At 43.9% G+C, this 249,694-nt stretch overlaps 11 protein-coding genes and 1 long non-coding RNA gene across 24 annotated transcripts; 4 read left to right on the plus strand and 8 right to left on the minus strand.

The window, feature by feature from the left end:
* Positions 1-7,784: 7,784 nt before the first annotated feature.
* On the plus strand, positions 7,785-11,589 carry pex11a (peroxisomal biogenesis factor 11 alpha). Its single transcript, XM_028958557.1, has 3 exons — positions 7,785-8,090; positions 8,319-8,434; positions 9,675-11,589. Exons 1-3 carry the CDS (start codon positions 8,035-8,037, stop codon positions 10,241-10,243), a joined length of 741 nt encoding a protein of 246 aa, XP_028814390.1. The 5' UTR covers positions 7,785-8,034; the 3' UTR covers positions 10,244-11,589.
* LOC114767055 (RNA polymerase II elongation factor ELL) lies at positions 11,478-39,101 on the minus strand. The gene is made up of 12 exons (XM_028958555.1): positions 38,951-39,101; positions 36,762-36,809; positions 23,774-23,901; positions 22,501-22,664; positions 19,219-19,460; positions 18,065-18,189; positions 16,843-16,948; positions 16,093-16,552; positions 14,520-14,583; positions 14,046-14,217; positions 13,588-13,632; positions 11,478-13,324 (listed from the first exon to the last, which is right to left on the minus strand). Exons 1-12 carry the CDS (start codon positions 39,086-39,088, stop codon positions 13,214-13,216), a joined length of 1,803 nt encoding a protein of 600 aa, XP_028814388.1. The 5' UTR covers positions 39,089-39,101; the 3' UTR covers positions 11,478-13,213.
* Positions 38,861-75,769, plus strand: fkbp16 (FKBP prolyl isomerase 16). Its single transcript, XM_028958556.1, has 9 exons — positions 38,861-38,962; positions 43,764-44,675; positions 44,871-45,040; positions 45,946-46,034; positions 69,726-69,943; positions 72,208-72,386; positions 72,470-72,547; positions 74,976-75,113; positions 75,206-75,769. The coding sequence occupies exons 2-9, from the start codon at positions 44,102-44,104 to the stop codon at positions 75,290-75,292; spliced, it is 1,533 nt and encodes a 510-aa protein (XP_028814389.1). The 5' UTR covers positions 38,861-38,962; positions 43,764-44,101; the 3' UTR covers positions 75,293-75,769.
* A 211-nt stretch (positions 75,770-75,980) lies between these two features.
* Positions 75,981-78,351, plus strand: serf2a (small EDRK-rich factor 2a). Its single transcript, XM_028958558.1, has 3 exons — positions 75,981-76,128; positions 77,470-77,578; positions 77,946-78,351. Exons 1-3 carry the CDS (start codon positions 76,122-76,124, stop codon positions 78,010-78,012), a joined length of 183 nt encoding a protein of 60 aa, XP_028814391.1. The 5' UTR covers positions 75,981-76,121; the 3' UTR covers positions 78,013-78,351.
* Positions 78,352-78,447: 96 nt separating this feature from the next.
* Positions 78,448-85,045, minus strand: rasef2 (RAS and EF-hand domain containing 2). 4 transcript variants are annotated; one of them, XM_028958553.1, is made up of 17 exons: positions 84,537-85,045; positions 84,225-84,377; positions 82,845-82,935; positions 82,318-82,413; positions 81,888-81,965; positions 81,695-81,810; positions 81,498-81,566; positions 81,301-81,382; positions 81,151-81,221; positions 80,850-81,060; positions 80,248-80,349; positions 80,005-80,149; positions 79,860-79,941; positions 79,656-79,770; positions 79,123-79,236; positions 78,934-79,010; positions 78,448-78,852 (listed from the first exon to the last, which is right to left on the minus strand). In XM_028958553.1, exons 1-17 carry the CDS (start codon positions 84,842-84,844, stop codon positions 78,750-78,752), a joined length of 2,013 nt encoding a protein of 670 aa, XP_028814386.1. In that variant the 5' UTR covers positions 84,845-85,045; the 3' UTR covers positions 78,448-78,749. The 4 variants fall into 4 exon arrangements, with proteins under 4 accessions (XP_028814386.1, XP_028814385.1, XP_028814387.1 ...); XM_028958552.1 differs by having other exon boundaries at positions 79,860-80,149; positions 82,318-82,407; XM_028958554.1 differs by having other exon boundaries at positions 79,860-80,149; positions 80,850-80,994.
* Positions 85,046-86,162: 1,117 nt separating this feature from the next.
* LOC114766686 (uncharacterized) lies at positions 86,163-99,151 on the plus strand. Its single transcript, XR_003742845.1, has 3 exons — positions 86,163-86,217; positions 86,585-86,747; positions 98,444-99,151. It is a non-coding gene; the product is annotated as an uncharacterized LOC114766686 (long non-coding RNA).
* Positions 87,590-96,871, minus strand: LOC114766685 (semaphorin-4B-like). 2 transcript variants are annotated; one of them, XM_028957770.1, is made up of 5 exons: positions 96,545-96,871; positions 95,862-95,977; positions 92,540-92,697; positions 92,288-92,379; positions 87,590-90,393 (listed from the first exon to the last, which is right to left on the minus strand). In XM_028957770.1, exons 1-5 carry the CDS (start codon positions 96,705-96,707, stop codon positions 89,624-89,626), a joined length of 1,299 nt encoding a protein of 432 aa, XP_028813603.1. In that variant the 5' UTR covers positions 96,708-96,871; the 3' UTR covers positions 87,590-89,623. The 2 variants fall into 2 exon arrangements, with proteins under 2 accessions (XP_028813603.1, XP_028813605.1); XM_028957772.1 differs by lacking the exons at positions 95,862-95,977; positions 96,545-96,871 and adding an exon at positions 95,317-95,461.
* Positions 99,152-101,280: 2,129 nt separating the features above from the next.
* On the minus strand, positions 101,281-108,774 carry LOC114767220 (semaphorin-4B-like). The gene is made up of 6 exons (XM_028958805.1): positions 108,718-108,774; positions 108,392-108,602; positions 107,709-107,824; positions 104,390-104,550; positions 104,142-104,233; positions 101,281-102,255 (listed from the first exon to the last, which is right to left on the minus strand). Exons 1-6 carry the CDS (start codon positions 108,772-108,774, stop codon positions 101,486-101,488), a joined length of 1,407 nt encoding a protein of 468 aa, XP_028814638.1. The 3' UTR covers positions 101,281-101,485.
* A 2,515-nt stretch (positions 108,775-111,289) lies between these two features.
* LOC114766682 (semaphorin-4B-like) lies at positions 111,290-124,942 on the minus strand. 2 transcript variants are annotated; one of them, XM_028957766.1, is made up of 6 exons: positions 124,622-124,942; positions 120,252-120,462; positions 119,569-119,684; positions 116,244-116,401; positions 115,992-116,083; positions 111,290-114,104 (listed from the first exon to the last, which is right to left on the minus strand). In XM_028957766.1, the coding sequence occupies exons 2-6, from the start codon at positions 120,412-120,414 to the stop codon at positions 113,335-113,337; spliced, it is 1,299 nt and encodes a 432-aa protein (XP_028813599.1). In that variant the 5' UTR covers positions 120,415-120,462; positions 124,622-124,942; the 3' UTR covers positions 111,290-113,334. The 2 variants fall into 2 exon arrangements, with proteins under 2 accessions (XP_028813599.1, XP_028813600.1); XM_028957767.1 differs by lacking the exons at positions 119,569-119,684; positions 120,252-120,462; positions 124,622-124,942 and adding an exon at positions 119,023-119,249.
* A 17-nt stretch (positions 124,943-124,959) lies between these two features.
* On the minus strand, positions 124,960-136,605 carry LOC114766684 (semaphorin-4B-like). Of its 2 annotated transcripts, XM_028957768.1 has the most exons (6): positions 136,478-136,605; positions 132,109-132,319; positions 131,426-131,541; positions 128,104-128,261; positions 127,852-127,943; positions 124,960-125,958 (listed from the first exon to the last, which is right to left on the minus strand). In XM_028957768.1, exons 2-6 carry the CDS (start codon positions 132,269-132,271, stop codon positions 125,189-125,191), a joined length of 1,299 nt encoding a protein of 432 aa, XP_028813601.1. In that variant the 5' UTR covers positions 132,272-132,319; positions 136,478-136,605; the 3' UTR covers positions 124,960-125,188. The 2 variants fall into 2 exon arrangements, with proteins under 2 accessions (XP_028813601.1, XP_028813602.1); XM_028957769.1 differs by lacking the exons at positions 131,426-131,541; positions 132,109-132,319; positions 136,478-136,605 and adding an exon at positions 130,880-131,109.
* On the minus strand, positions 134,967-144,275 carry LOC114766681 (semaphorin-4B-like). Of its 2 annotated transcripts, XM_028957764.1 has the most exons (5): positions 143,955-144,275; positions 143,272-143,387; positions 139,955-140,112; positions 139,703-139,794; positions 134,967-137,815 (listed from the first exon to the last, which is right to left on the minus strand). In XM_028957764.1, the coding sequence occupies exons 1-5, from the start codon at positions 144,115-144,117 to the stop codon at positions 137,046-137,048; spliced, it is 1,299 nt and encodes a 432-aa protein (XP_028813597.1). In that variant the 5' UTR covers positions 144,118-144,275; the 3' UTR covers positions 134,967-137,045. The 2 variants fall into 2 exon arrangements, with proteins under 2 accessions (XP_028813597.1, XP_028813598.1); XM_028957765.1 differs by lacking the exons at positions 143,272-143,387; positions 143,955-144,275 and adding an exon at positions 142,730-142,956.
* A 2,534-nt stretch (positions 144,276-146,809) lies between these two features.
* LOC114766680 (semaphorin-4B-like) lies at positions 146,810-234,858 on the minus strand. 6 transcript variants are annotated; one of them, XR_003742844.1, is made up of 16 exons: positions 192,886-193,103; positions 175,738-176,183; positions 163,262-163,416; positions 162,925-162,987; positions 162,065-162,163; positions 160,561-160,672; positions 160,353-160,469; positions 159,678-159,835; positions 154,954-155,135; positions 154,305-154,455; positions 153,259-153,469; positions 152,564-152,679; positions 151,889-152,046; positions 151,637-151,728; positions 148,825-149,671; positions 146,810-148,712 (listed from the first exon to the last, which is right to left on the minus strand). XR_003742844.1 is itself a non-coding variant. In XM_028957762.1 (16 exons), exons 3-16 carry the CDS (start codon positions 175,862-175,864, stop codon positions 148,902-148,904), a joined length of 2,511 nt encoding a protein of 836 aa, XP_028813595.1. In that variant the 5' UTR covers positions 175,865-176,183; positions 204,131-204,259; positions 204,389-204,403; the 3' UTR covers positions 146,810-148,901. The 6 variants fall into 6 exon arrangements, 4 of the variants coding, with proteins under 4 accessions (XP_028813595.1, XP_028813594.1, XP_028813596.1 ...); XR_003742843.1 differs by having other exon boundaries at positions 148,813-149,671; XM_028957762.1 differs by lacking the exon at positions 192,886-193,103 and adding exons at positions 204,131-204,259; positions 204,389-204,403 and having other exon boundaries at positions 146,810-149,671.
* Between the last annotated feature and the right edge of the window lie 14,836 nt (positions 234,859-249,694).

A 249,694-nucleotide genomic window follows, 5' to 3' on the forward strand; every position in this document is an offset into this window, starting at 1 on the left:
TTTAATTCTGGTCAATGGTGTCTCTCAAGAGCAACAGTATACAGTAACAGTGTACGATATAAACTAAATTTCTTATAAACAGAAAACACAAAGATTACAAAAATAATTCCATAAAAATCTATAATAACTTATTCATGATTATGGTAGTCACAGGAAATTCGGAGTTGCCAATTAACCTAGTGTGCATACCTTTGGAAGGCAGGACTAAACCGGAGAACCCTGGAAGAGCTTGCAAACGTGCAAGGTCAGAGCCGGGATTCGAACTCACAGCCTTGGAGTTTTGAGGCCATATTGCTAACTGCTGCACCACCGTGCGGCAACATAAACATTTTTGAGGTTGTGAAAAGACTCTCTTCCTGGAAACTGCTGTTCCGGATGGCATAGATGGGTGTGGAGGCTGCAGGAGGATGGAACGGCTGGAGAGCAGAGGTCAGGAGAACCTTCCTAGCTGCCAAAATAGAAACACATCTACATTGGAAGTGTTTTTTCTTCTAATGCTTACTGAAAGGCATGACTGTTGTTTTTTGCAGCCCTATGTGAACAGAAAGAAAACATCTTCACTGAACAAATCGCTGACAAATGGACCCTTATCACCACCTCACACTCTCCCCCTTTCAGTAAATTGGTCTCCCTGGGCCTTGCTGCATGCCTTATCTTGTTTTTTGACCCATATGGCAACGTAATTATATTTTTTAATAATGAAAAGTCTTCTCTGCCAAATCCTGTTATATTTTTATGTTGAATTCTACATTGGTCCACCATCCATTCTCGTTATATTGCATTGCTAACGTTTGTTTGAACTTTTCAAGACTTTTCAAGAGGGACAATTATTCGTTTACCAGTCAGAATTAATATGTGTTGGAAATAGTGTTGTTTTTTAAAATATCTTTGTCAATGAACGTTTTTGAGGTTTTGACTGGGTTAAATAGAAATGCATTACTAAAAAATAAACTAAAATACAATTTACATTGACTAAAACTGGACTAAGATTTTCATGGATAATTCTGACTTAAACTAGACTAAACTGCTCAGACTTTTAGTCGACTGAAACGTGACTGGACTAAAATGAGTCTGAACGTGACTAAGACTGAAATGACAGCTGGATGCAAAGACTAGACTAAAATTAAACCAAAAACCAAAAACAACTACACCAAAATGAATTAGAAGGTGCATATAACTAGCAAGCAGTTTATTTTTCAGGTTCTTGCCAGGACTACTGTCAAGTCACTTGTTAGTGAAGCTATTTATAAAAATGCAATGCTCCCATTATGCATTGACATTTAACATTTACATTTACAGCATTTATCAGACGCCCTTATCCAGAGTGACTTACAATCAGTAGTTACAGGGACAGTCTCCCTGGAGCAACTTAGGGTGTGTTATCGACCTGGCTACTACATCCCACTATGTACAAGCATGTGGGGGCAACGATCTGTGATTGCTTCGATTGCTTGTTCAGGTCTTCGGGTCTGGGTTCAGCAACATTACCTCCACATACTGAGTGATATCACTGGGATTTCTTTGGGTTATAATTGTGAAACCACAGCTCATGAAGCACAATACATTTTTTCATATCTTATAAAATAATGATAAAATCATATAAATTAAGCAACCCTCCCTGTGAACTGCTTGCTGCATGAACCTGTGACTTTGTGGTGTTCTGGTTCATAGGCAAGTGTTTTACTAAGCTACTACCACCCCATCCATCTGTACCTGTAGGCAGATCCATCTCAATTACCAAGGAATAGAAGCTGCAGTTTCAATCAGTCCGGTGGTGGACCCTGGTGGCAGAGGACCACTAAAAGTTAAAGTGATTGTCACTTGTGATACACAGCAGCACAGCACATGGTGCACACAGTGAAATTTGTCCTCTGCATTTAACTATCACCCTTAGTGAGCAGTGGGCAACCATGACAGGTGCCCGGGGAGCAGTGTGTGGGGACGGTGCTTTGCTGGTCAAGTGTGGGGGGTGTGAACTGTAGGGCCTGTCAAAGCCCATTGAGACATACTGTATGTGATTTTGGGCTATATAAGAAATAAATGTTGTTGTTGTTGTTGCTGGCTCTGTGCTGAGGGATGGTTGTGGGAATTTTGAGACTTGCAGGTCCGCAGGTTTCTGCTTTCTATTTACAAGGGTTGATTGATTGGCAACCAAAAAATGATTGTCACTTTCATGGAATCAGGAAGTAATGCTGGCATTTTGCTGCTGTAAAGAGCATGCATTAGGTTCAAAATCATTACCAGCTGATCCGCTAATCCAGAGGAATAGTGCCATCTTCACCAGATCAGCCTGAACTCATTATCAGACACTGTTTGGTATAAACACATGGGTTTTTGAAGCAGCCAACATGTGGTGATGGAGGCCTGTGTTAAAAGGAGCAAAATTAACAGCTTTTCAAATCCTTTAACTTGTTTTGTCAGGATGGAAGGTGCCTGATGAAATATCTCGTTTTTCACATGAATACACAAAGCCATTTGTGATGCAAAATATATTTCAACTTCCCATGTGCCTTGAGAAAGGTGGACTTCGTTAATACTGTGGCATGCAGACACCTTTTTAACAATGGCCTGTAAACACAGGAACTTGACTCGATGTCCCTTATTCTTGTTCTCCCGCAAATACCAACGCTTCTTCCATGTGCATCGCTTTCTCTCTCTCTCTTTCTCTCTCTCCCTCTCTCTGGAACATGAAATTCAGCCGAAGGTGAAATAGGATCAATTAAAAATTAATTTGCTGCCTTATCCCCTTGAGGCAAGGTCTTTAAAAAAAAAAGTGGTGTTCTGGTTTAGCCATCTCTCTATCTTTTTTAGTTCTCTCTCTCAAAACCAAACAGGGCTGTGGGATTCCTTTTATAGTGCCTGTGGGGACACGGTCAAAAAAGCACTTAACATAATTATGAAACAACACCTCTGGCAGTAATTCACATCAGTAACTACAGATCCTTGTTCCATTGCTGTGCTCTATTATTTTCTACAGGCAGTATGAAATAGCTGTTACTTTTAAACATCTATATAATTTGTGTTATGATTGAGACTCTTTAAAATTAGAGAAGGACCCTGGCTCACTAAGTTCTGCTGAAATGTTATTTTAAATTCAAATTTGGTGGAACACAAGACTGATGGCAAGTTGGATTAAAATTGTATCTGCTGCTTTGCATACAGGATTAGTGTGCTGCTTCATCAGATGCATCAACAAGTGAGAAATCTCTGCTGTGTCTTTTTAACCAACATTAAGTATGCGCATCCTATTAACAGGATCAAGGCAGAGGCAAGAGACTAAGAAATAATCATTATTGTCTGTTAAAAATACATATCATCAGCAACATGAGCATAATGAGTTACTGATCATAATTAAAATTAATCCTAAATGTCTTGTCTTAAAAGCATGTTTCTTGAAATTGGCCTTGAATTGCAGCAGAACTGTGACAACATTTCACAGCATGTCATTCATTCCCACACCTTCCTGGAGCGACTTACTGCTTCAATATTTCGAGATTTTGTAGGTTATCCAACAAATTGACAGTAAGACTTGCCTTTGTGTTAATCCAGAGATTTGAGTCTGCATTTATCTCCAAAAGCATTATCAACTGGCAGAAACCTGTCTTACTCACATTCATGGCTCCCTGAGTGAGATTGCCTAAGGGAACGCAGCAATAATGAAATCCAACCAGAAAACACTTTAATGCATTTCTCAAGATTAAAAGTTTTGTCACATTCTCTGCCTTTGTTCTCTCATTTACTCCTTTATCCTGTTACAGTCACGCCCACCTGAAGTTACTGAAATTAAGAAAATGTATTATAAAAAAAATTGAGACATTAAGATTGTTTATATTTCAATATTTCTTGTGTTTGGCATGAAGGAAATATAAGATTGCATTATTATTTGTATAATTTGTAAAAATGAATTAGTAAAGAAATGTATTGCATAATTCTACATAATGTGGTTGGTAGAAATATTTAGCAATACATTTTAGAAATATGTTTTTCCTAATATGCTCAAATACCATGAATTATTTGAAATAGGAGTAACCTGCATGGGGCTGATGGTGGGGGGCAGTGCTGTTTGTGGTAGCTGTAAGCCAATCCACATTTACAAATCCAATTGTTTCTGTCTCCCAAAAACTACATAAAGATTGTTTCTTCTATGTTTTCTCTATTTATTTATGTCAATCCTGTGGGTGTTTTTAACTTGCACTTGCAGACAAAGCCCATGCCTACCGCAACCCAGTAATGCAAGCCATTTAGATTTTTTACTCGTTTTATTAATAATACATTAAGAATGTTGTGTAAGTGCTTCCTAAAGCCCCTTTGTTATCTAACAAATGACTGAATCCAACCCTGGGTTAAAAAGTGGGAAAAATCACAGGAAACATCGACCCCGCATATTACAAGTGTCAACCAAGCTACGCGACACAGAGGGGTGAGTCCCAGCAGGGCATGTCACATATCTCCTGTCACATAAATATAAGCAGGTTTAGAGCAGATGCAAGATGAAAATCAGGAGATAAATTTTTTTTTTTTCATGTTAAATGTAACGTACCACCCTCTTGCTCTGAAGCCTTGATACATTATCAATACTAATGTTTTAAAACATGAAGACACTAGGCACAGAGCAAACCGACACTGCTGACAACCGACACGGACCTTCAGCAACAACATCTAATCACTTCATCCACAAATATGTGGCAATTTTTCTGAAATTCCTGATACAATGGGAGGTCAGGGTGACCTTGACCTTCGAGTCAATGTCTGTGAATGTTTGTACCCAAGAAAGAATTTATTGATATTTGTATTTATATTTTGTTCGTGCATGTGGAAACAAATTGTCCACATTATTTTTCCAGCTAGTTAGTCTCCTGTGGCTTGTATGTCTGTCTCACGACAGGAAAAGCTATGTGAATCTGACAATGCATATGAAAGACATAGTATTCTAAATTGTCTAAAAACACCACTGCATACAAACAAACTTTGTATAAAGAACTGAATATCCGTTTATAATAATGAACAAATTGAAGGCTTATTCTTGTGTATTCCCTTGATTTTGCATTATGCATTTCACCAATGAACCATATAGCTGTGCATAAAAAAACAGTAAGTCAAGAGAAGAGGGTGAGGTTTTTGTCAGTTTTCAGTGATGATGCCTGCTCAAGGATCTATTCAATCCCATAAATTCAGGACAATCTATGTTTTTCTATTCAATTGAATTATGATAAATTGCTTGAAATCACACGCCTCAGCTGATGTTAGCAAAAAAAAGAACGATTGAAGAAGTAGGATGGACTGGGATGAATGGAGCAGTAAATATAGTTTTTTTTTCACCTGTTGGCCTCAGCATTGGGGCACAAAATCTAATACTGCCCCCTACTGACGTCAGACTGCAATGACAAAATTAATGTGTCACATTTGTCTGCATAATAATGAATTGTCATAGAACAATGCATTATCATAGAACATTGCAACCATCCACAAGTCCCATTAAGCATCAAAAAACACTATAGTCCTATATTTGGAAAATCAAAATACAATGATCACTTCATTTATTTAAAACTGCAAGCAGTAATGATCGGGCCCTCGCCCAGTTACACACGGCAAGATGATGATGACCATAAGGACTTTACTGAAAAATACATGAATACAAATTACCTGTTCTGTCTCTCTGCCTCTAAGCCCTTTTAAGTGTGGTGTTTATTCCCACCCTCTCCTCACAGACTCCAGCACAGACAGAACCCCTCGACTCCATTGCTTATGCTGTCACTCAGTGAGGGAGACAACCCTGACTCAGTAACATGTGTATCTAACTCCGCTCCACCATTAAAATATGCAAGATAAAATAATAAAACTTGGAAGCTGTTCACCGCATCAAAACTTCTGTACTAAGACTTCATTAGTGTTCACAACACTTCGCTGCTGTGACACAATGCCTCCTCCTTGTGATGATTCGTCTGCGACCAAGCACAGGGCAGCAGAATTACGTATCTTCTACGTCCACTTCCATTGTTGTACAAATGAGATATGCATGCACGTTATTTTATTAAATACATTTATCATTTAAACATACAGTAGCCATCTATTTATTTAGTATAGGTAGAGACTATCATTGTTGGACAGAAGTAAGAACAACGGACGACTCTAATTATGGCCCAACTGCGAGTCTGGAGCTCATGGTCCAGTGACTGTGCTAGTATCTGGTGATTTATTCATTCGTGCAGGCGTGCAGAATGCAGATGTTTGCTCTAAGCAACATGGTCTACAGCACATGTGGTGTCAGATAGGACATGATGTTTATTCATACTGAAATATTCTGCATCAGCTTTCAAACACTGATGTAAGCCTATGGTGCAAAAAGCACAGTTCACAGTAGCTGAAACACCGAGTTTGCACATAACGTTGGACTTCTTTATCATCACACGAGCTGTGGATACATCAGCATATTATAAATTGTGCAACATCATTTATAAAAACTAACCATGGTTTCTCTTACCTAACACCGCCCGACTACACAAGTGGTAAGTGATAAGCCTAGGCAATATTTTGAGGGAATGCCCACTGAACTGAGGGATGTAACTATGTTAAGTAAGGTTGAGATGAGCAGAGTGCGATTTGCACACAGGACCACGACTGCTTCATCTCTATTAAGGAAGCTCACTGCACTTTTTTGACTTTCTGACTTTTTTGTTTTCAGACAAAATTAAGTTTGTGCTTAGAATTTTCCACAACAATAAGCTAAATACTTTTCTGATACAATATTTTCTTTCATAAGTCTGAGCAATTAATAACAACAGCACTAATAATAAAATGATACATCTTCGATTGGGGACCCGCGGTCCATTTGACCCCCTGGCAATGACCAGGGCAGGGGCAGTGTGGTGCTGTTGGTGGGTGTTTTAGTGGAATATCACTCTTACTTGTCTTAAAAACAAAATACTTGAATATATATATATATTATGCAGTGTGCTTAAATTTAATTTTTAACTTGTAAAAGTTGGCAGTACATCACACTTGGGCAGTGGTGGCCTAGTGTTTAAGAAAGCAGACTTGTAACTTGAGGGTCACGGGCCCCGAATCCCGAGCCGCCAAGGTGCCACCGAGGTCCCCTTGGTCAACGTACCGTCCCCACAACACACTGCTCCCCGGGCGCCTTTCAAGACTGCCCACTGATTACTAAGTGATTGGTTAAATGCAGAGAACACATTTGGTGCTGTGTATGACAAATGACAAAAATACACTTGAAATTCACTTGAAATTAGAGATATGGGACTCCATTTTATTCACATTGGTATTACTACAGGAGACAAAAATAAAAACACGTAGTTGATATTCTAATTAACATGTCATTCCCACAAGTGGGAAATTGCGTGACTAATAAAGGTTTATCCTATCCTATTTAGCACATAAGTGCCACGTCTGAGGACATTATGCAGTGATTCATTCGTGACTACACATGAACTCTGACCTCCTTCCCAGAGTATTATTTTCCGTTCAATAAAATTTTCATCACAAGTCATTACCATTAAGATATGAGTGATTTTAATTGTTGTAATGTATTGATTTAAGAAGCGATCACAGTTCGGGAAGTGTCCATCAGTTTTACTCATCCGTACACCGTCTCACCACTCGCTGAAAAAAAAGCACAAAACCGTGAACAACTCATTATTCTGGCGCACTGTTAATAACTGAGAAGTTCGCTTATCGTAAACACACAAAAACGAGTAACAGTTAAAGAGAGTCGGTGTGTCGACTCGTGACTCGGATCACATGTGAACAGGATTGTATGAATCGTTCGTGGTTGAAAGTGTGCCGGCCCTGCGAGTTCCACGCAGCCTCCTGCGTGGGGAGGAGGAGGAGGTGGAACCCACATGGCCGACTCGCGTTCGGCGACTGGGCTCGCCACGTCGGGCGCAAAGCGGCTCTGAGGACGCCAGGCGACACTTCCCCGCTCGTTTCAGCTTGTGAGAATCGAGCGAGTGGAGCTGAAGGGTTTTTTTTTGTTGTTCTTGTTGGAACCTGGTGACTTGGTAACGCCTGTAGCGAAATATGGAGTCTTTCGTCAAGTTCACCAACCAGAGCCAGGGACGAGATCGGATTTTCAGGTGCGTTCGTCGTGTCAGAAACAAACTGTTCTCGACCACAGAGCCCATTTGTGCTTTTAAAATCATATAATCTCGTTCAAACACACATTCCTCCTGGTGCACCACGGGAGTAAAGCGAGGCTTTCAATCGGCGATTCCGTGAAAGTTGTATCGTTTGTAAAAGTAATTTAATGTTTGCCGACTCCAGACGGGAGGTCGTATAGTTTGCTTTTGTGTTGATCGTTTCAGGGCGACCCAGTACGCCTGCGCACTGGCTCGGTACCTGTTGAGGAACGAGTCCTCGCGGAAGGCGCTCCTGTCCAAGCTGCAACGCCTGGAGTCGAACATGAGCTCGGGGCGCAAATGTGAGTTCACCGGGCCGATATGCAGAATCTGGGTTCCCATTTCAACATTTCAGGCCGCGCCGCACAACACGCAGTCATGCGAGCTTCCATTTATAATAATGGGAACGCGATAATCCATGAACGGCTCACCCCTGAATCCCCGGGGTCCTAGAGTCCTACCCGCTCCAGTCCACAGGCTGTCATGTACACATATGGCCATTTGGGGGCGACATGCAAATCCACCATGTTGGTAGAGATGCAAATGAATAAAGGCGCAGATGTTATGAAGTTGATTTTTTTTACAATTCAAATCTTTGATCACTGTCTTTTACATAAGTACGGCGAAGTACTGCAAAACCCATAATATGCAAATGTTAAAAGTTTTATTAGAGCTGGAACACTACACATGTAAATAATATTGATGAATCAGTAAAATGTGACGGGGAACATTAATGGGTATGAATGGATTTTGTCCAGGGTAACAGTGGGCTGTGGGAAAACTAAATTTTGCTAGTCTCAATCCAGGGGATGACAGGTCTTTCCACAAAAACCTGAAACCTACAAGCTTTTATGCATTGTTAAATGGGACACTTTAGTAAAAGAGTCCAAGAACAGGATTGGGAACCCTTGGTTTAGTCTACAGATAATTACAGAATCTCCAGTCTTTTGCTGCACTTTTTTTAAGGTTTGGTATCGGATATTTGCAATCGGAACGCAAAATATGAAACATTTTTACTTTTATAATTGTTATCCTGCAGTTTTCCTGTTATTTCACTGGGCCTATATATTAATTTGCTGAGGCAGCTGTGTTCTGGAAACATATCATCCTTTGGATTAATCTTGGCTCATGAAAGGAGTAATGCGTTTTTTGAAGGACCAGACTTGGAACAGTTTGTCATGCAGGGCCTTAAGTGCAATTGATGGGGAAAGGAGTTCACTTTAGACAAAAACCCAGGACAGTTCATAACATGACCAGTGACATGGATTCCTTGGCGCATGCTGGAAAATGAAGTCCTGTTTGTTGTTTTACATTTACATTTACGGCATTTGGCAGACGCCCTTATCCAGAGCGACTTACAACGTGCTTTCAAGTTACCATCGATGAAGAGATAAATTCTGGTTCACTAGGACCCCCAACTATGAATACAATCTTTTTATTCACTCTGTTGTAGATTCTGTACACAAGTTCGACAATAAGAAAGTTACAAGTTAATCTAACTTGATGCTGCACTGATGCGATTTATGATTTTTTTTCTTTCAGTGTTCAGACTGGGCAACACCGTGAACTCCATTGATGCTGCAAAGCGGTCTATTCAGCTCTCGGAGCCTGCCTTGTGCCTTTGCCTTAGCGTAGCCCACGCCAGTCGTTCCCTCTACTTCATCTGTGACAACGTGCTGTGGGCCAAGAGTATAGGGCTCATCCGCAATATTGACAAGGAGTGGTGGAACCTGAATGCCACCCGCCTCTACTTCTTGTCCCTGGTTATGAATTTGATTAGAGATGTTTATAGCATCTCCCAGATTATGATGAAAATGTCCAGAGACAGGGGCTATCGGCAGAAGGCCATTCAGCACCTCAACGAGAGTCCAGACGTGGCATGTGCGGTCGTCCCCGAGCTTGATGCCTTTGTTTATCTTTTGTTGGAGAGCCTGAAAAGTGACCCATCTGTTGCCTTGGATACAGTCAAGAATCTTTGTGACCTCTTCATTCCTCTGGACAGGCTCGGAATATACCAGACGAATGCAGGAGTTACTGGCCTTTGTGGGCTCGTGTCGTCTCTTTTGGGGATCCTGTCAGTCATGAAACCCAGTTTGAAAATTAAACCGTAAGAAGATTGCAGCAATAATAATTCTTACTCTAGCTCTCTTTTTGTAGTGCACTTTTGTAGAGTCCACACACTTCCTGGCTCTATGGCTAACTTTTCAAATTTAATTCATCTTTAAGAACAAAGGGAACAAATTATGCGATGCATATATCCTTTCTATGGTGAAAAGTTGGACATGAAATATTTTTGGTCCAAAAAATTAAAAGCCCAAACCAAGACTTTGCCTTAATCATCCAATTCAGTACTGAGTTTACTGTCTGAACCTGGATTGTTCAACTTTGCTCTATTTACCTTTGTTTTCCCTTCGTGGTTCTTTACTATACTGTGTTTACAGAGATAAAAGCTCCATAAAACCGTGAGCAGGTTGCCTCACTTCCCCATACTGAATCGCAGCAGGTGATAACTGCAAATTCAGACTGGGCATTTGTTCCATGGGATTCTTAAATGTAGATTACTCGATTTTTCTCTCTACCTCATCCTGCTGTATTGTAGATAAAGAAAGATCTGATATGTGTTTATATTGCAGTGTGGGCACTGATACGTCTCCATTCATCTATGAGGGCCTCTGTTTGCCTCACTTCTCAATGTGAAGCAGGGAAGTTGTGTTTTTTTTTTTTTTTTTTTTTTGTTCATTCCTTTGCATAAATTATGAGGACAGTTGGGAGGTCTATGCACATTAACACAATGTATAAATAGGATTTAATAGTTCCCTACAGATTATGTAATATATATGTTCAAATAAAAGATGGTCTACTGTATAATGTTTCATTTTTCTTAATTGCATGGCATAATAATAATAATTTTTTTAAAAAGTGTCTATGGACACTGTGAAACTCATCATTTTATTAGGCCAGTTGCTTAATGTGCCTTTGACCCACAGCTCTGGCTTTACCCAATTCTTATGTAGAGGGAAAGTCCACTGGACCTAATAAACGAGTAAAACGTCTACGATGTAACTGTACCAATGTCACAAAGCACAACACTGCCACACAGAGGAATATTTTATCAGCACAACCATTTAAAGCCCTACGAAGCTTCATCACCCACACGCAGGCTTTTTGATTTTTATCACATTAGAGACAAATTTAAAATAAACATATCCCAAAAGAATGCAAATTTTGAGTTGAGTACTTGAGACTGTTTCAGTGGCAGACATTAAATAAAAAAAAATGAAGTGCTTAAGACAGTTTGAGTTTATTTGTATGATAGAGATCCTGACAAATGCCATAGTTCAGAGGTGAAAGGTAATGCAGTCCAGTTTATTTAAGGCATCTACACCAAAACATGAAGTACCCCCATGGAGGAATGAAACATCAAAAACAGTCACAATTAAAAAAAAAAAATTAAATGAGCTATCCTATTTTGGCAAATCTATCGTGTGTACGTTTGTGGGATTTTTTTTTCCTTGCTTGGAACCACATTATGACTTGAGGGTAAGTAACACTGAGAGAAATACTTATCAATTCAGTAAGTGTCCAAAGGAGCAATGTCAATGCGCAAGAATGACACAAAATACTTTTTTCTTTCTTTTTTTTTTTAAATGCACACACGGCTATGAGCATAGCTAGCTGATGCAATGTCAGGGCAGTGGAAACGATGCAGGGTGGGTCAGGCAGATAGTGAAAGGCCACCTGCCCTCTTGTGTGGGTTAACCACGGGGTCATGGCAAGTTAATTATCCCATCACCGTTCGTTATACAGCAGCGTCGGCGCGAGAGGCTGAGTAAATGTCATCCTTTGCTAAACCGCTTGATACATTGCTCCTCCTCAGTGCGAGGCATGTACATTCTCCAACGCATGAGACACTGGAAGGATCAAAGGCCTCGCATTTTTCACTGTTAGGTAGCCTCCCGAAGGTTCAGTGTGGAATAATAAAATAACACATTTGCTCTACAACCAAACGACAAGTTGGGAGGGAGGGGGGCAACAATGGCTCAACTAAACAGGTGGAGTAACATATCCAGAAAATATAGATAAGAAACATGAACATACAAATAAAATCTGCTTCCAGAACATGATTGTTTCTGCTGTTTAGTGTCCTATAATAATAAAACAACAATAATAATAATAATAATAATAATAATAATACAACTGCTATTATCAGAATTATTATCATAAGGACACCTTTGTGCAGTAGTGTTTGGAGAGATGGCCTCCGGACACAGTGGTGATGGTACGAGTACCGCTACTGTAACCACAAGTGTTATAGGTACAAGAGTCAGTAAAAACCATTGTCCTTTACACTTCTACAAACGTCCTTTAAATATGTGGAGGACAGGAACGGGCCCAGGTCCTCCCATCCACCTTCACTTCGATCTGATCAACGCAGGAAACGGTTCTCCGACCGTATACTATCCGGCTAGGGCGTGGACACATTGGAATCATTATCTATACGTTGTCTCTACATCCTGAACAGTTCTGTACCCAGAGTATAGAATATATTTCAGATTTTCCCTTATTTTATCCAGTGATTTAAACCCATCTTATATACGCTGTGATTTTACATTATGTAATTTTACAAATGTACATTCAGTTATATAGCAAAATAGACTGTGCTTATTATTAAAAAGCTGACAGCAGACTGGGTCTCGAAGATTCTTTGTTCGTTCCATTTACATGATTGTACCATCAAAAACAGTGATTCCTCTCTTTAGCCTTTGCCAAAAACGGGTGGCAGAGGTCAAATACGCATTTCATTCAGACAATTGGACTTGTGCCTCACAATGTATGCTACACCATAAAATCCCAGCCAATGCAACACTTTCTCTTACACAGCTAATGCTAAAAGGTCCTTAGCATGAGCTGGAGGCCTGGGTCAAACTTTCTCCACTTTCCTCTACACACAACAGTTTGCAATTGCAATTCGGTTTGCTTGATGCTCCACAATGCCTTGACTCGCGTTCTCTGGGCCTTGGCGTTTCCTTAAGGGTGTCCTTTTGGTCCATACCACCACACGTTGAGGGAGGGAGCCATTACTATGAGGGGGTCTGGGTTCGGTCATAGTCCAGGATGATGTTTTTGATGTGTGAAAGTTTCTGATGAAGATATTCACAGCGTTTCTTCTCTTCCCGATAGCCAGGGAACTTCTGCAGAGGAGGACAGACCAAACTTTGGCTCAGATTTGGTGCATTTGACATTCAACGGTGTACTCAGGCATGTGGGAAAGACACGACAAACAAAAGATTCCGTGTATACTATGAATTGTTGTATTTGTGATTGAATGGTTACTTTCTACTCATAATGGATTAAAATCTATTTTTCAATTGTTTGAAATTGTTCCTTTTACGATGACACTGCAGTTTAAAGAACGTAGATGTTTCAAAGCATTTGAAATAAAAAAAATGCTTACCTTCTTATACTTCCTATATTTCTCGAGTATTTGGTCTTCCATTACCTGAAATGATGAAAATATTTCATTATTGAATTAGGATCTCAGGGTGGTAGTAGCCTAGTGGGTAACACACTCGCCTATGAACCAGAAGACCCAGGTTCAAACCGCACTTACTACCATTGTGTCCCTGAGCAAGACACTTAACCCTGAGTGTCTCCAGGGGGACTGTCCCTGTAACTACTGATTGTAAGTCGCTCTGGATAAGGCCGTCTGATAAATGCTGTATATGTAAATGGATCAATTTTGCTGTGCTATGTTAAAACTACTCAGAAAACAAGATAACAATTAAAATAAAATAGAAAACATATTTGATTACAGGTTCCAGGTTCAGATGTCCCTGGAGCATGAACCCAGGGTAAAGTGTGTGTGGTTTCAAGAACACAGTGCTATCAGTGGAGAACTGTATTTCTGCATACCTTATACTCTTGCGTGCCTGGGGAGAGGGTCTTTATCTTGGAGCCCAGCTGGACGAACATCTGTGTGACTTTACCGATGCGGTCGTGCAGGTCCCTGTACTCATCGTACTCTGCACAGAAGTCCTCTTTATACTGCTGCCGCTGTTCCGAGCCTGTGATAGTGTTGTATTTTCTAAAGGAAGACACGCAGAGGTGGTTGAAAAATAGAAAAAGAACTGCTTTCTTCGCCCCACCCAACAGGTGGCACCGTTGACTTATTGATTTCTAACTCATTGTACTGCTTTAAAAAAAAAAAAACACTGTCGGTGACATTTTTTTCTTCTTCTGATGTGCCAACACTCTGACACAGAGGTTTAAAAATGCAAACACATTAAACTGTACGCTGGTCATCACTCAACAAATTCAGGTTACGTACAGGAGCAAAGGTAGTGAAAATGTGGGGAACAAAGGAAGGTGTGATTTGTTTGAACTCACAATAAATAGTCAGGCAGTTCCGCAGGAGAGGTGTGTGAGGCAGGTGTGCCGCCCCCCTCGTGGTCTACAGATCAACAAACACAGAAAAGAAGGAGGGGGTTAATGCGCCAATGCAAACGTGATAAAGCTCCCATCATACCCTGGCTGATGGAGCCATTTATCAGGGACACTGATAAGAGGCCTGGCCGGAGGAAGGCAGTGACGACAGAGGACGGCAGATTGGGAGGTGCAGGTGCGGGACCAGGGTTCACACAGCTGTTGCTCTGTCAATCATCTACCAAGCCGCCCAGGGACGGGCGAGTCAACCCGCAGGCTGGCACACTTACAAAGCTGTGCTCTTACGGCTGCGTTCAAATGGCCGACAGATTCCGGGAGCATAAAGCCCTGCAGACAGCCCCTCAAAACGTATAAAACCCATCAAGTACAGGTAGTCAATTATTCAACTGCACTTCACCTCATTATCAGCTAGAAGTAAATATATTAAGCTGTTTATCTGTTGACATCTGATATCCTTCCTGAAGCGACCCTCCCCAATTTACACGGGCTTGGGAAAAGCACTGAGAAACATCCCCAGTCATCAACTATAATATTGATCAATTCCAATGTGCATCTTTGTGGTTGTAACAATGGGTTCTTTAAAAAAAAAGAACTTTGTGGGAGATGTCACTGGACCAATTGCGCACGGACACGTTCCCACACAGAATAATCCACATAATTCTGTATGAACCTTTTTTATCATCATGGGCATCTTTTTGAGATCTTCAAATCACATGCCCAACTGTGAGCTGAAATTTTAAACAAAGATGGCAATAGTGGGCTATAGAAATAGAAACATTTTTGGCTGGTATGCAGCATAGTTATAAATATGCCATTGAGCCAAGAAGCATTTTAAAAGAAAGTTATTTCCAGGAGAATTTTGTTTTATGAATTATAACAAATGTCAATAAATGATGAAACCATGACAACACTGACAGCTGGAAATGATTCTATGCAGTGTCTGTCTCTCTCTCTCGGCAGATTTGTTCTTATCTGATTGGTTGTTGCCAACAGTTCAAATTTGGCAACAATTAACAAATTTGGAGCCCCAGGCAAGATTGTAGCTGGTGCCCCCTTGCCTCGCACTAAATTCCACTGCTAGTTAGTGTTACATCATGTAATATTTTTGACCAATAAAAACGATAGTATATTTTTTATTACAAAATAAATAAATACTAAAATGTCTCTTCATTTTCATTGACGAGACATTATTTTCTCGTCTCACCCCCGTGGCCCCATAGGAGTGTTACGTGTCATTATTATAATTACTACTATTTAATATGATTTACTAGGTGGGCTAGTTCTTTTAATATTAAGACACATAAATAGTTTTAAGAATAGTGGCGTTTCTTGGCGCCCCCTGGATGGATGCCTATCTTGCCTATGCCACAGGCCGACCCTGCATTGCCCTGATGGGCTTGTCTGTTGGCACAGAGCCTGGCACCTAAAAATTTGCTCCAGTATCATCACCTTGAAGGACGTGTGTGAATTAAGTTGTTATTTCTTCATCGGGAATTGGCACTGATAAGATACCCACCATTCAGATTCTCTTGGTTATGCTTGAGGTCAGGACTGGTCTCGACCCACTCCGGTTTTAAACGTTCCCGCTCCTTGTCTTTGTGCTTCTTGGACTTCTTTTTTTTGTGCTGCCCGTTTGCCAGCACCCGGTCAGCGTCTACAGGGGGCTCAGTTCGTGGGGGTTTGGGGCTTGGCGCTGGCAGTCGCTCCGACTCCGCCTGCACTGACTTCGGCACGCAGCCAGAGTCGCTGAGTTTGTGCGTTGGGTAGAGGCTATTTTGGCTGTCCTGAATGCTATTGTTGGTCCTTTCAAACTCCGTTTTGGTCCGTAAACTGCCACTTCCTGGGACTGTGGCGCCACGGCCAGTGGAGGAGCCCAGATGACCGTTGGAGGGCGACTGTAATGGCAGACTCTGGTCTAATAACTTTTGCTTCTTGGGAGTCTGACTTTCCGAATGGTCGGTAGGCACAGGGCGTTTCTGGGATGTGGGTAAAAGAAAGCAGGAAGAAAAAAAAAATAAAATCAGAAACAACATGGCTGACAGGGGATTCGCAGTGGCCTAATTGGCTCCTGCATAAAGCAGCGACTGAACTAAGTCCAGCTAGTCCATAAATTATAAACATCCGGTGCTGCGCCAAGCCATCTCGCCACATCAGCCTCACATCCCAACACACTTAATCAATAAGATTCGTTCGTTACGGTGCAAACGCACTAAATGTCACCATGCCTGGTAAAGCAGCCGATCGTTTTGGACAAGTGTGCATTTACCACAGAGGCATTCTTGACAGGGCTGAGCTGCGACGGAGAGTCCCCGGTGGTTTTGTGGAATGAATGGTTCGGCTTCAACTGGCTCGGCCCGAGCGGCTGGAGTTTTCTGCAACATCAGAAGGTAAGGTTTAAAATTCCGACTCTTTATACACTTGCCAAGTGGCTTCTCAAGTGTAAAACCCTGCGGATAGCCAATAAGGCGCGAGAGGGGTGGAGTAAATGTTTACAGGAAACAGAGAAATTAAACAGGAAGAAACATTTGGGTCCTGCCAACATTGGGATCAAGGTCCACGATTCGGCAAGGAATGCGCAACGTGATAACCGGCTCCCGGACTCAGCTGTTTCACCGGCTCAGAAGGGAACCAAAATAAATACAGGCTCTCCACACAGTCACAGCCTGTGCGCCTGTGCACAGAAACCGGGTGGAAAAAAAGGTGGGGGGTGGGTGTTATGCTTGCTACTCTGCGCCCCGGTCGGTTCCTCGTGTGTTTCCGGGTAAGGATAACATCTGCGGGAGCAGACACTGGCCTGAGCGGCGTCCAGCGCCGAAAACAATGGTGCCAGATGCATTCCTTCTCTCTGGCAATCTGCTTCCTACAGCTCCTTCCTTACATCCACCTCTCTTTTCTCTGAGCTAGAACCCCCACCCCCCAATCTACATTTCTTTTTTTTTTTTTTTTGTTTTATACACTACTGCAAAGGGTCATTTGCAAGGGCCACAAGTAGAACACAAACGCCACTGTACGACTGAACCGAAATTCAACAGACAAAAGTGAAGAAGATTAATAAGCCGGGTTGGGGGCCATCTACGAGGATGTGGCAGGCTTCCCAAAATACATTGGTTCTTGCTGCCAAAGGCTCCCGTTTGCAAAAATTTGCATTGGCCACATCCTGCGCGCCCATTGTTGAGAGCTGCCGGTAATTGTAGTTGTAGCCAGTGGCCCTTTGAATTATTCCATTAGGCACCACCCAGCAACACAGTGCCCTCCGCTTTGATGTGCCAATTAACAAATTCCAGCTCTGAAATTTTTTTTTTTTGGTGCCATTCTTTGAGACATCATGACTATTAGGGACACGTCCCGCTGTGTGAATGGCAGCTTCTTATCAGGGGAAATGATCAGCCCTCGTTCTACCAGGACCTAATAACTGAACCCTAAAAACTGAGAGCAGCTACATGCATCTACAGAGGCTGTAGTGTGTGAAACGGGACTGTTTTACCAACCTTGCCAGTTGCCTGCTGATGAGCTGCTTCTCCTCCTCCATGTAGCCTGGCCAGTCTCTCTGGACGTGCCGGTAGAATTCATCCTTCAGGGTGTAACTGTGATCTTTGGGGTTCAATTTAGCCACCTGGGGTCAAATAAACGACGGGAGGATTTTTGTAAAAAGCTTCACTTTGCTGCTGGTGCAACTTATTGCCTGGTACCAGAATATTAAATAAATATTTAAAAAAGTGCTTAGAGAAGTAAATTGCTGCAACAAGCGCCAACTACAATAAAAACAAGATCTTATCATTTTGCATAGATTACAGTCCACTATATGCACATGTTCCCCACCTCTATGAAAACAGATATTCAGCTTATATGACAATTAAAAACCAGCCATAATTACAGCTGGCAGTTCCACCACATCTCCCCCAAATACACGTGAAACGGGAAACAGCCAACAGAGGGTCCTTTTAGCAGCGCAGCGTAGGGCTTTTAAGAAGCACATTAGTTCTGAACTCATAGCAGACAAACATGTCGAATATTTTACTGTTGTGCTGCCTGCAGCTATTCCAGGGCTTGGGAGGTGTGTGTGTCAGTGGGGGGGGTTCTCTCTCCAAAACAGTTGTGGCTCTGTGTGCGTGTGTGTGTGTTTTCTTGAGTGCAGCTGCAGTGTAGTCGGGTCCAGTGATCTGAGCTGGTGATGGTTTGTGTATGGTGCTGTTCAGCACCAGCTTCTGTGACATTGCCCTCTTTGTGTGGACCTCGCTGGGGTAATCTGTGTAATCGGTCTTACATGTGTCTGTGTGGATGTTTGGATGTGTGAGAATGATATGGTGAATGAAAGGAGCACTCCTTCCTCAAGGTTAAAAACTTAGTATGGGAATCAGTAGCTAGATTACTTGTTTTAAATAATAAATGCATTGCTTACTGTAGATTGAAAGGGGTTTGTACTGATAATCTACTGTCAAGGAAGGAACATATAATAATATTCCAAAATATCTTGCTATAAATGAATTTCAATTGAAAATGTTTGCAAGGAGTCATCTATCTTGCACCATACATAATACATGTCAGCATACAGGAAATGTACACAAAAGCATACATACTATGCATTACAGTGCATGTAGGAGCAACACAAAGCATTTGTGAGTGTGTGTGTGTGTGTATATACCTCCTCCAGCACTGTGCTCAGATCAGTCTTGTCTTTGGGACTGGCTCGATCCCGTTCTAGCCAAAGCAGAAGTTCGGGTCTGCGGTATGGCTTGAGGGCCAGCAAGTGTATGAGCCGGTCCCTCAGGGGCCGGTGGGCTACGGGGCTGGGCACACTGCTCCTCTTGTTGCTGGGGGAATGCTTGTTAGAGGCATCCGTGGCTGAGGGCAACACTGGTTTCCTCTTGATCTTCACACATTTGCCTAAGCGACATAAAAAAAAAATATATATGTAAGTGTGTGTGTGTGTGTATATATATATAAACACATTTTACACACATACTACACACAGTCACACATACACACACCACTCATTTGTTGATATAACCAGATGCAGCATGTTTAAATGAAGGTTAGGGTTCGCTGAGGCAAAGACCACAGCAGTTAGTATGAATTTTGTGGCATAGACGGACAAAAGGGACGTCAGGGATTATGTCCATCCTACCTACTGGACCTCCTCTGGACTCAAAATAAATGGACGCTTCTTCAAATAACATGGCGCCTCGCTGCTGCGCAAATCCCTGATCTGTCATTATGCAAAACAAAAGGCCTGAGGGGGGGGCAGTGTTTAAACCAGACGCGCAGGACGTGACGGATGTTGCACCTTTGCCTTGACGGACGAAGTCTGGCACGTGTTCAGCATCTGCAAACTCTGCTCACCGGTACGGCACCTCGCGCGGCCCCAGGAAATCTCCTCTAAAACAAACACGCTGGCCCGGGACTCTGATGACCTCCCACACCGACGCACACGCCCCAGGGCAGGCGTGCGGGGCCAAGACCCGGGCCCTTCTCTCGGGCAAACCAAGCCGGCTCAAACACGGGCTCCTGTCCACCGGCCGGTTGGCTAATATACCTGGAGCCAGGCCAGCGGGACACACAAGCACAGCTAATGGATATCGCCCGGCCCGGCCGTAATCGCATTAGACGTTTAAGCTCGGCTCTGAAGGTTGCCACAGGACGAAGCAACGCGAGCATCCCCTGCCCCATTTAACCGCGGATTTACATAAGGTGGGCATTTTTAGCTCCCTGTACTATTTTCACTCCGCACGTACAGGATATGAGGTGCGGTTATTTTTTAAGCTGTAAATAAATAAAGACTAAACAATATAAAGACTAAACACAAAACCACCACACTGTTAAAAATGCTGCAAACATGTTTTTTTCCCCTTAAAATATATATATATATATTTGCTTGGAGGGTTATAATTTGGCTAGTTTGTTCAAGTTTGTGGCATTACATCAATAAAGTTAGATGGGCAACCAGGCCATATCTACAGAAATGTTTAACTTTGGTTCACGCTTTAGATTTTATACAGCTCTGAATATATGAAACTGACCTGACAGCTTTGCAAGTTGACTATAATCAGGGCTCTTTGGAGGCCTTGTGTAAAAAGAAGGTTTGGTCCCAACCTTGCCAGTTTGTTTGTTTTTTTTGACACCACCAAGTGTCACTGTTGAAGAAATGAATGGATCAGTATGTATTTATGCCTTTTTTGCAATAATTTATACATTAAAGTACCTCAAGAAGATAACTGGATAAGTTCCCTTCTCCATTTCTCTGTGTAGATGGTTCCTTATTCAGTAGACGAATTCTCCAGTGGCTGCTGCGCTCGCTGCCTTAATCTTTTTCCAATTAAAATATATAATGTGTGCCTTACTGCAGAATAATGGCTAGTGTAAGTACATAATCAACTGTTCACGGGGGGGCCTTTCAGCCTGGGGTCCTGTGAAATTGCCTGCTTTGCCTACCTGGTTACCGCAACCCTGACTATAATATTGAAGCTATTATTATACATTGCAGGTCACAAGCTGGAGGTGGAAATATGTGCGGTCTGGTATTAAAAAAAGACGTATCAAATATAGTTCAATCAAACATCCTTACTGTTTTTCATGCTATAAATGATGCTGAGGAATGTCAAGAATCTGGCAGGAAGGAGTGTGTCACACACACACACATCCTGTGCACAACGTGTGCTTAGGTGCGTCTGCCCATGTTGACAGCTCCTTTCATTTTTACGGGCCGCCCTACAACTAGACCGATTCTTCAGGTCCCACCTGTGTCCCTTAACAACGCAGTAAAATGATAAAAGTGAACAACTTTCTATTCTGAAAGGTTCGCTTTTATACCTGCCATTCAAAAGTTCTTCCCCCAAAGCTATGATTCCAGCGGGCTATTTAGGGGCCACTCCAGCGCAAGTGTGCCATTACAGTGCCGCAGAAATACAGTCTGTCACCGCAAGGAGCTCCTCCACTCAGCACCACATTACAAGTGCAGCCTGAGACCTTTTCATTTCGCCCCTCTGCAAACTAAATACGCCAGGAGCCACGCGGGGGGGTTGCAGTTTTGCAGCATTTTTACGGCGAGACCAAATGGCGCCTGTTTTTTTTTTTTTTTTAGTCTTCCCTTTATAATTACACCACTCACTTGTTTTCTTTTGCTGATACCGGTGTTTTCGTGTAGAATTGGAAGTGACGGAAACATAATCTAATTCAAAGGTCTGATGGCGCGTTTCTGCAGAAGCAACGTTAGCGCGCACACACCTCCCGGTAGGACACCGTGCATCTGTCACTTCAGACGGGGGGGGGGTAAAAGTCTTTCCGAGATGTGGGGCCGTGGCTCGGCGTGCCCCCTACCTTCAGCCACTTAGGGGGAATTATGGACTTTGCTTCAGAAGACCCCCATGTATAATTCAGCGCGTCTGCAGATGAAAACTAATTGATTCCCGGCCACGGTAATTAAAATCTCCGGCTGAACTTCATCCAGCCGGCGTGAGACTTGTTAGGGCATACTTCCCACTCGCCGTAATGAAGAGCGGCTCCGGCCTCGACACCCTGCATCTCCCTGCTCTCCCTGGTCAGTGCATTATGCAGAAAGAAAGATTAGAAAGCGCGAAGTGACATCTTGGCGAAGTGACATAATCAGAATGAAATTAATAATCAACGTAAGGCGAACCGTTACTGCAACTGGCAGTAATTACTAATGGCACAACATCTTTCACGAGCCATCAGGATGGCTTCAGTGTCGCTGGATGAATGGGCACGGAAGGAGGGATTCTGGAGGTGCTTTTTAAGATCATAATCTATCTGCATGTTTGGTTTTTACCTGATGAATTTAAGAAAAATTTCACATTTGAAGTCGGGCTCGGCAGACTCTAAAGGCACGAATGTCTTGAAAAAGCCATACATAGTGCATGCCCTTGAATTCCTAAGGAAGTAACACAACTCTTCTCCTGAAGACACTTACTCGGGTGTGTAGAGCCTGGCTTGATCTCGATGGCCGACCTGCTCCAGATGTCCTTCTCCACCTGAGACATGCGCTCCCGTGTCATCTGATAGGAGTCGTCCGTGGCGCACACCGTGATCTTGTCCTGAATGCTGCCCTGGCTCTGCAGGTGCTCCCGGCCATCGCTGGGGGACACAGTGGACAGGTTTAGAATCCACATGTACAGTAAAACAAGCAAAACCTTTTTAATAACAGTGCATGCTGATGCATTGCATTATATATAAATTCAGTGGAACTGCAGTAAAAGTGGACATTTTTTAAAACACACAAAATCTTTGAAATGAGTATAGAAATGAAATATAAAATGAAAACGGTTCACTCAAGACATGTATCTAATTTTAAGATCTTTTTTGGGGAGCAAAAAAAAAAAAAATATATCCCACTCTATAAACGGAACACTGTTTTATTGCTTCAGGGAAACCACAGGCACCACAGATACAGCACTATCCTCTTGTTAGCTTTTTTGTTTTTTCCCCTACTGCCCCGATATATATATCCGTGGCACAGCACTTTGCTCAGAATCAACAATGCAACCAAAGGTGACTAATTTAAGACCAAACGCCACGGACTGGTTTTGTTACACTGGTGTGCGTTTCCTCATCCTGTGTGAAGCTCCTTATTGTGAGGGACAAGCTGATTATTGTGAGTCCTCGGCACTGAGCAGACAGCAGATCCGTGCCGCTCTGACCAAGTAACAGCCCCTTCATCGTGGGGAACCACTGCGAAAGCTGTGACATCACTCAGGGACACAGAAACACCCACTCCAGTTCAGGTACATGACCTTATGGCTCTAGGCAGGCCTACGTGTCTCCTATTTGTTTTTAACTGGCCTCTGCAAGTTTTCCACAACCCATTCAGTGGGTAGATATGGTTTTGGTTATGGACTGCGTGACGCATGAGACTTCTGAACATTGCTGGGTCTTTAGTTTTTGTTTTTTTTATTTAGCCCCGCCATTAAGGCTGACTTGATGCAAAAGTCATGGGTTCAAAAATGAATGCAAACAGAGCAAATCGAACTCAAATATCTTCCAATTGCTGATAATTGTGACAAAATGTACGATTTAAGATGTTCTCTTAACCCTACTATACCTTATTTATTTGCTGCATGGCAGTGTGTGTGTCACAGTGTGTGACAAGTTTGCAACATTAGAATACGATGACTTATCCCGCTAGCACACTAATCCCCACAGGCCACCGACATGCAGATTCTATAGATTCACGTGGCGGTGCTTACCCCGAGATATACTGATGAATACAGTCAAAGCTGGCCTGAGGCTTGTCCTTACTGTCACTGGACAGGTAGAAGGAGAAGACACGCAGTGCATCTGAGGACTCGTGCGAGGCCACAGGTATTTTGATGTACTGCAAAGACAATGGCACAGGTTAATTAGACATTAAATCACAGCTACACATTAATCAGTGCATTATTAATTATCAATAAGCATTTTCAGACACAAATCAATTTGCATTATGCATTAAAAGCAAAAATTATTCTCAGAGACAATTCTGCTTTTCATAGACCATGGTGTTTACAACACGGAATAAACCCTCAATAAAGTCCCCTTTCTAAATATTAACATGTTGTCATGAAAACCTAACAGGTCTTTCCTGAGTCACTTTTCCTCTTATGCCCACAGAGACAAGGGCTCTGATGTCTTACAGTAATTAGGATCCACATTTCACTCCAGCACAAAACACTAGCTGTTCAGAAATGTATGATGTTTCATCAGATTTTTCTTAAATGCTGTATTTATACATTAAATAATCTTATTACAAATTCTGTACAGTGAGAATAAGAATCCTGAGAATAGTTAATTGCAGTACCATGATTGGAAATGTATTTCACTCTAAATACAATTGACACCGCTGTCTGATGTATTGCAATTGACTCGTTAAGATAATCCCGCCCCTCACAATGCACCCACCCCCTGGCCGATCACACACAGCTCCCTGCCTGCCTTGGAAAGGCCACTAATCGAGCGCAATTCCCATCTCATGCGCCGTACCTGTGGCAGCAAGGCCAGGCACTGCAGGCCAGGACAAGTTTCCAACCCTTGCAGCGTCTCGCTAACTCGGTAACTACGGCAATTTTGGCAGCAGCCCACCACCAAAGGCAAGTATGCGGATCCTTTGACGCGATGACAGCTGAGCGCAGTTTGCAGAATTAGACGCATGCAGGGAGAGGCTCGTCACTGTTGTGAATTTGCCTGCTGGGTTCAGGCCTGTACCAGCGTCCCTCCTTTAGCCTCAGCTGCCTCTTCCCCCCGTAATTGGCTGAAGCAGGTCTGCATGTCTTAAGGTCGTCCGCTGAGACGTCAAGCGCCCTGCTACTTGCACCGTGTAAGACTGAGCCAATGAGCTCACACTGGACAAAATCCCACAGATGAGAGGTTGCAGTTATATGCAACGAGCATGAAAAGAGTAAGAAAGAGAAAAAGCCGTCAGTAAAAGATACGACTGTTCACGGCGACGTGCACCAACTTGACTGAATTTTGACGAGGATTACATAAAACTCAGAAGATGAAGGTGATCCATGCTTGTTGACTCTGGTATTCTAGAACCCAGTCAAATTAAGAAGTTCTCACGTTTTCACTGCTTGTGCACATTCTTTATTCAAGCATATCTATTCAAGCACATATATAACCTGTATGCCTGTATGTGTGCATATATCGCCAAGTTCACTGTTCCCCATGAGCCAATTTGTCACCCTACGACAGTACACAGCAGGGAAAAACGAGGGAGTTGTAATTAAACAATCGTTCTTTTGTGCACTTTTACATGTTAAAATATTCAAAAATGATACATATTTTCTCAAGGACGCCACTGCTGAATGAATGTAAGATGAACACTTGTTAAATATCTCGAGAGGGAAATGAGAAAATGGGCGTAGGGTGCCTACAGGATGCTTCTTGATCGTACAGCGACACTAACAAGAGTTTAGGACTCGGCGGTGAATCACAGAAGAAAATTCAGCCCAGTCTCATTTCTATTTATGGCATGCAGCATATAGTGGAAAACACACCTTACGTCAATCTGTAAAACAGCACGTGTCGCCGCTAGATACTCGCACCTAGTAATATAAAACACTGAAACCACCTGTTCTCCACTGTTCTGTGGAGACATGGTGAGAATGCCCGCCGTTATGCATCAGCCTGGTAGAACTTTGACGGAAGCATGTGACAGGCCTTTCATTAAGACCCTGGGGTTCCGTGTTAACAATAAAAGGTGTATAATGTGACCGTTCAAGTTGATCTGAATAGGCAAACGTGTGTTGGTACAGTGCAAAAAACAAGGCTGTAAATAAACTATGATGTGCACATGATGGAAGTGGCCCTAGAAACCTACTTTCATGTGGAATAAAAAAAAAAAAAAAAAAAGACAGTCCAACATACAAGCTCATTAAGCAACAAGTTACTCTGCATCCTCAGAAACACCGGGAACTGACCATCTTTTTTAAAAGCCCTGCGGCAACAATTCAGCCTGGAAATTGATGGACGCTTTTGCAGACGGCGTGTCCTAGATTCGGAAAGCAAGATGCATCATGGAGAAGGACTGTCTGAGTGAAGTCTGAGGCAATATGCCTTCTTCCCAGGGCAAGACAGCAATTTGGTCCTGGGAAGGCAGCATAGTGCACTTAAGATGTTATTTCAAAATGGTACAAAAAAAAAAAAAAAAAAAAATATATATATATATATATATATATGAATTCATGTGAATTCATTTTTCAGTAATTTGAACAAATTCTTATCTCATGATAATTCATGATGAGTCCCACAACAAATGGATCCACTATCTGAACAAAATATACTTTTTGTCTGAAAGCCTCATATATTCCAGGTCTGGAAGAGCTAAAGGTAGAGTTTAGGTAATTCATTTTTATACGTTTAACATTGTTAAGGTTGGTCAAGACTAAAAACTACTTCAATGTAGTTTTCAATGTAAATACAAGATTGGTCCATTTATCCTCACAAAATGCTTGATTAAATGATCAAGGCCATTTTTGGATCATTTCGCTAGTCTTAACACTCGCTCTCTCTCTCAGATGGACTATGTCCGGCATCACATGCTTTTCACGTCTCCTCCGAGTCAAACCCCACTGTTCACTTTTATCTCGCACCACTAATATTCATGTCATGGCTGCAGTGACACACGCATGGTTCATTCAGTCGAAAGCGGAAATGCGTGTAAATATATTTATTGGCATGATACAGATACAGCGTCTGCATATACAGTGACGCTGGGCTTCGTCCTATTGTTTGTGGCTAATCGAGTGGAAAGAAACATTCCCGTCCGCGATGCCCCTGGCCGCTCTGCCCCCTGCTAAACTGCCCGCCATGACGCTTTGCTCAGAGTCTCAAAGACGGGCGGCTTCGAGTCACATTTCCCCTTTAATTGCAAACACCGCGACAAGCAGAGGACAGTGGGTAGGCCTTGACACGGCCTCTTTAGTTATCTGTGGCGAGTGATTGATTCCAGGCTCGATGGCAGAGGGAGAGAAAGCGAACGAGAGCGAGCGAGACAGCGCATCGCCTCGGGCGGGACTCTAGCCGTCACAAATGCCCAGTCATGCGGCACAGGCATAAGCAGCCTCCGCGGCATCCAGCCAACGGCATAGAGCCCCCACCCCTCTCCCGACCCCGCTCCACGACCCCCCGCAGCCGGCGCGCGCCCTTCCCCTCATCGGCCGTTAGCTCCCCTAATAGTGCGCAGCACAAGGCAGAAGCCAGTCACAACACACACACACACACACACACACACACACACACACACACACACACACGTATACAGAGGCAGCCAGCTCGCCCATTCACAGTCGTCAGTGGACACCGTCCAATCGGCAGGCAACTTAGAGCCGAGTCACATGCAACAAGTCAGTTGGTCGGGCCGTGGAACTGTCACGGCACGTAGCCGCGCAATAAAGGCCGATTGATTAGTGTTTAAACTGGCCGTGGCGGCGAACAAAAAGCAGGCCCGGCCCCCAGGGGCGAGGAGACGGCCCTGGATTTACAGTCTTCGCCCACTTTCGCGCGCATCCCCCTTCCCCGTCCCCGTCCCCTCCCCAGTCAAGTGTGCTGCTGGCCCGTCACCCTTCCGCCTACAACCATACACACTTCACATTCTCATTCTAATCAATGTCACGCAGGTCACCCCGCTCTGGGGTCGCCCCCTTTTTATTCACAGCTTCCTTCTCCATCTTCATAACCATATGTCATTTAACCCATTAGTTCCCAGCTCCCCTCTCCAGGGAAAATGGCAATTTTCTAGCTGTGGAAACATGTGATGTCCCCAGGATCTGATGGGAACGAGGGATTAAGGGAGGCGTAATGGGGGAAGGATTTAAAGAGCTGTTAGAGCCCAAACTGGCACGAGAATAAGCGGATGAGAGCTCATCCTTGTATGATTGGCCAATAAAGAGGAGACAAACAGAATATGTTTTTTACATTTTATTGAGGACCACTGACAAATCGTATGAATAATAAATGTGTAACTTATGTATTTAATATACTAGTGCAAAATAAAAAAATTTTGGAAACTAAATTCAATTGTGGAAATTAATTAAATAGTAAAATTAAATCTTCATATATGGTATATTCCCTCAATTTCCATCAAGGGTGTTTTGTCTCAAATTACAAACACAAATGAACTTTTTGCACAATATAAGTGCACTTGTTCGTTCTCCTTCTCACCGGACCAGCGCGGCGAGCGGTACTACCGTAAGATCATATCAGGCTTCTCACGCTTCCAGTTAAGTGCTGCAGAAGTGCTGATTCAAAGTGACTCTGTAATCTGTACGTGTGACTCTTGTGTGCGTTGGCGCTGCAACAGATCTGATGGCCACTTTTCTTCTGCCAGAACACACCCATGGGCCACTCCAAAAGGCCTTTACAGTTCGGTCTCACCGAGAAAACGCCCAGCGAAACTGCCATTGCGTGCCCAGCGCGAGACAGGCGATGTAATGCACGTATAATGCACAATAAAGACTCTGGCCAGCGATCCGGCGCCCTGGGAGGGCCACGCTCGGGCCCCGCGACGGCCAGTGTCATCACACAGCCGAACAGCGCCGTATTGACCGTCCTCGGCACCTTGTCAGGATTAGCCCGCGGCCCGCCGGTGTGCCGAGTCGGATACAATAACCGCCTCTGTGGCCCGGGCTCCTCCACATCTGCTGCTCTCCGCTGGGTGTGTGTTTGGAGATGTCAAATACTTTCAGCCTGTTGTAAGGTGTGAACCGGACTGGAACGGAACAACTTGGCGGGGGCTTTGGCCGCTGGAGGTGGAGACAAAGGGCACGCTCAGCGGTGGTCACCAACAAACCCCCACCCGGCTCCCAAAGAGCTGTAAAAGTCTTGTTCTTTTTATTAGGTTACATAACACACCTCAGAATACTGGAGACACATGAGGTAAAAAAAAAAAAAAAAGAAAAAGATCTGTTTAGGAAGAAGCTTTTTTACTTTTTTTTTTTTTTTTTAATATAACTTTACATTTCGCAATATCCCATCTGCTCAGGAAAATAAAGAAGGTATGAAAGTGAAGACGCTGTATTATTCCAGGTGTTGCTTTTAACAAGCTGTGGGTTTAATGCATCTGGGAGAGCCTCGAACGTCAAACTACCAGCTTAATCGTATCACCTCCAATACGTGTCTAAATGAAAAAACTCATCAGTTTTATTTATACGTTTTTTGGGGGGTTTTTTGTGACGCTTTGCCTAAGCCTAACTTCAGTAACTAAACGCTAATCCACTGGCTTTTTATTTAATTACTTTATTATTCTTACTAATTATTATTTTAAATATTTCTCCTTGAACAATATCCCCAGTGGGACTAATTTGCATGTCTTCATATCTTTGTGATAAGATCAACATGCAAATTACGGTCATGCGTTACAGTTGCATGTTTGCTCAGTAACAATATCTAAAATCTATATTACACCGTAATTTACCGTAAAAAGAAATGGTGGGATGTTTTGATGCATGCTGTTTCATCCGTGCGGATAAAACGCGCATGAAACAGCGGTGAAGGCTCTTTAGTGACTCCAGCACTTTGACCGGCGGTCACCTTAAGAGCCCCCTGGCTGGTGGCCATCTCTCTGTTAGCTTAACTGCACACTGCCTTTGCCGCCTGCCCACGTCTGCGCTGTCACCGCTCCGCATTGTTCTCCCGTCACCGCGGGCTCAGTCACGGCTTCTCCGAGACGCCCGCCCTTTGTTCTGCCCACCCAGCCACATGCGATGGCACGGCTGTATTATTCATGAACGCGGTGCGGACGTGTGGCCCCGGGACGGGCCGTCCCGGCGCCCCCCGACTCGGCCTGCCCACGGAAGCCCCAGCACCTCGCCGTCTCCTCTCTGGAACGGACATTAAGCTCTTCGAGCACAAGCGACCAGGATGGGGGGTGGGTGGATGGCTCTCATGTGATCCACACAAGGAGAGAGAGAGAGAGAGAGAGAGAGAGAGAGAGAGAGAGATAGACAGGCAGAAACGAGGAGAAGATGACAAACAAAAGACAAATGTGAGCAAGTCGGGTTTTTTGTTGTCCTATAAGACCACCATGACATTTAGCCCCGGGGTCGGTGAGCGAGCGAGAGAGAGCGGGGACGTGGCTAACAAGTGGTATTTAGACGGGGAGCATTATTGCAAGGACAAATGCGGACAATAGCAGATAACTCGGGCACGGTGTGCACCAGGGACGACCCGACTCCACCGTCCCGCCGCTGTTTACCATATGATCGACGAGTCTGCACCGAGTCATAGTTCCTGAAGGCAACAAATGAGATCACATCTCTCTTTGTCTTTTAAATCACCCTTTAAACTAAGCCAGATATATGTGTGTGTGTGTGTGCGAGCGTGAGAGGGGGAGAGTGTTTCGGCTCTGTAAGTCAGTTACGTTCGTGAGGAAGGGGGTTGGAAGTCTGTTGCAGTATGGGGGGTTGGAGTGGCTGGTGCGTTGAGTTGGGGGTGGGGTATTGTCGCAGCCTCTCTCATCCCCCAAGGTGCTGCCTTGGATGCCAAGGAAAATCTGCCTCTTCCCAAGCACCTGAGGGCTAATCTGTCACACTCAGCGCACGCTGGGTGACCAACGCCAGGCTGCACCCTCTCCAACACCCGTCCCTTTGTGAGCTTTTCGTACGAGGGAGGGGAGCTTTCCGAGGTGCTCCATTCGCACAAAACCCAGAAGCCATCTTCTTCCTCCATATTTGTTACTATAGTGACGGTGTTGAGGGAATTTATGAAATATGGGGGTGCCTCATGCCTCCAGCAAACTGAACGTAGAAGCGCTTGGCTTATTTGTCCACCTTCTCGCATCCACCCCTGGACGCATGTTTGTTGCTAAATCCATAATCACTCTACATGTGAAAGCGCAGCCAAACCTGATTAACTTACACAGGTTTCCCGAGAGAGGCAAGGTCCAAAACAAGCCCCGATTAGTGACGTGGGGAACCAGAGAGCGTGTTGCGTGGACAGATAAGCCCCTCTCTGCAAACAGCGACAAAGACACGCGTAGCTGGCATGCACACGTTCACTAATGTTCACATATTCGTCACCTAGAGCGCCATTAAAATCCTCAAACCGTCGCATCGGGCCCCCTTAAAAGTGTTTAAATGGGTTTATGGTAACCGGCACGCCAGTTAGCTCCAGCTCGCATCGGTTTTTATTACAGTCAACACACACACACACACACACACACACACACACTGTCTCAGGAATTTCCCCATTTTCTTGGGCATTTACATTTTCTTTACCATTAACATTTCTTTAAATACGCACGACGACTGAAATCCAATGAGAGATATTATGGCGGAAAACCTGCAAGAAGTGCTCCCATGCATACAAATTAGCACAGCAATAATGATTATGTCACAGCATGGAATCTGAACAAATGAGGCTTGCCTGATATTGATCAAAACTACAGATGATGCCAACACTAATACGAGAAATCATACAAAACTAACCAAAAAATATCCCCAAACTTTTCATTTTGTTGAGTTATACTGTTTGCAAGAGATTTTTTTAGAGGCCGTATTTTGCAGAGCCGCTACGCAGTATGTGTCTGCAGGTATTACACTAGCCCATCTTTGCTTTTGAGGAGCACGTTTCATCCCCATTGTACAGATGCAACATTTTAGCGTGGCGCCTTGTTCAACCTGTTCTAAGCAGGTTGTTCCACGCAGCCTCAAGTGCTCCAGGCAACCTGCGGTATTCCTTACATGCTGTGACCGGCACCCTGGAAAGGAACTTAAAAGAAACTTTTCGAACAGGTTTTGCTCATAGCTACTAGATGGTTACAGCGCCATAGTTACAACCTTATGCAAATAGTTTGTGTACTGAAATATGTACAGGATAAACAAACTTGCATCGCCAATTTTCCAATTTTCTGCTCTGTGCAAGTGGCTGTGCAACAATCTAATAAGCATGTGACCTCTGAGGTGACAGACAAATCCAGTCCATGTTGCAGCGGAGGCAAGTCTTCCAGATATTACAGAAGTATTCAGTTTCGGAATTCCGTAGATGGTTCGAAAGATTTATAACATTTAAATGACAGCGGTTCAGCCGCGCCCATAGGCCTGGAGACATGCTGAGAAAGCCTGCTATCATCATGCTACACACATTTATTGACGGAGGCCATGACAATCAGGTCAGTGCTGGGCATAAACTTGCAATCTGTCCGGCCCATGACAGGATTTACACTCATCGCTTTTTTTTCGTCCTTTGTTTGCATGCTACGATGCATGATCAGTAGAATATAGTTGTATAATTTTGCGAACATGATCTGTTTATACGTACTGTATGAAACTGGTACACAGACTACACTGCAACCTCACAGCTTCCAGCTGAGAAAACTTCTGGTGAGGTGAACTCTTGACGCCGAACAAAAGCCTTTATTACACGGGCGGCCCTACGCGCACGTTTTTCCTGCGGCCCGCGGCCCTGCCGCCGAGAACCACTGGGCTTGGCCCCCGGCCGAGGGGGCGCACACGGCATTCTGCAGGGCCCAACACATCTGGATGAATAGAATGGCGTGTGCCCTTTCAAGCGCACGTGGGACAACTCCCCCCTCCTCCCCAGCAGTGCAGCTAGGGACAGGCTTTGCTCCAACTACATTCCTGTTTTTGTCATTCTAATGAGCTTTAGGAGGAAAGGAAGGCGCACACACACACACACACACACACACACACACACACACACACTCGCGGTCCACTGTGTGGTGTTACTGGAAGGCGGCGCAGGCCTGGGGTAGCCGAATGCGAGATGGGAGCCCTGGTGACACCCAAGGATTCAGCGGTGGCACGGGGTGCGACAGAACAATAATGAGGGGGAGCACAGACGGGTGGGGGGAGAGAAAGGGGGTCATTATGAGACGCCCTGAGAAATGCAGGCTCTCCCTCTACCCCACCTCCCACCGAGCATCCATCCACCCCCATCAGAAGCCATTAATACCCTCCAGAGCAACACACCCAAACACAATCCACTAAACATCAGCCGTGCCTCTAATCCACGGTATCAACTTTTAGAAAAAAGGCTCAGTGTTGAACAAAAACAACAGCAGACGACTCGACTCGACTCGACTCTGTACGACAACAACTCTGGGTGTTGTCCACTACTGGGTGACATGGTAGATCAAACCTTTTGCCTGAACTCACTGAATTGAATTTCTAGTGCAGGGTCAATAAATTCACTGAAGTGCTGTAATGTGTTAAAGGCCTTGTGTTAAAAGCAGAATATTACTAGGTAGCCTAAACGCACTTGGCATTATATTCTCAGAATCTCAGACGGTTTTGAGTAGTTACGCCAGAATGCCTTGTGATTCCAGTTGAGCTGAGAAGATCCACGGCTGTGGTGAAGTTATTTATTATATAAGGCAGGTTTGAACTGCTGGAAGAACACTTTGTATGTCTGCACAATGTGAACTGCGAACACAGTCCTTAGAATGTTGTTCTTAGGACTTCAGCCGAGACACTCAGCCCACGTTTACGTCAGTAGTGGACATACCTACTCAACTGTCTGGTTTAAACTTCCTGAAACTGATACCAAATTGATCAAACCGAATTTTTTTCAATTGAATCAATTATGCAATTAGTACTAATTGTGACAAGAAATGACATTTTATTGATAATACCGTAGAGCTATGGTTACTGAGACATTATCCCATTTATCACAATAGTCAACTGGAAGACGATATGAATGCTCTGATGACATTAATGATATGCATTGGCCATGCAAACGTTGCAGCATTTCAATTCCCTGGGCAATGCTGGCCAGCTATATTTTGCTTATACAAATGCCGTAACCCATGACTTCTTCTAGTCTGGCAAAGTGAATAACTGCCACCATGATGAAACAGCCGACAGGCTGAGCTGCTTCTGTGTAATTTTGAAATGTAAAAATGGACCCGCTTCGCTCAGAAGCTCTGTGGCTGAATGAAAGATCCATTTGCTTATTGCTGCTGAAGAGCAGATGTCTGCATGAGTGCATACTGCATAATTAGGGCTCGACGAGCCGCGTTTCCAGTAAAGAGCGCGGCTCTGCCAGCGCCGTAACATCCCGGGCACCAGGACGCGAAATTCCTGCCCGCGAGCGCCGGACTAGAACCCAACTCCTTCCGCAAAAGTGATCCAAATTCCAGGGATCCTCCAGGACCTGAAACTTTCTTCGCACCGTGATGGGAAATTTGTGCGCTGCTATCCTGAACCGTTGCATCATCTTTTTGCCTCCCTGGCAACTAGAAGGATGGCTTCACGAGGATTTACTCCCAATCTTTAATCATGGCCTCTTAGCCTGTTTTTATCCTTAATATGAAATGTTGTTTTCCTGAATCTGCCTCGGATGAGGAAAACATTTAGGAGGTCCCGTCACATCAGTCCTTTGCCATTTTGTTCCGTTTTCTCTCAGTTCCACCATTAAATGGTCCACATGGACAGGGGCTGTCTGACTAGCGAAGATACTTTATGTCACACTGCACAGATTTTCCAGGGTGAACGGTTTTCATGCTGCTCAAAGCTACACTCGGCATGACAAATAAATAATAAATACGATGCTGAAAAATGGGGGAGGAGACGGGGTCTTCTTGAACCCCTACACCCATCTAGTGCTGGAATTCCCTTCTCCCGTAGAACTGGGGAGCCTCCGATTGGGAGAACGTCGCCTGGCGTGGAATGTCGTTGGGAAAGCTGCCCAGCGCGTAACCCACTGGCGACCTTTTAAATGGCGAGCGGAAAAGCCCGCGTCCGCGGTTGGCTTTCCGGAGGAATGCTCGGCGCCCGTTCTTGCCCCGTGACGTGGATGCATCGCAGGTAAACGAGAAGTTCACCGCGACCGAGAGGCCCCATACCGTTCCCCTCGCTCAGCCGGCCCAGTAACGGCTTAATCTGGCCCCGCCTCCTGTAACGGCTCACGTATCTCATTAATGCTCAGCTCATTGTCGTCGCCGTCGGAGGAGGAGGAGCCCAACGCACATATTCACCGCCGACCTATTTGAACACGCTTCGTGCCAAACAAAGATGTTATCGCCCAATTGGACTCGGAGATCAGAACGTTCCAACTGCAAACAGTGGAGAAAGGTCTGGAACCCGGGAACGGGTCTAATTCATGACGTGGCGTAGCGTGCGCCACGCTCTCTCCGGGCAAAACACTGTCCTTGCTGGAATCTTCGCGCCAAAATGTGTTTTGACTCGGAAAGGAGCGTTTCGATGGGCTTCATCCCACATGAAGGCAAACGTAGCCACCCCCCTCCTCATCACAGGTCTTTCATGTCTGCACAGAGACAACAGGCACAGAGAAACCGGGCTCCCCGGGGTTCGCCAACCCCCCCCCCCCCACCTCCACTCCTCTCTGGAAACAAAGCCTTCCCAGTTGCCAGCCTGACCCAGTAACCTGGCTAGCAGCCTGTGGGTGTAGAGTGCCACGGAGAGAGGCTCCCAGGGCCTGTGCTCGAGTGCACAGTCCTCCGCTTGTGCGCCGGGGCAAAGTCACTTTCCTCCGCGCAATCAGCTCGTACTGGGGATTAGGCCGGCTCCTTTTGGACAGGCCCGATTGTGTGTTAAATGTACGCTAGGCTACCAAGCAGTGGCGAGGGAGGGTGCTATAGAAGAATGTGCTAATCCGTTTTAGACACAGGCATCCTTCTCCACGGCCGACTGCTCCCTCTCACTTGCGCCCGCAGAAATGGTATCAGAGAACACATCTTACCACATACAAACATTCTGTGAACAGCGGGATGCTCACTAACAAACACGTGGATAAAAAAAAAAAATGCCTGCTGGGTCGTTAGAAAACGAAGAAATCGAAAAATGTGCCATTTCTAACATGCAAATAATATTATGCATAGCAAACGGTGTGGACTTTATTTGAAAAATGACTTTATTAACTGCATTATGGTGATGGTAAGGGATAAATAAACAAGACAGGGCTCACTAGCTATTTAGCGGTAGCTAGGACAGTAGAACGTTCCCATGCATGTTGACGTATGAATTATAAGTCTGGGTATGCTGTACTTAATTCATAGAATGAACGATCTAAATCTTAAAACTCTGCGCTTCATTTAAATTTTTTACCCAGCACATCGTGGCACGCTCACAAGAGATGGGAATTCCCAAATGCTATTATTACATATTATGCTATATACATATCTTTTTTTCCTCATAGAATAATTCTAGCCATCTACAAACACGGTGGGATAAATATAATATGTAGCACAGATAGTTAGCAGACATATGCTTAGTACATATATATGACGACAAGGAGCACACAATACTTAATTCATAGAAAATATTTAGCCATATTGAAACACTGTGGACTTTGTACATTCCGTATGGCTGCTATGGAACAAATGGCAGAAAATATTAAACATATACCATGCACTAGGCTTCATTACTCTTATGCTAATTAATAAAGTTGCGTTTAAAAGGAGTGGCGTGAAATACCTGCTACCGCAAGCTCTATTAATAACAGTACGGTTTCTACGTGTTAACGCGTCTCCTGTTGCCCCAGAGAGCGATAAATACGTTCCGGAGCTGCCGAGGTTGGTCTTCAGGGTGGTGTCATTGAATGCAACTGTCGCACCGATTCAAACATACGAGCTAAAGCCTCATGAAAAATTGACACACAGAAGATGCCACCGAAATTGGGCCCGGCTCTCTGCACAGCTCAACAGTCATAACTAATTAAAGCATTTCATCTCCGGCGCTTCATGTCTGGAAGGGGTGAGCAAAAACACATTCATCTTACCCCCTGGTTCCCCTTGAAGCAAATTGAAGGCTGATTTGGTAAGGTTCCCTAGGGACAAGAAAAAAGGGGGAGAGAGAGAGAGAAAAAAAAAAAGATATGGGTTATTAGCGAATACAGCAGGCAAAATGAAAAATATTGATCCTGAAAATGAAATAAATCACTAATTCCATTACGTAGGAGATATCAAAACAAAGGCGTTGGCTGTGCTAAGCAGGCGTCTGAGAACGGGGCGAAGTGTTCCCTACATTAACCATTGTAATTACCTCGCCAGAGGGACTGTGTACTTACGTGGAACCTATGGTGAAAATCGCGGCTTCGGTTTCAGTTTTGTACGTTTCGCGGCGCGGCCGTGAGGTGAAAGCTCGGCCCCAGAGCGCCGGCCTGTTTGTGGCCCCTCGGCAGTGTCACGGCACGGCATGTGTGAGGCTACAGATCAAGGCTTTGCGGTGCTAATCTGCAACGGAATGTGTCTGATTAATAAATCCGGACTTCAGAATCCTTCTGTGAGTCAATCGAACGCTGCTGCATTTGTGTGTGTGTGTGTGTGTGTGTGTGTGACAGGCAAGAGAGAAAGAAAGACAGGGGAAGGAGAGAGTGACTGTTTGCTTAAAGGGGGATGGGCGGGGGTGAAAACTGGAATACTGTCAAGGGAAATGCCTCATCATTCACAAAAAGCCTTCAGCCTCCTAAAGCCTCATCTTTATTTCTTCTCGTTTAAAACGCCTTGCAGGTTAGAGCAGTGCGCTCATCTGCTGCTGCATCTTCTTCTTTAAGACAAAAAAAAAAAAAAAAAAAAACAACTGACTGTGAAATGATTGATACCAATAAATATTTGACGTTGACTAATGACATTTGGCATGGTTAAGCCATTTAGTCAGCTTTTAGTCTCCCCCTTTCTAATTCTGCCTCCACATGTACAGCCACGCGCAACCGACTCCAGACAAGTCGCCGAGCGGCGAGTACGCGGGTCAGGAAAGCGTGCACGTCGAACACAATACTTAATATTCCTCAAAGCCAGAAGATAAGAGTCCCTATCTTGGAGGTACAGCTTCAACAGGCCCAGCACCCGGCTGGACCCACCGGTCCGGACTCGGCCACACGCCTGCTGCAAGCGTGTCCTTCTTCCCGGGACAGGGCAGGGGACCAGAGGGGTTCTAACAAGCTCTCTATTGTCCAAAACCCATAACACTGTGAATAAAAGTGTACTCGGCTCGGTTCGGGTCCATCCTGGTTTTAGGGAATTATTATTACGATTGTTTTGCGTTTTTGTCCAGAGCAGCCCTGGCACAAAGATCGATCGAACTCCTGGAGTCCCTGCACTTGTTCCCGAGCGTTTAAAGGGCGAAAAAAAAGCAGCCAATGGGCGCCGCGGATGGCGTGGGTTGGGGCCGGAGTGCTGGTACCTTCATTTTACTTTTAATTCCCCCCCCTGTCGTGTGTATGTACACGTGTGTGTGTGTGTGTGTGTGTATATATATATATATATATATATATATATATATATATCCAACACGACGGTCTTCTGTCGCCGTGAAAGTTGCCACGGTCAAAATCCACGCGACCTCGCGCGGATCCCCGAGGTGACAGTTTTCCAAAAAAAAATCGCGGACAGGTCACGGAAATCTAGCGGCGATCGTGACCACACGACACTTTGATTCGGATTTTAATAGTTCGTCGCGGCGCAGACGCGTCGCGCACGTACCCATCACATTCCCACGATCGCTCCCCAATAAAACACGCCGATCCCGCGGAACCCCGATCAACAGGAGGGGATCCAGAACCCGGGCAGGAGCTGACAAGTAATTGGCCGGTTTTTTATTGCGATTAAAAACCATTCGTTATCGTTTGACGTCATCGGGACGGATCAATAAGACAATAAACGGCAGACATGCTTCTTCCCGGGAGGGGACGGGAAAGTAACGCGCAACTCGTCCGTGATGGTTGTAACGGGGGTGTCCTCGCGTCAAGCCCGGATTTGCGGGAGCGCAGAAGAAGGCTTTGCGTTGGCGGCGTTTATAACGCGTCGCCGGATTATTTTCACGACGTCGGGCGATAACTTTCCGAAGTCCGCCCAACTTTTCCCCGCTCGCCTCCCCACGGCGCCCCTGTCCCACTCGGGCTCCGCTCGGACGTCATTTCTCCACCGCCGCCGCCGCCGCCAGCGCGAGCGAACGGAACCGGGACGTTACCTTCAGGTTCTGGTAGGCTTCCAGCGTCCGGATGGCGGTGTCGGTCAGCTTGACGTGGTAAATGGTTCTGTTGGGGACGCTCTTGCTGATTTTCCCGCAGGAGAGTCCATACCGATGCTCCTGCCTCAGCGCTGCCATGTCTAGAACTGAGGTGAACTGGCGACATTCTCGCCGAAACGTCACAGGGGGCGGGGCGGGGCTACGGCTGGAAGCGTCGCTCACACGTCACTGACAGACGCGCGCGCGCGGGCGGGCGGGCACGCGCGTGCACGCGTACGCACGCACGCACGCACGCACGCGCGCGCGCACTTACACTTAATGAGGTTCCCAGACGAGCATTACTAGTGTTATAATACTATACTAGCAGTGCTATTATGTCAAATTACTTAGTCAAATTATTGCTTTTTAACACTACACTACTTTATAGGACCGTGGCTGGAAATGCTAAATTCGTCATAACGTCAGCTTGTGTGTTTGAATAGCCTTCTGTGTGTGTGTGTGTGTGTGTATCATTATTATAATTTATTTTCAAGTCTGCGAAAAGCATGACAAATACATGATCGCAACCACAGTAAAAGTGCTGAAAGTGACAGTGAGATGTGCAATACCCCATTACATTAGGTATGTAAAACAGAAGAAAGCCTATTAAACTGGCTGTAAATCCTTTTAAGTCACACCATAAGACTCGGAATAACAGCTGCTAGTGAGTGTCACGGTGCTACTTTAAATATTTAAATTATGTGACCCCCTGTTAACAAACCCCATGTTAGCGGTGGATAATAACACATAAACATTCATATTCTTTATCTCGCACATGACTACAGTTGCTACAGTTGTTGCTACATCTGATGAGATCCTGAGATTAATGGGCATTAAAATAAATTAGGGCCAAAAACAATGATGCAATAGAAGTAGATTAAATTGAAAATGGGTGGGGGGATCTGACCTGGAAAGATGAGATGAAACTAACAGTGATCGGAAAATATAAGAAATTTAGGTTAATTACAGAGCCATAATCCCTAACAGAAAATGTGCTTTGCCCTTCGGATTAAGGAGCTTTTTAGCCTGTAGCATAGTCTCAGATGCCATATGCCTGTCAGTCATACATACCAGATGATATAGTTAGTTCACTTTACAAAATACTTAAAATTAGGTCCATCTAAAAAAAAAACAAAAAAAAAAAAAACTAAAAAGTAAGTGTTACAGGCTTACATGAAGGCTAAAATGCCAATAGTTCCACCGATCAGAATAAAACCTAACGGAACAGACCGTGGGGTTTGTCAAAGACAAGATTATGCTGTTTTTAGAGTCCATTTGCCTACACATACAACTGTACATGAGATTAATAACATGACATAATAACAACAACATCATAAACATTTATTTCTCATACATTCCAAAATCACATACAGTATGTCTCAATGGGCTTTCACAGAACCTGCAGTTGACACCCCCCACACTTGACCATTCTGCACACAAGGAAACCCCCTACCCAACCAACCCCCCACCCCCTTGTTCCAGTTAGAATTCTTGCAGCGGCATTTTGAACTCGTTGGAGTTCACTGAGAGATGATGCCGGGCTTCCAATAAGTAGAGCACTGCAGTGGTCTATTCTTGACAATACAAATGCATGTAATACTGCATGACATATGGACACATTGACACTAGAGAGCTTGCACTATTTAGGCGTTTTTAAACATCAACTTTATTCCATCATTATATGCCAAAGGGGTTGGTGTTCAATAAGCTTTAAAAAGTGCACTTTTCTCACAACAATTCTGCATGTTAGAATGTGTATACAATAACCGGCACTGTCTGTAAATGTCCATATCATCAGTCAGATCATCAGACATGTTTTGTCCCAAGTATTTAACCACAGTATATTATTTAAGGACAACACCCGATTGAAAGAAGTCAGGAAATACCAGTTGACTGTCCTCCTTACTTCTTACAATGAAAAGGTGATTCAAACTTGGACCATAAAGGGAACAGAACCTCAGCAACTTTTGGAGGCCGGTACTGTATGGACAGAAGATCACCAAATCATCTGCATACATCAGATTTCCACCGACTACACATCCAGTTCCACAATAACTCAGCCATTTTGACAGACCGACCATTTTCACATTTAAAAAAAAGGAGATGCAGAAGCAGGACATTTCCAGAATAAAAAGGATTTTATTTAACATAAAACAAACAGGCACTTGGGCTAAAAAAGGAAACCCAAAAGAATGTTTATCAACCCTAAGGTGCATTAAGACAGAGCAAAGAAAACACAAAGGTAAGGTCTTATCCACATTAATGTTGCAGCACCTAGTGGGTGCTGCTTGCTAACATTTTAGGAGCCCTGATCAATCGTGTTTAATTGTCTTCAGCTTGGATTGATCATGGCCCCTTAATCAGGTGCAGAAGCTCCTGGGCATCACATACATTGACTGGTGAGTGTACCAAACAGAAATCTAGGACAGAATTAACCAAGGGTTCATTTCCACATGGTATTATCATTTATAAAATAACTTCTGGTGATCAAAAAAAAAATATCGAAGCATCAATAAAACCTTTAAAACAGTAAATCTGCCTATTAAACAAATCTGAAATCTTTACCATGTTTTGATTTAAAACAAATCTTTTGATTTAAAAACAAATCTTCAGTGTTTAAAATAAAATGTTCCATTATATTTAAGATCTTTCCAGAACCTGGCTAGATTAAAAGCCAATATTTAAGTGAAAGTGAAAGTAAAGTCAAGTGATTGTCATTGTGAAACACTGCAGCACAGCACACACTGCATACAATGAAATGTGTCCACTGCTTTTAACCATCACCCATAGTGAGCAGTGGGCAGCCATGACAGGTGCCCGGGGAGCACTGTGTGGGGACGGTGCTTTGGGCACTAATAAAACATCTAGAATGGAATCAGTGAAAATACCAGGGTTAAAAACCCTGCAAAACAGCATTATTGTCACTTAGGCTCTTAACCTCATCATAGACCTTTTCATTATTGTCAATATTATCAAGTACAAAAAGAGTTACTTACAAAGCTAAATAGCTCACAGTAGTTTCTATGAGCCACTTGTCCACCCAAACCTTAAAGGCACCTCCAGCCTCAACATGGAGATCTTCCACATATTTATTCCAGCCTGGTTTTACCTCTTTACAGGGACCTGCAAAGACATTTCTTTAATTTGAATTTGGACAGATGCAGGGGTACAAGCTAGTGATTTATATTAAACATATTTTACACCTTGCAGTCTAAAAGGAAATAAAAATTATATTGTCTCTCGTGATTTATAAAGTGAAAACATGTTAACATAAGAACACTCCCAACACTTATCAGTCATAATAAGAGGTTGATGTTTCGTTCACATGAATTGATTTGGGAGAATGCTGTTCCGCTCATTTCTAGTGTTTTTAGGTAAAGCCCAGAAAGCCACCACCTCTGCTGAACGCTGGTCTGCATACGCAGTTGCACTCTGCCTAAATTGCTACTGGATGATTTATAGGGTGACCAGATCAATCACAATAACTGTGCACAACCTCAAAACACGTCAGGCGGGCATTCAAACTGAATACGCCATTCCCCAACTTCACACGACCAGGGACGTTCATGCCAATTTGTCTCCATTCTGACCGGGTGAAATATATAAATGGCATCCATCATGAACTGCTGCAGCCACGACAGCCACTTTCTCTATAGACACAATTGGACACCTGTTCCATTCAAATAAAAAAAAAAAATTTCACCATTCGCAAATGCATTTTAACATTTGCCGTTAGTCTCAAATGGACGCTACTGCTAATAAACGAATCCCCGTCTGCATGTTCTAGACTAAATATAGTGTATTTGTCAATGTGAGATTCACAATGTGTGGGAGCGGGGTAGGAAGCCGCGGATTCTCAGATATGCTCAGGATTTAAAGATGTCATTCTCAGTTTTTGGCATTGTGTGTACACAACTGTGACAGTCTTGTCTGGAAGTAAACTTGTGGCAAGACCAGACCAACCAGTTGGAGCCTAAAAGGTTAATCTAACTGAGTTTAAAAAATACTACTGAAGATACCTTTAAATTACAATCCTGTGCTTTGTGTTGCAAATAGAACTTGCTCTTCATTGTAGGCACACAGCAATTTATAAGCAGGGGTGGAGCTACATGGAGGTCTGGAGGGACACCCCTGTCCCTCCCCCTGCCTTGACCTCCTCTAGTTTCTAACAATTTTCCATCAAAAGAATTATAATTACAATAAATATATTGTACATCTCTATGCATGTGAACAATTTTTCATGTGCATAATTCAGCCGCTTGCACACAAAAATCACTTTTTTTCCCTTCACACAGTAAGAGGAGGGAAGATAAGGCAAAAGCTAGATACCAATCCTATGACCACAAAGTGTACAATAGTTAAAACACAGTTCAAAAGGTTTGAAGTACTTTTACAGTAGACATTATGCCACCCCTATAAAAAAAGCAATGGAACTGGCCAACCAATCACAAAGTCCTGGCAACACTGTCGGACAGTTGCAGTTGAAAGGTTGATCTTGACTATCCAAGTTAAGAAGTGAAAACAAGGGTAAATAATGCTAACCTATGCTACGAGATGACAGCTCAAGGCCTGCGATTTCATTGGTGGATGCCGTTCATGGAAACTGCATCATGGGAGTGCGTGATGAAGTCATTAAGAAGCTTACAGACATTGTGCCAGATTAGATTTTGCTCTTCTAATCCGTCAGATTACCGCCACACAAACCCGTCGACTGAGAGGACACCACGGTGCGTCGCGGCTTCAGCGCACTGAGCATTTCTCGTTTTTTTTGCAGCTCTGGGTCGTGTGACCCCATCGCTGAAGACGGAGGGGTAGCTGGAGGGGTGTGGAGTGACGGTATGCCCTTCCGAGCAATTCAGCCATCATTTCCTGCTGTCCACATGCGGCCGTGTCTGGGACATACGCTGGTTGGCCGTGCATTTCCGGCTTAATTCAATTAGAGTCCATGAGGAAGCGCAGCTTTAGCAACACATTGCATGCTGATGCCGGTGGAGAAAGGGTTTCCCAGCAATAGTTCAACCGCGAGGAGACGTCTTTTAAAGAGACAGCTTTACTGTGCAGGGGAACTGTGGAACAGCAAGGCTGGAAGGATCTCTCACCAACAGGTTCTGCATGGTGTCTGTTGCTTCGTGTAATGAGATGGAAGTGGTATCGGGAGAACTGGAGGAAAGGGCGGAGGACTTCTCAGAGGACCACATGCTGAATGAGGCCTTTTCTGGTCCAGGGCTGGAAATAACCCCAGGGGAAGATGCTCAGCTCCTAAAACCCCAACAGCAAGATAAGGAACCCATAACAGAAGAACCAAGGGAGGAAAAGATGGACGAGAAACAGTTAAGGGTTGAAGACCAAAAGGAAGATAGCGGGGAGGAAGAAAAGGAGGGTGATGACAAAGATAATGAAAACAATACCAACAATGGTGAAGAGAGTTTGGTGAAGAAAAGAGAGGCAGATGCCGCCACACAGGAAGGAGAAGACAGTGAAGATGCGCCCTCAGAGGACGGCATACGGCTCAGGAAAGGATCCAGTTGTGCAAAGACAGTTCGGTTTCGTGTCCCTTCAGAGACTGATGTAGTGGAGGAGAAGGACATCTCCGAGGACAGCCTTTTCATGGGTTACGAGACAGAAGAATGGACCTCAATCAGTTTTGAGGAGCTGTTCATGATGGAAGACTGGTCTGACATTACAGGTAGGCTAATGATTAAGAAATGTGTCTATTAATTCATTAAAAACTTTGAATGACTGAATTTTTTTGTCACGTTTAAATTTGTAAGGAATAAAACGCGCCTTGCAGCCACGAGCACCTGCTAGACGCCTCCTTCACCCAGGGACACGTTGGTCAACAACAAGCAGATTAACCTCCCTCTCCCCATCCTGCCTGCAGATGACCGACTGCTGAGGAAGAAGGTGCTGGAGCCGGGACCTCCAGAGGCCCCCAGCCCAGCCTGGGGTCAGGAGGTCACCCTGAAAATGCAGGGCGTGCTCGAGGACAGGATGGTGGTGGAGAAAGACTGCAAGCTGGAGTTTGTCATCGGAGAAGGGGACGTTAACCAGGTGAGCCGCTGTGAGCTGCAGGCAGGGGAAGGGCGGGGCAAGCTGGGGAAGGGCAGGGCAGGTCAGGCTTTATAGTACACCTCCACCGTGCTGTCAACACACACCTGCTCATGGTAGGGTCACCCTCTCCGACTTAACTTAGTTTAATGTGCTGGAAACATGACATTTTAGGACAATAACCAGGACATTACATCATTTCGTAATATTACCTAGAAATGCCCATATTTACTAGTGTCCAGATCTAAAAAAAGTACTATTGTTTATTATGTATGACTATTTATGACAATTTTGTATGCCCACCTTCCGTTAAAAGTGCATTTTTTGAAGATTAATACACCTTTTTAAAACATAAACCTTAAATTGTCAAAAAACCTTATCACAAACACTGCAGCTGGTATGACATTTTAAAAAGTCCACAAATTAAAATACCAGCATTTCACATTGCGGCTGCACTTCATATTCAGACGCATTTGTTTTCTCTGGTTTAAAACTTTTTCTGTGTTTTCAATTATGGCCTTTTAGGCTTTGACTAGGACGAACTCAGAATATTTCTTCTTTGCCAAATACCCTGACAGTTAAAAAATTTGTTTAGATTTTTCTGCCCTGATCTGCCTTGCATGCATATTATAACATAAAAGTAAATCACGATGATTTAACACAGTATTACTTGGATATATAATGTTATTATATATTATATGTTAATAACTATAATGTTATTACTGCTTCTGAAATCCTGGGCAACATGGGGAAAACGACTGGGGAAAGTAATAAAATGACAGCTGAGTAACGTGTTACTACCCAACGGTGTTCAGGAGGCGGGTGGAGTAGTAAATTATGACACTTTGAAAACAAAGCCGTTCACTTTTGCTTCGTGGGGGTCACAGAAGGCTTTTCACCCCATTCAGGCTCTGGAAGAGTGTGCAATATCAATGAGGAAAGATGAGATTGCGTTACTGCTGGCAGACTCACAATACACCTACGGGCTTTTGGGGAGGTAAGCACTGTGACATTATTTCATTCCTGCAGCAAAATGGTGAAAAATGTGCAGCAATGTTTAATAAAGCAATAACAATACTAATAATAATTGCAATGGGGTCAGGCGATATGTGTTGCTATTCCAGAGAGGCCATAACAGGGGGCGGAGCTTGCGTACAGTGTTCTCATCACACCGGTTTTAAAAAAGTAATGTGACATGTATCTTCACACTGAGGGACAAAGTCCTTTTGTACCTGTTGATGTCAGGGCCCAGTGCCTGTACCCAGCAGTATGGGTAATGAACCATAAACAGGAACAGATGGCCTTCCCCAAACTCCATTCATGGCTGGCCAGTGGCCCCTGCCCTGTGAAGCCGAGGAGGACAGGTCTTTAATTACGCCCAATAGGGCTTTTCTTTCTGCTCGCTCACCATTCAAAGCCCTTAATTCAGATGGTCGTACCAGGGCTAATGTTTTAATATCAAATTATACCCCAATTCATCCAGTGTTACGCAGAGGCAATTGCTTGGGTGGCGAATGAAGGCTTCAGTGGTGCAAACAAGTGCTTTAGAGGTACAACTATTAATCACCAAAACAATCTGAATAAAAATTCCTTCCAGCCGATTTTATGTACCAGTAATATGCCTCTGAACCAGCATGAGGGACTGTAACATTCTACCGGGCGACGTCTTGTTGTGACTTGTAGAGCACATTGGCTCCACTAAATTCGACTTTATCAGCACGTTTCGCAGCAGCCTGGCAACTTTGGAAATCATCCATACAAACACAGTCACGCTATGTTGGGAAGAGATCAAAATATATATATATGGATATATAAATGTGTGCATAACAGGATGAAAAACAGCCTTTGTCTGGCATGTCTCAGCCGATGGCCGGGCCTGTTTTGAGTCCCGGGCGGATGTGCAGCGGTGCGCAGGGCCGGTTCCAGGGAGCTTGTTTGTTCGGTGACTGCGGAATGGGCGAGTGGTGTTTTGTTCGGGGGCCGGGGCGCAGCTGGGGAAGGTGGGAGGTTCTATCGTGCGACTCTCTCGCAGGCCCTGTTATGTGTCCCCTCCCACGGGAGCCGGCAGCGCGCAGAGGCAGGCCGGCGCGGAGCTAATGGTTGTTTTGATGCCGCTGATTAGAGTCGTGTGTGTGGCGGAGACGAATTTAGCCTTCCCCCCACGGTGGAGCCCGCCAGTGTCTCGCCGGCTGTTAAAAAAGGTGACGGCGGAGCTACTCTTCTCCCATGCTGTTACATTAGCACAGTAACATCGCAGCCTCCACAGGATGCTTTCCTCCACTTCTCCACCTCACAAAGCCCTCAATGGCCAGACTTAGCATCTCTTCACTAGCTGACTGTTTCTAAAGTCTTCATTTCACTCCTCCACTGGTCCCTGGAGACTTTCTGCTCTTCCCACATTCAACTACTAAATCGGCATTTTTGTTCATTACCCCTTTGTGTGAACTGACATATTAAACATATTATTAGAACATTTCTACAACGCCGTGTAGAGCACAGTGGGTCCATTTTAACAGTATGTTATTTCATATTTAGTATTTATTACTTTCTTCATTTCAACGTTTGAAGCATATGCATAGGCTGATTTTAATAAACAACATTTCATTATTTGAATGAGGGGTTTATCAGGGTTAAAAAAAAGTTTCATTGATTGTTGACGATGTTTTAGTGACAACTTTGGAGCAAGTTGGTCTCAGTTTGAACTTAGAGTTTCAAAGGTTTCCAGAGGGAACTTCAACCTTCTCAGAACGTAAGTACGTAAGTTCACATACTATGGCAATTTACTGAGACAGCAGGGGCCCATAGAAGACGGTTTGCCAGAAAAATAGAGTGTTTTCTTGCTTTGTGAACTGTGACAGGCCGTCAAAAAAAACGGCAAAATGACGGAAAGAAACCAAACGGGAGTCTCATTTAGTCTCTCCCCGGCGGCTAGCGGAAGCGTTGATTGAGCCCTGCCAGTCGTCTCCTCTGAGAGCACTTCACGCGGCCGCCGTCTGAGCACCGCGCAGCTGCCGCGTTGCAGCAGGCCGCGAGCGACTGCGGCGCGTGGCCGGCGGCGCGGCTCGCACGAGACATCTCCCCGACACGCAGCAGAGGGGCCTTATTAGTTGATCACATTAGGACGAGGCCCACGGGCCACCAGGAAACGTCTTTTTCTAACGACAATTTACCTGATTGAATGAGACAGTCACGCGGGCCCAGAGCTTTTCGTTCGGACGTTCGGCTCTGGCCGGAAACGAGCACCGGCAGCCCAAAAAACATTAACCAAGCGCTTCTACGCGGTCCTGTCAGGTCCAATGATGCTGGAGGCGGAGCCCCCCTGGAAGACTATTAACCTAAATAAACAAACCGCACAGCCAATCACACGAGAAAGAGCAGCGGTTGTGCATCATCATACGCGAGGTCTGGCCTTAGATACAAAAGGAAGATAGGGACACGTGTCCTGTTCGCGGAGATATGAGTCGACATTCCTCGTCCATCACACATGCAGTAGAGTGCCAGTCAGTTGCTCTGCTGCGATGACGATATGGACTTCCTGCAAAGTGTTGGCTTCTCTCCTGCAGTAAATGACTCAGGAAATTCAACAGAAAACAAGACAGGACCTAACTGTATCTCCCTCATACACACCGGCGCACACACACATACACACACTTTATCTGTGTGTGCATTCTGTAAACCACACCAAGGAGAGCAAATAATTAGTATTAAGTGAGACAAATAATATGCCTTTAGATGTGCGCTGCCATTCAAAAGTTTACAATTTATCATTAGATACCCCTCAATGATCTTAGTAGCGCTGATAAAGAAGCAAATTCCCGCTAGTACAGTGTGCAGTGTGGGACATTTCTAAATGGCTCTAAACTTTTGAACGACAGTGTACGGACATCTGCCGGCACGTGTGCAAGTTCCCGTCTTTTTGCTCATCTGATAACAGCCAGTGGAATGAACCATGGCAGCTAAACATTAAAACAAATGCGTGCCACCCATAGCACCCATATTATAGTTTGACACAAAATAAATCAGCATAAACCCGCTTTAGAATATCAGATTATGAGAAATGGGAAATTTTAAATTTGACACAGAATCGTATAGATGTCATTACGAGCAACAGCTCCTAATGAGCCATGACTCTTGCTTGTTATTGACTGTGCTCTGAATGGGGTAAAATGTGCAAGAAATGAAGCTTTGCTCCAGTATAGAACCCCACGTTAGCTGGTCCCAGTGGTCACTTCAGTCCAGTCAGCACTGGGAGGCATGAGGCAGGAGATTATTTAGGGGAAAGGGTCAAAGTTCACAGCACTTTTCCTGCTCACAGTTCTCTTATGTTCACTCAGATACACTGGAAATGTCGTTTACAGACAGGTTAGCGTCTGTGGCACCCGGTTCCTGATAGAAAGCATAATCGAAGTTCTACAGAATTCAACTTAGTACTTCTTCAGCTTTCAACTTCAAGAGAGGTTTGTTGTCAGTACAACGGTATACACGTATAGAGTGGAGACAGAAATTCTGGTCCACACAGACCCACCATTCTAAAAATAAAATGACACTAAAATTAAACTAAACTTGACATTTTGAAATACCTATAAAAACTATAAAACACTCTGTACACTAAACAGGGACGACATCAAATAAGATGCTTCAAAGTGGCTGTGCATTGTTTAATTGTGTATAAAAAATTCCTGTTCATTTCCATAAAACTTGGAGTTGGTTGTGCGGTCACCTCTCTAGGTTGTAGTTCAAAGTTCAAAAACAATCAAGTTCAGTTGTCCCTACCATTCTTCAACTTACTGACCCCCAGATGACATCACTGCTGCTTCTTATATTTATCTCCAATGACTGGTGAAGAAAAAAAAAAGTTGACCTCCGTCTGAGCTTTACCGCCGGCCCAGTCGGTTCCAGGTCCTGTTGGATCCCGTTTTTGAACATGAGGTAACCCGGTTTATTGGCTGGCCTTGCTGGAAGCCCACGTGCCAGAGCAGGATCAGCAGGGCTTACTGTCATATAAAACACAATATGCCATGCGACACGAGCTTCACGACGCCACTTGTTTTCTTTGTGGCCACCAGGCCGTAAGCTTAGAGGAATTCCAAAAATTCGGTTTTGTTTACATTCTAGCAGCATGGTTGAGGCTTTTTCATCTGCCAAAACTGCAACACACCCATTTAAAGCTGAGGGAATTTGTTTGAAGCAACACCGGCATTCAGCTAGACAGGCCTTGTGTTTGTGTGTGTGTGTGCGTGTGTGTGTGTGTGTGTGTGTGTGAGAGAGAGAGAGAAAGAGAGAGCTCTGGGAGGTTTTTCTGCTGACGGATTGGCGTGTGTAACGGAGAAGACCCTGGTGCTGCTGGCGAATTTCAGCCCCGGTGAGAACTCAGTAGATCGCAATCCTCACAAACATACTCGCATACACCCACACACACAAACCCAGAAAGGTACACACACACACACTCCGTGTGATGACTCTTTGCTCAGCTGGGTCTTGAGTCATTTTTCAGCTCTAGTGACGCTGCCCCAGCTTGAGAAACACCAGAACAAATAGGTCTGGTTTAAAGTGCTGTCACAGTGCAGCCCGAGCAAAAGGCACAGCATGGAAAACACGTCTGACAGTAGCTGGTTCATCTTACCGACACCCTGATTACATCAGCGACCCCTGGCACTAGCAGCCTAAAGTCGTGACCGACGGGTGCTGAAAAGTGAGGAGGAGTTGGAAACATCTGTGCAATCTGAAGCGTGTTGCACAGAGTTACGTTTTTCACTTCATCAGCCTGCGTCAGAGTGCACGGTGCAACACTGCATCTGAACTCCGGCAGTTGTGCCAGGGACCCTTTGAGGAAAAGCAGCCAAACACTACGCGACATTTCCAACAATCTTGAGACAATAAGGAGCGCAGTGGCGAGGATCTCCGGGAACCATGTTTGGCATCTGCTGGTGTGTGAGTGCAAACCAGCACGCTTGCCTGAGTCTTTCCATGTGCAATGGATCAAGTCTGTCACGGTGACGCAAGGAGCCCGGCGCTCGTACACATGCCAGGGTAACGTGCTGCGGCGCGAGGTGAGGCGGTCGCAGTGACTCAGTCCTGACAGGCGAACAGTAGACTGGGAGAAAACGCTTTCAATGAAGCAGGAACTTGCACAGCCCTGTCACTAGCCGTAACCGATGTCACTTCTCTCCACATCTCCGTTGATAAATCTAAAGCAGGGAAAAAGTATGCATGCAAGCATTATTAGAACATCTTACAATGAAAAACAGACAAGCACAACAATAAGAAATCATTAATATATATATTAGTGGTGGGCCATTATCGGCGTTAACGTGCTGCGTAAAAAAATATCGCCGTTAATCTATTCACAAAGTTGGGTTGGTAGCTGGGTCTGTACTACGCAAGCTATTGTGCCGGAGTTAAATGGTTACACTAGATTTATAAGTATATTTCTTCTTTCTTGTGTCTTTTGTTTTCTTATTTCCTAAAGACTTTTATTTTGTTTTTGAGACCCGGTTCAGGTCTCTTGGACACATGGCGTGAGTTGTGAGAGCTGCGTGGGGTTTGTGTGCAAAAAGTTATTTCTTTAATTTTAATTTATGTACATATTAGGAATAATTTGCATGGGTGTTATTTTGTGAATATATTTTTATGTTCTTTTAATACTGTATATTGTAGAGAGAGGTGCAGAAAGACGCGATGTGTGACGTGATGCTCTGACGCGACCTTGCTTTTTGTACAGGAATGCAGTATTGTAAATTGTGAATGCTTTATGTTAATGTTCAGTTCTCTTGGACACATGGCGTGAGTAGAGAGGTGCAGAAAGACGCGATGTGTGACGCGATGTTCTGACGCGACCTTGTTTTTTGTACAGAATACATTTTGCACAGAAAATCTCTTGGGTGTCAGCTGATCATTTGTGGTTAAAGAAACGAAAACAAAAGGTTACACAACGCAGAAGAAGAACCGCTACACTATGATGACTTTCACCTTGATATTTTAGCGCGGATGTATACCTAGCCGAATTGCACTGTAGGGGGCGAGAACGAGTCTTCGAACTGTGAAATTACCACATCAAACATGACGTGGTAACATGGATGCAGCTATTTAACTGAATAAACAGTTGGTAAGCACAAGTACATCTAATTGAACATAATTTATTTTCATCACCAATTATCATAGTAGAACAGCTTTCTCAAGCAGTTTGTGATGCATTTTGGAAACAGGAGATGAGCCCCTGGTCTAATGCGCCTCCTGGCTTGAGAAACCCGTTCTCAAAGACTTACTTTTAGTCATTATTTGGGTAGCACACATATTCTGATTGCCTTCGGCAGAATTCTAGATTCGGCAGAATTCTAGATTAATCTAGATTAATTCCAAGATTGCAGTGAGATTAATCTAGATTAAGAAAATTAATCTATACCCACCTCTAATATATATATATATATATATATCATTTTTAAAAAAATAATTTCTTATTGTTGTGCTTTTTATATTTACAGCATTTATCAGACGTCCTTATCCAGAGCGAATTACAATCAGTAATTATAGGGACAGTCCCCCCCTGGAGCAACTTAGGGTTAAGTGTCTTGCTCAGGGACACAATGGTAGTAAGTGGGATTTGAACCTGGGTCTTCTGGTTCACAGGCGAGTGTGTTACTCACTAGGCTACTACCACCACTTTATATATAGATATATAGACATACACACACACACATACATATGTATATGTGTGCGTGTGTGTGTGTGTACAAAATAATGTCAAATAAATGCATGGTAAGGATAATATCCTCACTTACTGTTTTTTATGTCAGTTGTGATGACTCTACATGGACAGCCAGATATGTTCTCATTGTGAGAAGGAGTCTTCATCAGTGGTGCTGTGCTATTATGCTGTTATGATGAACTATTAATGTCATGAGGACAAAGGACTGGCTCCACTCTGAATTGCATTTCTGGGCAGGTCTTGGTCTTGGCTTGTACTATTTGAGCTAAAATTGGTCCAAATAGGTGCCAAAATAGTATCTTTACTCCGGTTTTGGTTCCTATTTTCAATGGAGATGGAATTAAAATGTTCAGTACTTTCACAGCAATCTGAAGACTGTCTCTGTTAAAACAATTGCCGTTAATATCAGATGTAATCTTGGGTTCAAGTTGCGAGTGGTGAACAGTTCCAATTTCCAAGGTTGGGGACGTTTCTGGGAATCAATTTTGACATTCTTGTAAGACAATATCTGAAAGAGTGAACAGTGTTCATTGTTACTGTTCTTTGCATAATAATTGGCATAGCAGGTCTGCTACCTTCTCAGAAAATATTGTTAAGTAAATAAATCCCCTAGTTGTTTTTTTTTTATATTAAAATGACCAAAAGCCCTCTAGATGGCATATGTAAAATGGGCACAGGACATTTTGAAATCAGGCTATATCCCAACAACAGAAATGACCTTGTTGATGTGGCATTTAAATAGTTTTACTCAGATCTGGTCTGATGATAAAAACTCAGCAGAGAAATTCCGAAGAGCTCAGAAGTCTCGAATGCAGATACAGCAGTCAGATCTTCACCTGAGTGGAAATTGTTGTTATACGGGCAAACTTCAGAGAAGGAGGCAGGGAAATGCCTCCTTCGAAAAACAAGATCATGGCTTGATGTGTGACTCGATGTTCAAAAATGTATTAAAAATACATTTATCCAATAGGTACATTAATCTTCAGAATTGTTATTAAATGTGTTTATTTTATTGACATTAATTAATTGGAATTAAACCACCTACTGTGCATGGCACTTTGCAACTGACAAAATGTCTTTGTGGCATGTAGTGCCAAGCCATTAGCAGCATGTTCTGTTTGGGTGATTGAGCCATTATGTCCCACAGATGCTGGATTGGACTGAGATCTGGGGAATTTGGAGACTTTGAACAGGTCCTCAAATCATTCCATAAACACTTCTGCAGTGTTGCAGGGCTTATTATCCTGCCGAAAAAAGGCCGGCCGTTGCCACCGGGGAAAACTTTGAAGGTTACAAGTGGTCTGCAACAATGTTTAGGTAGGTGAAATGGGATTGGGACAGTGGTGGCATAGTGGTTAAGGAAGCGGCCCTGTAATCAGAAGGTTGCCAAATCTCGATCCGCCAAGGTGCCACTGAGGTGCCACTGAGCAAAGTACCGTCCCCTCACACTGCTCCCCGGGTGCCTGTCATGGCTGCCCACTGCTCACCAAGGGTGATGGGTTAAATGCAGAGGACACATTGGAAAGATGAAAAGGCCACAGAAAAGATAAGTGCATTGCTAAAAGCAACATGTGACCAGATGCTTTAAATAAGAATGCTCCATTGTAGACAGTTGCATGTTATCATTTCATCTGACTTCGAATATGTTGCTGCCTCATTGTAATCTTATCACTTCCATAAAGCCTGCAGTGTGCTGGGAATTGCTGCAAATCCCACTTCTGCCTTTTGCTTATGGCAGCGCCTTGGCACGGCCTTTCTCGCTTCTGTTTACCGCGTCCGTGTGCCAGGAGGTGGGCCTTGGTTCAGTAGCAGCTCCCACTGTCAGTGACACGTGAATTAGACCTCAGGAAAAAAAAATCACATTAATATTGAGTGACGTGCTATTATCACCCCTTTCACGTACAATCACTTTTTGTGTGTAATTATACACCGGTCTGTCACCGGAGCTGACAGGAAACTCACAACAGGAAGACATTTTTATTGCAGCAGCGGTGAAACAAGCCAGCTGCAACCTTTCCTTTATCACCCAGCAGAGGCTTAGGAAAAGAGTGTTTTATTGTTTAGGTCTATTATGCAAAACAGCTCCATTTCCTTGTTATGCTGGATGAATGCCAGGCATGATGTCACATGATGTACGTTGTGTTATGAAGTATGTGAGCATGTAAACATGTGCTTAGATACTAAATAAATGAATGGCCTGTCAAACAATTGAAAAGTTAAATCACAAAGAAAATTAATTGAGATCAATTATGATTAATTGTTAATACTAAAGCTTGCTATAATGCATATTTAAAACTATGACAGACAAGTGTGGAAAAAGGCTCGGATGGGGAGTGATGGAGAGACCACCTGGTCATTTTTTTATATAAAATGCGCTACAGACCGGGACAGTCAATTTTGTGGAAATAAAAATGGGTGCAGATTCCATTTGGTACTGTCCTGGATCCTTGTGAAGCAGTCAGGCAACATTTTATTTTCTAAGATGAATAACCGCCTGTGTGCTTTTAAATATTTTCATCTGGTCATGCCTGATTTCCACTCTCTGGACACATGGACAATGAAGCTGCAGTTTTGTGTGTCCATTAGAAAAAAAAAAATTAAATGTCATCTGAATTGGCCCTAAAACTTCATCATTGTCATTGTCTTGAGTGCCATCTTTATGTAGCTTTAGTCTCATCATAGGTTTAAATATGCATTATAGCAATTAATTAGGACATTGTGCGTTAATACACATACAGTAGATGTAAAAACTTCACACTGCTGTTAAAATGCCTGTTTTTAAATTATTCAGCACAATTAAATGATTCAAATCTTTTCCCAACTTTAATGTGACCTATGACATCAATCCAAGAAGACCAAATGCTGTAATTAAAATCAAAAGGTGCTTCAACAAAGTGTTCACACTTATGCAAACATCTTATTACATGCTTTCCCCCTAACAGATTAGATAGAACTGCACAGGGTATAATGTCCCGTTTAAGGTGGGAAAAGTCTTCAAATATCTTCTATCACAAAATCTAAATGTGTGTGAGTGTGTATTTGCCTTGTGAACTGCTCAGTCTTGAATCTTTTCCACCACATTGCTGCAACACTCAGTGCATGTGGAATATTCTGGCTCGGAATGAGTGTGACTGCATCCAATGCACAATCCTCACAGCTCCCAAGTGTTGGAGATTTTTGATGTGAGAGAACAGCAGGAGGGCCACGTGGCCTCGGAGCAGGTTCCTGACGTAGCCGGTCTCCCAGAGACGGCAGAATGTGAGTCAGGACCCCAGATGATCTCCCACCCGGCCTGGATCGCTGTTTGGACTTGGACGTATGCTCATTTATATGCAGCTCTTTCTTCTCCCAAACCTAATTCCCTTATCAGCTATTTGTTTCGTCTCAGAAAAAAAAACTTACACAATCCATACATTCGGCCAAGATGTCATAGATCAAGAGAAGAAGTTACAACTGAGCGTTGCACAATCCTGTACAATGAGTTTATGTCCTGATTTTGGTGTGCAGATGTGAATGCAACATGAGAAGTTTCCTTGGTCGTCCAAGCTGCTGTTTTCTTAGATGGTCCTAATATTTCCAATTACTCTCCTGTCATTTTATGACTTTTTCAGCACCACTGAGCAGACTGCAAACACATAGAATTACAAAAAAACACAGAAAGGAAGAAAGAGTATCAAGCAGCCCAGAGGCTCTCCTCTCATAATCAGACCTCAGCCAGACCCTCTTATGATAACGGAAGCGTAGTAGTTGCCAGGCAACCTGTAAACACACCCACTGGTGATGACTCCTCTGCTCTGTGTGTAATGGCGAGCAAGTGAGCAAGTGACTGGTGGAGGAGGGGGAGAGTGGGCTGAATGAGAAAGGCACACTGCTGATGGTGGGGATGATGTGGAGCTCCTCTGCTGCTGGCCTGACTCACCTGTGTCTGTGTCTGTGTGTGTGTGTGTGTGTGTATGTGTGTGTGAAAGAGAGAGTGAGAGAGAGTGGGACAGAGCTAGAATGTGCGTCACCCACCTCTGAGTGACTGTGTGCCAGTGCAACACAATCAATTAGAACTGCCGGTGTGTGTGTGTAGACAGGAACATGCATCATGGATTACACACACAGAGAACACAATATCTAAATGTACAGCATACATGTGCATTGGATATTCACACTGATTTGCATGTGCACACACACTCACACATATATATCAGATATACGGTAATTTGTTTGTAACACATCGACTATAAATGTTACCAATATTTGTATTTTTAAATCACATTTTTATTAGTGGGGAGCAAAATTACTTTGTCTTAAGCAGAATGTAAAAAAACACAAAGTATACAATATTTGAACATTTGTAAAGCATACAAGTACACAGGATAATCAAAGAATACAGGTAGAAATGAGCATGTGGCCAGCCATGTATGCGTGGACACACATACACACACACATATGCTATACAAACATATAGTAGATATAATAATATATGTTTGATTAACACAACTCAATTGATTTTAGTTCACATTTAAAACCACAAATTTTCTTTGATTGTCCTAAGCAGGATCTAAACCCACAGACCCAGACACATTAACATGTTGTGCATCCCATCCCCCAACATTCACACATCCCCCCAAACGTTCACACACACACACACACACACACACACACACACACACACACACACACACACACACACATATACACACTGTTCCCCGCACATCCAGTCATGCAGACAGGGAGTAAACCCTCAGCCATGACTCACAGTGGAGCGTCATGACTCCGTCACTGGCTTCAGCATCAGTGCAGCTGATTTCACCCAAGACCTCAAGACATCCACACCCCTCAGGACTGAAGGGATTTTACACCTGATTTACTGGTGGTAGTAGCCTAGTGGCCAACACACTCGCCTATGAACCAGAGGACCCAGGTTCAAACCCCACTTACTATCATTGTGTCCCTGAGCAAGACACTTAACCCTAAGTTGCTCCTGGGGGACTGTCCCTGTAACTACTGATTGTAAGTCGCTCTGGATAAAGGCGTCTGATAAATGTTGCAAATGTGAAGTTCAGAGACCTGCCTTTAGCTTATTCGCCTTCTGTTTGACATGGTAATAGTGTCCAATAAGTTTTTTAAAAACAAATACAAATCACCTGATGGGTGACCAAATTTGTGTTGCTCTGCTCACATATGCATTAAAACCCTACATTTACATTGTAAAATGAATAAAGCAAGTCTAAATTATGTTTAAAAACTGGTTGCAACTATCAATCAGAAGGAAGTGAAGTGAATGTCATTGTGATACACAGCAGCACAGCACACGGTGCACACAGTGAAATGTGTCTGTACAAATGAATCTGTACACAGACAGGATTAATTCCCTCTGCTGTGACATTTTCAGACCATATTTGTTTAATATTTTTTGTCTCATTACAGACATTAAAAAGAATTAGTTAGCTCTTTGGAGCTAAGCTGTCTAATTTTTGCTTATGGTTTATTTGGTTTATTTACATTAATGCAATGCTAAAATATTAGGCAAGAAAAATCACTTTTTTTACGTTGACAGTTCTTTTTTCATTGAAAGTGATTGTTTTTGTCATTGTGATATACGGCAGCACAGCACATGTTGCACACAACAAAATGTGTCCTCTGCATTTAACCATCACCCTTGATGAGCAGTGGGCAGCCATGACAGGCACCCAGGGAGCAGTGTGTGGGGACGGTGCTTTGCTCAGTGGCACCTCAGTGGCACCTTGGTGGATCGAGATTTCGAACCGGCAACCTTCTGATTACAGGGCCGCTTCCTTAACTGCTAGGCCACCACTGCCCCAGGGTAATGCTGGACCTGGAATGATCTCACAGCAACGATGATGTTTTAGGGACCATCCTATTTGTATGACATTTGTATGACGATACACACATCTGTGCAGCTTGTCATGTAAAACGTCACGTTCCCTCAACTTTTTTCTAATGATTGGCCACTTCTGTGGTCATTTCCAGCTACTTTTAACACCTTTCTTTGGTCAAATAAAGCCATGGCCATTTTCCTGAGACATGTGCCTACTGGCCTAATGGCAGGCCCGCTCTCCTCGCGGTGAGCCGAAGGAAAGAATGTGCAGGGTCACACTAATAACCGCTCTATAATTAGTGTCCCAGATGTGGAGACTTCTACCATGACAACCTCAGACACGTCTCCCTAATTAGCAGGAAAGTGCACTGCACAGGACCAGTGGCTCACAGTGAAAGGGAGAGGAGACTCTGCTTTATTTTACTGAGAAAATAGCTGTCATATTTTTGCTGTGAGTAAAAAAGGAATTTTTTCCCACATTTGCATGGTATTAAATATGTGCATATTGTGAATCTGGAATAAGGGGCCATTTAGGTGGCAAAAACTGCAGATAGATTACTAACCAACTTCTGTTCTGTTTCTAGGAAAAGCTTGCTTGCGTTATTTTAGAAAAGTGGTTCATAACCTTAGAACTATTCTGGATACAAACATTCCCAAAAAGTAGTTTCACACAACAAAGTCGTTCCATAAAGAAGTCCTAAATGGTTCTGGGATTATATTTGAAGCAGCTGTAGAACCCGTTTTATCTGAGTGTGTTTTGGAAAATATGCTGAAATTGGCCCTGATAATTGCTTTATCTTTTTTTTTAGTGTTCAGAACCACAACCACAAAGCAACACATTGTGAAAAATAGGACATTAATTTCTGATTAAAATCACTTTTCCAGTTTGACAAATGTTGCATATTAAGGACAGTTTCAAAACATGTCAGTTTTATCCACAATACACAAATATATTATAAGTTTATTGATGCCAGAATTAACAGTTACAGTTAACCCCTAGATATAGTTTTCATGGTGCAATGCTTGCATCTAGCATTCAGCTGTTCCGAAACGATGTCAGGATGCATCGTGGATGTAAATAATGTATAAGAGGCTGAATGATTTAACAGATGGAGTCAGGATGCCCAGTGTCTCTCCCAGGCCAGCAAAATGCCAGGCTGGACCTGTGGTATAACGGTTATAAATTAGCGTTTCTGTGGGAAGAGATGAGTCATGTTATCATGATGAGTCCCTGATTCACTGCATAAACTGCATAAAAGATCTTCCCTCTGTGCTCATTCTGTTCTGCAGATGGTGACCATTTCAAAATAAAATGATGATGGTGCTTAGCATATCTGTATTAATGACATAATGACATTTTATAAGTCAGTCCAAGCTGTTTTAGGAATATGAGCTGTAAAAATGCCTTTGATCTTATATAGTAAACTGCATATAGTGAATGGCTGTAGATGTAAACATGGTGACTGTCAGTGGATGGATTATAACTGCAGCACAGCTCTGACGAAGCATGCAGCTCTAAGCAGCACAAACCCTGGGGTAACTGATGTAGATAAAAAAAAAAAAAGAATCTGTACACAGACAGGATTAATTCCCTCTGCTGTGAAATTTTCAGACCATATCAGACCATATTTGTTTAATATGTTTTGTCTCATTACAGTCGTTAAAAAGAATTACTTAGCTCTTTTGAGCTAAGCTGTCTGATTTTTGCTTACGGTTTATTTTTGCTTATGGTTTATTTATTTACATTAATGCAATGCAAAAATTGCAGAAGAGAAAGATCACTTTTTTATGTTGACAGTTCTTTTTTCAAGTGATGTTTTTGTCAACCTTTTGGTTACTTCCGCTTAGTTACCGGCTAGGCCACCACTGCCTGTAACCTCAAAATCCATGTGGAGCTTGAATCCCTGTTAATGACATCACAAGTTCAGACATCTAGAAAAATGAGATGTGCTTCAACATTTGGCAACACTGTGTCCTCAGTGGCCTCACGACTCTGATTGCGAGTCCACAGGCTAATTCCGCTCGAGATAATAAAAGGAATCGGCTGCGTGTTCTGCAGCAACACAGATTGCTGCCTATCAACACCATCCGTAAACCTGTTCTTCTCTTGAGTGCCATAAACATGGTGTCTGTGTTTTGTACAGCGTGACCCCAACTCTGCTGGAACAGTATGTGACTGAGCGGACGCACAGGTACGAAGACGGCTCGCCGCACATCGCAAGTCACAAGGTTCCACTGGGGTCAAAAACGAGAAAAAATGAGTAATCCAACTTGAACCCCGCACCTCTGCGACAAAGTGTTGCGTTTCTGTTGTAATGAAAGGCTCTGTCCCTGCTGCAACTGCAGCGTGCTGCCCCGGGGCTTCGGATTGACTTCGCTTTAAAGGGGCTGAGGACGCCTGCTCCAGATTATATAGGGACGTTTGAAGTGCTGTCCCCGAGGCAACGCACATCCATCTCAGCCATGGCTGCATTTTCTGGGAAATACAAAAAAACCCAACAGTGTAGTAAACAGAGAGAGCAGCGCGTCCAGAGGGCCGTAACAATCTGTTGCTCCTTGCCTGAGTAATAAGTACTGAGTAATAATACGTCATTTTTTAAAGAAGAACAGCTGTGACTGGGCACTGAATAGCGGATTTGGGATAAGCGCCCTTGTCTGGTTATGATGGTGGTGGTGGTTGCGCCTCCCACACAGAACATGATGGAAATCAAAACATTTTTTATCTTTTGGCCGACATTTCAAAATAGAACCATGCTGTCTAGAGTCAGCCTGTCCACATTAGCATGCTTTCTGGAGGATTTCTTCAGACGATTGCCATGGCAACTACCATGAGGCACTTTCAGGGCAATCCCGGCATTTAGAGGCTCACATGAGGAAATACGAGGGTATGACGTCAAAGACTCGGTTCTTTTGGACTGACAAGGTGACCCTCGGAGTGAGTCAGCAGCCTGATCTGGCTGCCTTAACAACAGCAGAGAAAGTTTGCCATGGGGGTCAGTGCGGTTGGTGGGCCAAAGGGATCAAGTCACCAGCACAGATGTATCTGTCCCACGAGGACAGCATGGGGGGGGTTGATTTTACCCTGACTGAACACACAGCTATATCTGGAATCAGTTGCATAACAGAACAGAGCATGCTTGCTGCACTTGAGGCCAGTGGCCAATGTTTAATTAAAAGTTGAAACCAAACTGGTCTGTAATTTTAAGCGCCAATGCAGTAAAAGCACCCTTGTCTTATGTGAATGAGTGCTTTTAATCATATTAACTATGCCAGGCAGATCCTTACCTACATTCAGAAATAGCTGGAAGGCAGTCAGGAATCTGTTCTGCAGTTCTGGTATCGTGCTCAATATGGCAGACAGAACAGACATTTATCATCTCCATGTCACTGGTCAATTAGCTGTCACACATGTGGGCAGATAAATGTCACTTATGATATTATTTCTCAATTTAATATTCACTTTTATTATGTGTATTTCCAAATCCAACTGTAGCTCTGAGGAGTGGTAGTAGCCTTGTGGGTAACACACTCGCCTATAAACCAGAAGACCCAGGTTCAAATCCCACTTACTACCATTGTGTCCCTGAGCAAGACACTTAACCCTAAGTTGCTCCAGGGGGACTGTCCCTGTAACTACTGATTGTAAGTCGCTCTGGATAAGGGCGTCTGATAAATGCCACAAATGTAAATGTAGCTCTGGAGTTGTTTAAGTACCTTCTGTGTTACCCTTGGTGAACATGTGTCCTCTACTACTCCCCTAGGGATCAGTTTTAGGTCCTTTGCTTTTTCTTATATATGTACCCCTGCTTGGGTCCATACTCAGGAGGCATGACAGAGCATTTTATTACTGTGCTGATGACTGCCAGATCTATGTCCTTTTAAAGAAAAAAGACATCCTTTCTGTAGTAGCGCTACTGGAGTGTCTTAAAGACATTAAGGCCTGGCTGTCTCATAATTTCTTAAAATGCACTGGTTTTTGGCCGTTCTACCCACATTTGGATTAAGGCTTCTTGGAACAATCTGTTATGCCAATTGTTACCAAACTGGTGCTCAAGGTAGATGCTGACCTTAAATTTGACAGCCAAATCAGAGCTGTGGTTAAATCTAGCTTCTTACAGCAAATTTGGCGGAAATTAAATTCAACATAATAAACCCAAAGCAGCATTTGATTACCGTAACTCACTTTACGTAGGGTTTATGGGATTCCGATATTACTCACCTTCAGTGGGTAGAGAAATGCTGCTGCATGTCTTTTAAATGGGACACGGAAATTTGAACACATTTCACCTGTTTTGTCCATGCTCCACTGGTTACCCCTACATTTGAGGATTCATATTCAAATTGTACTCACTTTGAAGGCTCCAAATGGCCTTGCCCCTTCTTAACTCTCTGAGCTGTTACAGTTTTTTAATTAATCTAATTTTACTGTTCTGTTCAGCATATTCTACGCAGGTCTGACGCAGAGTTTATAGGGCTTTATAAATAAAGTTGGAGTTGAAATTTCAAATATAAATAGTGGCCCAACTGAGCAATTGTTTCTGTCATATTTTTAATATGTATTACACATTACTTACAGCTTTAGTCTAAAGAATTTATTGCAAAATGTGCAATTAATTTGTGTTCAAAATGTATTGATTGGCAGCTTTGATTTTTTATTGTTTAAAACATTATTTTACAATCTGCAATTCATTTATTACATTTATGGGAAGACATTCTTAAAACACAATATATATATATATATATATATATATATATATATATATATTCAGATATCAACATGATTGTGCATGATTGTCATGGCCATCTCTGCTTTTTATGTTGTTATTTGTCCGGGCCCGTGTCTTGTTTTACTCTGACCATCCTAATCGTGGTCACATATTCCCTGTTGTTTCCTGTGTTGTCCCTCTGTCCCTCTGTCCTCAGTGTTTATGTGTTTATCATTATGTGGTTCTTGTCACTGAAGCCTCTGCTATTTCAGTTATTTCAGTTCAGTGAATAAATTAAGACCCCCCTCCTGTCTGCAACATGACAATTACAGAACGCATGTCAGTATAAATATATGTAATCACAATATTTTCAAATGGAATAGATTAGTTATTAGATCAGGTTATTTTGTTAATCTCTCTAAGGCAAGAGAACCAGCGCTCAACCCATCCACCGGCTTTCAAACCTCCAGCCGAGCTTCAGTGTCTGTCCTCCCCACAGGCCCATGTGCTGCAAACCGTCAAGTGCTACTGACTCAGAGCTGGTGAGCTCCAACACGCTCTGGCTTCATTTAATACCCAAAAACAGCCATTACAGGCCCATTTCACATTAAACTGCATGTCCAAGAACACTGTGTGCTCTAGAACACGCACACACTGCCAGAGCACAGTTCTGGCTTTTAATCACTGTTTATTCTTTAGAACAATTCAACATTATGTTGATCAGACCGATCAAATTTGGATTGGGCTGCCAGAAAAAAATTACAGCATGCACACAGCCAATTAGAAACCCCGCAGACCGCAAAAAAATAAAAAATACTCCCACTCAGTTTGGAACAGCGAGAACAGAACAGAAGGTTTTGTTTTTCTTTTTTTTTTTCCAGGCGAGGTGGAGAGGAGTCCCTGCACCTCTCCGTTTTCAGCGTTCACATTTCACGGGAGAGGCGTGTCAGGAGCACCGCAGGAGCTAGCAGCTCGTCTTGCCTCTGTGAGCATATCGGGCCCAGGGGGCTCGTCTGTGGGGCTTTGACTCTGGGGGCTCCACAGTCAACCCCACTTCTCACCATCAGGCCAGCCAGTGACACATGACTGTGCAGAACACCTATTAATGTGACATGCTCCTCTGAGGTGGCGTACTTTTTGAAAGGTGCACACCAACAGAGCGGCATTTCGAGGCCGACGACAGGCCGTGAGGATCATGTGTGTGATTTGTGGAGCGTCTGGATAACGTTACATGGCTGGTGTCAGCAGGACGTTTGCGGCAGCAACGTGGATTGAAGGGGAAGCTTATTTTCAGCAATCCTCTCAGGTCAACCTGCTTCAGGTCACCATTTCAGTTAGCAAGGCCCGTCAACCGTCCACAGCGGCGCAGAAATCCCCAGAAATCCCGGCGCTTCAGTAACTTTCTCACTTACCCACTCGCTGCCATTATGCCTATCAGGTGTGAGAACGCAGGCGTGTGGGCAGGCGTGGACATGTTCGCGGCTGTGTGCGAGGAAGCGTGTCGCTCTTATCTTTACAAATGCTAGAGCCGTTCCGAGACGTGGTTGACAGGCAGTAGCCACTTGAATTGATTACGAAAAGAAAAAAAAAAAAAGACTCATCCTTTCAACAAAGCTTCTGGATTATCTCGCTCCTCTGTGGAAAATATGACGCATGGGCAGTCGGAGTACCTCGCCGACAGAGGGGTTTCATTTCTCAATGATTCACGCTTCGGCCCCAATTACGCTCTCAGTGTGGCTCTGTCTGAGCAGATTCAGGGGTGTTTCAGAAAATACAAAAGAATGGTGCTCTTCTGATGGTCCCATTGGAGCCCATCACATCATGTTCCATTTTCTTCCAGGAAAATTGTCAATGGACAATTGCTTATGGTGACGATTTCTTCCCATGGATGCTAGCCATGTTTGCCCAAAATAAAATGTACTATAGATAGTTCATGGAACATGGAATTTTGATTGGCTGAGGGGACTCTTGGAAGTGACAATCTGTCAACCTGACATGTCTCTTCAGCCATGTTGCGTTGTTGAAGGATGCTGGTGTATCACGTTAGTGATATCTATCATCACTATGACCTTATGTCACTACCTGTTTAATCTATTTTCTCCTTTTGTTGCCTTTTTTATCTGGCCTTTATTACTTCAATGAAATTGGTAGTTTCAGACTTCAGACTTTTGATACCCACTAACTTGAAGGAATCTGGGACAGTGACTAAAGACAATGGGTGCCGCCCAGTGCCTAGATAACCCCTGGAGTCAACTTCTGTATTCTCCCATCCAGAAACACAAAGACAGGAAACAATCTGCGAGGATATTTATCAAGGCAAGATGCCAAAAACACATCCATGTAAGCAACCAATGTTACGTCCCTATTCGTACGAGGCTTGTGTCACTTGCATAATAGTATTCATTGCAGATTTCCTGCTATAAAGAGATCAAAACCAGATAAAAGGCATTCAGAAGCACATAGAAGCATCAAGGTCACAGGAACAAGACTGCAGTGTTGGTAAACACCAACAGAATCGGCCCATGCGAGTACAATAGGAATTCAATGTGGACCCATCCCTGACCAAGATGAGATCACCAATGGCTTAGGAGGAAATAGGAGATCTTACCCCCTCCACGTCTTTGACAATTTACCCATGTTTCCGTCATAACTATAATGGCACCTTACATAACACTGACTTTAGACTCTTACAAAATTAGGTGAGATCGGGCTTTGGTTGGCTGCAGGGCCAGAGGGAGGTCACTATAAATCTCACCACTGAGTCTAATTACTGCTTATTAACCCTGGGTGCCCAATCCTTTTATTGGGAGAAAGTCACATTATCAAGCACACTACATTACGGCATCTAATTACACACATGTACACATATAGCACATAGTAGGAACAATATATCTGGACTTAGGGCAGGTTTTAGTCATTTGTATGCATTCAATGAAATTATGCAATTTTTTTTTGCACAGAAATCTTTTTGTAAACTAAAAAGGAGTAAAGAATGTCAGAAAGAAGAAATGGTTAAAGAGCTAATCTGCAGATTTGTGACAGGACTTCACACACAACTTCCTCTTTTCATGTTGCAGGGTTGCCATATCCAGAAGCTAACACAACAAATCAACTTGGTTTGTGATTTCATTATAGATTCATTTAAACTAATCAGGTTCCAGACTCTCTAAACCAGAAGCCATGCGTATGTGTGCATGCACACACACACACGTCCACACACACACACACAGTCTCACAGACACACTCACACAGAGTTAAATGCACGCCTTGCCTCCCATCTGTTCTCATGGCCACTTGTCCTAGATACTGGGAGGATTAAAAGGGGATGGGATCTTTAAAATAAGCTTTGACTACAGGTGCAGCATGTTCTCGTTGCTATGGTAAAAACCCGCCAGACTAGGCAGTAGCAAAAACAGCAGGATATGACATGTTAACATACTTGTTGTAATGGTATGAGAAAAAGGTTTTTGCCAGTGTCAATATGTTATCCTAGTCTTGCATTTATGGTTAGTTAATATACTTAATGCGTTTGGCAAGGGTTCTCAACCTTCACAACATGAACATGAACATCAAGGTTCACCAGAAATATAATATGTCATTGCACAAAGGAACATTCTTATAATTTGATATTTGCTTGAGAGTAAGTGGTACAAAAACATTACAAGAAACAAAAAATAAATTCATCTTTAGGCTGAGACAAGGATTTGCGATCATCTGGATTTTACAACTTTTTTTACAATAACAATCACAATAAAAAAGAGCCAACAGTGCCGGTCTCCATACATATGATGCTCTCAGTAAATGTGAGAAGAAAGTCAAAAGCATTTTCATCTTTTTTGCAATTAATAAAGAACATATCTGATCAGTCTGCTCACAAACAACACAATCCCACTAAGGATGCAAATTCCAAATGATGATGTATACCCCTAATATATTTTTTATTTCTCTTATTCACATTTATACATTTTAATAACAACAAATATAGGGTTATATAGGGTTAGTGAAAGTGAAAGTCATTGGAAAACACAGCATACGGAGACACAATGAAATGTGTCCTCTGCTTTTAACCATCACCCTTGGTGAGCAGTGGGCAGCCATGACAGGAGCCCAGGGAGCAGTGTGTGGGGACGATGCTTTGCACCTTGGTGGTTCAGGATTTGAACAGGCAACCTTCTGATTACAGGCCACCACTGTCACTTAGTGGGTTTGTTTCAAAAATGTCATTTGAAACACTTAAAAAATATATAACACATACCAGGTATTTCTTGCATGATTGAAAAGGTGCTGGGTGGTTTAGACAAGTTATTTCCAAAAATTGTTGGAATGGATGCGGTGAATCTGTGAAATTTTTACATCCATTATTTACTTACAATACTTATGATTACAGTGTAATAAGTCTAATAGCTGTGCAACATCCTGTCTCTTACAGCTTGTTCAGGTTTGGGCTGTGCTGGCATGACATCTGCTTTTATTAAGACTCTCCATTTTATGTTGGGTCAACCCTTGATAATGAAGCCGCATAAACGTATTAGCGGCCAGTTTGGAACTTGGGATCTACCGTGATCTGCCTGAACTTTGTTCTTCACTCAGGAAGGGTGACAAGTGTGAGAGTAACTCAACCCTGGCAGCTGAAAAAGCCACCCACGGTCTAGAGGGCTGCTAATGCAGTTATATACACCTACGTACGCTCTTACACTTCCTGTAGTTTCAATTATTCATGTAGTCACATGCAACAGCGTTCTCTTTTCACAGGGTACAGAACCCATGCAATGACAGGTACAGGCACCACAAGGTTCAGTTTGATACATTTTCATCACACAAAACATAATAAAGGGCGCGCTAATGCACAAATATGCCTTTTTACGTGTTTATAGAGGGAAAGAGACCCTTATCATCTGACTTCAGTGTTCTGTATCTGGAGAAAAAGGTCACTAAAATCTACTGGGGCCAAGCCATTTCCAGCTTTAAAAAACAAATAAGAAAATCTTTACATTGATTCTGCACCCACCAGGGAGCCAGTGAAGGGAGGCCGGGGTGGGCGTGATGCTCCTGTCTCTCTTCATCCCAGTTAAGACACAGTCGCATCTTTGGCAACACGTCATGCATTAAATAAAATCACATAAAAAAAAATATCCATTTACTAAAAACGCTTTACTTCCTTGTAGAATATATGTAAGCACTAGTACTCAAATAAGGGGCAGTATATGTCCCAACAGCTCGGGTGTCCATACCTCGCTTCAGTTTATGTCTCTGCAACACATTACAAGATATAGACTACTCTGACTGATTTTAATACACATTGAGTGCATCGGATAAATATGCCGGACATTTGAAATTCTCTGCATCAACTGTAGAGATCTCCACTCAGTTTGGTTGCGGTTCCAAGCGCACGCAGATCATGTTTCCCCATGTCACGTAATCCAAGCTCTGCTCATTCCCGAGCCGGGCTAGCTCATGGGTTTGAAGAAATGTGTGAGGTGCTTGAGATGTTTGCGCTAATTTGGGCCAAGGCGTCTCTCTCCGTCCGCCTCCGCTACAGTGGCTGAGCCCTGCATATTCCACTCTCTACCAGATGTGGGTGTCTGGGAGTCAAAGTTCGCACGTGTGCTGCGCCTCAGCTCTCTTTTTTTCCAGCCACAGCTGCTTGTGGCTCGGCCCCCTCGCTCTCGGTCGGGCCCGAGCGGTGACTTGGCAGCTCGGCGCTCACAGCTGTCCTGAACGTGCCTGCAGTGTTCCGCGTCACACATGGCACCTCTTCTCTGCAGGGTCCAGCTAGTTAACCACAAAACGAAGCTGTAGATGTAGATGATGCCACCACATTCATCCAGTTTCTCTCTTTTCTTGCTGAGGGCACCAGCTGACTTCAATATTAAACTTCAGCGTGCTGCAGAAACTCGGAGAACACCAACAAGGAACAGGATTATTTCAAACTTGAACTCGCACTTTTTTTTAGGGCAGCAGGTGATGTGCCCGACGTATCCCCATCTCTGTACCTGTCGCACACCCAACGGCTATTTATTGAATGGGAGCGCTTTAAGAGGCCTCTGCCAGAGCCTGGGTTAAAGACCTCTCTCGTCAGGCCCGCCCGCTGGGTTCAAAGCCACCGTTCCAACTGCAGTGTCAGCCGGTCCGACACAAAAAAGAATGAAAGAAAGAAATTGCTGAGGTTTACTGCAGACAGGGAAATAGAGAAAAGGGACATTTTGGCTGAGCAAACTGAGGCTGTCATCACTCCAGATCACCCCAATAAAGAGACCATGGATTTTAGGTAATATGGCACAAGATTAAAGCCAAGCTGTGAATTGTGTGCGCAGTGAAAGGCAAATAAGCACTTTGATGTTGTTTTTTTTTTTTTTTTTTAACTGGTTGCTCCTTCCTCAGCAGATTCAATGGGATGCAGCAACGCAGGGAAAACCGGGGAATGAACGTGGCTTTTGTATTTGGCAGGGAGCCTGATATTCCGGCCTGGGCCCCTCTGCTGTACCAGCTGCAGCTTGTAGACTTCAGAGACAAGCCCGACCCGCTGGACCTCCCCATACCGGACAGGATCCGCATTGGCAACCAGAAACGGGAGCGTGGCAACTTCTATTTCCAGAGGGAGGAGTACAGCATGGCGACCAGGTCCTACTGCATGGCGCTGGATGTGCTGACCACAAGCACGCGTGGTAATCTGGCCCCGTCATAATAATATTTTTATATAGGTTATGGTGCGATGTGCATACTGTATCAGTGAAAAGCCACCTTCATGAAATGATGATTAACACGGGATGGGAAAAAAAAGCGACCAGGAAGTGCTCAACAGGGCTGTTGGAAAACCACGCCCACTGTCTAACGTCATGTTAGACAATGTTCACTGCAACGAAGAGTTTTTTTGGTACTACATAGCATCATTCTTGTTATCAGGGTTCAGTTTTGTACATCTATATTTTTATAAACGAGTAGATGTGTTGAACCTTTTGACTGGTGTAGTGCGCTGCATTCTTCCATTTCCTAGCAATAGACATATTTCTTTAAACTGAAGGACTTGTCCATAGATGTTTATGTGAAACACAGGGTTAAGTGCGTTGCTCAACAGTATTAGTAGGAAGATTAGTAAAATGGCATGTTGTAATGGCACACTCACACACACATATGTATATATCTAGCAATTGGCTTTTTGTTTCATTAAAATGAAGGGATAAACTATATTTTAGTCAGACGGTCTTGCTGAGCTCCCTGTAAAAGCACGTTGCAAAACCACAATGCAATTTTAGGCTGCATACGGTATCAGGCTCTTTGAATCCAAACGAATTAACCATTGCCTGTAGATATAATTTCTGTACGATGGCAAGTGCTTCAAAGGTTTGACAGCACATCAAAGACAGAGAGAGTATTTCTGCAACGGTGCATAGAAAAGAGCCGTTGAGCATACAGCTGCTTTCGTCCATCCTGGTCCTAAATCCCCAGAGCTTGCTGGCATGGATTTTTTTGACTTTGTCCCTGGCTGCGAGTGAGGGCACTGAGGACATTTGCTCTGTGCTTCATGCTGTAATATTTATAGTGCAGAAGTGAATTGCTTATAAGCTCTTCCTTTAAAACAATATTATAATTTATGTTAAATATGACAATTAGGTATGATTATTGCATAAGATTCATATTTTTTCTAAATTTCTGATGCCTGTGCATGAGAAATGTGTAAAATGTGAAAAACAGCAGCTTTAAGAGAGCGGTCACTACAAAGCTGGAAAATAAGAACACGTATAATCACGTTTAACCTTTAACCTGCTGGGAGAGCAGGCCCTGCCACGGCACAACTGATTCAACTCGCCAGCCAAACAATCAAGTGGGCTAAATGGGCTAAATGGGCTAAATTAACAGCATGGGACCATAACTGTGTGGCCAACGAGGATAAGAATTAGATCACTGGTCTGCTCAGCACCAAGCAGAACAAAGACCAGCTCAGTAAGGCGAGCGCTTCCTCCCGGTCCATCTCTAATCACCACATCAGAATGCAAAGTCGTGAGCACAATATGTGACCACCCAGACTAACACCTTCATTAGATCTTACAATAATGAAACATCTTATATCGCTACAAGTTGCTTCTGCCTCTTAACCGTCTTAATTGGTGGAATGGCAGGTTGAAGTTGAGAGGGCCATTTTACAGTAATGAGACAGAAGAGTGTGGAGCGCTGGCTTGCAGTAGGTGCCAATAATGGTTCATCATGCATATGTAAAAGCGGAAACTGGACTAAATTACCCATCAATCATGCTATCAGTGTTTCTGGAAAAAAAAGAATAATTAAAATGAGCACAGCAGGACAGGCGCCAAATTCTTGTTGCGCTATATGAGATGTAGGACATGGGGAGTATTCGCTTATGTCAAATGATGATGATGATGATGAGAAACCTCATCACATACCTTTGTGATTCACAAAAATAAATACAACATGAAAGCATTGCTTGTTAGCTATCTGATATCCATTAAACCAACTGTAATTATCTTTTTTTTTTTGAAGTTTTAAATTAAAGGATCTTATATCAATGATTGACAGTATTCATTTGCCGTACTGGATGATTTAAACCGCAAGGTCCATTATTTTTCCCTTTAACATTAGCACTGCCTCATTCACACGGAATGGCCCAGTCCCAGTTTTCTAGCCTGCAACTGCGAATGACGGCCCATATACCAACTTTAGATTGAACAAGTCTCACGCATTTCTGATCAAAAGGGTTTCAACCCAGCAGCGGGAGGGGAAGGGTCCCAACTGCGGATTTTTATAACACACCAGCGTCTTCACATCACATGCCCTCAAGTTCCCGTTCCTGCTTCCTTTGTCGTGCATATGGCCAAGTCCCTCGTACCCTGAGATAAACAGGCTTAACGGGGCGGCCTGCATGACAATGGCCCAGGTGCGAGACTCTCTTTCTTTGGCGTCTGTCTCCCCGCAGACGGCAGGGGCTCTGCGGCCGAGGAGGAAGAGGAGGTGAACGATTACCGGGTGAAGTGCCTCAACAACCTGGCGGCCGCTCAGCTCAAGCTGGAGCGCTACGACGAGGCTCTTCACACCTGCCGTGACGTGCTGTTCCTCGACCCCAACAACGTCAAAGCCCTCTTCAGGACAGGCAAGGTAAGGTCCTACTGCTTAATGAAACGTCTGCAACAAAACAAAGCCTGCGGTAAACCCGTCTTACGTATGAATTTCGCTTGCAGCTCTTGTCGGACAAGGGTGAATATGAAGAGGCGATGGAAACCCTGAAGAAAGCTCTGAAGCTGGAGCCAACGACCAAGGTGAGAGGGAAGAACCATTCATCTCTCCCTTCTGGTTTCCCATGCGGCCTGAAACCTTTCCTCATCTGCTCATAGCTGCTCGGATCAACTGGCATTTGAATTCAATGTTGTCTTTAGATCTGGTCAAAAGTTCTTCTGCCTAAATAAAGGGACAAAACAAATTGATATTGTCAGGGTGCTAATAAAAAACGGCTTATTGAATACTTATTTTGGAAGCGAATATGAGAAAATGGCTGACTTTCAGTACAAAGGGATACTAGCCAACAGGACCCTGCGCTGGCGCCATTAAAACCATGGCCACCGTGTGAGTGAGCCCTGTATTTCAGCCATTTCAGCAACTTTACGTTTACAAAAAAAAAAATCTAAATAATTAAATAATAATAATAATAACCCAGGTGAGAGATGGCAGTGAGCATAGATTTGCGTTCAGGCCACACCTGCTGCCGGAGTGATGTGATGGCCGGCGTGGGTCACGGTGAGACAGACCTTGCTCCAAAACACAATCTCGAGCTGGAAACTCCCCCGTTTAAAATGGGTGTGCTTTAGGAAAACAAAGTGTCCGCTGTGCCTCTGTATTGGATTATATAGGGGGAAATAAGAGGAATATGATCTGTTTTCATGAGGGGAAAATGTGAAAACGTAGTGAAAAAAAAGTATTAATCCCAGACACTGACTTGTGTGTTGGGTAAGTGCTCAGTTGCCTGTCCCGTCACGCCCCGATGGAGCGTCTGCTGCACAGGGTCATGCCGTCAGGAGGCGTCTGCAGCAATCTGTACTACCTTCAGCCAAAACTTTCTCAAAGTGTAATGCGTTGTGTTTTGTCTATTGTTTTACGTGAACCTAAAAGGCACGGAAATGCATGTTCGGTTTGCTTTACCTGATAAAGTTGTCAGATGAAATCCGCATTAGCCAGGACTGCTTCTGATGGGCTAATTAAAATGACATTTGCAGAGACGGCACAAAAGTGAGGGCCACAGCAGACACAGAGTAAATCCTGACCCCCGGAGCCTTTAGAAATGGAGTCCTGTTGTAATTATTTGTGTTTTGAGCGAGTTCTCCTGTGGCCTCGGTTCCCCTCACACCCAGGCTGACCTGCTGCACACACACCATGCAGCAGTGGTGAGCTCGCCTTGTCTAGACAAAACTAAAATATCTTCTGTTCCTGTAATGACACCCTTGTCTCGGCGGTGAGGGGAAAAACACGCTCTCAGGAAACCCTTAAAAACCCTTAATACACAAGCACAAGCAGCAGGACCACAGGCTTCAACACAACTGAGGTTTTGGCATTAATTTGCAGCACTGTAAAATGTAATAACACTAGCAGAGGAAAGAAAAATCCAATAATTAATTGTAAAAAAAAGAGGAATTCCTTTGAATAAGATGTGTTTTCAAGCTTGACCCAGACTTGGTCGTAAAACATCATTACTCAATAAAGCCTATTTGTTTTCTATGTCACCTCCAAAGTGTATTTTTGTCCCATCGTCACCAACGCAGTCCTGTGACAATTTCCAGACGCAGAGTGCTATGATTTGGTTTCTATGTATTGTGTGGTTAGTGCTTGTCATTTCATTAGGTAAGAAATTAATGGAATGCTCCCATGAGGGTGCTTGCACTGCTTATGAAGAGCTAATTTGTTCCTCTCTTTCAGACGGGCCTATGCTCTTTAAATACAAATTCTTTAATAAATGTTGTGCTAAGTAAAACTTTCCATTTCTGGCGGCTGTCAGGCACAAATAACAAGAAGTGCAGAGAAAACCCATTGTTGCCCTGCCATAGCTGTACAGACACTGTATACCACGACTTGGTTGCACTGTCTTGCCACAGGTTTTGATTATGTGAAGCCCTCAAGCGCAGAGCCAACCACCAAGTTCCATTGAGCCGTGACCAAAAATAACCCGTGTTGCCAGATTTTGCACAAAAAAGTAGATATAGCCAAAGAAAAAATTCAGTGAAATTACTTTGTGAAACGCCCTCAGACATGTAGCTAGAGGTGAATTAATAGAATTAAAAATGTCTAGCCTCATGTAACCTTGACATCAAAAACCATTAATTATAATTGAATAATATGGCCGTATTTACACAATTTATGGGGAAAACACAATGTCTTTATTTTTACATTCTTTTGAAACAGTGTACTGACAAAATAGGCCAATGACCAAAGTTACTTTGGCCATTAGGGGGAAGTTGCTTTGGCCATTGGGGTTCGAATCCACTGAGCAAGCACCGTTCCCACACACTGCCGTCATGGCTGCCCACAGCTCACCAAGGTGATGGGTGGCTTGCTGTGCCTCACAGTGACAGTCACTCCACTTTCACACTTAAAAGACATGGCAACATGCTCGACGACCCCTGTCCAGAAGTCTATTTAGTGTTCAATGCTGCCCTCTGCTGGACGGACACAGTGATACCTGCTCTGTCTTCTTTCCAGGCTATTCATGCAGAGCTGTCAAAGCTGGTGAAAAGACAAGCGGGAGGCAACGAAACGCAGAATTGGCAAATAAAACCAGCGCAGTTGTTCGGCGACAATATTGCACCGTTTGTGACGCCCCCGAAGAAGAAGCCCTCGGTGAGTGCATGAATGCTGGTTCTGAGAATCGACTTCATCGTCTGCAAGGCAAACCAAATGATGCCACAGCACTGTTCTGTTTGTAATTTCAGGGGATTTCTTGGAAATTTCTGCTTGGCGCTCTGGTGGTTGCCTTGGGCAGTTTAGTGACATCAGTGGTCCTGACTGCGAGAAACTAACTCATCTGAACTACACTCAGACTGTCTACAAGCCCAGCAACCAAATATACAAGAGAACTGCCAAGGGGAAGAGAGAAAAGTGCACTGGACCATTGAAATGGCTGCTCTGTTTGGCTCTGATGCTAACCCACACCGACAGATGCTTAGTGGAATGTAGTTCTAGAGCACATAATATTGTGTGGCCAGATAATTTGTTGGCTGTTGGATATGGATAAAAGCATTGTAATACAATTTATAGCTCACACAACCGACACATATTACATTCAGAGATGAACAGAGGTAACACATTTTACAAAACAAGTCTAACATGTCTGATATAGAAAGCAATGGTTTGGTAATCGTTTTTTTATTAGCGACACTACACAGACACACACACACACACACACATTCTTCTAATTGATTGTTTTTGTTGTTTTCTTGTTGTGCTTTTTTTTTATTCAGAATTAAGCGTCTAATAAATATAGTACGTAATTTTAAGTAATTTGTATAACTTATTTTAACCTGCATCCATGCAATGGAATGATGTGGAAGGTCATCCCTCGTTTTGCTACACGCATTTTGTTCCTGTAAATAAAACTTTTAACTGGACTGATGTAATTTGATACTCGATTCTGTGTAATAAAAAAAATACGCAAAACGCCACACGAGAGCGTGTTACGTAAGGCGCTACGTACCGGTCCGACGCCTGGCCAATCAGGTGGAAGCACCTGACAGCGAAGTCTCGCGGTGTTTGCATTGGCGATTCGACTCCACGTCCGCCATCGGTGTGCCGTCGGGGGAATAGATAGCGGCCCTCTGGGTGAGCTTATCTGGACACCGAATCGAAGAAATGACGAGTAAGTCTCGCTGGTATGAACGCGCTCCGGTTTTCTGGGTTTAACCCCGCGGCCGAGGGGATTCCCAGCCTTTGACATGTTAGAAGCGGCCGCCTTCTGTTGTGAAGCTAACGGCTAAGTAGCTAGCGGCCGTTTGGCTGCTGACGCGTCACGGACGCGGCGCTGCGTCCCTTTTTTAAACAGGCTGGAAGGCTCGTTAATTGCGACATTTTCGCCCTTCCAAGCCGAGCTGAGCGGTCGGATTGGCGGTTGTTCGGCGGCTCGTGTTCTCCAGTCAGCGGGAGCTTGCGAGGCGGAGAGCCGGGTCGCCAGGTGTCGTTTTCTGGTAACGTGGCGCACTTGACCAAAACACGCACTACGCGCAGACTGGCGACGTCGTGGACGCTGCGTTCGGACCGGGAACAGAACGATCGTCGCTTCCGAGGATCACCACAGTTCTTCCTGCTTATTCTAAACCTTTTCAGTGACGTATGAGCCCTAATAAGAAAGCAGAAAATGGGAAGATGCCCCACCTCGACCAGAAAATGAAGTGGCTGGAGGTTCACTAAATGAGACCCATTTCTCAGTTTTAAGTGATGCCAGAAACTCCTGACATGAACCAGTCCAAATGTGGGAGTGTTAAATTGCGTATATAGTTATTGTTGTGGTAGCATTTGGATTGGCTTTTGTTGTACATGCAGTAACTGTTACTTTTCAGAGTGTAAAGAGTGTAGACACACATTTCATGCTGATCACCTTTTTACTTTGCCACAGTTGGGGCAGTGGTGGCCTTGCCAGTAAGGAAACTGACCTGTAATCGGAAGGTTGCCAGTTCGAATCCCCACACACAGCCTCCCAAGTGCCTTTCATGGTGATCAGCATGAAATTTCCACAAAAACCAACATTGTGAAACACTGCAGCACAGCTCACAGTGACAATGACTATGACATCTCTTCACTTTGAAAAACAAGTGAGGTGGTGGTCACCTAGTGGGTAAGTGGGATGATAAACTGGTGTTGAAACATTAATCTGTTTATAGGTGTTGTCATTACATTTTCAGCATTTATCAGACGCCCTTATCCAGAGCGACTTCAGTAGTCAGTAGTTACAGGGGACAGTCCCCCCTGGAGACACTCAGGGTTAAGTGTCCTGCTCAGGGACACAATGGTAGTAAGTGGGATTAGAACCTGGGTCGTCTGGTTCATAGGCGAGTGTGTTACCCACTAGGCTACTACCACCCAATAATACCCAACTATTGATGATATTTCCACGCATCAAATGTATAGATTGGGTTTGTCACCTGTTCGTGCACATCGTTTAGTCCGTCGTTTACCATTGCCAGCCTGTCTCTCTGTTCCACAGGGGGAAACCAGCGTGAACTTGCCCGCCAGAAACATGCTAAGAAGCAGAACGAGATGGGCAAAGGGAAGCGCAATGAAGATGGCCTGTCTGCTGCTGCCAGGAAACAAAGGTGCGAGAGCCGTTCACATTCCTGTGGGCCGCTGGTGACGAACCCGGTGTCTGTGTTACCAGTCCACATTCACAACAGGATACTATAGCTTGTGATTTCCTGTTTAGACTGTGCAGCTCCAAAGCAGGAGCATCCTTTACTTGAACCGACTGATTCATTTGTCATAAAAGGAGATAGAAAAGTAAAAAAAAACTGGACCCAGGTCTGTGAATAATCAGTCTCTGCACATTACACATGACTCAACTGTTCACACACTAAAGCCATAGTAGTTTGTCAGCGTAAATCTTGCCTACCCCCAGCGTTCAGTTTCTTCTACAGAATCCGTATGTCATTTCTCCTGTAACTGAATGTCGTCTTCCTTCCCCAGGGATGCAGAAATAATGCAGCAAAAACAGAAGAAAGCCAACGAGAAACAAGACACCAAGCCCAAGTAACTGACTGGAGGTGGAGTGACCCCTCACACTAAAAGCATACTCAGTAAATGTTAACCTTCGTGTAATGAGCTGAATTCTGACCTTTGTAATTCAGGTCTCAGCGTACAGAATCTCCATCTGTCCTTTTCTGTGAGGGCGGGTTTCTAACCTTTTTGCTTTGGGGAATCTTATGGTTATTGGCTCTTCACTGTGCACAGGTCTCATTTTTCTTGATCAGTATTTACAATGTAAAAAAAGCAAGAATGGCAAGACCTCTTGAGCTTGGAACTTCAGCCCTGTATTTTTATACCCCCTCTCCTGACTTTCAGTTCTTCAGTAAAATCTACCTTTAGCTCCACATTTCCTTGTTCTGCGTATTTATTAATACTGCATGCTTTGAATGGCAGTTTAACTTCCTCTTTCCTTGATTTAAGTTACACAAATACAAGAGAGGCATTGCCGTGTTAGTGGTATGGCTTTATTTAATGCAATTGATTTAAATACTACATGTAAAAATAAAGTGCAAGACTGTACATTTGATACATGTTTAAAATCTAGATACATACTCCATAAACCCTGGAGTGAAATTTGATCATTTGGGTTTTAAACACAAACAAAACTGTACAAAACTTAACCTTTCACATGGTTAAAGCCCGAATTATTCTAAAAGCTCAAAATTAAAACAATCAAAATTTAGAAAACCCTCTTGGCTAAATGACAAACTCCGCCCCTTCGTGTATAAAAACATGGAAACGCGGTCACATTCCACAGCAGTTGTTAAGTGCCTTCTTTCCACTGGATAGGCTCAACTTGACCTGCGACCCAGACTGGCGTCTCAGCTTCACGTGTTTCTTCACCTCTCTGTTTGGAGGGTGGACAACTGGTTTCAATATGCCGAGATCTGATCAGGGTCGCTTGCTCGAGAGCTTAGAGGCTTCTTACCTTGCCAGATGGAGAACGGCCTCCACGACGTTGGTCCCTTCTTTGGCGCTTGTCTCACAGAATAAGGCGTTGTAGGTCTGGAAGCCATGGGACCATTTTTAATGGATTTTATTATAAACAACTTTATAATAAACAAGTAATGCTACTGAGGCACTTCTAAACACTGAATTCTGTCATCTCCTAGCTCACCATGGCTAGCTTCTCCCCGTGGACCGGACTCACGCAGCTACCTTCTGGACGCTCCGCCCGCAGGTCCATTTTATTTCCGATCACGCAGGTGGGGATGTTCCCATCTGTTGACTCCTGTAGGGCAAAAGAATTTCAACAATCTGTACCCAGGGATGACTGTGAATCTACACAACATGGCCACTTCATCAGAAATGTACCTACTAACCCACTCGTTAATGGTCAGTTATTGACCAGAGGGTATGAGGCTATTTTCAACTCAGCAGCAACCTCAATAGCAGGGGTAACCAAACCTTCTACAGGTTTTTGGTTTAACCTTAAAGAAGTATTCAGATGTCAGCCTTGATAAGTGGAGTCATGATTATAGCTGCATCTAACACGGGCACAATGAGGAATCATGAGGAATCTCTACAGGATAGGTCTTTCTATCAGGATGAGCCTGACATCGTAAGGACATACCACACAAAGTTAATTCATTTAAGTTTGCCTGAAAAATGGGAAGGGGGTTAAATATCAGCAAAAAACACTTGCCCTACCTGAATCTGCTCCATCCACTCTCGGACGTTCAAGAAGCTGCTCTCAGAGGTGACATCGTACAGGAGCAGAACGCCGTGGGCTTTACGGAAATAAGACCTAGCAATACTTCTGAATCTGGGGAAAACAAGCAGATAACGGCAGTGTTGACTCTCCTCAAGCACTCAAGCTTCCCCACATTTTCTGCCTCCTGCAGGATGCAATACCTTTCCTGTCCAGCAGTGTCCCATATCTGCAGACTGGTTCTCTCTCCATCCACAAGCATCTTTTTTATTTGAAAATCAACCCCTAAACAGAATGAACATTCAGTCTTAGAATGAAAGAAAACATCTCTATGAACGTTGTCCTCACCCAGCGTGGTCTGAATATCTGATTTAAACTCGTTGAGACTGAGGCGCAGCAGGAAACTTGATTTCCCTGCCCCGGCATCTCCTGCCAGCACCAGCCTGTACATGGGAGAAGGCCCATCAGAGTCCAGCAGGTCGGCCTCTGCATGCTGATGGGGAGAAAATATATGTTTCATGGGGGTGATGGTTAAGACACAATCTGGTTCTGCACTTTTACCATTAATACAGCTCCCCCTGGTGGCCATACCTTGGCAGGGAACGCAGACAGGCGTCTCCTGATTGAGGAGGCAATAGAGCTCACTCTGCTGGGGGCTACAGAGACCTCCGCCTCTGACTTCACGTCTGTCGTCTGACATGGAAGAAACACAATCGGCAATCATACTACAAAACACTGAACAGGGTATTTATTTTTCTATTAGTACTTTCAATAAAACACTGGGGATGCGGGTGACCGTGTACCCCCAAGCCCAGGTAAATAGGGAGGGTTGAGTCGGCAAGGGCATTCGCTGTAAAACTCTTGGCATTTATATTGTGCAGCAAACCAGACTGGTCGTAGAAAAAAAGTGCTCTCAGTAAACCACATGGTTTACTAGGTTAAGTAACCATGACGATAGACAGGTGGATGAATGGATGTACGGAAGACTCCTGCTTATTCAGGAGGTCCTATAGTACTGATGCACAAGTGTGGTTCAGAAGAAGCAGCAAATAGTCATGAATTGTTTGAATTTCAAGTTATTTTAATGAAGACCATTAAGCAAAGACCTTTAGCATAAATTTGCATGAACGATTACAAATAATTGCTGACGCATGACAAAAAGGACGGATCACAAGCAGGTTGCAAACACCAACCTCCAGTTCAGAAGGCACATAGGAGTAGCTGTGGTGCACAGTTTCCAACGAGTCCCTGCTTTCGTCACTGTCATAGCCACTCGCCATACTCCCATCCACGTCCATGGGCAGGGCCACTCCGCTGTCAAAGTACTTATCTGCCCAGCTGGCCACATGTGAGTAATTGGAGTTGGAAGAATTAACATCCATGCCGTCCTCCTCACTGGCAAATCTTCGCAAATAAGACACATCTTGCTCCAATTACGATGTTACACTGACATTCACAGGGCTTTTCTGCGGACTGGAATAGTAAACTCCATACCTGTTATGGCTGAGGGTGCTCTGTCTGATCGGCCTCATCCGTCTTGCAGGGCTGTCGATCTTCGGCGAGAGCTAGAAACAAGATCATGTGACCATTAAAAAGGGCCACTTAAAGGTATTTTGTTTGCAAAAATGCACGTTTCTTTCTTACCCTTCTTTTGCTGGATGCCATGTCACTGGCAAGAGCAGAGCGCAGCCCATCATTACTGTCATACAACTTCTTATTCATTTCCCTTTAAAAAGAGAGCCCGGGAATGAAGTCCAATCATGACACACAAAAAAAAAAAAAAATGTATATGATAATAATATGAAGAACATATTAAAAGTACTCTTTCTTTTTGCTCTTACTGAAGGATTTCAATATGATTGGAATAAGACTGATATTCTATCACCATATTCTTCAGGTCGTCACTTTCTCTGCAAACAGAGAAGAAAAAAAGATCCAGTTCATTTTCAAAGTCAATAAACCTATTACGTGTTTATGTATTTTTATTAATGCACTAATTTCTTCAGTGATCAAGTGAAACGTAGACACTGGTACCCACTGCTCATGCTGAAGCCTCTGTTCCGTGTACGCGTTCTTTAACTTGTCCAGCTCCACCTGCAGAACCGAGATGTTGGTCTGTGCCTTCATCAGAGAGCTCCTCAGCTGATCGTTCTCCTGCAGCATGGAACGGGACATGATATTCACCAGTCTGGAGGGACCTGATTCAAACTTTATACTCATTTCACACATACCTGGATTAATTCGCGCATCTGATTTCTCAGTCTGCTGACATCTTCTTTAGGACTGCTAAGTTCGGACTCCTCTTGGTACTGAAATATTTACAACATACAAACTGTTCGTTACTGCACTGTTCAATGTGCTCTTCATGAGCATGAGTAAATCCCACTATATGAATGACTAATTTTCTTGATAATATTTTATTGCAAATATTGTGATTGATCAGAAGAAGCACACAGAATAATGATCATAACAATAAAACTTTTAAAATGCTTTATATTTAATTTTGGTATAATTTGTATGTTTGTCCACAAATTCAATAGTATGGATCTATGAAGATGGCATTTCTCATAATTTAAAAGCAAAAGAAGTCAATAGTTCATATAAAAAAAAAAAAACAATACCAAACATTTGCACATTGCAGAACACAACAGCGGTTCTTACTGTATAGAGTCGATCAACAGCAGCCTGCAGATCCGTCACCTCATTATCGTGTTTTCTCTGCAGCGCAGCCACCATTTCCTCCATTCTCTTCTGCTCCTGTAGCCATGAAACCAGAGATGAGATGGTTCCTCCCCCCTACATATTCACCGGCATTTATCAGCTTTACAGGGAAGCCTTTGTGTGGCCTGGATAGTTCCTGTGCCCCGTCTGAACTGAAGGAATGCGAAGGTCCAGGCTGAGGGACTAGTTCAGACATAAAACTATACTGTCAAAATCGCATAACAGTTATCATCCAAACTATCATATTAAGATTTTACTCTGTTAAATGTTATTCTTTTTTTAATGAACTTAAATAACCATAATTATATAAGTTAGTTTTCGTGCTTAATTAAAAACTGAAGCAGTTTTCTGTTTAAGAAAACCATGGTTAATGAAGAAATACTGTGAAATAATCCCCATTTAGTTTTCCTGAAAGAGACTATTCCAACAGCATTTAAATGCATGAAGGAAAGAAGGAAGAAGCTCACCTCCTCCCTCACCCTCTCCTCTGTGCGTCGCAGCTGTAGCTGCAGATCCTCCTCCAGCTCGGCCAGTTGGTTAGAAGTAGTCTCTTCTATCCTGCCCAGGGACGCAAGCAAACGTTCACTCAACTAGAGACCAACAGAATCAGCTCCAAATAGCTGTTCCGCCATCTCAGACAGTCAATCCATACAATGTCCCCTCCCAAGAGTCCCACGGCACCCCAAGATGGAGAAAAAAATAGTGGTCAGGTGACCCTGCTTGACCAGTCGTTATGGAAGGAGGGAGTTCCAGGTGTAGAGAGCGAAGCGTTGCGTCCTCGGAATGCTGAAGGAGTCTTTACTGTACAAGCAGCGAATTAAGAATCTCAGCTCAGATGGAAATGCGAGAACGTGTCCAGCAAATTGAAGTTTAAACTTCCTCATTCCCTCATTTCACCCTGGCCTTCTTGACCGCAGCCTCTGAAACATGAACGTACTTCATTTCTTGTTCTCGACTTCATAATAACATGCAACTTAATACCGTTTCTTCAGGCCTAGCATCTGAACATCCATCGTAAATCTATCTATTGTTACAATAACATAAAAAGTACACTTTCATAATAAAATATACTACAAATGTAATTACTAATATTTGCCAATTGGGAATATTAATATTGGGAATACTATAATTTGTTGCAGGTAAATATTTTATATATATATATATATTTTTTTTTTTTTTTTTTTTTTTTTTTTTAAATAAATAGCTGCTCTGTGTAAAATGGGATACTACACGTTCCGATATTGTCTGGTTTCATGCACGTCCCATATCTATAAAAAGTTTTTCCCATGAAGCAGGTTCATAAACAAGCTGAAAACATTAGAGTTACCCCCAGAAAAACCAATCGCCATGATCTCCATACTAATAGAGATGTAGAGGTCAAAACCAAAATAATCTTCTTAATAAACGTACACAAAAAGGTATTTAGACATGTTCTTGTTGCGAGATTAATTCTTTTGTCCGTATAACATCAAACCGATTCAAGAAATCCTGTCCAGACATTGCTCATGTGGTGAAGGACAACTGGAGCTTTTGATGAACAGAACATCTGCTCTGGTGAGGCTCATTTTCAGCTGTAGTTTTGTCACTTGTCAATTACTATTTTATTTACATTTCTGAAAGGACCATAGACTTTTCAGACTGGGGACATTCTGGGGAACTTCCTGACACGGAAAAAAAAGGTGTGTGCATGGACTTCACATGAACTCACGCATTTGTCCACCTCCTAACAGGGCGGGGCCACGGTCAATCTGATTAAAGACCGGCTTGATGTGATAAAAAAAATCAATTAAGGAGGGTGAAAACCCAAAAACATTTAGGGTTGTTCAGGGCGGTGTTCTTCTTCTCACCTCCTCAGGCTGGTCTCCAGCTGGTCACTGTCCAGCCGATGGTCCCGGCCCTCGCTGACCAAAGCCTGGACGAACTCCTCATACTGCTGCAGCAGGGCCAGGTCGGAGGAGGAGTGGATCAGCTGGTACATCTCGCCCAGAGCATCCCGCAGCCTGCGGAGAAGAGCAACACATTCCCATCAACTGCGCTCCAGGCTCATCCTGCTCACAGGGACGAATGTCCCACCACAGCTCTCTTTACAAATGCTTGGAAATCAGCTCAGATCTTAATCTCTCCATCCATCGTGCGATTTGGAGGAGGCACGAAGTCACCTGGGCAGGTAGAAGGCCACGTCCCCGTCCATCGTGTTCTCGAACTCCTGCCAGGCGTCGCGCTGCGATCCGCCCAGGGACGCCAGGTCGAGGGTCTCGGACACCTCGTGGAAGCGCGACGAGAAGTCGCTGAAGTTGATGCTGCCGTCCGCGTCCCCGTCGAACCTGCGGAACAGGGAGCCGACGTCGCCGGCGGGGACGCCGAGGTCGCGGCACACCGCGGAGAAATCCTCGAACTCGATCCGGCCCGACCTGTTCACGTCGCAGGCGGAGAAGAGCCTCCGCAGGTCCGGCGTCTCCGTGTCCATTTCTAACCCGGTGCCCTTTTTTATTTTAAACAAACCACCAAAAAACCCCAAAGAAGGTGCTCCGCTTGTCCCGCGGCGGTGAAATTGAGGTAAAGTCCCGTGGTAAATCCGTGCTACGGCCCAGTGCAGGTGTATGGAGGCGGAACAGGTGAGTCCAGGCGGCGGCGGCGGCGGCGGCGCATTCCCTCGCAGCGGCCTCCATTAATGCCACCCCGCGCCGTGATTGGCTGGTTCGGCCAGGGGGCGTGAAGGGGGCGGGGCCAGGCGCCACCGCGGCCTTCGTTATTAAGCGCCACATCGTCGCCAGTTGCACGTTCTGAAGTCGCTCTGAAACAGGAAAATAACACTCAGAACACAAGATCGCCATCGTGTTTTATTTAAACCATATACAAAAGAATTCGGTGAAAATCTGATATTGTCACGACCGAAAAGGTCTTGTTTCTCTTTAAGGTGTGGACGTCTTATCAGCAAGTGCTTGTTTTTTGTGAGCCCTTGTGTACCTTGAGTTAGCTAATGCACCACACCCAAAGTGACGGAGACCTCATGAACCGCTGGGCTTGTATGTTTCCCCACGCCCAGGTCTACTTTCCTCATGAAATGCTCGGTTCATGAACATCTAGAGCAGCTTAAAGATGGAAACAAATTCAAATAATAGTTAGCAGAAACACCAGTGTCTCACTTGCAGAGTGTAGTGTGACTCTCTGTGCAAACAGGGAACTCCACCTCTGCTTAAGTTAGGCTGATTTGTTGACAATGGATTGGGCCACCATTAACTTTTCTCTGACGTGGGAATTGATAACCATGACAATGAGGCAAACAGCAGCACTACAAAAGCCTACGTGAAACATGCAATCATATTTGGTCCTAAGGAAGGAAGTCGGTGCAGGTCCAAGCACAGAAAATCTTGCTAGATTTTCTTCATGGTAGGCTAGGGCTAAATTACATGCTAGAAAATGCTAGTGACATTGTTTAATCTATGAAAAGGTATATTGATGACATATTACTGCTTTTTTATGTGTGACAATTGTGAATTAATAAGCATATACAGTACAGGCCAAATGTTTGGACACCTTCTCATTCAATGTGTTTTCTTTATTTTCATGACCATTTACATTGGTAGATTCTCACTGAAGGCATCAAAACTAGGAATGAACATTACATTACATTTACAGCATTTATCAGACGCCCTTATCCAGAGACGCCCTTATCCTTATGTACTTAACAGAAAGTGGAGACCTGGCCTCCACAGTCACTGGACCTGAACCCAATCCAGATGGTTTGGGGTGAGCTGGACCGCGGAGTGAAAGCCAAGCGGCCAACAAGTACTAAACACCTCTGGGAACTCCTTCAAGACTGTTGGAAAAGCATTTCAGGTGACGACCTCTTGAAGCTCATCGAGAGAATGCCAAGAGTGTGCAAAGCAGTAATCAGAGCAAAGAAACTAGAATATAAAACATGTTTTCATTTTTTTTTTAAACGTCTCCACATGCATTCATTCATAGTTTTGGATCTAACACTGTATAAGGACCGCCCAAGCTGGGAGTGTGACCGCCTCTCTACTAACCACCACTAGCCACCGAAACCCAATTCTGTAATAAGTACATTCAATGACATTCTAGATGTAAATGTATCTCTATTTATAAGACATCTGGGGTGTTCCACAAAGCAGATAACTAGGTTACTAGTATTTCTGTTGGACAATTTCTGTTGAATCATGACTTCCAGCTTCATTTCACCCAGCTACCTGATGAATCCAGTTTTACAGAACAGCCCTTGGTCTCCAGACCTAAGGACTACAACCGTCTTCTTCAACTCTCGACCTTGAACCAAAAGAGTCGTTTACTGGGGAAGATCCAGCTAATACACCCCCCCTCCTCTACCCAAAGTACTGATGTTCTCTCAGGTAAGCTTCACACCTGACTCACCTGACCCAGTTTACATCTAAGGACATACACACGGAATACTAAATCAAATAAATAAAAAAAATGGCTCATAAACAAATTTATCAGATTTATTTTAGAAAATTAAAATAAAGTGCTTTTTATGTACAGTATAATAAAAACAACAGTAGTGATGTATATTACAAAAAATACAGTTCACATCAATTTTTTTTTTTTTACAATGGTAGCTCAATTTACAAATACTTTTAAAACTTTACATGACATTGTGGGTGAACCAGATGCTTGGTGCACTGTTAGAAAAAAAATGGAGAATTCTCCAACACTCACTGCTGTCCCATAAATGTATACGCCTATAGATGAGTATATCTAGATGCGAGGTTTCTGAAAAAAAAAAAAGACTATTCAATATATGCGAATATCTACTTTCATACTGCATTCTGTGATAGTGACTGAGCAGGTAAAAAAATGTTTCACTTACAATCACTGTGTGTACTTTATGGCATACTATTTAACAAAGTAACCAAAATATATTAAAATTAATGTTTAATCTTGATAATGTAATAAACGCCTTTTGTGCTTCAAATATGTATATGCGTGTATGACAGCATATGTGTGAGATACATTGCATGTGGACAATATTAATCTGTGAAAGAGCTTAAGAATTTTGTTATGCACAGTAGAATTTTTGCCAGTGGTGGACTGTTGTAAAGACAAATTTTCAATTTACAGTGGTTTGCGACAATATACTTAAAATAAAAATACAATATTAAGCCATTTGTCAGACCTGTTGTGCAGTTACTGGCCACAGTTAAAAGGTATTTTGTCCAAGGTGTTCATTCTTTTCTTTTTTTTTTAATGAGCTAGGATTACGTCTACTCAGGTTAGCCCACTATAGCATGAAATTATAGCTATTTGCACTGTCAGATCACAAATTGTTACAAGGCTACAAAAAGCATAAAGTTTAGGAGAAAATAACATTTGATTCACAAAATGTTGCTTAAAAGGCATGTTTAAAGAAAAAATGCTACAGAACTGTAAAAAAAACCCCAACTCCAGTTCCCAACTAAGGCGTTTCAACATTCTGTGCAAATACAATGCATTCTGATAAAAAAAAAAAAAACTCACCAGTCCTGACAATATACAATAAAATTATACATGTATATATATGTATGTATATATATATACACCCACACACACATTACCACCATGACACCCATAAGCAGCATGCTCTGTGTACAACTACTTTGTCTAAACAAGTCAAATAAGTCCCTATCCCTTTAGGATAGATATACAAATTTCTATCCTAAATTTAAATAAGACACAACATTTTTTCCCGTTAAAGAATGATTTTGGAATACTTTATGATGACAATTCACTACATTCCACAATACAAATGTTACACGACTGGAAAAAGCTCTGGCAATCACATTGTTCATTCTGTGGCGCATGTGATAAATGTCTTTGGAAAATGAAATATATGTGCTCTGGTCAAGATGTTTAAGGTAGCTGGTATGAAACAGTCCCCCTGTCAGATAATGGACGGAGGACACAAAAAGGCCCTGTCAGATGAGGTTTTGAAGATGTAAGCTTGAAGTAAGAAATGGGACAAACTCTTGTGCTCATGAATGGTTAGTGGTACACTGATTGTATATTTCATCCATAACGGGAAAGTCTCGTCTGACCATGGTCTTTATTTCTTACTAAAAAATGTTAGGTCCCAAAAACATAGTGTTGGACTGATTGTGCCATGTCATGAATTAACGTAACAAAATCAGCCTAAATTCAAAACACCAGACTTTTTTTTTTTTTGGCACAACATACAATAATTTTGGTTACGTAAACAAACACGGGAGCATGTTGGTCATTTCTACTGTTTGTGGCTGCTTGTCACACTCCCGTTGAACATTCAGCACCCTGCTGGCTAAACATGAAGCTCTTGATGATCTTTCTGCTCTGGAGCAGAACCTTGACACACTGCGTTGGGAACACACATGGGGGGGGCTGGGGGGGGGTGGAAATGGCTCAGCATCGCTTGCATACTCGATTGTATGTGTGTGGAGCACTAACAGACAGTAATACTGAGGAGTGAGCAGATGCCCAGGCCCACGCTGTCCCAGTGGCGCCCTCTTGCCATTTCACATTATGTGCTTTGCATAGTACACTGCCTATTACTGATAATACCACTTTACTGTGTGTATCCTGAATCGGAGTCCTCCTCACCTCGCCTGTCTTATTTTGCACCATTTTTCTATGTTACAATCTGTATTTAAATTAAATAAAGGCAACATATGTTTTCTGTTTAATACATACCAGTTCTCAGATTAAGAATATCCATTTCTTTTAAGCTCCAACCCGTGGCTGTCATAAAGTCCATTAGCCCACTGTTTAAGTACCATGGGCTAACCGTCACTGTATCGGTCACCTCCTGGCTTGGCCTGATTTCTCCCCCTCGGACCTGAGTCTTCAGGTTTCAGGGCAGACGTGAGTCCAGATGGGAGGCTGACACCTCGTGGGTATGAGCCTGGAAGGCTTCGCTCTGCTCTTGTTGGTGGATTTGTTAGGGTGGAAAGTGACACGCCTGTCGGATGTACGCACTGTTGTACGTTCTCACGGGCACCACAGCGACGCAGCTTTAAGAAAAAAGTCTGTTCGGTCTCCACCATGTGCACCACTGAGGCACATGGCAGTGACTAAAAACAGGAAATGTTCACAGATCACAAGAAAGAAAATGGAGGGGGTCCGAGAGCAAAAACAAAAAAAGAAAAACAAAGAACCTCAATGAGTTCAGACCTTCATGGTTACCTCCTGCAGATCTTTTTTTTCCCATTGCCACCACCCTTCTTCCAAGTTTACTTTCTGAGTCCATCCCAAGCAGCCGTCACACTATGGAGTCTTTAATCTCGGAGCCCAGCCGGACGCGGGGCCGTGGGCATGTGGGGGAGATCTCCACGCGGCTCTCCTTCAGGTTGAGCGGCCGCCTCTCCGACTCCGAGAAGCTCTTGCTGTTCTCCGGGGAGGAGCACTCGTGGGTGGGGGTGCTACAGATGTAGTTGTCGTTCAGCGTCTGGTAGCCCTTGTGGTCCGATACTGATGGGGGAACGGTGTTGCCATTGAGGGGCAGACTCTCCGTGGGCTTTCCTGTGATGCGCGGCTTCTTCTGCTGCATGTTGGGGCACTCGCCCTCCTTCAGCATGGACTTCATGTGGTCCCGGTTCCTGTAGACCACGAAGAGCGAGAAGACCACCAGCGAGAAGCCCAGCAGGGTGCAGACCACGATCAACTCGTTCCAGTAGGTTTTGGTCTGCAGCAGCCCAGACCGGGTTTCCCCAGGCAAGATGATGGCCTCCTCCCTCGGCACCAGTGGGGTGCGTGAGTGGCCAATCAGAGTGGTGCTCTCTTGCCGGGGTTCCGCCCTCACGCAGTAATTGGCTAGAAGCTGCTGGAAGCCGTCCTCCACTGACCAGCACTCGTAGGCCTCCTCCTTGTCCACCCGGGGCACCACCACCAGTCCGGCAGGACTGGGGTAGACAAACTGGCCGGCGCTCTTGCTGTACTTCCACAGCCTCTCGGCCAGGTTGGAACGCACTTTACAGGGAAGCACCTTAAAGCTATTGGCTGGGATAATGACCACATGGCATGAAGATGCACCTGTTGAATAAACAGATATCGACATTTTTAATAAAATGTTATTAATCCTGTTATGCAATACAAATACAATACACAATATGTACTAGGTGTGTTCGATGCAATGCAGAACGTAATCTATTGTCATAATGACTAGGGCTGGGGGGCAGCACGTCGACGCTATCAATTGCGCCAATGCCACAAATTCATTGACATAAATCCATCATTTTTACTCTATACTCGATGTTGATGGAAGATATAAGAGGACACCTATGGTACTTTCGCGAGTGGGTGGGAAATCGAACCACTAGCGTGAAAAGGCGTGTAGTACACCCATGACATGACAAATGTTTAAGCAGCTAAAAACCCAGGCAATTGTACAAAACTGGCCGATGAACCAGGATTGGTTCTCTGTGTAATATATGACTATATATAGGCACCTTCCTAAAATATTAGCAAAAAATATAGGCAAAATGGACTAAATCATCTTTTCATGCTGCTGGCCACTTGTGGTTATATCGCCGGCTCCCTCACTTGATCAGTTCAGTTGATATATGAAATCGCATTCCTTTGTGACTTAAGCAATATATGGTGACACTTTTAAGTGTTTTTGTGTTTCCCGATAAACTTGTTTTCAACTTGATTGTTAAATTCTGTTGGTTCAGGAAGGACACCATGGTGGACTGCCAGCTTCCAATGCTGCTGTCTATTTTAATAAAAGCAATAAAACACATTCTGTATTCAAGCCCCCAAGTTTTTATTGGTTATTATTGTATTCTTTCAGTTGCCCTGAGAAAGTATTCTGTGTGTTATGGAAATAATTGGGAATCAAATCAACTGAACCGATGTGGGAAAGGGGATTTTAGATTAATCGATGCAGCGTAAAAATAATCACTAGATTAATCATTTAAAAAATATTTTGCCCAGCCTTAATAATGACATTGCTTGGTGATTTTCTGGTAGTGGCAGAAAAATTCTAGTTTTTAAAATTAGCAAAGGTGATTACAGCTGTAATGGGGCCTGACCCAACCTAAGTACAGCTTTTTAAAATCCCATCTTTCTTTGCGCAAGCTACGAATGATAGACTAATGGAAAGGCAATATGTGGTGAAATGAGCAGGTTTAAAATATAATCAGAGGCCAGCCTCCATTTCACCCCCTCAGCATCCATTTTTGCATGTCTCTTGCAATAATTAAAACACATCACCTGATAACTGTAGCCAAGAATTGCAAATCAATGAAGATTTCATAAAAAAAACAAATGTTAATTAAACAAATTTACAACATGTGAAACGCTTTTACCAATCACCTACACAAATTTACAAGCAGCAAATCATAAGGAAAGGATAGGTACTGTAGACCACAACAAAAAGTGTCCCCTGCAGTTAGCCACCTTAGTGAGCAGTGGGCAGCCATGAAAGAGAGCAGCGAGTGGGAATGGAACCTTACTCAGTGGCACCTTGGTGGCTCCGGATTTGAACTGGTAACGTTACAAAAACGGGTCAAAATTTACAACTCTACCGGTAATGACTGTGGCTGCCTGATCTGAGTACAGCACCGCTTTGGGTAGAAGTAATTGTAATCTGCCAAGTAAAGTAATTCTCATATCACTGACGTACTTGAAAACATAATGTGAAGTAATGTAGAAAAGTTTATGGGATGCATCGAGATAACGAATCGAAGACACAATTATCGTAACATTATTTTTACAAAAACTGTGAAAAAAGCATTAACAGTAGATGGCGCAAATTAGAATAGAATATTACTAGGCTTGAAAAAGGAGGAAAATATTTTATTTTAGTCACTTTGTTTCAATATGGTAATTGGACATTAATCAAGATCACAATTTGGCAATCGCTACTACAAATTTAAAATACAGAAAAACCTCATCACTTGTAAAATTTCCTGTAGAAACTCACGTGAAGAAGAAGGTCTTGCCATGCGAGGGTTGATTGTAGTTTTATTGCATGAAGCTGACATATCAGCGCCATCCACATCCTGCTGCCAGTGGCTGAGAGGAAATAAAATGCAACAAAATGACTTAAAATCTCTGTGGCTGCAGAAAAGAAATCAGCTCATAAGATCACAGCTACGCCCCATTTGTTCTCCCTCCTGAATCAATGGCGTGTAGTTCACACAGTCATGTGACAGCCTGTTCTTGCAACACCCACCTCCCAGCAGGGGCCTGTCGAACATCAGCACACTGTCTTCCTGTCCAGGCGCAGTAGGGGTCTCTGGATAGGACACACTCCCCACAGCTCTGGTAGTTAGAGCAGTTTGCCATGGCGACCTCGACCAGCCCCGAGAACAAGGATACATACAGCAAACCCTGCAGCGTGTGACATAAACAACATAAGCACATGGAAAAGGATATTTTTAGATTAGATTAGATTCAACTTTATTGTCATTACACATGTACAAGTACAGGGCAACGAAATGTAGTTTAGGTCTGACCAGAAGTGCAATAAGCAGCAAGTGCAGGATACAGTTCAAATAAGTTATATATATATATATATATATATATATATATTCATAAAGTGATATGTGCTATGTGCTCATCCCATTGATGTGGATGGGATCATGCGAGCCTCTTCTCTCCCTCCTGAAGTCCACAATGAGCTCCTTGGTCTTGGTGGTGTTTAGGAGAAGGTTATTTTCTGTGCACCAGGTGGCCAGATGCTGGACCTCCTCCCTGTAGGCAGTCTCATCGTTGTTGTCGATGAGACCTATCACCGTGGTGTCATCTGCAAACTTAATAACGGAGTTTGATCCATACATAGGTCGGCAGTCATGGGTGAAGAGGGAGTAGAGGAAGGGGCTCAGCACACAGCCCTGTGACAGTAGTGGAGCGGATGTGGCCTGACCTTACATGCTGTGGTCTGCTGGTCAGAAAGTCCATAATCCAGTTGCAAAGTGAGGTGTTGATGTCCAGGGCTCTAAGTTTAGAGATTAGCTTAGAGGGGATGACAGTGTTAAATATTGAGCTGAAATCAACAAACAGCATCCGTGCATATGTGTTTTGCTTGTCCAGGTGTGTGAGTACAGAGTGCAGCGCTATGGAGACTGCATCCTCTGTGCTCCTATTGCTACGGTACGCAAACTGGTGTGGGTCCAGAGTTGGTGGGAGGAAGTCCCTCAGATGTGCCAGGACTAACCGCTTGAAGCACTTCATGATTATGGGTGTGAGTGCTACAGGGCGGTAGTCATTCAGGCATGTTGGGCTAGAATGTTTCGGCACTGGTACAATGGAGGTAGATTTGAGGCATGTTGGAACAGCTGCTTGGGCGAGGGACATGTTAAAAATGTCCGTGAATACGCCAGCGAGCTGCTCTGCACATGCTCTAAGTACGCGCCCCGGGATGCCGTCTGGTCCAGCAGCCCTGCGCGCGTTGATCCGACTCAGTGCAGTGCAAACATCTGAGGAGGTGAGTATGATGGGCGAGTGGTCGGTAGATGAGGGGATCTTGACAGCAGGTTGCTTGTTGTCTCTTTCAAAGCGAGCATAAAAATCGTTAAGCTCATTCAGAAAGAGGACATTTGTGGTTGTGGGGGCTGAGTTGCTGGGTTTATAGTCTGTAATGGCCTGAATGCCCTGCCACAAGCGTCGAGGATCAGCATTGGAGAAGTATTCCTCTAGCTTTAGTTTGTAGCAGTGCTTGGCCTTTTTGATGCCCCTCTTCAGGTTCGCCCTGGAAATGCCGTAGGCCTGTGCATCACCCGATCTGAAGGCATTGTTGCGTGCCTTCAGCAGGAGACGCACCTCCTTGTTCATCCAAGGCTTCTGATTAGGGTATGTGGTGATCTGTTTCTGAGTAGTAACCATGTCTATGGTGGTGTTAATGTAGTTCAGAACAGAGGAGGTGTAGATGTCGATGTCCGTGTGAGAGCCACAGGTGGCCTGTGAAGCAAACATACTCCAGTCTGTGTGTTGGAACCTGTCCTGGAGTGTGATGTCAGCCCCCGCTGGCCACACTTTGATGGTCCTCACTGATGGCTTCACATGGTTGATGAGGGGGGAGTACTTGGGGGTGAGAAACAAAGAAAGGTGATCTGATTGTCCGAAGTGGGGGAGGGGGGTCACAGCATAGGCTTCAGCCATGTTTGTATAAACTTGATCCAGAGTTTTGTTTCCTCTGGTGTGACAGAGAATGTTTTTATGAAATTTAGGAAATACAGTCTTCAAATTGGAATGATTAAATTCCCCCGCCACAATGTATGCAGCCTCTGGGTGATCAGTCTGTTGTTTACTGATGGCCGCATGAAGTTCGTTCATAGCAAGCTTGGCATCAGCATCAGGAGGAATGTAAGTGGCAGTTATAATGGTGGATGTGAACTCCCGCGGCAGATAGAACGGTCTGCACTTAACCATGAGAAACTCTAGGTTAGCTGAGCAGTGTTTCCCAATGATAGTAGAGTTCGTGCACCAGGCTTTGTTAACGTAGATGCACAATCCCCCACCTCTGGTCTTACCGGAGTCATCCGCCGTTCTGTCTGCCCGGAGAATGTGGTGCTCAGCTAGAGCAATAGCATTGTCCGGTATTCCGTTGTTTAGCCATGTTTCAGTGAAAATCATGACATTGCAGTTCCAGAGTTTCTTGCTGTGGTTGATTCGGATTCGAATCTCATCCATTTTGTTCACCAGTGACCGTACATTGGCGAGAAGAATGCTGGGCAAAGAGAGCCGGTGTGGTGTTATCTTTAGCTTAGCTCTTAGCCCTCCGCGCTTCCCCCGCCTTTGTTTACGGTCTCGACGGCGTCTTCGAGCACTTCCGCCCGGTCGGGTAGGGTGCGCCGCCTCGGGTGTTCTGCCGATCTCAGGGATGCGTTCAAGATTGCTGATAAAACTGTTAAAATTACGAGAACCAACATCCAAAAGCTCTTGTCGGGTGTACGATGTTGAGGCACTACTGTTCTGCACGAACAGCCCCGACATGAGCAAGAAAATTACCGCAAAACTGCAGAAACTGGAGAGACGCTGAGCCTCGCGATGTTTACGCGCCGCCATCTTGGTCATCTTCTTTTAACCAAGCCAACTAAAAGACAGAGCTATTATGGGACGTAGATAATGGTAATATCCTTATAAAAATCCACGGCCCATGAGGCATGCTATGTGACAGAACAAACAGTATAAACAGTGCCGGAATGAACTCGTGTCGTGTCACTGGCTGTTTACTTCCCATCTGTTTGGTGCTCCCAGGAGAGGAAGCGGGAATGTAATTATCTCAGAGAAAGTTCCCCTGCAGGCCCCTCTTTCATGGCTGATGCTGCTACTCAGCGTTATCTCATTATTACTCCTGAAGTCAGGAGTGTGCTCGCTAACACTTCATCATGGTCAAGCGAATACCCATATAATAATCATTATTGTCTAATAATGTTAACCAGCTATTGTTAATAAATGTTCAGTTGCTTTAAAGGTGTTAATTAAAATGGTTACAAATGTAAAGTGTCCAACGATGCAGTAAAAGTTGCGGTACGGCCGTGGCGCCGCTCTACCTTGTCTGTGTCTAGTTCGATGTGCTGCACAGGCTGGGATTCAGGGAACAGCACCAGCTCTTCAATGATGTGCATCTTGCCGTTGACATTGATGGCTTTGTGTAGCCTTCCTTCATCTGGAAAAAGTAAGGGGTGTCAATAACTCTTCCGCTAAATTGTCATATGAAATACAGTGTAAATAATATCCTTTTCTTTAGAAAAAAGAAATCACGGGTGTTGAAACTATGGCCCCTGGATCCAATTCCAGACACGGTTCACCACTTACACTATTTCTAAAACAGTGGCATAAAATATGGCATTTTAATAAAATGACGAATGTTTAATCACCAAAAAAAAAACTCTAAAAACAGTCAGGATGCCCTTGAAAAAAAAGAGGGGTTGGGTAATATCAAGTATTTGGGGGGGTGAGTAACATTACCAGATGTAATGTTATAGCTGGCAAATAAAATCAACATGTTATTAATGCAAGATAATTCAGAATCTTAATTATGTGATTATATTGGGGTTATTGGCTGGATCTGATCTTTGTAGGGGTCATGAGAAAACCAAGCATGGGAGACAGTGTCCCTCACCTCTAGTCATTCATATATTTTTCTACATGTGGCCCTCGCTGAAAAACGTTTCGTCGCCCCTGATTTAAATCGTTCAAGGAATGCATGAAAAAGAAAGGAGAGGAATCTCACCCGTGCCTATGAAGAGCACATCATAGTCCCTGCGGGCAGCGTGGACTCTGTGGACGGCGATTTGCGTGTAACGCACGCTGCGCTTCAGCAGCAGAGGCTGGCTGCGGATCACGCTGTCCATCAAGAAGTGGTCCTTCACAAAGTTCAGCACTTTGTCGGGCATGTGCAGGGACGAGGAGATGCCCGCAGACCTGACAGCATTGGTGACGCACTGTGCAGGAGAGAAAGAGAGAAAGAAAGATCAGGCCTCTTCTTGCACACGAGCAAACAAAACTACAGGCAACATGCTGCTTGTTCTAAACTAAGATTCTACCTGAGTGTGTTGCCTGGGACTGACGTACTACAGGAAATAAGAGCAGCTGAGACAGCACTATGATAAGCATCATAGGGACATATCGAGGGACAAATCGCGGCCAAGCGATGATGTCCAGAACGTACCGGAGTGGTGATTCAATAACGGATGTGAACACACACAACCTGGACCAACAAACCTGGGGCAGTGGTGGCCTTGTGGGGGGCAGTGGTGGCCTAGCGGTTAAGGAAGCGGCCCCGTAATCAGAAGGTTGCTGGTTCGAATCCCGATCTGCCAAGGTGCCACTGAGGTGCCACTGAGCAAAGCACCGTCCCCACACACTGCTCCCCGGGCGCCTGTCATGGCTGCCCACTGCTCACTCAGGGTGATGGGTTAAATGCAGAGGACAAATTTCACTGTGTGCACCGTGTGCTGTGCATCACTTCACTTTCAAACCTACTAGTGACATCAGTTTTTCTAGCTCAATAATTAGTGGAATTGCATTTCTACTATGCATTTTGCTGAGGGGACACATAAAAAAAAAAAAGCTGGTCTTTTCAGCGTCAAAAGAAAAAAACAGGGAACTCCACCTCTGCTTAAGTTAGGCTGATTTGTTGACAATGGATTGGGCCACCATTAACTTTTCTCTGACGTGGGAATTGATAACCATGACAATGAGGCAAACAGCAGCACTACAAAAGCCTACGTGAAACATGCAATCATATTTGGTCCTAAGGAAGGAAGTCGGTGCAGGTCCAAGCACAGAAAATCTTGCTAGATTTTCTTCATGGTAGGCTAGGGCTAAATTACATGCTAGAAAATGCTAGTGACATTGTTTAATCTATGAAAAGGTATATTGATGACATATTACTGCTTTTTTATGTGTGACAATTGTGAATTAATAAGCATATACAGTACAGGCCAAATGTTTGGACACCTTCTCATTCAATGTGTTTTCTTTATTTTCATGACCATTTACATTGGTAGATTCTCACTGAAGGCATCAAAACTAGGAATGAACATTACATTACATTTACAGCATTTATCAGACGCCCTTATCCAGAGACGCCCTTATCCTTATGTACTTAACAGAAAGTGGAGACCTGGCCTCCACAGTCACTGGACCTGAACCCAATCCAGATGGTTTGGGGTGAGCTGGACCGCGGAGTGAAAGCCAAGCGGCCAACAAGTACTAAACACCTCTGGGAACTCCTTCAAGACTGTTGGAAAAGCATTTCAGGTGACGACCTCTTGAAGCTCATCGAGAGAATGCCAAGAGTGTGCAAAGCAGTAATCAGAGCAAAGAAACTAGAATATAAAACATGTTTTCATTTTTTTTTTAAACGTCTCCACATGCATTCATTCATAGTTTTGGATCTAACACTGTATAAGGACCGCCCAAGCTGGGAGTGTGACCGCCTCTCTACTAACCACCACTAGCCACCGAAACCCAATTCTGTAATAAGTACATTCAATGACATTCTAGATGTAAATGTATCTCTATTTATAAGACATCTGGGGTGTTCCACAAAGCAGATAACTAGGTTACTAGTATTTCTGTTGGACAATTTCTGTTGAATCATGACTTCCAGCTTCATTTCACCCAGCTACCTGATGAATCCAGTTTTACAGAACAGCCCTTGGTCTCCAGACCTAAGGACTACAACCGTCTTCTTCAACTCTCGACCTTGAACCAAAAGAGTCGTTTACTGGGGAAGATCCAGCTAATACACCCCCCCTCCTCTACCCAAAGTACTGATGTTCTCTCAGGTAAGCTTCACACCTGACTCACCTGACCCAGTTTACATCTAAGGACATACACACGGAATACTAAATCAAATAAATAAAAAAAATGGCTCATAAACAAATTTATCAGATTTATTTTAGAAAATTAAAATAAAGTGCTTTTTATGTACAGTATAATAAAAACAACAGTAGTGATGTATATTACAAAAAATACAGTTCACATCAATTTTTTTTTTTTTTACAATGGTAGCTCAATTTACAAATACTTTTAAAACTTTACATGACATTGTGGGTGAACCAGATGCTTGGTGCACTGTTAGAAAAAAAATGGAGAATTCTCCAACACTCACTGCTGTCCCATAAATGTATACGCCTATAGATGAGTATATCTAGATGCGAGGTTTCTGAAAAAAAAAAAAGACTATTCAATATATGCGAATATCTACTTTCATACTGCATTCTGTGATAGTGACTGAGCAGGTAAAAAAATGTTTCACTTACAATCACTGTGTGTACTTTATGGCATACTATTTAACAAAGTAACCAAAATATATTAAAATTAATGTTTAATCTTGATAATGTAATAAACGCCTTTTGTGCTTCAAATATGTATATGCGTGTATGACAGCATATGTGTGAGATACATTGCATGTGGACAATATTAATCTGTGAAAGAGCTTAAGAATTTTGTTATGCACAGTAGAATTTTTGCCAGTGGTGGACTGTTGTAAAGACAAATTTTCAATTTACAGTGGTTTGCGACAATATACTTAAAATAAAAATACAATATTAAGCCATTTGTCAGACCTGTTGTGCAGTTACTGGCCACAGTTAAAAGGTATTTTGTCCAAGGTGTTCATTCTTTTTTTTTTTTTTTTAATGAGCTAGGATTACGTCTACTCAGGTTAGCCCACTATAGCATGAAATTATAGCTATTTGCACTGTCAGATCACAAATTGTTACAAGGCTACAAAAAGCATAAAGTTTAGGAGAAAATAACATTTGATTCACAAAATGTTGCTTAAAAGGCATGTTTAAAGAAAAAATGCTACAGAACTGTAAAAAAAAACCCCAACTCCAGTTCCCAACTAAGGCGTTTCAACATTCTGTGCAAATACAATGCATTCTGATAAAAAAAAAAAAAACTCACCAGTCCTGACAATATACAATAAAATTATACATGTATATATATGTATGTATATATATATACACCCACACACACATTACCACCATGACACCCATAAGCAGCATGCTCTGTGTACAACTACTTTGTCTAAACAAGTCAAATAAGTCCCTATCCCTTTAGGATAGATATACAAATTTCTATCCTAAATTTAAATAAGACACAACATTTTTTCCCGTTAAAGAATGATTTTGGAATACTTTATGATGACAATTCACTACATTCCACAATACAAATGTTACACGACTGGAAAAAGCTCTGGCAATCACATTGTTCATTCTGTGGCGCATGTGATAAATGTCTTTGGAAAATGAAATATATGTGCTCTGGTCAAGATGTTTAAGGTAGCTGGTATGAAACAGTCCCCCTGTCAGATAATGGACGGAGGACACAAAAAGGCCCTGTCAGATGAGGTTTTGAAGATGTAAGCTTGAAGTAAGAAATGGGACAAACTCTTGTGCTCATGAATGGTTAGTGGTACACTGATTGTATATTTCATCCATAACGGGAAAGTCTCGTCTGACCATGGTCTTTATTTCTTACTAAAAAATGTTAGGTCCCAAAAACATAGTGTTGGACTGATTGTGCCATGTCATGAATTAACGTAACAAAATCAGCCTAAATTCAAAACACCAGACTTTTTTTTTTTTTGGCACAACATACAATAATTTTGGTTACGTAAACAAACACGGGAGCATGTTGGTCATTTCTACTGTTTGTGGCTGCTTGTCACACTCCCGTTGAACATTCAGCACCCTGCTGGCTAAACATGAAGCTCTTGATGATCTTTCTGCTCTGGAGCAGAACCTTGACACACTGCGTTGGGAACACACATGGGGGGGGCTGGGGGGGGTGGAAATGGCTCAGCATCGCTTGCATACTCGATTGTATGTGTGTGGAGCACTAACAGACAGTAATACTGAGGAGTGAGCAGATGCCCAGGCCCACGCTGTCCCAGTGGCGCCCTCTTGCCATTTCACATTATGTGCTTTGCATAGTACACTGCCTATTACTGATAATACCACTTTACTGTGTGTATCCTGAATCGGAGTCCTCCTCACCTCGCCTGTCTTATTTTGCACCATTTTTCTATGTTACAATCTGTATTTAAATTAAATAAAGGCAACATATGTTTTCTGTTTAATACATACCAGTTCTCAGATTAAGAATATCCATTTCTTTTAAGCTCCAACCCGTGGCTGTCATAAAGTCCATTAGCCCACTGTTTAAGTACCATGGGCTAACCGTCACTGTATCGGTCACCTCCTGGCTTGGCCTGATTTCTCCCCCTCGGACCTGAGTCTTCAGGTTTCAGGGCAGACGTGAGTCCAGATGGGAGGCTGACACCTCGTGGGTATGAGCCTGGAAGGCTTCGCTCTGCTCTTGTTGGTGGATTTGTTAGGGTGGAAAGTGACACGCCTGTCGGATGTACGCACTGTTGTACGTTCTCACGGGCACCACAGCGACGCAGCTTTAAGAAAAAAGTCTGTTCGGGTCTCCACCATGTGCACCACTGAGGCACATGGCAGTGACTAAAAACAGGAAATGTTCACAGATCACAAGAAAGAAAATGGAGGGGGTCCGAGAGCAAAAACAAAAAAAGAAAAACAAAGAACCTCAATGAGTTCAGACCTTCATGGTTACCTCCTGCAGATCTTTTTTTTCCCATTGCCACCACCCTTCTTCCAAGTTTACTTTCTGAGTCCATCCCAAGCAGCCGTCACACTATGGAGTCTTTAATCTCGGAGCCCAGCCGGACGCGGGGCCGTGGGCATGTGGGGGAGATCTCCACGCGGCTCTCCTTCAGGTTGAGCGGCCGCCTCTCCGACTCCGAGAAGCTCTTGCTGTTCTCCGGGGAGGAGCACTCGTGGGTGGGGGTGCTACAGATGTAGTTGTCGTTCAGCGTCTGGTAGCCCTTGTGGTCCGATACTGATGGGGGAACGGTGTTGCCATTGAGGGGCAGACTCTCCGTGGGCTTTCCTGTGATGCGCGGCTTCTTCTGCTGCATGTTGGGGCACTCGCCCTCCTTCAGCATGGACTTCATGTGGTCCCGGTTCCTGTAGACCACGAAGAGCGAGAAGACCACCAGCGAGAAGCCCAGCAGGGTGCAGACCACGATCAACTCGTTCCAGTAGGTTTTGGTCTGCAGCAGCCCAGACCGGGTTTCCCCAGGCAAGATGATGGCCTCCTCCCTCGGCACCAGTGGGGTGCGTGAGTGGCCAATCAGAGTGGTGCTCTCTTGCCGGGGTTCCGCCCTCACGCAGTAATTGGCTAGAAGCTGCTGGAAGCCGTCCTCCACTGACCAGCACTCGTAGGCCTCCTCCTTGTCCACCCGGGGCACCACCACCAGTCCGGCAGGACTGGGGTAGACAAACTGGCCGGCGCTCTTGCTGTACTTCCACAGCCTCTCGGCCAGGTTGGAACGCACTTTACAGGGAAGCACCTTAAAGCTATTGGCTGGGATAATGACCACATGGCATGAAGATGCACCTGTTGAATAAACAGATATCGACATTTTTAATAAAATGTTATTAATCCTGTTATGCAATACAAATACAATACACAATATGTACTAGGTGTGTTCGATGCAATGCAGAACGTAATCTATTGTCATAATGACTAGGGCTGGGGGGCAGCACGTCGACGCTATCAATTGCGCCAATGCCACAAATTCATTGACATAAATCCATCATTTTTACTCTATACTCGATGTTGATGGAAGATATAAGAGGACACCTATGGTACTTTCGCGAGTGGGTGGGAAATCGAACCACTAGCGTGAAAAGGCGTGTAGTACACCCATGACATGACAAATGTTTAAGCAGCTAAAAACCCAGGCAATTGTACAAAACTGGCCGATGAACCAGGATTGGTTCTCTGTGTAATATATGACTATATATAGGCACCTTCCTAAAATATTAGCAAAAATATAGGCAAAATGGACTAAATCATCTTTTCATGCTGCTGGCCACTTGTGGTTATATCGCCGGCTCCCTCACTTGATCAGTTCAGTTGATATATGAAATCGCATTCCTTTGTGACTTAAGCAATATATGGTGACACTTTTAAGTGTTTTTGTGTTTCCCGATAAACTTGTTTTCAACTTGATTGTTAAATTCTGTTGGTTCAGGAAGGACACCATGGTGGACTGCCAGCTTCCAATGCTGCTGTCTATTTTAATAAAAGCAATAAAACACATTCTGTATTCAAGCCCCCAAGTTTTTATTGGTTATTATTGTATTCTTTTCAGTTGCCCTGAGAAAGTATTCTGTGTGTTATGGAAATAATTGGGAATCAAATCAACTGAACCGATGTGGGAAAGGGGATTTTAGATTAATCGATGCAGCGTAAAAATAATCACTAGATTAATCATTTAAAAAATATTTTGCCCAGCCTTAATAATGACATTGCTTGGTGATTTTCTGGTAGTGGCAGAAAAATTCTAGTTTTTAAAATTAGCAAAGGTGATTACAGCTGTAATGGGGCCTGACTCAACCTAAGTACAGCTTTTTAAAATCCCATCTTTCTTTGCGCAAGCTACGAATGATAGACTAATGGAAAGGCAATATGTGGTGAAATGAGCAGGTTTAAAATATAATCAGAGGCCAGCCTCCATTTCACCCCCTCAGCATCCATTTTTGCATGTCTCTTGCAATAATTAAAACACATCACCTGATAACTGTAGCCAAGAATTGCAAATCAATGAAGATTTCATAAAAAAAACAAATGTTAATTAAACAAATTTACAACATGTGAAACGCTTTTACCAATCACCTACACAAATTTACAAGCAGCAAATCATAAGGAAAGGATAGGTACTGTAGACCACAACAAAAAGTGTCCCCTGCAGTTAGCCACCTTAGTGAGCAGTGGGCAGCCATGAAAGAGAGCAGCGAGTGGGAATGGAACCTTACTCAGTGGCACCTTGGTGGCTCCGGATTTGAACTGGTAACGTTACAAAAACGGGTCAAAATTTACAACTCTACCGGTAATGACTGTGGCTGCCTGATCTGAGTACAGCACCGCTTTGGGTAGAAGTAATTGTAATCTGCCAAGTAAAGTAATTCTCATATCACTGACGTACTTGAAAACATAATGTGAAGTAATGTAGAAAAGTTTATGGGATGCATCGAGATAACGAATCGAAGACACAATTATCGTAACATTATTTTACTGTGAAAAAAGCATTAACAGTAGATGGCGCAAATTAGAATAGAATATTACTAGGCTTGAAAAAGGAGGAAAATATTTTATTTTAGTCACTTTGTTTCAATATGGTAATTGGACATTAATCAAGATCACAATTTGGCAATCGCTACTACAAATTTAAAATACAGAAAACCTCATCACTTGTAAAATTTCCTGTAGAAACTCACGTGAAGAAGAAGGTCTTGCCATGCGAGGGTTGATTGTAGTTTTATTGCATGAAGCTGACGTATCAGCGCCATCCACATCCTGCTGCCAGTGGCTGAGAGGAAATAAAATGCAACAAAATGACTTAAAATCTCTGTGGCTGCAGAAAAGAAATCAGCTCATAAGATCACAGCTACGCCCCATTTGTTCTCCCTCCTGAATCAATGGCGTGTAGTTCACACAGTCATGTGACAGCCTGTTCTTGCAACACCCACCTCCCAGCAGGGCCTGTCGAACATCAGCACACTGTCTTCCTGTCCAGGCGCAGTAGGGGTCTCTGGATAGGACACACTCCCCACAGCTCTGGTAGTTAGAGCAGTTTGCCATGGCGACCTCGACCAGCCCCGAGAACAAGGATACATACAGCAAACCCTGCAGCGTGTGACATAAACAACATAAGCACATGGAAAAGGATATTTTTAGATTAGATTAGATTCAACTTTATTGTCATTACACATGTACAAGTACAGGGCAACGAAATGTAGTTTAGGTCTGACCAGAAGTGCAATAAGCAGCAAGTGCAGGATACAGTTCAAATAAGTTATATATATATATATATATATATATTCATAAAGTGATATGTGCTATGTGCTCATCCCATTGATGTGGATGGGATCATGCGAGCCTCTTCTCTCCCTCCTGAAGTCCACAATGAGCTCCTTGGTCTTGGTGGGTGTTAGGAGAAGGTTATTTTCTGTGCACCAGGTGGCCAGATGCTGGACCTCCTCCCTGTAGGCAGTCTCATCGTTGTTGTCGATGAGACCTATCACCGTGGTGTCATCTGCAAACTTAATAACGGAGTTTGATCCATACATAGGTCGGCAGTCATGGGTGAAGAGGGAGTAGAGGAAGGGGCTCAGCACACAGCCCTGTGACAGTAGTGGAGCGGATGTGGCCTGACCTTACATGCTGTGGTCTGCTGGTCAGAAAGTCCATAATCCAGTTGCAAAGTGAGGTGTTGATGTCCAGGGCTCTAAGTTTAGAGATTAGCTTAGAGGGGATGACAGTGTTAAATATTGAGCTGAAATCAACAAACAGCATCCGTGCATATGTGTTTTGCTTGTCCAGGTGTGTGAGTACAGAGTGCAGCGCTATGGAGACTGCATCCTCTGTGCTCCTATTGCTACGGTACGCAAACTGGTGTGGGTCCAGAGTTGGTGGGAGGAAGTCCCTCAGATGTGCCAGGACTAACCGCTTGAAGCACTTCATGATTATGGGTGTGAGTGCTACAGGGCGGTAGTCATTCAGGCATGTTGGGCTAGAATGTTTCGGCACTGGTACAATGGAGGTAGATTTGAGGCATGTTGGAACAGCTGCTTGGGCGAGGGACATGTTAAAAATGTCCGTGAATACGCCAGCGAGCTGCTCTGCACATGCTCTAAGTACGCGCCCCGGGATGCCGTCTGGTCCAGCAGCCCTGCGCGCGTTGATCCGACTCAGTGCAGTGCAAACATCTGAGGAGGTGAGTATGATGGGCGAGTGGTCGGTAGATGAGGGGATCTTGACAGCAGGTTGCTTGTTGTCTCTTTCAAAGCGAGCATAAAAATCGTTAAGCTCATTCAGAAAGAGGACATTTGTGGTTGTGGGGGCTGAGTTGCTGGGTTTATAGTCTGTAATGGCCTGAATGCCCTGCCACAAGCGTCGAGGATCAGCATTGGAGAAGTATTCCTCTAGCTTTAGTTTGTAGCAGTGCTTGGCCTTTTTGATGCCCCTCTTCAGGTTCGCCCTGGAAATGCCGTAGGCCTGTGCATCACCCGATCTGAAGGCATTGTTGCGTGCCTTCAGCAGGAGACGCACCTCCTTGTTCATCCAAGGCTTCTGATTAGGGTATGTGGTGATCTGTTTCTGAGTAGTAACCATGTCTATGGTGGTGTTAATGTAGTTCAGAACAGAGGAGGTGTAGATGTCGATGTCCGTGTGAGAGCCACAGGTGGCCTGTGAAGCAAACATACTCCAGTCTGTGTGTTGGAACCTGTCCTGGAGTGTGATGTCAGCCCCCGCTGGCCACACTTTGATGGTCCTCACTGATGGCTTCACATGGTTGATGAGGGGGGAGTACTTGGGGGTGAGAAACAAAGAAAGGTGATCTGATTGTCCGAAGTGGGGGAGGGGGGTCACAGCATAGGCTTCAGCCATGTTTGTATAAACTTGATCCAGAGTTTTGTTTCCTCTGGTGTGACAGAGAATGTTTTATGAAATTTAGGAAATACAGTCTTCAAATTGGAATGATTAAATTCCCCCGCCACAATGTATGCAGCCTCTGGGTGATCAGTCTGTTGTTTACTGATGGCCGCATGAAGTTCGTTCATAGCAAGCTTGGCATCAGCATCAGGAGGAATGTAAGTGGCAGTTATAATGGTGGATGTGAACTCCCGCGGCAGATAGAACGGTCTGCACTTAACCATGAGAAACTCTAGGTTAGCTGAGCAGTGTTTCCCAATGATAGTAGAGTTCGTGCACCAGGCTTTGTTAACGTAGATGCACAATCCCCCACCTCTGGTCTTACCGGAGTCATCCGCCGTTCTGTCTGCCCGGAGAATGTGGTGCTCAGCTAGAGCAATAGCATTGTCCGGTATTCCGTTGTTTAGCCATGTTTCAGTGAAAATCATGACATTGCAGTTCCAGAGTTTCTTGCTGTGGTTGATTCGGATTCGAATCTCATCCATTTTGTTCACCAGTGACCGTACATTGGCGAGAAGAATGCTGGGCAAAGAGAGCCGGTGTGGTGTTATCTTTAGCTTAGCTCTTAGCCCTCCGCGCTTCCCCCGCCTTTGTTTACGGTCTCGACGGCGTCTTCGAGCACTTCCGCCCGGTCGGGTAGGGTGCGCCGCCTCGGGTGTTCTGCCGATCTCAGGGATGCGTTCAAGATTGCTGATAAAACTGTTAAAATTACGAGAACCAACATCCAAAAGCTCTTGTCGGGTGTACGATGTTGAGGCACTACTGTTCTGCACGAACAGCCCCGACATGAGCAAGAAAATTACCGCAAAACTGCAGAAACTGGAGAGACGCTGAGCCTCGCGATGTTTACGCGCCGCCATCTTGGTCATCTTCTTTTAACCAAGCCAACTAAAAGACAGAGCTATTATGGGACGTAGATAATGGTAATATCCTTATAAAAATCCACGGCCCATGAGGCATGCTATGTGACAGAACAAACAGTATAAAACAGTGCCGGAATGAACTCGTGTCGTGTCACTGGCTGTTTACTTCCCATCTGTTTGGTGCTCCCAGGAGAGGAAGCGGGAATGTAATTATCTCAGAGAAAGTTCCCCTGCAGGCCCCTCTTTCATGGCTGATGCTGCTACTCAGCGTTATCTCATTATTACTCCTGAAGTCAGGAGTGTGCTCGCTAACACTTCATCATGGTCAAGCGAATACCCATATAATAATCATTATTGTCTAATAATGTTAACCAGCTATTGTTAATAAATGTTCAGTTGCTTTAAAGGTGTTAATTAAAATGGTTACAAATGTAAAGTGTCCAACGATGCAGTAAAAGTTGCGGTACGGCCGTGGCGCCGCTCTACCTTGTCTGTGTCTAGTTCGATGTGCTGCACAGGCTGGGATTCAGGGAACAGCACCAGCTCTTCAATGATGTGCATCTTGCCGTTGACATTGATGGCTTTGTGTAGCCTTCCTTCATCTGGAAAAAGTAAGGGGTGTCAATAACTCTTCCGCTAAATTGTCATATGAAATACAGTGTAAATAATATCCTTTTCTTTAGAAAAAAGAAATCACGGGTGTTGAAACTATGGCCCCTGGATCCAATTCCAGACACGGTTCACCACTTACACTATTTCTAAAACAGTGGCATAAAATATGGCATTTTAATAAAATGACGAATGTTTAATCACCAAAAAAAAAACTCTAAAAACAGTCAGGATGCCCTTGAAAAAAAAGAGGGGTTGGGTAATATCAAGTATTTGGGGGGGTGAGTAACATTACCAGATGTAATGTTATAGCTGGCAAATAAAATCAACATGTTATTAATGCAAGATAATTCAGAATCTTAATTATGTGATTATATTGGGGTTATTGGCTGGATCTGATCTTTGTAGGGGTCATGAGAAAACCAAGCATGGGAGACAGTGTCCCTCACCTCTAGTCATTCATATATTTTTCTACATGTGGCCCTCGCTGAAAAACGTTTCGTCGCCCCTGATTTAAATCGTTCAAGGAATGCATGAAAAAGAAAGGAGAGGAATCTCACCCGTGCCTATGAAGAGCACATCATAGTCCCTGCGGGCAGCGTGGACTCTGTGGACGGCGATTTGCGTGTAACGCACGCTGCGCTTCAGCAGCAGAGGCTGGCTGCGGATCACGCTGTCCATCAAGAAGTGGTCCTTCACAAAGTTCAGCACTTTGTCGGGCATGTGCAGGGACGAGGAGATGCCCGCAGACCTGACAGCATTGGTGACGCACTGTGCAGGAGAGAAAGAGAGAAAGAAAGATCAGGCCTCTTCTTGCACACGAGCAAACAAAACTACAGGCAACATGCTGCTTGTTCTAAACTAAGATTCTACCTGAGTGTGTTGCCTGGGACTGACGTACTACAGGAAATAAGAGCAGCTGAGACAGCACTATGATAAGCATCATAGGGACATATCGAGGGACAAATCGCGGCCAAGCGATGATGTCCAGAACGTACCGGAGTGGTGATTCAATAACGGATGTGAACACACACAACCTGGACCAACAAACCTGGGGCAGTGGTGGCCTTGTGGGGGGCAGTGGTGGCCTAGCGGTTAAGGAAGCGGCCCCGTAATCAGAAGGTTGCTGGTTCGAATCCCGATCTGCCAAGGTGCCACTGAGGTGCCACTGAGCAAAGCACCGTCCCCACACACTGCTCCCCGGGCGCCTGTCATGGCTGCCCACTGCTCACTCAGGGTGATGGGTTAAATGCAGAGGACAAATTTCACTGTGTGCACCGTGTGCTGTGCATCACTTCACTTTCAAACCTACTAGTGACATCAGTTTTTCTAGCTCAATAATTAGTGGAATTGCATTTCTACTATGCATTTTGCTGAGGGGACACATAAAAAAAAAAAAGCTGGTCTTTTCAGCGTCAAAAGAAAAAAACAGGGAACTCCACCTCTGCTTAAGTTAGGCTGATTTGTTGACAATGGATTGGGCCACCATTAACTTTTCTCTGACGTGGGAATTGATAACCATGACAATGAGGCAAACAGCAGCACTACAAAAGCCTACGTGAAACATGCAATCATATTTGGTCCTAAGGAAGGAAGTCGGTGCAGGTCCAAGCACAGAAAATCTTGCTAGATTTTCTTCATGGTAGGCTAGGGCTAAATTACATGCTAGAAAATGCTAGTGACATTGTTTAATCTATGAAAAGGTATATTGATGACATATTACTGCTTTTTTATGTGTGACAATTGTGAATTAATAAGCATATACAGTACAGGCCAAATGTTTGGACACCTTCTCATTCAATGTGTTTTTCTTTATTTTCATGACCATTTACATTGGTAGATTCTCACTGAAGGCATCAAAACTAGGAATGAACATTACATTACATTTACAGCATTTATCAGACGCCCTTATCCAGAGACGCCCTTATCCTTATGTACTTAACAGAAAGTGGAGACCTGGCCTCCACAGTCACTGGACCTGAACCCAATCCAGATGGTTTGGGGTGAGCTGGACCGCGGAGTGAAAGCCAAGCGGCCAACAAGTACTAAACACCTCTGGGAACTCCTTCAAGACTGTTGGAAAAGCATTTCAGGTGACGACCTCTTGAAGCTCATCGAGAGAATGCCAAGAGTGTGCAAAGCAGTAATCAGAGCAAAGAAACTAGAATATAAAACATGTTTTCATTTTTTTTTTAAACGTCTCCACATGCATTCATTCATAGTTTTGGATCTAACACTGTATAAGGACCGCCCAAGCTGGGAGTGTGACCGCCTCTCTACTAACCACCACTAGCCACCGAAACCCAATTCTGTAATAAGTACATTCAATGACATTCTAGATGTAAATGTATCTCTATTTATAAGACATCTGGGGTGTTCCACAAAGCAGATAACTAGGTTACTAGTATTTCTGTTGGACAATTTCTGTTGAATCATGACTTCCAGCTTCATTTCACCCAGCTACCTGATGAATCCAGTTTTACAGAACAGCCCTTGGTCTCCAGACCTAAGGACTACAACCGTCTTCTTCAACTCTCGACCTTGAACCAAAAGAGTCGTTTACTGGGGAAGATCCAGCTAATACACCCCCCCTCCTCTACCCAAAGTACTGATGTTCTCTCAGGTAAGCTTCACACCTGACTCACCTGACCCAGTTTACATCTAAGGACATACACACGGAATACTAAATCAAATAAATAAAAAAAATGGCTCATAAACAAATTTATCAGATTTATTTTAGAAAATTAAAATAAAGTGCTTTTTATGTACAGTATAATAAAAACAACAGTAGTGATGTATATTACAAAAAATACAGTTCACATCAATTTTTTTTTTTTTTACAATGGTAGCTCAATTTACAAATACTTTTAAAACTTTACATGACATTGTGGGTGAACCAGATGCTTGGTGCACTGTTAGAAAAAAAATGGAGAATTCTCCAACACTCACTGCTGTCCCATAAATGTATACGCCTATAGATGAGTATATCTAGATGCGAGGTTTCTGAAAAAAAAAAAAGACTATTCAATATATGCGAATATCTACTTTCATACTGCATTCTGTGATAGTGACTGAGCAGGTAAAAAAATGTTTCACTTACAATCACTGTGTGTACTTTATGGCATACTATTTAACAAAGTAACCAAAATATATTAAAATTAATGTTTAATCTTGATAATGTAATAAACGCCTTTTGTGCTTCAAATATGTATATGCGTGTATGACAGCATATGTGTGAGATACATTGCATGTGGACAATATTAATCTGTGAAAGAGCTTAAGAATTTTGTTATGCACAGTAGAATTTTTGCCAGTGGTGGACTGTTGTAAAGACAAATTTTCAATTTACAGTGGTTTGCGACAATATACTTAAAATAAAAATACAATATTAAGCCATTTGTCAGACCTGTTGTGCAGTTACTGGCCACAGTTAAAAGGTATTTTGTCCAAGGTGTTCATTCTTTTTTTTTTTTTTTTAATGAGCTAGGATTACGTCTACTCAGGTTAGCCCACTATAGCATGAAATTATAGCTATTTGCACTGTCAGATCACAAATTGTTACAAGGCTACAAAAAGCATAAAGTTTAGGAGAAAATAACATTTGATTCACAAAATGTTGCTTAAAAGGCATGTTTAAAGAAAAAATGCTACAGAACTGTAAAAAAAACCCCAACTCCAGTTCCCAACTAAGGCGTTTCAACATTCTGTGCAAATACAATGCATTCTGATAAAAAAAAAAAAAACTCACCAGTCCTGACAATATACAATAAAATTATACATGTATATATATGTATGTATATATATATACACCCACACACACATTACCACCATGACACCCATAAGCAGCATGCTCTGTGTACAACTACTTTGTCTAAACAAGTCAAATAAGTCCCTATCCCTTTAGGATAGATATACAAATTTCTATCCTAAATTTAAATAAGACACAACATTTTTTCCCGTTAAAGAATGATTTTGGAATACTTTATGATGACAATTCACTACATTCCACAATACAAATGTTACACGACTGGAAAAAGCTCTGGCAATCACATTGTTCATTCTGTGGCGCATGTGATAAATGTCTTTGGAAAATGAAATATATGTGCTCTGGTCAAGATGTTTAAGGTAGCTGGTATGAAACAGTCCCCCTGTCAGATAATGGACGGAGGACACAAAAAGGCCCTGTCAGATGAGGTTTTGAAGATGTAAGCTTGAAGTAAGAAATGGGACAAACTCTTGTGCTCATGAATGGTTAGTGGTACACTGATTGTATATTTCATCCATAACGGGAAAGTCTCGTCTGACCATGGTCTTTATTTCTTACTAAAAAATGTTAGGTCCCAAAAACATAGTGTTGGACTGATTGTGCCATGTCATGAATTAACGTAACAAAATCAGCCTAAATTCAAAACACCAGACTTTTTTTTTTTTTTTGGCACAACATACAATAATTTTGGTTACGTAAACAAACACGGGAGCATGTTGGTCATTTCTACTGTTTGTGGCTGCTTGTCACACTCCCGTTGAACATTCAGCACCCTGCTGGCTAAACATGAAGCTCTTGATGATCTTTCTGCTCTGGAGCAGAACCTTGACACACTGCGTTGGGAACACACATGGGGGGGGGCTGGGGGGGGTGGAAATGGCTCAGCATCGCTTGCATACTCGATTGTATGTGTGTGGAGCACTAACAGACAGTAATACTGAGGAGTGAGCAGATGCCCAGGCCCACGCTGTCCCAGTGGCGCCCTCTTGCCATTTCACATTATGTGCTTTGCATAGTACACTGCCTATTACTGATAATACCACTTTACTGTGTGTATCCTGAATCGGAGTCCTCCTCACCTCGCCTGTCTTATTTTGCACCATTTTTCTATGTTACAATCTGTATTTAAATTAAATAAAGGCAACATATGTTTTCTGTTTAATACATACCAGTTCTCAGATTAAGAATATCCATTTCTTTTAAGCTCCAACCCGTGGCTGTCATAAAGTCCATTAGCCCACTGTTTAAGTACCATGGGCTAACCGTCACTGTATCGGTCACCTCCTGGCTTGGCCTGATTTCTCCCCCTCGGACCTGAGTCTTCAGGTTTCAGGGCAGACGTGAGTCCAGATGGGAGGCTGACACCTCGTGGGTATGAGCCTGGAAGGCTTCGCTCTGCTCTTGTTGGTGGATTTGTTAGGGTGGAAAGTGACACGCCTGTCGGATGTACGCACTGTTGTACGTTCTCACGGGCACCACAGCGACGCAGCTTTAAGAAAAAAGTCTGTTCGGTCTCCACCATGTGCACCACTGAGGCACATGGCAGTGACTAAAAACAGGAAATGTTCACAGATCACAAGAAAGAAAATGGAGGGGGTCCGAGAGCAAAAACAAAAAAAGAAAAACAAAGAACCTCAATGAGTTCAGACCTTCATGGTTACCTCCTGCAGATCTTTTTTTTCCCATTGCCACCACCCTTCTTCCAAGTTTACTTTCTGAGTCCATCCCAAGCAGCCGTCACACTATGGAGTCTTTAATCTCGGAGCCCAGCCGGACGCGGGGCCGTGGGCATGTGGGGGAGATCTCCACGCGGCTCTCCTTCAGGTTGAGCGGCCGCCTCTCCGACTCCGAGAAGCTCTTGCTGTTCTCCGGGGAGGAGCACTCGTGGGTGGGGGTGCTACAGATGTAGTTGTCGTTCAGCGTCTGGTAGCCCTTGTGGTCCGATACTGATGGGGGAACGGTGTTGCCATTGAGGGGCAGACTCTCCGTGGGCTTTCCTGTGATGCGCGGCTTCTTCTGCTGCATGTTGGGGCACTCGCCCTCCTTCAGCATGGACTTCATGTGGTCCCGGTTCCTGTAGACCACGAAGAGCGAGAAGACCACCAGCGAGAAGCCCAGCAGGGTGCAGACCACGATCAACTCGTTCCAGTAGGTTTTGGTCTGCAGCAGCCCAGACCGGGTTTCCCCAGGCAAGATGATGGCCTCCTCCCTCGGCACCAGTGGGGTGCGTGAGTGGCCAATCAGAGTGGTGCTCTCTTGCCGGGGTTCCGCCCTCACGCAGTAATTGGCTAGAAGCTGCTGGAAGCCGTCCTCCACTGACCAGCACTCGTAGGCCTCCTCCTTGTCCACCCGGGGCACCACCACCAGTCCGGCAGGACTGGGGTAGACAAACTGGCCGGCGCTCTTGCTGTACTTCCACAGCCTCTCGGCCAGGTTGGAACGCACTTTACAGGGAAGCACCTTAAAGCTATTGGCTGGGATAATGACCACATGGCATGAAGATGCACCTGTTGAATAAACAGATATCGACATTTTTAATAAAATGTTATTAATCCTGTTATGCAATACAAATACAATACACAATATGTACTAGGTGTGTTCGATGCAATGCAGAACGTAATCTATTGTCATAATGACTAGGGCTGGGGGGCAGCACGTCGACGCTATCAATTGCGCCAATGCCACAAATTCATTGACATAAATCCATCATTTTTACTCTATACTCGATGTTGATGGAAGATATAAGAGGACACCTATGGTACTTTCGCGAGTGGGTGGGAAATCGAACCACTAGCGTGAAAAGGCGTGTAGTACACCCATGACATGACAAATGTTTAAGCAGCTAAAAACCCAGGCAATTGTACAAAACTGGCCGATGAACCAGGATTGGTTCTCTGTGTAATATATGACTATATATAGGCACCTTCCTAAAATATTAGCAAAAAATATAGGCAAAATGGACTAAATCATCTTTTCATGCTGCTGGCCACTTGTGGTTATATCGCCGGCTCACTCACTTGATCAGTTCAGTTGATATATGAAATCGCATTCCTTTGTGACTTAAGCAATATATGGTGACACTTTTAAGTGTTTTTGTGTTTCCCGATAAACTTGTTTTCAACTTGATTGATAAATTCTGTTGGTTCAGGAAGGACACCATGGTGGACTGCCAGCTTCCAATGCTGCTGTCTATTTTAATAAAAGCAATAAAACACATTCTGTATTCAAGCCCCCAAGTTTTTATTGGTTATTATTGTATTCTTTCAGTTGCCCTGAGAAAGTATTCTGTGTGTTATGGAAATAATTGGGAATCAAATCAACTGAACCGATGTGGGAAAGGGGATTTTAGATTAATCGATGCAGCGTAAAAATAATCACTAGATTAATCATTTAAAAAATATTTTGCCCAGCCTTAATAATGACATTGCTTGGTGATTTTCTGGTAGTGGCAGAAAAATTCTAGTTTTTAAAATTAGCAAAGGTGATTACAGCTGTAATGGGGCCTGACCCAACCTAAGTACAGCTTTTTAAAATCCCATCTTTCTTTGCGCAAGCTACGAATGATAGACTAATGGAAAGGCAATATGTGGTGAAATGAGCAGGTTTAAAATATAATCAGAGGCCAGCCTCCATTTCACCCCCTCAGCATCCATTTTTGCATGTCTCTTGCAATAATTAAAACACATCACCTGATAACTGTAGCCAAGAATTGCAAATCAATGAAGATTTCATAAAAAAAACAAATGTTAATTAAACAAATTTACAACATGTGAAACGCTTTTACCAATCACCTACACAAATTTACAAGCAGCAAATCATAAGGAAAGGATAGGTACTGTAGACCACAACAAAAAGTGTCCCCTGCAGTTAGCCACCTTAGTGAGCAGTGGGCAGCCATGAAAGAGAGCAGCGAGTGGGAATGGAACCTTACTCAGTGGCACCTTGGTGGCTCCGGATTTGAACTGGTAACGTTACAAAAACGGGTCAAAATTTACAACTCTACCGGTAATGACTGTGGCTGCCTGATCTGAGTACAGCACCGCTTTGGGTAGAAGTAATTGTAATCTGCCAAGTAAAGTAATTCTCATATCACTGACGTACTTGAAAACATAATGTGAAGTAATGTAGAAAAGTTTATGGGATGCATCGAGATAACGAATCGAAGACACAATTATCGTAACATTATTTTTACTGTGAAAAAAGCATTAACAGTAGATGGCGCAAATTAGAATAGAATATTACTAGGCTTGAAAAAGGAGGAAAATATTTTATTTTAGTCACTTTGTTTCAATATGGTAATTGGACATTAATCAAGATCACAATTTGGCAATCGCTACTACAAATTTAAAATACAGAAAACCTCATCACTTGTAAAATTTCCTGTAGAAACTCACGTGAAGAAGAAGGTCTTGCCATGCGAGGGTTGATTGTAGTTTTATTGCATGAAGCTGACGTATCAGCGCCATCCACATCCTGCTGCCAGTGGCTGAGAGGAAATAAAATGCAACAAAATGACTTAAAATCTCTGTGGCTGCAGAAAAGAAATCAGCTCATAAGATCACAGCTACGCCCCATTTGTTCTCCCTCCTGAATCAATGGCGTGTAGTTCACACAGTCATGTGACAGCCTGTTCTTGCAACACCCACCTCCCAGCAGGGGCCTGTCGAACATCAGCACACTGTCTTCCTGTCCAGGCGCAGTAGGGGTCTCTGGATAGGACACACTCCCCACAGCTCTGGTAGTTAGAGCAGTTTGCCATGGCGACCTCGACCAGCCCCGAGAACAAGGATACATACAGCAAACCCTGCAGCGTGTGACATAAACAACATAAGCACATGGAAAAGGATATTTTTAGATTAGATTAGATTCAACTTTATTGTCATTACACATGTACAAGTACAGGGCAACGAAATGTAGTTTAGGTCTGACCAGAAGTGCAATAAGCAGCAAGTGCAGGATACAGTTCAAATAAGTTATATATATATATATATATATATATATATATATTCATAAAGTGATATGTGCTATGTGCTCATCCCATTGATGTGGATGGGATCATGCGAGCCTCTTCTCTCCCTCCTGAAGTCCACAATGAGCTCCTTGGTCTTGGTGGTGTTTAGGAGAAGGTTATTTTCTGTGCACCAGGTGGCCAGATGCTGGACCTCCTCCCTGTAGGCAGTCTCATCGTTGTTGTCGATGAGACCTATCACCGTGGTGTCATCTGCAAACTTAATAACGGAGTTTGATCCATACATAGGTCGGCAGTCATGGGTGAAGAGGGAGTAGAGGAAGGGGCTCAGCACACAGCCCTGTGACAGTAGTGGAGCGGATGTGGCCTGACCTTACATGCTGTGGTCTGCTGGTCAGAAAGTCCATAATCCAGTTGCAAAGTGAGGTGTTGATGTCCAGGGCTCTAAGTTTAGAGATTAGCTTAGAGGGGATGACAGTGTTAAATATTGAGCTGAAATCAACAAACAGCATCCGTGCATATGTGTTTTGCTTGTCCAGGTGTGTGAGTACAGAGTGCAGCGCTATGGAGACTGCATCCTCTGTGCTCCTATTGCTACGGTACGCAAACTGGTGTGGGTCCAGAGTTGGTGGGAGGAAGTCCCTCAGATGTGCCAGGACTAACCGCTTGAAGCACTTCATGATTATGGGTGTGAGTGCTACAGGGCGGTAGTCATTCAGGCATGTTGGGCTAGAATGTTTCGGCACTGGTACAATGGAGGTAGATTTGAGGCATGTTGGAACAGCTGCTTGGGCGAGGGACATGTTAAAAATGTCCGTGAATACGCCAGCGAGCTGCTCTGCACATGCTCTAAGTACGCGCCCCGGGATGCCGTCTGGTCCAGCAGCCCTGCGCGCGTTGATCCGACTCAGTGCAGTGCAAACATCTGAGGAGGTGAGTATGATGGGCGAGTGGTCGGTAGATGAGGGGATCTTGACAGCAGGTTGCTTGTTGTCTCTTTCAAAGCGAGCATAAAAATCGTTAAGCTCATTCAGAAAGAGGACATTTGTGGTTGTGGGGGCTGAGTTGCTGGGTTTATAGTCTGTAATGGCCTGAATGCCCTGCCACAAGCGTCGAGGATCAGCATTGGAGAAGTATTCCTCTAGCTTTAGTTTGTAGCAGTGCTTGGCCTTTTTGATGCCCCTCTTCAGGTTCGCCCTGGAAATGCCGTAGGCCTGTGCATCACCCGATCTGAAGGCATTGTTGCGTGCCTTCAGCAGGAGACGCACCTCCTTGTTCATCCAAGGCTTCTGATTAGGGTATGTGGTGATCTGTTTCTGAGTAGTAACCATGTCTATGGTGGTGTTAATGTAGTTCAGAACAGAGGAGGTGTAGATGTCGATGTCCGTGTGAGAGCCACAGGTGGCCTGTGAAGCAAACATACTCCAGTCTGTGTGTTGGAACCTGTCCTGGAGTGTGATGTCAGCCCCCGCTGGCCACACTTTGATGGTCCTCACTGATGGCTTCACATGGTTGATGAGGGGGGAGTACTTGGGGGTGAGAAACAAAGAAAGGTGATCTGATTGTCCGAAGTGGGGGAGGGGGGTCACAGCATAGGCTTCAGCCATGTTTGTATAAACTTGATCCAGAGTTTTGTTTCCTCTGGTGTGACAGAGAATGTTTTTATGAAATTTAGGAAATACAGTCTTCAAATTGGAATGATTAAATTCCCCCGCCACAATGTATGCAGCCTCTGGGTGATCAGTCTGTTGTTTACTGATGGCCGCATGAAGTTCGTTCATAGCAAGCTTGGCATCAGCATCAGGAGGAATGTAAGTGGCAGTTATAATGGTGGATGTGAACTCCCGCGGCAGATAGAACGGTCTGCACTTAACCATGAGAAACTCTAGGTTAGCTGAGCAGTGTTTCCCAATGATAGTAGAGTTCGTGCACCAGGCTTTGTTAACGTAGATGCACAATCCCCCACCTCTGGTCTTACCGGAGTCATCCGCCGTTCTGTCTGCCCGGAGAATGTGGTGCTCAGCTAGAGCAATAGCATTGTCCGGTATTCCGTTGTTTAGCCATGTTTCAGTGAAAATCATGACATTGCAGTTCCAGAGTTTCTTGCTGTGGTTGATTCGGATTCGAATCTCATCCATTTTGTTCACCAGTGACCGTACATTGGCGAGAAGAATGCTGGGCAAAGAGAGCCGGTGTGGTGTTATCTTTAGCTTAGCTCTTAGCCCTCCGCGCTTCCCCCGCCTTTGTTTACGGTCTCGACGGCGTCTTCGAGCACTTCCGCCCGGTCGGGTAGGGTGCGCCGCCTCGGGTGTTCTGCCGATCTCAGGGATGCGTTCAAGATTGCTGATAAAACTGTTAAAATTACGAGAACCAACATCCAAAAGCTCTTGTCGGGTGTACGATGTTGAGGCACTACTGTTCTGCACGAACAGCCCCGACATGAGCAAGAAAATTACCGCAAAACTGCAGAAACTGGAGAGACGCTGAGCCTCGCGATGTTTACGCGCCGCCATCTTGGTCATCTTCTTTTAACCAAGCCAACTAAAAGACAGAGCTATTATGGGACGTAGATAATGGTAATATCCTTATAAAAATCCACGGCCCATGAGGCATGCTATGTGACAGAACAAACAGTATAAAACAGTGCCGGAATGAACTCGTGTCGTGTCACTGGCTGTTTACTTCCCATCTGTTTGGTGCTCCCAGGAGAGGAAGCGGGAATGTAATTATCTCAGAGAAAGTTCCCCTGCAGGCCCCTCTTTCATGGCTGATGCTGCTACTCAGCGTTATCTCATTATTACTCCTGAAGTCAGGAGTGTGCTCGCTAACACTTCATCATGGTCAAGCGAATACCCATATAATAATCATTATTGTCTAATAATGTTAACCAGCTATTGTTAATAAATGTTCAGTTGCTTTAAAGGTGTTAATTAAAATGGTTACAAATGTAAAGTGTCCAACGATGCAGTAAAAGTTGCGGTACGGCCGTGGCGCCGCTCTACCTTGTCTGTGTCTAGTTCGATGTGCTGCACAGGCTGGGATTCAGGGAACAGCACCAGCTCTTCAATGATGTGCATCTTGCCGTTGACATTGATGGCTTTGTGTAGCCTTCCTTCATCTGGAAAAAGTAAGGGGTGTCAATAACTCTTCCGCTAAATTGTCATATGAAATACAGTGTAAATAATATCCTTTTCTTTAGAAAAAAGAAATCACGGGTGTTGAAACTATGGCCCCTGGATCCAATTCCAGACACGGTTCACCACTTACACTATTTCTAAAACAGTGGCATAAAATATGGCATTTTAATAAAATGACGAATGTTTAATCACCAAAAAAAAAACTCTAAAAACAGTCAGGATGCCCTTGAAAAAAAAGAGGGGTTGGGTAATATCAAGTATTTGGGGGGGTGAGTAACATTACCAGATGTAATGTTATAGCTGGCAAATAAAATCAACATGTTATTAATGCAAGATAATTCAGAATCTTAATTATGTGATTATATTGGGGTTATTGGCTGGATCTGATCTTTGTAGGGGTCATGAGAAAACCAAGCATGGGAGACAGTGTCCCTCACCTCTAGTCATTCATATATTTTTCTACATGTGGCCCTCGCTGAAAAACGTTTCGTCGCCCCTGATTTAAATCGTTCAAGGAATGCATGAAAAAGAAAGGAGAGGAATCTCACCCGTGCCTATGAAGAGCACATCATAGTCCCTGCGGGCAGCGTGGACTCTGTGGACGGCGATTTGCGTGTAACGCACGCTGCGCTTCAGCAGCAGAGGCTGGCTGCGGATCACGCTGTCCATCAAGAAGTGGTCCTTCACAAAGTTCAGCACTTTGTCGGGCATGTGCAGGGACGAGGAGATGCCCGCAGACCTGACAGCATTGGTGACGCACTGTGCAGGAGAGAAAGAGAGAAAGAAAGATCAGGCCTCTTCTTGCACACGAGCAAACAAAACTACAGGCAACATGCTGCTTGTTCTAAACTAAGATTCTACCTGAGTGTGTTGCCTGGGACTGACGTACTACAGGAAATAAGAGCAGCTGAGACAGCACTATGATAAGCATCATAGGGACATATCGAGGGACAAATCGCGGCCAAGCGATGATGTCCAGAACGTACCGGAGTGGTGATTCAATAACGGATGTGAACACACACAACCTGGACCAACAAACCTGGGGCAGTGGTGGCCTTGTGGGGGGCAGTGGTGGCCTAGCGGTTAAGGAAGCGGCCCCGTAATCAGAAGGTTGCTGGTTCGAATCCCGATCTGCCAAGGTGCCACTGAGGTGCCACTGAGCAAAGCACCGTCCCCACACACTGCTCCCCGGGCGCCTGTCATGGCTGCCCACTGCTCACTCAGGGTGATGGGTTAAATGCAGAGGACAAATTTCACTGTGTGCACCGTGTGCTGTGCATCACTTCACTTTCAAACCTACTAGTGACATCAGTTTTTCTAGCTCAATAATTAGTGGAATTGCATTTCTACTATGCATTTTGCTGAGGGGACACATAAAAAAAAAAAGCTGGTCTTTTCAGCGTCAAAAGAAAAAAACAGGGAACTCCACCTCTGCTTAAGTTAGGCTGATTTGTTGACAATGGATTGGGCCACCATTAACTTTTCTCTGACGTGGGAATTGATAACCATGACAATGAGGCAAACAGCAGCACTACAAAAGCCTACGTGAAACATGCAATCATATTTGGTCCTAAGGAAGGAAGTCGGTGCAGGTCCAAGCACAGAAAATCTTGCTAGATTTTCTTCATGGTAGGCTAGGGCTAAATTACATGCTAGAAAATGCTAGTGACATTGTTTAATCTATGAAAAGGTATATTGATGACATATTACTGCTTTTTTATGTGTGACAATTGTGAATTAATAAGCATATACAGTACAGGCCAAATGTTTGGACACCTTCTCATTCAATGTGTTTTCTTTATTTTCATGACCATTTACATTGGTAGATTCTCACTGAAGGCATCAAAACTAGGAATGAACATTACATTACATTTACAGCATTTATCAGACGCCCTTATCCAGAGACGCCCTTATCCTTATGTACTTAACAAAAAGTGGAGACCTGGCCTCCACAGTCACTGGACCTGAACCCAATCCAGATGGTTTGGGGTGAGCTGGACCGCGGAGTGAAAGCCAAGCGGCCAACAAGTACTAAACACCTCTGGGAACTCCTTCAAGACTGTTGGAAAAGCATTTCAGGTGACGACCTCTTGAAGCTCATCGAGAGAATGCCAAGAGTGTGCAAAGCAGTAATCAGAGCAAAGAAACTAGAATATAAAACATGTTTTCATTTTTTTTTTAAACGTCTCCACATGCATTCATTCATATTTTTGGATCTAACACTGTATAAGGACCGCCCAAGCTGGGAGTGTGACCGCCTCTCTACTAACCACCACTAGCCACCGAAACCCAATTCTGTAATAAGTACATTCAATGACATTCTAGATGTAAATGTATCTCTATTTATAAGACATCTGGGGTGTTCCACAAAGCAGATAACTAGGTTACTAGTATTTCTGTTGGACAATTTCTGTTGAATCATGACTTCCAGCTTCATTTCACCCAGCTACCTGATGAATCCAGTTTTACAGAACAGCCCTTGGTCTCCAGACCTAAGGACTACAACCGTCTTCTTCAACTCTCGACCTTGAACCAAAAGAGTCGTTTACTGGGGAAGATCCAGCTAATACACCCCCCCCTCCTCTACCCAAAGTACTGATGTTCTCTCAGGTAAGCTTCACACCTGACTCACCTGACCCAGTTTACATCTAAGGACATACACACGGAATACTAAATCAAATAAATAAAAAAAATGGCTCATAAACAAATTTATCAGATTTATTTTAGAAAATTAAAATAAAGTGCTTTTTATGTACAGTATAATAAAAACAACAGTAGTGATGTATATTACAAAAAATACAGTTCACATCAATTTTTTTTTTTTTACAATGGTAGCTCAATTTACAAATACTTTTAAAACTTTACATGACATTGTGGGTGAACCAGATGCTTGGTGCACTGTTAGAAAAAAAATGGAGAATTCTCCAACACTCACTGCTGTCCCATAAATGTATACGCCTATAGATGAGTATATCTAGATGCGAGGTTTCTGAAAAAAAAAAAAGACTATTCAATATATGTGAATATCTACTTTCATACTGCATTCTGTGATAGTGACTGAGCAGGTAAAAAAATGTTTCACTTACAATCACTGTGTGTACTTTATGGCATACTATTTAACAAAGTAACCAAAATATTAAAATTAATGTTTAATCTTGATAATGTAATAAACGCCTTTTGTGCTTCAAATATGTATATGCGTGTATGACAGCATATGTGTGAGATACATTGCATGTGGACAATATTAATCTGTGAAAGAGCTTAAGAATTTTGTTATGCACAGTAGAATTTTTGCCAGTGGTGGACTGTTGTAAAGACAAATTTTCAATTTACAGTGGTTTGCGACAATATACTTAAAATAAAAATACAATATTAAGCCATTTGTCAGACCTGTTGTGCAGTTACTGGCCACAGTTAAAAGGTATTTTGTCCAAGGTGTTCATTCTTTTTTTTTTTTTTTTAATGAGCTAGGATTACGTCTACTCAGGTTAGCCCACTATAGCATGAAATTATAGCTATTTGCACTGTCAGATCACAAATTGTTACAAGGCTACAAAAAGCATAAAGTTTAGGAGAAAATAACATTTGATTCACAAAATGTTGCTTAAAAGGCATGTTTAAAGAAAAAATGCTACAGAACTGTAAAAAAAAACCCCAACTCCAGTTCCCAACTAAGGCGTTTCAACATTCTGTGCAAATACAATGCATTCTGATAAAAAAAAAAAACTCACCAGTCCTGACAATATACAATAAAATTATACATGTATATATATATGTATGTATATATATATACACCCACACACACATTACCACCATGACACCCATAAGCAGTATGCTCTGTGTACAACTACTTTGTCTAAACAAGTCAAATAAGTCCCTATCCCTTTAGGATAGATATACAAATTTCTATCCTAAATTTAAATAAGACACAACATTTTTTCCCGTTAAAGAATGATTTTGGAATACTTTATGATGACAATTCACTACATTCCACAATACAAATGTTACACGACTGGAAAAAGCTCTGGCAATCACATTGTTCATTCTGTGGCGCATGTGATAAATGTCTTTGGAAAATGAAATATATGTGCTCTGGTCAAGATGTTTAAGGTAGCTGGTATGAAACAGTCCCCCTGTCAGATAATGGACGGAGGACACAAAAAGGCCCTGTCAGATGAGGTTTTGAAGATGTAAGCTTGAAGTAAGAAATGGGACAAACCCCTGTGCTCATGAATGGTTAGTGGTACACTGATTGTATATTTCATCCATAACGGGAAAGTCTCGTCTGACCATGGTCTTTATTTCTTACTAAAAAATGTTAGGTCCCAAAAACATAGTGTTGGACTGATTGTGCCATGTCATGAATTAACGTAACAAAATCAGCCTAAATTCAAAACACCAGACTTTTTTTTTTTTTTGGCACAACATACAATAATTTTGGTTACGTAAACAAACACGGGAGCATGTTGGTCATTTCTACTGTTTGTGGCTGCTTGTCACACTCCCGTTGAACATTCAGCACCCTGCTGGCTAAACATGAAGCTCTTGATGATCTTTCTGCTCTGGAGCAGAACCTTGACACACTGCGTTGGGAACACACATGGGGGGGGCTGGGTGGGGTGGAAATGGCTCAGCATCGCTTGCATACTCGATTGTATGTGTGTGGAGCACTAACAGACAGTAATACTGAGGAGTGAGCAGATGCCCAGGCCCACGCTGTCCCAGTGGCGCCCTCTTGCCATTTCACATTATGTGCTTTGCATAGTACACTGCCTATTACTGATAATACCACTTTACTGTGTGTATCCTGAATCGGAGTCCTCCTCACCTCGCCTGTCTTATTTTGCACCATTTTTCTATGTTACAATCTGTATTTAAATTAAATAAAGGCAACATATGCTTTCTGTTTAATACATACCAGTTCTCAGATTAAGAATATCCATTTCTTTTAAGCTCCAACCCGTGGCTGTCATAAAGTCCATTAGCCCACTGTTTAAGTACCATGGGCTAACCGTCACTGTATCGGTCACCTCCTGGCTTGGCCTGATTTCTCCCCCTCGGACCTGAGTCTTCAGGTTTCAGGGCAGACGTGAGTCCAGATGGGAGGCTGACACCTCGTGGGTATGAGCCTGGAAGGCTTCGCTCTGCTCTTGTTGGTGGATTTGTTAGGGTGGAAAGTGACACGCCTGTCGGATGTACGCACTGTTGTACGTTCTCACGGGCACCACAGCGACGCAGCTTTAAGAAAAAGTCTGTTCGGTCTCCACCATGTGCACCACTGAGGCACATGGCAGTGACTAAAAACAGGAAATGTTCACAGATCACAAGAAAGAAAATGGAGGGGGTCCGAGAGCAAAAACAAAAAAAGAAAAACAAAGAACCTCAATGAGTTCAGACCTTCATGGTTACCTCCTGCAGATCTTTTTTTTCCCATTGCCACCACCCTTCTTCCAAGTTTACTTTCTGAGTCCATCCCAAGCAGCCGTCACACTATGGAGTCTTTAATCTCGGAGCCCAGCCGGACGCGGGGCCGTGGGCATGTGGGGGAGATCTCCACGCGGCTCTCCTTCAGGTTGAGCGGCCGCCTCTCCGACTCCGAGAAGCTCTTGCTGTTCTCCGGGGAGGAGCACTCGTGGGTGGGGGTGCTACAGATGTAGTTGTCGTTCAGCGTCTGGTAGCCCTTGTGGTCCGATACTGATGGGGGAACGGTGTTGCCATTGAGGGGCAGACTCTCCGTGGGCTTTCCTGTGATGCGCGGCTTCTTCTGCTGCATGTTGGGGCACTCGCCCTCCTTCAGCATGGACTTCATGTGGTCCCGGTTCCTGTAGACCACGAAGAGCGAGAAGACCACCAGCGAGAAGCCCAGCAGGGTGCAGACCACGATCAACTCGTTCCAGTAGGTTTTGGTCTGCAGCAGCCCAGACCGGGTTTCCCCAGGCAAGATGATGGCCTCCTCCCTCGGCACCAGTGGGGTGCGTGAGTGGCCAATCAGAGTGGTGCTCTCTTGCCGGGGTTCCGCCCTCACGCAGTAATTGGCTAGAAGCTGCTGGAAGCCGTCCTCCACTGACCAGCACTCGTAGGCCTCCTCCTTGTCCACCCGGGGCACCACCACCAGTCCGGCAGGACTGGGGTAGACAAACTGGCCGGCGCTCTTGCTGTACTTCCACAGCCTCTCGGCCAGGTTGGAACGCACTTTACAGGGAAGCACCTTAAAGCTATTGGCTGGGATAATGACCACATGGCATGAAGATGCACCTGTTGAATAAACAGATATCGACATTTTTAATAAAATGTTATTAATCCTGTTATGCAATACAAATACAATACACAATATGTACTAGGTGTGTTCGATGCAATGCAGAACGTAATCTATTGTCATAATGACTAGGGCTGGGGGGCAGCACGTCGACGCTATCAATTGCGCCAATGCCACAAATACATTGACATAAATCCATCATTTTTACTCTATACTCGATGTTGATGGAAGATATAAGAGGACACCTATGGTACTTTCGCGAGTGGGTGGGAAATCGAACCACTAGCGTGAAAAGGCGTGTAGTACACCCATGACATGACAAATGTTTAAGCAGCTAAAAACCCAGGCAATTGTACAAAACTGGCCGATGAACCAGGATTGGTTCTCTGTGTAATATATGACTATATATAGGCACCTTCCTAAAATATTAGCAAAAAATATAGGCAAAATGGACTAAATCATCTTTTCATGCTGCTGGCCACTTGTGGTTATATCGCCGGCTCCCTCACTTGATCAGTTCAGTTGATATATGAAATCGCATTCCTTTGTGACTTAAGCAATATATGGTGACACTTTTAAGTGTTTTTGTGTTTCCCGATAAACTTGTTTTCAACTTGATTGTTAAATTCTGTTGGTTCAGGAAGGACACCATGGTGGACTGCCAGCTTCCAATGCTGCTGTCTATTTTAATAAAAGCAATAAAACACATTCTGTATTCAAGCCCCCAAGTTTTTATTGGTTATTATTGTATTCTTTCAGTTGCCCTGAGAAAGTATTCTGTGTGTTATGGAAATAATTGGGAATCAAATCAACTGAACCGATGTGGGAAAGGGGATTTTAGATTAATCGATGCAGCGTAAAAATAATCACTAGATTAATCATTTAAAAAATATTTTGCCCAGCCTTAATAATGACATTGCTTGGTGATTTTCTGGTAGTGGCAGAAAAATTCTAGTTTTTAAAATTAGCAAAGGTGATTACAGCTGTAATGGGGCCTGACCCAACCTAAGTACAGCTTTTTAAAATCCCATCTTTCTTTGCGCAAGCTACGAATGATAGACTAATGGAAAGGCAATATGTGGTGAAATGAGCAGGTTTAAAATATAATCAGAGGCCAGCCTCCATTTCACCCCCTCAGCATCCATTTTTGCATGTCTCTTGCAATAATTAAAACACATCACCTGATAACTGTAGCCAAGAATTGCAAATCAATGAAGATTTCATAAAAAAAACAAATGTTAATTAAACAAATTTACAACATGTGAAACGCTTTTACCAATCACCTACACAAATTTACAAGCAGCAAATCATAAGGAAAGGATAGGTACTGTAGACCACAACAAAAAGTGTCCCCTGCAGTTAGCCACCTTAGTGAGCAGTGGGCAGCCATGAAAGAGAGCAGCGAGTGGGAATGGAACCTTACTCAGTGGCACCTTGGTGGCTCCGGATTTGAACTGGTAACGTTACAAAAACGGGTCAAAATTTACAACTCTACCGGTAATGACTGTGGCTGCCTGATCTGAGTACAGCACCGCTTTGGGTAGAAGTAATTGTAATCTGCCAAGTAAAGTAATTCTCATATCACTGACGTACTTGAAAACATAATGTGAAGTAATGTAGAAAAGTTTATGGGATGCATCGAGATAACGAATCGAAGACACAATTATCGTAACATTATTTTTACAAAAACTGTGAAAAAAGCATTAACAGTAGATGGCGCAAATTAGAATAGAATATTACTAGGCTTGAAAAAGGAGGAAAATATTTTATTTTAGTCACTTTGTTTCAATATGGTAATTGGACATTAATCAAGATCACAATTTGGCAATCGCTACTACAAATTTAAAATACAGAAAACCTCATCACTTGTAAAATTTCCTGTAGAAACTCACGTGAAGAAGAAGGTCTTGCCATGCGAGGGTTGATTGTAGTTTTATTGCATGAAGCTGACGTATCAGCGCCATCCACATCCTGCTGCCAGTGGCTGAGAGGAAATAAAATGCAACAAAATGACTTAAAATCTCTGTGGCTGCAGAAAAGAAATCAGCTCATAAGATCACAGCTACGCCCCATTTGTTCTCCCTCCTGAATCAATGGCGTGTAGTTCACACAGTCATGTGACAGCCTGTTCTTGCAACACCCACCTCCCAGCAGGGGCCTGTCGAACATCAGCACACTGTCTTCCTGTCCAGGCGCAGTAGGGGTCTCTGGATAGGACACACTCCCCACAGCTCTGGTAGTTAGAGCAGTTTGCCATGGCAACCTCGACCAGCCCCGAGAACAAGGATACATACAGCAAACCCTGCAGCGTGTGACATAAACAACATAAGCACATGGAAAAGGATATTTTTAGATTAGATTAGATTCAACTTTATTGTCATTACACATGTACAAGTACAGGGCAACGAAATGTAGTTTAGGTCTGACCAGAAGTGCAATAAGCAGCAAGTGCAGGATACAGTTCAAATAAGTTATATATATATATATATATATATATATATTCATAAAGTGATATGTGCTATGTGCTCATCCCATTGATGTGGATGGGATCATGCGAGCCTCTTCTCTCCCTCCTGAAGTCCACAATGAGCTCCTTGGTCTTGGTGGTGTTTAGGAGAAGGTTATTTTCTGTGCACCAGGTGGCCAGATGCTGGACCTCCTCCCTGTAGGCAGTCTCATCGTTGTTGTCGATGAGACCTATCACCGTGGTGTCATCTGCAAACTTAATAACGGAGTTTGATCCATACATAGGTCGGCAGTCATGGGTGAAGAGGGAGTAGAGGAAGGGGCTCAGCACACAGCCCTGTGACAGTAGTGGAGCGGATGTGGCCTGACCTTACATGCTGTGGTCTGCTGGTCAGAAAGTCCATAATCCAGTTGCAAAGTGAGGTGTTGATGTCCAGGGCTCTAAGTTTAGAGATTAGCTTAGAGGGGATGACAGTGTTAAATATTGAGCTGAAATCAACAAACAGCATCCGTGCATATGTGTTTTGCTTGTCCAGGTGTGTGAGTACAGAGTGCAGCGCTATGGAGACTGCATCCTCTGTGCTCCTATTGCTACGGTACGCAAACTGGTGTGGGTCCAGAGTTGGTGGGAGGAAGTCCCTCAGATGTGCCAGGACTAACCGCTTGAAGCACTTCATGATTATGGGTGTGAGTGCTACAGGGCGGTAGTCATTCAGGCATGTTGGGCTAGAATGTTTCGGCACTGGTACAATGGAGGTAGATTTGAGGCATGTTGGAACAGCTGCTTGGGCGAGGGACATGTTAAAAATGTCCGTGAATACGCCAGCGAGCTGCTCTGCACATGCTCTAAGTACGCGCCCCGGGATGCCGTCTGGTCCAGCAGCCCTGCGCGCGTTGATCCGACTCAGTGCAGTGCAAACATCTGAGGAGGTGAGTATGATGGGCGAGTGGTCGGTAGATGAGGGGATCTTGACAGCAGGTTGCTTGTTGTCTCTTTCAAAGCGAGCATAAAAAATCGTTAAGCTCATTCAGAAAGAGGACATTTGTGGTTGTGGGGGCTGAGTTGCTGGGTTTATAGTCTGTAATGGCCTGAATGCCCTGCCACAAGCGTCGAGGATCAGCATTGGAGAAGTATTCCTCTAGCTTTAGTTTGTAGCAGTGCTTGGCCTTTTTGATGCCCCTCTTCAGGTTCGCCCTGGAAATGCCGTAGGCCTGTGCATCACCCGATCTGAAGGCATTGTTGCGTGCCTTCAGCAGGAGACGCACCTCCTTGTTCATCCAAGGCTTCTGATTAGGGTATGTGGTGATCTGTTTCTGAGTAGTAACCATGTCTATGGTGGTGTTAATGTAGTTCAGAACAGAGGAGGTGTAGATGTCGATGTCCGTGTGAGAGCCACAGGTGGCCTGTGAAGCAAACATACTCCAGTCTGTGTGTTGGAACCTGTCCTGGAGTGTGATGTCAGCCCCCGCTGGCCACACTTTGATGGTCCTCACTGATGGCTTCACATGGTTGATGAGGGGGGAGTACTTGGGGGTGAGAAACAAAGAAAGGTGATCTGATTGTCCGAAGTGGGGGAGGGGGGTCACAGCATAGGCTTCAGCCATGTTTGTATAAACTTGATCCAGAGTTTTGTTTCCTCTGGTGTGACAGAGAATGTTTTTATGAAATTTAGGAAATACAGTCTTCAAATTGGAATGATTAAATTCCCCCGCCACAATGTATGCAGCCTCTGGGTGATCAGTCTGTTGTTTACTGATGGCCGCATGAAGTTCGTTCATAGCAAGCTTGGCATCAGCATCAGGAGGAATGTAAGTGGCAGTTATAATGGTGGATGTGAACTCCCGCGGCAGATAGAACGGTCTGCACTTAACCATGAGAAACTCTAGGTTAGCTGAGCAGTGTTTCCCAATGATAGTAGAGTTCGTGCACCAGGCTTTGTTAACGTAGATGCACAATCCCCCACCTCTGGTCTTACCGGAGTCATCCGCCGTTCTGTCTGCCCGGAGAATGTGGTGCTCAGCTAGAGCAATAGCATTGTCCGGTATTCCGTTGTTTAGCCATGTTTCAGTGAAAATCATGACATTGCAGTTCCAGAGTTTCTTGCTGTGGTTGATTCGGATTCGAATCTCATCCATTTTGTTCACCAGTGACCGTACATTGGCGAGAAGAATGCTGGGCAAAGAGAGCCGGTGTGGTGTTATCTTTAGCTTAGCTCTTAGCCCTCCGCGCTTCCCCCGCCTTTGTTTACGGTCTCGACGGCGTCTTCGAGCACTTCCGCCCGGTCGGGTAGGGTGCGCCGCCTCGGGTGTTCTGCCGATCTCAGGGATGCGTTCAAGATTGCTGATAAAACTGTTAAAATTACGAGAACCAACATCCAAAAGCTCTTGTCGGGTGTACGATGTTGAGGCACTACTGTTCTGCACGAACAGCCCCGACATGAGCAAGAAAATTACCGCAAAACTGCAGAAACTGGAGAGACGCTGAGCCTCGCGATGTTTACGCGCCGCCATCTTGGTCATCTTCTTTTAACCAAGCCAACTAAAAGACAGAGCTATTATGGGACGTAGATAATGGTAATATCCTTATAAAAATCCACGGCCCATGAGGCATGCTATGTGACAGAACAAACAGTATAAAACAGTGCCGGAATGAACTCGTGTCGTGTCACTGGCTGTTTACTTCCCATCTGTTTGGTGCTCCCAGGAGAGGAAGCGGGAATGTAATTATCTCAGAGAAAGTTCCCCTGCAGGCCCCTCTTTCATGGCTGATGCTGCTACTCAGCGTTATCTCATTATTACTCCTGAAGTCAGGAGTGTGCTCGCTAACACTTCATCATGGTCAAGCGAATACCCATATAATAATCATTATTGTCTAATAATGTTAACCAGCTATTGTTAATAAATGTTCAGTTGCTTTAAAGGTGTTAATTAAAATGGTTACAAATGTAAAGTGTCCAACGATGCAGTAAAAGTTGCGGTACGGCCGTGGCGCCGCTCTACCTTGTCTGTGTCTAGTTCGATGTGCTGCACAGGCTGGGATTCAGGGAACAGCACCAGCTCTTCAATGATGTGCATCTTGCCGTTGACATTGATGGCTTTGTGTAGCCTTCCTTCATCTGGAAAAAGTAAGGGGTGTCAATAACTCTTCCGCTAAATTGTCATATGAAATACAGTGTAAATAATATCCTTTTCTTTAGAAAAAAGAAATCACGGGTGTTGAAACTATGGCCCCTGGATCCAATTCCAGACACGGTTCACCACTTACACTATTTCTAAAACAGTGGCATAAAATATGGCATTTTAATAAAATGACGAATGTTTAATCACCAAAAAAAAAACTCTAAAAACAGTCAGGATGCCCTTGAAAAAAAAGAGGGGTTGGGTAATATCAAGTATTTGGGGGGGTGAGTAACATTACCAGATGTAATGTTATAGCTGGCAAATAAAATCAACATGTTATTAATGCAAGATAATTCAGAATCTTAATTATGTGATTATATTGGGGTTATTGGCTGGATCTGATCTTTGTAGGGGTCATGAGAAAACCAAGCATGGGAGACAGTGTCCCTCACCTCTAGTCATTCATATATTTTTCTACATGTGGCCCTCGCTGAAAAACGTTTCGTCGCCCCTGATTTAAATCGTTCAAGGAATGCATGAAAAAGAAAGGAGAGGAATCTCACCCGTGCCTATGAAGAGCACATCATAGTCCCTGCGGGCAGCGTGGACTCTGTGGACGGCGATTTGCGTGTAACGCACGCTGCGCTTCAGCAGCAGAGGCTGGCTGCGGATCACGCTGTCCATCAAGAAGTGGTCCTTCACAAAGTTCAGCACTTTGTCGGGCATGTGCAGGGACGAGGAGATGCCCGCAGACCTGACAGCATTGGTGACGCACTGTGCAGGAGAGAAAGAGAGAAAGAAAGATCAGGCCTCTTCTTGCACACGAGCAAACAAAACTACAGGCAACATGCTGCTTGTTCTAAACTAAGATTCTACCTGAGTGTGTTGCCTGGGACTGACGTACTACAGGAAATAAGAGCAGCTGAGACAGCACTATGATAAGCATCATAGGGACATATCGAGGGACAAATCGCGGCCAAGCGATGATGTCCAGAACGTACCGGAGTGGTGATTCAATAACGGATGTGAACACACACAACCTGGACCAACAAACCTGGGGCAGTGGTGGCCTTGTGGGGGGCAGTGGTGGCCTAGCGGTTAAGGAAGCGGCCCCGTAATCAGAAGGTTGCTGGTTCGAATCCCGATCTGCCAAGGTGCCACTGAGGTGCCACTGAGCAAAGCACCGTCCCCACACACTGCTCCCCGGGCGCCTGTCATGGCTGCCCACTGCTCACTCAGGGTGATGGGTTAAATGCAGAGGACAAATTTCACTGTGTGCACCGTGTGCTGTGCATCACTTCACTTTCAAACCTACTAGTGACATCAGTTTTTCTAGCTCAATAATTAGTGGAATTGCATTTCTACTATGCATTTTGCTGAGGGGACACATAAAAAAAAAAAAGCTGGTCTTTTCAGCGTCAAAAGAAAAAAACAGGGAACTCCACCTCTGCTTAAGTTAGGCTGATTTGTTGACAATGGATTGGGCCACCATTAACTTTTCTCTGACGTGGGAATTGATAACCATGACAATGAGGCAAACAGCAGCACTACAAAAGCCTACGTGAAACATGCAATCATATTTGGTCCTAAGGAAGGAAGTCGGTGCAGGTCCAAGCACAGAAAATCTTGCTAGATTTTCTTCATGGTAGGCTAGGGCTAAATTACATGCTAGAAAATGCTAGTGACATTGTTTAATCTATGAAAAGGTATATTGATGACATATTACTGCTTTTTTATGTGTGACAATTGTGAATTAATAAGCATATACAGTACAGGCCAAATGTTTGGACACCTTCTCATTCAATGTGTTTTCTTTATTTTCATGACCATTTACATTGGTAGATTCTCACTGAAGGCATCAAAACTAGGAATGAACATTACATTACATTTACAGCATTTATCAGACGCCCTTATCCAGAGACGCCCTTATCCTTATGTACTTAACAAAAAGTGGAGACCTGGCCTCCACAGTCACTGGACCTGAACCCAATCCAGATGGTTTGGGGTGAGCTGGACCGCGGAGTGAAAGCCAAGCGGCCAACAAGTACTAAACACCTCTGGGAACTCCTTCAAGACTGTTGGAAAAGCATTTCAGGTGACGACCTCTTGAAGCTCATCGAGAGAATGCCAAGAGTGTGCAAAGCAGTAATCAGAGCAAAGAAACTAGAATATAAAACATGTTTTCATTTTTTTTTTAAACGTCTCCACATGCATTCATTCATATTTTTGGATCTAACACTGTATAAGGACCGCCCAAGCTGGGAGTGTGACCGCCTCTCTACTAACCACCACTAGCCACCGAAACCCAATTCTGTAATAAGTACATTCAATGACATTCTAGATGTAAATGTATCTCTATTTATAAGACATCTGGGGTGTTCCACAAAGCAGATAACTAGGTTACTAGTATTTCTGTTGGACAATTTCTGTTGAATCATGACTTCCAGCTTCATTTCACCCAGCTACCTGATGAATCCAGTTTTACAGAACAGCCCTTGGTCTCCAGACCTAAGGACTACAACCGTCTTCTTCAACTCTCGACCTTGAACCAAAAGAGTCGTTTACTGGGGAAGATCCAGCTAATACACCCCCCCTCCTCTACCCAAAGTACTGATGTTCTCTCAGGTAAGCTTCACACCTGACTCACCTGACCCAGTTTACATCTAAGGACATACACACGGAATACTAAATCAAATAAATAAAAAAAATGGCTCATAAACAAATTTATCAGATTTATTTTAGAAAATTAAAATAAAGTGCTTTTTATGTACAGTATAATAAAAACAACAGTAGTGATGTATATTACAAAAAATACAGTTCACATCAATTTTTTTTTTTTTACAATGGTAGCTCAATTTACAAATACTTTTAAAACTTTACATGACATTGTGGGTGAACCAGATGCTTGGTGCACTGTTAGAAAAAAAATGGAGAATTCTCCAACACTCACTGCTGTCCCATAAATGTATACGCCTATAGATGAGTATATCTAGATGCGAGGTTTCTGAAAAAAAAAAAGACTATTCAATATATGCGAATATCTACTTTCATACTGCATTCTGTGATAGTGACTGAGCAGGTAAAAAAATGTTTCACTTACAATCACTGTGTGTACTTTATGGCATACTATTTAACAAAGTAACCAAAATATATTAAAATTAATGTTTAATCTTGATAATGTAATAAACGCCTTTTGTGCTTCAAATATGTATATGCGTGTATGACAGCATATGTGTGAGATACATTGCATGTGGACAATATTAATCTGTGAAAGAGCTTAAGAATTTTGTTATGCACAGTAGAATTTTTGCCAGTGGTGGACTGTTGTAAAGACAAATTTTCAATTTACAGTGGTTTGCGACAATATACTTAAAATAAAAATACAATATTAAGCCATTTGTCAGACCTGTTGTGCAGTTACTGGCCACAGTTAAAAGGTATTTTGTCCAAGGTGTTCATTCTTTTTTTTTTTTTTTTAATGAGCTAGGATTACGTCTACTCAGGTTAGCCCACTAATGCATGAAATTATAGCTATTTGCACTGTCAGATCACAAATTGTTACAAGGCTACAAAAAGCATAAAGTTTAGGAGAAAATAACATTTGATTTACAAAATGTTGCTTAAAAGGCATGTTTAAAGAAAAAATGCTACAGAACTGTAAAAAAAACCCCAACTCCAGTTCCCAACTAAGGCGTTTCAACATTCTGTGCAAATACAATGCATTCTGATAAAAAAAAAAAACTCACCAGTCCTGACAATATACAATAAAATTATACATGTATATATATATGTATGTATATATATATACACCCACACACACATTACCACCATGACACCCATAAGCAGTATGCTCTGTGTACAACTACTTTGTCTAAACAAGTCAAATAAGTCCCTATCCCTTTAGGATAGATATACAAATTTCTATCCTAAATTTAAATAAGACACAACATTTTTTCCCGTTAAAGAATGATTTTGGAATACTTTATGATGACAATTCACTACATTCCACAATACAAATGTTACATGACTGGAAAAAGCTCTGGCAATCACATTGTTCATTCTGTGGCGCATGTGATAAATGTCTTTGGAAAATGAAATATATGTGCTCTGGTCAAGATGTTTAAGGTAGCTGGTATGAAACAGTCCCCCTGTCAGATAATGGACGGAGGACACAAAAAGGCCCTGTCAGATGAGGTTTTGAAGATGTAAGCTTGAAGTAAGAAATGGGACAAACCCTTGTGCTCATGAATGGTTAGTGGTACACTGATTGTATATTTCATCCATAACGGGAAAGTCTCGTCTGACCATGGTCTTTATTTCTTACTAAAAAATGTTAGGTCCCAAAAACATAGTGTTGGACTGATTGTGCCATGTCATGAATTAACGTAACAAAATCAGCCTAAATTCAAAACACCAGACTTTTTTTTTTTTTGGCACAACATACAATAATTTTGGTTACGTAAACAAACACGGGAGCATGTTGGTCATTTCTACTGTTTGTGGCTGCTTGTCACACTCCCGTTGAACATTCAGCACCCTGCTGGCTAAACATGAAGCTCTTGATGATCTTTCTGCTCTGGAGCAGAACCTTGACACACTGCGTTGGGAACACACATGGGGGGGGCTGGGTGGGGTGGAAATGGCTCAGCATCGCTTGCATACTCGATTGTATGTGTGTGGAGCACTAACAGACAGTAATACTGAGGAGTGAGCAGATGCCCAGGCCCACGCTGTCCCAGTGGCGCCCTCTTGCCATTTCACATTATGTGCTTTGCATAGTACACTGCCTATTACTGATAATACCACTTTACTGTGTGTATCCTGAATCGGAGTCCTCCTCACCTCGCCTGTCTTATTTTGCACCATTTTTCTATGTTACAATCTGTATTTAAATTAAATAAAGGCAACATATGCTTTCTGTTTAATACATACCAGTTCTCAGATTAAGAATATCCATTTCTTTTAAGCTCCAACCCGTGGCTGTCATAAAGTCCATTAGCCCACTGTTTAAGTACCATGGGCTAACCGTCACTGTATCGGTCACCTCCTGGCTTGGCCTGATTTCTCCCCCTCGGACCTGAGTCTTCAGGTTTCAGGGCAGACGTGAGTCCAGATGGGAGGCTGACACCTCGTGGGTATGAGCCTGGAAGGCTTCGCTCTGCTCTTGTTGGTGGATTTGTTAGGGTGGAAAGTGACACGCCTGTCGGATGTACGCACTGTTGTACGTTCTCACGGGCACCACAGCGACGCAGCTTTAAGAAAAAAGTCTGTTCGGTCTCCACCATGTGCACCACTGAGGCACATGGCAGTGACTAAAAACAGGAAATGTTCACAGATCACAAGAAAGAAAATGGAGGGGGTCCGAGAGCAAAAACAAAAAAAGAAAAACAAAGAACCTCAATGAGTTCAGACCTTCATGGTTACCTCCTGCAGATCTTTTTTTTCCCATTGCCACCACCCTTCTTCCAAGTTTACTTTCTGAGTCCATCCCAAGCAGCCGTCACACTATGGAGTCTTTAATCTCGGAGCCCAGCCGGACGCGGGGCCGTGGGCATGTGGGGGAGATCTCCACGCGGCTCTCCTTCAGGTTGAGCGGCCGCCTCTCCGACTCCGAGAAGCTCTTGCTGTTCTCCGGGGAGGAGCACTCGTGGGTGGGGGTGCTACAGATGTAGTTGTCGTTCAGCGTCTGGTAGCCCTTGTGGTCCGATACTGATGGGGGAACGGTGTTGCCATTGAGGGGCAGACTCTCCGTGGGCTTTCCTGTGATGCGCGGCTTCTTCTGCTGCATGTTGGGGCACTCGCCCTCCTTCAGCATGGACTTCATGTGGTCCCGGTTCCTGTAGACCACGAAGAGCGAGAAGACCACCAGCGAGAAGCCCAGCAGGGTGCAGACCACGATCAACTCGTTCCAGTAGGTTTTGGTCTGCAGCAGCCCAGACCGGGTTTCCCCAGGCAAGATGATGGCCTCCTCCCTCGGCACCAGTGGGGTGCGTGAGTGGCCAATCAGAGTGGTGCTCTCTTGCCGGGGTTCCGCCCTCACGCAGTAATTGGCTAGAAGCTGCTGGAAGCCGTCCTCCACTGACCAGCACTCGTAGGCCTCCTCCTTGTCCACCCGGGGCACCACCACCAGTCCGGCAGGACTGGGGTAGACAAACTGGCCGGCGCTCTTGCTGTACTTCCACAGCCTCTCGGCCAGGTTGGAACGCACTTTACAGGGAAGCACCTTAAAGCTATTGGCTGGGATAATGACCACATGGCATGAAGATGCACCTGTTGAATAAACAGATATCGACATTTTTAATAAAATGTTATTAATCCTGTTATGCAATACAAATACAATACACAATATGTACTAGGTGTGTTCGATGCAATGCAGAACGTAATCTATTGTCATAATGACTAGGGCTGGGGGGCAGCACGTCGACGCTATCAATTGCGCCAATGCCACAAATACATTGACATAAATCCATCATTTTTACTCTATACTCGATGTTGATGGAAGATATAAGAGGACACCTATGGTACTTTCGCGAGTGGGTGGGAAATCGAACCACTAGCGTGAAAAGGCGTGTAGTACACCCATGACATGACAAATGTTTAAGCAGCTAAAAACCCAGGCAATTGTACAAAACTGGCCGATGAACCAGGAATGGTTCTCTGTGTAATATATGACTATATATAGGCACCTTCCTAAAATATTAGCAAAAAATATAGGCAAAATGGACTAAATCATCTTTTCATGCTGCTGGCCACTTGTGGTTATATCGCCGGCTCCCTCACTTGATCAGTTCAGTTGATATATGAAATCGCATTCCTTTGTGACTTAAGCAATATATGGTGACACTTTTAAGTGTTTTTGTGTTTCCCGATAAACTTGTTTTCAACTTGATTGTTAAATTCTGTTGGTTCAGGAAGGACACCATGGTGGACTGCCAGCTTCCAATGCTGCTGTCTATTTTAATAAAAGCAATAAAACACATTCTGTATTCAAGCCCCCAAGTTTTTATTGGTTATTATTGTATTCTTTCAGTTGCCCTGAGAAAGTATTCTGTGTGTTATGGAAATAATTGGGAATCAAATCAACTGAACCGATGTGGGAAAGGGGATTTTAGATTAATCGATGCAGCGTAAAAATAATCACTAGATTAATCATTTAAAAAATATTTTGCCCAGCCTTAATAATGACATTGCTTGGTGATTTTCTGGTAGTGGCAGAAAAATTCTAGTTTTTAAAATTAGCAAAGGTGATTACAGCTGTAATGGGGCCTGACCCAACCTAAGTACAGCTTTTTAAAATCCCATCTTTCTTTGCGCAAGCTACGAATGATAGACTAATGGAAAGGCAATATGTGGTGAAATGAGCAGGTTTAAAATATAATCAGAGGCCAGCCTCCATTTCACCCCCTCAGCATCCATTTTTGCATGTCTCTTGCAATAATTAAAACACATCACCTGATAACTGTAGCCAAGAATTGCAAATCAATGAAGATTTCATAAAAAAAACAAATGTTAATTAAACAAATTTACAACATGTGAAACGCTTTTACCAATCACCTACACAAATTTACAAGCAGCAAATCATAAGGAAAGGATAGGTACTGTAGACCACAACAAAAAGTGTCCCCTGCAGTTAGCCACCTTAGTGAGCAGTGGGCAGCCATGAAAGAGAGCAGCGAGTGGGAATGGAACCTTACTCAGTGGCACCTTGGTGGCTCCGGATTTGAACTGGTAACGTTACAAAAACGGGTCAAAATTTACAACTCTACCGGTAATGACTGTGGCTGCCTGATCTGAGTACAGCACCGCTTTGGGTAGAAGTAATTGTAATCTGCCAAGTAAAGTAATTCTCATATCACTGACGTACTTGAAAACATAATGTGAAGTAATGTAGAAAAGTTTATGGGATGCATCGAGATAACGAATCGAAGACACAATTATCGTAACATTATTTTTACTGTGAAAAAAGCATTAACAGTAGATGGCGCAAATTAGAATAGAATATTACTAGGCTTGAAAAAGGAGGAAAATATTTTATTTTAGTCACTTTGTTTCAATATGGTAATTGGACATTAATCAAGATCACAATTTGGCAATCGCTACTACAAATTTAAAATACAGAAAACCTCATCACTTGTAAAATTTCCTGTAGAAACTCACGTGAAGAAGAAGGTCTTGCCATGCGAGGGTTGATTGTAGTTTTATTGCATGAAGCTGACGTATCAGCGCCATCCACATCCTGCTGCCAGTGGCTGAGAGGAAATAAAATGCAACAAAATGACTTAAAATCTCTGTGGCTGCAGAAAAGAAATCAGCTCATAAGATCACAGCTACGCCCCATTTGTTCTCCCTCCTGAATCAATGGCGTGTAGTTCACACAGTCATGTGACAGCCTGTTCTTGCAACACCCACCTCCCAGCAGGGGCCTGTCGAACATCAGCACACTGTCTTCCTGTCCAGGCGCAGTAGGGGTCTCTGGATAGGACACACTCCCCACAGCTCTGGTAGTTAGAGCAGTTTGCCATGGCGACCTCGACCAGCCCCGAGAACAAGGATACATACAGCAAACCCTGCAGCGTGTGACATAAACAACATAAGCACATGGAAAAGGATATTTTTAGATTAGATTAGATTCAACTTTATTGTCATTACACATGTACAAGTACAGGGCAACGAAATGTAGTTTAGGTCTGACCAGAAGTGCAATAAGCAGCAAGTGCAGGATACAGTTCAAATAAGTTATATATATATATATATATATATATATATTCATAAAGTGATATGTGCTATGTGCTCATCCCATTGATGTGGATGGGATCATGCGAGCCTCTTCTCTCCCTCCTGAAGTCCACAATGAGCTCCTTGGTCTTGGTGGTGTTTAGGAGAAGGTTATTTTCTGTGCACCAGGTGGCCAGATGCTGGACCTCCTCCCTGTAGGCAGTCTCATCGTTGTTGTCGATGAGACCTATCACCGTGGTGTCATCTGCAAACTTAATAACGGAGTTTGATCCATACATAGGTCGGCAGTCATGGGTGAAGAGGGAGTAGAGGAAGGGGCTCAGCACACAGCCCTGTGACAGTAGTGGAGCGGATGTGGCCTGACCTTACATGCTGTGGTCTGCTGGTCAGAAAGTCCATAATCCAGTTGCAAAGTGAGGTGTTGATGTCCAGGGCTCTAAGTTTAGAGATTAGCTTAGAGGGGATGACAGTGTTAAATATTGAGCTGAAATCAACAAACAGCATCCGTGCATATGTGTTTTGCTTGTCCAGGTGTGTGAGTACAGAGTGCAGCGCTATGGAGACTGCATCCTCTGTGCTCCTATTGCTACGGTACGCAAACTGGTGTGGGTCCAGAGTTGGTGGGAGGAAGTCCCTCAGATGTGCCAGGACTAACCGCTTGAAGCACTTCATGATTATGGGTGTGAGTGCTACAGGGCGGTAGTCATTCAGGCATGTTGGGCTAGAATGTTTCGGCACTGGTACAATGGAGGTAGATTTGAGGCATGTTGGAACAGCTGCTTGGGCGAGGGACATGTTAAAAATGTCCGTGAATACGCCAGCGAGCTGCTCTGCACATGCTCTAAGTACGCGCCCCGGGATGCCGTCTGGTCCAGCAGCCCTGCGCGCGTTGATCCGACTCAGTGCAGTGCAAACATCTGAGGAGGTGAGTATGATGGGCGAGTGGTCGGTAGATGAGGGGATCTTGACAGCAGGTTGCTTGTTGTCTCTTTCAAAGCGAGCATAAAAATCGTTAAGCTCATTCAGAAAGAGGACATTTGTGGTTGTGGGGGCTGAGTTGCTGGGTTTATAGTCTGTAATGGCCTGAATGCCCTGCCACAAGCGTCGAGGATCAGCATTGGAGAAGTATTCCTCTAGCTTTAGTTTGTAGCAGTGCTTGGCCTTTTTGATGCCCCTCTTCAGGTTCGCCCTGGAAATGCCGTAGGCCTGTGCATCACCCGATCTGAAGGCATTGTTGCGTGCCTTCAGCAGGAGACGCACCTCCTTGTTCATCCAAGGCTTCTGATTAGGGTATGTGGTGATCTGTTTCTGAGTAGTAACCATGTCTATGGTGGTGTTAATGTAGTTCAGAACAGAGGAGGTGTAGATGTCGATGTCCGTGTGAGAGCCACAGGTGGCCTGTGAAGCAAACATACTCCAGTCTGTGTGTTGGAACCTGTCCTGGAGTGTGATGTCAGCCCCCGCTGGCCACACTTTGATGGTCCTCACTGATGGCTTCACATGGTTGATGAGGGGGGAGTACTTGGGGGTGAGAAACAAAGAAAGGTGATCTGATTGTCCGAAGTGGGGGAGGGGGGTCACAGCATAGGCTTCAGCCATGTTTGTATAAACTTGATCCAGAGTTTTGTTTCCTCTGGTGTGACAGAGAATGTTTTTATGAAATTTAGGAAATACAGTCTTCAAATTGGAATGATTAAATTCCCCCGCCACAATGTATGCAGCCTCTGGGTGATCAGTCTGTTGTTTACTGATGGCCGCATGAAGTTCGTTCATAGCAAGCTTGGCATCAGCATCAGGAGGAATGTAAGTGGCAGTTATAATGGTGGATGTGAACTCCCGCGGCAGATAGAACGGTCTGCACTTAACCATGAGAAACTCTAGGTTAGCTGAGCAGTGTTTCCCAATGATAGTAGAGTTCGTGCACCAGGCTTTGTTAACGTAGATGCACAATCCCCCACCTCTGGTCTTACCGGAGTCATCCGCCGTTCTGTCTGCCCGGAGAATGTGGTGCTCAGCTAGAGCAATAGCATTGTCCGGTATTCCGTTGTTTAGCCATGTTTCAGTGAAAATCATGACATTGCAGTTCCAGAGTTTCTTGCTGTGGTTGATTCGGATTCGAATCTCATCCATTTTGTTCACCAGTGACCGTACATTGGCGAGAAGAATGCTGGGCAAAGAGAGCCGGTGTGGTGTTATCTTTAGCTTAGCTCTTAGCCCTCCGCGCTTCCCCCGCCTTTGTTTACGGTCTCGACGGCGTCTTCGAGCACTTCCGCCCGGTCGGGTAGGGTGCGCCGCCTCGGGTGTTCTGCCGATCTCAGGGATGCGTTCAAGATTGCTGATAAAACTGTTAAAATTACGAGAACCAACATCCAAAAGCTCTTGTCGGGTGTACGATGTTGAGGCACTACTGTTCTGCACGAACAGCCCCGACATGAGCAAGAAAATTACCGCAAAACTGCAGAAACTGGAGAGACGCTGAGCCTCGCGATGTTTACGCGCCGCCATCTTGGTCATCTTCTTTTAACCAAGCCAACTAAAAGACAGAGCTATTATGGGACGTAGATAATGGTAATATCCTTATAAAAATCCACGGCCCATGAGGCATGCTATGTGACAGAACAAACAGTATAAAACAGTGCCGGAATGAACTCGTGTCGTGTCACTGGCTGTTTACTTCCCATCTGTTTGGTGCTCCCAGGAGAGGAAGCGGGAATGTAATTATCTCAGAGAAAGTTCCCCTGCAGGCCCCTCTTTCATGGCTGATGCTGCTACTCAGCGTTATCTCATTATTACTCCTGAAGTCAGGAGTGTGCTCGCTAACACTTCATCATGGTCAAGCGAATACCCATATAATAATCATTATTGTCTAATAATGTTAACCAGCTATTGTTAATGTTCAGTTGCTTTAAAGGTGTTAATTAAAATGGTTACAAATGTAAAGTGTCCAACGATGCAGTAAAAGTTGCGGTACGGCCGTGGCGCCGCTCTACCTTGTCTGTGTCTAGTTCGATGTGCTGCACAGGCTGGGATTCAGGGAACAGCACCAGCTCTTCAATGATGTGCATCTTGCCGTTGACATTGATGGCTTTGTGTAGCCTTCCTTCATCTGGAAAAAGTAAGGGGTGTCAATAACTCTTCCGCTAAATTGTCATATGAAATACAGTGTAAATAATATCCTTTTCTTTAGAAAAAAGAAATCACGGGTGTTGAAACTATGGCCCCTGGATCCAATTCCAGACACGGTTCACCACTTACACTATTTCTAAAACAGTGGCATAAAATATGGCATTTTAATAAAATGACGAATGTTTAATCACCAAAAAAAAAACTCTAAAAACAGTCAGGATGCCCTTGAAAAAAAAGAGGGGTTGGGTAATATCAAGTATTTGGGGGGGTGAGTAACATTACCAGATGTAATGTTATAGCTGGCAAATAAAATCAACATGTTATTAATGCAAGATAATTCAGAATCTTAATTATGTGATTATATTGGGGTTATTGGCTGGATCTGATCTTTGTAGGGGTCATGAGAAAACCAAGCATGGGAGACAGTGTCCCTCACCTCTAGTCATTCATATATTTTTCTACATGTGGCCCTCGCTGAAAAACGTTTCGTCGCCCCTGATTTAAATCGTTCAAGGAATGCATGAAAAAGAAAGGAGAGGAATCTCACCCGTGCCTATGAAGAGCACATCATAGTCCCTGCGGGCAGCGTGGACTCTGTGGACGGCGATTTGCGTGTAACGCACGCTGCGCTTCAGCAGCAGAGGCTGGCTGCGGATCACGCTGTCCATCAAGAAGTGGTCCTTCACAAAGTTCAGCACTTTGTCGGGCATGTGCAGGGACGAGGAGATGCCCGCAGACCTGACAGCATTGGTGACGCACTGTGCAGGAGAGAAAGAGAGAAAGAAAGATCAGGCCTCTTCTTGCACACGAGCAAACAAAACTACAGGCAACATGCTGCTTGTTCTAAACTAAGATTCTACCTGAGTGTGTTGCCTGGGACTGACGTACTACAGGAAATAAGAGCAGCTGAGACAGCACTATGATAAGCATCATAGGGACATATCGAGGGACAAATCGCGGCCAAGCGATGATGTCCAGAACGTACCGGAGTGGTGATTCAATAACGGATGTGAACACACACAACCTGGACCAACAAACCTGGGGCAGTGGTGGCCTTGTGGGGGGCAGTGGTGGCCTAGCGGTTAAGGAAGCGGCCCCGTAATCAGAAGGTTGCTGGTTCGAATCCCGATCTGCCAAGGTGCCACTGAGGTGCCACTGAGCAAAGCACCGTCCCCACACACTGCTCCCCGGGCGCCTGTCATGGCTGCCCACTGCTCACTCAGGGTGATGGGTTAAATGCAGAGGACAAATTTCACTGTGTGCACCGTGTGCTGTGCATCACTTCACTTTCAAACCTACTAGTGACATCAGTTTTTCTAGCTCAATAATTAGTGGAATTGCATTTCTACTATGCATTTTGCTGAGGGGACACATAAAAAAAAAAAAGCTGGTCTTTTCAGCGTCAAAAGAAAAAAACAGGGAACTCCACCTCTGCTTAAGTTAGGCTGATTTGTTGACAATGGATTGGGCCACCATTAACTTTTCTCTGACGTGGGAATTGATAACCATGACAATGAGGCAAACAGCAGCACTACAAAAGCCTACGTGAAACATGCAATCATATTTGGTCCTAAGGAAGGAAGTCGGTGCAGGTCCAAGCACAGAAAATCTTGCTAGATTTTCTTCATGGTAGGCTAGGGCTAAATTACATGCTAGAAAATGCTAGTGACATTGTTTAATCTATGAAAAGGTATATTGATGACATATTACTGCTTTTTTATGTGTGACAATTGTGAATTAATAAGCATATACAGTACAGGCCAAATGTTTGGACACCTTCTCATTCAATGTGTTTTCTTTATTTTCATGACCATTTACATTGGTAGATTCTCACTGAAGGCATCAAAACTAGGAATGAACATTACATTACATTTACAGCATTTATCAGACGCCCTTATCCAGAGACGCCCTTATCCTTATGTACTTAACAAAAAGTGGAGACCTGGCCTCCGGAGTCACTGGACCTGAACCCAATCCAGATGGTTTGGGGTGAGCTGGACTGCAGAGTTAAGGTAAAGGGACCAACAAGTGCTAAACACCTCTGGGAACTCCTTCAAGACTGTTGGAAAAGCATTTCAGGTGACGACCTCTTGAAGCTCATCGAGAGAATGCCAAGAGTGTGCAAAGCAGTAATCAGAGCAAAGAAACTAGAATATAAAACATGTTTTCAGTTTTTTTAAACGTCTCCACATGCATTCATTCATAGTTTTGGATCTAACACTGTATAAGGACCGCCCAAGCTGGGAGTGTGACCGCCTCTCTACTAACCACCACTAGCCACCGAAACCCAATTCTGTAATAAGTACATTCAATGACATTCTAGATGTAAATGTATCTCTATTTATAAGACATCTGGGGTGTTCCACAAAGCAGATAACTAGGTTACTAGTATTTCTGTTGGACAATTTCTGTTGAATCATGACTTCCAGCTTCATTTCACCCAGCTACCTGATGAATCCAGTTTTACAGAACAGCCCTTGGTCTCCAGACCTAAGGACTACAACCGTCTTCTTCAACTCTCGACCTTGAACCAAAAGAGTCGTTTACTGGGGAAGATCCAGCTAATACACCCCCCCTCCTCTACCCAAAGTACTGATGTTCTCTCAGGTAAGCTTCACACCTGACTCACCTGACCCAGTTTACATCTAAGGACATACACACGGAATACTAAATCAAATAAATTAAAAAAATGGCTCATAAACAAATTTATCAGATTTATTTTAGAAAATTAAAATAAAGTGCTTTTTATGTACAGTATAATAAAAACAACAGTAGTGATGTATATTACAAAAAATACAGTTCACATCAATTTTTTTTTTTTTACAATGGTAGCTCAATTTACAAATACTTTTAAAACTTTACTTGACATTGTGGGTGAACCAGATGCTTGGTGCACTGTTAGAAAAAAAATGGAGAATTCTCCAACACTCACTGCTGTCCCATAAATGTATACGCCTATAGATGAGTATATCTAGATGCGAGGTTTCTGAAAAAAAAAAAAGACTATTCAATATATGTGAATATCTACTTTCATACTGCATTCTGTGATAGTGACTGAGCAGGTAAAAAAATGTTTCACTTACAATCACTGTGTGTACTTTATGGCATACTATTTAACAAAGTAACCAAAATATTAAAATTAATGTTTAATCTTGATAATGTAATAAACGCCTTTTGTGCTTCAAATATGTATATGCGTGTATGACAGCATATGTGTGAGATACATTGCATGTGGACAATATTAATCTGTGAAAGAGCTTAAGAATTTTGTTATGCACAGTAGAATTTTTGCCAGTGGTGGACTGTTGTAAAGACAAATTTTCAATTTACAGTGGTTTGCGACAATATACTTAAAATAAAAATACAATATTAAGCCATTTGTCAGACCTGTTGTGCAGTTACTGGCCACAGTTAAAAGGTATTTTGTCCAAGGTGTTCATTCTTTTTTTTTTTTTTTTAATGAGCTAGGATTACGTCTACTCAGGTTAGCCCACTAATGCATGAAATTATAGCTATTTGCACTGTCAGATCACAAATTGTTACAAGGCTACAAAAAGCATAAAGTTTAGGAGAAAATAACATTTGATTTACAAAATGTTGCTTAAAAGGCATGTTTAAAGAAAAAATGCTACAGAACTGTAAAAAAAACCCCAACTCCAGTTCCCAACTAAGGCGTTTCAACATTCTGTGCAAATACAATGCATTCTGATAAAAAAAAAAAACTCACCAGTCCTGACAATATACAATAAAATTATACATGTATATATATATGTATGTATATATATATACACCCACACACACATTACCACCATGACACCCATAAGCAGTATGCTCTGTGTACAACTACTTTGTCTAAACAAGTCAAATAAGTCCCTATCCCTTTAGGATAGATATACAAATTTCTATCCTAAATTTAAATAAGACACAACATTTTTTCCCGTTAAAGAATGATTTTGGAATACTTTATGATGACAATTCACTACATTCCACAATACAAATGTTACATGACTGGAAAAAGCTCTGGCAATCACATTGTTCATTCTGTGGCGCATGTGATAAATGTCTTTGGAAAATGAAATATATGTGCTCTGGTCAAGATGTTTAAGGTAGCTGGTATGAAACAGTCCCCCTGTCAGATAATGGACGGAGGACACAAAAAGGCCCTGTCAGATGAGGTTTTGAAGATGTAAGCTTGAAGTAAGAAATGGGACAAACCCTTGTGCTCATGAATGGTTAGTGGTACACTGATTGTATATTTCATCCATAACGGGAAAGTCTCGTCTGACCATGGTCTTTATTTCTTACTAAAAAATGTTAGGTCCCAAAAACATAGTGTTGGACTGATTGTGCCATGTCATGAATTAACGTAACAAAATCAGCCTAAATTCAAAACACCAGACTTTTTTTTTTTTTTGGCACAACATACAATAATTTTGGTTACGTAAACAAACACGGGAGCATGTTGGTCATTTCTACTGTTTGTGGCTGCTTGTCACACTCCCGTTGAACATTCAGCACCCTGCTGGCTAAACATGAAGCTCTTGATGATCTTTCTGCTCTGGAGCAGAACCTTGACACACTGCGTTGGGAACACACATGGGGGGGGCTGGGTGGGGTGGAAATGGCTCAGCATCGCTTGCATACTCGATTGTATGTGTGTGGAGCACTAACAGACAGTAATACTGAGGAGTGAGCAGATGCCCAGGCCCACGCTGTCCCAGTGGCGCCCTCTTGCCATTTCACATTATGTGCTTTGCATAGTACACTGCCTATTACTGATAATACCACTTTACTGTGTGTATCCTGAATCGGAGTCCTCCTCACCTCGCCTGTCTTATTTTGCACCATTTTTCTATGTTACAATCTGTATTTAAATTAAATAAAGGCAACATATGTTTTCTGTTTAATACATACCAGTTCTCAGATTAAGAATATCCATTTCTTTTAAGCTCCAACCCGTGGCTGTCATAAAGTCCATTAGCCCACTGTTTAAGTACCATGGGCTAACCGTCACTGTATCGGTCACCTCCTGGCTTGGCCTGATTTCTCCCCCTCGGACCTGAGTCTTCAGGTTTCAGGGCAGACGTGAGTCCAGATGGGAGGCTGACACCTCGTGGGGATGAGCCTGGAAGGCTTCGCTCTGCTCTTGTTGGTGGATTTGTTAGGGTGGAAAGTGACACGCCTGTCGGACGTACGCACTGTTGTACGTTCTCACGGGCACCACAGCGACGCAGCTTTAAGAAAAAAGTCTGTTCGGTCTCCACCTTCTCTTCTGCTGCAGCACCACTGAGGCACATGGCAGTGACTAAAAACAGGAAATGTTCACAGATCACAAGAAAGAAAATGGAGGGGGTCCGAGAGCAAAAACAAAAAAAGAAAAACAAAGAACCTCAATGAGTTCAGACCTTCATGGTTACCTCCTGCAGTTCTTTTTTTTTCCCATTGCCACCACCCTTCTTCCAAGTTTACTTTCTGAGTCCATCCCAAGCAGCCGTCACACTATGGAGTCTTTAATCTCGGAGCCCAGCCGGACGCGGGGCCGTGGGCATGTGGGGGAGATCTCCACGCGGCTCTCCTTCAGGTTGAGCGGCCGCCTCTCCGACTCCGAGAAGCTCTTGCTGTTCTCCGGGGAGGAGCACTCGTGGGTGGGGGTGCTACAGATGTAGTTGTCGTTCAGCGTCTGGTAGCCCTTGTGGTCCGATACTGATGGGGGAACGGTGTTGCCATTGAGGGGCAGGCTCTCCGTGGGCTTTCCTGTGTTGCGCGGCTTCTTCTGCTGCATGTTGGGGCACTCGCCCTCCTTCAGCATGGACTTCATGTGGTCCCGGTTCCTGTAGACCACGAAGAGCGAGAAGACCACCAGCGAGAAGCCCAGCAGGGCACAGACCACGATCAACTCGTTCCAGTAGGTTTTGGTCTGCAGCAGCCCAGACCGGGTTTCCCCAGGCAAGATGATGGCCTCCTCCCTCGGCACCAGTGGGGTGCGTGAGTGGCCAATCAGAGTGGTGCTCTCTTGCCGGGGTTCCGCCCTCACGCAGTAATTGGCTAGAAGCTGCTGGAAGCCGTCCTCCACTGACCAGCACTCGTAGGCCTCCTCCTTGTCCACCCGGGGCACCACCACCAGTCCGGCAGGACTGGGGTAGACAAACTGGCCGGCGCTCTTGCTGTACTTCCACAGCCTCTCGGCCAGGTTGGAACGCACTTTACAGGGAAGCACCTTAAAGCTATTGGCTGGGATAATGACCACATGGCATGAAGATGCACCTGTTGAATAAACAGATATCGACATTTTTAATAAAATGTTATTAATCCTGTTATGCAATACAAATACAATACACAATATGTACTAGGTGTGTTCGATGCAATGCAGAACGTAATCTATTGTCATAATGACTAGGGCTGGGGGGCAGCACGTCGACGCTATCAATTGCGCCAATGCCACAAATACATTGACATAAATACATCATTTTTACTCTATACTCGATGTTGATGGAAGATATAAGAGGACACCTATGGTACTTTCGCGAGTGGGTGGGAAATCAAACCACTAGCGTGAAAAGGCGTGTAGTACACCCATGACATGACAAATGTTTAAGCAGCTAAAAACCCAGGCAATTGTACAAAACTGGCCGATGAACCAGGATTGGTTCTCTGTGTAATATATGACTATATATAGGCACCTTCCTAAAATATTAGCAAAAAATATAGGCAAAATGGACTAAATCATCTTTTCATGCTGCTGGCCACTTGTGGTTATATCGCCGGCTCCCTCACTTGATCAGTTCAGTTGATATATGAAATCGCATTCCTTTGTGACTTAAGCAATATATGGTGACACTTTTAAGTGTTTTTGTGTTTCCCGATAAACTTGTTTTCAACTTGATTGTTAAATTCTGTTGGTTCAGGAAGGACACCATGGTGGACTGCCAGCTTCCAATGCTGCTGTCTATTTTATTAAAAGCAATAAAACACATTCTGTATTCAAGCCCCCAAGTTTTTATTGGTTATTATTGTATTCTTTCAGTTGCCCTGAGAAAGTATTCTGTGTGTTATGGAAATAATTGGGAATCAAATCAACTGAACCGATGTGGGAAAGGGGATTGTTAGATTAATCGATGCAGCGTAAAAATAATCACTAGATTAATCATTTAAAAAATATTTTGCCCAGCCTTAATAATGACATTGGTTGGTGATTTTCTGGTAGTGGCATTAAATTCTAGTTTTTAAAATTAGCGAAGGTGATTACAGCTGTAATGGGGCCTGACCCAACCTAAGTACAGCTTTTTAAAATCCCATCTTTCTTTGCGCAAGATACGAATGATAGACTAAGGGAAAGGCAATATGTGGTGAAATGAGCAGGTTTAAAACATAATCAGAGGCCAGCCTCCATTTCACCCCCTCAGCATCCATTTTTGCATGTCTCTTGCAATATTTAAAACACATCACCTGATAACTGTAGCCAAGAATTGCAAATCAATGAAGATTTCATAAAAAAAACAAAAACAAATGTTAACATGTGAAACGCTTTTACCAATCACCTACACAAATTTACAAGCAGCAAATCATAAGGAAAGGATAGGTACTGTAGACCGGAAGCTCATGTTTGCTGATCGCTCATTTAGTGAAAGTGAATTGACTGTCACTGAAAAACACTGCAGCACAGCACACAGTGACACAACAAAAGTGTCCCCTGCAGTTAGCCACCTTAGTGAGCAGTGGGCAGCCATGAAAGAGAGCAGCGAGTGGGAATGGAACCTTGCTCAGTGGCACCTTGGTGGCTCCGGATTTGAACTGGTAACGTTACAAAAACGGGTCAAAATTTACAACTCTACCGGTAATGACTGTGGCTGCCTGATCTGAGTACAGCACCGCTTTGGGTAGAAGTAATTGTAATCTGTCAAGTAAAGTAATTCTCATATCACTGACGTACTTGAAAACATAATGTGAAATAATGTAAAAAAGTTTATGGGATGCATCGAGATAACGAATCGAAGACACAATTATCGTAACATTATTTTTACAAAAACTGTGAAAAAAGCATTAACAGTAGATGGCGCAAATTAGAATAGAATATTACTAGGCTTGAAAAAGGAGGAAAATATTTTATTTTAGTCACTTTGTTTCAATATGGTAATTGGACATTAATCAAGATCACAATTTGGCAATCGCTACTACAAATTTAAAATACAGAAAACCTCATCACTTGTAAAATTTCCTGTAGAAACTCACGTGAAGAAGAAGGTCTTGCCATGCGAGGGTTGATTGTAGTTTTATTGCATGAAGCTGACGTATCAGCGCCATCCACATCCTGCTGCCAGTGGCTGAGAGGAAATAAAATGCAACAAAATGACTTAAAATCTCTGTGGCTGCAGAAAAGAAATCAGCTCATAAGATCACAGCTACGCCCCATTTGTTCTCCCTCCTGAATCAATGGCGTGTAGTTCACACAGTCATGTGACAGCCTGTTCTTGCAACACCCACCTCCCAGCAGGGGCCTGTCGAACATCAGCACACTGTCTTCCTGTCCAGGCGCAGTAGGGGTCTCTGGATAGGACACACTCCCCACAGCTCTGGTAGTTAGAGCAGTTTGCCACGGCGACCTCGACCAGCCCCGAGAACGAGGATACATACAGCAAACCCTGCAGCGTGTGACATAAACAACATAAGCACATGGAAAAGGATATTTTTAACCGAGCCAACTAAAAGACAGAGCTATTATGGGACGTAGATAATGGTAATATCCTTATAAAAATCCACGGCCCATGAGGCATGCTATGTGACAGAACAAACAGTATAAAACAGTGCCGGAATGAACTCGTGTCGTGTCACTGGCTGTTTACTTCCCATCTGTTTGGTGCTCCCAGGAGAGGAAGCGGGAATGTAATTATCTCAGAGAAAGTTCCCCTGCAGGCCCCTCTTTCATGGCTGATGCTGCTACTCAGCGTTATCTCATTATTACTCCTGAAGTCAGGAGTGTGCTCGCTAACACTTCATCATGGTCAAGCGAATACCCATATAATAATCATTATTGTCTAATAATGTTAACCAGCTATTGTTAATGTTCAGTTGCTTTAAAGGTGTTAATTAAAATGGTTACAAATGTAAAGTGTCCAACGATGCAGTAAAAGTTGCGGTACGGCCGTGGCGCCGCTCTACCTTGTCTGTGTCTAGTTCGATGTGCTGCACAGGCTGGGATTCAGGGAACAGCACCAGCTCTTCAATGATGTGCATCTTGCCGTTGACATTGATGGCTTTGTGTAGCCTTCCTTCATCTGGAAAAAGTAAGGGGTGTCAATAACTCTTCCGCTAAATTGTCATATGAAATACAGTGTAAATAATATCCTTTTCTTTAGAGCTAGCATCAGAAAAAAAGAAATCACGGGTGTTGAAACTATGGCCCCTGGATCCAATTCCAGACACGGTTCACCACTTACACTATTTCTAAAACAGTGGCATAAAATATGGCATTTTAATAAAATGACGAATGTTTAATCACCAAAAAAACCTCTAAAAACAGTCAGGACGCCCTTGAAAAAAAAGAGGGGTTGGGTAATATCAAGTATTTGGGGGGGTGAGTAACATTACCAGATGTAATGTTATAGCTGGCAAATAAAATCAACATGTTATTAATGCAAGATAATTCAGAATCTTAATTATGTGATTATATTGGGGGTTATTGGCTGGATCTGATCTTTGTAGGGGTCATGAGAAAACCAAGCATGGGAGACAGTGTCCCTCACCTCTAGTCATTCATATATTTTTCTACATGTGGCCCTCGCTGAAAAACGTTTCGTCGCCCCTGATTTAAATTGTTCAAGGAATGCATGAAAAAGAAAGGAGAGGAATCTCACCCGTGCCTATGAAGAGCACATCATAGTCCCTGCGGGCAGCGCGGACTCTGTGGACGGCGATTTGCGTGTAACGCACGCTGCGCTTCAGCAGCAGAGGCTGGCTGCGGATCACGCTGTCCATCAAGAAGTGGTCCTTCACAAAGTTCAGCACTTTGTCGGGCATGTGCAGGGACGAGGAGATGCCCGCAGACCTGACAGCATTGGTGACGCACTGTGCAGGAGAGAAAGAGAGAAAGAAAGATCAGGCCTCTTCTTGCACACGAGCAAACAAAACTACAGGCAACATGCTGCTTGTTCTAAACTAAGATTCTACCTGAGTGTGTTGCCTGGGACTGACGTACTACAGGAAATAAGAGCAGCTGAGACAGCACTATGATAAGCATCATAGGGACAAATCGAGGGACAAATCGCGGCCAAGCGATGATGTCCAGAACGTACCGGAGTGGTGATTCAATAACGGATGTGAACACACACAACCTGGACCAACAAACCTGGGGCAGTGGTGGCCTTGTGGGGGGCAGTGGTGGCCTAGCGGTTAAGGAAGCGGCCCCGTAATCAGAAGGTTGCAGGTTCGAATCCCGATCTGCCAAGGTGCCACTGAGGTGCCACTGAGCAAAGCACCGTCCCCACACACTGCTCCCCGGGCGCCTGTCATGGCTGCCCACTGCTCACTCAGGGTGATGGGTTAAATGCAGAGGACAAATTTCACTGTGTGCACCGTGTGCTGTGCTGCTGTGTATCACTTCACTTTCACTTTCAAACCTACTAGTGACGTCAGTTTTTCTAGCTCAATAATTCGGGGAATTGCATTTCTACTATGCATTTTGCTGAGGGGACACATAAAAAAAAAAGCTGGTCTTTTCAGCGTCAAAAGAAAAAAACACTTATTCCTTCCAACAGAATGATGCAATAATGTTCCCATCAAACGTTTTGAACGGCAGACTGTGATGTGCATGTTGTGCGTCAGAGTGTGTCAGATGCGGTGTTGCAGACAGGATGATGTAATGGTGAAATACTCTGTTGGGCCACCGGGGGTCAGCACTCACCGCTCCTGGACGTGGCTCAGGAACCGGGTGGTTGTACGTGTACCACTGCTGAGTCTCGCGGTTCACCTCGCGGTAACGGCCGGTAAAGGCCCGTTCCACCTGGTCCATGGTGAAGGAACACACGGCCGAGCTGCCTGACGCGCCCTTGTACCTATGGACACGTTCAAACCCAATATTGTTTCTAACTTGGCTGCGAGATTACATAAATATAGCAGTAACACACTGAATATGCAGGAATATGCACATACAGGCAAGCATGTATGATTGTTTTATTAATTTCAGGTAATAAAAGATTTGGATGACAACAGGAATTGATTCAAATGTTTTTCAAGGATATAAAGAATATCTTACACAGTCACAATCCCATAAATCAAGAAATAAGTGAAAAAGAGTACAAAGTGTATAATGTTCATATAAACCATACAGTATAGAATCTTGACCACTGACAAAGTTTTTTTTTATTAGAAAACCCTTCACCTCTCCTTCAACCCACATTATTGCAGCAGATCAATAAAACCACCACCTACGCTACATGCAACAAAAGCTGGTAATGGCCAGGAGCTGGGAAATAGGTCAATAAATACTTTATCTGAACTAACAGTGACCTGGGGTTATGGCGTGTTGTGTTTTTTTTTTTTAAGACTCTTACCACTGTGAGGTAAATACTCCGTAGAACACTGTATTCTTCCAGTCTTCTTTGCTGGGCGTCAGTACAAACATGTCCTGGATGATGTTGAAGGGGAAACCGTCATCGGGCAGGGAGCACAGTAGCTGCGCTTTTAGGAAAGTGGTCCACTTCTTCTGCAGCACCCTCTCTCCCCCTTTGTCCCCCTGTAGACAGGATCAGTGGGGGTAAAGTTAATCACGAAGAGGGGAATTTCTCAACCATCTGTCCAAAAAGCCTTTATGTACAGAACCACAGAAGGTTGGAATGAAGGTTTGTAGTAGCCTAGTAGGCAGCCAGCGACTAGAGTCCTAATTGGGGGGACATTTTGAGCTAGACCAGGATTTTAATATGGTTTTATGAAAATTCGACTAAAAAACTCTTGATTGAAGAACCAAATTCTTTAGCCATACTTCAATGCCTTTCAGTCTTAAAGACATTGAGTAAAATCTTCCCTACGTGAAGTTACTTAGTGAGCAAAGTTATGCAGATAACGGCATCATATTTTACAACACTCCTGAATTGGGAGCTTCTGGGTCATGTAAAGCAGTGTGAAAGTACAAAAGAACTGGGGGCACTGGCTTTTCATTCAGACAAATGGGCCAAACGCTTTTAAATCACACAGATGGGTACACATGTAGCTCCACACTGACACTGCTGCTTTAAAAGTGTGCCAGTGGCGATCCGCCTCACTTTGCTTAAAGGCCGGATGAAGCACGGAAAGATTGAATCACCCTGGTGAAGGAGCAGGAACACTTCAGAGTGGTTTACTGGGGTCAAGACCGATATTCGTCATTACAAACCGCCATAGCCTCCAAAGAATTTAACAATTATTTACCAAGCTCCATCTTTGAATAGAAAAGGTGGAGTAAGAAGTCCCACTTTGCCTTTTTTTTTTGTCCATTGGAGTCCCAGAAATTCACAGCATAGTAATTACTACAATTCCAGCCCTAGACATTGATCTGAAGAGATTCAAAAGGCGCTGAGCGTCATAACAAGGCATCTTACGTAGAAAAACTGAAGCGAAAACAAAAGAAAGCCCCCCTCCGATGCACAAAAGGCAGAATCTGCGGCAATTAAAAATGGGCCTTCAACTGAGTCCTACATTAATCAGGCCAAAGCGACATTGCCGAATTTGAGGGGAAATGACACGTAACTAATGCAGAGTTTCTCAAGCAATTACTTGGTGCAGTAAGCCAGCCAGATAACGAGCAACATACAGTCTCCGCCTCCCCCAGACTGGAGCTTGTTATTGTTTAATACCTGAGCCGGGTATACGTTGGCGAAGGCTGCCTCGGCGCGGCCTGCCAAAACACACTCTGGATATGAACCCCGAGAGCACGGGGCCCACGGAGGTGCGGATAATTACGGGCGGTGGACGAAGACTCGCTGTGAATCCACTAATGTTTCTGTTTGTCCAACATCCGTGTATTATTGCGTGGCCGGTCTCGGCTGAGCGGGAAAAAAACTCTCAGAAGTCCCCACCTGAGCAAACACTAGCAGAGCAAGTGCAAAAAAAAAAAAAAAAGAGGTAGAAATAAGAGACTCTGTACTGCGGACGACACATATATGAAAAATAATAAATGAGTGGACAGTAAATAATAAGTAACACTGTAGCCGTATGTGACAGAAATTGTGCTTTGGCATCAACATGAGCCATTTGAAGTGGAACGGGACGGATTTCCTAGCTGGGTGCCTGGGGGACCGGGGCTCTTGTAAAGGGGACAGCCGCCGGCTGTCTGAAAACGAGAGCTGCAATAAAACACAGTGGCAATCAGGTGCAAAGCAAATGGCACAGTTTGTCCATTTACGTTGTTTGCCCAGACGGTGGCCCCGTTCCCACTTCCGAGGTGACGAACGGTCGGCTGCGCGAACCAGGTCCGCCATCTGGATTCCCATCAGCCCCTCGCCACATCCAACGCTCAACGCGGACCTACTAAATCAGCCGGCGTTGCCCCAGCTATTTACCCACCATCCTCCGTTCAGGCAATGAGTCCAAACCGCAAGAATGAAAGGATTACGGCCAGATTAAAGCAGATCAGCGGCCTGTGAAACGGCGCGCTTATCTTCTGCTGTCGGCTTTTGTGAGCGGGCGCATGTTTGGCTCATGGATCTTTTAATTGGCAGCCAGACCTCACACCAGTGAACAGCTAAACAACAACGAAAAAAAAAAGGTTTCTGTTTTGCTGGGAAAGTCAATAAACTGATGACAGTGTGATACGCAGCGCCACGTCTGAGTGAGAACGACGCCCCCCGCTGTCCCTGTCAGTGAGAAAAACTTCAGTCCCTGAAAAAAAGACCCTGGTAATGCAGTCCGGCTGAAAAACTGTGCCAATGTGCGAGTGTTTATTTGCACAAGTCTTAGCGCTGTTCAACACGGCCCTGGACTGCAAGGTTTGTGGACTGTATGTGACATTGTGTGTAGGCTACATCTGTGGAAGGGTGTGATAAAGACCATCGGGGTGTGTACATGTCTTCCTGTGCTAGTGCACATTCATTCAAGTGTGAGATTGCACTCTACTGTGTGTGTGTGTGTGTGTATTTGCAGGGGGTTGGGAAGGAGATTTTGCAAGTCTGGTCATTTCACTGCTGCAGAGTGTTGTGAAAGTAGAGCACAGACCCCTGCCTTTCCAAATGCAGTCCCTGCCAGACCTTTTAAACACATTCTAACACACACACACACACACACACACACACACACACACACACACACACGTAATACTACTAGCTGAGCCCATTGCCTCTCTTCCTTTGCCAGTTGAAAACACCCTGGGACAGTAATATCATTTCATTCAGACAACGCGTGAGCAGCCGCTCTGAATGCTGAACATGCCTCCGTGTTGCCAGTTTGGCCCTTCTTAAATCAGCTTTGGAGCAAACAGTGTGGCTGCGAATTTTTTTTTAATAATAATAATTTTTTTAAAAAGGCACCAGCAACAGCAGACGAGTCGTGCGCCAGCTCAGCCCAGCTCTGTTTCACGTCTCATCATGCTTAATATTTTCTAATTAAGCGGGATAATGGCCTTTGGAGGATTCATTACGTTTGTTTGCCATAAGAGAGAGGTGATAAGCCGCCTGGGCTACAGAGCTGAGGGCTTCTGGTCTGAATTGCATCCCGACAGCTACTGGGTTTATTTCCGACCGGTTTTCAGTTGTGGTGCAATATTTGGCCTAACAGGTACTAGGTCGCCGCTAAATACTTTCTGGCTGACCAGGAAGCCCTTCTCTCTTCTCAGGCCTGCTTGCTCGGAGATTTGGCCTCAGTCTTAGATCCGCGGTGACTGTCATTAAAGTGTCAGCTGACATTAATGCTGATATAAGAAGTGGATCCTACTGCTACTGTCAAGGCAAATAGGAAACAACAAGGCCCTCTCTCCGCTGAAATGTGCTCCGGGCGAGTGTCCGGGCCAGAAAAGAAAAAGAAAAAGTCCAGGAAACAATGAACTGTTTAATCATTGTTAGAGCGGTCAGATGCCATGGCCTCAATGTCACCCGGACGCATTAAAATGAGGCCTCGGAAGTCGACCGAGCAGGAAAGAAGGAGAAGGTATTTCACATCTCGCCAGGATGAGGCTGCGCCTTAATATCTGCAGAAAAACACGAAGGGGGAAGGTGTAGGGGAGTCGCAGAGGAGCCACGTGAAAGGGAGAACTTGAGAGAGGAGGAATGTTTTTCTGTAACACAAGCTCCACTGTCCCTCCCAGTTCGGCGTGAAGTCCCCTCCCACAACCTCATCCACAGCACACTGAACAGGGATGTATAGAGGGAAAGAGAGCGATAAGGCACCCCACCGGTACTAAAATGTACACAACTGTGCGTTTCCTTGTTTTGCATGGAAACAATTAAAACGTAAATGATAAAAAAAGAAATAATGATACTAGTCTAAAGGAGGCCAGTTTTCAGAGGCATAAACGTAATTAAAAAGGCTTTTCCAAAAAACAATGAGCCACTTAGAGTGACAGACCTGCATTAACGAACATCATTCCACCGGAACTCAGGACTAATTGTAAAGTTCCTCTTTACATGTATGTAGATACTCCATCATTAACAGACATTTCCAGTTAGAACATTAACATTGTCTTAACAAGGTTTTTGATTTTTTTATGTACAAAACAAGGGTTTCCAAACAAAAACCAGATAATTTCTAAAAGAACAATGGTGTGCATTTAGACTCAACATATAAGGCTCTGCAGCATTCATTTCTTTTTGATATATATCATTATTCAACAAACCTCTGATCATATTTGAATCAGAACTGTTATTAACTGAAATTGGTTTTCACCAAAAACCTTTTACTGTTGGTTGATTTGATCATCAGCAGCTTATTATGATAAAGAATGTGTGCTGGTGTTGAAACAGAAATGTTTCTAGAGCTGTATATGGGTTATGGGTTTGGTAAAAAAAAAAGTTCTGTCACATAGAAGAATGTTCTTTTATGTTTAACTTTTCAAAATTTCCCAAATCTTTGCAGGTTTTCTTCTATTTATTCATTTACACTTCTGAACATTAAGACTTTTGGTCCTCACTAAGATATAAATACAAAACACACACACACATGCACACACACAAGGTTTGGGGGATGGGATGAAGGCTGATGGACCTTAGGTTGTTTGGGGTGCAGGGCCCAGCCTTTTGCTTAAGGGGGGAAAAGACCCCTTTTGAAATGTAGGGTGTGTGTGTGTGTCCTTCTCCACTGAAGCGTCTCTCACCTTACACACGCGAGCGATGCGCGACACAATGGTGTTGTCAAAGAAATCAAACTCCTTGCCCGCTTCGCTGAAGAAGAAGTAAATCTTATCATCATCGCCCACCGGGTTGCCCACGGGGAGGCTCTCCTGGATGTAGGCGGAGCCCACGAAGGCGGGGTCTGCGCAGGAGACAAAAAAGAAAAAGACCCACAGGGGAGGTGAGAATCCAGCCATGCTGCAATGCATCATGGGGCGGACAGACTGCACACTGCGGCCCTGACGTCAGTCAGCCCAGTGAATGAGACTGAATCATTGCTGCTGGCCTGCGCGCCGCCACCAGATGTAGAGCAGGCCTCAAAAAAAAAAAAAAAAAAAACACGTTGCACAGCTTTCAATGGTGTAAGAAAAAAATACATATATATTTAAGGCTTTAAGGCTAAAATATTTATAACATTCATGTCGTTAGTCATACTAGCCGTCTTGCTGCCTGGTGCTTTTACAACTGAAGGATGCTGATAGCTGAAGTAGAAGCTTTTCCGGGGTTTTCTTCTTTATAAGACACACACCCTCCCCAAAAACAGCGAGCGGGGGTGGTATGTTCGGTGCGGGTTTCCATCGACCTGCCAGGTAATAGCCGGGCGACGCCACGGCCCTCGTAGAACGGCAGTGCGTGAGCGTCCGGGACGTCTCCCTCACCTTGCAGCCAGTTCAGCGAGTTTTCCGTTTTCAGCGCGCTGCCCTGGCCCAGGCTCTTGTAGATGATCGGTTCGTTTCCTTGGAAGTTACTGACCGTGCCGGCATACAGCTCCCCATCTACATGAGTGCAAAAGTGGACAACAAAAACAAAGCATTCAGGCAACGTAGTGTGCAAGTTTTCTAAGGTCTGGAGGAGCCGCGCCTTTACCGGCTATGATGGCAGTGGACTTGTATTCTGGGTTGAAAGGGCATCTGCTGCGGCCGTCCTCCGTCACGATCTCCCCCGTCTCGGCCCTCACCAAGGAGAAATTGCCCGTATGCTGGCGGACAGACGCAGAACACGTTGAGAAACAGTCTCCGGTATGCTTTCCAAAGTACATGTTGTTATCTCGAGATAAAGGGAACGGGGCTCATAAGAATTTGGAGAGCCCGTTCTCGACATCGTACAGGGAGAGGGACGACGCTGCTCGCATTCGTCACCGCGAAGAGAACCAGTGCAGAGGTCAGAACCCAAAGTACGGTCAAGAACCCAGTGTTCTCCTGCCATGAGTGTTTTACTCTCCATCGTGTCAAAGCACAAGTTTGATGAGGAACATCTCCAAATGGAGGTACAGAGAGCAAAAACACTTTAAAGCAGAACACGCACAGTTGTTCCCTTCCTGAACATAAACTGACACAGTTTCTGCACAAAAACTCTAAAGCACAGGGCCAGTGGTGGCCTAGCGGTTAAGGAAGTGGCCCCGTAATCAGAAGGTTGCCGGCGGTGCCACTGAGCAAAGCACCGTCCCCACACACTGCTCCCCGGGCGCCTGTCATGGCTGCCCGCTGCTCACCAAGGGTGATGGTTAAATGCAGCGGACACATTTCGTTGTGTCACTGTGTGCTGTGCTGCAGTGTTTCACAATGGAATATTTACAAAACATTGCTGAATGCATTTATGCAAACTTATTCAGAATATTTTTAGAATACATTTAATACAGTTTTGGAATACATGTATAAAACAGCTGTTCTCTATCATTTTCTGTTTATTTTTTGTTTGCAGAACTTCTAGGTGATTATTTACATACTGGAAACAGATACACGACAGATGGCAACTGGCATATGAGCATCCACACAAATGCGATATCAACATGGACATAACATTTTGCGCAAATATTATATCCACATTGAATGCACAATGCTAAAAGCATTTTTTAAGTAGCTGTGTTATAAATATTGCCTTGTCAAAGGTAACATGAATTGAATACAGATGCTATTTCATTTTTGTATTATGAATAAATGTCGCCGTTACATATATACCAATTACCTCCTGCATGAAAATGAACATGATCTGTAATGTTATTGATCACTGGACTTTCTGAAGGAATTTCTGGACACGATGGGTAGTTACAGAAGATAAAAAGAGGCATGTAGTGGTGTCAGGCTGATCGGTGACAGTAGTCCCCCTGTCTCTCTGTCTGCCTGGATCTGGTTTAAATCAGAGCTCTGGAAATCAGAATTAGCCTCGCAGAGACAGAACATCTTTCACCTTCAGCATTCGGACGGGGAGCTGCGGCACCTATATTTTGATTGACTGAGTAAATTGCGTGGCTAATTACTCCCCCCAACCGCCCGCCCATCGACCCAGCCGCATCCTGCAACAGATGTGGAGCTTCATCACCCTTTCTGTCTCTCTCACATACACACACACACACACACACACATACACTTACAATGTAGGCACAGATGGGGCTGAATGCGTATGTTCCGCAGACGTAGAGATGAGTCGCGTTCACACGCAGTAAAATCTTGATGTAATTGAAGCAATCCGTCTGCACCATAATAAACACACACACACACACACACACAAAAAGAGAAGAAGAGCATGTGAGCATCATAAATGTGGCACTTTAAAGAGGTTCCACATCAAATATGTAAATTCTTCAGTCAAAAAAAAGCCTAAATCGAAATAAATATATAAAAACGGTTCATCAAGCGTCTCTCCAGAACTCATTCTCACACTGCCTGCCTCATCACTTCCCTTCTCAGGCGGAGTGATGGGACTGCTGGCAGATGTGTGATGAGTGGATACACACACACACACACACACACACACAGAAATCCTTGCTTCTGTGATGTACAAGGAGATAATTCTGTGATGTACAGGGACATAGGTTTTCTTTAAATGCATCCTATGCCAGGAAGATAATGGGTATAACTAGAGCTACCAATTTATGGAGACAAATGTATGGGGACACCAATCCTGTCAATGTCCCTATAAGGTCAAAGTGCAGTCATATCAAAAGTCTCTATAAAACACACATAGACCTTACTCACATTTTTTCTATCCGTTTCCCACACACATATAAAAATGTGCACACACACACACACACACACACACACACACACACACACACACACAGGCCTCACTGCAGACATATCAATCAAGCAACAAATTAAGCATGCAGATTATTAATCTAATAACATGCTTCTCCCTGAAACGCACCCTGGCAGGCAGAACAGGGGAATTTTCCACTTAGCAGCGCCCCGCTGTCCCTGGGCCCACACACCGAGACCCGACCTGGACACTCACCTTCAGATCTTTCCCCTTAAAACTGCACTCGTCCCGTTTTTTCTCCGGCGTGCTCCACGTTAACTGGAAACAAGCAAAAATGGATTCATTTCTTTCTTTGAAATCGGGTCAGGAAATATGGACACGACGCTGGACAGCCTTTACTTGTCATCCACTTCTCCCTCGCTTTTGCAACAACAAACACGTGGCGGCCATGAGGACCAGAGGACAGACATATTGCAATATTGTGCTTTTGGGAGTGTCGCGGGTCGGAAGACAGAGGGTGTTTACTCTGACCGGTGGCCAAGCGGCACAGATAAAGAGCTTTACAGCGCTCCTTCTCGCCGGGCGCACTCACATCGCGCCGCAGCCTGCTGATGTCGGACAGGTTGAGGGCGAGGAGGGTCTCCCTCGCGCCGACGTAGAGCATGTTGTCCTCCTTGCTGAGGAGCAGAGAGGTGTAATTGAAGACTCCGCCGGCCGAGAACCTTCTGGCTGACCGCTCCTTTGCATCTGCGGGGAGAGAGCAGGGGAGAGAGGGGCAGAGGCGATATCCTTATTAAGGGAATGTTGTTCTGGAGCCCCGGCCCGGTCACGGCGCTGACGCTGAACTCTTCTGGCTGACCGCTATCTTCGAGATAACAGAGGGATAAGGCACACCTGTACATGTGCCGACAAGGGAGAACAAAACATGTCCGATGTGCGTGCGAGCTTGACGTGCGAGCACATCCAGAAGTTCCGAACTCCAAGTGCCCGGCACACTCTGTCATTAGCCGGCTCTTCCTGTGGGCTGCTCTGTTGTTTTTCTATTCAGTTTTCATTTTACGTTTCCGTCGGCGTTATTAAGCCACAAACAATCATGACATTAAACGTCTCTCGGTATGTAAGTAGAGAGGTGAGAGGTGGCCACAATTTCATAAAATGTCTGTCAATGTTATCATTCATTTAAATTAGTCACGGACTACATTTACATTTACATTTACATTTACAGCATTTATCAGACACCCTTATCCAGAGCGACTTACAATCAGTAGTTACAGGGACAGTCCCCCCTGGAGCAACTCAGAGTTAAGTGTCTTGCTCAGGGACACAATGGTAGTCAGTGGGATTTGAACCTGGGTCTCCTGGTTCACAGGTGAGTGTCTTACCCACTAGGCTACTACCCCCCCACCCAAGACTAAACTTAAGAATTGAACTATATTGCATTGTTATTGTTAGAAACAATACGTCTCACATAATCATTCATTCAATGTGATATATTTTGAATACATTTAAAGTACACTGGCATACTGTCAGAATATTCTGTATTTAATGTACAAGTCTGTATTTACGGTGTATTTTCCTTTTCTGCAACACTCATAAAGGGGGAGTTTGGGACTTTAGGACAAGGAGGAGCAGCCGAGTCAGTCAACCCCCCCAAACACACACAGACGACCACCCATTCCAGCCAATCTGAAAAGCTGCCGAAAGCCAAATCGCCCCTGAACCGCACCGGCAACCTTTCAGAGGCTCCCGCTCTCACAACTGGTCTACAGGAATTTATATGGGGCTTTAGTCAGCAAGTCTGAGACCCGTGTTGCTTCAGCTGATTTCTAAAGCGTGCAAGACGCTCCAGACTTCTGCACAAAAGTCTTCTTTTTTTCCTGTGAGGAAGCGGTCCAACAGCAACAAATCCAGCATCTGTGTGTAAAGTGAGCTCAGCCCAGTTCAGTCCTCAGCAGAGTTGGCAGGTTGTTCTATAGATTTTTTTTAGCAATATGTGTTTAAAACAAAAAAAAAAAAAATCATTTGTATGACTGATCCGTAAATGGGAACGCGGTAGATATTTGAAGATTATTTTGGGGGACGAAGTGCAGAAATTCCGTGTGGCCCGCCGCCTTCACCTCTGGTCTACGGGGAGGAGTCCCTGCTCCCGGCGGGGACAGCAGGAACGTCATACTACCAGGGGACCATATTAGGGCCTTGATCTACCCCCTGCCTTTCTTCCCGCCCTTCGATATCTCTCTCGTGTGTGACTCCGGGATGGAAATCGACGCATGTACCACTTACTTCGCAGAGCTTCTGGGAAATGTATCGCTGATTTACAGAGGTAAAGACAAAGGGCGCGGCGCAAAGCGAAACAAGGCTTTAAAGGGATTTGCACTGAGCAGGACGGGAACCCAATTATTCTCCGGAGCCGAGTCGCCGACGCTGAGCTCTCCTCCCCCTGCTTAGACAATGAGGCGAGTAATTGGCCACTATTAAGGGAACTTGCAAGTGTGTAAGCCCTCCTCTTTATTTTTCAGCCTGCGGATTTGGCATCAGCCGTTGCTAATTGTGGAGACGCTATTATCCCATGGCGCTGTGTGACTTTAAGCCGCTACAACCGCAACCAATTCCACTCAATAGCATTTACAGCCATGATGTCCTGTGTATTATTTACAAGCATTAGTGAGGAGTTGGCAAAATGGCATCAAAAAGTAGCAATGGCTGAATATGGAACACGTTTTAGCATAGATATAGTCACCAACATGAATAAAATTTCAATCTAGAATTAGTTTCTTTCTTTCTTTTTTTTTTTTTTTTTTTTTTTTACCTGACTGTCACTTAATGTAAAGTGGACTGATTATTTATTTCTGAATATGCGTCCTGTAAAATCCTCTACCCTGTGCATCAACTCTAGTGAACTTCTGCAACACTCTGAAGCTACGGTTTATTTTTGCCGGGAATGGCTCCTTTTCTTCTGTGGCTGGTCGACTGTAACTCAGCCCAGTTCTCTGGCATTGGATAAAAGGCCCAGTTCAAAATGTGCACTTGAGACAAGAAAGCCTCTACAAGTGCACTAATGAAACGTTTTGTGAAAGATCTGTTCGTTTGGAAACGGGGTCATCAAAAGCCGCACACCTGAAGCAAACCCTTTACAAAAACAGGGAGATTTTCCATTTTTTTATATAACCTAGAAGGGTTATAATTAATGGATTAGTCTGAGGGAAACTGTAACTATAAGAGATTAGGTATTAAAATGCACAGCTAAGAGAGAAGATTAAGATTCTGGTCTTACAGAAGCATGTTTGTCTATAAGAAACTGCAGGGGAACTTTAAAGGCTTTCTTGAGAGGGGCTTTTATTAAAAGCATCAGTTAAGATAAAGACGGAGAGGAGGGAAATGTAAAAAACGTCCAAAAAAAATCCATCTCGGTGTTCAGTTCTATCGCTAGCTGGGGTAACGGTGGGTCACCCCTCTTAGGTTACATTACAGGAGCCTGTCCTCAATTCGCCCCCCCCCCGCCCTCCCCCCACACAGACCAGCGCCTCGGTGACAATCTGCGATTTGATTGTGCGGATGACTCGGGTCACTTCCCCTCCAGGCAATTCCATGATGACAAGCCTCCGCGCCGTCCCCGTCCCAGCGGAGTGCGCCGGGAAAGTGGAGCCTGAGACGCTGGAGGGGGGGGGGGCCGCGGGCAGGCAATTGAGTGCTGTTTACGCACCGAGGAGGCTCAACATATCATAACTTGTTTGGCTTCGCTTTGTTGGGTCCCACCCCCCCCCCCCCCCCCCCCCCACCCCCAACTCTAACTGGGAGCCCACAAGCGCCGAGCTGAATGCTTCCTGCCCCCGACGCTTCAGCGGCCCTCTTTAGCTCGATCGCCCAGACATCGTCTACGCGGTATTATTACCCTGACGAGGCCAAGTGAAGCGCACCGCGCTGATAAAAGCCCCGCTTCAACAATCACGCCACCGTTGTCTGCACGAGCCACCCAGGCCTGGGAAAGTTCTACAGGGGTGTGAGGGCAGCAGTGAAGACCAGAGGAAAAGCGGGCCGTGGTGGTGCGCACAGAGGGCTTCGCGGCGGGGCTGGGAAGACGTCAGTCAGGCCGGCGCTCGACCCTCTGATGGTGCGAGATGCCCCGCACCCCGCTGCTCGTCCACCACGCCACTTTTCAGCTACAGACCTGAGTGGGATTCTAAATTCACATGCAAACAGCCCTCAGTTCTCTGTGCCTTCAATAAGTCATGCGCATAAAGCAGCGGAAGCAGCGCTGCCAGATATCAAATTATTTCAGACAAAAATCATGTCAAAATGCACCAAAACGGTGCAGTCAGCAGACATCACAAACGCGATCTACATCTCAAATAACGCCTCGAAAATATACCGGGTCTCTTCAAGAAACCCATTCTCGCCCTCTACATTAAACATCTTTCTAAACACAACACACACTCTCTTACACAAACTCACACACTCGTTTCACACACATTATCTGTAAAACTCACATGCTCATTCTCATACACACACACACCCCGTCTCTTTCTCGCACACCCACACACACTATTTGTTCTCTCTCTCACACACACACAAACTATCAAAACACACTTACATATGTTCTCTATCTCTATGCATCTCTCTCTCTCTCTCTCACACACACACATTTGCATCACTAACACTCTTACATTGACACACTCTCTCACACACACATACACACACTATCAAAACACACTTACATATGTTCTCTATCTCTATGCATCTCTCTCTCTCTCACACACACACATTTGCATCACTAACACTCTTACATTGACACACTCTCTCACACACACATGCACAAACTATCAAAACACACTTACATATGTTCTCTATCTCTATGCATCTCTCTCTCTCACACACACATTTGCTCACTAACACTCTTACATTGACTCTCTCTCTCTCTCTCTCTCACACAGACACACACACACACACACACACTACAGAGCCGCTCTTTTCTCACCCTGTGTCTCATACACACTCTGTCTCTCTCTCACGCCATGTCCCCGGTCAGCTGTAAGTAATATAAGACGGTTGACGCCATTACACAATTACATGTCATTTCAGAAAATATGCCGCCGCTAAACGGACTCTGATCCCCCCCACTCGACTTGCTAATCCAGTTAGCAGGAATTCATTATGTGGGTTCCCTTTTTAGGGAACCGTGACTATTTTACAGGAGTGGAATTCCCAGTTGGCCTTTCTGCAGCACATGCCCAAAGTTAATTAGAAGTGCGGGAGTATCCCGCCAAATACAAAAAAAAAAGAAAAGCCGAGGACGTGTAGCGGCCCTGCGCTCACCGCGCCAGATCAAAGGCATCTGAGCGAGCCGCCCGGCTCAGTTAATGCCCACCGCTTCAGATGGCTATCGGCTTTCAAAGCCGAGCCCGCTGAGGCATGCTGTTTGTTCCTTGTTCTTCGGACAGTTCGCAGATGCGGGTCGGACTGGATACGGTATCAGAGCTCATTTCTGATAACTCCAGTCAACCTCACACTGGAAAACGCGAGCGTAAAAACCTGCAATTTTCAAGTAGCGCGTCAGCGTAGAACCTTTGCTTTTCATTTACAGCATTTATCAGACGCCCTTATCCTGAGCGACTAACAATCAGTAGTTACAGGGACAGTCCCCCCCTGGAACAATTTAGGGTTAAGTGTCTTGCTCATGGACACGATGGTAGTAAGTGGGATTCGAACCCGGGTCTTCTGGTTCATAGGCGAGTGTGTTACCCACTAGGCTACTACCACCCTTTTCTCTTGTTAACAGCTAAGATGTCAGTACCAGGTACAAATGACAGAGATCCCGCTCGACAAATGGCTCTGCCGGGCTGGACAGACAGCCTGCGGAGAGATTCCAATTCGTGGGGTCCTTCTGCAAGCATGATGCAGGGCGCCTGGACGAAGACACTACCTGTGAACAAGTGACCTGACGAGAGTCCAGAGCCTCTGGGCTTCCTTAATTCCACGCATAAGCAGGACGTATCGGAGTAACGACTAACTGCAAACAGACGGGCCGAGGAAGGACTGCTGAACAACAAAGAAAGAAAGGCTATTTCTATAGAACATGCAGCAAACTTGTTTACTTGAACAGCTAAATCTTTCCGTTTTACAGGCACAACATAGGTCGAGACCCGTAATTTTTATGGCCAATAGCCTGTTTCCATGTCTAAAAAGCTGAGCGTATGATCGATGTCAGTGTCTTTAAAATGGAACCTAGATTAGCTCTGTGCCGCTTAAACCCCGTGGTTTAAGCGGCAGTGTGTGGTATATTTATTTCTTTGCAATTTAGCCCAACTCCAACTTCAGCTGCATCTCCGTCTGGGAGCTTAGTCACGTTTTACTGTAAATAATAAGACGCTAGCGTCACATCAAGTTCACGCTGTATTTGTCTGCAGTGTTAATGCAAATACCAGTGAGAGTTGCAGTAGCAGTTCATGATTGTTCCGGATGTTTTTTCACACACCATAGTCTCTGTATTCTGCATTTAAATCCTGCATTTCACCGGCTCACACACACAGAGCCAAAATTCCCAATAAATCGGTGAAATTAGTTCCTGACGTGTTCTTGCAAGCTGTTACGGACCTGTTGTTTGTACGGGCTGCGCACTGAAACCTTATCCTCCTGTTCCCTCTCAGACAGAAATGGACACACCATCCCCAGCTCTTAAATGCTCTTTTACTTAAGGAGGAAGTGGTCAGCGTGGCACTTGTGGGAAAGCGCAACCTCCGCTACATGGCGGTTTAAGTGCCTCTTCCCGCCCGTGAGAAAGCTCTGGGGGTCCCGGCATCGTCCACCAACCAGGCCGTTCTTGTACAACCCCCCCAGAGTCAATAAACACGTGTGTGTGTGTGTGTATATTTATGCATGCATGTAATTTTAGATTCATTTGTGTGTGTGTGTGTGTGTGTGTGTGTGTGTGTGTCAAATTAGAATTCCTTTGTTTAATGCGTGTGAATTTCTGCTGTGTTTGTGCTTGCATGACTGTATTTGAGTGCATCCTGGGTGTGTGTGTGTGTGTGTGTGTGTGTGAAGATTACATCAGCTCCAGTACAGGTCAGTGTCCCACGTGCGTCCCTTCGCGGGCCCTCGCTGAGTTAAGAAAACCTTGATGAAATATGGATGACCGAACAGAGCCGCAGCGCTGCAGGGGACGGGAGGGGAGGGGACACTGGCATCTGGAGGATATTAAGACGTCAGGGCGGGAGGAGCGATGCGCTGGGAGATTCACGAAACGTGCGGTGGGGGCTGCTGCCTCTGGCATCGGACTACGCCCCAAATGGCGGCCTGTCAAATACAAATACCATGGTGATGCTGGACTCGAAGCCCTCGCGTTGCGCCATGGAAACAGGTAACCCTGGGAACAAAATTGGCCGGCTGTTAACAATCTTGCTCTGCAGCTGAGAGGGTCAGGAGAGGAACGCATTAATCTGCACATTTCGCCTGAATTCATGAGGCAAGGCGGTGCAATTACAGATTTCACGAGCGCCACAGCTTCCTTTAAAAGCAGGAAACTATCAAATGAAACTCCCACAAAGTTTCATAGCCTGCGTCCTACCAACAACTTTATCAACGCTGTGATCACATGTTTCGAAGCTGTAATCATAACCATCATCATGTGGACCAGATGTGCTGACCCAGAGATGGTTCTGGAATTGAAAGCAAGGGCTCATTCTATCACCCCCCCTTCTTCACTGCTCTGTCCTTCTATCACAATTTAGCAGAATATGAATGAACAAAGATGTGTTTAAGCACTGAGATGATAATGTAAAATTGTAATAATTTACTTTAATACAAAGTAATGTGATAGTAATTTATTTTACAGGACCATGTTATAGTTAGGCCTTATCAGGGCTCTTAGTTTTTGTAAACTCGAACGAGAATTGCTGGTGTCTTTTGATAAAAGTGTCTGCAAAATAAAATAAAGTAAAGTAAAGTTATAGGATATCTGTTGATGGTACAATGCCAATCAAAAATTTCAACACAGTTATGTATATCTCATGAAGGCGGTAACAATGATATGGGTTATGATGATTCATAAAACATACCTTCAAAAAAACAATAACTATTCAGCACAGTACCATGTGCTGCAGATAAGAGTTTATGGTATATTGTATATGTTATTATAGCACATTTGTAACACAGTACATTTTATTTGTTCCTTCATTGTGGAACTCGTGGGTTCCCACTGCTGGTGAGAAGTGAACGTTGTAATATGTGGGCAGTGGTGGCCTAGTGGGTAAAGAAGTGGCACTGTCAAGGTGCCAGTGAGGTCCCCTTGCTCAAGGTACTGTCCCCACACACCGTTCCCCTGGGCATCTTCAATGGCTGCCCGCTGTTGACTAATGACGATGGGTTAAATGCAGAGGACACATATTGTTGTGTGTCGCAATGACACACAAAATCATGCTCTCCTCCCCAAGTTTCATAACCACTGATGCCAAGATCAATCCAGTGATTTTGTGATGGAGTTCAAAACTAAAATAATATTACTGTGACACACCACACCACAGCTCTATTCCGTGGGGCTCCCGCCCCCAAAACAGGACTTGCAGCGCGGCGCCCACTCTTCGGTGCGCATGCTGTCAAAAGCTGACAGCTAAATTGGCAACTTTATTTAATAAAGGGGGGAGTTTAAATAAAGCGGAGCTCCTGCCACTCAGCCGGCGTGTTCGTACACCTCAGACGCTGGCACAGCCGCGCTCTTATCTGCGTGATTAATGGGGCTGAAATCAGAATGTTGTTGCGTGCTCGCGGGAGGGGCCGCGGCAGAGTCCGAGAAAGCACCCAATCGCCGTTCATGGTCAACTACAAGCGCTCGCCGCGATTGGCTGACTTCTAGGGCAGGCGTGGGCACCCCAAGCTGGAGACCTCAAAGAGCAGCTCCCCAGGCAGGCAGCGCACTGTCACGCAAACACAAGAGAAAATCCGGCAACTCTTATTCATCGAGGGCCCAGTGTTCATATAAGCGCTCGGCGGATTCGTTATCTCGTTTGACAACACTGTCACTCCGAGTTAGTTCCGAGCGAACGGCCCGCTGGGCATCTGAGCCATTCGATGTTGCTTCCTGCAGGTCAAGGTCAACTTGCGCTGGAAATAAAGCAACCTATGGAATCGAATTGATTTGCACTTGATTTGATTTGGTATTCCACAGCATTAAACAAAATTTCGAACATCTCAATTTAACAGCTGTAGTGTAATGAAAGAATTTAGGTAAAACCTTTCCAAATTCTTCACATAACCCATGACCTATAAAAAGAGAGAAGCATCAGCTCTTGAGTGCAACCAAGGAATTCTCCTGAGGATGTTGCAGGGTCATGAGAGCTGGCCGATGTTGGACATCCCTTTCAGCAGTACTGCTAGTACGTGCCGCTTTCTTTATTGATGCTACCCGGCAGGAACTGTACATTTCTTACCAGAGGCAGAGGCGTCGGAGCCCCAAACATGCCAACTGAACTAATGCTCACCACGTTGAGTTTGAATCCTGCACCCGAAAGCATAGAACAAGAAGTGTTAGGTCAGATTTACTCCACGTTTACTCTCTATTTGGAATTAGATGAACAGAATGCTTAAACACTTAATTCAACACACATTTAAGCCACAATTATAATGACCAGTCTGCATGGGCTGGATTTACCAGTGGAATGAAGGGCCGAGGAAGCGTGGCGCACCAGCGTAAACTGCTTTTAGGTGCCCCGTTAAAACAACGGATAAGCTCTCTGGCATGGAGCACATTAAACAGCAGGAACGAAACAAAAAAAAAAGCGAGCGAGGAGAAAAGCAGATGTAGTCCCTTCTCCGTGAACCCCTGATCCCTTCTGATAGGCGCTTAATGAGAAGCAGACGAATGTTCACACCATAACACACACAAATCCCCATTCATTATTCATGGCAGATTAGCCTCTTCATTAAAGAGGCGGGAGAGGGTAGAGGCGTGGAGAGAGAGGGCCAGGGGGAGGGCTGCCTCTCTTTCCGTTTGGTTGGGCCTGCGGATGTCCAGTTGAAGTGAGGGGGGTGGGGTGGGGTGGCGGTGGCATTGCAGGATAACCACCAGACCCCAAGCCCCTCTGGGTCGCAGAGGAGCACGCGATGCTCTGATGCACCAAAACGCGCCGTGACAGCTCCCCAGCAAGCGGGTCACAGACACTGATGACTAGCAGGGATCCGGCCGCTGTCGTCTTGAGGCGTCCCAAACAAATCCTACTCTACAGCGAGCACATGCCCAAAAGAAACAGGGCCACCTCACCAGAGGTCACGCCTCGCCCGGCCCCAGGGGTGGTTTTGTGCCTTTGCCGTGAGTCTGTTCTACATGGCTGCCCCAGATTTGGACCCGTACACGGGTAAAGTCAGTGTGACCTGCCCACTTTTGAAGACACTCCATTGACTGCTGGTAAGTAATGCTCTTGCGAGCTTTCCAAGCTGAGTGGCTCGGCGTAAGCCCTCATGCATTCAGGCCAGATTATGGTCTGAGAATGCAGCAGCCTGCCTCCTGCATTACTCCTCCCTATAGGCAACGTCAAACCCGGATCAGGTATGTTCGGAGGAACAATAAGCGAGCGGAAAACAAGGTCCTCTCTGAAAGGCTGCGAGAACGTTCTTGTGACGGCACTGAGTGCGTATTCATGGACTGAAAGGCCGTGCGGAGCGGAGGATGACACGGATCAGGAGTAAAAGCAAATATTTCAGTCAGAGCTGAGAAGCGAGGGCCGGCAGGTGATTTATGGAGCGTGTGGTTGTGAAACGCTCCATCAGGGCTGTGTGAGCTCTTTGTGTTGGGTGGCAGGCGAGAGAGATGAGCTGCTTCTGTACCAGAGTAAAAAACATGCGTGTCGGGACTGGCAGGTTTAAACGTATAAACATAGAGGAGTGTATTTTTGTGTTCGATTTCACCCACTCTCTCTCTCTCTCACACACACAACAACAACAACAACAACAAGAAAATGCTAAAAAAATAAAGATTATTTATGGAACTTGTTTAAAGCACTAAATTCTCATTCAACTGGGTGACAATTAGGATTAATGGTGCCTAAACATTTTCTGACAGTGGCTGGATTTTTCTTTGGTGGGCCTAGAGTATATTTACATATACGGCATTTATCAGACGCTTTTATCCAGAGCGAATTATAATGAATATTTACAGGGACAGTCCCCCTGGAGACACTCAGGGTTAAGTGTCTTGCTCAGGGACACAATGGTAGTAAGTGGGGTTTCTACCTGGGACTTTATGGTCTTCTGTGTTACCCACGATGCTACTACCACCCACTATCAACATATAAACATCAACAGCGCAGTAAAAGTAACAGTAAATAATATTATACCAAAACCAGGTTTATTAATAACCCCTTACATCATGTAATCAAGGGCTAATGTAATATGATACCCTTTCTTATCCATGATTAAATCATAGTACCATCATGTAATATTGTCAATGGAAATAATAAAATTTCTAGAACTGAACGAAAACAAAACATATTCAATCATTATTAAAACATATGTGCAACAATATTATTGTATAAGCCAAATGTTTACATGTAAATATAGGCAATTTTCATTCATGGTGTGAAACAATCTGATTATTGCAGTAGTATGCAATGTATTATATTATGTATTATACAATTATAGTAGTGCAGCCCTATATATTGCCTACTGTTGTTTTTCCCAATGTGAACCTGTTGCCAGTCTTAATGGAAGTCCAGCATTTTTTAAAGTGAAGTAGACATTTAACTGTGAAAAGCTGCAATCATCCTCAGCAGGAGTCAGAACTCGCCTAAAACTGATATCTTAAAAGAGACTAGAATGACAAGATGGATGAAATGCATTGATGGTAAACTGTAAGAATGTTGTAAGTTGCTCTATATAAGGGCGTCTGCCAAATTCCACAAATGGAAATGGAAATGGCTACAGAGTTCAGTTCTCCAAATGAGTCATGTCACAATAGGACTGTTCTCTTTTTAATTAGCTGACCTGCTAAAACCTGAAGAGACCCACCCTGCAGAACCTGCCATTCACAAGAAGGATTTAGACCGGCTTTGCAGCCATTGAGGTCTGGAGGCAGCGCAGAGTAGGATCAGGCTGAAAAGGCTTTAAGACCCTGGGACTGTTTCAAATAATTGGGAAATAGTGTGGCTACAATTCTGCCAGTGTCTGCAGAACGATCTCCACAATCATTCACAAAGCTTGCAAGGAACAGAAGTGGAGTAAACGTCAGCTTCCACCTTCAAAGTGTACAGATGTGTGAGTAAGACACCCAACTCCTCTTTTTGGGTTCGGTTTTGTTTAGTGTTGGGGTGGCTGGGTAAAAGCCCATAATGCCCTTTGTGAGCCCCAGGAATGCTGGGACTTCTGCTATCAAGCAGATCGTCCCCACATTGTGCTTTTTTATAGAGGAGGAGTGGCCATCGGAGCAGCCGGCGCTCTGACGGGATTTTCAGTAAGTGGAGGGGTCATGGAGGAGGGCACGTCGGCAACGTAAACTTGGCTGTCCCTTAACTTGCTTTTCTCGCATACACACTCTCATTTGCAAAACAATATCTGTTCATGCTTGTACCATTCATGCGCCATTATTTATGATTTTATGTCACTCACCTGTACATCCAGTGTTAGTTAAGTTAAGAGTATTGTTTTTATCTTACTTATCAATACTTTAATTAGTCATCAACCATTGTCAAAATGTAGTCAAGAGTAATACAGTACTATAATGGAAAATTTAGAAGATTAGTCTTATGAAAAGTAAATGTTACTCTTGAGTAACTTGCCCAACCCTGCTGTACATAAATCGTGTTCACTGTGCATATTTCATAACAAAAAAAAACAATAACCCTTATAATAATGCTAATAATGCTCCACCCTACATGGTGTACATATTTCTTCCTGGACTTTATCCTACTCTGTGCTGTGCATATCTGGTTAGATGAAGAAAACACATTTTGTTATAGTAAAGCATTTACTATTCAAAATGACAATAAAGCCTAATTAAATCTCTGTATATGTAGTTCTTACCTTAGCTGCTCACAAGTGAATAAACAAGGAATGTGTATGTTTGTGTGTTTTAATACGACTTACTATAAGTGAAGCTCAGTCTTGGGGTGACGTCGTCTTCAGACACAGCTGCTGATACAAGACAAGCCAGGAGCAAAGCAAAGGTGAGGCGGAATTCCACACTCACTGTCCGAACGCGTACTGTCGGCATGGCAACACCAGAGGGCCAGACAGAAAGACAAGCGTTTCCTTTCAGGACTTTTTTTCCCCTAATTCATTCACAGCTTCTTTCTTCTCCCTCTCGGTTCCTTTGCCTATTCAGCTTTTCTGGCAGATCGACTCTCCCTAAATGGGAGACCTGTTCGCCGGTGTCAGGTCGGAGTGTTGGCGCTCGCCTGGTGCCGCAAACAAAGCTATTCAGTGATCGGTGACCTCTGACATCGGAAAGGAACCCCTGCTGATTATTTCAGATCAGCCTCTTCTTCTCCACTGAGCCAACGGACACGGTGTCCAAGGGGCCGCTCCCAAATCTGCAACCAGAACACAAAAAGTTATTCAGACTGGCACCATTTCAAACCGAGTTTCTTTAGGGGGTCGTTGCATCTGAACCCCAGTGACCTCTGGTTCTAGATTAGATTTATTTTCTACTTTAGAACGAGCGCAGCAAGCGTCCTTCTGATTTAACTGCAGAACCAGATACTCTGTTCACCTTGACCAATCAGCTCTGACTCATGACCTGAAGCAACAAAACCTCCACAATTCAAAAAACAATATTGATTGGCGGATTAATGATTAATGCTACTCTTTTCTCGACCACAAGGCAAAGCCTCACCCAAAAAAAGGTTTTGGTTTTCCTCATTGCGCATTTCTCCGAATCAGTTGGTGTAAAAATAGACGTCTGCAGGTCACAGTATGAAGTATGAAACTTTAACGCCTAATTCTGCCTTCGGCTGTGCATTTTCCGTGTCAACAATCTGGGGTCAGGTTTATCGCCTCTTGTGCAAGCATTATGTGTGTTTGTCCCACATGGGTGTGTCTCAGCAGGTCATGGCAAGAAACCGAGTCTGTTCTCTTGAACTATTAAATGTCCCTGATTTATTTATCTACGGGGAACAGAGAAACCGTGTATTCTTCTCATACGCAAACTCGCCTAGCGCCCAGCGCTTCAGGCCCAACCTCACCTGGCATCAAAACCCTTCCTTAGTGCCAGCCACCACGCTGTTTATCCAAGTCTTCATCCAGGGCTTCTCGTATTTTACCTTTATATAAATGCAGCCGACAGAACATATTCCAGCTGCACGATCCACAAACAAAGCCTCAGGATCCAGCACCACCACCATTGTCTGCTTAACAAATGCCTCTACTGTTAATAAAAAGAAATTGGGTTACGGGAATACATGGGATGGATGACAAGGCGAAACAAAACCACGTGTAGCTTCACTGTTTGGCCATTTGTGGACCAGTGGTGGACAGTAACAATGTTACAGTACCTTTTACTAACTTTACAGTCCTAACTAATACTTTTGAAAGAGAAATTGTGTCCTCTGCTTTTAACCATCACACTTGGTGAGCAGTGGGCAGCCATGACAGGCGCCCGGGGAGCAGTGTGTGGGGACGGTGCTTTGCTCAGTGGCATTGGGATTGGGATTCGAAACGGCGCCCTTCTGATTACGGGGCCGCTTCCTTAACCGCTAGGCCACCACTGCTCCTAATTAAATATTACAAATCATGACAGATTCTGAGGATAAAAACAAAACAAGTCAAAGCATACATGTTCCTAATGTTGTTGCAAAAATATATCAGTAAAGCATAGAATCCGTGCAGATATTTTATTATTATTAAATCTGAAACTTTGCATGTTCTTAATTCCTGCAAAAGACTTTCATAGGCACATGGTTCAGCCGAACAGAAAACAATGATCATACTAGACTAAATTAATGACATTCTATTAAAAGATTTTGTGCCAAAAGTCTTTTAACATAAAATGAGTTGATTGAGCAAGAGCCATTATCGGATTAAAAATACCTTTGCTGGAGTAGTATTTTACTTTACTTCACCCACCGCTGTTGACAATCAATGCTGGGTTCAACTTACAGGGCAGACCTACATGGGAACCCTGTGGCATCGACCCGCAGCCACATTAGGCATAGAACATAATGAGCTGAGAGAGACCTGTCATCTCCAGTGACAGAACGCAACCTTATCCTGTGATCGCGGTCAAATATGGCCCCGTCAGCGCAGAAGAGATGGTTTGTGTTACCACTGGGCCAGCCTCTTAAATCAACCATAACGAGTATCTGGTTCAATCCATTCGAGGTTACTAGGCTGATACAGAATGCTAATGGCACAAGAACAGCCAATCTCCATCACTAATGGATGTGTGGACATTTATAGGTCATTGTGCTTGCACTGTCGTACTTTTTGTCCCTGTGTATAAAGTGGATAATTATGATAATCATCTTCACTGTACAGGTTTTTCTGTATTGGGAAAAATGTACGTGTCGTACGTGGGCAGCAGACTTTATGCAGAATTCTATTTTTTCTTGTCTCTGCAGGTGACGCGCAGACAGGAGTCCCCCGTGTGTAGAAGGACCAGCGGGATCTACTGCGGGATCTAGTGCATCTACCGGCTCCCAGGGGATCGGAGTACAGCCCTCCCTAGCCAGGCCAGTACATGAACGGGCCTGTTCTGTTGATTCATAAAATTCTACACAAAAAAGCGAATTTCCTATATAATTAACAATGAGGTTTGAGCTTGAAACCGTTGCACTGTGCCAAGGCGCTTGGTCCTTGTCTCAAAGGTCTGATCTGAATCACCGATTCAAGACCGGAAAATAGCTGATTTCTTCAAGCAACCCTATAATGCTGCATATTCCGGTGCTTTTATTCACCTGGGATGAAAAGCAGTTTTTCTAGACATTCACTGATAAATACTTTTAAAACAAATCATTGTAAACATCATTTTATTTGTACAAGGTTAGCAATAACAGGGCACTAAATATGGCAGATAGGGCAAATTCAAATTTCAGAAGGATTATGTCAATGAATAGAAATGCCGGTCCTGACAGCCTATGAGTGGATTTATCAGGGTTTGTCATGTTCTGATGAGTCGTGATGAGTTCATTCCGTTTACCTTTAAAAGACCTGTGGCATGTGGTCACCTCTGTGCAAACACGCAATCGCATCCATGAATGGCAAAAATCCGGCGGTCACCGCAGATACCGAGCCTGTTTACATAAAGCACATTACGCTACGGCAGCGTAGCCCAGGTGAAGTCGGCGGGAACTACTTTCCGGCCCGGGCTGGAAATAAACAGGTAGATGAAGTGACTTCTCTTATCCGCCGGGAGACGGATCCTGTGGGGCAGTTTATACAAGTTCATGCGCAGAAGATCCTTCTGGCCGCGCTCTTCATAGCAATCCATAACGTAGGAGTGGAGTTGGTAGAACATTCGTCAAGTGCTTTGATGATTTTGACTTTGTTTAAAGAAGGTGAAAGAATGATAGATCCTAAATATTTGCGAATGACTGAGACTCCCTCCGGCAGGCCATCATTACGACAGATGTTTAAACAGAGAGACCTACAAATTTTACAAAAAAGCCCCGGAGACAGGATGGGCAGATGCACTAAAAGCGTCATCAGGGCCGCGGAGCCAAGACTCCCACGGACGTCTTATCTCGACGTGTATTCAAACAGGTGCTTTGACACAAATTCACCACACGTTGTTAAAAAAAAAAAAAAAGAATCGTGCCCAGCCACTCATTGCCCTCTGCTGACGGACTGAGTGGGGAAAGCTTCAAGTTGACTGGTTGCTCCCGGATACGTCTTATTACAGAGCGTTTGCAAAGCATGTCGTTACGTAGGAGAGCCTGAATGCTCCGTTCTAAAACCGCCCCACGAACATCAGCAGGCTTTTCTTTTCTTCCTGTTTACAAGGTCATACCTCCCTCCTACTGGCCATATGCTTGAAGAAGAACACCGCCGCGCTCCGGTCAAGGCTACAGCAGAGCCCGTATTTGCCGTACAGAGGCCGTCCAGGCGTCATTAGCCTTCTTTCCGAGGAGCAAATTGGAGTCGGCTCCCAGCTGACCAGCTGAGAGGAGCCGGCTCGGTCAAACCATCTGCTGCGTGACAGGGACAATGTACCAGGACAAACTTTAGCTGAGACACGTGGCAGGTTGGAATAGCGAGGGGAGAGGGGAGGGGGAAGTGCTCTCGCTGTCAGCCGGGAGATTTATACAGGATTCCGTGCACCGGGCCTTCTTCTGGACGAGGGATTAATGTTCACACCATGAATCATCCCGTTGTCTCTCCACAGTTTTTATCCCTCGAGCACGTACCTTGATGAATGGCTCGGCCCTCTGCATTATCCTCCCTGACACGATAGACCGCGCATGAACAAGCGTCACACAAGCATGTTAATAATTCAGGGAGGGGTGGGTTCATTTGTAACAAACAGCAAAACGGAGTTGGCCAGTGCTCTTACATAATCTCTGTAATCAAACTCCACTCATATCATATCCCCTTGGACAAACAATGTAAAGATGATAAAGACAACAATGTTTGTGAAATGTTTCCTAAACGTTTATATTTATCATTCATGTTTATGAAAAAACTCATAAGAGGGCAGCCATTTCATGTTCATTATTTCATGTTCGTAATTTCAACAACACACCTTTTCAACATGATATGTTCATGATTAGATGATCAGATCTAAATGCTCACCAAAGTTGGAATGCTTGTAGATCCACTTATGTGGAATCAACAGTTCAATTTCATGCTGGTTTTACTGACTTAAAACATTACTCTATTGTTTAATAGTGTCCAAAAAACTTTAGTTACTTGAGTACTAATACAACACAATAGTTTTTGATGACAACAGTAAGTTTGCTGATCAATAAAAAGAACACATTCTGCTCTACACAAACACAACCCCGTTGGCTCACAAATAATTGAAGAAGAAGAAAAGTCCCCCTCTCCACACACCCTCCAAACGATAACTCAATAGCTCGCAACAAGTCTGCCAATTGCACAGGGGTTTGCCTTAGGATGGCATGTGCAGCAGGAATATTCTTCACACAGTAAGAGGCTCAGATGACGTAGGTCCCAGGGATCATATCAAGGTGTAAATTGCGCACCTCACAAAACGAGAATGAAACCGCGTGAGCAAGCCAATCACAGGCCAGCAGCCATGAAAGCCAACTCTGGCCTTCTAGTCACAAAGCTGCTCTCACTGACCATCCACAGGCTAGAAACCGCAGGGCTGAAAAGATTCAGGACGATGGTTAATAGCAGAATAAAACTTAAAAAAAAGGAACGCCAATCAATCACAGTAGCTCCAGCCTGGAGGAGAAATTAAATCCCCAATTATAGGCTTTGATTAAATTCATATAAAACAGGATCTGACTTGAAAGTCACATATTAGCTGCCTTTATGCCAGTGATATGAAAGGAACTTTTTAGACATAATTTAGTACTAAATACTCGATTGGAACTCATTCAAAGTGAAGCAGAGGGCACTACAGCATAGCCATGAGCCCACATCATTTCCTGTATCTGATAAATATAGCAGCGGCCTTACTACAGCAACAGATGCCAGCACTATCAAGTTTGTCATCTGAGAGGGGGGTGGATGAAAGGGCCAGAGAAGAAGGGTCGGGGGTGTGCTGAGCTTTTTATTCTGTTCTGAAACGCTCCCGGGCTCATGCGTCATCTCCCAGAAGCACCTGCTCTCGCCCCCTCCCGGGGCTTCCGAAACGCGCTCCCCTGATGTGGCTTTTTTTTTTTTTTTGGATTCCCTTCCCGCCTTCTCATGCTCATGCCCCTCCCCCTTCTGGTGAGCAGCTTCCTCTGGTGTCAGGTGCTCGGTGACTAGTTGGAGGAACCATCCGAGCGAGTGGTTCGGCGGGGCAGAGTGGATCTTCTGGCTGCTCCGCTTCGCGGGCGAAGACGAGTAAGATGGATGAGGGCAAGCGAACTCTGAAACGGAATGGCACATTCACAACCTCGTCCACAGCTTACAGTAATTAATGGCCTGCTCCTTTCTGGCCGGCACTAATTAAAGCCATATGCTATTTGAAAGACTTCTAATTGCCTAATTAAAATCTTATAACATTTCTTAAAGATTGGAAAATTTTTTAAACCCAGGGTTTGAAATTCATATTTAATTTCATCATATGCTATGAACTTTTTTGGCCTCTGACTTGGTTACCATTGCTAGGATACCAAAAAAAGCCCAAGGTGACCACAAAAATAGATAGGCTAATGTAAAATATGACCATAAAACTGGAAGCGAAATCACTCCTTCCTTTTAATCCCAATTACCCAAACCCGGGGGGGTCTGCGACTTTCTGAAGTCTGATTTCGTTACTGCTCTTCCACCTCATTCTGCAAATTTCCATAACAGATGTGGAAAGCCAGCAAAATTCTAAACAGCACTTCAGAAGGGACCTGCTATCGCCATCAGCTCCTCAGAGGCCTGGGGAACAGCAGGGACTCCACTTAAGCCCCTCTGTGGTGGAGAGCTATATAACAGATCCATTCTGCCGAAGGGAGCAGAAAAGGGGAGCCAGACCTTGGTCTCCACGTGAACCCAGGGAGAGTCCTGGCACAGGCCGCGTCATCATATTCCAACCCTAATACAGCAACAACTCGTCAGTCAGCCATTAGTCATTCAGCTAGTATCACATTGTGAAAGACAACAGGAAGTAATAAGATCCTTATCACGGCACTGGAGGCAGATCTCTGGCTTTGAAGAGGCAGAGACATGACTTTTATGGAGCTGTAAAGCAGCCAGGATGTTGTCTGGGTCACTGGGTCACACCAGCAGGTCAAACAGAGGCGTTAAACCCAGATCACTGCTAAAGCCACGGTACCCACCATCCACAAATCTCTATCACACCACATACAGGTCCTGTGCAGGAAAAAAAAAATCAGCGTAACAGAGACTAGTACTTCCCTTTACCAAACAATATGTTCCTCAGTTAATAATCTCTTTTAAACATGGCACTATTATTTAAAACAGAAGACAGATGAACTATAAACATTTATTATTATAAATTTTATTCACGTAAGGTTTTACTCACTCACAATGAACAAATGAAATTGGGATTTAAGAGTGAAGTGATACGGTGTGAATCAAGATTTAAATTTTCTTTCATGACTTTGTGCAGCTCTCGCACTAGCGAACTGCAGAAACTCCGGGGTGTTTGCTTGCACTTGTGCGACCTGCCTGGGTGATCTGTGGGAGCGTAGAGAGCACGAGCGGGCCAACCAGAGTTGTGCTCTTTTTCCTGGCACAGAGGCAGAGTCTCCCAGCTGAGGACATAACTCGGATAAAGACCTTTTTCATGCGTCGTCGCGAATACTGTTTCGTAGCGCTGAAACGGTGCGAAAAAGATAGGTGTGGTCAGTGCCCTTTATACTGTTCAACTGCAATTTGATCTAACCCCAGAGAAAACCCCTGTTGATTCTGAAGGGACAGATCACGTAGTTATGGATTCTCATATCACGCCCTTTTAACGCAGAGGGAGTATCAACGCTTCCAGTTTAATTTATAGAACCACGCGTTTTCAGATGCTTCATTCGTGACATATTTAGAACAGTAACTAAAGTTCCCTACTACACTCAGTGGGAAAAAAACGAGTTTTGGGGTCTCTAAACTCAACACTGGCAGCATCATTTCCTCCCAGTTCCCTTTCGGGAGTACAACTGAATGTCAGGAATCTCTCGGGAGTCGGGCAAACAACAGAGGCTTCCAATAGTCTTCAGACAAAGATGCCCATTCGATGAGCTGATAACGTTTCCCCCAGACTCTGACCATCCTTCCGGTGCCTGGTGCTGTATGTTTTCTCAAGTTTGCATGATTCGCTTCCCCGGGGACGAGCAACAGCACAGGACCGTGGGTAAGTAGCTGCTTAAGTAAATACTATATAAACGCTGACGTTTCCTTTGACACACACGCTCGCCAGAATACAATTACGGTGTTCACATCACCGCAAATCCAGCCTGAGCGGCCGCCGAGATCGGACGCGATGAACCCATTTCAGGCTTTTATGAAGAGGCTATCTTCGGCACGCGGCGTATAAATATTGATCGTGCCACATTTGCGTCTTGTGATAAAAGGAGACGCTTTGCAGTGCATTATCCTCCCTGGCAGGAAGAGCGCATGTAAATAGGGTGTCACGTTCCCGTTTCGGCAATCCATTCAATCTCAGCCTTTACAGGAACCATCAACCCCACTGAGTCCCCTTTAGTTTCCAGTTAAAGACGTGCTAAAAAGCACGCGTTAATAAAGCATTTTTATAATGAAAACCTCATCCGACACACTTTGAAAGCATGAGCTATTGCTGTTGAGGTGGGGGGGTGGACTGGACCCCGTTGTCACATGGCCATCCAGTAATGCAGTTTGGACAGGAGGATTATGGGATGGCTTGTCCATGTCCTCTTTCCATTATGCACCCCGCGCCGAAAACAACAAGGGAGCTCGGTGCTTTCAGGGGGGCTACCAGGGGGCCAATTTCTTCATTAGATCCTGCAGGAACCCATGTCTAATTACACGGACAAACCACCCTGGATGTTGGCCAGAACTCGCCGCAGCCAAGCACTTCTGTCTACATTGTGTTTTTTCTTCTTCTCCTTTCTAAACTGTGGCCAATGTCCCGTAAATTATTCGCACTGTGTCCACTACTTGGTATTGTTCAACGCTCGTCATTGAGAACCTGACACGAGTCATCCAAACACCAGTTTATGGCAAATTTGGCCGATTCGCTTGCTGGAATCCAGTGCTCGGGACATTTTTATGTTCAGGTGAAGAGCTGGGGGGGGAAATATATATATATCAGCTGTCGGGTCGACCGAAAAAAGTAGGTCACGGATTGTTTCCCCCGCTCGCTGCCCTGAATGTTTCCAATTGTTCAGGATTATCTCGCCATCTTGCCACACATATTTACTGTATGGTTAATAATGCAGCCCCCGATACTCTTAATTTATGATAAGGACGCAACGTTATGTGAAGCTGTTGTAGTTCCTGGTTCCTGTAATGCCTAACTAAGCTGATCTTTGTTGGGAAAACAATTCCGACTTCAGGTGCTGAAACTCAGTTTTTCCTAATGTTTTTTTTAATCTCAAAGGTATTTGCTCAAGGTTAAACCAATACATTACTAGTATTTTTTTTTTTTGTAACTTATTGATTTCAGTCATCCATTTCCCTCATTGCAACACAGGAATGTCTGACACAGGCATCAGCACAACCATTCCCCCCATAATCGCTATTGACGGCTGTAACTCTCGTCATCACAGAGCTGACCAGCACAATTGGAATGCGCTTTTATCTCCATCTCAGGATCTCTGTGCATGTCACGCATTCTTTGACAGCTATAAACAATAGAAGTGCAGCTGATGGTCATTGATGCCCAGAATAAGAAGCCCTCAAATTCCCCCAGTTCAGAAAGACCAAGGCAGGTGCTAGACCCATCAATCACAACACCCAACCAATACCCCAGCCCAGACCTCCCTTCAAAAATCTCTTCTGGCACCCGAAGACCTCCCAGATCTCTCTCCTCCCCCAAAATATGGTCCTGCAGTAGCTTCCAGGCCTTATTAAATCTCTGCAATGTCAGTCTGGACAGGACACCCCCCACTCCACACCATCGATCACCGCTAACCGCTATACTACCACTGACACAGGGGCAGTGGTGGCCTAGCGGTTAAGGAAGCAGCCCCGTAATCTGAAGGTTGCTGGTTCGAATCCCAACCTGCCAAGGTGCCACTGAGCAAAGCACTGTCCCCATTGTCACAATGACAATCACTTTTCACTATACTACTAGGCAGTGGTGGCTAAGGAAGCGGCCCCGTAATCAGAAGGTTGCCGGTTCGAATCCCGATCCGCCGAGGCGCCACTGAGCAGAGGACACATTTCGTTTTGTTGGCTGTCCAGATCAGTTTCCACTGAAATTTTTTCCTAAACAGCTAAATATTCAAAGGATGTTTTAAGGTGGCCCTGTCTGTAAATGCTGTGCAACATTTCATTATGTGAGACTTATCACCGTCTCATTAGTCTATGCAGTTTCTTGTAAATGACATTTCTAAGGAAGTGGGGGCGGGGGAAAAACACACATCATCCAGTTTCCTTCATATGGATTTAAGGGATTGGTACTCCTTCCACGAAAAAGCTGCGCCCAGGAAGCTACGTGTGGTGCATCTGGAAAGTGTAAAGTCACCACACTCACCACAGGCAAACTACCGTGATGCACGGTAGTTTGCCTGCATTGTGCATGATAAGAGGTTTTTCTCTTGCCGGCGGATGCCATGAAACTTTCTCTGAGCGCTCAAATCCAAAAACTCAAAATGCACCATAACGGCAACCCGATAACATCTTTGTATTTCTCACAGACGCTGTTTCCAGAACCTATGCAAATTGGGGGAATTGCTTATCCAGGAGTATCAGCGGCTTTTCCTGACTTGCTGATGCCTGCGCTTCTTCGATGTATCCCAGAAGTGTGCACACACGCACACACTGAAATGTGTGTGGTAAATACTACATTGTGGAGCAGAAAGTAGAAGAAAAGCTCTTCAACTGTTTTTGACCTTTTAGAACAACGTAGGCGATCTCATGTTTGGGAGCCACAATCAGAGGAATGCTGGTCATTCCCGAGTATTCACACTGGCATCTGAACCATCCCCAGGCTGCTGGGGATGCTTTACAAACACAGATATTCCGGATGAATTCCACTTAGTAGTACCCTGCAACCTAGACAACCTGGGCTTTGACTGAAGACGCAATCAATCTCCATCTCCAGCGGGTTTACTTCAATGCAAATCATTAAAAAATGCACATTCCTGAACGTTGCTGCCGTTTCTGGCCATAACTCCTATTGGAGGACTGTTAGTGAAGGCACAATTCTACCTCACGCTCACGGTAGGACGTGAGGAGTTATGAAGGGTCAGAACCTCTGAGGTGGATTAATGTGATGACTGGTCAACTGCTCTATTTAATCAGTCAGACTTCATGAAGTATCTCTGGGCTCAGGGCTCTTGGCTGCATCTGGACGCTGGCCAGCCTCCTGTTCGTTAACCCCATTCAGCCACGGCCTAGCCATTCGACAATTGCTGCTGCGTGATCGTGTGTTTTGCACTCCACTGTTGCTCGAGGTGGAGAGCCCGGAGCGGTGCATGTTATAATGGCGCTGAGATTACATCAGGGTCAAGACAGGCCCACACAGCTCACGGGGCTGATGCAGGTAGGAGTCGATGTCACGAAGAGATGGAGCTGAAATGAGGTGTTAAAGGAATGCAGGATACTGGTGGCTACATCTCTTTTGTCGACTTGGCCCACTTCTGAATGGCCCTATCAACCATTCTGAAACAATTAGGCTTCAACCCTCATGTCTGACTCTTTATTTCATGATGACTAAAAGCAATTCTGTTTAGGCCTGCAGACTGTTTTTCTCATTTTTGGAAGATTTACAGTTTAAATTTCACAGAATTGGTACAAGGAATGCTATTTTGCTTTCTCTGCAAAATTTGTGTGGAAGCGAAATGTTTTTCCAATGGGGTGATCAAAGTAACATGAGAACAGCAAAAACCTTCTTTTATAAATGCAGACTAGCCCTTATTTCAGCCAAAAAGGGGATATTCTTTGATCTCAGGCATGGGAAATACTCAATACATTGGGAGCTATGAGTCTCTGCCTTTGAAGTAGAGAGATTCTTGGTGAGTAAGTACGCAATTACAGAATGCATTTCATCACACATTTCATGTCATTTAAGAAAAGAAGGAAACAAAGGCTTAGGCTACCCAGTAAGCGCAAGCAATTAGGAGCCTCATATTGCTAAATAGACCATTAATTGAGAGAGAGGTAATTGTGTTTGATGGAGAAAAGTAGGCATTCACACAGTCACAGTCACCTCAATCAGCACTTCCCTCGGCTGCAGATGAGGAAACGCCGGGCGACGGGTCACATGGCGGCTGTGAATGAACAAAAACTGCCTTTAACTGAGCACCACTGCTTCCCATAGTGGGCCGCTGCTGAATGCCAAGTGCAGCCTGCAGATGTCTAATGACCAGGCTGGTGTTCAAACTAGATCGAGAACAGCCAACGCCGACCAGAGATCTCAGCTTCGCGTTTCCTGCATAAAACAAGGCTGCGGGAGAAGGACGTCAGAAGCTGAACAAAAAAATCTGATCCGATTCAATGAATAATTCAGCATGGTTTTAAAAACCTGCCTCAACCTCAAACATCCAAGACGTCTGTACGCACTCCATGTTACAGTTTTAGCACAGGAAGCTTTTAAATGGTGCCGGCTTTAGCCCCATTGTTCCTGCTGACTTAACAGCACCTCTGTGGAGATTAACTGAGACAGACAGAGCAGGACAGCAGGACAGCATATCAGCATGTTAAGATGAAGCGGCTGGAAAGTCCTTAGTGTCATGATGCATGGGGCAACTTTTTGGGGAAATGGAAAGTTTTCTTGTGACAGGCATTCTTCAATTACTAATGCAGGCCAAAAATCCCTCATCATTGTTGGGGGGGACATTAGACAGTAAAATTCCTGAGGGGGACATAAAAAAAAAAAAGCTTTTTTCATGTGCTGCTGTGACACTGTGATCTGTTGTTCTTTATTAGTCCATATGCTACCTGTCTACAGGTTTTTTAATGCTTTATCTCTCTTAACCCAGCGCAAATATAAACATATCACGCTGCTTAAGCTAACAATATATGTTGTCTATATGAAACATGACAGACTTTGCACAAAGCAGCTGAACTGTAGCTTTACGTGTCCTGTGTTGTGATTGTTGAACAAGTGTAGTGATCAATAACCAGTTTTAATGCATTAAAAATATGGCTGAATGCATTAAAAACTCACCAGGCAACTCAACTCATACATGCCGCTCTGCTCTGCTCCGCACTCTGGGTGCGAGCAGCAGCCCCTCCCATCTGTTCTCAGATGTTGGACTGAAACACTGAGGATTAGGCGGGGGTTACAACTCTCAGACAGTATGTTTTTAAGGAGTACAACTTGTATTGTGCGTTCAACAAACATGAATATATTGTTCAAATAAAAAATATTTTGTGTTTTATGGGGTTTTGGGGATTTTCGCCTAGGATTTTTGCCTATGGTAGACAGAAAGGAACATCTGTGGACCGGGCATCAGTCCATCACAAGGACATCTTACCTACAAACAACTTATAAAGAAACAAAAATGCTGCACAGTGTTGAAACCACTTCTCTGCTGCTTTGTTCAACTGAACTCACATTCTCATATAGATACAGGTGATGGTTCTGATCCAGCCAGAGCCAGAGGATATAATCATATTAAAGGTCGTTTGGGCAAGAGGAGGGTTGTACAATGCAACGACACAGACAGACCGCGGTTGTGAAGCACAGCTTCTACTCCGACGCACAGGCCGAAGCTAAAGAAAAGTGAAAAGGAGAAGATGAAGTGAAGGAGGGGAGTAAAAATCCAAAACAGAGTGAGTGAGAGAGAGAGAGAATGTTCCCTGTACCCAGAGGGATCCCAGCTATGCATATAATAACTCAGAACCCCACTGTTCTCCCTGTTCTCCTCCTCTTCTTCTGGTATTCTCCTATCTCCTTCTCCTCGCCTCAGCTGGACCCCTGACAGTGAGCCTTATGACCAGCCGTCTCAAAGGCATTCTGAAGGTCACACAGGCTATACTACAGTCATAAATACTAGACTGTATTCTTTAAAATTTTAAATAGGCTTTTGTTGCATTTGTTTTTTGATAAATGCTATATGAAACTTTACTGAAACGTTTTCAATGCATCAAAACTACACAGCCGGAGTGAATAAAGCCACTAGTGAACTGTGCTAGTGAAAGAGACTCCCGCAACCTCGTGGCCAGCGACTGGGAATCGTGTCAGGGTCATCAGAGCCATTAGTGGAGTAAAGAGCACAACGTGGAACGCTCGGAGATATCAAATCTCTGGCTGTGGGGGAGGGCAGGCACCCAGCCCTGACATGAATCACTCCGAGGTGTATATACACACACACACGCATACAGTTACACATGCTTAGATTATCACTCATCCAGTATACATATATACGACATAAATTTAAGCCTACAGTTACATACGCTTCCCGAAAAAGACACACTTGTTTTGCCCACATGATCCCCCACCAGTCACTGGTTTGACACTCAAAGACCTCCGCATTCCTGTTTAAAATAGCCAATATATGCCCAATGCCTTCACCTCGGACATGAGAAAGGAACAGGTGGGTTGGGACGGTGACGAAAAAGACCGTCCGGCAGTCCTCTTCACTCGCACATCATAAGATCTGACACACATGCAAATGCATTCCAGATCCCTGTTCCCAAAAATCGATTCCAGACCTTTGTGTACAGTTAAAACAGCCAGCTGAGCACACGGCGTTCAACCCTGAGGCCATTCTGTTCTCCGTAGGTCTTTTTTTCCCCCTCTCTCATTCTCTCTGCTAGGGGTTAAAAAGGCAAATCCAAGAGGCTCTGCAACGTCTTTGCAAACACAAGAACCCTGGCCAGCGTCCAGCCCTGAAGCCAGTTCCCACGTCATGCCACTGAGCTGCCTGTACTGGGACAAACAGAGGAGCCCGCTGACGTCCCCAACTGAAGTGAGTTCCCATCATCGAGCAGAGGTGGGTAGTAACGAGTTACATTTACTTGAGTGATTTAAAAAAAAAAAGTACTTCATGAGTAGGTTTACAATGCCATACTTTTTACTTTTACTTGAGTACCTTTGTGAATAAGAAACTTTACTCTTTGTGAATAAAAAACAGCAATTTACAGCAATACAGTACATTAACATTTACAGCATTTATCAGATGTCCTTATCCAGAGCGACTTACAATCAGTAGTTACTGGGACAGTCCCCCCCTGGAGACACTTAGGCTTAAGTGTCTTGCTCAGGGACACAATGGTAGTAAGCGGGATTTGAACCTGGGTCTTCTGGTTCATAGGTGAGTGTGTTACCCACTAGGCTACTACCACCCTCTTAAGAAACTTCACTGAAACTACATTGGGCAACACTCTACTTTTTAAAACTATTTATATGCTTCATTTTTGCCAGACAGATGCTGCCAGTAGATCTAACACATGACTATGTTTAACACCATTTACACGTAGCAACAATACACCACATGATCACATGACACCATTTCACCAATTACCACAAACAAACCAGGGGGCCATTGCGCGGCACAAACTCTTCAAACAGCACTACATGGAATAAAAAATGGCAGATGCAACTGTCTCCAGTGCTAAAACCAGAAAGGTAACTGAAAGAATGCAGAATTCCAGTCCCAGAATCCCAGTCAGATCCCAATCCCAGTTCATATACACCCTTTTGTAAACATTTTGTTAAATGGTGGCATAAGTTGACCTCTGTATACCGCTGAAGGAATTATTTAATATATCAATGCTAACACATCTAATTAGCATATATAAGATCAGATTTTGTTCATTAATTACAACAATTCATACTTTAATAAGGTGTTATTATTATTATCATTATTAGGAAATAACAGAATAAGCACATTTATATTCTTTCTACTTATTCTAAAGAATATATTAGATATGACAACCAAACAGAGACTCTGTACTTGCTTAAAACTTTTTGGTTACTTTACCCACCTCTGTCATCGAGCAAACAGTGCCGGGACTAAGTCACCCACAGGATTGTCAGGCACCTACTATAACACCACAACACCACAAATCCCCACACAACCCACCTGCCAGCTCACCATGACATACATGACACACCACCACTGCCACAATATTCAACGTTTTGCTGTTCAGATTTCCCAGATCTAGACAGAGAGGGTCTGATCCGAGTAAACTGCAGCCGGCCTTATTTACATTCCTCCCAAAGTACAAGAGCCAACACGACCAACAAGTTCATCACTCACACACAGCCAGGTGAAGGCTGGCTTTAACCCAGCCGGAGAAAAAGGAGAGGAATCATCGGCATAATACTAAGAAAACACCCCTGGGACAGGAGGCCTGGGATAAGAACCATGTGGAACCGGGAGGCCGGGCAGGAGGGGGGGGTTACACGCAGAACTCTGCTCTATCTCCTCCTCCCCTAATCTCCAGGAGGCCGCTGACGTTGTCGGCGTAAGTGCGGCTCCTGTAAACACCAGCGTGGCGTGTGTTTGCCTGCACTTTGACCCCCTTTTTCCACCGATGGACTTTGCTGATTGTCATCCGAACGCTGCAGCCCGTGAAGAACAAGCGGCCCTCGGCTCGAGGGGACTGGACGTAACTGGCACCGTCCTTTTACCAACCAGCCAAACTCTTTCTGACAGCGTGGCACAGGCAGCCCATTGTTGCGGGTTCGGTGCCCACGGCGCTCCGGCCAGCTGTTGACTTTGCGGATCCGAGCGAACGAAAACAGAGGCGTCCTCCCGGACTGCAGCATCACCCCAGGTCCGGTTTCCTGCCCTCCCATTGGCCGTCCCGCTGCTCACTTTCTCCATTTGCTGATTGGCTCCCTCGTTCTAGATACAGCAGGGACCGTTATCTCAAGTCCAGCTCTCCACATGTCCCCCGTAGGATCAAACAAACCCGGTTCCTCGGCACCAGGAAATTCAAGCTAATCCCTGGGACGGATTCTGCGCTTCCGCTTTCACCATCGCAACAGTTTTGGTTTTGCAACCGATGAAAAGTAAAAGAAAGCGAGTCACACACCTCCAGCCCGCGTTGCACAAATCTCGGCATTTCACAGCTCGGTATACTGAACCGCAGGTTTCTGCTCTTGTCGTGCACGTTTCCCTCGAAATCCTCACGGTGGCCGTTTCGAGCTCAGTACACTTCTTCTCTCTACCCATCCTGTCTTCCCGTGTTTTCACTGATCCGGTTTCACCGCCTTCCCGTTCTCTCCCACACCCCACACAACTGGGTAACTGGGTGCTCTCCTCCGGGATGCGCCTTCCCGTACAATCAGCCTGAAGATAAGGAGGAGAGGCTGGTTCCTGTCAGCACACACCTAATTCGCCCCTTCCCTGCAGCCTACAGCGAACAGCAACAAACAACTCCCCCACCCCACCCCACGCCACCCCATCCCACAAACCCAGGCTGGGAACTCACACGCGCACCACAGGTAACAGCAGCAGAACGACAGCGCCGTGAACCTTCATCTCACTCCTCATCAATCATTAACACGCAGCTTTTTTTTTTTCCTACTGCGGTTAATGAATTACAAGAGTCGACTGGGTAAAGGTGCTGAGTACTTACTCTCACAGTCACCGTTTCCAGCCAAACCAGACCCTCCAGGTAGAAAAAAAAGGCTCCTCTTTCTTGAGAAAGGCTTAAAAAAGACAAAGGCAAATGTGAAATGAACTCCTTTTGAGGTCGGCGTAGGAAAAGGCCAGTGGTTCTTATATCCGGCCGTGATCGGGGCTGTAGGAGCCAGCGCAGCCTCTGCTTTCCCTCTGCATGCGTGAGCGAGTGAGTGAGCCAGTGAGTGTGTGTTTGGGAGGGAACGTGCGTGTGTGTCTGGCACGCATCCCCGTTGGCCCCGCCCCCAGGCACTGAGGGGAGGGACAAGAGAGGACTGCCTTAAAACACTCACACTTACTTCTACACTACAGACTAAGGAACAGGCACAGTAGTATTCTTGAAAAAAAAAAAAGTTCTTGTTTATACATTCTATTATAATATAGATTTGAATAAAAAAATGTATGTTGATTGCGGGTGTGCTAATTGTTGACTGATGACCAGTGTGAGTTGTTTTTGTGTTAAATGTGTGTAGTATTTAGTTACAAAATTAAAAAAAAACAATGTTTTTGTACTATTATACATAATACATTATAATAAACTGCAGGTGGTCATTTAAAAATGAAAATGACAACATATGTCTACAATGTAGTAGCATCTAACATCTGAAAGTGTCTCAAACAATAGCATAGCCATGTCTATAATGTCTAGTTGTAATAAAGTGGATTCGTTTTAAATCTATATATAATTTTATCACTCTTTTAAAAAATTAAAAAAGTTAAAGAATAACAGCCCATTCATATATACATGTTTTTAAGCCGAGGTCTTGATTCAGGAGCAGGACACTGTTTCACCTTGTAAGAAAGGGCCGCTGTCCTCACATGAAACCACATCCCCCCGACTGCTCCATGGGGAACGTCTAACTTCCACTTTTATTTGAATAACTTTAAACCGGCTGTTAGCTGAGAATCAGGGCCCTTACTAAAAAAAATCTATGAGCTTTTCATAAAGTGACACAGGAGTCTTGTCCTCCAACAAGTCTTTGGGTTTAAAATTCGTCTCAGAGAAAAACTGCGTCCGCCTGATAAAAGTTCACTGAAAGGCCGGAGGAACGCTCAGAGCGCGAAGCTAACCATAATATGTGATCCAGGAAAATATGTTAACTATAGGGGATCCTGAACCAAAATAACAGAGCTAATTTTATAAGCAGAAGTATTTAAATGGTCGGCCAGGTTAGACCCTGGCATTCCAGCCATCAGCAGAGGACGGGACAAGCTTGAAATGGCACAAGGTCATGTGACCCAAGATCTTGGGGTGCGGTTAGCGCATGTCTTATTTACACCGGAGACACCAGGCGCTCTTGAGACTCCTCTCTTTGGCTACTGGGTTACACACACCGACCAGACTGGATGCACAGACATATTCAACAGCGCTGGGGCAGACATGTGTAGCTCAGTTTACCTCCTTGTCTGGGAAATGTGTTACTGCTCCGAAATGGGGAAAAAAAGTCTCTCTGTGCGTGGGCTCTTCGCGGGGACAAATGACGGCTCTCCATGTGCCTGCAAGTCTGACTGATGTTGAGCGCTTTTTTTTTACCCCACTCTAAACATCGAGGATGTCAGTAGATGGCTTTCCAGCAATTAGCAGTTCCAGACTAAGTGGCGTGCAGCAGCAATTCACATTAACATAGCAGAGGATGCAGTATAAATGGCAGAAGAATGTAACTTTGGAGCTAATACACCGAAAGGTTAATACACCGAAATATGGGGGTTGAGACTTCCACTTCCCAGCAGAACACAACATAAATCTCATAAAACAACATGGGTTGGGAAGGGAGGTTAGAAACCCGGATGAGGGGGAGATGGAAGAAGAAATCATCTAAAAAATTCTGAAAAAACAAGAATGTTGTTTTGTTGTTCACAACCTCCCCTATCAGGTTTGAGAAACGTGATTCTGCAACATGGCCAGAAATAAACTATAATAATAATGATAATAATAATAATAATAATAATAAACATACAGTATCAGTGATTGAGCCCAGAATTTAAAAGGGTTTTAGTTTTTAGCCTGATTTAAGGAAGCCCCATACTCTGTTTTTTTTTTTTTACACTGTGCTGGGCATTCTGATCCACACAGAATACATGGTTAGCGCCCCCTTTTGGCCCCACCAACACCTTTTCAGTCCGTCCAAGGAGGTCAGTCTTCCAGGTACCAACCAGGCCTGAACCTGATCACACCTCACTTTGTAGTTTGGATGACTGGCTCAACAAATCCCAAAAGCTTCACATTTCTAGAGGAGGTGACAAGCAGAGACCTGTTGAGGTAAAACGGGTCCCTAGGACATCAGATCTACCATCTACTTACTTGCCAATCAGCTCACCAAATCAAAGCAACCAACCGCTACTTACAGCTTTACCAGCATCTATGCTTGAGCTACAAAAGCAGAATGAAGCACTAAACGGTGAATAACAGAAGTATTTTAAATCAATTTCTCCTTCACTTTAAAAGGTATGGCATGCCTGGAAATAATAGACGAAATGTGTCTGTGTAGGCATAAAACCTCAATGGATTTTCAAGCACCTGTTTCCCATCATTTTGAAATCACATGCCGTAGCATAAAGGACAGATTCTCTGCAGCCCTCAGGCACGTTAAACTGCTGTTTATACAGCATAATTCTGCATCATTCCTGGCCTTTAAATAAGAACGGAAATATCACAATTTTCAGATTTTATAAGGGTGCTGTAAAATTTCCTACCAGTATGTTTTGACAAAGGCTATGAAAATGAGCAGAGAGGGTCGAGGAGAGTGAGAAAGAAAAGTTCCAGAGGGAAAGGGAGCAGGGGAAATATTGTGCTTCCGATGCACTTCCTCTCACTGATAGGCACTAATGTTTCTGTCTTGGCTCAGCCACATGACAATGGCCTACCAATGTCATAACCTTAAATGTAGATATACACTATTTCAGCCCCAGATATGACCTCCAGTGATGTACCCTCATACGTTTGGGATAACGCAGACCATGGTATGGTTGTTTGCACATGTAATGACACCCTCCATTAATTTCAGTGAGAGCTCTGGAAACATTACGCTGACTGTGCAGTAAAGAGTACCAGGCCATCAGCAAGACTAATCAGCTCATTTTGGGATTTCTGTCTCAAACCTAAACTTGGTTATGTATGAAAAACAAAAGCTTGTGAGTTAATGAAAGATCAAAGACGTTTTTATTTAATCTATCGATGCTAACGTGAAAAATAGATAAATCAAGGATGAAACATGATCTTGCACATGAAACTTACTGACGATTGTGGATTTAAATCACCCAGAATGAGAAAGTAGCGTTCGTGTGGGCTCTTCTCAATTTAAACTCTATTTATGAAAATATAATGTTCTAAAATATTCTAGTTCAGAATAGTTGTTCTTTTTAATGTAAATCCTGAGGACTTATTTAATGCCACGCAACACAGCCAACATGCCTAAAATTCTATGCCTAGTGTCTGACTTCTCATAAATTCTCATAAAAAAAAGGATTCCAAACAACGAACCTAATCTCATGGCCTCTATGCTCAAATGCAAACTGGGCCAATAGGTCTTTTGCATAAAACTGCATGGGAAATTGGTTTGTTTATATAGATTTATAAAATTCAGCATGTTCTTCTGACCATCAAGGACAGACTCAGGCTAAACCAGGTCTGCTTCTGTAAGACAGCCCTTGTGTCATCTTTTTTGGCATTGACTCCAGAGTGTTAACCTTCTATTAAGCTGTAGAACACATGACTCCATTCACTTAATAATGGTATGAGCCCTGCTATGTCAGGTGTCAAAGGTCAACTCAATAGTGAGATCACTAGCCATAGACTGTTACACAGAATCTTATTCAGATCATTTTCATATGCTTGGTCTATCAGCCAGAGCTTATGGTGTCCATGGTGTCACTTCATCAGATTTATTTAGGCTCAATTTAGTTGATCAATTAGTTGATTGGCATTATTATATTTCCCTCATTATTAATTCACTGGTCTATTAGTTTACATCAGTGCGGCATAATATTTGCACTTGATCAAATCCACACAGAGCAATATCCCACCCGTATATTGTATGGTTTTATGTTTACTGTGTATGATTTTATGTTTCTGGCTGTATACCTGGATGCTCTTTTCTGCTTTCTGATACCATGCCATGCCAGCTGTTTAAAAGTATACTTCCTTAATGAGGCCCGGAGACTTGAACCATGAACTGTTCTGTGAGACCCTCATTTCTTTCCTTATTTCATTAATTGAGGAAAAAAACATGTTACACTTTAAACACTTTTTAAATGAACATATATATTATAATATACGTACATATATATGTCATATACATGTGGTAAGACAGTAGATGTCATTATATGTATTACACCACCTTATTTTGCATGTAAAAGTATGCTTATTTGAATTATTTATAACAGACACTGTAAAAAAGGGAGAACTTTTTATTAAACATATTCATAATAAAACTAATATTTATTACTAAACATTAATTGAATAAAACCCCAATAGCATACCTAAACTATGATATAGACTAGTGCTGTAAATCCTGGCCCGGTCAAGTCTGGTCTGTACTCAATTTAGTCGGGGTCGGGTCGGCTCCAGCTCATGCAGTAAATGATCGGTCCAGTCTGTAGTACCTCTCCTTTCAGTATGATTCGCTGCTTGTAAACTCACTTCGGTGAGTGAGAATTTGTTTTTTTTTTTTTAATGAAAAGTTCATTTGATTTGCCTCTCTCAACCACCGTCATCAGGTGATGCGTTTTAATTATCATGGGGTCCACACAGCATAACAGTCAAATCGTATCAGGTCTAACTACAGATTACAGCTCTAATATCGACTCTATATACCCCACAGTGTGAAACAGTATATGCAGGAAGGAATTGGGGTTGGGGTTTATAGTGATTAAAATAGCTATTCTGCTCTGTCTTTGTCCACAAGACCACATGCTGTAAATTCTGCACTTTACATAGGGCATTACATTTTGTTAGAATTTAGTTTGGATAATTGGATTTGTTCTATTTTTGTTCTGATCCTGATAAAACAAAAATTTCCAGAAGAAAGCATTTTATTTTATAAGCCTACTGTTTATAGCCAACAGTAAGTATATTCAATCAACTGTGATGTCTCCTGTGATGCTGATCATTGCCTACGTAGTGTGCTGTGCTGGGTGATGTCATCAGGAGCTCCACCTCACCTTTTTATGCATTTTGGTCTTTAATCTATTTAGAGCTAACAAAGGAGGCGGTCTAGCAGGCTTGAAGAGCATGCTCAAAGCAGCTTAGAGTCTAAAAATTAAATTAGTTAGGTTTTCGTTTCATTTTGACGGTTACATTTCTTTCACTTTTAGTTTTAGGCTTACTGTAAAAATACCAAAACTAATTTACACTGGTGACTCATCAGTATTTTGGGCACAGTGTAGTTTTTTTCTATTCTACTGGAAAGCCATCACCCCAATGAAGTTTTACCCTTAGCACATTATTTCACTCTTGATTTTATTTCACTCTGAGTCTGGTCTATAGATGTTTAGTCATAAGGTTTTAATGCAACGTAAGGCATTTGCACACTGGAATGTGCACATCTGCTATCACTGTATTTATTTATACATTTATGCGGCCTGCATGCTGTGTGCTTATCCTTGGCCGTTTGTCAGACGCAGTCTAATGCTCTTTAACCTGTCAAGCCCTGTCTCCTCCAGACTGACCCATGCCTTGCATATTTCTGATGCTCTGACTATTATCTGGTTCTCTTCCCTCCAAACTTTTCTGATTTCCCATGCATACTTTGTGTATAGATATTGTTGTTTAAAAATAACAATATAAGATTTGCCAACAGAACTAACTTTTTATTAAATGCACGGAAAAGGAAATAAATATATTCAACAGTAGTACATCCGGTCCTAAGATCCAAGATGTCAGCCTAGCGCTTGTGCAGTAAGCACTGAGTGTTATACAGCATTGTTAGGCACCGCATACTGCTAGTAATCAGTACACAGTACAAGCTTTTGCAATGGCTAGTGTTTGTGTTGAGTCTGAGCTGAGCACCGTGTCTTGCGTGCCAAAAGGGTTTTCTGCGAGGCCTAGTTAAGGCCTGGTTGAATCCATTATCCCGTCGGATTTGGCCTTGAAAATGGCGAATCTAACTAAAATCAGTCCAGGATGGATTGCGGTCTTATCAGCGCTAGCCAAGTTTCCTCTTTCAGGGAATCCAGCCTGCGTAACAGAGCTTTCGGGGAAGAAAGTCAAGGAATGGAGATTCACAAGCACAAGAAAAACGTAAGGTAAACACACTTACTGTTGTTAAAGGAGCTCTCAGCGGATGTAAAGGAAAAAGACTCATCTATGGCGAGGTCAACTTTCAGCATCTGAGTGAGAAGGAAACGGGAGATTTCACTTCGGTAAACAGCGAGTGACACTTCAGTCAATCTCTGAAAAACTGGCACGGTGCTGAAATCCATCACTGAAGCCCAGGGATGGGATGTCAGATAAATCACTGTTCCAGCTTCTGGACCGGAGCTTGTTTTAACGTACAGGGGACCGTTAAAACGAGCGGATATGCACAAAATGAGTGACAACGGGTGTCAGCAAGTGATGAGTCAGATGTAATTAAGACCTGCTGGATCTTTACCTTTGAGCTACTTTCTTTGAGCTATATTTGGTATGAGCCGAAAAGTGACTTTTGTGATGTTCATGTGAACATGTGATGTTCGTTCTCTGAGAAAAAGAAAAAATTTCCACCCGAGCTGCAGATATGTAAATCGGTGGCGTTAGTTCCAGAAATAGTGGTTAGATTCTCTTTGGGCCGATGCAAAGCCACCTCAGACTTAACGTAATCTGCGTGACTCATCTATAGCGACTGATTGGCTTACGCAACTCCACCACGGTCGCATGTCTGCTCACTTCTACTCCAGTACTCAGGCAGGGACCTTTATCCTCGGAGAGGCCATCATCTACCTGCCAGCACCGGTAACAGAGTCTGAGATGACGCCTTTCTGAATCACCTCTTGGTGAGGTTCTTCTGCTCGGAAGCCACCCTGCTGCAGCTATGATGGTTAATGATTAATTGACGATATATGAGGAGAAGTGGAGTGTCTGTTTTTTTTTTAGAAGCGGTGAGCCGAGGGTGAGAGGTGAGGGAGGAAGAAGTGAGAAGATGTGTATGACTGCATGAGGAATATTGAAAACAAAGCTAAAACGTTAAATATTTTAGGCTCTTCAAAGCAGAGAACTTTTCTGTGCTGACAGCATTTCACACTCTTGGCTTCTCTCACCTGAACTGAAGTCAGACAATGGGGACTTTTCCCCAAAAGTCCTGAAAGTGTTCTTCTGCTGAGCGCTTGTTGAGCTGATTGTCCTTCAATCATGCTAATCGGCATCTAATGACGGTGACAACAGTGTGTTGTGAAAGTAAAGAGTGGAATCTCTGAAAATCTGATTCAATCTTTTTTAGTTAAAAAAATATGTAATTCTTCAAAATAGTCTCATAGCGTCACAGTCCCCACAAAGCGGGCGTGTCAAAAAGTTTGACTGCTGGTGTATGCATGTCTGAAACAGAGAGAGAAGGACAAGAATAAAAAGCAGAAGGCGACGGAGCGTCTTGATTTAACATTCGTCCAGCATACAGCATGGAGCCCAGAAAACTTCGCCGCGCCCCGGGTGGCTCCCTGTCCGCATCAAAAACGGCGGCAGCAGCATTCTTTCATGTCTCTGCCATTCCAAACTGAAGGCGGCACAGACCCACGAGCCCCCCCGCCGGCGGAGGAGGGCAAACATAATTAAACAGACAATGCAGGTGTCACTTTCAATCTTCTCGCTTTCATAAGAGACCCTCCCGGACCACAGCAGGGTGTCCTGTTTATGGCAAGTGCCGCCTTTAACCCTGGATCCTCATGTCATTAAAACCCAGTCCTGTTACCCTCCAGCAGCAAACCAGAAGGACTGCAGGCTTGATTAAAGTTTTGGGATCTTTGGGAACCTCCCGTTCGGTTGCCTGGGACGATCTGAGGGAGGGACTGGTGACTTTGTGCCCCCGGTAGTCAGCAGGGGGGGGGGAAAGCCCTGATAAAAGCCAGAGCACTGGGGACTCCAAATAATAAAACGTTAATTAGCTGCTGTTAACGAAAATAAATGACCAACTGTTTCTTGTCACCACAGCACTAATGTCTATGACAGGCAATGTGGAGCCGCGGTCCGAAACAAGTCAGGCCTTCAGCAGGACGCGCCTCTGAAAAAACTTTAAAAGAGCCTATTGATCCACCCTGCAGCACAGAAAAGCGGCTTTAAAAAGCGCTGGACACGGTTCTCCAACTTTTAAAAATACGTGCACACTAAATGTGTTATTTTGTGTGTGTGTGTGTGTGTGTGTGTGTCTGTGAGTCACTGTGCAGCACTGCTTTCATCTCTACTGATACTTTGATCATGAAGCGTGAGCGAGAGGTGGCTGCAGAGAGATGCTTCCTGTCTGTCCCTGGACCAGCACTCTCAGCGGTCATTACGTAACATACCTGCAGACGACGACGATGAACACATGCACGCAAAAAAACACTACACAAGGTCAAAAAAGCTTTCTCATCTAGCTTTAGCAACTAAAAAAACCCACCTGACCTGCACGGCCTGTGAATTCTGACAGACAGACACTGGAATGGGGGCAGAAACCTGGGAATTTATGCAGCTGTCCTGTTCAGGATCAAGGCGGAATCCAACAAATAAAATGAAATCATAATTAGCATTTCTGGCAGCTGCACTACCCACTACACGCAATGTAAATGTGTGGTCAGCGATGGCGAAAAGGCTGACATTGTCGAATCCGGACCACTTGCCTGAGCGGTTAAAGAAGCGGCACCGTAATCAGAAGGTTGCCGTTTCGAATCCCGATCCGCCAAGGTGCCACTGAGCAAAGCACCGCCCCCGCACACTGCTCCCTGGGCGCCTGTCATGGCTGCCCACTGCTCATCACTTTCATAATATAAGTGGGCACAACTTTTTTTGTAATCCCCAATGTTTATTTATTTGCCACGTTTATTCTACGAATGGTAGAATGTGTAATATTGTGAAATAGTTTTTTGCATGAAATGCACATATTTACATGTAAATGGTTTACAAAAGCACAGAGTAAATGAACATTGATTAAATGTGAGTTGTCTTAGTGCATTTGTTCTTTTTTCCTCATCCACTCCATACTCACACAGTCTTTAGGTGAATAAATAATTTTAGAACAGAAAACATGGAATGTAGAAGAATTCAAATGGAAAAACGGAATTTTGGATATTAATACATCAAATTTCTTAGGGCCTTAGACAAGAAGGCATGCCGATGATATTAAACAGGAGGGGTCTCTGCGGTGACCTTGCCTGGTGATCCTACTGCATGCCCCCACAGGACAAGGACTTCCCCGTCTCCCTCTTTAATTGGAAGAGGCTATTTTTAAGTCGCTCTTTACTGAATGATGCCCCGCCCCTGTCAAAAAAGCACCTGCTGTGGCGGAGCTAAATTCAGCCGACAAGCGTGACAGACAAATCTCAGCTCCAGTCAGATGCTGATGTGTAAAGATGGGAACTTTTTTTCCGTCATTGAGGTGTTTCTGCAGAGGAGTCACGGTGCCAAGAGATAAACCCGCCACCTCATTTAATTCCCGCTTCAGAGTTTGTCACAGAAAATCAATACCGGCAAAGCACTTGCAAAAAAAAAAAATGGCCGATTTTTTCAGTCCTCCCTTCAACCCACTCGGCCTTTTAATGTCACTGTGTCTAAAGAAAACTTTATCAGCGAAGGTCATGCTGATCTCATTTTTACCCGTGTCTTCAACCTGATTAAGAAAATAGGGGCATCCTCCTCTTCTCAGGTACAAAACAGGCTCGGGCTAAGAGAGCACCATGAAGGATGTTTCTGTGGAGAGTAGTTAGCCCCCAAGTGTAGACATAACCTCTACCCCATGGGGAAATCACGAAATGACCCCAGCATGTTCACATGACATCTCTTATCCAATCACAGTGAGCCTTTTTGTCCCCCTTTCTCTCTCAGCACTGCAGTTTTCAAGGGACTTGAGACACAAAAGACGTTGCTCTGAACACATTTCCGTGTGACAGAGTAGAATAAATCAGGCTAACTGCCACTAATTATAGACCCGATAATCAGAAGTCATTGAAGATGATGATATGTGCACTGCTGGTGTGCCAGTGTGACCCACAGTGTGGCATTTTTATGCCAGTATTACATTTTCTTACCTGGGGATGGGGCAGACACATCTGTAAGCATTGTGCCTAAACGCATGAGGTTTTAATTACTAATAACTGACTCCACAGCAATTAATTATGCAAAGTGCCTTCGCCGAGTGCTGGTATTTCCCTCCACAGGCACCAGGAGCAAAAATCCTCTGAATGAATAAGTCATGAGCATATCCACATGTACAGCAGACAAGACATATGAAATATTAAAGCAGACAAAAAAAGTATGAGGTTTCGGGCAGGGCACTTGCAGCGAATAATTTTTTTTCTGAACTAAGCAAAAATAAAAAGTACAGGTGGGTTTTGAAAAGATGTATTCCAAATGGCAATAAAAAAAATGTTTTTACTCCACGTGTGTGTGTCAGATCGGCCAAACGCCGGTCCATGGGCACAGGGGTACACGCACAGGGATGCTGTCCTCACCGAGGACCATTGTCCGAGCACACGCCCAGTTTCCCCCACGCCAGCGAGCCACGTTCCCACCTCAAATCAATTCAAACATCACGAGACCAAAAAAGTGACCGTTTTGAACCCAACTGAAGCAAAAGAGATACTTCATTTTGTAAAAAATATCTAAATATAAAAGTACATATTTAATCAGCAGTCTAAGCAGGTACACGTGCACGATGTGCATCATCATTCTGACTGATAGCACACACGTCTACATTACACAGGATTACGTCGGATTATGAAACAGGATTTGAACAGAGGAGCACCTCCAGAGCAGCAGAGACGTGCTGAACCATCCCTGAGCGATCACACCCCACCCCACCCCCCAAACACCTTACTACGAGCCGGCGATGGCGACGGCGACAGCGCCGGCCGCGGGGAAGCCAGATTCCATCTATTGCCATGGCAGCCTGCGCCGCGGTGACGGGAGGCGGCCGATCCGTTCAGCAGCTGAGCAAGGAAGGTCCCTGCGTGTCCCACCGGGTTCCCTCTTCCCCCCCCTGCCTCCCTCCCCGTGCAGGTCACAAATTTGCACGTTTCTTTTGTCTCGGGGAAAGAGGAATTACCTTCGGCCGGCTCCGTCGGGTGCAGCGGCGTGCGATCCGGCCGCGAGTGAACAGAAGCTCCGCAGGGATCCCCGGAGATGCCCTCAGCCCTCAGCTACGGACGCGCAGAACCACCAGCAGCCACTACCACTACCAAGGAGAGAGGACAGGAGGAGAGAGAGAGAGAGAGAGAGAGAGAGAGAGAGGGGTGGGAGGAATCAAACGCGGCAGAGGGGAAGGGGTGGGGGGTGCTCATTCTGTGGCAGGCAAGTACATTACATCATAGCTTTTGCTCCTGAAGAGGTAGGGCTGCTCCCTTCAACACCTCCCTCCCTGCCTCCCTCGCTCCTTCCACCGAATTCTGGTGCATTGGAAAGTGCATAAATAGCATAAAATTTTCCAAAAAGGAGGAGCGCCGAATAGCGCATTTTCTTACTGGGATTGGTGACTGGGAAGACGGGACGCTGCGGCCGGTCCCTCCATACCAGAAGGGCTGTTTGTTTCTCCCCCAGAGTGCATTCCACGCGCCGCAGGGCAACTGCGGAACACCCAGGCGGATGCGGCGCGTCTCCGGGTCAGTGTGGCCGCCGTGGCCGGCCGGCGGTCCGTTGGGAGGCGCGGTGGTGGCCTTCCCCTGCAGACGACACTCCTGTCCACACCCACGGCTGCACCACACATCTCAGAGCCAACGCCCGAGGCCGGTTCTGGTTCACAAGGTTCAGACCCATGACAAAACAGCGATGAAGGGACATGGTTTCACTTAGGAACATCATGAGAGGAATTTTTATGAAAATTCTAGTAACATATAAGGAAAACCTATTCGACTGCAACACACGTTTAGTTCAGATTGTGTTCATATTAGTTTTCAATGATTGGGCTAACTCATATAAGGGTAGTTTCAGGCGTTCTCTAGGGACCTCGGCTGCGCTTTTCTGTGTGTGTGTCACGTCCTCACAGATGCACACTGCCAGAGCGAGGCGGCGCATCCAGGCGGCCCTGACACAGCACCTTTTGTCAAACGGGCTGAAAATATCCACCCTCCTCCCTCGCAGCTGGGCCTGGCGGAGAGAGCTGCTCCTCAGACCCCACGTTACTAAGCAGCAGGCTGCAGGAAGCGGTGGCAACGACTACAGCCCCCCCGTTCACAACCTGAACCAAAATGAGCCATGGTACCCTGAATCGATGCAAAAGGGGAATTAAAAAGGAGAGAGGAAGATAATGATGGCATTCAAACAGGGGGGCCACTATTTATTCTCATACATAAATGCAGACAGACTTCAGCCTCAGATTCCAGGTTGTATAATTATACTCTAACAGTACAAAGCTGTGGTGTAGATATGCATCACTAGCATAGCATTCTTTCACCTTAGAAATATTGCAAAAATAAGAAATATCATCTCAATGCAGAAAAGTTGGTCCATGCCTTTATCACATCAAGGTTAGATTACTGCAATGCATTACTGTCTGGATACTCTAGTAGGTGCCTAGTAAACTCCAGCTAGTACAGAATGTTACAGCCAGAGTTCTAACCAGAACTAGGAAATTTGACCACATCACCCCAGTCTTACAATCACTGCACTGGTTACCCATCAAACCTGCCACGCCCCCTGCGATCAACGGGTGTGGGGTCACTACTGGTACCCAAAGTACAGCTGGGAGCAGATCCTTCTCATATAGAGCTCTGCAGTTGTGGAACGGCTTGTCGGTCAGTGTCCGGGACTCAGACTCAGTCTCAGTGTTTAAATCTAAACTGAAAACCCATATGTTTTCTCGGGCCTTCTGTTAAAGTCCCAGATGCTCAGTTCACTTCACTCTGACTCAGTGTCAATTATAATCACATAGTCACCCTGTTAGGCACAGACAGTGTTAAATTCACCCTAGTTATGCTGTCCTAGTTAGGGTACCGGGCCACTATAGCAGCAATATACCACAATAACCACATATTTCAGTACCAATCGTAAGATGCCACAGTCTGCCGCTGCTTCTGTTTGTTTTCTAGGAGACACTGAATCAAGCTCACAGACTAATGGCAGACCCCAGTGAAGAGAACACCAGACAAATCCTGGTTCCTGACAAATGCCAAACGAGGACTTAGCATGAAACGAACCAGAGGGTCACCACAGCCACCACCACCGTAACAACTACAGCTTCAGGGATTTTCAAATGGACCAGTAGCATCATAATGGACACGTAATGTACACCATGACACTGGACTACATTCTGGACTACACACTGGACTACATTCTACAACTGTTGGCCTATTTCTCTTATTGGACAAACAATCACAAACCCTGCACTATCACCACTTGCAGGCTCACTCTACCCTCTCTGTATCACTCCTTCCCAAGGTTTCTTCCTTTCTTTTTTCTTTTTTTTGTGTGGAGTTTTTCCCTGTGTGCAGAAGGGTCAAGTGTTGGGGGTGTCAACTGTAGGGCCTGTCAAAGTCCATTGAGACATACTGTATGTGATTTTGGGTTGCTGATGCTGAAATTAATAGACAGACATTGATCTCCTGTACTGGAGATGTATAAATGTGAAAGTTTTAGATATAAAGATGAAAACATTTTAAAACAATACATGTTTTGGTTACTGTGTATTGGAGACTTGGGTGTATATGGGAAGTGTGTGCAAATTTCACATGCTTGAATTAATGCACTTATCCTTTATTTGTATGTGTATTTCACCAGAGATGAAAACAATTGCCATGGTGCAACAAGGTGTATTACTAGAAAAATGGAGGAGCATAAGAAGTCCATAATAAGGAAGTGGCATGCATGAGAGCTGTCAATCATCCCATTTATAAAAACATTATTATTGTCTTCAGATTGTCAGAAATATCTGCATGCCAACAAGAAGGGCTGTGGGTAGTTACTCCTTCTTGCAAGATACATTTACATTTAAGGCATTTGGCAGATGCCCTTATCCAGAGCAACTTACAACGTGCTTTCATGATACCATCAATGAAGTGATCAATTCTGGTTCACTAGGACCCCAACTATGAATACAATCTTTTTATTCACTCTGTTGTAGTTTCTATACAGAAGTCAGACAATAAGAAGGTTACAAGTTCATCTAAATATTCTCTAAAGAGGAAGGTCTTGAGCTGCCGTTTGAAAATACTCAGTGACTGAGCTGTTCTGACCTCAAGAGAAAGTTCATTCCACCACCGAGGGGCCAAGACAGAGAAGAGTCTACCTTTAGAGATGGAGGGACCAGGCGAGCAGTACTGGAGGCTCTGAGTATACGAGGTGCAGTGCGAGGTGTAATAAGGGCTGTGAGGTAGGATGGTGCTACTCCATGTTTGGCTTTGTAGGCCAGCATCAGTATTTTGAATCTGATGCATGCAGCTACTGGGAGCCAGTGGAGGAAACGTAGCAGAGGGAGGTGTGGGAGAATTTGGGAAGGTTAAAGATCAGTCGTGCTGCTGCATTTTGTATTAGTTGTAGAGGTTGGATGGTACATAGTGGTAGACCAGCTAGAAGGGAGTTACAGTAATCCAGTCATGAGATTTTTAAGGACTGAACCAGTATCTTGGTGGCCTGTGTTGACAGATAAGGGTGGATTCGTCTGATATTGTAGAGAAGGAATCTACATGAGTGGGAAAGATTGGTGAGTTGGTTGTCTGTTGTTACTCCAATCCAGATCTGAGGGAGGAAAAGAGAAGATGAGTGTGTCATCGGCATAGAAGTGGAAGGATAACCCATGTGATCTTGTGTAGAGGTCAAACAGTTCTTCCTTGCGTTTATCAGGTTCTTTCTGTAAATCCTGAAGACCTTCCTTGTGTTTAATGTCTATTAAAGCAATAGAAAAGTCTTACAAAATGCATATTTCTTCCCCTAGGTCCTCAAAAAAACTTAATATTAAAAATTTGTGTATTTCCATTTATTGAGGCAAAATGAGGCGTGTCTGCCTCTGAGCAAGTCTGGTGTCATGCAATTGAACACAAAAGCTCCTCTTGTACCAAGTTAGCCATGACCAAGTGATTAGAAGTTATTTGTGCTCTTCTGACACGTTGCAAATAGCAGCTCATTCATGGAAACAAAATAAGAGGAGCTCAATCCGGTTCCTGCGAGGGACGCTGAGCCAACCGGTTTCCAGTTCCACTCCGGATTCCATTTTGCAAAATGTCACTGCCCAGCACACTCTTACAGACTGAAAACCCTCAGTCCGATACAAAATCTGCCTTCTGCACACGTCCCTGTGCCCTGTCCTTAGACGTCCGAAGACTGACACAGGAATACTTTTAGCACATTCCACTTGTCCTGGGGGGCCACACGTCCTTATTGACAGGTCTGTTTTACTGCCCGCCCTGGCAAGTGGCACATGGAGCAGTAAACAGCAGCTGTCTGAGGCAATGAGAGACCCGCGTTGCCTCCCTAATTGCAGCCCTGCCAACCGGCTACAGGGTGACATCTGAGCACTAGAATGAATTCGGTGGCATCGTAAAAGAACACAATGAAGTTATTGTGATTGCCTGCTTTACCGCGGATTAAACATGAAACGTTGTTTTTTTTTGCCATCAGAACAGATATGATGATTTGTTTTCTGTACCCAAACACAATTCTAGATGCAATTTTTCAGCTAGTAACTGGTTGGAGGAAAATGAACCAAAGAAAGATTTTTTATTATTTTGAAGTGCATGAGTATAAGCTTAAGTATAAGCTTATATACACCATTACATCTTTACAATCGACTTGATTGAGATCTAGAGAATTTGGAGACCAAGTCAACAGTTTGCCAAAGCAACATCCACAGGAAAGCTGAGCAAAATGTTGCATCACACTGCATCTGCCAGTTTGCATCCTGGTGCCATGTTTTCCCCGGGTAAGTGACACACATGCACTTGACCATCCACATGATGAAAGAGAAAACGTGACTCCTCACCAGGGAACCAGGGAACTTTCATCCTTTGACCTATAGGCTCTTGGACATGGCATCGGACATGGGCCAGCATGGGGACTGTCATACACTGTGTGTTACGGCACCGTTCTATCAGACCCAGCATAATTTTTCAGCAATTTGGATCACATTGCTGAAGCACCTCCCACGTGAATGAATGTCGCTGCAGCCATTTCAGAGTTTCCTTCCTTGGATGACTTTTGGTAGGTTCTGAACACAGCAGACAGGGAACATAGCAGTAGAGCTGCAGTTTTGCACATTCTATGAACCAGCCATCTAGCCATTACAGTGTGGTCCATACATTACTCAAATTTGCACTTGTTAACATACAGACGTCATTGTAAAGGCGTTATTCGCCTCACCTGTCAGGCAGGGCATCAGGCATAAATCTTTTACCAGGACAACTGCCAGCTGATTGCTGATTGGCTGTGGTGAACCCTAAATGGGGGCAGCAAAAAAATACGATTTTGATTGCTAATGTTGTGTACTTTACTTTTTACAGTCCCTGTCATCCTAATTCACAGAAGTGGCCTTTGCCCCATCAAATGCGATGAGAACATAATTTTGCACCCAAACTCTGATCACGCCAGGCCGGAATGCAGAGCAGATCGCAAAGCGAACTGTACTCTCACCCCACACGGGATCAAAATTGTTCCTGGAGGACAAGAACAGTTTTAGGCTAAAGAAGCTCCAGGAATACAAATAACATGCTGACCGCTGGGAGGACAAATCAGTTTCACTTTATCGACAGCAGGGGACATCCTGGAAACAACGGAACACAGAGCAGAAAGGGGGATTTTCCACTGTTGCTGAATGCAGATTTCCGGATGTCAATGTGGTTGTGGATTCGTGCATGATGCTGCATAAAGCAGCTAGAGAAAATGATGCGAATATTCAAGCGAAAGCAGTGTCCTGTTGGACAAGGTTTTCCAGCTCTCAACGAACACGAAAGGTCATTCTCTTTCATTCTGACACAATGTCACAAATGTCACATTCTGTTCATAAAATGTTGCTAATACACTGTGAATGTGAAATCATATGTGCACAATGGTCAGGCGGTGGGACCACATGGTCCGCATTTAGCATACGGTGCTGATTGATCTCCCTCAGCAGTGGCTGGCAGACCGTTCACAGGAGAGCACTTTCTTAATTAAAAGGTCAGAGGCCAGGGGCTGCTCTCCTCTGCGTCTGTCCAGCAAAACCCAGACCAATCAAGCCCGCTGCCAGTCAAACAGTGCCGGGGTCTCTTTTGGAAGAGGATGTGGGAGAAGCGAGAGCTCACATCAGTACATTAATCACCGGGACTCATTGCAAAGCCTTAATACTCATACTGTTTCAGAAAACACAGCCTCAAATGATTCTACTTAGAGAACGGTCAGAGGTCAAAAGTAAGTGATCTGCTCACATCCTCAATGAACAGGGGGTCAGGAAATTAGTATTCATAAATACAGGGCCTTCGTGATAGGTCAGGGTTTCTCAACCACAAAATGACAAAAAAAGTAGAAGAGGAGAGGCATAGTAGTGAAGTTTGCAGATCACAAGCCTTTTGTTCTCTGCTCCTTATCAACCTTGAAAATATACTACGGCTGTCACGATAATGAAATTTCAAACTAGATACTGGAATGAAGGGTGGTACTCGATTCTCAATACTTTTTTTTCGATACTACAGGGTGATGAAAACACAGACACAGAAGATTTTTTTTTATTTTAAGAAAAATTTAAAACAACAGAACATAATTTACTTAATTAATTAATTAATTAATAATCCCAACAAGTACAGGCTTTATTTGCATGAGAGTATTGTTGCATCTCTCAAGATAATTAAAACGAATCACCTGATGACAGTGGCCCTGAATTGTAAATCAAATTAACGTTTTTTGAAAAATTAACTTCCTAAAGCATATTTAAAACATGCGAAACACTTTTAAAAAACAATCAAATGACCCAATCTAACTGAACAAAAATTATTAAAATTGACCCTGAACCCAACCTGAATCAAAATACTTCCAGACAGTGTTCTTGCTTTTTACGTTTTCTAGCAAGCTTGACGTGTCCTTTGGGTCCTCCAGCCAGTGAAGGGCCTTCCCGCTGTTTTTTTGCAATGAATTTTTTTTCGAGGTTGACACTAAATTACCTCAAAATCAAGGTGACTGACATGAATGGAAAGTTCAAGAAGCAACAATGGGTCAAAAATGCTCAAAAAACCTATTACTGTTTCAAGAACAAAATTTAAAAGATGTCTGTGAAGGTGCCTTGGCTGAAAATATTTCTGATTATAATTTCATTGTATGGTAAGGTAACTTGTCCAAAGATGAGCTGAAGTCATGCCAGATTCTCTCAGTGATTCAGATTCTCTTCATTTCTCAGCAGAACCCACAACATCTAAAGAAATGCTGTGCCCCTGCCATGCATGACCTAAACATCCTTATCAAGGTTCTTGAGAGTTTCAGCACAAACAGAGAAAACGAATGCAAAGATTAAACTGCGCTGGAAACAGCAACATGCGCAAACATTAAATTCTGTGATCTGGTCAAAAACTGCCACAGCCAGGATTTCACAGACAGATTAATCAATCAAAATTTAATTCAACTTGGGAAGACAGTGCACTCTTCAAGAGACCATCCAGAGATCTTAAAAAGGTTCAAGATCAAGATCATTTGGAATCAGAACTAAAAGACTGACCACTTGGCTGCTTCTTCCTCTCGACTCTCTGTTAAATAACGTGGAACAGAGAAGGGTGGCAGTTGTATTCTGCTCCTATACCTGAACTGTCACCCTCCCCCATGTGCTCGGTGCTGTGGTGTATTATCAGGTGTTGCCCTGGCAACGGCGCATTTGTGTTCTTGGCTCTTTTCACCCTGTGCTCCGTGCACCCTTGAGATGATCCACTCTGGGGTTGCCAGTACACAACAACAAATCAACAACATCCAGAAAACTGGAAAGAAAAGCTCTGTCATTCTTAGAAGCATAATGTTATACTAGAAACCTATTAAAACAATAAAAACATTTTTTTTTATCTTTCTAACAAAGGGGTTTCGTCTGTGTTACTATGATTCCTAATAGTTTTCACCTTTGTCTGCCTGTATAAAGCTGCCCTGTTTGTGTCTGTTCTCCGTCAGGTTGGGTGCTGTTTCCCATCCCGGGTTTGTGTAATAAATTCCCTGTCTCATGACATTGTGCATATGCATCCTCGTCATGTACGACAACTGTGACAGAACAACCTGACCAGATTAGGAAGCAGCCGGGTGGGCCAAGTTTTGGCCCAAGCCTGAAATCGTCGGCACAGGACAGCCACCACTTGTCTGTATGGACTTGTAGATCTGAAAAATCTGAAAATGAAAAGAATAATTTTGCAGACTTGCAGAAATTGGAGGAGCCTTGTGACCTCCTGCTTTTTTCTTTTGCATTGAATTTTAGGGCCATTATACAGATGTGAAGAAAAGCTGCAGGTACCGCAGGTATGAATTTATCAGTGGAAGATGATGAGGTGAAAACATATATTCTCCATAAATCATTTCGAATTGCCTCTCCATATGGACAGTGTAACCATGGCAACCAGAAGAAATGTTCCTCATCGGGGTTAATGGGCAAACACCTCGCAACAATTGCCTGAAAAGCCCGAAACAAAATTAGCCGCAAGACTGCAACATCAGCCCATCCCACAGCAAGGAGCAGACAGCAGACTGCAATTTCGCCTCACCTCTGCGCACAAACCCTACAAACCCTAAACATTAAAGACGAGCTCAGTGGCTCCCCAGGCAAGATTAAACAATCTTCTTCTCCCGTGTTCAGAGCCAGACCTCTCATGGACTCCTCAACCAACTGCCGACATTTTCACCCCCAAAGTGGATATTAGTGTTTTTTTTTTTCCTGTGTGTCTGCTCATGGAAAGGTCTTTAATTTGAGCCGGCGCACGGTGAAGAGCAGTGGGCTGTGTGCACATCGCCAAGGTGCTTATTTCACCGCCACACGTCTGTCTGCTGCAGGTCTAATCACATGGTGCACGTCAAAATAAGAGCGCACAAATGCACCTGGCCCACAGGAGAGGAAAACCCCTAAAAGACACACACACACACACACACACACATCCCATATGTGTATGAAAACACTACCGATGTGCACTTTGATCTTAAGCCTAGAAACAAAAAAAGAGCATAAACATTTTTATCATTGAGACCTGCATCTTTATTTGGGAAAGTGCACAAAGCTGATTGGAATAAATCAGCACTGTTTTACTCAGCATATTAGCGTTTTACTTACCATGTTTACAATTTCACAGAGCTCCACGTTTGATATGTAGGGTTATGATGTGCATAGAAATGAACATATGAATGACACAATATTAAATATTTGGTGGTAGTAGCCTAGTAGGTAACACAGTCACCTATGAACCAGAACACCTGGGTTCAAATCTTACTTACTACCATTGTGTCCCTGAGCAAGACACTTAACCCTGAGTGTCTCCAGGGGGGGGACTGTCCCTGTAACTACTGATTGTAAGTCGCTCTGGATAAGGGCGTCTGATAAATGTTGTAAGTGTCAATGTAAATATTTCATGTTTGCAATTTACTGTATGTGACAAGTTCTCTTTGATTTGGGGTTGTGTGTGAAGCAGTTGAGTAATCCAGTATAAAATGCGGCAGAGACATCCCACAACTAAATAACAGATAACAGTGGAGTGGGTGAGCTCCCATGCTAACCACATGCCATCTGCCAGTGTGACACCGCTGCAGCAGTAAAAGATGGTAAATTTGAGGCATAATTACAATTCTCACAGATGCTGTGACTGATTCAAAGGGAATGACTACAAATGCTTCAGATGTTACCGACCTTACAAAACAAAACAGCTCCACTCCTCCTTTGCAAAAGATTAATAGGCATGTAAACTATTTGCTTCAATTTTAATAAATTTTAATTAGTGTGAAGTTATTTTAATAGACAAAGTAAAGTTGTTCTATGGACAAAAAGGACATAATGACTACATTTTGTTGTACTATTGTACTAAGTAGGATTGTGCAATGACAATAAAGTCAATTTAATCTTTAATCTAAACTTGACTGTAAACTCCCTGATGGGGAGCGTGTATACCTCAGTGTACACACATTCCAGCCAGTGTGAGATCACTGTTGATATTATTTAGGTGTGGGACAATTCTCACCAGAGCGGTGACTGTGACAGGGAGATGGGGTGTTGGTGTTGTTCTGATTCTGCTCCACACTTCAGTTTTATTGCTGGATGAAGAGTGGCTTTTTCATGCGTTATATTAGCGTGTGATGGAAAATGGCACTAAAGTCTGAGCTTTTCTTCAGGAAAACCTCTCAAACTTCCCCAACTGCGCTAAGAATAACGTGTGATGGTGCTCCTCTCTTGGTCTAATTAACATGTGAAAGATGCAGAGGGGCAAAAGTGGATGTGCCTTGACAGACGCGTCAGTGTGAGATCTTCATAAAAATCGCACCTTCTTCAGAGGATTCCCTCCCACTCTGAATGGTGCCTCGCACGAGGCCTGCCCACAAATGCTCTCCCAATCCCAAAAACACACCCATCCACAGCCCCCTGCAAGTCATCATCCTCGCATCCTCATGTCCAACAAGATTCAAGGGATTTTTTTTTTGTCAATACAACAGTATAAAGTGTCTTGAAATGCTGCTTTGCACAGACCCACCATAGCGGATTTATAAAAAATATTACACATAAATAAGAATTTTAGGAAAATTACCCTAAAATTACCTTTAGCTGCAGATTTAATGATGTGTCTCATTAAAACCTGCCTTCCCTGAGAGGTGGCTGGATTTGTCCAAGCCAATTGGTGTCATTTGTCATCTCTGAATTATAAGGCACAGTTTGAGTCAGGTTGACTTCATCAGGGGACACGGCTTTTCCCCCTACCCCAGTAGTTTGGAAGAGGAGAACCGTATCCCACCATCACCGCCGGTCAGGGAAGTCGGGCAGATGTGATTTTAATGCTTCGGGAGGAAGAGAGAGGAAATAGGAGAGAGAGCAATTAGCCACCAGTGCAGACTGTGACAATTTGGCTCCACAGCTGGCGGACATTAATGTGCGCATCAGGGCTGATCACCGGTTCAGAAGCCGACCTTCACTGGGTCTGTCCCATTTCTCAGACACAGCTCTACAATTACACTTAAGATAAAAAAAATACTAATTTACGCTTTATTAACACTTTTGCTCACCCCTGAGATTTGTGTGTAGGACCCATAATGCAAACTTACAACTGTCTGTCAAGTGAAAAATTTACATTTTTGTCCCAAAGACATGTTATCAGTATCATAACAGTCAGGGGAAGAAGAAAATTTGTTTCAAAATCAGTAGTGACAGGGACAGTCCCCCTGAAGACACTCAGGGTTAAGTGTCTTACTCAGGGGCACAATGGTAGTAAGTGGGGTTTTAACCTGTGACTTGGTGGTTGTATGGTCCATAGGTGTGTGTGTGTTACCCACTAGGCCACTACAAACCTTTTTGTCATACAAACCTGTAAAATGCTGTAAAGATGCTGTAAATGCTGTGAATGTAAACCTTTTCATTCAAATAGGAATTTCCTTGACATGGATATAGAAGCTGACTAACAGGTTGTCAAGTCTCAGTGGCCCATAAACAGACTTAAATCTAACGGTAAGGGTGACCTCCATCTGCATCGCAAATATTAATGTACCGCAGGAGCCACCAACGGCACCTTGAAACCCTCTCACAAGCCCGTCTCCCCACAATGGCCACTGAAATGAGCTCAGACACACCGGGACAGGAGCGGAACCCGGGGGTGCCTCTCCTGCTCCAGGTCCCCCGCGTCCTCTGCTACACACACGCCCATGCAGGCTTAGCAACAGAACCGAGAGACGGCCTCTCCCTGCCACCTCCCTAGCCAAAAGGTCCTTATGGGGACACGTGAGGACGCAGTGATGCTCCGGACCTGGCTGCGGAACGTGACAGCTGTGATGTTAAAGAGCAGGACGTCCTCTCCCGCACGCAACACACGGAGGAATGGAGCAGATTAAATCTCTGAAATTCTGCCAAAGCAAAAGTCACGCAAGCATTAAAGTCTTTTTATATTATCAGCAGTCATTTTCATGTTATTAATAATTTATCTCAAACGTAAACATAGCATACTATTGAGTGCATTTTATACAAAATTCAATACAGAGAACAGAATCGACAAGATATTTTGCAAAAGTGAAGCGCATATGCAGATTAAAATATAACTAAAACCCATTTTTGCCCAAACCTCAAGGCTATTATGTCTAGAATTTGTCATTGTGTGCAGACACAACAGATCCATCTTAAGGACAAACGAAAGGCGAACCCTAATGTCCCAAGGACTAGGCACAGCGTGTTCTTTAAGCAGGATGTCTCCATCAGTGACAAGCAATTATTATCCAGTCACACACATTTCCTGGTGTCACCCTGACACAAGCCGCATTATCTCAGCGCGCTCGCCTGTCAAAGCCTGGTCAAAAGCGAATCTCAAGGGCAGCGCGGAAGGCCGCAAAACCGCCCCTTTCGGCCGGACGTTGATCGCGGCGTTTCAGATTAAAGGGCCGTTTGTGGCGCAGCCAGGAGTACCGGTTCGCAGACTGGGTGTAGGTGAATGAGCACAGGAAAGTGACGAGCGGGAGCGGAACTCCTCACAAAGAGGAATGCAGACGAGCGAGAGTTGATGAAGCTCCCTGTACGCACTTTTGTTTGGAGTAGAAACCGAAGTAAAACAAGTAAAACTGGAGTTATTGTCCCGCTGGCTGGAATCATGAAGCGGATGTGTGCTTTCTACAAAATTCTTTCTTTATAACATTACCACAATGTTTCAAACAAAACCAAAGCAGCAGTATGTTGTGACTTGAACTTATGCACTGTCCCTTTTTTTTTTGTTTTAGTAGCATGCACACACATGTGTATATGTGTGCTGGCAAGTTATGTAACATGATTTGGGATGGGCAGTCCACATTTTGTCCAATCCAATACATTACTGTAAATACTGATACCCATTCTGGCCTATAGAAGTGAACGGGCATTCGTGGACATCATTAACACCATTCACCAACCACAATGTTTGGCAGACAGGAAGTCGTGAGTCTCAAAAAACTACAAAAAATGCTAATTTTTATATCCAGTCACTAAAGAACTGCAATGCTTTGCATGTTTCAAACCATGACGATCAGTGGAGATGCTTTTTTAGAGGAGGGGCGGGAAATTCTCTGGGCAGATAAAGCATGAGAAACGGGAGACAACACAAGGGGGCTAATTCCTCATCCGAGATGGCAGCAAAGCAGAATAGACAAAGCACTCTTAACACCTATCGCAATTTCTAGCCACTGCAGGACCATAGACAGGCTCGGGGAACTCGTATTAATGTTAAATAATCACACAACGTGAAATTTTCATGATAAAGAAGCTTTAATATTATAGTTGTTGCTATGGAGACATGTGTCTATTAAATATCCCTCGGCAGCTCCCCCTGCAGAGTGGTCCTAAAGCACGTCAGCTGCAGACTGACAGACCTAACCCCATTTGTTTCTATAAGTCACAATGAGCAGAGGTCAAAGTTTGACAAAACTTACTGTGGCGTGAACAGAAGCTTGCGGAGTGCCACTTATCCACACTGCTTGCTGCACAATTCAAAACGGTGAATTTCTGGGAACTGGCTTTGTATTTGTCTCAGAATCCAGACTGAAGAAATGATCGCTAATTGAATTGGCCCCGTCTTTCAGATGGCTGATACATAAATGACGTCATTACGTGGATCGATTCCAATATCCTCACATATGTTAGTAATCAATCAATCAAAGATTATGTCTCCCTGGAGACCGAACTGTGATTCCCCACAATGCAACCAGCAAGTTTTCTGTATTTAAGCTTGAGTTTGATCCTCCTACATCAGTGGAAGGGCAGTGAGCCTCCAGATATTAAGGAATGGACTGATTCTTTGATCCAGATGGCATCCTATGAAAGCCAAATCTGTTCAAAAAGGTGATAACTCTGGGAGCATTTCTGGCAATATTTGAAAGTTCATTGAATGTAAAATTTTATGTATACATAGTATTTTATATCTGCATATTCTTTCTTCTTTTTACTTGATTCTGTATGTCTTTTGCACAGTTTTTTTTATGTGAACCTGGTTAATATTTGTATTCATGTTGTACCTTTTTCTTTGTTTGATTGTTAATAAAAACTTTCATTACAAAAAAGTAATCAAGCAATCCAACAGACCTATCTGAGTCTATTCAATTCAATTATACAGAGTTTTGGGAACAAACATATGGTGTCTTCGAATAAGTTAATCACTGGGTTCAAGTAAACACCTATATTTGTTCACAGACATTCTCAAGACCTGTATACACAGTATACAGTATAGCACAGAGTGGCATTTTTTATATTTCATTTCTATGAAAAGGTGAAGCACTCCCAGTGAAAAACAAGTTTCAGTGGAAGTGAGTGGGACAACAAATATGTAGATGACGTTGCCATGGTGCATGTCTGTGACCTGGTACAGGTAGCATTTCCTCCTCCTAGAGAGTCCTGTGGGTGCAAGTGATTGATTGTGTACACGCATCTGGGGCCAAAAGAATGCAAGTGGCTGTAAAGAGTGGGAAGCCCCTGTAATCGAGGCATTTACATCCGAAGTAATGAGCCTTGCACAAATACTTCAATTATCATTAAACTAAACCGTAAAGTAACGATTCATCTGTTTGAAGTTGTACAGAAGTTAAAAGTGAAAGGAAAAAAAAACAACAGGAAAACCTGAAGAGAAATATCTACCAAAAACATTCCTTAAGCTAAGGCCACAACTTGCAAAAGTCGACAATAACCATGTTCTTGTGTTGTTTTTGGTGGGAGAACATGATTTACACACATAACGTAATATTTTGCACAAATATGCAGCTAAAAATGTGTAGGTCTGAATAACTTCTAATGTGGTGGTCCTTGCCTTTAACTATTTGGCACTTGGTACTGGAGGGATGATTGTTAAGTGTTATAACCGTGTTAAAATTAATACAGACACTGTAAAAAGATAAAAAAAATAACTATTACAGTGTGCTGCAAACTAACTAACATAAAATGAAATGTAAAAGTGTAAAAGTCTCACTCACTCACTATCCTTAACCATTTAGACACAGCTGCTAGTGCCCATCCGGGCACACTGGGCATCAGGGCAGGGACTAACCCAGAGCAGAGCGCCACACACACACACACACACACACACACACACACACACACTCACAATTACATTCAATTTAGAGTCCACCTTGTGTACAGATCTTTGGACAGTGAGTCATATTGCCAACGTAAATTGGTGTAATTTTGCTGTCCCTTCAAAATAATTAAACACACAGGCATTAATGTCTAAACCACTGCAAACAAAAGCGAGTACAGCCCTACGTGAAAATGTCCAAATTTTGCCCAATTAGCCCTTTTCCCAAAAAGATAGCGAGTCACGTGACTCGTCGGTGTCACTAGGAGCAGATGTGATAAGCTTGGTGCTGTCGTTCTTACACTCTCTCATACAGGACACTGGAAGTTCCACTCCTCATGGCAAAAATCTCTGAGGATCTGAAAATAAGAATTAAAGCTCTACATAAATATAACCTGGGCTATAAGAAGAATGCAGACATCCTAAAAACTGAGCAGCAGCACGGTGGCCAAGACCATACAGTGCTTTAACAGGACAGGTTCCACTCAAAACAGGCTTTGCCAGAGTTGGCCAAAGAAGCTGATAGCACGTGTTCAGCATCATATCCAGATGTCGTCTTTTGAAAATAGACATGTCGGTGCTGCCAACATTGCTGCAGTGCTTGAAGGGGTCCAGAAGGAAGCATCTTGAAAGTGAAGTGACTGTCATTGTGAAACACTGCAGCGCAGCACACGGTAACACAACAAAATGTGTCCCCTGCATTTAAACCTCACCATTGGTGAGCAGTGGGCAGCCATGACAGGCGCCCGGGGAGATGGTGTGGGAACTGTACTTTGCTCAGTGGCACCTCAGTGGTACCTTGGTGGTTCGGGATTCAAACCGGCAACCTTCTGATTACAGGTCTGCTTCCTTAGCCGTTAGGCCGCAACTGCCCCATCTTCTAAAGATGATGCACAAGAAAGCCAGCCATGTCCTGTGGTCTGATGAGACCAAGATAAAATTATTTGGTTCAGATGGGGTCAAGCATGTGGAGGTAATCAGGTGAGGAGAAAAAAAAGACAAGTGTATCTTGCCTACAGTCTGATGGTGGGAGTGTGATGGTTTGTGTTTGCCTGAGATCTGAACATAAATGTCAACATGTCCTGTGACAGACTGAAGGGCAGTATTTCAACATGATAACAACCCAAAACACACCTCCAATACCACCACTGCCTTGCTAAAGAAACTGAGGATGAAGGTGCTAGATGGCCAAGCATGTCTCCAGTAATCTGTGGGTCATCCTCAAACGGGAGATGGAGGCCTCTAACATTCACCAGCTCCGTCATGTTGTCATGGAGGAGTGGAAGAAGATTCCAGTGGCAACATCTTGAAGCTCCACTGAACTCCATGCGAGTTAGGGTATTGCTGGAAAATAATGCCAGAAAAAATATTGACACTGTGGCCACAATTTGGCCATTTTCACTTAGGGGTGTGTTAACTTTTGTCACCAGTGGTTTGGATATTAATGGCTGGTTGTTTTGAGGGGACAGCACATTTGCACAAATCCTTTACAAGCTGTACACTGACTACTTGACATTACATCAAAATGTCATCTCTCTGGTGTTACACAGAGGAAAGATATAATTAAAAAATTGTACTATCACATGTATTTCTGTCCATATAAAGAGCCCACTGTCCTTCAGAAGCAGCTGAACTCCAGCCTTCACCTCCAGACGTGACACTCAGCGGCGCAAACGTCGGAGGTGTGAAAAAACAGCCCCTGACAGCAACGCCGACTCGTCAGATTAAATGCTTTTGACACAAAGATATGGAAATGTGTCAAAATTCCGCCTGCACGACCACTGGGATGGAGGCCTGCGAGTCTATTTTCTGGCCCTCCCCTCGCCCGGTCTGTGTTTACGGAGATCACTCAGCAGCAGCGTCTGAGCAGATTTGTTATGACAACGCAGGACTCGACCTGCTTGGATTACGCCGCAAACCCTTCACCGAGAGCTCAATTCAGGAGAGAGGCTGAACAATTTTTTAAAAGTATTATTATTATTTTTAAAAATACCCCCATCTTCATGCCACTTTGCCCCTGTGGGCCTAGCTGTGCCCCTGCATGCCATAATTATACATCCATGCATGGACAGCTTTATCCAGTGAGCAAATCTAACGTATTCCCTGGCTCTAAATCTGGCAATGAATCATTTTAGCCTCTCTAGCAAAATCCAACTTAATCTCATTTCCTATAAAAAAATACAAAATATCTGTTTCCTCTATGACAGCAACAGCAACAAAAAAAATATTGTTGAGTTTTTCCCTTTAAAAAGACATTAAAAACACATAAGAACCTGTTCCTACAGCTGCCTGTGTGCATTGCTGGCGGTGAGGGTGGATGTGCAGATGTGAGAACGTTTCGGAGAAGAGTCCCCAAGCACAGGGCGTGCATCCTGGTTATTGCCTCAGTTCCTTTCGGTTAAAAAAAAAAAAATGGCAACAATAAGAGAAAATACATTTTTATTGTTCTCAAGAACAAGTCCATCTGGAGCAGAGCATCAGGTCCTGGGCTCCACCCTGGCCGTGCAACAACAACACACCCATGAGTCAAAGGGGTGTCTTTAGAGGGCTTAATACTACACAGCTCTGTATTTTCTAAAGTCTCCCCAGTGTGATGACGACAGAATACAACAGGTCCTTTTAAAAGGAGTGGATCTGGAGTGATTCACGCCGGCCTCTGTTTATTACAGGTACTGAGGGAACAATGTTGGCCCCATTGTAAACCCAGCAATGCAAAGAATCACATTTGGTCAAAAACCTTCATTCAGAAAAGGTGAGAAAGGGATTCAAATGGCGGAATGTTGGCATGAACCGGAAGAAAGGTGCGCTGCAGATCTGTCTGGTTGCTCCATTGTAGGGGATATTATTTCTTTTGAAAGTGAGAGAAAAGCAGAGGGCGAGCAAGTCACCGTCGGAGCCTTGAGGAACGGCACTTCGCGCTCGCAGGCTGTTATTATGCTGACATGTCTATACAAAGCTGGGCTGTGTCCTCAAGACTTTCTCAGGATTCGGCTGCACAACCCCATGAGGGTAAAAAAGAAATCGCAGCAGGTGCAATAAAAAGGCGCACGTCACGTATTAGCCAGTGACTGATGTGCAGCAAGCTGAGCATATCCATGATTCAAAGTACAGTCACAGGTGTGAAACATCTAAAGCGGACAAAAAAAAGAGACTCTGGCAACATTAAACTAGGGGTCACCAGCGCGACGCCAGGCCTGGCTCCGATAACAATCGGCGCGAATGAATGACAAGGGCAAAAATGCCACAAACCATACACCCACTCACACATGTAATTCAAGAGTACCCAGTTCAGGCAATAATGGCCTAAATACCCCTTCTGTGGCTTTTTTTGGTAGCCCTCGAGATCACAGGGACGTTCTGAGTCTTTCGTGACATCAAAGGTCCTACTTGGAAGGGATCAGCACCTGGCTGAGTGAATCACGTACATTCCCTGTATAAAATTACAACGTACAAGAGGAGACAGGGCATGACTTGCAATAGGGTAGAAAAAGAAAAAAAGTTGATCGACGCTGACTTCATCACAAACCTCCGATGACATTCACAAACCAAGACTCTTGCCGGCCAAGTCATTTACAAGAACACAGTGGGGTCAAACAGCTTCTCCTGGAGCGAACGGTGTGACAATTGACAGCGTAGGACAAAACAAAACACAAATGAGACACGACTGGACGTTTGCACAAGGCAATAAGAAAAATAAGACAATGTAGTACGATGCAGCATCAAGCACGAGTAATGCAGGGGTCCATGTATTAAAAGTATGGGGTAATTTATGAATGTCTTTGTTTTCTATGAAAAAACAAGTTGAATGGAAAAGTCAAAATTATAGTACAAAAAAAAATATACATATTATATCCATGACTTTTCTGAATGACCCTATACTTTTAAATGGCCAAATAAGAATAATTTGTTTGAAGAAATTGTGTTGGCAGTAACACAGCAACAAATATCACCAAATACAATAAAAGGTAAAAGGAGTTTAAATTCTGGGTGGTTTTATGTATTTAAGAAGTAAAATTATAAACCCAAGGAGGGCACAACCAGGGAGAGTGGGAGTAGGCTAGTGGGTAGCACACTCTCCACTGAACCATACGATCACAAAGTCCCAGGCTCCAACCCCACTTACTACCATTGTGTCCCGGAGTAAGACACTTAACCCTGAGTGTCTCCAGGGGGACTGTCACTACTGACTCTACTGACTTTGGAAAACTGCTGGAAATGGTGAGGTGGTAAATAATCAGTCTAGGCTGAGTCTAAATCCAGCTTAAATGCCAGCGTTATGTGACGGAGGTGGGTGACTCTTTAGGGAGACTCTGTGAGGGCGAGAGAGACGGCGTGCAGTTTGTGGTTCAGCTCCCCGGCTGAGAGCGCTATGTGCCCCCAAGGTCATGCCTTTTTGTTTCCCTGCACCAGGCGTCCCTGGCGACCACTGTAGATATGGATCACTGGTCCCTGTCTGTGTTTCTGGCCATCTAAGCTGCAAAAAAAAAAAAAGACAACTGTGATTGAGGAAAGAGGGGCGGGGAGGGGGTGAAAAGAAAGGTTTAATCTTCCTCTCTAGCAGGAGGACATGGACCAGTGCAACCCACAACAAAGTCAGACCACAGCCAGCAACTTTCCGGCCCTCTGGGGGTCAACGGGTCATGGAGGGGGAATCGAGGTTCTTTACCGGACACCGTGATTCACTCTGGTTTGCGAACAGGATGTAACGCCACACAGCCTCTCTTTGTTTTGGAGCTCGGAAACGACACAATGATTCCATTAGGCAGGAACGCGGTGGACGTAGTAAATGTGCAGGGATGTAGCTCTTGGAGCAGGACAGCTCATTCGGGAGTGGCCCCTATTGATCTCCACACCCGGCCGCAAGCTCCACCCAGCTGAAAACATCTGAAATGAGTTACATCGCTGGACCCTGTTCTACTGTGGACCGCGTAGCTGGTCCCAGAAAGCAACGTGTGATGTCTGAAGCCCAATCTAAAGGTCGATTATGAGCAAAGCTGTTTCTCTTATTCACCACCACCACCAGCCACAAATGTGTCGAGCAAATAAGTGTAACTCCATAAATCAGATGGCAACTAACCCCAGAAAGTCTTTTATGGGTAAATGAGTTTATTATGATTAATTATGTTTTTTTTAACTGGTACCCGTATGTTGGTTTAATTTTAATTTGGACCATATGCTCTTCTTCATAATGAATTTATTCACAAGCTAAAAAAGTACATGTGAAACAGCTCATAATCATCATCAATTTATTCTGCGGTGTGATCATGAAACCGCTTAGTGAAGCCGAATGAAGGGTTACTTCGGGTCACTGCAGTGAGTTCAATATAGTACAATTTTTTAATTATATATCCCAAAATCACATACAGTATGTCTCAATGGGCTTTACAGAGGACACATTGTGTTTTGTCACCATTTGTCACTTAACATAATCTAAATGGAGGTTAGGTGATGCTACAGAACTTCACCCTCAGAAACAGATTTGGATGAACCTAATAAAAATTACAATTTTGAGCTGGGGCTTATTCCATATGTTGCATAGACAGGTCCTCAAAAATATATTATATAATTTCAGGGTTCTTACACATTTTACAAAAGACTTTCCATGACTTTTCAATTACTCTAAGGCACATTGTCTCTGTTCTCTGAAATTTCACCAAAACTCAAATTTACCAGAAAATTGTTAAACTAAACAGCCATGAAAAGCTTAACTTAAATAACAGTGTTTCTTCTTCCAAGTTTGTGCAGCCTGAGCCCAAGTAAAATGGAGCCCATCAGGTTCTGGCATCAGATCATCAGATGTAATTCACATGAATTTTAAAAGGAGAAACACATTATATTGAAGCAACCATGTGATGTGGTTCACTATGTAGAACCAGCAAAGATTCTACAGACAAGCGCTAGTTTTAAACATTGTAAACGTAGTAAAACCTTTCTGCCGCAGTCTTACGAGAACTATGTACGTCATGTTATATGTTCATGTGTCAAATCAGATTTCAATGACTTTTCCATGTTTATTCCGTATTCCAAAACTGTTCAAAATTCTCTTTTCAAATTCCATGAGTTTTCCAGGTTTTTAATCACCATAGGAACCCTGAAATATATTCTTGTGTGTGTGTGTGTGCGTGTGTGTGTGTGTGTGTCTGTGTGTGTGTATTGATTGTTCCTGCCTTGTCCTGAAAGATCTGCTTGAACTGCTGGCTTCCTGTGAACCTGACACAGAAAAGCAGATTTAGGAAATGGGTGGATGGATAGTTCAGGTAACAGTTCGCTGTCATAGAAAGTTATTAGCATGTTCTTATGGTTTATTTATTCAACGTAAATACCAGAGCCAGATTAACCAAAAAAAAACAAAAAAAACACGTAAACTGCCGCATTTTTGGTGTCTCATGTTCTTCTCTAAATAAGCAAGATAACTGAACATTGCAAAACTGACAATTAATCTTGCTCTCTCTTATCTTTATGAGAACATCTTTATTATGGCTCTTTTCCTGTAGTAAACCATTCCCTTAAAAAGCCTGACTCTCAGTTCGAAGCTTCCACGATTCCAGAATTGTGGCTGATCAAATGATGACATTTTTGGCCTTGCTTCCATTTTTTCGGGCCAGAGACCGAATCATGATTAATTCCTCTTCTAATCACTGAAGCATATTTGGACCAGTAGTCGAGATCCAGCAGTCACTGCCAGCTGCCATCTGGTGACATCCTTCTTGGCTTTGAAGTGTGATTGGTGAGGAGATAAATAATGAACGCTGGTCACAATGACAAACAATAACGTGCTCAGAAACAGAAACCGTGTTGGCCCTCCACTTAACATGCATCGGGGTGAAAGGGATATCAGTTATTTAGTCACTTCGGAACACGTCATCAAAGCACAAAGTTGACCTCCGGGGCCCAAATCTGTCAGAAGACACTGAGCGGCCTCATTGACTGTCATTTGTCCAGAGGGTGAGTTTCAACCAGATATAAAAGGGAGTCTGAAAGCCTGACTCACACCCCGCCTTTAGCCCACATTTCAGGGTGCAGGAGGACATCAAACGTGGACAGGTTCCCGTTCGTGGACATTTCTGTACCCCAGGCAGTTCTGGTTCTTTCTAAAAGGGACAGACAGAAACCTGAGACCCTATTACAGGTGGGCAGTTTCTGTGCCTCCTTTGTTTAACCAAAAATGACTTTCCTGCTCCTACGTTTCAATTCCAAGTGTTGACTTATGTCTACTTGTGTGTGTGTGTGTGTGTGTGTGTGAGAGGTGGCTTATTAATTCGTTACACTCTACAAAGTAATTATCTCTCCATATAAATTTAGCTGGAAAAACATCCCATTCTCAGGATATACCTGGCAAGTAAAGCATCGCTGTAATCCCGTGGCTCGACCAGCTCTGGGACAATTTGGGACATCCCAAATTGTACACATGATCATGGAAACGTAAGATGGGAAATCCCAGGTCAATGGCATTTTGTGCTTTTGTCTTTCGTGAAGGACCCCTGCCTGTGTCTTCGTCAAACTGCAAACCTTTACTTTACTTTACTTTATTTAGCAGACGCTTGTATCCAAAGCGACTTACAAGAGGAAGACACCAGCAATTCTCGTTCGATTTCTATAGAATATTGAGTTTACAAACTAAGAGCCCTGACAAGGCTCAACTTGTCAGCGAAGAGCATGCTCAGAGATTGTTAAGTGCTAGACGAAGAAAAAATTATAATGTATATATACATTTTTGTATTGTTTTGTGCAATGTGTATGCATGTGCGTGTGTAAGTGTTAGATTTGTCAGGTTTTCACCTGCTTCTTAAAAGTGGTGATAGTCTCGGCTAGTCGTATGGAGGAGGGCAGGTTGTTCCACCAGCCAGGGACAACAACGAAGAACAGAGTTGATTGGGATCAGAGACCCCGTGAAGAAGGAATTTTTAGTCTCATTTCATTTGCTGATCTGAGAGAGCATGCAGGAGTGTAGCTCCTCCCCCAAACCTCCCCCAAACAAGAGGTGTCAAGAGCCAGCAAATGGCTTGAGGTGGCATGACGAGAAAGTCCTTGTTGGGACCGTCTCCCTGTGAGCTTTGAGCGCTCTTCACTTCCTCCTCCATCGAGAGCTGGGGGATCTCTCCCCAGTTTTTTTAAGGTTTTTTCTGTAACAGGTTTTCTGTAATATTTTCTGTAAAAATTACATACAATTTTTACATGTAACTGCAACAGTAATCTACCGGAATTAATAAAATAGAAACTGGTCATTCTTGTAACCTCTAGAGTGCCATCATGCCTCTTTTTTACAGAAACCTCTGTTGGCAGCAAGAAGGAGAAGGTTGTGGATTCAGGATGATTGCTCAGTGGGTTTTAGTATTACATGCAAATTTCTTCAAGGAGTGACACAAACCCAGCAATTAGATGACGATACTGGGAGTGAAACCAGAATCCCCACAAAGGAGAGCTTTAGCTGAACAACTTCCCATGTAAACGAGTGACAAGCTGCAAAACAAAAGGCTGCACACGGTCGCCTCCAACCGACTTCCTGTGCGCCAGACAGGGAGATGCTGGGCCGATTCTGCCTCTGTCAGCATTCTCGCCGAGTTCCACGGTGGCCACGGAGCTCCCACCAAATCCGTTCCGTCACGCCGGCCGTGGGCGCATAAAATTAGACGCGCGAGCGTCTTCGAAGGGGCAGCGGCGGAGTTCAATTTGCCCTCTCCTCAGCACTTTCCTCCGCCTCGTCGCTGAGATGGAATTATAACACCCCCCTCCTGACAATTATACCCCCGGTCAACTTTCGAGCCCCGACCCAGCCTGCGGGAAGGTGTGAAGAAAAGCGATAAATGGCGTTAGTAATAATTACCAATGAGTGCAGGTATCACTGTGGCGGGTCAATTGAAGAGAGCAACTAAAACATCAGGTCAATTTCACATGGCAACAGTTCAAAGATAATTTATGCAAGTTGTTTTCCTCGTCCTTTACTTTGGAGGCGTCGTGTATCACAGCGTGCGAAACGGTTCCTGTAAACCCTTGGATTTTATTGTAAACATTTGGTTCCGCACTTGCGGTGGTTTAAACAGCCCTGAACAAACACTTTACCCTGGCGTAATGGCTTTGACCTGGGTGACTTCCCGGCCCCCAGACCGTTACGAGCACGTCACCGCATGAATACAATCATGACTCAATAATGACTCTTTTGTTCAACCTCGGTGCCAAAAAAAAATAAAAATACTATCCCATGTGGAGCTTTTTATTACTTTTTTGTGTGTCAGTCACGGTGGTTGGCTGCATAAAGAAACAAAAGTTCCCCCTCTCTCCCAGCCAGTCAGGCACCCAGGACCCTTTCTGTCCGTTCTGATTAGAGGCGCGGTTGCTGCGAGGTAGGAAAATGGCATTCTGAAGTCGGTGGCCCTGTAATTTGGATTTCACGGGGGTCACTTCGTACATGTCCGCCTCGGCGACGCCTTAAGACGATCCAATCTGCATACCAACACACAGGTATCTCCCCTCTGATGCATTACCGAGGTTCGCTGCACTCAACGCTGCGTTCCAACAATGGCCAGAGTACGGCTCACAATGAGAAGCCGGCGCTCAGTAGCCACGACCGACTACTTCCTATTTCTACTGATCTAGAACAGTGCCACTGGAAATAACAGGTTAGTATAAATTGGGATTGTCTGTCAACACCAGTACAGCTGTCCACGGGCACAACTCACTTAAGATGCTGGGCGTGGTGAGTGTCACCTCTACTATTACTGGACATTCCCGCCTCCCGTTGAGAAGAGGGGATTCGGATTAGTTGTGTTGCACAGGATGGCCTGTCCGTCACCCTGCTATTTATAACCACCTTTCCAACCGGGACCGAGGGGTGTGAATCCACGTTCTGCTGTCAGCGTAGGATAGGTTAGAGGTTTTAAAAGCTCTCCAGGGTGTCCCATTCACATGCAACAAGATCTTGTTCAATTACTGACAATACGCTGTGGATTTTAACATATGTCACACTCCAAAAAAACGTGTAGCGCATGTGACAGAATGTGACAGAAGCTAATAAGGCATGGCATCTCTTAGCATTGGCAATGGAACACAATCAAAGGCAGGCTTGAGTTTTCTTACTGAAGAAAGTAGCCTCCATCAAGTTCGATAAATGGGTGCTGGAGTGATCAAGTCACACAGTCTAGAGTGACTTTTCTCTCCACGAATCATGTCACATCATTCTTCCTGAAATGTGATCTTACTCCGATGCAAATACTGAGAATAATTTTAATCAGGTTTTATATATAGCAAATATAAATATGATAAAACACACTACATTAGTCAATCTATTTTTATAATATATATTAATAAGAGCCTCCTTGGATAATTGCTGCATGGATGAATTTGACCTCATTCATTTGTTTGAAAGGGGAAAGAGGGATATTTGGGGTATAGTAGTTCCTCCAGAAAGAATATTGTCTAGGGTTGTTCATTTCTGTGACTATAATACATACACACGTGGACAAAATTGTTGGTAACCTTCAGTCAATGAAAGAAAAACTCACAATGGTCACAGAAATAACTTTAATGACAGTAATAATAAATAAAAATTCTATGAAATTTAACCAATGAAAGTCAGACATTCATTTTTAAAGTTTAAAGTGAAGTGATTGTCACATGTGATACACAGCAGCACAGCACACGGTGCACACAGTGAAATTTGTCCTCTGCATTTAACCCATCACCCTGAGTGAGCAGTGGGCAGCCATGACAGGCGCCCGGGGAGCAGTGTGTGGGGACGGTGCTTTGCTCAGTGGCACCTCAGTGGCACCCTGGCGGATCGGGATTCGAACCGGCAACCTTCTGATTACGAGGCCGCTTCCTTAACCGCTAGGCCACCACTGCCCCATGCTTCAACATGCTTCAACCATGCTTCAACAGAATTATTTAAAAAAATAAACTCATGAAACAGGCATGGTACCCCTAACTTAATATTTTGTTGCACAACCTTTTGAGGCAATCACTGCAATCAAACGATTCCTGTAAAGGTCAATGAGACTTCTGCACTTCTCAGCAGGTATTTTGGCCCACTCCTCATGAGCACACTGCTCCAGTTGTCTCAGGTTTGAAGGGTGCCTTTTCCAGACGTCATGTTTCAGCTCTTTCCAAAGATGCTCAATAGGATTGAGGTCAGGGCTCATAGAAGGCCACTTTAGAATCGTCCAATGTTTTCCTCTTAGCCATTCTTGGGTGTTTTTAGCTGTGTGTTTTGGGTCATTGTCCTGTTGCATGACCCATGACCTGCTTCTGAGACCAAGCTTTCTGACACTGGCCTGCACATTTCTCTCTAGAATCCCTTGATAGTCTTGAGATTTCATTGTACCCTGCACAGATTCAAGACACCCTGTGCCAGATGCACCAAAGCAGCCCCAGAACATAACAGAGCCTCCTCCATGTTTCACAGAAGGGTGTTCTTTTCTTGATATGCTTCATTTTTCCGTCTGTGAACATAGAGCTGATGTGCCTTGGCAAAAAGTTCAATTTTTGTCTCATCTGTCTATAGGACATTCTCCCAGAATTGTGGCTTGTCCAGTCTGGCTTTTTTATGATTTGTTTTCAACAATGGTGTCCTCCTTGGTCGTCTCCCATGGAGTCCACTTTGGCTCAAACAACGACGGATGGTGCGAACTGACACTGATGTTCCTTGCTACAGTCCCATGGATTTCCTTGCTACAGTCCCTTACATTTCTGAATAATATGTGCAACTGTAGTCACAGGAACATCAAGCTGCTTCGAGATGGTCTTAGAGCCTTTACCTTTGACATGCTTGTCTATAATTTTCTTTCTAATCTCCTGAGACAACTCTTTCCTTCGCTTCCTCTGGTCCATGTTGAGTGTGGTACACACCATGTCACCAAACAACACAGTGACCACCCGGAGTCCTATATATAGGTCCACTGACTGATTACAAGATTGTAGACACCTGTGATGCTAATTAGTGGACACACCTTGGATTAACATGTCCCTTTGGTCACATTATTTTCAGTCCTTTCTAGGGGTACCATCATTTTTGTCCAGGCCTGTTTCATGAGTTTATTTTTTTAAATAATTCTGTTGAAGCATGGTTGAAAAGCAATGTCTGACTTTTATTAGTTAAATTTCATAGAATTTTTATTTATTATTACTTTTGTCACCATTTTTGTGACCATTTTGAGTTTTTCTTTCATTGACTGAAGGGTACCAACAATTTTGTCCACGTGTGTATATGACATTCATATGAATTATGACTGTTTTGATCTCCCATCATTGGCCGTTCAGCACTGCCATTTCATATAATATGCACATTTTTGGTCCGTGGAAGGAAACCTGAGCACCCTGAGGAAATATGGGGAGAAGATGACAGATATAAACTCTGTTCTGTAATCCAGTCAATACACAATAAAAAAACGACTGATGTGTTGAAAATGTGAAATGAAATGATCAAGTCAGTGAGTGCTCAGCACGTCCTGTTTGCCACTGAAACATTTCAGTCAGTCAGGTGGTATCATGGAGATGGAACGTCCATTAGATCACCATGGAAACTGGACAGGGGATTCTACTGCAAACATTTAAATGAATAGCCACCTAATCTCACCCAGTCCCCCGGCTTTTTAGCCAAGGCTGACTGAAGAAACAAACTTTATGCATCCAGAAATGCAAAAAGAGCAATCGATCTTACTTATTTGAGACTTGTTTGACAATTAAATACAGCACAACTACGAGACGTGTGCTTTACAAAACAAACAATAGATCTGAAGATGCAATCAAACTAAATTCTAAAGTGATAAATAAAGTGAAGTGATTGTCACTTGTGATACACAGCAGCACATCAAACGTAGCACACAGTGAAATTTGTCCTCTGCTTTTAACCCATCACCTTTGGTGAGCAGTGGGCAGCCATGACAGGCGCCCGGGGAGCAGTGTGTGGGGACAGTGCTTTGCTCAGTGGCACCTCAGGGGCACCTTTGCTGATCGGGATTTTGCGCTTCCTTAACCGCTAGGCCACCACTGCCCCAGAGGGTCTAGGGTATTTTGTAAAAATGCCACAAAATCAAACATTGCCATTACATGTCATTTTAGACTTCATGCAGATATTAGTTAAAATGCATGTAATAAGTCATTTATTTTATAAAAAAAGACAAAAAATAAAAGAATATTAACTTCACCTAGTTCTAGGCATAAATATTAGAGTAGAGCATACAAAATCGTGCTGAGAAATAACTTTAAACCATGTGGCGAGCACTCATGTCCAACATGTAGAGTGGCAGAGTGGGTAGTCCTTTCGTGGGGACCCATGCTTATGGCCCTGCCCTGGCTTCCCTTTGCTCATGAGTCTCCACCAGCTGTTCTGCTTTCCACCCACGTTCTAAAAATATGAATCTTAGGTAAATTGCTATATTTGCCCTGGCGTGTGTCTGTGTGAGAAGCCTGAACTGGCTCCAGCTCCCCTACAACCCTGATGTGGATAAGCATGCATAGAAAAATGTGATGGTGACTTTCCGAAACAACAAGAATGGAAAAAACACCCAGAAAAAAAAATATCACAACTGACGTGGCAAAATATTTCAGGAGATTATAGCACAGGCGTCCTTTCTTCCTGTGGAATTCCCAACTCTTACTTGAAGGCTTTAATGGAGGAACAGGTGGGACATGGTGTGAGACTGTCAAGTGGCCAGCAGATTACAGCCAAATGGCACGATCTAGCGCCCCCTCCAACCCACACATTCTGTCATACTTTTCTATTCTCTTCTATATCTGGGTTCAGAATTTGCACCTACAATTCCAGCATTCGATACATATTTATTATAGAATTATTTGCTAATTTGAGAAGAATCTACTGTATAGAATACATCTTCATAGCCACATAATGAAAATCCCTGTAAATCTCAGGGTATCATATCGAGAAATTTAACTGCACACAAGGAGGATTGAGGAAAAGTAAGAAGTGTTGCGCAACATCTTGAGAAAATTCCCTGTGAGTGAGCATAGAACATTAAGCAATATCACCAGAACTCCAAATCCTGTTACAATAAGTAAAAGGGACTGGTTTAACGATCCGTATAAGTTTCGCACAGAATTAACGGCCCACAGGAATGATTTCTCCAGTGTTCAAGGGGAGAAAATAAAAATCTCCTGTTTCCAGAACCAGTAAGTCATGGAAGCTGAAGGGCAGCCAGTATGACACCCAGTGCTCTCGGTGTGGAGCGTGCATGAGGAACTGTTGACAACTGGCTTTCTGCAGAAGGCGATATGACTGTTTCAGTGATAAAGGGAAGTGACAACAGTTGTGAACTCTGAAAAGCATTCGAAGTCTGCTTGACAGGACTCCCACCACCCGTCTGTCACATGGCATAATCGTCTACCGTGCGCTATTAAACTAGGAGACGCGGACGCAATTATAAATGGCTTACAGCAAAACGAGGTGTTAACAGGTCGTCCAATCAAACTCACTGATTAATGTGTGTACACAGCTAGAATAAATGAAGAACCAAACAGATTCGGTGCTTTTTAAAATCAGTGTTTTAAATCATAGACATATAACTGTGCTTCTCAGAATCATATATTCTGCAGCATTTGCAATGCGGCACTTTTACATCATGTAGCATCTTCCTGTCTTTATGTTGGGTTTAATAGATGTCTGAGGCAAATGGAGGAAGAGTGTGAATATATGGACTGGATGAGGAAAAAGGCTGTTTGAATGTCAGTCCTGAGAGATGGTACTAATAGGGCACTACTAACAAACCATCATTAAAGCTCATCTTCTAGGTGTAAGAAATAATGACACACCAACAGAAAAAGGGCTTAGTATCTCCTTTCCAATATCCAGATACCTAGCAAGCAGTCCTTACAAGTTTACAGCCAGGTGAAGGAGACAAGCTCCTGTTCGTCCACAGGTTAAATATTTAGCTAAAGCATCTACCACACTTACAGAAACCCGAAGGAGTAACACTCCAGTATGCACCTCTTTCTAATGTCAAAATACAAGATACGATGAAAGAAAAAATATTGATTCTGAATGAAGAAATGACAATCATGATCCAGTAAAACCCTTACGATTCTCGCTTGATTATAAATCATGAGGACCAGAAACAGGAGAGAGAGGCCTAACCGCTGTGCCCTCCAAAACTGTCCAGGGTGATGAAAACAGATCATCTGGATTACATATAATAGGACAATATATAGGAAGGATGTGATGACAATCCCCTTCAGGATCCCTTCATTCTAACTGCCCAGGCAGACAGAGCAAACTACAAAAAACCATCCATCCCTAAGCAATAAATCTCTTTACCACGCAGCAATATTGTGAAATTGTGTGTGTGTGTGTGTGATTGTCCTGTGGTCAGGTTGTTCATGTAAATTCTTGGAAGTATTTTGTTTTGTAATTTAAAAACCAAACGGAAATGGTCTTGGCTAGACAAATATTATCTACGCTGTTTTATTTTATTTTTTTATATCACGTTATATTGTACATTGTCCGATGAAACTTTCTCAGTGAAACTTTCTTTGTGCAAAACTGTAAATCCAACAGACCAGGCAGAAACAGTGCTAAAGAACCCAGCTGTGATGACAGCTGCTAATCCAACACTAATTTACTATAAAGGAACATCTGGGCCAATTATTACAAGTCAGAGTGAACGGTCCTCGTTTAGCTTTACTCACAATATCTGATCATGGTTGAAATGCTTTAGCAAGGTGACAGAAGGGATCTTCAGCTCGAATCCATAATTCCTGCCATGTGCTCCCATCCACACGCTTACAGGACAAAACCACACACTATCGTGCTCTGGAAAGGACGTACGTGCAGAAATCCAGTCACACCCCGGTGAGATCAACATCTGATTGGGACAGAACAAAATAAATAAGTACATAAAACCTCCAGAGTGAATTGCAAACACATGCTTTCCCAATGTCGATGGCGAAAGAAAGGCCGGGTCACCGATTATTTCATGGGACAGACATTCATACAGCCGGAGAATTAGAGGTGTGAACCTTCACTGGTCTCAAGAATCGATTCGACTACGATGATCAATGCCTTGATTATCGATGCATCGCGATGCATCCCATTAATTTTCTACATTACTTCACATGATGTTTTCAAATACATGAGTTAAGGTCTCATTCACCCGTGTCCACACTTAGATTTGCTACAATGAGCAGAAAAACAGTCAGAGAAGCAGTCAAAGTTCAACAGATTTCACAGTGGTGTGCTTACAAGACCATCGAGTGCGCAGCATGAAACTCAAAATTGGCGCTGGTCTCAGATCAGGACACCACAGTCAATCTTGGCACTACTTTATAACAAGAATCTTTATGCCGCTGCCAGAAAATCACCAAGCAACTCCATATAATCAATTACGTTCTGCAGTGCATCAATGCAAAATTGAATATAAGATATAGTTCAAAACCCCTGAGCATCAGCTGCTAATCTGCAAAATCTCTAGACAACCACATATTTTCCGAGGATGTAAACACAGTTCTAACAGGCACATAGTTAATTACTCTACGCTCAGCTTTACTACAAAAAAACAATCCTGCATCATATCTAAAGGAAAAAATGTCATTCAAACGTGATTTATAGGCAGACAGACCGGCTGGGAGAAAACTGGTGCTAGAATTGAGAAATTAAATATTGTTCATGTTGTTGATATTTCATGTTAGGAAATGATCAGTCTGATGTATCTGATGTTAGTCTTGTCCACCAATAAGGTTTAACAGTCCTCTGCAGAGGCATCACTGAAATATTATTACCTCCGAGAACAAGTGCTGTTGTGCTACATGAACTCAGGCCGGGCTCAGTCACTCAGGGCCGACCTTTACTGCACACACCTGACAACTCTCCTGCCCCAGGAGAATGTCACGGTGTCAGCGCATGACTAGGAGCCTCTTCATTTACCCGCCAAAAGGCCCTGGTTTTAATTAAATAGGAAAACTACATCGAACTGAGTTCATCTCCTCTGTCTGTCACAATCACTTTGACAGACAAAGGCAAATTCAGGTAAGATAAATAGAAATGTTTTGCATTTATTTATTTAGTTTTATTTTAATGAAAGAACTGCTGAAAAGTCTTGTAAGTCAGCCGGTGTCACTCAGGATGCAGGTCTCTGCAGGCACACGTGGCCACTTGGGGCGATGATGTTACTCTGGTCCAAGAGTGAAATTGGCTGCACTGACAGAGTGGCAAACACACACAAGCAACATTTTTCATGGTTCACATCGCACACCAGAAACCACCATCGCAACGTTTCTACAGTTTTGGAGGGTTTGTGTTTGATTGACCTGTATGATATTATAATTTAGTAACTCTGCTCTCAAGTGCCTGACCCACTCACAGTGCCAAGCAGCACACGAGGCTCACCTTAAAAGCCCTTGCGAAATTTGCAAACTGCTGAAAGGCCTCTGGCACCCACTCATCTACAGGCGAGGAGAGCTCATCTGCTCCATGTAGTACCTGTCTCAACGCATTTGTCATGCTTGCCAATTCATTTTCATCTATATTTCCCACTTAAAAGCCCCTCTTTGATGGTGAGCAGTGTTGTTGAAAAGGATATTCTCCATCTAGGATTTTGGATCAATTAGTTCGGGTTTTTTTCCCGCAGTGTGGATTGAAGCTGCTTCAGCCTTTCCTTTTATCTGTTATAACTCAAATGCTTTATTAGTACTGGGTCTGGACCTATTTTTAGTCATTCTTGCGTGAAGGGATGAACTGCCGGCCATTTTAACATATATAAGTCGTACAGAGTTCTATGAACTGTAACCCTTATTTTATGGGAAAACATCACAGAACAGACAGAGTAAGACACTGAATTCACATACGATGTTCTCATATTGACGTATATATCAATTTAGAGTTGATAATATACATGGGAAAGAATGCCCCCTAGTGACCACAATTAAAGTTGACAACAACAACCTGAGGAAAAATGTGGAAATGAAGGAATTTCCACATGTGCACACCCAGATGGTTCCAGGGGTACACACATTGTTTGCTCATTTATTAGCAAATTGCGCAAACAATGTCTGTTTCGTCTCAGGAACCATTAAGTGAAACCAGTTGCATGTCATGATTACAGTTGGCGAGAACAACACGGCACAAAACATTGTCTGACTACAGCTCTGATTTATATGTATAAAAAATACCAACGGGCTGCACACATACAACACAAAGCATGACCGTGTGTACGCTTCGAAAAAACGGGGAGGCGCATGAAGCACACAGCTGGTGCACTGCAGCCTTCAGTACATAAACTACAACTACAGAAAGTCCTGAACAAGCAATGGAAGCTTTTACTAGCAGTTTTTTATGAGACAATACACTCCAATCTGCACTGAGCACCTCTGGCAGTGGATTTGAAAAAGTTGCCACATTTTTTTTGGTCCTGCAACCTCACAATTATGCACTTTTCTGTTTTTGTATAAAATATCTTTGATCCACAATGATTTCTACTAAAGTACCCTGAAATATGAAATGTCGATGAGTATTAGATCAACTTGCCCAAAGGCATTTTTCCTTATTGTTGCATCACAGAGTGTTGATGATACTGACAATAAGAAAATAAGGATTAATTGGTTTTAGTTCATGAAAAGCAGAAGGTTGAGAGTCTCTTGAAGGTTTGGGTTGATTGCTCCCTGGCTTGTGTTCAGGTAGCTTACTACACCAGAGATCACCCATTTTGGTCCATTGTTTGGTCCTTAATAAGAGCCTCTCCTGCAAACATCTCAGTGCACAATGCAGTAACTGACCTCCTTTCACTCATAGACCTCCTTCATTTGTCTTTCCCAGCAGACATTAAGCTCCACTAAAAGCACCTTCTTGCTCGAGTCTTATGTTAAGCCCAAGTCTGGCCTGAGCAACGTTCTTGCATTGCTGCCATAGGCTGACCCAACCTAAGGCTAGGAACCCTTGTTGACACCCTGGGCTCTGGTTGCCAACTTTCACCAGAGGCGAACATCACAGATGTGATTTAATACCATTCAGCTGATACCCTCAGAAACACTATACCATTCACCAGGCGCATAATTTAAAGAGAAGTGAAGTGAAGCGATTGTCATTTGTGATACACAGCAGTACAGCACACGTTGCACACAGTGAAATTTGTCCTCTGCATTTAACCCATCACCCTTTGTGAGCAGTGGGCAGATTCGAACCGGCAACCTTCTGCTTATGAACCTCTGCCCCAGGGGGGTATAATCAGCCAATATACCCCCCCTCCCCAATATAATCACATCATTCCAGTTAATAAAATTGTTATTTATCTTGCATAAAATGTTTCTCAGTTTTCTTTAATAATTTAAATTATTGCCAGCCAAGCAGTTGCATATTTAATCATCTGGTAATATGACCCAACCCCCCCCCCCTTTGGCAAATACTTGGTATTACCCAATATGCTTTCTCTACCTAACCTTCGCAATTAGCTGTATGTTTGTTGGCGCAGTCGCAGGTATTAATTAAATGCTTGCTGAACTGCGGAGACAGACATGAGGTAGACAGATGACACTTTTGAATTGTTGGTCGAGACCAACTGCGTGCAAAAAGAAAAAAAGTCCTGACCATAACTGGTATTGTTAAGTTAGCTGATGATTTGTTGCCTGGAGTTGCCAGCCCAGCCTCCTGTGAGGAAATGCCAGAGGCTGCCAGTGAATTGTGAATGTTGAGGTCCACATTTTACTTTTTAGATTTTGGTCCAACCTCATATCTCACTGTCCTTAACCACTTAGTCATGTTACTCAGGGTCATGGCAACTGGAGCACTTGGCTCAGGGCAGGGACTCACCCAGGGCAAGGGGCCAGTCCATCGCAGGACACGCATACACAGTCAATTTAGAATCATCAATCCACCGAGTGCGCGTGCTTTCGGTCGGTAGTTGAAAACCAGAGAACCCGGACAAAATTCATGTCAAAATGGGGAGAACATGCAAACTTAGCACACACCAGGTCTGAGCCAGGATTCAAACTCACCACCGCACCACCGTGCAGCGTCCTCTCTCATCTCATTAATGAAAAACAAATGCATGTTATTTTTTAAGGTAATTAGATACTTTTCATTAAGATCAAACTGAAGGACTAAAGCAGACAGCTAAGACTGCTCACATCTTCTAGTTTTAGTGCATGGTGGCCTTGTTCTTTGACAGAAATACTCAGATTGTGGTATCCTTGGTCCTATACAGTAAATATGACCTCTCGCTTCCAAAAAAAAAATATATATATGTGTGTGTGTGTGTGTGTGTGTGTGTGTGTGTGTGTGTGTGTATATATATATATATATAGATTTTTTTTTTACATTATTGAAATGCACCGCATGCAATGTCTGACGAACCATTACGCTCTGCTGCTGAACATGTCATGATGTGCACTTCTGTGTGAATCGGTGCTGCACTTCACTTCACTTGCTGTACTGAAGGTCAGACAATCATCCATGCCATGATGTATTTCAGCCTAATATCTAGTTGATGCATAATTAATTTAATATTAATCAAGTCATATATGGACATATACATCATAACTATCATTTTAAATTCATCCCATGCAATTCTCATATACTGTCACAATCCTACAGACCTAGAGTTCCCCACTATCTACTTATTTATTGGATGCATTCACAGACTGCTGTCTGCCATATCCACAATTACCTAACCTCTCACCGCATGAAAACATTCTCATCCGAATGGGACTCCGTGCTGATGTGGGGAGGCGATAAAGGTGGACTGGTAAGTGCATGTCACTCCTCCCACGGTGCCTCAGCATGTGCATAAAAACCCAGAGTGCATGCATACACAGCAGCAAACCGCTAAAGCAAACAGACAGGCACTCAGAAACATTTCAGCATTTTACTAAACCGATCGCACTGAACAATGCATGTGACGATGCAAATTAGTAGGACAGTCAAATATAAGTCCACTGACATGATTTTTTTTTTTGCTTTAGTGGTCCCCTTATACTAGGAGAGCGAGGAGGAGACCAGCCTATAGAAGTTGAGAGGGCATTTGCAGAAAATATGTCATCAACACCATTTACCGACCACAATGTTTGGCACAGACAGGAAGTCGTGTCTGCATTTTTCCAGAAAAAATTATTATTATTAGTTCTTCACAGTTTCGTGAGATGGAACAAAAAAAAATACATTTGTGTTCATTTTTACATCCAATCAATGAGCAACTGCAATGCTTCACACGATGAAAAAACATGAGAAAGGGGAGGTAACCTTTCCCCTTATCATGACATAAGGGGACATTCCAGATTTGACCGATTTCACCTCCGCCACTGCAGGACAATAGACAGGCTCGGGGAACTCGTATTAATGTTAAATAATCTCACAAAGTGAAGTTTTCATGTCATGGGACCTTTAAACATTCCAGCCATCCCACTAACTATGATCTGTTAGACAGTTGCAGTGGGTGCAGAGAACATTAACCGGGACATGCCTTTAAATCGGCCATGCGGTGTTAGGATTACACAGATTTATTGCAAAAATGCAGCCAACAAACAGAGCTCAACGAAGGTGACCTCAAGACCATGTCACTGCCTACACATGCTCTCGTGATCCACAGCTCATTAAACAGGATGGATTCTCGCAGTATGACCCAGTGCGAACAGACTTTTCTGCTTAAGTAGATGTGTTTCAGAGACAAATTGCCATTTCCGCGAAACTGTGCGTCAACATTGGACGCCGGGCTCATTATTCAATTAAAGGCTGAAAGCTGGTCATTGCTCTAATAACACTGAGTCTTCTATTTTGGCAAGCACAACCTCCCACAAACCTACACACAAAACACAATCTTTTAAAAGATAACGATAATGGTTTTGTTTTGTTTTTTCTTTTCATGAAATGTGTATTATTCACCAATCACCCATATCATTATGACCACTCGCCTAGTATTTAGTAGAAATCAAAGCATGGACTAAATCTCAGAAGGTAGATATACTAAAATGTTCTCATGCTGCTAAGTATACCCCACCCACCATCAGGTCATTCCCTTCACCCGTCATGATGTTATGGTTGATGACTGGTTTCTGGTTGGGTGAAACACAAATGCCAGAAAGAACCAGGTTCAAATCCCACTTACTACCATTGTGTCCCTGAGTGTCTCCAAGGGGAGAAAGTCCCTGCAACCACAGACTGTTATTCGCTCTGGATAAGGGCGTAAATGTAAATGTAAACAAAGGAATATTCATTTACAGCAACAGCCTTGGGTGCCACTTGTTCTGCGTATTCATAGCGAAGTGTAAACCTGGATTAACCAGGGCACTATCCTTAATCTGTAAATTACAACATCAAAAATTACATTAATTTAAATGACATTAGCGTACCTTCGCAGCAGAGGGAAGAAGTTGTAATTTTATGCTTTGCATGTTGAGGTCGCGCGGCCACGAGGCGCTGAAATGCAGCTGTGGTGACACCTAGTGGCCGCGGGGAGACATTACATTCTGCAGCATGTAATTGCTGTGGGCGACGAACTCAGTGACAAGAGGAGTGCGGTGTTTTTCGGCCTTCACCAGCCTGTGCAAGCTGTGTGTGAAACGTTATAGAGCTGAATGCGCTACATGTTTATAGTGCACAACAAAGCTTTTGACCTGCACGCTGAAATACAAAACTGCCATTGTTACTTTTACCGTTTGCTATGTTTATTCTTTTTCTGTAAAAATTATGTTTCGGCCTGAATGATATAAAAGGTTATTGAAGTGTTATGAATAATTTTTCCAGCCTAAATTTGGTAAGTGAGAGCAGGACACAATTATTAAATGCATTTACATATATTGCATGTCTAATTATAGTCACACTTTCACTATGAGCAGCTTCTTCAATTTCTGTAGAATAGAAGTGTGTTTTATCAACTAAGGGTCATCTCCTGAGTTTTGGTGGGAAATGGGGGATTTAATGGGGGTACAAATTTAGCCCTTTTTGGGAAAACACACTATCCAAGCGATAGCACTTATTACCTGTCAAATTCATAAGGTATTCCTCCTTAAGGAAACATGTTTAAAATTCAAATATCCACTTCATAAAGTATTTTCAAGTCTAGGTCTATCTATTTATCAATTTATCATTGGGGTGTGTGTGAGAGCAAAGTTTATTCAATTCAAATAGATGTCCTGTTTTTCTAAGAGCTGTCACGTTTTCATATTTCATTTCAAATAATAGCTTGTTGTTTGTAGACTCTCACTAAATGTAGACTCCCAGTTTTTTTTTTCCTCCATGTTTTAAAAGCCCGGATGTATTCTCTCAGCAGGAACATTTAGCTTGATGTCTATCTAGGTCAGTATCTATAGATTATAACCTCAGTGTTGTCTCTTTCGCTTCCACATTCTCTCATGCCTGAAACAGATGGCACCTGGAGAATTGAGAGAGAAATGAAGAAAGGGGAGAACAGCAAACATTCATTTTTCATCAGGTCTTCCTCACACACTCAGACACAACTCATCCTCATCTGCGCCGCTGCTAGCTGCCGAACAGGCCATTAGTCGGGTTCAATTAATATCCATCAACTTAACGCATTCCTGAATTACAAACAGTAAAAAAGTTGCCTCGGTTTTATGAATAATGGATCCCAGTCACATATTTTCCTGAGAACATCAATGGAACACAAAAATTCCACGCTCATAATTAGAATTTTGTGGTGACAGCGTGTGACATTATGTTCTAATCAGCCATTGGACAACAATAAAATGTGATAAACAAAATGCACATCAATTGACCGTTTCAGTAAATCTTTTAATGCATCTCTATACACTGATCATTTCATTAAAATTGTGAGGCGAGTGCAAATATTGCTTTGATGTCTAATTTAAGGTCTGATATGCAATCTGAGGTTTAAATGAAGTGCATGCTATTAATTTATGCTGCGCATAAGGATTTTCCTGTGATTACGAGAATTGTTGTAAGACTGTGTTGTTTCTTCAGTTTAATGAACAAAAAGAAAAAAACAGCTTGATTGCAGAACAAAATCCACAAGCACACATAGGCTGCATCATGAGCCCCATAACAGGCATGCAGATGGTGACTTTTATTCTTTATTTTCTGTCTTTTGCAGTGATCCCGACTGACTGGACTGGAGCGAAAACACTCTGTGCGAATGCTTCGTAATATACATGGGGAGAAAGGCAGAGGAATATCTCTGTGATCTCATGGCAGATATTGTACAGGTAGCATTCTTGATTGTCAGTGCAGAGCGCGCTGTCGTCTCCTCTCTCCTCTATTCTCCAGCATGGATTATTACTGGTCACGTGCAGCGTTGCTGGAGTGCAGCTGGAAGGTCATTGTTTTCAATTACAGATCGCATTTCTGATAGCCAGTATCGGACTGTCGATCGCGACATCGCACCTGCATGTGAGTTAGTCTCGTGGAAGCTGCCCATGGAGATGGAGCATTGTTATTTGTGGTGGGTTTGTGATTCCATTTCTTGTTCTCACTTTATTTGCTTTGGCCACAGCGTTACAAGGACTGACAGGAAAAGTGAAGAACAGAAAGGTGCCTTCCAGTCAAGGGGTGGGATGCATTAGGCAGAACGTCAACAGTCTGACTACACAGAGCCCCAGAGCAGAGGCCATTTTCCGCAGAATAATGTGCCCTGTCACAGTTCAAAACATGTTGGAGGATGACTTGACTTGAGTTCAAGGTGTTCACTTGGTTGGTTGATCTGTAAAAAAAAGTAATATACATGGAGGCCATATGGTGGCAGATACAGGACATTTATAGAGAACCGTCACCATAGGCATGTGCTTTTAATGTTGGTGAGTTCCCTAGGTCAATATTCCAACAGTCTACTCCTTCCCTATAGCATCAAAATTACCTTCTGTAATTACTTGCAGCCGGTTTCTTCCTTCCTTTCTTTCTTTCTTTCATTCCTTCTTTTTACTGTCTCTCCCCTACTCCATTCATCATGACCTGTCAATCTGAGGAGCTCTTCATTTTTTATCCTGTCTCTCCGACTTATTCCTGGTTAGCTTCCTCCATATCCATCTTTCTAGACATCCAATTCTCTTTTCCTCTTATGCTGTGTGTGTGTGTGTGTGTGTGCGTGTGTGTATGTCTCAGCTGTGTATGTTGCCGCACTGTCTGTTTATGCTAGTTGAACTAAGCGGGGTGTGTGGAGGGTGAATTCGGATGACTAATTGTAAAGGTGCAGCAGGTTTCAAATGTACCAATTTGAGGCAGTTTGAGGTCGGTACAATAATGACAGACCATAATACAGTGACTATTTCACTGACAGCATGAAAATGTTGTGTATAACCTTGTCAACAAATGAACAATAAATAATATGCAGAACATAGTATATAATAAATGATTGGCACAGGACTGGCAAAATATTAAACAATGTTGGAAAAAATATTCCGATTTTATATACTAATAGTAGTTTTTTATTATTATTATTATTTCCAATGTTCCTGTGTCATTTAAAATTTCAGAATGTCTGGTAACAGGCAAATTAACATTTATAGAAATAGAACGACAAGCTACATATAATCAGCTACATTAAACAAATCATGTCAAATTAATTGTGCAGCCCTAACTTTAAGAAAAAGAAATTGGTTTCTAAGAATAATACACTCTAAAAATAATACCAACTGCCCCCCAAACCCCCTCCACACCAACAAAAAAGGTAGAATGCAGCATCCTTTCGTCCTGACGGGTTTGTGCATTGCGAGTATTTTTTTAAAGGAATTTCCTGAGATTTCCAGTAAACAGCACGTTGAGATTCTCATCATTTGTGTGAAACTGCAGCTACACAGCAAGGTCAGACATTGATTACAGTGATCACGTGCATTACTCCACACACATGAGGTGATTCAAATGAAAAGCATTTCAAATGAAATGTTGTATGTTTGCAAGGCTTGGATTCCTTTTGCAGTTTCAGAATCCATTCCTCTAAAACATGTCCTCCTTTGAGAACATTCTATTTTTTTCCTTCTTCAATGTCTTTATTTTTTTCCCCTCATTCTCTCTGCTCTGCGCTGTCTCTTTTTCTGTCTCCCCCTCCTTCCCTCTGTCCTTTCTTCTCTTTCTTTCTTTTTGGCTGCTTTTCAGTACTGTTTTTTTTTCCTTCTTCTTTCATTGTTTTTCTTTTTTTCTCCTTCTCTTTGGGACCCTATTTCTTCTCTTCCTCTATTCAGGTTTTCTTTATTCTCTTTTCTGAATAGTTGTGGTACTTAAAGGGAAAGGGAAGGGGAAGGCGATGGGAGGGGAGGTTAGTTTCAGTCAAAGCTTCGGCAAAAAACTTCCTCCTTCCACATTCGGCTTCACCTACATGGTGTCTCTGCAGGGACATTTTGTGTGTTTTAATGTGGCAGTGCGTGTGTGTGTGTGTGTATCTGTGTATGCTGTCATGGCCACGGTGTAATCCATGCTTAATAAGCTTAATGTGTGTTTTTCACTATCTATCTATCTATCTATCTATCTATCTATCTATCTATCTATCTATTTATGTGTCCTTCAAATCAGTGTCGCTCGCAGCAATAAGCTGCGTCCCTTCCACTTACCGGTTTTGCCGATATACGGTGACATGTTCCGCCTGCATTGCTGTGCATGTGAATGTCTGCTACTCCTCAGCAGAGGAGTGCAAATGGGAGGCGGCTGCACTACTCCCAGACTCGTCTTCATCATCGCCGTGGTGATGTGCTGACAGGCAGCGCGGAGTCCCAGCGCCCAGTCACCGTCCCGGTCACAGCTGGGGGGCTTCAGCGGTATAGAGCAGCACATATGGACGTCCTGCAGATCTGCGTTTGATACCCCAGCAAGGGGAAGTACTTTTTTGTATTTCAGATTGCAGTCCATTTTGGTGACCTTTCAGGAGAACTTTGCAAGCCCCAGATGACAAGTTGACCACTCTGTCTGGGACGCACGCAAATGAAATGAGGGGTGGCCGTCACAACGGTGAAATGAAGGAGGGGGATCTGGAGAAACTGTGAATGATTAAAAATGCAGAATAGCTGGGGCAACAGATGAAACTTTCTCTCTCTCTCCATTTCTCTGTCTCTGTCTCTCTTCCCATAAGTACAAACCAAAAACCCAGCATGATGGAATGGCAGGCTTGAAGGGGAGAGAAAGGTGAAAGACAGATGAAAGTGAAAAGAGATAAAAGGCGGAGTGAGGAGGGTGTGGGATAAAGCAGAAGGAAGGGAAGGCAGAGATGAAAGCAAAATGAGAAAGATAAGAACAGAGTGAGAGAGACAGAGAGGGAAAACGGAGGGAGAGATAGATAGTGTACAGAGCAGAGAGAGGGGTAACCATGGAAACAAGGGGAAGGTACAAAAGAAGAGAGAGACAAAGGGGTTTGATTTAAAAGAATGAAACTTGGGAGAAAGGAAAAAGTAATTCAGGCTGAAATTTGTAAGTGCGAGGTGGAGGAAGAATACAAAAGGGTACTGCTGCTATGTAGAGGGGCGGCGTGGACGGCGACTTGGCCGCTGCAGGGGGACCCGTGGCCTCCGCGGCCGTTCGGTTGGTCAGTACTCAGCCGGCCGGGCCGTGGGTTGCCTCTGTGGCCGAGGTGCGGAGAGTAGGAAGGGGTGCTGCTCGGAGGTTGTAGTGAGTCGGGCTGGGTTCGGGGGGGAGTGGGCTGACCTCTGAACCCCGGACTGTGGAGGGACAGTGTGATTGATGGTGTGAAAGGGCCGGCGGTGACCGCTTCTATGAACTTGAGCGGAATCTCATTCACATGCCTGCGCCATAGGCGAGTATTTACATTCGCATTTGTGTATCTATATAGAGTTGGAGGCAGACGAGCATTTTTATTCTGTGGTTTTTGAGTCTCTTGCGGTTCCCTCTCTCTTTTCTATCTCCCTCCCTTCCCCCTCTCTGTTTTCTCTCTCTCTCTCTCTCTCTCTTTCTGTTTCTCACTCACTCCCCCTCCATCTCTCCCTCCCCTTCCCTCTCTTGATCTCTCCTCTCCCTCTCTCTCTCTCTCTCTCATCTGCCCCCCTCGCTCTCATGCTCTCTCCTCGTTCTCTCTCCCTCTTTCTCTCTCTCCTTCTCCCTCGCCCCCCTCTCTGTTCCTTTTATATCCTCCTTGCTGAATGCTCTTCTCCTCTCCTCCCTCAACTCTGTCTTTTCTCTTTCTCTATTCAGCCCCCCCCCCCACCCCCTCCACCTTACTCTCTCCGCACTGCCATTTCTCTCCCAATATTCTGCCTCTCCATTTTGTCCCCCCCCCCCCACCCCTTCCCACCCCACCCCACCCATGGCAGAATAAGAGAAGTAATCTTTTATTTAGGATTTTGGAGAGCGCCCATCTTCCCCTATCTCGGCAGTATGTTTGTCCCTGAGACATGGCAGAGTAACCAGAGGGTGGAAAGCAAACATTGAAATAGACGGCATTAAAGCAGCAGCTCCTATTCATATGTGTTTGTTATCCGGAGCCCCAGTTTGTGAGTCACCCGCAACTCAACTTTTTCCGGACGACGACTGCAGCCCGGCCATAGGAGGCATCTTTTTTTTTTTTGTTCTGCTCCTTTCTCCTGTTCATACCGCACCCAGGGGTGTTGCAGGTGGGAGAGCTGGGTGCGCCTGCACTCCAGCCATTTTTGTTTTTAGATTTCAGAGTTTTCAAGTTTCAAAAGCCTCTGATGTTGATCATTTTTCCCCCTTACAACAAAAAATCCAAGATCACTTCAGCTGAGCCACTTATGTCTAGATTTGAGGTTACTGAAATTCCCAATCTGAGGCAAAATGGCTGAGAATAATCCAGATGTTATGTTCATCCCCAAATGCTTTGACTGAACAGAGTCACCCACTTGTTGCTAACCGCAGCCAGATATCTAGCATGCTAATAAATGGTCGAGAAGCTAATTAACAGTTCAAGGTGATGCAAAGAGAAGGTATTATTTTGCTTTTTTATTATTATTATAATTTAGATTTTCTTTAAATTCAACTCAAATTGTTGTTGGTCTTTGGGTGTTTAAATTGTTTTAATAAGAGACCCAGGAGTCGATCACTTGTTACATGAATCCTTTATAACCCAATCACAAGTCAGAAAGTGTGAAGTCAACTCCCTGCCATGGAGAATCAGAAGCCTGCTGCCTCCTGAGATCTGCTCAGCTGAGGTGTTAATGCTTCTCTTTCTCCACGGTCCGGCTGCACTTCTTGTCCCTCCCCATTAGACTGAACTGTGCTTATTAGCAACCATCATAATAATTAGTCAAAGTCAACTTTATTGTCATCTCACCATATACAAGTACACAGATTGCGAAGTTTCGGGGATTCACAGTGGGCAAAAAGACAAGGGGAAATTACACACAACACAAAAACATGAAAGGACAAAGGACATTGTGTAGCAGCAATACGACAATATATCAGTATATGGATATATTTAGTATATCGTGTATCTGGCATCTGATATACTATGATAATAATAACCCAGCAGCACAGTGTGAGGTTAAAGTGCAGGGTGCAGTACTGCTGTTCACTTTGTAATTAGCTTCATGCTAACGAAATAAATAACGAGAATAAATACAGGCCGCAAGGGTGTTTTCCCTGTGCATTTGAATGCATGTCTGTGTGTGTTTTTGACTACACAGTCATGCTTGATGTGTGTTTTACGCCGAACCGCACATACTGTATGCACTGTACTGGGCTGCTTTTGATGTTACAGACTTATTTCTAGAGGTGTTGTGTATCATGTCAACACACACACACACACACACATCTGCTCAAATGGTTTAGATCATTTTTCCTGATTGGATCAAATGTTTGAATGAGCGGTGACCCGTCAGAGTGGCTCATGTACACGCACCGTCTTTGCAGTTCAGTGCAGAACTAGTGAGACGAAGCGACTTCTCTCTTCCCGCAGCCTCCCAGTCTCTGTGTTTGTCTGTGTGCGGTGGAGCCGGCGTTGTTTAAGGCTGCAGGGAAGTGAGGCAGTGGAGAAGTGAAAGTACGTGTTTGGTGTCAGCGCGCGCCTGTCCCCGACTCCCCTGCAGACAGAGTGGAACTCCCGGCCCGTTCGCCCCATGCCAGGGCCCACTTCTCCCTCTGATGCATCCCACCCTCTCCAAGCCCATCAGCAGCAGGGAACCTGTACTGCGTCAACACACACATGTAAACTGGAGGTACGCAGATGAACGCGGACAAAAGAAATGACATTATTCATCGCATATTCCGCACACGACGGACTTGTGGTGGACTGGTTCTTCTGGACCAACGTTCCTCGTTCCCCTCAACAAACTTTGTTACTGCGTGTGCCTTTCTCACCCCTCGCAATGGTGAGCACTATCTGTTGTTTTATGTACACGTCCCCAGTGCGTTTCTTCTTCCTCGCTATCCTTTCTTTGTCTTTTCAGCCCCTCATCTCATTGTTTCTTCCCTCACTTCTTCTATTTTCTCTCTCTCTCTCTCTCTCTCTCTCTCTCTCACTCAACTTCCTGCTATCTCTTCCCCCACTCACTCTCTCACACCCTCCCTCAATCTCTCTTTATCTCTGTCTGTCTCTCTCCTCTTACGCCATGTTTCTCTGTCTTACTCTAAAGCCATCTTTCTCTCTCTCTCTCTCTCTCTCTTGCTCGCCCGCTCACGCTGTAACACCATC

The sequence above is a fragment of the Denticeps clupeoides genome, chromosome 17 (assembly GCF_900700375.1).
Source record: "Denticeps clupeoides chromosome 17, fDenClu1.1, whole genome shotgun sequence".
NCBI classification, from domain to species: domain Eukaryota; kingdom Metazoa; phylum Chordata; class Actinopteri; order Clupeiformes; family Denticipitidae; genus Denticeps; species Denticeps clupeoides.

Excerpts from the sequence above, each read along its gene's own strand:
- pex11a (XM_028958557.1), top strand. The coding sequence starts at position 8,035 with ATGGAGTCTTTCGTCAAGTTCACCAACCAGAGCCAGGGACGAGATCGG. Across the intron at positions 8,091-8,318 it reads GGACGAGATCGGATTTTCAG|GGCGACCCAGTACGCCTGCG; the intron begins GTGCGTTCGTCG and ends TGATCGTTTCAG. Across the intron at positions 8,435-9,674 it reads CATGAGCTCGGGGCGCAAAT|TGTTCAGACTGGGCAACACC; the intron begins GTGAGTTCACCG and ends TTTTTCTTTCAG.
- LOC114767055 (XM_028958555.1), bottom strand. The coding sequence starts at position 39,088 with ATGGCAGCGCTGAGGCAGGAGCATCGGTATGGACTCTCCTGCGGGAAA. Across the intron at positions 16,949-18,064 it reads ATCAGCAGGCAACTGGCAAG|AAAACTCCAGCCGCTCGGGC; the intron begins GTTGGTAAAACA and ends CTGATGTTGCAG. Across the intron at positions 14,584-16,092 it reads TAACCAAGAGAATCTGAATG|ACCACGAGGGGGGCGGCACA; the intron begins GTGGGTATCTTA and ends GTTGATCTGTAG.
- fkbp16 (XM_028958556.1), top strand. The coding sequence starts at position 44,102 with ATGGTGTCTGTTGCTTCGTGTAATGAGATGGAAGTGGTATCGGGAGAA. Across the intron at positions 45,041-45,945 it reads GAGAAGGGGACGTTAACCAG|GCTCTGGAAGAGTGTGCAAT; the intron begins GTGAGCCGCTGT and ends CACCCCATTCAG. Across the intron at positions 72,548-74,975 it reads AGCTGGAGCCAACGACCAAG|GCTATTCATGCAGAGCTGTC; the intron begins GTGAGAGGGAAG and ends TCTTCTTTCCAG.
- serf2a (XM_028958558.1), top strand. Across the intron at positions 77,579-77,945 it reads GCTGCTGCCAGGAAACAAAG|GGATGCAGAAATAATGCAGC; the intron begins GTGCGAGAGCCG and ends TTCCTTCCCCAG.
- rasef2 (XM_028958551.1), bottom strand. The coding sequence starts at position 84,844 with ATGGACACGGAGACGCCGGACCTGCGGAGGCTCTTCTCCGCCTGCGAC. Across the intron at positions 82,414-82,844 it reads AGGAGAGGGTGAGGGAGGAG|GAGCAGAAGAGAATGGAGGA; the intron begins GTGAGCTTCTTC and ends TCATGGCTACAG. Across the intron at positions 80,150-80,247 it reads TGTCTGCGTTCCCTGCCAAG|CATGCAGAGGCCGACCTGCT; the intron begins GTATGGCCACCA and ends TCTCCCCATCAG.
- LOC114766685 (XM_028957770.1), bottom strand. The coding sequence starts at position 96,707 with ATGCCCGACAAAGTGCTGAACTTTGTGAAGGACCACTTCTTGATGGAC. Across the intron at positions 92,380-92,539 it reads CGACAGGCCCCTGCTGGGAG|CCACTGGCAGCAGGATGTGG; the intron begins GTGGGTGTTGCA and ends ATTTCCTCTCAG. Across the intron at positions 90,394-92,287 it reads GGCAAGACCTTCTTCTTCAC|GTGCATCTTCATGCCATGTG; the intron begins GTGAGTTTCTAC and ends TTTATTCAACAG.
- LOC114767220 (XM_028958805.1), bottom strand. The coding sequence starts at position 108,774 with ATGCTTATCATAGTGCTGTCTCAGCTGCTCTTATTTCCTGTAGTACGT. Across the intron at positions 104,234-104,389 it reads CAGGCCCTGCTGGGAGGTGG|CCACTGGCAGCAGGATGTGG; the intron begins GTGTTGCAAGAA and ends ATTTCCTCTCAG. Across the intron at positions 102,256-104,141 it reads GGCAAGACCTTCTTCTTCAC|GTGCATCTTCATGCCATGTG; the intron begins GTGAGTTTCTAC and ends TTTATTCAACAG.
- LOC114766682 (XM_028957766.1), bottom strand. The coding sequence starts at position 120,414 with ATGCCCGACAAAGTGCTGAACTTTGTGAAGGACCACTTCTTGATGGAC. Across the intron at positions 116,084-116,243 it reads CGACAGGCCCCTGCTGGGAG|CCACTGGCAGCAGGATGTGG; the intron begins GTGGGTGTTGCA and ends ATTTCCTCTCAG. Across the intron at positions 114,105-115,991 it reads GGCAAGACCTTCTTCTTCAC|GTGCATCTTCATGCCATGTG; the intron begins GTGAGTTTCTAC and ends TTTATTCAACAG.
- LOC114766684 (XM_028957768.1), bottom strand. The coding sequence starts at position 132,271 with ATGCCCGACAAAGTGCTGAACTTTGTGAAGGACCACTTCTTGATGGAC. Across the intron at positions 131,542-132,108 it reads TGTGCTCTTCATAGGCACGG|ATGAAGGAAGGCTACACAAA; the intron begins GTGAGATTCCTC and ends TACTTTTTCCAG. Across the intron at positions 128,262-131,425 it reads TCGAACTAGACACAGACAAG|GGTTTGCTGTATGTATCCTT; the intron begins GTAGAGCGGCGC and ends CACACGCTGCAG.
- LOC114766681 (XM_028957764.1), bottom strand. The coding sequence starts at position 144,117 with ATGCCCGACAAAGTGCTGAACTTTGTGAAGGACCACTTCTTGATGGAC. Across the intron at positions 143,388-143,954 it reads TGTGCTCTTCATAGGCACGG|ATGAAGGAAGGCTACACAAA; the intron begins GTGAGATTCCTC and ends TACTTTTTCCAG. Across the intron at positions 137,816-139,702 it reads GGCAAGACCTTCTTCTTCAC|GTGCATCTTCATGCCATGTG; the intron begins GTGAGTTTCTAC and ends TTTATTCAACAG.
- LOC114766680 (XM_028957763.1), bottom strand. The coding sequence starts at position 175,864 with ATGCCGACAGTACGCGTTCGGACAGTGAGTGTGGAATTCCGCCTCACC. Across the intron at positions 160,470-160,560 it reads GTCCACTGCCATCATAGCCG|ATGGGGAGCTGTATGCCGGC; the intron begins GTAAAGGCGCGG and ends GCACTCATGTAG. Across the intron at positions 159,836-160,352 it reads CTCGCTGAACTGGCTGCAAG|ACCCCGCCTTCGTGGGCTCC; the intron begins GTGAGGGAGACG and ends TCTCCTGCGCAG.